The 268,375-nt window shown below is 49.1% G+C and overlaps 13 protein-coding genes across 23 annotated transcripts; 4 read left to right on the forward strand and 9 right to left on the reverse strand.

Annotated features, from left to right (window-relative positions):
- Positions 1 to 18,801: 18,801 nt before the first annotated feature.
- Positions 18,802 to 21,254, reverse strand: LOC131397582 (seminal plasma protein HSP-1-like). Its single transcript, XM_058530693.1, has 2 exons — positions 21,179 to 21,254; positions 18,802 to 18,941 (listed from the first exon to the last, which is right to left on the reverse strand). The coding sequence occupies exons 1-2, from the start codon at positions 21,252 to 21,254 to the stop codon at positions 18,802 to 18,804; spliced, it is 216 nt and encodes a 71-aa protein (XP_058386676.1).
- A 51,606-nt stretch (positions 21,255 to 72,860) lies between these two features.
- Positions 72,861 to 77,108, reverse strand: LYPD3 (LY6/PLAUR domain containing 3). Its single transcript, XM_058529469.1, has 5 exons — positions 76,973 to 77,108; positions 76,207 to 76,338; positions 75,288 to 75,458; positions 74,820 to 74,981; positions 72,861 to 73,957 (listed from the first exon to the last, which is right to left on the reverse strand). The coding sequence occupies exons 1-5, from the start codon at positions 77,043 to 77,045 to the stop codon at positions 73,470 to 73,472; spliced, it is 1,026 nt and encodes a 341-aa protein (XP_058385452.1). The 5' UTR covers positions 77,046 to 77,108; the 3' UTR covers positions 72,861 to 73,469.
- Positions 77,109 to 81,959: 4,851 nt separating this feature from the next.
- On the reverse strand, positions 81,960 to 102,987 carry PHLDB3 (pleckstrin homology like domain family B member 3). 2 transcript variants are annotated; one of them, XM_058529470.1, is made up of 16 exons: positions 102,920 to 102,987; positions 102,059 to 102,422; positions 100,970 to 101,152; positions 100,698 to 100,835; positions 97,723 to 97,851; positions 97,273 to 97,434; positions 96,183 to 96,293; positions 95,940 to 96,023; positions 94,975 to 95,085; positions 89,463 to 89,562; positions 89,220 to 89,310; positions 89,047 to 89,134; positions 88,711 to 88,767; positions 84,098 to 84,329; positions 83,421 to 83,506; positions 81,966 to 82,387 (listed from the first exon to the last, which is right to left on the reverse strand). In XM_058529470.1, the coding sequence occupies exons 2-16, from the start codon at positions 102,290 to 102,292 to the stop codon at positions 82,253 to 82,255; spliced, it is 1,941 nt and encodes a 646-aa protein (XP_058385453.1). In that variant the 5' UTR covers positions 102,293 to 102,422; positions 102,920 to 102,987; the 3' UTR covers positions 81,966 to 82,252. The 2 variants fall into 2 exon arrangements, with proteins under 2 accessions (XP_058385454.1, XP_058385453.1); XM_058529471.1 differs by lacking the exon at positions 94,975 to 95,085 and having other exon boundaries at positions 81,960 to 82,387.
- A 1,377-nt stretch (positions 102,988 to 104,364) lies between these two features.
- On the reverse strand, positions 104,365 to 119,125 carry ETHE1 (ETHE1 persulfide dioxygenase). The gene is made up of 7 exons (XM_058529472.1): positions 119,031 to 119,125; positions 118,460 to 118,604; positions 118,203 to 118,351; positions 108,078 to 108,207; positions 105,403 to 105,492; positions 104,886 to 105,002; positions 104,365 to 104,576 (listed from the first exon to the last, which is right to left on the reverse strand). The coding sequence occupies exons 1-7, from the start codon at positions 119,109 to 119,111 to the stop codon at positions 104,524 to 104,526; spliced, it is 765 nt and encodes a 254-aa protein (XP_058385455.1). The 5' UTR covers positions 119,112 to 119,125; the 3' UTR covers positions 104,365 to 104,523.
- Positions 119,126 to 134,317: 15,192 nt separating this feature from the next.
- Positions 134,318 to 137,211, forward strand: ZNF575 (zinc finger protein 575). The gene is made up of 3 exons (XM_058530977.1): positions 134,318 to 134,433; positions 134,957 to 135,067; positions 135,575 to 137,211. Exons 2-3 carry the CDS (start codon positions 134,986 to 134,988, stop codon positions 136,231 to 136,233), a joined length of 741 nt encoding a protein of 246 aa, XP_058386960.1. The 5' UTR covers positions 134,318 to 134,433; positions 134,957 to 134,985; the 3' UTR covers positions 136,234 to 137,211.
- A 3,773-nt stretch (positions 137,212 to 140,984) lies between these two features.
- Positions 140,985 to 166,427, reverse strand: XRCC1 (X-ray repair cross complementing 1). Of its 3 annotated transcripts, none has more exons than XM_058529474.1 (17): positions 166,270 to 166,427; positions 165,766 to 165,858; positions 157,315 to 157,425; positions 150,028 to 150,186; positions 149,002 to 149,076; positions 148,801 to 148,906; positions 147,965 to 148,074; positions 147,779 to 147,890; positions 147,331 to 147,589; positions 146,892 to 147,008; positions 144,447 to 144,540; positions 144,149 to 144,281; positions 143,236 to 143,287; positions 143,002 to 143,141; positions 141,811 to 141,901; positions 141,304 to 141,379; positions 140,985 to 141,198 (listed from the first exon to the last, which is right to left on the reverse strand). In XM_058529474.1, the coding sequence occupies exons 1-17, from the start codon at positions 166,318 to 166,320 to the stop codon at positions 141,085 to 141,087; spliced, it is 1,893 nt and encodes a 630-aa protein (XP_058385457.1). In that variant the 5' UTR covers positions 166,321 to 166,427; the 3' UTR covers positions 140,985 to 141,084. The 3 variants fall into 3 exon arrangements, with proteins under 3 accessions (XP_058385457.1, XP_058385456.1, XP_058385458.1); XM_058529473.1 differs by having other exon boundaries at positions 143,236 to 143,290; positions 166,270 to 166,426; XM_058529475.1 differs by lacking the exon at positions 150,028 to 150,186 and having other exon boundaries at positions 143,236 to 143,290; positions 166,270 to 166,426.
- Positions 166,428 to 167,417: 990 nt separating this feature from the next.
- On the forward strand, positions 167,418 to 170,643 carry PINLYP (phospholipase A2 inhibitor and LY6/PLAUR domain containing). 2 transcript variants are annotated; one of them, XM_058529476.1, is made up of 5 exons: positions 167,423 to 167,664; positions 168,658 to 168,774; positions 169,382 to 169,534; positions 169,776 to 169,919; positions 170,104 to 170,378. In XM_058529476.1, exons 1-5 carry the CDS (start codon positions 167,607 to 167,609, stop codon positions 170,256 to 170,258), a joined length of 627 nt encoding a protein of 208 aa, XP_058385459.1. In that variant the 5' UTR covers positions 167,423 to 167,606; the 3' UTR covers positions 170,259 to 170,378. The 2 variants fall into 2 exon arrangements, with proteins under 2 accessions (XP_058385461.1, XP_058385459.1); XM_058529478.1 differs by lacking the exon at positions 169,776 to 169,919 and having other exon boundaries at positions 167,418 to 167,664; positions 170,104 to 170,643.
- Positions 170,644 to 176,778: 6,135 nt separating this feature from the next.
- IRGQ (immunity related GTPase Q) lies at positions 176,779 to 180,456 on the reverse strand. Of its 2 annotated transcripts, none has more exons than XM_058529481.1 (3): positions 180,394 to 180,456; positions 179,408 to 179,939; positions 176,779 to 178,255 (listed from the first exon to the last, which is right to left on the reverse strand). In XM_058529481.1, the coding sequence occupies exons 2-3, from the start codon at positions 179,935 to 179,937 to the stop codon at positions 176,920 to 176,922; spliced, it is 1,866 nt and encodes a 621-aa protein (XP_058385464.1). In that variant the 5' UTR covers positions 179,938 to 179,939; positions 180,394 to 180,456; the 3' UTR covers positions 176,779 to 176,919. The 2 variants fall into 2 exon arrangements, with proteins under 2 accessions (XP_058385464.1, XP_058385463.1); XM_058529480.1 differs by lacking the exon at positions 180,394 to 180,456 and adding an exon at positions 180,245 to 180,353.
- Positions 180,457 to 180,646: 190 nt separating this feature from the next.
- ZNF576 (zinc finger protein 576) lies at positions 180,647 to 185,350 on the forward strand. Of its 6 annotated transcripts, none has more exons than XM_058529488.1 (3): positions 180,652 to 180,901; positions 181,391 to 181,491; positions 183,142 to 185,347. In XM_058529488.1, exons 2-3 carry the CDS (start codon positions 181,407 to 181,409, stop codon positions 183,567 to 183,569), a joined length of 513 nt encoding a protein of 170 aa, XP_058385471.1. In that variant the 5' UTR covers positions 180,652 to 180,901; positions 181,391 to 181,406; the 3' UTR covers positions 183,570 to 185,347. The 6 variants fall into 6 exon arrangements, 5 of the variants coding, with proteins under 5 accessions (XP_058385467.1, XP_058385469.1, XP_058385471.1 ...); XM_058529487.1 differs by having other exon boundaries at positions 180,653 to 181,145; XR_009216706.1 differs by having other exon boundaries at positions 180,654 to 181,491; positions 183,142 to 183,969; positions 184,675 to 185,340.
- Positions 185,351 to 189,910: 4,560 nt separating this feature from the next.
- On the reverse strand, positions 189,911 to 195,875 carry ZNF428 (zinc finger protein 428). Its single transcript, XM_058529489.1, has 2 exons — positions 195,800 to 195,875; positions 189,911 to 190,729 (listed from the first exon to the last, which is right to left on the reverse strand). The coding sequence occupies exons 1-2, from the start codon at positions 195,873 to 195,875 to the stop codon at positions 190,227 to 190,229; spliced, it is 579 nt and encodes a 192-aa protein (XP_058385472.1). The 3' UTR covers positions 189,911 to 190,226.
- SRRM5 (serine/arginine repetitive matrix 5) lies at positions 193,516 to 195,840 on the forward strand. Its single transcript, XM_058529479.1, has one exon. It carries the CDS (start codon positions 193,516 to 193,518, stop codon positions 195,838 to 195,840), a length of 2,325 nt encoding a protein of 774 aa, XP_058385462.1.
- Positions 195,876 to 201,115: 5,240 nt separating the features above from the next.
- CADM4 (cell adhesion molecule 4) lies at positions 201,116 to 214,953 on the reverse strand. The gene is made up of 9 exons (XM_058529482.1): positions 214,885 to 214,953; positions 205,913 to 206,059; positions 205,363 to 205,515; positions 204,958 to 205,092; positions 204,387 to 204,551; positions 204,176 to 204,266; positions 203,619 to 203,791; positions 202,684 to 202,812; positions 201,116 to 202,128 (listed from the first exon to the last, which is right to left on the reverse strand). Exons 1-9 carry the CDS (start codon positions 214,946 to 214,948, stop codon positions 202,019 to 202,021), a joined length of 1,167 nt encoding a protein of 388 aa, XP_058385465.1. The 5' UTR covers positions 214,949 to 214,953; the 3' UTR covers positions 201,116 to 202,018.
- A 6,949-nt stretch (positions 214,954 to 221,902) lies between these two features.
- Positions 221,903 to 234,699, reverse strand: PLAUR (plasminogen activator, urokinase receptor). Its single transcript, XM_058529490.1, has 7 exons — positions 234,518 to 234,699; positions 232,777 to 232,887; positions 231,497 to 231,640; positions 225,816 to 225,968; positions 225,090 to 225,224; positions 223,299 to 223,445; positions 221,903 to 222,464 (listed from the first exon to the last, which is right to left on the reverse strand). Exons 1-7 carry the CDS (start codon positions 234,573 to 234,575, stop codon positions 222,211 to 222,213), a joined length of 1,002 nt encoding a protein of 333 aa, XP_058385473.1. The 5' UTR covers positions 234,576 to 234,699; the 3' UTR covers positions 221,903 to 222,210.
- Between the last annotated feature and the right edge of the window lie 33,676 nt (positions 234,700 to 268,375).

Raw genomic sequence — 268,375 nt, forward strand, 5'->3', positions numbered from 1 at the left:
GGCTTGGGATGGGTGACAGAGAGCAAGTTGTGAACTTTCAAGTCGTAGGACAGCGACCTGAAGAAAGGAAAAGGAAAGAGACATTTGCAAGATGATATCTTCCAGTTCAGAGAATTCTAACCAGATTAAAGGTAAAGACACGCTTTCAAAATCAAGAAGTACCAGCCAACAAAAGAACAAAAAGGCACAAAGGAGAATATGCAGAGAAGGAAGCTAGAAGCATTTCAAGATATCTAAATCCGTTAAGTACTGAAAAGCCTTTGATGTAGAAAAAGACAGTGAACCAAGGAACAAAAATACAAAGAAATATCCAGATTCAGACATGAGAGCTGGACAAAGATCATGTCCCTTGTTTCCAGAACAGAGAAAAGCCACCTTCACAAATCCCCTCACTTCACTGTCTTTTTTTTAAAAAAAAAAAACTTATTGGATTTTCTGCATAAATATTATCTCATCACAAAAAAGAGAATGCCACAATATATTAGAAGGTTGATATACCATATCCAAGTTGAATTTCTCTAGGCACAGCAAAGTAGGCTCGGAATTAGAAAATCTAACAATTATAACAATGGATGAAATACAAATATCACACAACATCAGTAGAACAAGAGAACACGATTCAATTTCCCTTCCACCAGCCTGGGGAACTTTGAATTTGGAATTGCTGACTCGTGGGCTGAGAAGTGATGTCCATAATTGCTAACACTTACAAAACACTTACCGTGAGGTAAGCATACGCTAAGAGCTTTGGAGGCATTCTCCATTTAATACTCAGAACCTTAATTCCCATGCTATCTTTTGAGAGAGATATTATTTATTAACTTTTTTACATAGAATGAAATGAAGGCTCAGAGAGTTCATGTAACTTGCCCAAGGTCACACAGTGAAGAAGTAGGTGAGCTTGGAATGAAACCCAAGCTTTCATTTTTGTTTTGGTTTTTTAGCAGTACACCCTTAAAAAAGAAACTAAAATCTATGTCAAAACACTCAATATAAAATAAAGCAGCACTGTGTGTGATGGCCCTTAAGACAGTGAGAAAACACTGATAATTATAATTAAGAAACATATCTTGAATTCCTCTACTAAAAGTACCTCTACCAAACAGTTATGCCATGCCCCAGAGCTCAGAACACCTGTCACCTAGAAAGCTTTCAATTAATATTGCTGAGTGGAAAAAATACATGTCACATATAATCATAATAATGGTGTTAAAATGATAAATTTTTTCCTGTATCAATGCTATTTGATAAATTTTAAATAATTCCCTGTTATTAGTAAAGACACTTAAAGCAGTATGGAATATTTCTTTAACTTGCTAAGAAACTTGTATCTTTCTTAATATGTTTTCCAAATCAACAGCCAACATCACAGTAATGGTGAAACACGAGATATTATTATTAAAGCAAAAATTAACCAAAGATTGAGCTCCTAAAACAAGGGGACCACTTTTAGGAAATTTGGCATAAATCACTAGGACAGAATAAAGAAGTATAATACTTTTATATTCAAAAGGAAGGAAAATATTTTTGTGTGTGTGTGAGGAAAATCAGCCCTGAGCTAACATCCATGCTAATCCTCCTCCTTTTTATCCCCAAAGCCCCAATAGATAGTTGTATGTCATAGTTGCACATCCTTCTAGTTGCTGTATGTGGGACGCGGCCTCAGCATGGCCGGAGAAGCGGTGCTTTGGTGCGCACCCGGGATCCGAACCCGGGCCGCCAGCAGCGGAGCACGCGCACTTAAGCGCTAAGCCACGGGACCGGCCCAGGAAGGAAAATATTAAGGGTAATTTTGTTAGCTGAGTTTTTAGCTTTTAACATTATGCTAAGTTTAGCATGATGTTCTGCTCTGAGGGCAGTGATTTCACCATCACTATATCTCTTTTTCCTTCTAACTTCTATCTTTACTCTATCTTAAGTATATCTTTAATAGACTTACCTATCTTGTTTTTGCTAGTCGGCTACAAGCTCCTGGAGAGCAAAGAATGCTGGATTGCTATCTGGGTGTTCGGGGCTCAATAACAGCTGTCAACCTTTAAAAAAACAGCCAGATATTATGCCAGTAAAACACTTTTATTTGAGAATAGCCAAAGAATTGCAATTCCAGATGTGCATACTATGGCAGACCATAGGCAAATCCAACAATCAAAGGAGCAGAATGTTATAGGGAAAAAGGAGAAAATTGGGAGGGATTGTTTTGAACTAAAGTCCATTGGATAAAAGCAACGGTTCAGAGTTCTGATGGTTTTTTGTTGGCTGAGTTGTTGGAGTAGTGATTTCTGTTTGGGATGCAATGTACATTTCTTCATGTAACTGACATTTCTTCCTGTTGAGGACTTGTTTCTGTGGGGGCCTGTAATTGACTATCTTCCTGTAATTGATCTCCAGTGGTACTGCAGGGGAGCTCTGTTCCTAGCCTCCTGGCTTCATTTTAGATGAGGTTATCTTTTATTAATTTTCAATCAGGGAAATTTATGCCTAATAAAAAATGGATGAGTTCTATATTTTGGGGTGCTGATGAGGCAACAAATACTATTCTCCTAGGTATGAGGCATTTTGACAAATTCTAAAAGCACAAACCTTTAAATTCTCAAAGTTTTTCTTTTCTATAACTACACAACGTGTGAGAGATGATTGTCATCCCAAACCCCATCCACAGGCCTGGAGGGCATCAATCATCATGACATACAATCAGGGGGTGTATGGTTCCCACATGTGCTCATCTCAGAAAGGCAATTGGTCACTCCAATCAAAACTCTGCTCACTCTCTGAGAATCCATCAAGATATCAAGAGTTCTAAACCATTTGCTGTTTCCGCCCCTAAATTTTTTAGTAGGCTTTATTTTTTGGAGAAGTGTCATGTTCAAAGCAAAATGAGGGGAAGGTACAGAGATTACCCTTGGCCCCCCACAAGCATAGCATCCACCATTAACAACATCCTGCACCAGAGTGGAACATTTGCTACAACTGATGAATCTACATTGACAGATCATTGTCACCCAGAGTCCATAGTTTACATAAGAGTTCACTCCACATGTTGTATATTCTATGGATTTGGATAAATGTGTAATGACATGTATCTACCTCCTTAAATTTTAATGACCTTCCTCCTTTATATTCCCCTTTCTCCAAAATTTGTATTAGAAAATTTTTATACACATAGAAAAGTTTAATGAGTAGAGCAACACATACCCACATACTCTCCACCCAGGTCCAACAATTGTTAACTCTTTGCCATATTTGCTTCCTTTCAATTCCTCCCCAGCACTTGTGTTGTTGTCAAACCTTTTGAAAGTAAGTTTCAGACATCATGACCTTTCACATCTAAACATTTCAACATGCATCTACGAGAATAAGAACAATCTTCTAGGTACCCACAATACAATTATCACTTATAAGAAAATTGAAAGTCTCTGGAAATTCAAGTATCCATATACATGTTTCATTAAAATCAGTCTCACTTTCATTTCTTTAGAAACAACATGGTTGTTACTTGCAATTAGTTTTCTACCCTTGGTAACAGAAACCATTTCAACAAACATTGTAAAAATAAAATGCTAAGAGAAGGCAAAATTATCATAATAATCAAATTAAAATTTAAAAAGTTAACAATATTTATATTCAAATATCATTGAATATCTATTCTTATTCAAACATACCCAGTCGTTCTAAGAATGTCTTTCGAAGCTTCTCTGTTTTTTAACTAACAGGTAGTCTAGGTCCAGGCACTGCATTTCGTTATGTCTCTTTAATTTGTTTCATTTAGAATAACACTCACAATTTTCTTAGGCAAGATTTAGACAAGAAGGCACATTTGAGACTGCCCCACACATCACACACACACACACACACACACACAATGATTTAAGAGCACATTGGTGCCTCTATCACTCATGATCTGGCAGTCAGCAATGGCACTATGCAATCCATAACTCTCAACACCCACTCTTCTGTCTAACACCAGTCAGGCCTCAGAGAAATGCTTCTCCACAGCCTTTGCCGTGTGTCCTTGAAACAAACACCATAAAGTCCTGTGAGCTGCACCATTACCAAAGTCAGACATGAACACTCTGTCAAGATTTGGATGATTGGAAGGATTTGAGTGGTAGAAGCAATTAGGTAAAAGAAAAGAAAATATTGGACGTCAGCATCATGGCAGAGTGAGCTTTCCCGTGAACTCTCCCCCCCACAAGATACAACAAAAGCAACAGTCACAGACCAACAGCGGAATCCCAGACAGTGAAAAGCTAGAGCAGAGGGATCCACACTGCCGCACATCTGAGAGCAGAACGTGCTGGGCCCCCGGAGGAAGTGGGGAGAGGTAAGGAGAACTCCTCTCCCTCCCCATCAGATCAGCGATCCCGGTCCGCACAGCTCCCAGAGAGGGGGGAGGGGCGGCCCTCGGCGGGGAAACCGTGGCTCTTCGGACTCTCTCAGCCAGTGGGAAACTCCCACACAGAGGACTCAGAGGAGCCACAGGGCTACCATCAACATCTTAGCACCCCAGAGAGCAGATAAAGAGGGGCAAATGAGAAGCCTCCCACGTCAGGGACCCAGAGGGCAAAAGAGAGAGCTCCCCCCTCCCCACAAACTGGACTCTGCAGCTCAACGGACCAGACCAGACCTAGCGATCCGTGGCAGACCAGACCAAGTGATCCACGACAGACCAGACCAAGCGATCCGCGGCAGACCTGATCAAACGACTGGACCCGGGGATCGCAGCGGGGGGAAAAAAAAAAACACCTGCGGATCGCAGCAGAAAAACCGGGGCAGAGCGCAGGGGGCTTAGACTACACAGCCCTTTACCACCAGACAGTGGCAGCAGGTGGAAATTGCAACCAGAGATTTCCAGGATGAGGAAAAACAAAACCAACACAGGAACCACAATGCAAAAATATATGAAATCACCAGACCACAAACAAAATGACAAGCACCCAGAAATCAACCCCGAAGACACAAAAATCCATAAACTAAATGACAGAGATTTCAAAATAGCTATCATAAAAACACTCAACAAAATACGAGACAACACAGACAAACAATTCAATGAGATTAGGAGTTTCTTCACAAAAGAGATTGAAATCATAAAGAAAAACCAATCAGTGCTGATGGAGATGAAGAACACAATGGAGGAGATAAAGGAGAATCTGGAATCTTTAAAGAACAGAGCTGACAATATGGAGGAAAGAATTAGTACTTTAGAGGATAGGAATACAGATATGCTCCAGATGGAAGAGGAGAGAGAACTAAGACTAAAAAGAAATGAAGAAAGACTCCGAGAAATATCTGACTCTATTAGAAAACGTAACATAAGAATTATAGGTATTCCTGAGGGAGAGGAGAGGGAAAGAGGAACAGAGAGCCTATTCAAGGAAATAATAGCTGAGAATTTCCCAAATCTGGGGAAGGAGCAGGAAATACCAGTAAGCGAAGCCAACAGGACGCCTATATATATTAACAGACAAAGGCCTTCACCACGACACCTAGTGGTAAGGCTAGCCAGGGTCAACGACAAAGAAACAATATTAAGGGAAGCTAGACAAAAACAAAAAATAACGTACAAAGGAACTCCCATCAGGCTCTCAGCGGATTTCTCAACAGAAACTTTACAGGCTAGAAGAGACTGGAATGATATATTCAAAATACTGAAAGACAAAAACTTTCAGCCAAGAATACTCTATCCAGCAAAAATATCCTTCAAATATGATTGAGAAATAGTAACTCTCCCAGATAAACAAAAGCTAAGGGAGTTCATGGTCACGAGACCCCCACTACAAGAAATACTCAAGAAGGCCCTCAGGCCCGAAAAAAAGAAGAGAAAGGGAACACAAAGCTTGGAGGAAGGAGAAAAGTAGGTAGACAAACTCAGAAAAATAGTAGATCTTTACCGGAATAGGTTAGCAACCACTTAAATACTAAATTCAAAGATAAAAGGAAGAAATTCACCAAAAATAAATTTAACCCCATCACTGTAAACACACAGCCACAACACAAGATAGAATAAGGTATAACAAGAACAACTTAGAAGGGGAAGAGGAAAGTGACTGAATTGACTTAGTATAAGGAAATAGGAGGCCATCAGATAATGGACTATCTCATACACAAGATTTTTTGCCCAAACCTCAAGGTAACCACTAAACAAATAATCAAAGCCACATATGATAAACAAAGAGAAAACTAGAAGAGTCATAAGACAGAACAACCAAAATGAATTGGCAGTCCAAAACAAATGGGACAAGAAACAAAGGAAATGCAAAAGAACCAGAAAATAAGTGACAAAACAGCAACATTAAGCCCTCATATATCAATAATTACCCTAAATGTAAATGGATTGAACTCTCCAATCAAAAGATACAGAGTGGCAGGATGGATTAAAAAGCAAGACCCAACAATATGCTGCCTTCAGGAAACACATCTTAGCACTAAAGACAAGCACAGGCTCAGAGTGAAAGGATGGAAGACAATACTCCAAGCTAATGGCAAACAAAAGAAAGCAGGTGTTGCCATACTCATATCAGACAAAGTAGACTTCAAGATAAAACAGATTAAGAAAGACAAAGAGGGCCAGCCCCGTGGCTTGGTGGTTAAGTGCGCGTGCTCCGATGCTGGTGGCCCGGGTTCGGATCCTGGGTGCGCACTGAGGCACCGCTTCTCCGTCCACCCTGAGGCCGAGTCCCACATACAGCAACTAGAAGGATGTGCAGCTATGACATACAACTATCTACTGGGGCTTTGGGGGGAAAAAATAAATAAATAAAATCTTAAAAAAAAAAAAAAGACTTATCCTCTAGAAATTTACAGTGAAAACTCACGTAAAAAAAAAAAAGACAAAGAAGAGAAATATATAATGATAAAAGGGACACTACATCAAGAAGACATATCACTTATAAATATATATGCACCCAACATAGGAGCACCAATGTACATAAAGCAACTATTAACAAACCTAAAAGGAGAAATCAACAACAACACAATTATAGAAGGGGATCTTAACACCCCACTTACAGCAATGGATAGATCATCCAGACAAAAAGTTAATAAAGAAATAGTAGACTTAAATGAAAAACTGGACGAGATGGACCTAGTAGACATATACAGAGCACTCCATCCAAAAACAGCTGACTACACATTCTTCTCAAGCGCGCATGGAACATTCTCTAGGATAGACCATATGTTGGGAAACAAAGCAAGCCTCAATAAATTTAAGAAGATTGAAATCATAACAAGCATCTTTTCAGACCATAAGGCTATGAAACTGGAAATGAACCATGAAAAAAAAACTGGGAAAGTGACAAAAATGTGGAGATTAAACAACATGCTACTGAACAACCAATGGATCATTGATGAAATTAAAGGAGAAATCAAAAACTATCTGGAAACAAACGAAAATGATAACATGCCATATCAAACCATATGGGATGCAGCAAAAGCGGTCCTGAGAGGGAAACACATAGCGATACAAGCCCACCTTAACAAACAAGAAAAAGCCCTAATAGGCAACCTTAAATTACACCTAACAGAACTAGAAAAAGAAAAACAAACAAAGCCCAAAGCCAGCAGAAGGAGAGAAACAATAAAAATTAGAGCAGAAATAAATGAAATTGAGACCAAAAAAACAGTAGAAAGGATTAATGAAACAAAGAGTTAGTTCTTCGAGAAGATAAACAAAATCGACAAACCCTTAGCCAGGCTTACTAAGAAAAAAAGAGAAAAGGCTCAAGTAAATAAAATTAGAAATGAAAGAGGAGAAATTACAACGGATATCATGGAAATACAGAGGATTATAAGAGAATACTATGAGAAATTATATGCCAACAAATTGGACAATCTAGAAGAAATGTATAAATTCTTAGACTTATACAACCTCTCAAAATTGAACCAAGAAGAAATGGAGAATCTGAATAGACCAATAACAAGTAAAGAGATTGAAATAGTAATCAAAAACCTCCCAAAAAATAAAAGTCCAGGACCAGATGGCTTCTCCGGTGAATTTTACCAAACATTCAAAGAAGATTTAATACCCATCCTTCTCAAACTATTCCAAAAAATAGAGGAAGATGGAACACTTCCTAAATCATTCTATGAGGCCAACATCATCCTGATACCAAAACCAGACAAAGACAATACAAAGAAAGAAAATTACAGGCCAATATCACTGATGAACATTGATGCAAAAATCCTCAACAAAATATTGGCAAACCGAATACAACAATACATTAAAAAGATCATACACCATGATCAAGTGGGATTTATACCAGGGACGCAGAGATGGTTCAACATCTGCAAATCAATCAACGTGATACATCACATCAACAAAACAAAGAATAAAAACTACATGATCATCTCAATAGACGCAGAGAAGGCATTTGACAAGATACAACATCCATTTATGATAAAAACTCTCAATAAAATGGGAATAGAAGGAAAGTACCTCAACATAATAAAGGCCATATATGACAAACCCACAGCCAACATCATACTCAACGGGGAAAGACTGAAAGCCATTCCTCTGAGAACAGGAACGAGGCAGGGCTGCCCACTCTCGCCACTCCTGTTCAACATAGTACTGGAGGTTTTGGCCAGAGCAATTAGGCAAGAAAAAGGAATAAAAGGAATCCAAATAGGTAACGAAGAAGTGAAACTCTCATTATTTGCAGATGACATGATTGTATATATAGAAAACCCTAAAGAATCTGTTGGAAAACTATTAGAAACAATCAACAACTACAGCAAAGTTGCAGGGTACAAAATCAATCTACAAAAATCAGTTGCATTTCTGTATGCTAATAATGAACTAACAGAAAGAGAGCTCAAAAAGATAATACCATTTACAATTGCATCAAAAAGAATAAAATACCTAGGAATAAATCTTACCAAGGAGGTGAAGGACCTATACAATGAGAACTACAAGACATTATTGAAAGAAATCCATGATGACATAAAGAAATGGAAAGATATCCCATGCACGTGGATTGGAAGAATAAACATAGTTAAAATGTCTATATTACCTAAAGCAATCTACAGATTCAATGCAATCTCAATCAGAATCCCAATGACATTCTTCACAGAAATAGAAAAAAGAATACTAAAATTTATACGGGGCAACAAAAGACCCCGAATAGCTAAAGAAATCCTAAAGAAAAAGAACAAAGCAGGAGGCATCACAATCCCTGACTTCAAAACATACTACAAAGCAATAGTAATCAAAACAGCATGGTACTGGTACAAAAACAGACACACAGATCAATGGAACAGAATTGAAAGCCCAGAAATAAAACCACACATATACGGACAGCTAATTTTCGACAAAGGTGCTAAGAACATGCAATGGAGAAAGGAAAGTCTCTTCAATAAATGGTGTTAGGTAAACTGGACAGCCACATGCAAAAGAACGAAAGTGGACCATATGCTATCGCCATTCACAAAAATTAACTCAAAATGGATCAAAGACCTGAAGGTGAGACCTGAAACTATAAAACTCATAGAAGAAAATATAGGCAACACACTATTTGACATTGGTTTTAAAGGAATCTTTTCGGATGACATGCCTACCCAGACTAGGGAAACTAAAGAAAAAATAAACAAGTGGGACTTTATCAGATTAAAGAGCTTCTACAAGACAAATGAAACCAGAATCAAGATGAACAGACAACCAACCAGCTGGGAGAGAATATTTGCAAAACATACATCTGACAAGGGGTTGATCTCCATAATATATAAAGAACTCACACAACTGAACAACAAAAAAAACAAACAACCCGATCAAAAAATGGGCAGAGGAAATGAACAGACACTTCTCCAAGGAAGATATACAGATGGCCAATAGGCACATGAAAAGATGCTCAACATCACTAATCATCAGGGAAATGCAAATCAAAACAACACTAAGATACCACCTCATGCCTGTTAGAATGGCTATAATCACCAAGACAAAAAACAACAAATGTTGGAGAGGATGTGGAGAAACAGGAACCCTCATACACAGCTGGTGGGAATGCAAATTGGTGCAGCCTCTATGGAAAACGGTATGGAGATTCCTCAAAGAATTAAAAATAGAGATGCCCTATGATCCAGCCATCCCACTACTGGGAATCTATCCAACTCACCTGAAATCAACAATCCAAAGAGGCTTATGCACCCCTATGTTCATTGCAGCATTATTCACCATAGCCAAGAAGTGGAAGCAACCTAAGTGTCCCTCGACTGACGATTGGATTAAGAAAATGTGGTATATATATACAATGGAATACTACTCAGCCATAAAAAAGGACAAAATCGTCCCATTTGCAACAACATGGATGGGCCTGGAGCGTATTATGTTAAGTGAAATAAGCCAGAAAGAGAAAGACAAACACTGTATGATCTCACTCATATGTGGAATATAAACCAACACATGGACAGAGAAAACTGGACTGTGGTTACCAGGGGCAGTGGGGGTGGGGGGTGGGCACAAGGGGTGAAGGGAGTCATATATATGGTGATGGACAAACAAAAACGTACAACCCAAAATTTCACAATGTTAGAAACCATTAAAACATCAATAAAAAAAAAAGAAAAGAAAAAATTTCCTCTCAGACAAAAGTCTACAAAGTTATTGTTTAATGAAATATCATTTTCAGCAGTGAAAACCATTCTCTCTCTCTTTGTTTAACAGTCCAAATTGTGGTTCTCAGGGATTCATAAATGAGTCCAATATTTGCACCAGTTTTTCCAAGTAGCTCTAGTGTGTTGAATAGTGTCCCCCCAAAATTCATGTCCACCAAGAATTTCAAAATGTGACCTTATTTGGAAATAGGGTCTTTGCAGATATAATCAGTTAAGATAAGGTCATATTGGATTAGAGTGGGCCCTAAATCCAACGCCTAGTGTCTTTAAAAGATAAGGAGAGGACACAAAAAGACAAAATACACAGAAGAAAGCCATCTGAATATGGAGGCAGAGATTGGAGTGATAAACCTACAAGTCAAGGAGTGCCAAGGAATGCCAGGTGCATTCTTTCATTTCTTTCAAGAATAGCTTTCATTGTACAGATCTTTCACCTCCTTGACTAGTTAATTCCTATGTATTTTATTCTTTTTGATGCTATTTTAAGGAGAATTCTTTTTGTAATTTCCTTTTCAGGTTGTTCGTGTATAGAAATGCAACGGATTTTTGTGTGTTGACTTCGTATACTGATACTTTGATGAATTCATTTATTAGTTCTACCAGATGTTTTGTGGAATCTTGTGGGGTTTCTGCATATAAGATCACATCATCTACATTCAGAGATAATTTTAATTCTTCCTTTGCAATTTCGATGCCTTTTATTTCTTTTTCTTGCCTAGCTGCTCTGGCTAGAACTTCCCTGGAACTATATTGAATAGAAGTGGTGAAAGCAGACATCCTTGCCTTCTTCCTGATCTTAGAGGAAAAGCTTTCAGTCTTTCACCAGTGACTATGGCGCTCACTGTGGGTTTTTCAGAAGTAGCTTTTATTATTTTGCAGTAGGATCCTTCTATTCCCAGTTTGTTGTTTTTTATCACGAAATTTTGAATGAAATCATGAAACATGGAATTTTTTCAAATGATTTTTCTGCATCAATTGAGATGATCATATGGTATTTTTCTTTCATTCTCTTGGTGTGGTATATTACATGAATCAGTTTTCTTTTAGTGAAACATCCCCCCATTCCAGGAATTAATCCCAGTTGGTCATGGTGTATAATCCTTTTAATATGCTGATGAATTCTCTTTGCTAGCATTTTATTGAAGATTTTTGAATCAAAGTTCATAAGGGATATTGATCTGTAGTTTTCTTTTCCTGTAGTGTCTTTGTCTGGCTTTGGTATCAGGGGAATGTGGGCCTCATAAAATGAGTCAAATTGTATTTCCCCTCTTCAAGTTTCCAAAAAGTTTGAGAAGGATTTGTATTGGTTCTTCTTTAAACATGTGGCAGAATTCACCAGTGAAGTCGCCAGGTCCAGGACTTTTCTTTATCAGGAGATTTCTGATTACTGATCAAGCTCCTTACTTGTTATAGGTCTATTAAGATTTTCTATTTCTTCGTGGTTTAGTCTAGGTAGGTTTTGTGTTTCTAGGAATTTGTCCATTTCATCTGGGTTATCCAATTTATTGGTGTCCAATTGCTCATTATACTCTCTTATAATCATTTTTATTTCTGAAGAATCAGTTGTAACGTCCCCACTTTCATTTCTGATTTTAGTAATTTGAGTCTTCTTTCTTTTTTTCCTTGTCCACCTAGCTAAAGGTTTGTCAATTTTGTTGATCTTTTCAAAGAAGCAACATTTGATTTCACTGATTTTCTCTATTTTTTTTCTACTATTTCATTTACCTCTGCTCTAATCTTTATTCCTTCCTTCCTTCTGTTAGCTTTGGGTTTACTCTCTTGTTCTTTCCTTTTTTTTTTTTTTGTGAGGAAGATCAGCCCTGAGCTAACATCCATGCCAAGCTTCCTCTTTTTTTTTTTTTTTTTGCTGAGGAAGACCAGCCCTGAGCTAATATCTATTGCCAATCCTCCTCCTTTTTTTTTTTTTCCTTTTCTCCCCAAAGCCCCGGTAGATAGTTGTATGTTATAGTTGCACATCCTGCCAGTTGCTGTATGTGGGATGCCGCCTCAGCATGGCTGGAGAAGCGGTGCATCGGTGCGCGCCCAGGATCCGAACCCGGGTCGCCAGTAGCAGAGCCCATGCACTTAACCACTAAGCCACGGGGCCGGCCCCCTCTGTTCTTTCTTTAGTTCCTCCAGTTTCAAAGTTAGATTGTTGATTGGAGATCTTTCTTGTTTTTTTGGTTTTGGGTTTTTGGGGATTTTTTGGTGAGGAGAATTGGCCCTGAGCTAACATCTGTCACCAATCCTCCGCTTTTTGCTTGAGGAAGATTGTCTCTGAGCTAACATCTGTGCCAATTGTCCTCTATTTTGAATATAGGATGCCACCACAGCATGGCTTGATGAGCAGTGTGTAAGTCTGTACCTGGGATCAAAATCTCCAAACCCTGGGATGCCAAAACAGAACACACAAACTTAATCACTATGCCACCAGGCCAATCTCTCTTTCTTGTTTTTAGTATAAGCATTAATAACTATAAATTTCCCCCTTGGCACTGCTTCCACTGTGTTCCGTAAATTTTGGTATGTTGTGTTTTGTTTTCATTCATCTCTAAGTATTTTCTAATTTCCCTTGCAATTTCTTCTTTGATCTATTGCTTGTTTAAAACTGTGTTGTTTACCTTCCATAATTTTGGAATTTTCCAATTTTCCTTTTGTTACTTATTCTAACTTCATCCTGCTGTGATCAGAGAAGATATTTTGTATGACATCTACCTTTTTAAATGCATTGAGACTTCATTTGTGACAGAATATAGGGTCTGTCCTGGAAAATGTCCCATGTGCACTTGAAAAAAATGTGTATTCTGTTGCTGTTGGGTAGAGTGTTCTGGATCTGTTATAAATCTCCTAGATATAGGTAGTTTTTTGTGTTGTATAAGTCCTCTGTTTCCTTACTTATCTTCCATATTGTTGTTCTATTCATTATCATGAGTGCGGTATTGAAGTCTCCAACTATTGCTATCTCTCATGTCAATTCTGTCAGATTTTGCTTCATATATTTTGATGGTCAGCCATTAGGTCTACAAATGCTTATAATTGCTATATCTTGTTGCTGTATTGAACCTTTTATTAATAAATAATGTCCTTTTTGTCTCTTGTAATCTTTTTTTTATTTTAAGTCTATTTTGTCTGATATTAGCCACCCCTGCTCTCTTTTCAGTACTATTTGCATGAATATCTTTTCCCACCCTTTCCCTTTTGACCTGTTTGTCTTTGGATCTCAAGTTAGTCTCCTGTAGACAGCATATATTTGAATCCTGTGTTTTTATCCATTCTACCTTGCTCCATCTTTTGATTGCAGAATTTAATACATTCACATTTAAAGTAATTACTGATAAGGAGAGACATACTCCTATCATTGTGATATTTGTTTTCTAGGTAGCTTATAGATTTTTGTTCTTCATTTCCTGCATTACTATCTTCTCTTGTGTTCAGTTGATTTTTTGCCATGAAATGTTTCAATTCCTTTTTCATTTCTTTTTACATATATTCTATAGCTATTTTCTTTGTGGTTGTCATGGGGGTTACATTTAACATTGTAAAGGTATAAGAGTCTAATTTGAATTAATACCAGGTTAATGTCAATAACATACAAAAACTCCACTCCTTTACAGCTCCAATGCCACCCCTTTAGATTGTTGATGTCACAAAATTACATCTATATACATTGTGTGCCCAAAAAATGAATAATTATTTTAAATGGATTAGTCTCTAAAATTAGGTAGAAAACAAGATTTGGAGTTACAACCCAAAGTTACAGGAATACTAGCTTTTACGCTAATAATTGTTTTTCTTTTCTTTAAATGTATTAGTTTCATATCATATAGGAAACAAAGAGTGCAGTTACAAATCATTGTTACAATAATACTACCTTTTATAACTGCCTGTGTATTTACATATATTGAGATCTTTAATTCTCCATATGGTTTTGAGTCACTGTCTACTGTCTTTTTAGGAGCCCCTTGCAGGACTCCCTTCAGGATATCTAATACAGGGCTTTAAGTTCATTATTTTGCATGTGGATAGCCAGTTGTCCCAACACCATTTGTTGAAAAGTCTATTCTTTGTCCCATTGAACGGTCTTGGCACACTTGTCAAAAATCACTTGACCATAAATATGAAGGTTTATTTCCGGTCTCTCAGTTCTATTCCATGGTCTTTCCGAAGGTCAGAACCACACTGTCTTGATTACTCTGGCTTTGCACTAAGCTTTGAAATTGGGAAGTGTGAGTCCTCCAATTTTGTTCTCTCACTTCAAGACTGTTTAGGCTATTCTGGGTCCCTTGAATTTCCATACAAATTTTAGGATCAGCTTGTCAATTTCTGCACAGAATTCATCTGGAGTTTTGGTAAGGATTGAATTGCATCAGGAGATCTATTTAGGAGTATTGCCATCTTAACAATTTTAAGTCTTCCAACCCATTTACATGGGACCTTTCCATTATTTAGGCCTTCTTTAATTTCTTTCAATAATATTTTGGAATTTTTATGAGTATAAATTTTATGCTTCTTCAGTTAAATTATTGCTAAGTATTTTATTATTTTAGATATTATTGTCAATGGAATAATTTTCATCATTTTGTTTTTGGATTATTCATTGCCAGTGTATAAAAATACAATTGATTTTTCAATTTATTTTCTACCCTGCAACTTTGTGTATCAGTTACACTTTCCTATATCTTTCTATGTCTCATTTATTTTTCAAGTTTTTGTTTTGTTTTGTTTGCTGGGAAAAAATTGCCCTGAGCTAACATCTGTTGCCAATCTTCCTCTCTTTTTTTTTCCTCCCCAAAGCCCCAGTACCAAGTTGTATATTCTAGTTGTAGATCCTTTTAGTTCTTCTAAGTGAGCCACCACCACAGCATAGCCCAAACCGGGGCCACCAAAGCAGAATGCATTGTACTTTAACCACTAGGCCTTCAGAGCTGGCTCTGCCTCATTTTTTTTACTGAGAGCTGGACATTTTATATAATATCTTGTCCCAACTCTGGACACTGATTACTACCTACCCAGGGCTTGTTCTTGTTGTCGCTTGTTCATTTGATTAGTGACTTGGCTGGACTATTTCAGTTATGTCTATTTCCTCTGCAGGGCACCTGCTTGGGCTTACATACACTCACCCTGGAAAGACAGCAGTGGTTCTAGCCAGGCTGGAACACTGGAACCTTCTAGCACCCTAATCTCTCTGTTAAGCTGTCTGTCTCTTTTGTTATCTCACCCAGCTGTTAAGTTACACTAATTTCCTGGCTGATTATTCTATTGTTGTAAATGATACCCTTGGACATGAATTACTTCACAATCAGATCCTATAAAATTCAGGCAGCTGTTGTTTCTGAGGCCAAGATTTGAGGTTTCTTCTGGCCCCAGGAGGACTCCTCTTAGCTGTCTCTTTCCCTAGTTCTCTCTTGCTAAATCACTAGCCTAGGCTTTAGCTTGTTGATGGCAGGGAGCTACTAATTTCCTTTTCATTACTTATCCCCAAAGAGTCCATTATTTGTAAGAATGCCCTTAGTCATGTACTTCCCCCCGATTATGTGCAAAATAACGTCACTTTCTGTGGGAAGAACTTTGAAACTTTCTGTGCTTATCAGTGTCTCTGAACCACAGCTTGGGAGCTGGAGGCAGGGACAACAGAAGGCTTCTCTCAGAATGTCACTCCTGCCTGACAAACAGGACACCGCTGGGCAGGGGTGGCACCCTCTGACCTTCTTGGCTTGTTTCTCCCAGCATGGAAAATCTTCATAGCAAGCAAGCTGGGGCAAGGGTGATGGAGAGCCCTCTATTCTCAGCCTGCTCTCACAGGACAGATCCTGGGATCTATGAGTGATGTCTTGGTGGAATAGAGAGTCCCTAACCTTTCCATGGCATGGAACTAAATTATCATCTGTAACACGGAGCTGAGGAGCATAAGTTAGGCTGGCAGCCTGCCTCACTGGTGGTGATGCTATAGTCTTTGACTGGGAAATGAAGGAAGATGGAATCTGTCTTTTTTGATACACTCTTTCATACTGTTACTGCACAAAGATGGGTTCCCCTACCCTATTGGGGTCTCCTGCTCAAAGAGTGGCATAAAAAAGCCAATTATTATGGCATCAGTTTTGGGAAAAGAAAACAGCCTTATTGCAACATCGATCTGCAAGGACACAGGAGGCATAGGCTCTCAGATCTCTCTCCTCAATCCAGGACTTGGGGTAAAATTTATGGGAAAAAGTGTGGGATAGTCTGAAGTTTGGAGATAGATGATTGGAGGTAAGGACAAGTGAGGTAATTGATGATCTGTGCAAGCATAGTCAAGCTTCTTGGCTCTTCATAGGATGCATGTTCACAAAATAGTGGTGTTAGTGTGATCTGTGGGTTGAGTTTTCAGCCCTTTTGATGTCAAAAGGGTCACATATCAGCATTTGCACTGGCCCAGTTGATGGGTTAGTTGTCTCACCTGGACTGAACTGGAGAAGTGGGGACTCTCAGATCCTGAAAAATAACTCTTAATGACTCTATTGAGAAGATGGGGTCAGTTGAAATGGTCCTAGAGGGTCTGTGGTTGCAATAATGGTACTTTCATCACACACAGCTGGGGGTGGGTGGTGGGCTGGGTGGGGATCATAAGGTAGTTCAGATCCCACAGACTCTTGTTGTTCTGACTGATATTTAGTGTATTTCTTGAATAAATGCATCTCTATTATCCACTCAGAGGGACAAAAATAGAAATTTGTGTCTGGTTTCTGGGACCATAAGAGAAGACTTTCTAGGCTCCTTAACTGGCTAGCCCTTACACTGACCTGGTTTTAAGCCACTATTACAGCCACTATTACATAGCTCTCTGAGCTTATCATGAACTAGGAGAAAGCTTAGGCTTTGACTTCAAAGGCCTTTTTAATTTTTAGCACATATGAATTTAAATTTGTCTCATTCAAGCCCAGCTGTATACTGAAATATTATTTTTCTAGAATACCTCCTTCTTTTTTTAAAAAAGGGTAATAGGTCTTTTTAAAAATATTTGAGGGCCAAGGAGGCTCAGGTTCTGCAATTAGTACTTGACGCCAGGGTAAAGAACACAATTCATCCTATCCTCCCAAAGATTCCACTCCCCCAGGAAGAATGGACAGCTTAATTACGAGTAGAGAGTGGATGAACTGGAAGGACATGACCAGGACTCCTTATATTGGAAAGTCAGAGTATATCTCCAGGAAGAAATAAAAGTTCACCTAAGTCAGGAAAGACAAATCGTTTATGACAGGGACCAGCCCTCCATACCCTCTGGCACCCTCCTCTCACCCTCACTCCAGTGGCCTCACCACTACACTACCGTTCAATAAAGCCCACAATTCTGATGTGTGTTGATGTTCCACCATGGTCTGGAAGAGGAGAGGACCAGAACATGAAGATCCTCTCTGATCAACTGGGCATGCTTAGACCCTCCCATTGGAAAGGTGGTTCCTTTCCTGAAAGGAAAACAAGGTCACACCTGCAGGGAAAGTGCTTTATTGATTGAACCCATGCACAGCAGGCACATGGTGGAGTTGCAGGCAAAGGATTTCACCTCTGTCGTGCAGAGCGTCACCTTCATGCTTGAGATTTCTTGATTTTCTTCACTTAGGATTCAAAGGCTTGATTGCATCCATGGCCATGGGTAGATGCACTGTACAGTAATTTAACATGGTGTTCATGTCAATCTTAATGAGTTCTATTTCTTTTCCCAGACAGTCACATGAGTGCAAAGGTCTGTTTCTCTTCTCCTCTTTCTCGTCTCTCTCTACGCTCTTCCCCATTTCTACTCCTGCTCTCCCACACTTGCTCAAAAGACTATATTGTACTCTCTCTTGCCCTGTCTCACCTTCTGTCCCCGTACTTTCTCTTGCCACTAATCCTCCTCAGATCCTCCTCCTTCCATTTCTCTACCTTGCAAACTCTTTTTCCTCTTCCCTTCCTAACTCTCCTCTCACTATCCTCTGCATTTTCCCTTTCGACTATTACTCTCTTTCTAACTTTTCTACCCTTTCTCCTCTCTCTCCTCTCCAAACCTCGGCTCCTCACTCTTCATCTTGCATCCATTCTACCTCATCCAACCTTTCCACCTGTCTCCTCTTGCCTCTCACTCCTCTCTGTCACCTTGCTCCATCTCTTTGTCCAGCTCTATATCTTATCTACTTGTTCCCATCTTTTCTCATCCTCCCCCAGACACTTACCCTTTTATTACTAGCAATATTTCCAACTTCCATCCTCATCATAGTTAGGAGTGACTGAACACCAAGGCATCCCAAACACACTCCCAGTAGTTGTGCAATTGTCATATGTTTGACCACAATAGATAAAGGGAAAGACACATTGGACATAGTCTGAAAAGTACAAGGAATGGGTGAGAAAGTGCTTCGTAGAAAAATTTCCTCATGTTATCAAGAGGAGGGGACGTGAATGGAACAAGTTGGGGAAGACGAGGTAATGCCTGAGGCTTCCATCTAGGGAGCAATTATGGAAGAACGCCCCTCAGCTGAGAAGCCACGTGCTCCTCATGTGAGGAAAAGATGCATTCTCACCTTCCTCAACACAATCTTTCCACCCTACTGAAAAATTTTCAGTTAGAGAACACCAATAGTATAGGGAATCTACCTTAGTGCAATCAAAACACAATTTGCCTTCACAGGTGAATGAGAAAACACATTTATTATCTGCAAAAAGCAAAGACATTCTATTCATCAGCTCTTCAGGCTGTCTTTATCCCTGCAGTAACTCTGGCAAAGTTTCTGTTCCAGTTATCTCATCATCACCAAAGCCCTGCCATGTACAGAGCCCTTTACTAAGCATCAGGGATGTCAAGGTCAACATGATGTGGTCTCTACCCTCAGGGACTAGGAAAGGCTCTTTAACTTCCAGTGACATATTATTTACCCATAGACATTTCCCATGGATATTGGAGCTCCAGGCTATGGATAAGCTTGCCAGACAACAAAGCCGCCTGATTTTGGATCATAATTTTTACCACCTGTTACTCTGTTGTGCCTAAAGCTGTGGTTTCTGCTTTCCCAGATTCAATACCAAAAGTTTAAAGAGATTTTATATCTGTGAACACAGACAATTTCTTGTTCTTGTCATTAATATCCTGCCTCACATCATATGGAAGCCTGATTTTTATCTGTGCCACATTCATGGCATATCTAAGATAGTTTCAGTGTGCACTGACTTAGCCACTTTAATGGATTGAAAGTGAAAGTTACAGGAAGCCAGAGGGCTTTGTGATTCTGTGGACCTGGCCAAGACATCTGTGGCCTGGGTGAATTCTCTCTGCCTCATCACTGGGTCTACTGGTCACAAATATCAACTCTCCATAACCCACAGGCATATTTCTGTTTGAATACGATCTCCCCACCCAATCCCACCTGATGCCTCTTGGACAGGCTCCATGATTAGAACACCATCCCTTGGAATGAAGCCCTATGTACCTTGGCATACGGCACCAGCCCTGAAGCCCTGACCTGGGTTCAGATTCCTGTCCCACTATCTACAGGCTGCTTGTCCTTGATGAGTAAACACCTCTATGAAGGGCCCCTTGTTCTTCACATACAGCCTGGGTATGTGTACCTGCCTTCTCCATTACTGAGATGGCAAAATTAGCTTTTGCATGTAAAATATCCCAGAAGAATCCCAATCACAGTTACCACCTCCTACATGTTAGTCTGTTTTATTTGATTGTTGTTTTGTTTCATTGTTTTCCAAATGGATTACCTGGGTTAATTTTACCATCATCGCAGGTCTCAGGCAGCTGCCGAACTGGAAGAAATTCAGGAGCAGAGGAGAGGGATGGAGGAGGAGCGAGAAAAAAATTAAGGCAATGTGAGTATATTCTATAGTAGGACCTGCTCTGCCTCTTTTACTTTCTTTTTTATCATATTAAAATTTTATCATCTTTTTATTGTGGTAAGAACACTTAACATGAGATCTTCCCACTTACATTTTTAAGTGTAAGTTCTAGAGATCTACTATACAATGTAGTGATGAGAATTAGCAATACTGTATTTATTTTTACATTTTGATGTCCATGTTTCTTCCATACAGATACAGTCTGGATGTGTATTGGAGGGCTAAACATAACAGATGAGTAAGAATCTTACACTTTGCCACTGCTATCATACTGACACACATGAATTGTATGACAAAGCTGAGACTGTACACCACACTAATCATAAGGAGTTCTCTGAGACTACATCTTTCCTGTTATTCCAAACATTAAATCCTATTTACATCAAAAACTCTTCCTTTGAACAATATAACTAACCCTGTATATAGGCTGCGCATGTCTGGGATATTGGAATGGACATTTAGGAATGAGGCAGCTGTCATGAGCATTGATAGCCAATAACACCACGGGCTTTTGAGTAAGATTGACTAGGTTTACATTTCAAAGGCTTCTTTGAAAATTAAATAAAATGTAAAGTCCTTAATAGCATCTGGTCCTTGGGACATACTCAAGAATTGGTGGATATATTTCTCACCACTATTATTATTACTCTATTACACATCAACCCATTTCTGGTGCAGATTCTTCCACATCAGTTCCAGCCCATCTCCCCTCCCTCACCTCCATCCACATGGTCCAGTTGTAGAAAGACACAGGCTCCAGCCCAAATCAGAAAGATTCCCAACCTCGGTGCCATGACAGCATGCCTTCCTGAGACTGACAAACGTCAACTGTCGCTGCCTTTTTATCTACCCCCTTACACTTACACCACTCCCTCTCAACCTGATAAGAATCAACCTCACCAGGAGAGTGCTTGTGCATTCCTAAGCCTGAGAGCACGATGTTCAAGTTTATCTCTCAAGTAGCACTAGGACGTTGGCTAGCACTATAATGTCTCTAAGCCTCAATATTTTAAAATGTGGCAAAAAATGTTTTCAAAATCCTTTTCAGCTCCAGTGTTCCATGACTAGGCAAAGTGATGAGGGGGTGATGAAGATGACCATTTTGTCTCACGAGTGTTCAACAGCAGCCACCTCATTTCCTGACCACAGACTCAGCATCAGGTACAAGGCTCAATCAGCTTCCTGTAAGAGCCTCAAAGAAACCTGATAAGGCAGCCATGCAAGTCTCCATTTGAAGGAGGAGGAAACTAAGGCTCAGAGAACTCCTCAAGGGCACAGGTGAGTGGGGGCAGAGCCACCTGTTGGACCCATCTAGCCTAGTGGACATTTTCAGAGTGGAAGTCTCCCTGCCGCGTGTCACATTCAACCATATTGATCTTCCCCAAAGAGATTCTCCATCCTGGCTCAAAGCTCAAGAAACACTGGAAACAGACCATTTTCCAGACAAGAGCAGAAAGGCCTGGAGCTTTCCTTTACTCATTGTGAAATGCTTCCCTTGTTCTGAGCCTCAATTTTCTCACTTGTAAAAATGCACATAACAATCCCTTCCCTACAGTGCAATGTGAGTTCTGTATATTGAGAACTTTAAGCTGGCGTGGGGACTACATATACAGTAGGTGCTCTGTGAACACCAGCTCACCATGGGTGGGAATTCATGGGTCCTTCTGCCTGTCCTCTAGCCTCCTTCTAGCCCTCCATTTAACCACATATTGTGTACTGGACAGTAGAGTATCTTAACTCACCTTGAAAAGTGTCACTTTTTTTTTTTTTTGGTGAAAAAAATTGTCTCTAGGCTAACATCTGTTGCCAATGTTCATCTTTTTGCTCGGGGAAGATTGCCCCTGAGCTAACATGTGTGCCAATCTTCCTCTATTTCATATGTGGGATGCCACCACAGCATGGCTTGATGAGTGGTGTGTATGTCCATGCCCAGCACCTGAACCTTTGAAGCCCAGGCCACGGTATCATAGCACACAAACTTAACCACAATGCCACGGGCTGGCCCCAGAAAGGTGTCACCTTTTTGGAAGTAACTCTCCAGACGCAACATTCAGCACACTTCTCCTAGATGACTTCAATTGCCAACTCATCTTCCTGACTGCTCCAGCCATCACGAAAACACATACCCTTGGCCATTGTCAAAAACAATAGCAACCTCCAGGGGCAAACTTAAAGAGGAATCCACATCACACAAGGTTGTGGGGTTGGTTGGGCAAAAAACAGAGAGCAGACTAGCCACGTTTTAACTGGGACATATAGGGAACAAGATGGCCCAAAGAGGACTTAATAAGCTGCCACATATCCTCAGGGATCTAGAAGTCTGTGCTCATATGCAGGGCTGTGTGAGGTCAAAGAGCACCCTAACTGTCTACTTCTTCCTGGCTAAGTGTAAAGCCTTGTGTCCACAAAAGTAAAACCTGGTGGATAATTATCCACTGCCCAAACTTTAAATCTGTTTCCCAAATCATGCAAAGATCCAGCATATGGTGGCAGCTGAACTGACTCAAGATATTTCAACACTACCTCTGACCAATCACTGGCTCACCACTAAGCTATGCTGAAACAGAGGTGAGCCCTGAGAATCCACGTTTAAAGAGAAAAACAAGAACTTATAAAACAACAACTGCACAGGGATATCAGCAATCAAGGCAGAGTAAGCAGACTCCACAGAATTAGTCCAGGAAAGTGAATAAACCTACAATAAACAGCAACATATATAACCCTGGGTTGGGGAGTGAATCAAAATCCAGGTTGTTGACAATATATTATCTAAAACGTCCTATTCTTGACAAAAAGGTATGGGATATTCAAATAAAACAGAAAAAAAGTTCCTCTACACAGGAAAAAACAAATCAGTGGCAGCTGTCTCTGGGTGGTGCCGATGGTGGACTTACCAGACAAAAAGTCCAAAGCATATATTATGAATATGTTCAAAGAATGAAAAGAAGCCATGTTATAGAATCAAAAGAAAGTAGGATGACATTGATCCACCAAATAGAGCATACCAATAGAGAGTTAGAAATTATTTTTTTTAAAGGACCAAGTGGAAATTCTGGAGTTTAAAAGTATAATAACAAAAATTAAAAACTCACTAGAGGGGCTCCACAGCAGATTTGAGCTAGCAAAAGAATGACCAAATTTGATGATAGATCAGCAGAGATTATCCAACCTGAAGAAAAAAAAGAAAAAGAATGCAGAAAAGTGAACAGAGCCTCGGAGCCTTATGGAACACCCTCAGCTATAGCAACACATGCATAATGAGGGCACCAGGAGGAGAGGAGAGGAAAGGGCAGAGACTATAATAAGATCCATTTGGGGAGGACTGCCAACTTAACCGTGTTAAGTCTCCTCATCAATGAACACGTCTTTCCATTGATTTAGATCTTAAGTTTCTCTCCACAATGTTTTGTACACTTAAAACAGATGGATTTTCTGGTAGGCAAATTATATTTCAGTGAAACTCTTTTTAAAAACAAGAGTAACAGGAAGTTTCTTGGATGCTTACACTGGGTCCCATGGCCTGGATCATTATTCAGTCAGCAGGAGAGATGGACACTGAGTTTTTCTCTTCCAGGGACTGAATGTTCTTGATATTCATCAGAAAGTCCTAGACATCTCCCCAGGGATTAATCTATACACATATTACCCCCCAGCAATCTCATGTATTTTCATGATTGGATTTTTCCATCAAACTAAGAGAACCAGGGGCTATCTCCTCCTCTTCTTACCACCAAGCCTGCTTTCTACAGGCCCTGCTTATTCACTCTGCTCCTGAGTGCAACTCCATGGTGGCCTTGTGGGGTATGCAAAGTCCTCCTACCCCTGTGAGGGAGGCTGTGAATACATGTGACTTCTACACTGCTGTCAATCTCACTTGTGCAGGTGTTGTGTGCTTGGTCATCTCATTCTATTTAAGGTGGGGTATCCCTCCCTCGCCTATGGAGTGAATAGGAGGTGATCAGAACAACGTGGCTGGGCCAGCCCCAGTGGTTAAGTTCTACACTCTGCCTCAGCGGCCTGGGTTCAGATCCTGGGTGCGGAACTACACCACTCGTCTATCAATGGTCATGCTGTGACGGAGGCTCACATACAAAATAAAGGAAGATAGGCAACAAATGTTAGCTCAGGGTGAATCTTCTTCAGCACAAAGAGGAAGATAGGCAACAGATGTTAGCTCAGGGCGAATCCTCTTCAGCCAAAAAAAAATAAAAGAACAACATTTCCCTCATGAGCCTACCAGTACAGTTGAAGTGTAACGAGTGGGATCAGTGGTCTGCTTCTCCATCCTCCTCCTAGTGTTGGGAATCTGTTATGACTCTCACTGTTTTTGTTCTCATACCCCACACTGGAAAAAGAATAAAGAAAAAAAACTGTCTTCTCTCTCTTTTCTCTCTCTCCTACCCCCGTCTCCATTTTAGTCTCTCTATGTATCTATTTCTGTCTCTCAGACATGTTAGAAATTTCTCAGTGAGTCCAGGCTTTCATAAAATACAAGAGATTATTTTTAACACTGAAAGATTCTAGGAAAAGATTCACTGGGAATCTTGGCTTAATGGAATTTCTACCTATTTAATTTTTTAGGAGAGGAATGTAGTAGGAACTTTTAGCGGGACATACAAATATTATGGGTTGTATATGAGTTGCAAAACCAAATTCCCAAAGTTCACTGTGTTTATTGTGGGCTTTCCACATTAGTTACTCTTATCATAGGAGTAAAAAGCTACTTCTAGAGAAGAAAGCGGTGAAGTTAGGAGATGCAAAGCCGCAAAGCTACTTCCAGAGTGTTACCCCCGTTTTCTTTCTGCGTTTTTCCCTCATGGTCCTGACATGATCCTCACTTCAACAAAGAGCCATGTTTGTTTATTAATTATCACCCCCTCCTACCACAAGAAATGAGCTATCCTTGTTGCTCGCCTTGCCTTGAGTCAATCACGTCATTGATACTTTCAGTGGATGTGGTATCTCTTTCAGCTGATCATGGTCTCTCCCTTGCACCACCACTACACCCTTCCACTCAATGTCAACCACACTTAATCCTCTCAGGAATGCACTTGCTAGCTACTTCTCCTAGTCAAACAAGCCAGTGGCTTCATAAAATAAAAGAAGTGACAAGAGGGTTAGTGAGGAGGAATGAGAGAAGACGAGGAGGTGATGGGGGGGTTGGGAAGAAAAGAGAGGAGAGGAGATGGAAGGGAAAGAGGAGGTGAGAGCAAGGAAGGTGGGGAGACGGAGAAGAGTTGGAAGAGGAAGTGGAGACAAGGCTGGAGGAACAGGAAGGGAACAGGGGAGAGAAAGAGAAGAGTAATATCAACTATGCGCCTGACAGTGTGGTAAGAACTTGACCTCATAGAATCTCACGTCAGTCCTAGTGGAAGGACTGAAAATATCACCCTTTTATGTATCAGACAAAAAAAGCTCAAAGAGGTTAAATAATTTGCCCAGGATATAACTGCTAATAAAAGCTGAGGATAAAAATCAGACCCAGGAGTATCAGACTCCAAATCCTAATTCCGTATATACTGTGCAGCTCTTCTGGATGTATTTAAGACATGTAGATGCTGAACACTGAAGAGATAATATGATGTAGTCATAAGACTATTTGTTCCAAATGCAAACATGCCAATAAAAGTATCCTTTATGAGTCTTGGTTTTCCTCTCTGTATAAGGTAACAGTCAACTTCCCTTGCAAGATTTCGGTGGGGAGACTGTGAGTTCATGTCCCAGAAGGTAGTACCTAGTCAGGTGCTCAATAAATAAATCTTTCTTCTCCAGTGGTATTGATTTGGGTACACCTGAGCTCAAGCAGGCTTGGGACGGGTGGAAGAACAACTTGTGGATCATCAAGTCATAGGACAGTGACTCTAAGTAAAGACATGAAAGGAGACATTTCCAAATGATTTCTTCTGGTTCAGAGAATTCTAACCAGATTAAAGGTAAAGATGTGCCTTTGAAATCAAAAAATATCAGCTAATAAAAGAACAAAGAGGCACAGAGGGAATATGCAGAGAAGGAAGCAATAAGCATTTCAAGAGATCTAATTCTGTTAAGTTAGTGAGAAGCCTTTGATGTAGAGAAAGACAGTGCGCCAAGGAACAAAACGCAGAAAAATATCCAGCTTGAGATATGAGAGCTGGACAAAGATCACTTCCTTTGTTTCCAGAGCAGAGAAAAGCACTCTCACAAATTCTTTCATTTTAATTTCTTTTTTAAAAAAACAACACTTTATTGGATTTTCTGCATAAATATATATCTCATCACAAAAAAGAGAATGCCACAATATATTCAAAGATTAATATATCTTATCCAAGTCTAATTTTTCTAGGCAAAGCAATGCGGCCTCAGAATTAGAAAACCTAACAATTATATCAAGAGATTAAATATAAATATCACACAAAATCAGTGGCACAGGAGATGATTCAATTTCCCCTTCAACTAGCCTGGGGAACTTTGAATTTGGAATTGCTGACTCATGGACCCAAAAGTGATGTTGATAATAGCTAACGTTTACAGAGCACTTGCCATGAGATAAGCATGGGCTAAGAGTGTTGGAGGCATTCTCCATTTAATACTCACAACCTTTAATTCCCATGCTATCCTTGAGCAAGATATTATTTATTAACTTTTTTACATAGAAGGAAATGAAGCCTCAGAGTTCACGTAACTTGCCCGAGGTCACACAGTGAAGAAGTTAAGTGAGCTTAGAATGAAACCCAAGCTTTCATTTTTGTTTCGGTTTTTTAGCTATAGAACCCTTAAAAAAAACTAGAATCTATGTCCAAACCCTCTATATGAAATAAAGCAGCAGTGTGTGTGATGGCCCTTAAAACAGTAAGAAAACACTGAGAATTATAATTAGGAAACACATCTTGAATTCCTCTCATAAAAGTAACTCCATCAAACAGTTATACCAACCCCAATGCTCAAAACAACATCTGGCACCAGAAAGCATTCAATAAATACTGCTGAGTGAAAAAAATATATATCACAAATAATCATCTCAATGATTGTTACAATATATTTGATAATTTTTTTCTTGTCTCTATGTTATTTCATAAATTTTAAATAATTCCCCATTATTAATAAAGACCCTTAAAAAGGAAAGAAAAAATTTCTTTCACTTGCTAATAAAGATACACTTATCTTAATATCTTTTCCAAATCAACATGCAACATCATAATTAATGGTGAAACACAAGAGATATTATTATTAAAGCGAAAACCAACAAAAGATTAAGCTCCTAAAACAAGTGGACCACTTTTACAAACTTTGGCATAGTTCACTAGGACAGAATAAAGAAGCATAAACATTCAAAAGGAAGGTAAAATATTAAGGATAGTTTTTGTTGGTTGAGTTTTTAGCTTTTAACATTATGATAACGTTAACATAATGTTCTGCTCAGAGGAGAGTGACTTCATCATCACTATATCTCTTTTTCCTTCTAACTTCTATCTTTAATCCATCTTAAGTATACCCTTAATATCCTTACCTATCTTGCTTTTGCTAGTTGGTTATAAGCTCCTGGGGAGCAAAGAATGTTGGATTGCTATCTGGGTATTCAGGGCTCAGTAGCAGGTGTCAACCTTAAAAATAAAACAGCCAGTTATTTTACCAGCAAAACAAGTTTATTTGGGAATAGCCAAAGAATTACAATTCCAGATGTGCACAGATGGCAGACTACAGGCAAATCCAACAACCAAAGGAGAGGACTGTTATTTTATAGGGAAAAGGAGAAAATTTGGAGGGGTTGTTTTGAACAAAAGTCCATTGGAGAAAAGCAAGAGTTCAGGTGGTGATGGTTTCTCACTGGCTGAGTTGCTGGGTTAGTTATTTCTGTTTGGGATGTAATGCACATTTCTTCCTGTAATTGACATTCCTTCCTGTTGAAGACTTCTTTCTGTTGGGGTCTGTAACTGACTATCTTTCTTGTAATTGACCTCCAGTGGTACTGCATGGGAGCTCTCCTTTCCGGCTTCCTGACTCCATTTTAAATGAGGATACCTTTTATTAATTTTCACACTGGGAAATTTACACATAATAAAGAAATGGATGAGTGCTATATTTGGGGATGCTGGGGAGGCAACAAATACCGTTGGCATAGGTATGATACATTTTGACAAATTCTAAAAGCACAAACCTTTAAGTTAAGTTCTCAAGGTTTTTCTTTTCTATATCTAAACAATGTGTGAGGGATGGTGCTTACCTCAACTTTCATCCCCAGGCCTGGGGACATCAATCAACATTACACACAATCAGGGGTGTGTGGTTCCCACATGTGCTCATCTCAGAAATGGTGAGTGGTCACTCCAATCAAAACTCTGCTCTGGGCTGTCCGGGTGGCTTAGTGGTTAAGTACGCACGCTCTGCTAGTGGCAGCCCGGTTGAGATGCCGGCGCGCACCGATGCACCGCTTCTCCGGCCATGCTGAGGCCGCGTCCCACATACAGCAACTAGAAGGATATGCAACTATGACCTACAACTATCTACTGGGGCTTTGGGGGGAGGGGGGAAGGAGGAGGATTGGCAATAGATGTTAGCTCAGAGCAGGTCTTCCTCAGCAAAAAGAGGAGGATTAGCATGGATATTAGCTCAGGGCTGATCTTCCTCACAAAAAAAATAAAAGAAAAAGAAAACAAACAAAAAAAAAAACTGTGCTCGCTCTCTGATTATCCATCAAGTCCTCCAGGGTTATAAACCATTTGCTATTTTTCCCCCTGAATTTTTTAATAGACTTTACTTTGGAGACACGTGTTAGGTTCACACTAAATTGAGGGAAAGGTACAAAATTTTCACATATACACCCTACCCCCACACAAACATAGCCTCCACAGTTAACAGCATCCTGCACCAGAGTGGAACATTTGTTACAACTGATGAATCTGCATTGACACATCATTATCACCCAGAGCCATAGTTTACATAAGAGTTCACTCCTGCTGTTGTATATCCTATGGGCTCAGACAAATGCATAAGGACATGTATCCATCCCCTTAAATTTTAATGGCCTTTCTCCTTTATATACCTCGTTCTCCAAAATTTGTATTAGAAAATTTTCATACATATAGAAAAGTTTAATGAAGAGAACAATACATACTCTGCACCCAGATGCAACAATTAACTCTTTGCCATATTTGCTTCCTTCCCAGCACTTGTGTTGTTGTCGAACTTTTTGAAAGTAAGTTTCAGATATCATAACTTCTCATACATAAGCATTTCAACATGCATCTTCCAGGAATAAGCACAGTCTTCTATGTAACACCAAACTATTATAACATAGAAGGAAATTGAAAGTCTCTGGAAATTCAAGTATCTATATACATGTTTCATTAAAATGAGTGTCTGACTTTCATTACTTTAGAAACAATATGGTTGTTACTTGCGATTAGTTTTCTACCCTTGGTACCAGAAACCATTTCCAATAAACATTGTAAAAATAAAATGGCAGAAGAAGGCAAAATTATCATAATCATCAAATTAAAATAACAAAAAGTGAACAATATTTCCATAATATCATTGAATATCTATTCTTACTCAAACATCCCCAATTGCTCTAAGACTGTCTTTTGAAGTTTTTTTGTTTTTTACCTGAAAGGTAATCTAGGTCCAGGCACTGCATTTTGTTGCTATGCATCTTTAGCTTCTTTCATTTAGAATAACACTCATAATTTTCTTGAGCAAGACTTAGATAAGAGGGCACATTTGAGAGTGTCCCACACATCACAAACTCACACCCCCAATGGTTTAAGAGCACATTGGTGCCTCTATCACTCATGATCTGGCACTCAGCAATGGCACTGTGCAATCCATAACACTAAACATCAACTCTTCTGTCTAACATCTGTCAGGCCTCAGAGAAATGCTTCTCCACAGCCCTTGCCCTGTGCCCTTGAAACAAAAAACATAAAGTGCTGTGAGTCACCTCATTACCCAAGTCAGACATGAACACTCTCTCAAGCTTTGAGAAATGGGAAGGATTTGAGTAGCAGAAGCACTTAAGTAAGAAAAAACAGATATTTTCATCTCAGACACAAGATCACCAAAGTTACTGCATAATGAAATATTATTTCGCAGCCCTCACTCTCTTTTTTTTTAATATTCCAAATTGTGGTTCTGCAGGGATTCATGAATGAGTCCAATATTTGCAACAATTGCTCACGGTAGTTATAGTGGCTTGAATAGCGTCCCCTCAAAATTCACGTCCACCCAGAACTTCAAAATGTGACCTTATTTGGAATGAGGGTCTTGGCAGACATAATCAGTTAACATAAAGTCATACCGGATTAGGGTGGGCCCTAAATCCAATGACTGGTGTTTTTATAAGGAGAGGAAAGGACATACAGAGACACACACACAGAAGAAAACCATGTGACGATGGAGGCAGAGATTGGATCAATGCAGCTATAAACCAAAGAATGCCAAGGAATGCTAGGAGCACTCTTTAATTTCTTTCCACAATGTTTTGTAGTTTTCATTGTACATCTTCAGCTCCGTGGTTAACTCAACTCCTAAGTATTTTACTCTTTTTGATGCTATTGTAAATAGAACTGTTTTTGTCATCTGCTTTTCAGATTGTTCATTGTTCATGTATAGAAATGCAACTGATTTTTGTGTGTTGACTTTGTCTCCTGCTACTTCATTTATTAGTTCTAACAGGCATTTTGTGGGATCTTTAGAGTTTTCTACATATGAGATCATATCATCGGCAAATAGAGATAATTTACTTCTTCTTTTCTAATTTGGATGATTTTTATTTATTTTTCTTGCCTAATTGCTCTGGCTAGAACTTCTCTGGTACTATATTGACCAGCAGTGAAAGCAGACATCCTGGCCTTGTTCCCTGTCTTAGAGGAAAAGCATTCAGTCTTTCACCAGTGAGTATGAGGCTCACTGAGGGTTTTTCATACATGGCTTTTATTATGTTGAGGTAGTTTCCTTCCAGTCCTAGTTTTTTGTTTTGTTTTGTGAGGAAGATCAGCCCTGTGCTAACATCTGCCAATCCTCCTGTTTTTTTGCTGAGGAAGACTGGCCCTGGGCTAACATCTGTGCCCATCTTCCTCCACTTTATATGGGACGCTGCCACAGCATGGCTTGCCAAGCAGTGCATTGGTGCGTGCCCAGGATCCAAACCGGCGAACCCTGGGCCACTGCAGCAGAGCATGCGCACTTAACCGCTTGCACCACTGGGCCGGCCCCCCTTCTATTCCTAGTTTGTTGAGCGTTTTTTATCATGAAATTTTGAGTGAAATCATGAAATGTTGGATTTTTTTCATACTTTTTCTGCATCAATTGAGATGATCATATGATTTTTTTTCTTTCATCCTATTGATGTGATAGATTACACTGCTCAGTTTTCATATGTTGAACCATCCTTGCATTCCAGGAATAAGTCTCATTTGGTCATGGTGTATAATCCTTTTAATGTGCTGATGAATTCTGTTTGCTCGCATTTTGTTGAAGATTTTTGAATCAAAATTCATAAAGGATATTGATCTGTAGTTTTCTTTCCTGTAGTGTCCTTGTCTGGCTTTGGTATCAGGGGAATGGGGGCCTCATAAAATGAGTTAAAAAGCATTTCCACTCTTCAAGTTTCCAAAAAGTTTGAGAAGGACTGGTATTAGTTCCTCTTTAAAGGTGTGGTAGAGATCACCAGTGAAGCCATCAGATTCAGGCCTTTTCTTTATCGGGATATTTTTCATTACTGATTCAAGCTCCTTACTAGTTATGGCTCTATTAAGATTTGCTATTTCTTCACGATTTAATATTGGTAGGTTTTGTGTTTCTAATTTGTCCATTTCATCTGTGTTATCCAATTTGTTGGCATCCAATTGTCCATAGTACTCTCATAATCCTTTTGATGTCTGAAGAATCAGTAGTAATGCTCCCACTGAAATTTCATTTCTCATTTCGGTAATTTGAGTCTGCTCTCTTTTTTCGTAGTCCATCTAGCTAAGAGTTTCTCAATTTTGTTGATTTTTTCAAAGAACCAGCTTTTGGTTTCATTGATTTTCTCTATTGTTTTTGTATTCTCTATTTCATTTATCTCTGCTCTAATCTTTATTCTTTCTTTCCTCCTGTTAGCTTTGGGTTTACTCTCTTACTCTTTCTCCAGTGCCTGAAGCTCAAAGTTAGATTGTTTATTGGAGGTCTTTCTTGTTTTTAATGTGAGAGGTTATAGCTATAAATTTCCCCCTTATCACTGCTTTCACTGTGTTCCATAGTTATAGTATGTTGTGCTTTTGTTTTCATTCATCTCTAAGTATTTTCTAATTTTCTTCGCAATTTCTTCTTTATCCATTGCTCATTTAAAAGTGTGCTGTTTAATTTCCATAATTCTGTGGCTTTTCCAATTTTTGTTTTGTTACTGATTTCCAACTTCATCCTATTGTGGTCAAATAAGATACTTTGCATGATATATATCTTTTTAAATGTATTGAGACTTCATTTGTGATTAAATATGCGGTCTGTCCTGGAAAATGTCCCATGTGCACTTGAAAAGAATGTATACTCTGTTGCTGCTGTTTAGAGTGTTCTGTATCTGTTATAAATCTGTTAAATCTAGTTGGTTTATTGTGTTGTTTCAGTCCTCTGTTTCCTTACTTATCTTCTGTCTTGTTGTTATTTTCATTATCATGAGTGGGGTATTGAAATCTCCAACTATTCCTGTCTCTCCCTTCAATTCTGTCAGATTTTGCTTCATACATCTTTATGGTCTACCATTAGGTCCAAAAATATTTATAAGTGTTACATCTTGTTGCTGTATTGAAACTTCTATTAATAAATAATGTCCTTTTTTGTCTTTTATAATCTTTTTTTATTTGAAGTCTATTTTCTCTGATATTAGCCATCCCTGCTCTCTTTTGGGTACTATTTGCATAAATATCTTTTTCCAGCATTTCCCTTTCAATCTGTTTGTGTCTTTGGATCTCAAGTGAGTCTCTTGAGGACAATATATAGTTGAATCATGTGTTTTTATCCATTCTACCAATCTCTGTCTTTTGATTGCAGAGTTTAATCCGTTTACATTTAGAGTAATTAATACTCTGGTTTCTCTTCAAATTGTATAAATCTTTCGCCTTTTACATTTAGAGTAATTACTGATAAGGAAGGACATACTTTTGTCATTGTTGTATTTGTTTTCTATATGCTTTAAAGCTTTTTTGTCCCTCATTTCCTGCATTACAGTCTTCTTTAATTGATTTTTGTAGTAAAATATTTAAATTCCTTTCTCATTTCCTTTTGTATATATCTGTAGCTCTTTTCTTTGTGTTTACCATGAGAATTACATTTAACATTCTAAAGTTATGACTCTAATTTGAATTCATATCAGTTTAACTGCAATAACATACAAAAACTCTGCTCCTTTGCAGCCTCATTCCCACTTCTTTAGATTTTTTATGTCACAAAATTACATCTTTATACATTGTGTGCCCAAAAAACTAATAATTATTTTAAATGAATTAGCTTCTTAAATTAGGTAGAAAACAAGATTTGGAGTTACAAACCAAAGTTACAGGAATACTAGCTTTTACACTAATATTTTTTTTCTTTAAATGTATTAATCCCTTAAATCATGTAGAAAACGAAGAATGCAGTTACAAATCATTGTTACACTAATACTACATTTTGTAATTGCCCATGTATTTACCTATATTGAGATCTTTATTTCTCTATATGGCTTTGAATTGCTCTCTAGTGTCCTTCTGTTTCACCTTGCAGGACTCCCTTGAGCATTTCTTGCAAGGAAGATCTAGGGGTCATGAACTCCCTCAGCTTTTGTTTATCTGGGGATGTCTTAATTTCTGTCTCACTTTTGAATGACAGTTTTGTCAGATATAGGATTCTTGGTTGACAGTTTTTTTCTTTTAGCACTTTGAGTGTATTGGCCCATGGTCTTCTGGTCTCCAACTTTCTGATGATGAATCTGTTGAAGATCTTATTGAGGATCCCTTGTATGTGATGATTCACTTCTCTCTTGCTGCTTTCGAGATTCTCTTTGTCTCTGGCTTTTGAAAGTTTGATTATGTGTCTTGGTGTGGGTCTCTGAATTCATCATACTTGGAGTTTATTGAGCTTCTTGGACGTTTATATTCATGTCTTTCATCAAATTTGGGAAGTTTTCAGCCATTATTTTTCCAAATACTATCACTGCTCCTTTCTCTCTCTCTTCTCTTTCTGGGAGTCCCTTGATGCATATTTTGGTTCACTTGATGTTGTCTCACCAATCCCTTAGGCTCTGTTCAGGTTTTTTTCAACATTTTTTATGTGTGTGTGTGTGTGAAGAGGACCAGCCCTGAGCTAACATCCAATGCCAATCCTCCTCTTTTTAGCTGCGGAAGGCTGGCCCTGGGATAACATCCGTGCCCATCCTCCTCTACTTTATATGGGATGCTGCCACAGTATGGCTTAACAAGCAGTGCATCAGTGCATGGCCAGGATGCAAACCGGCGAACCCCAGGCTGCCACAGCAGAGCACGTGCCCTTAACCACTTGTGCCACCAGGCCAGCCCCTCAACATTTTTTTCTGTCTCAGACTCAATAATTTCCATTGTCCTATATTCGAGTTTGTTGATCCTTTCTTCTCCCTGCTCAAATCTGCCTTTAAATCCCTTTAGTGAAATTTTCATGTCAGTGATTGTACTTTTCAGCTCCAGAATTTCTTTTTGGTTTCTTTTTAGGTTTTCTGTCTTTTTATTGAAATTTCCACTTTGTTTACACATTGTTTTCTTTCCTTTCTCCACATCTGACTTTAGTTCTTTCTTTGAGCATCTTTAAGATAATTGTTTTCAAGTTTTTGTCTAGCATGTCTGCCATTATGTCTTTTGGGGGGACAGTTTCTGTTGATTTATTTATTTATTTTCAGTGGCCATACTTTCCTGTTTCTTTGTATGCTTTGTGATTTTTAGTGGAAAACTTGACATTTGAATCTAATAATACAGTAACTCTGGACATCAGATTCTCCTCTTTCCCGAGGGTTTGCTGGTTTTATTTTTGTTTATTGTTTTCTTTTTGTTGTTGTTGTTGTAGGCTGTCTCTGTGCTGAGGATCAGCTTGAGGTGTAAACTGAAGGTCTTCTCAAGTCCTTTCTAAGCCTTTCCCTGGACATGCACAGTCACTTTCTCATTTTCCCCATACGTATGTTGTTTTTTAATGTTCTAGCCTTTAATGTCTGGCTCCCAAAAGGGTAAAAAGTGAAAAGAAGGGGAGAAAAAAATGGCACTAGCCCTTTAAATTCCCTGGAAGTCACTTCAGCTGGAGGAAGAGGGATTTGCAACAATGGGGGAGGTGCAGCAACAATGGCTGTCCACCTCTTTGTCTGCTCCTCTGTGACCAGAGGCAGCAATTAGTGATCAGAGCACATATCCCCAATATTTGGGGTACAGGGTCCTTATTACCCACGTTGGCTCCTACAAGCTGCATGTAAGCTCCTTCAGGAACATGCGCACAGCTGCCTGCCATGTGGCTAGGGGTGATGATGGGTAGCTGCATCTTAGCTGTGCTAAGAGCTGAAATTAACCACAATTTACCATCCAAGTCTTCCCCTGGAAGTTTCAAGCCTTCAACAGACTCCAGAGTTCTAAAATACTTACATCAGACAGATTCTGCCAGTGCAATTGTTGTAGACGTGGGGAGATAGATTCGTGGTGCTTCCCATTCTGCCCTCGTCCTGCTGTTTGGCATATTTGTTAAGCTAAGTAGCTTAGATAAGTAGTTCTAACTACTAAGTTAAAGGGAATTCATGGGGCAAAGGAGCGTGTTAAATGATACCATGGGGACACGGTCAGCAAAATCCAGATGTGGCTTTGCCAAAATTATTTTTAGGGAAAAAGGAAAGAGGAAAAGATATAGTTTAAGAGAGATTTAAACACACAAAATCAAGTGCTGTGTGTGGACCTCACTTGGATCCTAACTTGAAAAACCAGCAAAAATATTTTTAAGAGACAAGGGAGGAAATCTACTGATTGCTTGGCTATTTAACCATATTAGGTATTTTAAATTCTGTTAGATGTGAGAACTGAGACTATGCATTTCAACATAACTGTTCCACGAAAGTCTTGCCTAGGAGGAGAAGTCTGTAAAACAATGAAGAACTCATTTGCTCCAGGAAATTCCTGCAAAACACTTTATCTAGGCAAACAGTTTATTCACTTGGGCAAATAGCTCTCCTGTGAGGATAACAGATTGCTCACCTGGGCAAAAAGCCACTTATCAGACAAGAGGTTGCTTATCAAGACTTGCTTCAAGACCCTCATGTTGTTGTGCTCACCAATCCTAAACTATTGTGTCATGATCCTTGCCCAATCCTAGCCAGTTACTTGCTTTGAAGAATCCGCCTCAAATAGCCTTACTTAATTTTCCCCTTTGTGGCACTACTCAGACTCTGGTGGTCTTTGTGAGAGAGTCAAATGTTAACAGGTATAATAATAGTTTTGTGGCATGTTTATTTAAAAAGGGGGAATTTAGGGGGCCAGCCCGGTGGTGTAGTGGTTAAGTTCACATGCTCTGCTTGGGCGCCCCAGGGTTCGCAGGTTCGGATCCCCGGTGTGCACCTACACACACCGCTCATCAAGCCATGCTGTGGCAGCATCCTATACACAAAACAGAGGAAGATTGGCACAGATGTTAACTCAGGGCCGATCTTCCTCCCAAAAAAGAAAGGGGTGGGGGGGGAACTTAACCTTTGAAGAAATATACTGAAGGATTTACAAACTAGATGAAATAAAGTCTAAGATTTGTTTCAGTATAATATGGATGGAGAGTGGGTGGGGGCACAGAAGAAACGAAATTGACCATAAGGTGATAACTGTTGAAGCTGGTTGGTAGCTCCGTCAGGTTTCCTATACTATTTTTGTCTACTTATGTACGTGTTTGAAATAGTCCATAATAAAAGGGTTTTTAGGGCCGGCCCGGTGGCTTGGCGGTTGGGTGCACGCGCTCCGCTGCTGGTGGCCCGGGTTTGGATCCCGGGCGCGCACCAACACACCGCTTCTCCGGCCATGCTGAGGCCGCGTCCCACATACAGCAACTAGAAGGATGTGCAACTATGACATACAACTATCTACTGGGGCTTTGGGGGAAAAATAATAAATAAATTTAAAAAAAAAAAAAGGGTTTTTAAGTGTGTTACTCAGACCACAACATTGATGTTATGCTTGATCTTCCTCTCTTCCTTTCCTATCCTATATCCAATCATTTGTATATCCTACCTTCAAAATTCCTCTAGAATCGGACCATTTCTCATTACCTCCACCATTACTTCCCTGGCCCCAACCACCACCTTTTCCCACCTTGATTATTGCAAAAGCCAGTGTCTAAGCTTCAAACTTTGCACACCCCCAATCCCAACCTATTCTTAATACAGCAGCCAGAGTGATCCTTTTTTTTTTTTTTTTTTGGCTGAGGAAAATTGGCCCTGAGCCAACATCTGTGCCCATCTTCTTCTATTTTGTATGTGGGACACCACCATAGCACGGCTTGATGAGCAGTGTGTACGTCTGTGCCCGGGATCCAAACCTGAGAACCCTGGGCCACCAAAGTGGAGCCTGTGAACTTAACCACTAGGCCACCAGGCTGGCCCCCAGAGCAATCCTTTTTAAAAACAAATCTATGGGGCCGGCTGAGGGGTGTAGTGGTTGGGTTTGGCATGCTCCACTTCAGTGGCCCATGTTCGTGGGTTCCGTTCCTTGGTGCAGACCTACACCACACATCAAGCCATGCTATGGGCACATCCCACATACAAAATAGAGGAAGATGGGCACAGATGTTAGCTCAGGGCTAATCTTCCTCAAGCAAAAAGAGGAAGACTGGCAACAGGTGTTAGCTCAGGGCCAGTCTCCCTCACCAAAAAATAAATAATAAAAATAAAAACAACTCTAAACCTTCTTCTCAAAACTCTGCAATGGCTCTCCATTCCACAAAGAGTCAAAGTCAGAGTTCTTACCACGGCCTAGAAGGTCCTAGACTCTGTACCACCCCTTTATCTCTCTGATCTCATCTCCTAAGACACATCCCTTAGGTCACTCTACTCCAGCCACACTGGCCTTCTTCCTGTTCCACCAATGCACCAGGGACACTCCCACCTCAGGACCTTTGCACCTGCTGTTCCTTCTGTTCCATGGAGCACTCTTTCACCTTCTTCCATGTCCCCTTCTCAATGAGACCTTCTCTGACCACCCTATTTAAAACTGCAACCATCCTCCCCAGCCCAGGCACTCCTTCTTCCCCACGTTTTTTCTCTCCTTTGTACTTATTGCCATCATATATCATACTTGTTTATAGTATTTATTGTCTCCCTCCTTAGAAAACAATCTCCGCAGGAGTAGGGATTTCTGTCTGTTCTTTCCCTGCTGTAGCCCCAGTGACTAGAACAGTGCCTGGAACAGAATAGATGCTCAGTAAGTATTTATTCAATGACTTTGATCACTGGTGTCTTCCATACAGTCTCCTCGGCCACTGCACTATTCCTCCAGAGTTCATATTCAGGTGTTAGGTCCAGATGGGATAATTAGGAGAGAAAGTCTTGATTTTTTTTTTAATTCTCCTAAGGGAAGAGAGGTAGGACCCTAGCACAGTCTACAGTGGTCTATGGAAACAATGCACCTGGAGCAGAATTGTGTGAAGGGTGCCTCTGGGGTGGCACCCCTCGGTGGACCCAGGCCTTTAGACAATGGCATTACCCCTAAATGATCTAACGTGCTAGGAGATTGGAAAAGATGTTCAATTTCCCTCCCTAGGAACCCAGGAAATGGAAACTAAAACAACATGTTATTTTGACAGCTTTACAAACAAAGGAAGGAAATAGTTAGAAATAAGAAGACTGTTCAAGACAAACTTTCAATGCAGTGTTTGCTTTTCTGGGTATGTCTCAAGACAAATAACTCAGATTTCTGACTCTTTAAAATACTGAAATAATTATAGCATGGAATCAAAAGTACAAGTATGCACTTTGTAAAAAATGTTTGGCAGTACCTACTAAGACTACACATACGGATGCCCTATGATCTAACAATTCCACATCACGGTGCACACCCAAGAAAAATGATTGCATCTATCCATGTGCAAGAATGCTCATGGAAGCTCTACTCATAATTGCTAAAAACTGGAAACAGCCCAAAAGTCCATCAACAATAGACTTGGGTAAATAAATGTGGTATATTCATAAAATGAAATGCTTCACAGCAATTTTAAAAAAATAACAACACTTCTACGTGCAACAACATGGTTGACTCTCATGACATAATGTTGAGTGAAAGAAGCCCAAAGACAAAAGATTACCTAATTGTATGATTCCTTGTATATAAATATCAGAAACAGGCAAATCTAACTCATGGTGAGAGAAATCAGAAAGCAGTTACCTCTGGGTGGTATTGACTGGAAGGGGGCACGAGGGAACCTTCTGGAATTATTAGAATGTTCTATATCTTGACCTGGGTAGTGGTTACACGGATGTACACATACATATAAATTCACTGAGGGCTGGCCCTGTGGCTTAGCGGTTAAGTGCGCACACTCTGCTGCTGGTGGCCCGGGTTCAGATCCTGGGCGCACACCAATGCACCGCTTCTCCGGCCATGCTGAGGCCACGTCCCACATACAGCAACTAGAAGGTTGTGCAGCCATGACACACAACTATCTACTGGGGCATTGGGGTAAAAAATAAATAAATAAATAAAATTAAATTCATTGAGCTGAACACTTCAGTTTTGTGCTCTAAGTTAGACCCCAATAAGTTAAATTCTTAAAAATTTTAAATGAATTTAGATTAAATGACTAATACGGCAATATTTTTAAGACAAAATACCAAAATGCAGGACTGGTCCTGTGGAGTGTACACGTGGAGAACTGGGCCCAGGTTCCCAGATTCCCTCTCTCACCACAAGGTGGCTCTCTCTCCTCTCTCAAGTCTCTCTTCCTGTCCTCTGGGAAAACTCAGGAATGTCACTAGAGGAGAAGGGTCACATGCCCCTGAAAAGAAGAGCTTCGGCCTGGGGTGAGAATGCTATGTAATGATGCGGGCTCATTACAGAAGAGTGCAGCCTTGGGCCGGCCCGGTGGCTTAGTGGTTAAGTGCGCACGCTCCGCTGCTGGCGGCCGGGTGTTCGGATCCCAGATGTGCACCGATGCACCGCTTCTCGGGCCATGCTGAGGCCGCATCCCACATACAGCAACTAGAAGGATGTGCAACTATGAAATACAACTATCTACTGGGGCTTTGGGGGAAAAATAAATAAATAAAATTAAAAAAAAAAAAAAGAGTGCAGCCTTTTCAAAGCAAAGGCTTGAATACAAGCTCTGCCATTTCCTAGCTGTGGGACTTTGGGAAGGTTCCTTAACTTCTCTGTGCCTCAACATCCTCATTTGCACAGTGGAAACAATAATAGTACATACCTTGAGGTGTGGTTGGTGGTGGTGTGAAATGAGTTAATCCTCATGAAGCTCTTAGAACATCATCTGGCACAGAAGAACTCAATGTCGTTATTTGAATTAATATTAAGAGATGAAATCTCTGTCACCAATAGGGGAAGACCAGGCATCCCACTTCTTCAAGGGCTGACTAGGTATTGGGAGCCTGGCTGAGCTGGAGATGAGAGATCCCATTCGGGCTTTTATGTTCTTTTCCAGAATCTGATGGCTCACTCACAGTGGCAACAGCCAGTGCTGGTCTACATTTGTGGCCCACAGGGGTTCACCAGTCTTTCTGTAGCTTTCAAAGCTGTGTACCTCAATGTGGGAGACAGAATAATGGCACCCCAAAGATTTTCATATCCTAACTCCCAAGACCTCTGAATATGTTCCCCTACATGGCTGTGGGGACTTTATAGGTGTTGTTAAGGATCTTGAGATGAGGAGATTATCCTGGATTATCAGGAAAGGTCCAGTGTAGTCACCTGGGTCCTTACAAGAGGGAAGCAGGAGCATCAGAGAGTCAGAGAAGGCGATGTGACAATAGAAGCAGAAGTCAGACTGATGTGGCTAGGAGCCAACGAATGCAGGCAGCCTCTGGAAGCTGGAAAAGTTAAGGGGCAGATTCTCCTTATAGAACCTCTATATGGAACACAGCCTTTGATTTTTTTTTTTTTTTCAGGGAGGCTCACTCTGAGCTAACATCTGTTGCCAATCTTCCTCCTTTTTTTTAATTATAATTTTATTTATTTATTTATTTTCCCCCCCAAAGCCCCAGTAGATAGTTGTATGTCATAGCTGCACATCCTTCTAGTTGCTGTGTGTGGGATGCGGCTGGAGAAGCGGTGCGTCGGTGCACGCCTGGGATCCGAACCCCGGCCACCAGCAGCAGAGCACACGCACTTTACCACTAAGCCATGGGGCTGGCCTCTTTTTTCTTTTCTTTTTTTTTTTTTTTAATGTAAGCCACCGCCACAGCATGGCCACTGACAGACGAGTGGTGTAGGTCCATGTCTGGGAACCAAACCTGGGCCACGAAAGTGGAGTGCACTGGACTTAACTACTAGGCCACTGGAGCTGGCCCAACAGCCTTTCATTTTAACCCTGTGAGACCTATTTAAGATTTCTGACCTCCAGAACTGTCAGATAATAAACCTGTGTTGTTTTAAGCCACTAAGTCTGTGGTATTTGTTACAGCAGCAATTGGAAACTAATACACTCAACTTCAAGCAATGTCTGGGCAACTTGGTGGTGTTTGTAGATGTACATCTTAATTTTCTTTCTTTATTTAAACAGGAAATACAATCTCATGGTTCAAAATTTAGTAAGTATATACAACCACATCGAAAAACTGTTTGTCAGAATTTAGCTGAACATATGCGTGCCCTTGGACCCTGCACTTTCAGTCCTGCCTAGATACTCAACAGAACTGCATAAGTATATCCACCAAAGGACCGTACAGGAATGTTCCTAGCAGCGCTATTTGTAGTTGCCAAAATTGGAAGCAATTCAAATGCCTGGTAGTAGTAGAAAGGATGAATAAATACACTCATCATTTCACACACAGCCATCTTGAGCCAGGAACCCTTCTCTTTCTCAGCGCTCACAGTGGGAGGAGTGAATATCAATGTGCCTGGAAGAGTCTAACCCCTTGCAAGTAATTACAATATCAATAGTCAGTATCTATGGAGTGCTTACCAGCACAGCAGTGTCTGAAGCACTTCACACGTGTCAGCTCATTTCATCCTCACAACAACACTATGAGGTCAGTGATTTTATTATCCTCATTTTACAGATGGGGAAACTGAGGCACAGAAAGTCTAAATAAGATGTTGTGGGGGATCACAGAATTGGCCACCCCAAAATGTGTCTCTTTGGCCTGATTATTTTTAAGAACAAAAGACTCTGGAAGAAACTTTGACCTTCCCCCTAACCACCCAAAAGAATTGAAGATAGGAGGGCCTCTTCCAGGAAGGAGCTAATACCATAAGATAACTGTAGTATAATGTAAAATAGATGTGATAGACAGAAAGGCACCAGCAAGCCCATTTTTATCAAAGTTTTTCTCTCCGGTCGCATTGCCTATAGATGGCCCAGTAAATGCTTGTTTAACAAACATTTGCATTTCCATCTCCATGTAAATTGCCTTCCTTCTCTTTGAAGTCCCAAACCACTACCCTCAACATCCTCCTCTGTCTTTAGCTGAGGATTATATTTAAGGTGGTGGCTTCAGCCATTTTGGTGAGTTACTCAGTTTTCCTGGGTTTCTCCCACGTATACATGTTATTAAACTTTGTTTGATTTTCTCCTGTTATTCTGTCTCATGTCAATTTAATTCTTAGACCAGCCAGAAGGACCTAGAGGGTAGAGGAACTGTCTTCCTCTCCTATAATGCCAAAGCCTGCTTACTTATGCAGAACGAGGATTTGTTTTTTTGTTTGTTTGTTTGTTTTTAAGATTTTATTTATTTATTCTTCCCCCAAAGCCCCAGTAGATAGTTGTATGTCATAGCTGCACATCCTTCTAGTTGCTGTATGTGGGACGCAGCCTCAGCATGGCCGGAGAAGCAGTGCGTCGGTGCGCGCCTGGGATCCGAACCTGGGCTGCCAGAAGCGGAGCGCACGCACTTAACCACTAAGCCACAAGGCCGGCCCCAGAACAAGGATTTGAACCCAAGCAGTCTGGCTCCACTATGAGAGTGTGAGATGCAGAAAGCCAGGAGTGGGATGGAGCCTGGGAGCAGAAAGCTTGCCCCCATCATGGCCGGGAAATGTGGAACCTCAGGACCCAGCAGCAGGAGACCAGCTGCCTTGGTGCCCTGTCTGGAAGCACTTTCTAATCCTCGACCTGTCCCTATACATGGGCAGCCTTCCCAATAGGTTGGTGGGCACAGGCTAGGGGTGCCAGGGTGTGAGGCTGATAACGCCCTTTCCCGCTCCAAGTGGGGTGAAAGGACATTGGTTCCTGGTCTGATGGCCAGTGCCGAAGAACCCCTTAGGGCCGCAGTGATGGGCATGATGGGAGCTGGGAGTAATTTCAATATTGCAAAAGCCCACCACGTGATCCAGGTTCTTTGTTCCAGGCTGGAATATCTCTGAATGGCCAGGAGACTGGTTGTCTCTGAGGACACAAAATAACCAATAACCATTCTATAGATAAGAGAAATAAGGTTGGTTTTACTTGAGCCAGAGTAAGGATTATAACATGGGAAGGCCTTAGAAAGCGTTCTGGAGAAGCATGGTTTTCAGCCCAGGCTTTTTTTTTTCTGAGGAAGATTCACCCTGAGCTAACATCTGCACCAATCTTCCTCCGTTTTGTACGTGGGTCACCACCACAGCATGGCCACCGACAAGTGGTGTAGGTCTGTGCATGGAAATGAACCTGGGCCCTTGAAGCAGAGAACACCAAACTTAACCACTAGGCTATGGGGCCAGCCCCTCAGCACAGTTTTATATCTTTTTAGAACAAAGACCATAGATTAAACACACCCAGGATACTTTTCAAAGTTTCAAAGAGGTATTCAGTTGCAAATTAGCAAGTCAACATGACCCTGATGTCAGGAAAGGGACTAATCCAGGCGTTACCAATAGGGTGTTACCGATAGAGTGTAGGAGGGGAACTATGCATTCTTATCTCAAGAGAGTGTATTCTTTACTTTGCTGGTTAAGCAGATGTACAATGTATGTTTGATAGGCCATAAGTCAGGCGTCTTTAGTTCAAGCCAAATCAGTTTTGAACCCGAATAGTTACCCCATATACCTCAATATGTGAAAATCGCTTGTCATCTCCCACTGCTCAGAAAGCAAGGACAGAAAAAACTGAGTTCTGATTGGTAAAACACAGGGAAATTAATTAACACTCCTAAGGCACCATGAGGGACAGTAAATCTTCCAACTGTGGAAGACTGGGTTTGGGTTAACCAGATTAACTGTGAAAACATCACTGTTTTGACAGATGTGAGCCTCTCAAACTCTGTGAGCCCTGAGGACAGGGAGGGCACTCCAGGAGACCAGGAGCCGGGAAAAACCCACACCCACAGTTACTGTAAGAGTGACAGCTACAGACAAGACCGGTCCCTCCGTTTTACATCCTGTGGTGCTGGCGAGATGGGAGTGTGCCGGACCCTGCCTCAGGCCCCTGGGCCAGGACAGCTGTCCCTAATCTGCTGGTGACAGCCCAGCTTCACTTTACCCAGGGAAGTTCTAGAATCATCTGGGTCTGATTATTTTTACAAGCAACAAAAGTCCTGGGAAATTAGCTCGTGCAAACTCCTCAATTTCCTTCATTTGTAAAATGGAGATCATCATTGTTCTGGCTTTACAGAGCTGTCACGATGATTAAGTGGCTTCCGCATGTCACGTGCATGGAACTGCGCTGGAATGCAGGTTTACGAGGCCCGAAGCTTACACAAGAACTATGAGGAAAGATTTTAAAAGGAACTCAAAAGACCTTGGGATGCATGAAAACTTCATCTGCACCTTTATTGACAAACAAATGCTTAATTGGACTAAAGGCAAAAATTAAGAAAAACATAGATAGATCCATGTATCATTGATAGACAGATCTAAATTAATCTATATAAATTGAAAACCCCAAAACAGGGCTGGTCCCGTGGCTTAGCGGTTAAATGTGCACCCCGCTTCTGGCTGCCCGGGGTTCGGATCCTGGGCGCGCACCGATGCACCGCTTCTCCGGCCATGCTGAGGCCACGTCCCACATGCAGCAACTAGAAGGATGTGCAGCTATGACATACAACTATCTACTGGGGCTTTGGGGGGAAAAATAAATAAATAAAATTATAAAAAGAAAAAAAGAAAACCCCAAAACAGGTACTGCAGTGACTATGCTCAAATACTGTCAGGGCATTCACTCATCAACCAGCAAATGTAGATGCTTTCCAAGCTTCCTGCCAGCTTCCTCCAGACAGCCACACCCAAACAAGAAATGCAGACACAACAGCCCCTTCGCTCAGCCACCCTCTACCACTCTCTTAAGTTACCCACACAAACCCCATCCACCACGAGCCTCAGAGTTTCCTTCAGAGAAGTGGTACATGGGAGCTCCCTGGGGTCCTCTCCCAAGTTGCCTCCGACCTCTCCTGTTGGGCAGGAGAGCCTAAGAACTTTGAGCTGGTGGGAACTATGGTAGACTATACTGTGGCCCCAATTCCTCACCCCTCCCTGTATCCGTCCGTGCTCTTTACCATGCAACTTCGTAGTTATATGACTCTGGCTTGCTTTCATCAACAAAATGAGGTGAAAGTGACAGAAAGCCACTTTGAACATGTCGATTGAAATAAAGAGTCCGGGTAAAGGTTAATTAAAGGAGTCTCTTTGATAATCAAGGTGAGGAATTCAAATCCCGGGAAACAGTTCAACAGAGTGCTCTGCTGGAAGTGCTCCGAGGTGTGTGACTTTAGGTGCCCCTTACATCTCTTTCACAAAACAGTGTACGTGCAGGGAAGAGGAAGGAAACTTACAACTAGATTTCATATATGTCAAAAAAGGGATAGAGTACATTTGGTTTTTCGCTAGATTATACATTGAAGGTAACATAAGCAAGAATTTCTTGGTTATACATCAAACAAGTTCAGAGATGTTGACATTATCTATGTGTGGAGGGAAGCAAGGATGAGGGTCGTTCATTATTCCCTCCATCTCTAAGAAATGCAGCTGGGAAATGTGAGATCGAGCTACGCTTTTTCTTTTCCTGTTGTGGATCTGTCCAGCTGGCATCTTCGGTCGTGAGGTGTGGGGTTGCAAGGTCATTTTGGCACAGGCTGAAGATGGCCTGCACAGCTGCTTCACGGTACAGCGTGGATTTTATTGTCCTGACTTAAAGCCTAGGCAGTTTGCTTGCTAGATTCGCCTGTTAGACCAGGAAAAGGAGTCCCAAAAATCTGTCCACAAAGCCTAGGTCTTAACTGAGGGACCTTGCACGTTTCCACCTGTACACTGCACCTCCATGAAAACAAGCCTAGGCTAGCCTATTGGAAGATGACAGACACGTGGAGCAAATCCAAGTCTCCCAGCCATCCCAGCCAAGAGCAAGCTAGATCAGCCAACAGTGGACCCTGGACATCTGAGCAGGCACAGAGGAGCCCAGGAGAACCAGCCAGCCAAACCCAGCCTGAACTGCCCACCACTAATTCATGAGCTAAATAAATGCTATGAGAGTTGGGGTGGCTTGTCACCCAGTATTATTATAGCAAAAGCTAAGTGACACCGGAAACCCGCAGCTCCCTGTTCAGATCTTTAAGCTGGGCTGCGTGGGTTGGATCTCATCTCTGCCATTTGTCAGCTGAGTGACTTAACCTCCCTGTGCCTTAGCTTCCCCATCTGTAAAATGGGATGACAGCAGTTCCAACCCAAACAGGACTGTTTCATCATTCAGGACCCTCACGTTTATGGAGCTCTCCTGCTGCGTGTGAGGAGGAAACAACAGGAGACAGAGTTTGTTACCGAACGTAAAACACAGGTTCATTTACCCGCCACATACTAGGGCCAATAAAGAAAAAAACAAACACCAGGCTTGTGTCAAGGAAAGAGGTTTACTATTATTGAAAGGCATCCAGACAAGGAGATAGGAGTCAGAACTCAGATCCACCTCCTCGAAGGGAAAAAGGTAGGGCTTTTCATCTGGGGTTCTAGGTAGGGGAGGGGGAGCATGTGCTGGGGTTTAGGTAGGGGAGGTGGAGCACGTGGCCTTGCTGGTTGGCACCGTCCCACCAGCCTGTGTTTGGCCTTGAGACAATTTCTTTTCCCTTGACTGTCTGGACTTTTCTGGTAAGTTTTCCTCTTCAGCCTGCATTTGGCCTTGTGAGGCTGCATCTTGATGTCTGGACCTTGAATTCCTGGGCAAGACAGCTCACTCCCATACTAAGGAGGGACAGAGAGACCTGGTTAGTTTTGAACAACGGTTGATTATGCTAAATATGCGCAGCTGCAGTTAGCAAAGCTCATCTCAAAGTTTTTGTTCTCTTCTTCTAGCCCAGGGAAGATTTTTTTAACCTCTTCATCCTCGGTTTCAAGTTCCTGCCTTCACGGAGCTGACATTCAAGTGGGGCAGATGCATGAAAAACAAATAGGTCAACGACACAACGTCAGGTAGAGAGAATAGCTATGAAGAGAAGTAAAGCAGAGTAAAGGGACGGAGGACTGGGAGTGTGGGAGAGAGAGGCTTCTTCTGGTAAGGTAGTCAGGAAGCCCACTCAGAGGAGGTGACCTTCCAGCAGACACAGGAATGAAGAGGGAGAGTAAGTGATCCAAAGGTGGACAGGGAGAGCTTTCTCAGTAGAGGGGACAGCCGGTGCAAAGGCCCGGAGGCGGGCATGAGGTTGGTGTGTACGAAGAATGGAAAGAAGGCAGAGTGAAGAAGATACAGAGGAGAGTAGCAGGAGGTGATGGCTGAGAGGCGGGCAGTGACAGGATCACAAGGAGCAAGGAGTTTGCATTTTTTCATTGCGCCAATTAAATGAGTTAATACGTGGAAAGAGCCCCGGACAGTGCCTGAATCACGGTGAGTGTTCAGTAAGTGTCAGCTTTCACTTTCCTGTTGGCATTTTTACCCACAAAATGCAGTGTCTCCCTGTTCCAGGGTCCTAAGAGGAAAATCCCCAGGGGATGGTTGCCCCTCCTGGAACTAAGGAGAAAAAAGTTTACTGGGGGAATCTTGACATGGGGAACGTTCACTTTTGGCTTACCCTGAGTCAGTATCATTTGAATTTCTACAGCAAGACTGAGTCCATGTATTATTTACATGATAAAAACATAACACAAAAGAACCCAAATGCCCATCACTAGATGGATGGATAAACAAAATGTGGTATATCTATACAGTGGAATATTGCACAGCCATAAAAAGGAATACAGTTCTGATTCATGCCACAACATGGATGTACCTTGAAAACATTGTGCTAAGTCAAAGAAGCAAGCCACGAAAGGTCACATATTGCATGATTCCCTTTATATGAAATACCCAGAATAGGTAAATCCTTAGAGACAGAAAGCAGATTGGTGGTTGCCAGGGGCTGGGGAGGGAGGAATGGGGAGTGACTGCTTAATGGATATGGGTTTTCCTTTTGGAGAGATGAAAATATTCTGGAACTAGGTAGAGGTGGTGATTGCAAAACATTGTGAACATGCTAAATGCTACTGAATTGTATACTTTAAAATGGTTAATTTTATGTTATGTGAATTTTATTTCCATTTTTTATAAAACAGAAAAATAATTGGAAGTAAAGTCTTCTGGGAAGAATTGCCCCCATCCTTTGTAAACTTGGAGGTAATCTAAAACCTCACTTGGTCCCTAAAACACTCACTTCAAGATTCATGTCAATTTCTCCCGGAGACCATTTACAGGTAGAGAAAAAGCCAAGCGGACCTCAGAAGTTGGGTACCTCCAGGGCACCCACCATGTAGCCCGTCCCAGCCCCGAGCATTTGCAGGTGCAGTTCCATTGCTGAAATGCCCTCCCTGCTCCATTGTCCCCTCAACAAGGGCACTGGCATATAGGTGGTTAACATCCCTGTCAGCTCAGGAGCCAGATGGCCCAACTGTGTACTGAAGCTCTCTCGCAAGCTGTGCCTCCTCGGGAAAATGACTTCATCTCTCAGAACCTCCATTTCCCCATCTGTAGAATGGGCCTGACAATAAGACCCTCTACTTCATAGAATGGATGTGGGGATTAAAGGGGATGATTCATGCAATGAAGAACTCCATAAATTCATTCCACAAATATACATAGAGCAGCTACTGTATGCCAGCACTGTTCTAGGCACTGGGGATAAAACAGATGAAAACCTCCACCCTCAATGCTCTTACTTTTAGTTGGGGCGCGGGGTACAGATAGTAGACAAGGTGAAGCTAAGTCGACAATGTATTAGTTGTAGATAAACGTTTAAAAAAATTAAGTAGGGAAGGATAATAGTGTCAAGGGGGATGTTGGGCAGGGATGAGGGGGGTATAAACCCAATGGCCTGGGAAGACCCCACGGAGAGTGTATCATCTGAGCATGACCTGAAGGGAGTGAGGAAGCAATTAATAGAGTTAATGTTTATAAATTGCTTAGAACTGTCCTCGGCACAATGTAAGTGGTACATACATGCTGAAATTGTTGTAAGTAACTGGGGGCCGGCATTCCAGGCAGAGGGAACAGCCAGTGCAAAGGTTTTGAGGAGGGAACAGGCCTCTGTGGTCAAGGATCGCAAAGAGACCCACGTGGCTGGAGTGGAGCAGGCAAAGGCAGAGAGCAAGGAAGTGAGGTCACAGAGGCAGCAGGGACCAGACCTGGAGGGTCTTGGGGGCCGGCCTGAGGGTGTGTGCCTTTCCCCTATGGGAGAAAGGAAGCCACTGGAGTGTTTCAAGAGTCTGCCTTTTTTTTTTTTTGGTGAAGAAGATTGGCCCTGGGCTAACATCCGTGCCCATCTTCCTCCACTTCATATAGGACGCCGGCACAGCATGGCTGACAAGCAGTGCGTTGGTGCGCGCCTGGGATCCAAACCCATGAACCCTGGGCCGCTGAAGCGGAGCACGCGCACTTAACTGCTGCACCACGGGGCCGGCCCCAAGAGTCCACCATTATTAGTAATAGTCTCCATGCCCGCCTGCCCCTCCATTGTGTAAACATATCGCCCTCTCTCCTCTCCGTCCAGGGCTGGAGTGAGACCTCCTGCCCCCAGGCTGTGTCTTGCCCACTCTGCCTCTTCCTGCTACATCTTCCGATATTTCTTAAAGAAACTTGCATCAGCTATTTCAGTATACCACACATGGCATTTCTAAAAATAGCAGTTTTCAGATATGGGCAATTGCGTGCCTGAGAGTTGACTTTGTTCTAAATTTTTTCACTTGTTAGATTAAACATGAGACTTCGATACAAATATGCTCCCAAACAAGTTATCCCAGTATATAAGAATTCCTAAAAGTCAATGATAATAACACCACTGGAGAAAAAAAGAAAGAAAAGAAAAAGCATTGGCTTAGAAGAAACATGAAATTCTAGAAAAAGGTAATTTAAACCATAGAAGAAAATGGTGAAGAGCTTGACCCAGTCTGCCCAGGATTCAAATCCTGACTTTGCAACTCACCACCTGAGGGGTCTTGGGTGAGCCACTTCATCACTGGGAAGGCAGTAGCCAAGGGGATCTGAGAAGGCACAAAAGGTTTTTGCCCCAGGACATACATAAACATTTGCATAATGTTTTTTCCAGAATTGGGTACTTCTGTTATACTATTCCCACCTCCTCAAATCCCCACAATATAGGAAATAGCCATATTTAAAGATGACTTATTTTTTAAACTAATAATATGAAGACTCCCAACTTTATTCCCTTCTATCTCCAAACTTATCTACAGCCCTACCCACCTGGGCCTCATTCACAGCTCTGACCTTGCCATAGCAATTATCTTGAATTTCATTCATTCCTTCTATTAGGGGCTTTCCATGACTCTGGGCTCTGAGGGCACATGGTGGACAAAACAGATTCAGACCCCGGCCCAGAACATTCCCTAATACGTACACAGGAGGTGCTCAATAAGAGTTCTTAGAATAAAAAAAAATGATCTCTTGTTGTTGTTGTTAAGTCCATACTGGCAGAATAAAAAGTTGACAACCCTATGTCTGGCCCTCCAATTTTGTCTTTGAAATTGCCTGGTTCACAAGCTCCAAACTGGGTCACGGAACAACATCCCAAGGCCAAGGTTGTTTCCTAAATGGGCTGGACCTATTTCCTCAGCCTCACCTCCTGACTCCCTCCCACGCAAAGCTGCACCCTCTTCCCAGAACAAGGCGGGTTCTCTCAGGCTTTTGCACTTGCTGCTTGTTCTTTTTTTTTTTTTTTCTTTTGGTGAGGAAGATCAGCCCTGAGCTAACATCTGCCAATCCTCCTCTATTTTTGCTGAGGAAGACTGGCCCTGGGCTAACATCCGTCCCCATCTTCCTCCACTTTATATGGGTGGCTTGGCTTGCCAAGCAGTGCGTCGGTGCGCGCCTGGGATCCGAACCGGCAAACCCCGGGCCGCCACAGCGGAGCGCGCGCACTTAACCACTTGCGCCACCAGGCCGGCCCCCATGCTGCTTGTTCTTTAAGGCCTGGCTCCAAGGTTGGCTCCTCCAAGAAGACATCCCGGAACCCAGGCGAGTCCACTTGTCAGGGTCTTGGCGGCAGGATTTCGGTGAACGTTGTGCCTGCATTAGCCGCAGAGCAGGGATGGAGCCGATGCTACCTCGGCTGACAATGCTCCTCCTGGCCGCCAGAGGGCGCTTTCAAAACACCAACCTGACTTCTGGGCTTAAAACCCCCACAGGGGCTCCCTGTTGCTCTTAGGGTTAACAGTTAACACGCCTGCTGCGTTCAAATCCTGGGTTGGCCACTTATTCATCCTGAAACTCTGAGCTAGTGACATCACCTCTCCAGGCTTCTGTTTCCACATAGGGTCATAAGGTGGATTAAATAAATTGTTTCTATAAAGTGCTTGGAACAGTGTCAGACACTTAGGACGTTCAGTACTCAGGGTCTCAGCAGGAAACAGACAGCAAATTCAAACTGAGTGATGGGGGAGAATTTAATACGGAGACTACAGGGTGGAGGCAGTGAGTAGGGAGACCACAATGGGCGGGGCCGCACTCCAGGGCCAGAAAGATGGGAGCTTTTATTTCCCTCACACCTGAAAGGCAGCCACAGAACCCGGATGTGTGTGGAGAGGACATCCTGATGGGAGCTGTGACCTTGGCTGGAAAGACACCACCAGCCCGAGGCAAAGCCCACATCAGGAAGGGAGCTGGGGAAATAAATTCCCCTCCCTCCAGTGTCTTGCCAGCGTCCCCACTGGCCGAAGGGAACAGGAAGCCAGAAATCAAGAAAGCCCATTGTGGTTCATACTGATCAGCCCCTCAAGGTCTGATCATATTCCCAACAGTATGGTGGGGAAAGGTGGAGAGCAGACCTGAAGACAAAAGCAAGAAATATCCAGCATACTATTATTATTATTATCATTAGTATTGATCTTATTATTCAATTTATCATCATGGTCAAAGAAGTTCTTCAAGGTCTGGCCCCACCTCTTTCCACTCCATTACTCCTACCTCCCCTACTCCTCTCTGAAACCCAGAGATCAACTGGGAAGAGGTGCCAGAGAACCTTCTAGAGTGATGGTCACGCTCTGATTCATTGTAGGGATTTGGCTGGCTCAAGTCTACACACCTATCGTAACTCTCCAACAGTGCACTGAAGATGTGTGCATTTCGGTGTCTGTAAACTTTACCTGAAAAGTAAAAGCTAAATAAAAAAGAGTGAACTGTAAATAAATATTGAACTCGTGTTAATTTGGCACATGTGATCATGTTGAGAGGGAAGTGTACTGGTGACAGCAACTTAGTTTGAAATGCATCGGGAAAATAAGAGGGAGCGATGGATGGACAGAGGGATGGAAAGCTGGGTGGGTGTGTGATAAAGCAAGTAGAGTCGAATGTTCATTGTGGAACCTAGGGGATGGGCACACGCGCGTTCACTGTAAAGTTATCTCAACTTTTCTCTATGTTTGAAATTTTTCATTAAAAAATGTTTGGGAAAATACAAAAATAAAAGTTGGTGAGTGTGTTGAGTCAGCAAAGAAATTTGGACTGAATTGGTTCGAGGAGCCAAGAAAAAAAAGAATTTTTCTGGGACTTTCCATGGAAACCACAGCCATTTCCCAGCAGCATTCAAGAATGAATTATGCCAAGAATGATGATGTCTCTGCTCTGGAGGAAGCCTATCAGTAGAAAAAAAAAAGCAGAGACAGCACCGCCACTTCTCAGACATCCTGTGCTGAAGAGATCTGTTTAACATCTGAACTCATTTATTGTGCGGTCAACAAACATTAAGTGAAAGCCTCCTCTGTGCCTGGCCCCAAGCTGGGCAGTGCTGAAAATACACCCCAGCCCTGCCCTCGGGGGACTCAAAGTCCAGCGGCAGAGACAGACTCCTTCCCCAGACAGAGATGATCCAGAGTGTCAGCAATTCTGGGGGAAGCCCAGGGCTGTGGGAGCCCCAAAGGAGGCACCTGATCCATACTGGAGGTCAGGGAGGGCTTCCTGCTGGAGAGGGTATCCAAGCTAAGCCTGGAAGAAGGAGTAGGTGTCAGCCAGGTAGACAGAGAGGGCAGGACAAGGGAAAAGCATTCCATGCAGAAGGAACGGCACATGGAAAGGCCAGGAAGTGAGCAGAAAAGTATGATGCTTACACTAAACTGAAGTTTTAGTGCAACTGGAATACAAATATAAGTAAAGGGTGAGGAGAGGCTGAAGATGAGCATGAAGCTGTCAGCATGATGTGGAGGGGCAGGGGTGGCCTCATAAGCCACAGTGAAGCATTCGGACCTCATCCCAACAGTGCTGGGGAGTCATGAAAGGATTACAGGCAGGGGGAGGACTTGACCGAATTTGCAAACGATTCCAATTGCAGAGCAGGTGAAGGGGGTGGGGGATGCATCAGTCAGGATATATCATGCTGCGGTGAGAACCAAATCCAGAATTCAGTGGCTCAGAACAAAGAAGGTTTATTCCTTACTCATGTGACATTGGTCATGAATCTATAGGGACCCTGTTCCGCATCATCTTCACTCTGCGACCCTGGCTGACAAAAGCTCAGCCATTTGGAAGGTTGGTGGCCATGTCAACAAGGGCACAGAGTGTCACACACATCAGCTCAAATGCTTCCTCCTGGAATCACCACTCATCACTTCTGCTCATTTCTTTGACCACAGCAAGTCACATGGCCATGTGGTTCTTTAAGGTGTGGGAAAGGGTGATCTTCCCTCATGCCCCAAGGTAGAGGAGGACGGGCTATTGGTGTCCAGGAGCAATGGCCACCACAGGACATGAGTGTGGAAGCTGTGAGAATACAGGGAGCAGGCAAGAGATGAGCCTGAACTCAGGCATTAGAAATGGATGAAACGAATAGATTTGAGAGACATTTGGCAACCACACAGAATTCTGTATCTGCTGGCGGTTTGTCCTAATTTCTTATTCTAAAAAAAAACAACCAAAAAAGTAAATAAAGAAAAGAAAAAAATAATAAAATAACATACAACCCCTCCCCCCCCAAAAAAAACCCAACAAACAAAAACAATCAAAATGCTTTCTTTGTATTTAGTGCCAAAATAACAGTCGGGTGAAGTAGGGAGATGTTGGTCAAAGGGTATGAAATTTTAGTTATAAGATGAATAAGTTCTGGGGATCTAATGTACAGCATGGTGCCAATAGTTAATAATATTGTATTGTATACCTGAAAATTGCTAAGACAGTAAATTTTAAATGTTCTCATCACACTGAAAAAAACTGGTAACTATGTGAGGTGATGGATGTGTTAATTAGCTTGATTGTGGCACTCATTTCACAACATACACGAATATCAAATCATCATGTTGTGCATCTTAAATATATACAATTTTTTTGTCAATTACACCTTAATAGAGCTGGGGAAAAAAACAATCAGGTGGCTGTTGGAACAAAAATGGGCTCTTCGGGCTGCTTGTAGTAGCAGCTAAAATTCATGTGCCCAGAACTTTCCTAACGAGCACCATCCAATAGAAATATAATGCAAGCCACGTATGTAATTTTAAACTTTCTAGTAACCAGATTAGAAAAAGCAAAAAGAACAGGTGAGTTTAATAAAATTTTAACCCAACATAATAACCAAAATATTATTATTTTAGAATGTGATTCATATAAAAATTATTAATGAGGTATTTTACATTCTCTTATTTTTCATGCTAAGTCTTCAAAATGCAGTGTGTATTTTACATTCACGGCACATCTCTCTCCAGACCAGCCTCATGTCAAGGGCTCAGCAGTGGGAGGTGGCCATTGGCTGCCATACTGGACAGAGCAGATATGGACATATTAGCTAATTAATATGTCTTCACAACAACCCTATGAAGTGGGTACTAGTATTGCTTCCATTTTACAGATGAGGAAACTGAGGCACAGAGAGAGGAAGTGAGTTGCTGAAAGTCACAAACTCGTGGAGAAGCAAGACTTTGGACCCAGGCTGCGGAGCTCCTTACAGGGAGAACTGAGATGGGCTCCTGCACAAGCCACATGTTAAGCCACTCTCACCCTCAGCAGAGGTCTCAGCAGAGAAAGAGTGATGATAATTCTTGAGAATATTGAAGGGGAAACCCACAACTGGACCCAAGCAGGAGGGTGTGAGTGGGAACGAAGAGATGTGGGAAAGGACTGGACCATCTTCCTTCCCTCTTAGCACGGATTGCCAAGGAGTTAGGAAAATCCCCTTGTGCCTCTGGCTGCAGACCGTGGCTGCAAATGCTACTGACTGTTTATCTTCAGATGAAGCAGAAGGTTGGAGTGAGTTCTGGTGAAGTCCCAGACCAGGAGGGGTGGGGGAAGGAAGCGCTCTCTTTAAGGGCCTCTCGGGCATGCCAGCTCCAGAATGAAAACTCCAGTCTCTCACTTAATGAACTTCCCTTTCCAAATGGGGAAACTGAGGCTCAGGGAAGACACATGGCTTGTCCAAGATCACACAGGAAGGATGGAAAAGTCTCCTCCCACCCCCATCCTGTGGCCATCCAATTCCCTTTCCAGACGCAAGGGTATTTACTGCCTTGTGAGTACTTTCTGAAATATTTTAGGCATATGCAAACATTCACACACAGATCTTTTTTTTACACAATGGGACACACTGTTCTGCATCTTAATTTTTTTCCCACTTAATATTATCTTCAAGGTCTCTCCAGACTAATACATACAGATGTGCCTTGTTTTTTTAAAAGCCCATTGCTCATCAAAGTGCCTGTATGTACCATAATTAACTTAGCCAGTTCCCTCGTAATAAACATTTAGTTTACTCCTAGTTTTTTGCCATTACATACACTACTGTAATGAATATCATTTGGGTAGACCTTGTGTCGGCCATATGAGTCTGTGCCCATATGGGTCATGTCAAAAGGGACGTGCGAGTGTCATTTTGAAAAACATCGTGCTCCAGACTCCCCCTCTGCCCCTGGTAGACTGCTCATTTCTCAAAAGGGCAGTCTGCTCTCTCTGTGTTGTTGGAATGTTCTACAGCGAGAAGGTGTTCATGTATGACTTATGTAATTCAAATTAAATAAGCCCTTCATTAAAAACACAAACCTGGGAGGAAGAAAAAGCCAGCCAGGCCAGTTCAGGCAGAGCCTCCCTTCCTGTCCCCCGTCACACCTGCCTGGTCCCCAGCAAGCCCTGCGTGGTGTTGAAATCCGTTTATCAAGCACAAACATGGTCCTCAAAAATCAAATCTTGGAAACAATCCAGGGACGAGATGACAGCATTTTCCTCCTTTGTTGTTTTTCACGTGACTAGATTTTCCTTGTCTTCGTGTTCTTCCTCCTTCTCCTCCTATCTCTTCTTCCTCTAACCGCTGTTTTGGTGAGCACCAAACTGAAAACATTTTTAAGCTGTGTCCAGTAAAATAAAAGAACAAAAATTATGCAGAATTTGGCTCTTTTTATTTTTTTTTTTTGTGAGGAAGACCGGCTCTGAGCTAACATCTATTGCCAATCCTCCTCCTTTTTTCCCCCAAAGCCCCAGTAGATAGGTGCATGTCATAGCTGCACATCCTTCTAGTTGCTGTATGTGGGACGTGGCCTCAGCATGGCCGGAGAAGCGGTGTGTCAGTGCGCGCCCGGGATCCGAACCCGGGCCGCCAGCAGGGGAGCGCGCGCACTTAACCGCTAAGCCACGGGGCCGGCCCCAGAATCTGGCATTTTTAACAAGAAAGAGAAAAGGAAAAGAAAGGATAGCTAGGAGGTTAGAAGCAGAAAGCAGAAGAGCAGAACAATCATCTATTCTAGGGGCCGGCCCCGTGGTGTAGTGGTTAAGTGAGCACGCTCCGCTGCTGGTGGCCCGGGTTCAGACCCCGGGCGCGCACCGAGGCACCGCTTGTCAAGGCATGCTGTGGCAGCGTCCCACATAAAGCAGAGGAAGATGGGCACAGATGTTAGCCCAGGGCCAGTCTTCCTCAGCAAAAAGAGGAGGATTGGCATGGATGTTAGCTCAGGGCTGATCTTCCTCACACACACACACACAAAAAAAAATAAGCTATTCTATTTAAACACACCGAGCTCTTCCTTTCCCTCCCTTCCTGAACACTCAAAAGTAGGTGTCTGGAGGTGGGATTGGAGGGGCGGGGGGCGAGGCACCGGGCCCAGAACAGGTGTCAGAGTCCAAGTGGAGTGAACAGGGTGTCCACCCCAGAGGCCGGGGGTGTGGGCCGTGGCAGCCATCAGAGATTGGTTATTTTCAGGAGGATCGAGTCAATAATTAAATACATTGAGGACATTGGGAGCCAGATTCCTCACTGATGGAGAAATGAGCTACAATTATGCAAAGGGAGAAAATTAGAATGAACTCTGCAGCTGCGGGATTGGAACTGGAAATATCAGGGTAAACTCATGATTTTCAATATATAGAGATAGATGTAGAAATAAATATAGATGTAAATATGTGTGCCTATATATGTACACATATGCTGCCAACTCTGTCCACTGAGTGGGCCTGGGTGCAGCTGGAGCCCACAGCAATGACCACGTGCAGTGGCTGAACCTTGGTTTCTGAATGTCATTCTCCAGTGAAATACACCAGGGCTTCTTGGAGTAAAGGCTAATTCCAGGGCTGGGACAGGGAAAGTACAAGGTGAGCCTAGCACATCTCATGCCAGGAAGCAAAGAAATGCTCAAAAAATGATGGGGACAGGCCACAAGGACACAGCTCGAAGGGGCTCCCCACAGGTCAAATTGGGGACAGTTCAAACATCAGAGCAAACAATGATTGTAATAGAGGTAATCCGTCGATGCTGAGTCTATTCTGATGTGACTAAATAAATGAATAAATCGAAAGTTTGATGAGGATCGGGATATTTACATGGCCCCAAAATATCTCCCCAGAAAATGCATTAATTACAAAGGGGAAATGAGTAACTTTACAGCAGAGAAGCCTGGAAGACACCACCTCACCGAAGTGATCAGAGTGACGTCTTGATGGATATGAGAAGATCCTAACACCACTTCCGTGACACTCCTGCCAAAGATGCATAATGCGAATCTGATCATGAGAAGATATCAGATGAACGCAAATTAACAGGCATCCTACCCCAAAACTGGCCTGCAATGTTCACAAGGGTCATGAAGTTCGAGGAAAGAATGAAGAATTTTTCCAGACTAAAGGAAGCTAAAGACACATGACAACGGAATGCAATGCAACAGTTGAGACTGGAACCTTTGCTATGACGGCCATTATTGGGACAACCAGTGGAACTTGAATGGAGTACGAGGATGGGATGATAGTAATTTATCAATGTTAATACTTTTTATTTTTGAGGTAGTATTTTGGTGATGTGGGAGAAGGTCCTTGTTCGTAAGAAACACACACTAAACGTCTGTAGGTGATGGGGCATAATATTGGCAACTCTTGTATCGTTTAGGAAAAATAATTTCTTTGTACTGTACTTGCAGCTTTTCTGTAATTTTGAGATCTTTCCAATTAAAAAATATGAAAGGACTGCTTTTAAAACTTGTTTGAGGGGCCAGCCCGGTGGCGTAAACAGTTAAGTGCATGCGCTCCGCTGCAGCGGCCCAGGGTTCGCCGGTTCAGATCCCAGGCGCGCACTGACGCACCGCTTCTCTGGCCATGCTGAGGCCACGTCCCACATACAGCAACTAGAAGGATGTGCAGCTATGACATACAACTATCTACTGGCGCTTTGGGGGGAAATAAAATAAATAAATAAAAATCTTAAAAAAAAAAAACATATTTGTGAAACTAAAAAGTATCACAAAACAAAATATATCGTTGCTTAAAAAGAGAATATCAAATATGGTTCTATAAATTGTTAATATAACCCAGGAAAATAAATCCCAAGAGAAAGAGTAAAGAAATAAACCCAGGGGCCGGCCCAGTTGTGCAAGCAGTTAAGCGCGCGTGCTCCGCTTCAGCGGCCCGGGGTTCGCCGGCTCGGATCCAGGCGCGCACCGACGCACCGCTTGGCAAGCCACGCTGTGGCGGTGTCCCATATAAAGTGGAGGGAGATGGGCACGGATGTTAGCCCAGGGCCAGTCTTCCTCAGCAAAAAAAGAGGAGGATAGGCAGATGTTAGCTCAGGGCCGATCTTCCTCACAAAAAAAAAAAAAGAAAGAAAAAGATAGAAACCCAAAAAAACACTGGTGGAGACTTGCTAAATTGATTTCATGCCCTACAATTTTTGTCCAGTCTTTTCACAAGCACATCATAATACGAGCAAACACACATACAGGTTGTATCATGCCTCAAGCACTTTTCTAAGTACTTTTCAAATACTGCTTAATCCTCGTGACAATCTTATGAGGAAGGTAATATTCATTCTCATCTTCAAGTTGACGAAACTGAGGGCAAGAAAGGTTAAGTAATTCGCCCAAGGTCACACAGCTAGGAAAAGGCAGAGCTGGCTTAGAATTTTAGCCTCACTTCACAACACCCTGCCAAAGAGATATTATTACCTCTCATTTGACAGATTGGGTAACCAAGGCTCAGAGAAACTAAATGGCCGGGCTATGGCCATGCTGATTTTGAAAAGCAAAGACTAGCCCCTGTAGAGGGGAATGACAATTCCTCCCCTCTAGATCCTTCCGGCTGGTCTAAGAAATTAAATTGACACAAGACCAAATAATAGGAGAAAAATCAAATAAATACGTATACATGGGAGAAACCCAGGAAAACTGAGTAACTCGACAGAATGGCCAAAGCCACCACCTTAAGCACCATCTTCAGCTAACGACAAAGGAGGATGTTGAGGGTAGTGGTTTGGAACTTCAAAGAGAAGGAAGGCAATCTAGACGGAGATGGAAACGCAAATGTTCGATAAACAAGTGTTTGCTGGGCCATGTATAGACAATGTGACCCAAGAGACAGAACTTGACAAAAATGAGCTTACTGGTGCCTATCACACCTATTTTACATCATACTATAGTTATCTTAGGGTATTAGCTCCTTCCTGGAATAGGCCTTCTATCTTAAATTCTTTTAGGCAGTTAGGGGGAAGGTCAAAGTTTCTTTCAGAGACTTTTGTTCTTAAAAGTAATCAAGCCAGGGGCGAGCCAGGTGGCACAAGCAAAGTGCGCACGTTCCGCTGCGGCAGCCCGGGGTTCGCCGGTTCGGATCCCGGCCGCGCACCGACGCACCGCTTGTCAGGCCATGCTGTGGTGGCGTCCCATATAAAGTGGAGGAAGATGGGCACGGATGTTAGCCCAGGGCCAGTCTTCCTCAGCAAAAAAAAACAGGAGGACTGGCAGATGTTAGCACAGGGCTGATCTCCTCACAAAAAAATAAAATAATCAAGCCAAAGAGACACATTTTGGGGTGGCCAATTCTGATCCGCCACGCTCCCAAGAACAGCCTTGCATAGGGAGAAATGATGTCAATGCTTAGATCCCACATCAGGAACCACTATTTGTTCATCGAACCCAGTTATGAGAAGACAGCACTCCAGTTTCACCAACATTCAGGCTCTCCATCTAGAGCTTCGCTGTCCAAAATGGTAGCCACAAGCCACATGTAGCTGGTTAAATTTAAGTTAATTCAAATTAAATAAAATTAAAACTTCGGTGTCTCACACTTTCCACTTTCAACATGTGCTCATGGCCACCACAGTGCACAGCACAGACTACAGGACATTTCCATCGTCACAGGAAGTTCTGTCAGATGGGGTGGGATCTAGAAATTGCTTTGCAAGGGCTGGATAATTATTCTTTCTAAAGGAGGCACTGGGATATTCTGAGTATTCTTTAATTAAGTGACAAATGCAAGAGCACATTCTATCAGATTTGTTAATAACCACATTTAACTACGTTTTCATTGAAGTGGCATTGTCAGATTTTTCATATAAACTAACAAGTCAGAAAAAAAAGCCCATTAGCCTACAAACCCCAACTTGGGTTTCAATCCATGGTTGTGACACCTGATGGTGCCCGTAAACTTTCACCTTGTGGATTTCTAATCCATTGGCTTGAAGCCCCAGATCTTGCCTCTGTATTTGGCACTCTGCCATGTATGTATTGCCCCGAAGAACAAGTGGAGAAAATAGAAAAAAAAAAAGTGTCTGAAAGTAACAGCAGCTACCAATTACTAAATGCTCCACCCAGCCAGGGCTGTTACAGACCTAATCTTCCTCATTCTCACTGCACCCCTAGGAAGCACGGATGACGACGCCCATTTTACAAATGGAACACAGTGGGTCACAGAAGTGGAGTCACCTGCCCACATCCACACAGGTAACAAATATAAAATGTGAACTTGGATCTGTCCACCCAAACTCCACATCCAGCTTTTTCCTGTGAATGGATTTACCTAATCTAAAGCAAGCCAAGAGAGACACCGATTCCAGCATAAAAACAATTCTGACTCAGCCCACTGGAAAATTTATCATGACATTCGTCAAAGCAATTAGGATTACAGTGGACTAACAACTTAGTTTATGCTGATGATAGACGGGTCAGAGGTAGGGTGGAAACTAGGAAAGAATAACAGGTATATGAGGGCAGAGGAAAAGTTTTCTAAAAAAGATCAGAGTTGGGGGAGGAAATATCCAGCTGGCTAAATTTTTCCCCAATCTGTGGCTGGCACAGTCTCTAACTAGGTCGCAGTGCTCGCCATCATCACTGCTGCCATGTGGACTGAAACCATAGGTCTTTTCTTTGTTATCCACTAGTGCTGTGATAATGGAAATTTCTGTATCAGCACTGTCCATACAGTGGCCACGTGTGGTTATTTGAGCACTTGGAAGTGTGACTGAGGAACTAAACTTTAAATTTTACTTAATTTTACTGAATTTAAACTTAAATGTATATAGCCACATGGTGCTATTGGCTACCATATTGAATAGTGCAGAATGAAATTGCAGCACAGAAAGTCAGGGCAGGCCTGGTACACCTAACATGTAAGGAGTTGTTTTGGGTCACCCTCTGGGGTCAATTCCCTGGGTCCAAATCCCAGCTCTGGGAAACCTTGAGGAAGTGACTCAATCTTGTTTGTACCTCAGTATTTGCATCTCTAAAATGGAGCATCATATGTGGGCCTCACAAAATGTTAAAAGTTATTGAATCTAAGTGGATGTGCATTGCGTGATCTTTCCAACTTGTCTGTAGGTGTGAAATTTTTCAAAATAAAAGTTGGAAAACAAAATGCTAATACTATTTTACAAGACTGCTCTGAGTATTCAAGAAACACAGGATGCTTTAAAAAATTGAACAAGCATTTACCCAGCAAATATCTACTCTCTGTAAGGTGTCAGAGACATAAAGACAAAATAAATAATAATACAATGAGTACTTCCTAGATGCAAGGTACTGTCCTGTTTTATATATATTAACTCATTTTAATCCCCACAACTACTTTATGAGGTAGGTATGTTATTATTATTTACTTTTAGTATAATATTATTATTGTCTCTGTTATTTTTTCTTTTTTAAATTTTTGACATAATTTCACACTTACAGAAAAGTTGTAAAAGTGACACAAAGAATTCCTATAAACCCTTCAATCAGATTCCCCAAAGTTATTGGTTTACCACATTTATTTTATCGTTTCCTCTGTCTCCATATAAATATTTTTTCCTGAACAGTTTGAGAGTAAGTGGCAGAATGTTGCCCCTTTACCTCTAAATATACATCAGTGTGTATTTCCTAAAAACAAGGATATTCTCTTACATAATCATAGTACATTTATCTAAATCAAGAAATTAACATCGAACATAAATTATCTCATTTGTGGACTTTCTTGAGATTTTGTCAATTGCTTCAGTAATGTCTTTCGTAGCAAAAGAAAATCCTGGATCGTGCACTGCATTCATCTGTCGGGTCTCTTCAATCTCCTTTCACCTGGAACAAGGCCTCCATCATTTGTGGTTCATGACATGGATATTTTTGAAGTGCACAAATCAGTTATTTGGTAGAATATCCCTCAGTTTGGGCTTATCTGATGTTTCCACATTAGATTCAAGTTGTGCGTGTTTTACCCAAAACCACAGAAGTGATGCTGTGTCCTTCCTCAGGGCATCCTCTCATGAGGGTCTGTCTGTCCCATTTTTAGTCATGTTAACTTTGATCATTTGGTTAAAGTGGTGGCTGCCAGGTTTTCCTATTTATGTCACTATTTCCCCCTGTGTAATTAATAAGTATCTTGTGGGAAGACAATTTGTGTCCATATAAATATCCTGTTACTCCTCAAACTTGAACCCACTAATTTTAGCATCTATGGTGTGTGTGCTTTTTCCAACACCACCAAGCAATTAGCTCAATTCTGACACTATCTACCTGGAGACAGCATCCGATTCCACAGGTTTAGGGCTCAGTCCCACAAAACTGTCCCCCCCGACATCAGCCGCCAATCACAAGTCCATGTTGTCACCTGTGCTTCTGATGGACTGGCTATAGATCAGAGGTTCCCACAACCCCCTCCTTGGGTTCGATTAATTTGCTACAGTGGTTCACAGAACTCAGAGAAACATTTTACTTACCAGATTACTGGTTTATTATAAAAAGATATAACTCAGGAACAGCCAGATGGAAGAGATGCATAGGGCAAAGTATGGGAAGGGGCTCAGAGTTTCCATGCTCTCAGAACGCACCACTCTCCCAACATCTGCACAGGTTCACCAACCCCAAGGTCTCCGAATTCCTCCTTTTGTGTTTTTATGGAGGCTTCATGACATAGCCACGATTGATTAAATCATTGGCCACTGGGCACTGATTCAACCTCCAGCCTCCACCCCAGGAGGGCAGAAGAGTGGGGCTGAAGGTTCTAACCCTCTAATCACGTGGTTGTTCCTCTGGTAACCAACCTCCATCCATAGGTGCTTTCCAAACGTCACCTCATTAACATAAACTCAGGGGTGGTGAAAGGGGTTTGTTATGAATATCAAGACAACTTTATCGCTCTTATCACTGGGGAAATTCCAAGGGTTTTAGAAGCTTCTGTGCCAAAAACCAGGGCTAAGACCAAATATATATTTATCACAAATCACAATATCACAGCACCTATTATTGATTTTTGCCTGAATCAATTATTATGAAGGTTGCAAAAGGTAATGTTCTGATTCTCTCATTCCTTTTACGTTCATCAGTTGACTTTTGACATAAGAGCTTTCCCTTCTCTCCTTTATTTATTTACTTATTATCAGTATGTAATCATGGACTCCTGTTTATTCAATGGGTTATAATCCTTTACTATCATTATTTAATTTGATGTTCAATTTGTCCCAAATTTGGTCATATGGAGCCTCTTTAAGATCTCTTCCTGGGACCAGCCACGTGGCGTAGTGGTTAAGTTTGTGTGCTCTGCTTCTGCAGCCCGGAGTTCACGAGTTCGGATCCCCGGTGCAGACATACACACCACTCATCAAGCCATGGTGTGGCGGCGTCCCACATACAAAATAGAGGAAGATTGGCACAGATGTTAGCTTAGGGCCACTCTTCCTCACAAACACACAAAAAAGATGTCTTCCTGTGTCCTTTTGACACACTCCCATCATTCTTTGAATATTTCCTTACTTTCTAGATCACCTCTGTTTTAAAGATGAAGAAACTGAGGCACAAAGAAGTTGAATAACTTGCCCAAGTTACACTGATGGTAGCTGGCAGGACCAAGATTTGAATGCAGGCAGTGTGGTTCCAGAATCCAAGCTCTTTTTTTTATTGTTTTTTTTTTGTGAGGAAGATCAGCCCTGAGCTAACATCCATGCTGATCCTCCTCTTTTTGCTGAGGAAGACTGGCCCTGAGCTAACACTCCTGCAGATCTTCCTCCACTTTATGTGGGACGCCACCACAGCTTGGCCTGACAAGCGGTGCGTCGACGCGCGCCTGGGATCCGATCCCAGGCTGCCAGCAGTGGAGCACGCACACTTAACCGCTACACCATGGGGCCGGCCTCCAGAATCCAAGCTCCTAACCACTCGAACACAGTGCCTCTTTACAGGGGCAAGAACCATGACTTCTTGTTCACAGCCATATCCTCACCACTCAGCATGATGCATGACCCATGGTACGTGTTAAAAAATGTGTTGAATGAGTGAATGAACGAACTGTCTGTCATATCCCACAGGTCCTAACTTCCCTCCTTTCCAACCTTAAATTCCACTCAATCATTATAGTCACTCTTTTGCATACACTCTCAAGTCCCTGGCTTTGTCCTATTCAAATGTTTTTTTTTTTTTATAATTTTATTTATTTATTTTTCCCCCAAAGCCCCAGTAGATAGTTGTATGTCATAGCTGCACATCCTTCTAGTTGCTGAGGCTTTGTCCTATTCACAAGACCATCTGGCACTATCCTACTTTGGACCCACTAGATGCCTGTACCCATGTAAACAACCAAAGCTGGAGAAAAATCACACAGCCCTGCTGAAGACTCTTACTTTTGTGTGTGTGTGTGTGTGTGTGTGTGTGTGTGAGGAAGATTGGCCCTGGGCTAACAGCTAGTGCCCATCTTCCTCTACTTTATATGTGGGGATGCCTGCCACAGTATGGCTTGATGAGCTGTGCACAGGTCCATGCCTGGGATCCGAACCTGCAAACACCAGGCCTCCAGAGCGGAGTGCGCAAACTTAACCATTACACCACAGGGCCAGCCCTGAAGAGTCTTACTTTAAATTCATGATTTACAACCTCCAGTGAGCTCTTAATTCTGCCTAGAAATCAGCCTAGACTTTCATGTTCCATTCACTTGCCTACTCACTTATTTCATACCTTCTCAACTCTCCAGAAAGCTCCTCCCGTTATCCCTTCAGATATCACACAAGTGAAAAACCACTCAACGTGGTTCATCTTCAGGGAAATGCAGACTCAGCTACAATTAGATACCACAACCCACCTACCAGATGGACAAAATTTGAAAGGCCTACTGACAACCCCATACGTTGATGAGAACGTGGAGCAGCAGGAATTCTTATTTGCTATTAAGACTGTGAAACAGTATAACCAATTTTGGAAAGGATCTAGTAGTTTCTTATTAAACTAAACATATACCAATCCCTCAACACAGCAATTCCACTCCTAAGTATTTACGCAAGAGAAATTAAAGCACGTGTTCATAAAAATCAGTATACGAGAATATTCACAGCAGCTTTAGTCATGATATCCCCAAGCTAGAAACAGCCCAGGTGTCCCTCAGTAGAAGTATGAATAAACAAACTGTGACACACCACATCATGCTGAGTTAAAGAAGCCTTACACAAAAGAATATGTACAGTGTAGCTCTACTTCTACAAAGTTCTAAAACTTTAGATATTGAGCACTTGACATATGGCTAGTGTGAACTGAAATGTAATATAAATGTAAAATACACATGGGATTCCAAAAATTTAGTACAAAAAAACCCCAAAATATCTCATTAATAATGCTTTTATATTGATTACATATTTAAATGATAATATTTGCATACATGGAATTAAAATGTATTAATAAAATTAATTGAACCTTTTTACTTTTTTTTTTGAAGAAGAAGAAGATTAGCCCTGAGCCAACATCCATGCCAATCCTCCTCTTTTTGCTGAGGAAGACTGGCCCTGGGCTAACATCTGTGCCCATCTTCCTCCACTTTATATGGGATGCCGCCACAGCATGGCCTGACAAGTGGTGCATTGGTGCACGCCCGGGATCCGAACCCAGGCAGCCAGCAGCGGAGCGTGCACACTTACCCACTACACCACAGGGCCAGCCCCCTTTTTTACTTTTTTAACATGGATCTGAAGCCAGGTACCTGAGGGTTACTGTAAATATTCAGTAAGATTACCTTTTGACCTTGTTCCCAACACAGAGGTAGATGAAAAGTAGTGAATCTTGTCAATTTGCTGTTTTCCTGTTTAACCTGAGGGGTGAGTCAAGGGTCGCAAGGATTTATGAGCTTGTTTTACAGAAGAAGGAGAATGCCTTCAAGGAAGTTACCACCACCAGATGACCAGCCCCCAGCTGCTGTTGACACCCAGAAGTCTGATTGCCCAGGGGTTATCTGGAGTGAAAGAAACACGGATTTCCCCTTTGTTTCTCTGCAACTCTTTCTGTCACACCCTTTAGGTCTATAAAAACCCCTGCTTTCTTCTCCTGTTAAGGCGGGTTTAAGAGAATCCATGCTCCTGCCTTCTCCTTTTGGCCAATTCGAATAAACCTTTCTCCATCTCCAATTACTAATGTCTCAGTGGCTGGCTTACTGCACATCAGGCATACAACTTGAGATTAAGAGGTTTAGTATCATGGGCCCTGTGGCTTAGCGGTTAAGTGCGCACGCTCTGCTGCTGGCGGCCTGGGTTCAGATCCCGGGTGCGCACCGACGCACCGCTTCTCTGGCCATGCTGAGGCCACGTCCCACATACAGCAACTAGAAGGATGTGCAGCTATGACACACAACTATCTACTGGGGCTTTGGGAAAATAAATAAATAAATAAAAATTATAAGAGGTTTAGTATCAGATTCTAGAAAATTTTTAATTACATACATGTCCTACAATATAATTCTGTTGGGCAACACCAATGTCAAACTTGGAAATAAGACAAACAGGGAACCACATGTACTTTGAATATCTTACGGGAGTACTGTCTAACAGACTCACTCAGGGATGATCTGATTCTTGCGGGGAATATAGCTTTGTTTGTCTGACTATTTATTGTTGATTAGGGCCCAGACTCTATAAGCTTTAGATATTGTAGGAGAGGAAGACAATTCCTCTACCCTCTAGGTCCTTCTGGCTGGTCTAAGAATTAAATTGACATGAGACAAAATAACAGGAGAAAATCAAACAAAGTTTAATAACATGTATACGTGGGAGAAACCCAGGAAAACTGAGTAACTCACCAAAATGGCTGAAGCCACCACCTTAAATACCATCTTTAGCTGAAAACAAAGGAGGATGTTGGGGGTAGTGGTTTGGGACTTCAAAGGAGAGGTAGGCAATTTATATGGAGATGGAAATGCAAATGTTTGATAAACAAATGTTTGCTGAGCCATCTACAGACAATGAAACCCGAGAGAGAACTTGGATAAAAATGGGTTTAGCAAGGATCCTCTTGTCTACCACACCTAGTCTATATTATACTATAGTTATCTTGTGGTATTAGCTCCTTCCTGGAACAGGCTCTCTATCTTAAAATCTTTTAGGCAGTTAGGGGGAAGGTCCAAGTTTCTTTCAGAATCTTTTGTCCTTAAAAATAATCAACCCAAAGAGACACATTTGAGGGTGGCAAATTCTGGTCCGCCACAACGTTAACTCATAGGAGACTGATAAGTTGCAAATGATTTCTTTCTGGTAAAGATACAAATGATTTCTGATGGAAATGATTTCTGCCCAGCAGAAAATACAACCCCAGACATTAAGATTTGATTGCCCTGTGGCACAAGAACTAGTTTTGAATCTCACTTTGCAATCTGATTTCAGCATTCTTTCTTTCACTGACTAAATATACTTCCATCTCGCCTACGTGCTTGTGAATCAACTTTACCATCTTGCTCGTTCCCTATATTCTAAGCTCTTACCATACAGCAGGCACTGTAGTTGACCCACATTATCAAGTTCAAGTCTCACAAGAGTCCTAAAGGCAGGAAATATTATTATCCCCATTTAAGAGATGAGGAAACTGAGGCTTAGAGAGAATTTCCCAGCTTAATTTGACTCCGAGTGAAACTGTAGTAGCGGTACTGGGTACAGAGTAGTAACAGCTGGGATTGAAACGTGGGTTGTCTGACACAAGTTTGGCCTCTGAACCTCTATTCTACACTGTGTCCTTGTTATGAGAGGTACTAATTCCCCCCAAAAAAGATACATTGAAGTCCTAATGCCCAGGACTTGTGAATTTGACCTTATTTGGAAATAGGGTCTTTGCAGATTTAATCAAGTTAAGGTGAGGTCCTTAGGGTGGGCCTTTATCTAATATGACTGGTGTCCTTATAAGAAGGGGAAATTTGGATGCAGACAGGAGAATGCAATGTGAAAGAGGAGGCAGAGACTGGAGTGATTTGTCCACAGGCCAAGGAAGGCCTGGGGCTACCAGAAGCTGGAGGAGGCAAGGAAGGATCCTCCCCAGGGGCTTTTAAGGGTGTATGCCCCTACCAACACCTCGAATTTGGTCCTCTGGCCTCCAGAACTGAGACAATAAATTTCTGTTGTTTTAACCACCAGTTTGTGGACTTCGTTACGGCAGCCCTAGGAAAATAATACGGTCTCTGAAATGGACAACGCTAGGTGGTCGCACAGTTGAGGTGCGAGAGGTGCCACCATCAATATGGGAACCGCACCTGGAGGGCATGGTTTTTCCTCTGTCCCTCATCTGGACTTGCAAAATTGCCCTACCCCGGGGCCCGCCCAGTGGCTAGTGGTTAAGTTCGCGCGTTCCGCTTGGGCGGCCCGGGGTTCATGGTTTTGGATCCCATGGCGGACCAACGCACTGCTTATCAAGCCATGCTGTGGCAGGCATCCCACATATAAAGTAGAGGAAGATGGGCACAGACGTTAGCCCAGGGTCAATCTTCCTCAGCAAAAAGAGGAGGACTGGCAACGGATGTTAGCTCAGGGCTAATCTTCCTCACCAAGAAAAAAAAAATTCCCTACCCCACCTCTTATGGCACCCTATGAGGACAGACTGTGTCTGGGCCTCCCCCACCACACAGGGGGCTTCTAGAGGTGAAAGTCTTTGTCATGGGCAAAAAGGATTACCTGGTGTCCTTCTAGGACACCCTCCTGGGTTATCTCCACCTTTCATTGTCTTAAAGTATGATACTAACCTAAACTGATAATAAACTGATAGCAATGCAGAAGATTCCTGCCTGGTGGAATACGGTTGATTATTTCCCTGTGGATATTGACCAGTGTGACCTCCACTTATAAATTTATTTCAGCATTCCTGATCACCTATGTGCTTGTGTTCTCTGACTTCTGCTTTGAAATGGTTATAACATTTTACTGGTTCCCTCACTCATGAATGAGTTAAATAAAATCTTTGACACATGTTCATTTTATATCTGTGTGAGAGCCATGATTTTACCTTTTAAAAATATTTCCTTCAACACCTGCCTCAGCTCTGAGACTGTGACATCGCCACAAGCCTCAGCAGGACGTGGGGGTCTGGACACACCCGGAGAGCTGAAGAGCCTTCACGTCAGAAACTCCAGGCTGAGCTACGAAAGAAGGGATCCTAGAGTCTTTTCCCCACCTTGGAACTTCCTCTAAAGAACAGGAAAAGCCCCCACAGAGTAGAGGTGATGAGAGGAGCAGTTCCAGCCTCAACACCCTCAGAAACCCAGGAGTCCTCTGACCTACACCACCAAGGCGGCAAAAACAGGCTCTCAGTTACGAAGCTCAGGTCTGAAACTGTGTAACACGCTGGTTAGCCGCTTATGTCTGCCAAAGCAAAAACTGCACTGGACAACATTAAACAGGCCAGAAAGACTTTATTCAAGGCTGTTGCAATAGGGGAGAGAGGCCAGAATTCAGTCCGAACTCCGCTGAAGCAAAGTGCTGTTGGGTTTTAACAGCTGGGGAGAGGGGGAGATCGTGGTTCATCGGTGTTTTAATTGGCTTTGCCCAAAGGAGAAGAAAACTTGCTGCATCTCCAAGACAGGAAGTGGTTTTACAACTTGGAGAAAGGCACCTACTGAAGGTAGGCTCTCGCCCTCCCAGAGTAACCGGGGGATAGAGGCCCTATCTCGTCTGATGTTTACATTTCAAAGAGATGGTTCCCAGGTGCTCGAGAAAGACATTTCCTAGCTTGTAAAACTGGCAAGAGGCTTTTAAAGAGATTTACACGCATCTCAAAGGGGCAGAGAAAGAATTTATGAGGACAAGTTTTCTAAAGTAAATGCTCTAAGAAAAGGGAGGTCTGGGGCCTCTGCAGGTAGGCCATCTGGATTCTGGAAGGGCTGGGGTGAGAGGGAGGTCAGGGGTTTGAGGGTTTGAGGCAGGAAGAAGCCTGTCTAAAGTTTAGTCAGGCTGAGGGAAAAGTTATGACCAGCTTGGTTATGCTCCGTAAAGCCCGTCTGTCTGGGTTCAAAAATGGGCTCCACAGCTTATTAGCTGGGTGACCTGGGACAAGTTTCTCAACCTCTCTGGGCCTGATTTCTTCATCTTATAAAACGCAGATGACACTTACCTCATAGGACGGTTGTGTAGATTAAATATGTTAATCCAAGTACAGCACTTAAAACAGTACCTGGCACATAATAAATGTATTACTTGCTGTGGGTTAAGTTATTTTACCGTTCTGAGCCTCAGTTTCCCCAATCATCCCGTCTGAGAATTTATATGGAAAATTAAACGAGATGATGAATGTAAACACCCTTAGTACAGGCCTGGCATCTGGTAAGACTGTTTGATGACTAACATTCCTGTAACTACAGTTACTATTACTGATGTTACCCCTTGTACTGTTTGTTCATTCTCTTAGTAATTCTCTATTTTGTTACTCTAATCATTATTTACGATTGTTTTGTTATTATCACCTCAAACTACTCCCTATTAATAGTCATAGTGGCAATATTACTATTATTATCTCACTATTCCCCACACCTCGTCCCCTTCCATCAAGCAGTCCCAATGCCTGCCAGCCTCTCTCGTTCCCAAGCCAGGCTTTCCTCCCTGGGGCCCCTAGGCCTTCATCTGTTTGGAGGAAATCGAGGTGGGGCTCAGGCTCCAAGTCCCCCACACGAAGCAAAGACTGACAGGGGCACCCTGGAACCCTCTGGACAAGTGGGATGCAGTGGCTGAGTCCACTGAATGATTCCTAAGAAACCAGACGGATGGCAGGATGGGTGAGGCCTGGGAGCTGTGTACGAACCCATTAAACAGAGCTTCCCTCTGCTCCCAAGCATTGCTAAAAGCCCCATTCACCCCTCAACACTGCTTAATGGTTTCACCCAGTTTCCCCTTCACCAGTGGGATCACCCACAGGCTGGCTAAACCCCCAGCAGCCAACTCCGGCTCTCTCCAGGGCTGTGACTCTGGATCTCAGCTTCTCCATCTGTTACAGGTCTTGGCATTCCCGCCTTTGCTCAGCTTCAAGAGGTTATTATAAGAAATGTGGCAGAAATGACTCCTTTAAACCACTATACAAAGTAATTAAACTTTTATTGAGGCCTTTATGTGCCAGAAACTGACCACACAGAGGCAAGACACGGTCCCTGCCCATGAGGAGCTCACAGTCTAGTAAGGAAGCCAGACGCCAAATCGATTCCCACAAAGATGGGGGCAGGGGCAGCAGCCATCAAAGGAGGGAACTAGGATCGCGTCCCGCCCCCCTTATTCCAAGTTGGCTGTGAGAAGGCGAATAGGAAGCTTATCGTGTCTCTCCCACCTTCCCTGTGACAGCTCTGACTGTGCTGTCTCTCCTAGGCACCATGAGGAGACAGGGAGACACAAAGATGAGGGGGATACATCAGCTGCTTTCAAAAAGCTAGAACACCCTGGCAGGATATATACAACGGTAACTTTATTTCCCGAAGCCGCAAACCAGTGCAGCGGAAGCTGGGGATACTGGGGGTAAGATTGGAAGAACAAGGGCTGGGCCAGCCCAGTCCAGTGGTGGGAAAGGGAAGGAATGGGAAGAGAGGAGGTTTCCAGGTGGAGAAGCTCATAGCAGGGTGCCAGTGGCCACTGCCAGCAGAAGAGCCGCCAACCCGGCCCAGGCAGTGGCAAAGCCATTATGATGGGCCCCACCTTTTGCGGGGTACTGCTCCCTATTACTACGGTCCTGGTGGCCAGTAGCACCTCCAGGAAAGCTAGATTCCTCTTTCCCCGAGGTCTCAGGTTCTGCTTCCCGTGGAGGAGTCTGGCTGGCTGGGGCTGACGTGGGTTTGGTGGTAGAGGTGCGGGTGGTTGGGGCTGGGGTGGAAGCAGTGACAGAGGTGGTTGGGGCCACAGTGGTGGTCTTAGAAGGGGGCAGCAGGACAAGCGGCGGGAACTGAGGGGAGAAGTAGGTCTTGTTGCGGAGGTCCGAATTGCAGCGGGACCCCCGGCAGCAGGAGCCGCTGAGCGTGAACCCCGGGCCTGTCACCCCATCCCGGGTGCAGTCCTCGTCCTGGACGCAGCCCCGGACAGGCAAGGACACAGTCACATTAGCTGCAGGAGGAAGATACAGGTAGGTCCGTGGCTGGAGGGACGACGGTAGGCACAGCCAGAATGAAACTCAGGGGCGAGACAATAGCAAGAACCCCCAAAACAGGGGACAGAAGGGCTCTGCATCCATTAATCCAAAAGTCTCAATTCGGTCTCCACTTTGAGAAACACTGTCCCCACTGTCTTTGGCACAGGTGGACCACATTTCCCATACTACTTTGAGAAGAAAAGTGTGTACGCTGAACTACAAGTCCCACAATGCCTTGGAAGAAAGGTTTGGCTTGGGATACAACACCTCTCACATGACCAAAGAGCAGAACAAACTTCCCCTACGTCCCTCCCGTCATTTTCCCCTGCTCCTCCCTCCCACCCCACTCCTGCCAAAATTTCATCTTAGAGTCAGAACTACATCTCCCATAATACACCTGGCAGAGGATGGAGTTTGAAGAACTTCATCTCCCATGGTTCCCTGAGGCAGAGGCCAGGAGGCTGAACTAAGTAGTTAGGTGGGAACCCTAACCCCTTGAGTTTTAAGGCGTCAGAACTAGATTCCCCGCAGTGCCTGGACAGACGCTGGGAGGCTTAAATACATTTCCCATAGCACATCCTCCCATTCTGTGCAGGCCTCTATGGAAATGTATTTCCCCAAAACACTCTAGGTCAAAAGCATCCGCATCCCCATGCTATAGTGGGGATAGGACTGCACTTCTCATGATGCTCTAGGACAAGACAAGAACTTAGGCCTACAGTTCCCAGAATGCGTTGGAGGTGGGGACCCCTTTGGGTAAAGGGCTGCCTACCGCCCATGAGGCCTCAGAAAGGCTACTACAACTCCTGCAGGCCCCGTGCTCCTGGGCTCGCTCACCTGCCGTCAAGGTGACATTGCCATCGAAACAGCCCTCGTAGACGCGGTCGCTGGCGTTGTAGCAGCTCACGACGGGCGGCGCCGTACCCTGGCAGGCCTCGCGGCTCAGCCCCACGCAGCTGTAGCACTCGGCGCCGTTGGGCTGGTATGCACTCTCATTGCCTGCGAGGAGAGCGGGGAAGAATGAAGAGGTCGAGGGGAGTCGGGAAGCACAGCTCGCACCCGGTCCCTCCAGCCCACGTCTCTGCCCCTCGACGGACGCTCAGCTCAGCCTCTAGCCCCGCCCACCAATAGACCCCGCCCACTAGCCATAGTCCCGCCCCCAGCGGCCAACCTCACGGTGCCGACAGCAGCGAAGCCCCGCCCACTGCCTCTTGGCCCCACCCCCTTCCTGCCAAGTTCTCCCGCCTCCAGCTGCTCGGCCGGATGTGGCTCCGCCCCTGGGCCTAAGGCCCCGCCCCCACCGACCTGCAGGGTTGAGCGCTCGCGAGGTAAGGTTGAGCTTGGCGTTGCAGCGGTCCTGGGCGCATTGCTGCAGCTGGATGAAGGCCAGAAGCCCGTGAAGGTCCAGTCCGCGGTCATTCTTGCCGGGGAGTCCCGAACCGCAGCCCCGCACTGCCACCGAGAATTGCCCGTGGACTGCGGAGAGGGGAGGGGGCGGGCTCAGAGGAGGCGCGGCCTCGAATAGACCAGTACCCGAGGATGGACCGGCCGGGGTCGGAGGGCGGGGACCTCAGAAAGAGCAGATCGGAGAGGAAACGACAGACGGCGGGGCGGGACCTCCAAAGGCTGAGTCCCAGGGGCTTCCAGGCTGACAGACGCTGGACAGAATCAAGGGGCGGGCCATAAAGGGGCGGAACCGCAAAAAGCAACATCAAAAGGAACTGAGACAGACACAAAAAAAAAGGCACAGGATCAGAGTGGGGTGGGGGCCTCTAGGGGCGGGACTCCACAGAGGGCGGGCCAGAGGGGCGGAGCCTCAGCCTAGGGAACTTAGGAGAAGACCTCTAGAAGATCTCCATCACCAAGGGCCCCATTGGAGAGAGGAGGCTGGGTTGGGGAGGATAGAGTTCTGGCAGGGACAGAAGCGGGTAGGGAAGTGTCAGTGGTGAAGCGGAAATGGCTAGGGAGTGCACTCAAAGGGGACGAGATCCCAGAGCCGGGCTCTCCTAGTTCATCCCACCCAGTTCGCAACTCGCAGCCGCTTACCCCGCTAAGCCCTAATGGCGTGGTGGTGTTAAAGAGCCCAGGCCAGGCTGAAAGGGCGGAATGGGGCTGCATTGAAGGGGGTGTGGCCAAATTCAGAGAGAGGGGCGGGACTATAAGGAGGCAGGGCCTGGCTGGAGGAGCTTGGATGGGTACGCACGGACCAGGGGGCCCCACTCACTGGTCTCCACCGCCCCCACCGCCTCTGTGCAGACGTCCACGCCCCGCGGGCACTTCACTGTCTTCATCTTGTGCGGTGAGCATCCGTCATCTGCTTTCTGCACGCAGCTGTAGCACTCCAGGGCCTGCGCTCCTGGGGGTGCAGGGCCGAGTAGAAATGAGCGATCCCTACTGAAGCCTCCTCGTCAAAGGATAAATAGTCCTTCCCACGCCCTCTGTCCCCGGGACGAGACAACCCGATTGCACACTCCTTTTCCAGGATAGGAGTAGGCAAAACTTGCTCACAAATCTGGGGCCGTGGGATACACTGTGTGCCTTTCCTTCAAGCCCCGTATGTCTACAGTGAGAGCATCCTTCCCATAGCCCCTTATGCCCAGTGAGGGATCCCTACCAGGGAGCCTGGGGGAATTCCTACCATGGCTGGGGGGGAGGGTACTGCCCCACAGTTCTCTCAGCATGGGAGAACTTTTCCCACGGTCAAGTCGGCTCAGTGAGGGATCTCTTCCCACAGCCCTCTCTGACCAGGGCAGGGGATCCTTCCCACAGCCCCCTCTGACCAGGGCAGGGGATCCTTACCACTGTCCCCTCTGCCTAGGATGGAGGATTCTTCCCACAGCCCTATCTGCTCAGGATAGAAGAACTTTTCCCACAGCCCCCCACGCTCATGATGGAGATCCTTCCCACAGCCTCCTCAGGAGGAGGTGGGGGGAGCCTCCTCCCTGGAGCCCCCATCTATCCACGCTGCCCCCTCCCGGCAGCAGACCAACCTTCTTGAAGCAGCAGCAGCCAGCCTATAGTCCAGATCACTGCCCAGGCACCTGCTTTCCTGGCGGGGTCCATGGCTTCGTCCTGCTCCCTCGGCGTCCCCCCTGGTTGTGCCGCCTCCCAACCCCGGCCCTCTTACCTGAGCCCAGGATGAGTAACCTCCCCCCAGGCAACCCTGGCCTTGCCCAACTGGGCTAAATCAGCGTCCGCCATGGGGCGGGGCACCCGCCCCTGGGTGTGTCACCCACAGCTGCCAAGGAGCGAAAGGGCGGGAGTCAAGGTTCCCTGACAGCTCCCAGGAGAAAGTCTGTGTGTTTGAGGGGTAGAGGGGAGAGTACTGAGGCTCACCCAGAGGGTCTACTCAACACTCATCACTCAGTGAATACTTAATCAGTACCTGCAGTATGCTGGGCTGTGGCCTGGGTGATGAAAATTAAGACAGAACGGGTGCCTGACCACACAGAGTTCATAGTCTGATGGGGGAGACAGATGTTAATCAAATAATCATACAGATTGTTATTTACAACGAGGACAATGAAGGAAGAAGTGTGGGGGGCTACAAGGAGGTGTAGAGTCTAGAAGTGGGGGCTGGTCAGTGAAGCTTCCCAGAGGATGTAACTCGAGTTGTGATCTCAAAGACCTAGAGGTGGGAAGTAGTATGGACCATTCCAAGTCAGAGGGGAGAGCAGTGTGCCTGGAGCTCAGAGGGCCAGGGGACAAGGGTGGAAACTGAGGCAGAAGAGCCAGGCAGGGGCCAGACCATTCAGGGCATTACAGGCCCTGAAGGGAGATGTGACTTAATTCTGAAAAAGGTGGAAAACCTTTGAGAAGCTCTAAATCAGCTGGGGGACACAATCAGATTCGCTTTTTTAAACGATCCCTCTGGGAAATAATGCAAATATCCATCAAGAAGTGAATGGAGAAAGAAAGAGTGGTTCACGAATCCCGGGGAATACTACACAGCAATGAAAACACGCCAACTGCTGGTGTCTGCAGCAACATGGAGGAATCTCCCAAACCTATGTTGAGCTCAAGAAGCCTTAAACAAATAAAACAAACTGTGCGACTCCATTTATATGAAGTTCTAGAACAGACAAACTAATCAGTGGTGATAGAGATCAGAATAGCAGTTACTTCGGGGAGGGCATTACAATACAATACATTCTGTAGTATGATACATTGTAACTAGTTACATGTGTATACAAATATGTAAAGAATCATCGAAATGTATACTTATGCACTTCACGCAAGATACAACGCAATGTACGTTATACTTAAAAAAAGAAAGGCAAAAAGGTCATTGTGGCCTCTGTGTAAAAAAAGGAAAAAACTGAGGGCTGGCCTGGTGGCATAATGGTTAAGTTTGTGTACTCTGCCTCGGCGGCCCAGGGTTCGTGGGTTTGGATCCTGGGCACAGACCTACACACTGCTCATCAAGCCATGCTGTGGTGGCCCCACATATACAAAATGGACGAAGATTGGCACAGATGTTAGCTCAGGGATAATCTTCCTCAAGCAAAAAGAGGAAGATTGGAGGCTGGCAACAGATGTTAGCTCAGGGCCAGTCTTCCTCACCAAAATAAAAAAAAAGGAAAAGACTGTAGAAGGGGCAAGAGAGAAGGCCAGGAGACCATTGAGGGGCTGGGCAGTAGCAGCCCCTGATGATGAGGAGTTGGCCTGGCACTCACAGTGAGGCCATGGTGTTCTGTTACACCAAAACAATCTCACAGAACACCAGCATCAGATGAGGCCACACTGTGACTGTGCCAGAGCGGGACACAATCAGGACCCTGCGTTTCCATGTGTGAACGCACAAACAAACAAGAACACTGTGGAAACCACAAAACGCCTAAGCATCCCCAGGTCCTGGCTCATATTAGCCACTGCTTACACTATATAGTACATTACATTATATTATTTATAGTGTATATTATATGTTACAGCTTGAACCTTGCTTTGTTTCTCTTGGCTCGTAGATAAGATTTACCTCTGGCAGGAAAAATAGCAGCTGTGTCATAAAGATATTATCTGCTCCCCAGACCCCTTTGGGCACCCCCTTTCCAACAATGACTAGCACCTCAGTCACATAGGTGAGGTGACTTGGCATCGAGCTGAGGCTCAGAGAGAGAAAGTGAATGACTATCTGTGAAGTCATTCAGCACTAGCTCCTGACTCCCTGCCTCCCAGGTTGAAATCCCAGCTCCACTTATGGTCTGCTGGGTGACCCTGTTTAGGTGTCTTCGCCTCTCTGAGTCTCTGAAGTGTCTGTTTTATAATCAAGGAAGGAGAGTCTTTCGTGGTGGAGTGAGACAGGGCAAAGTATCAAGGCTGGAATCAGACAGACTGAAATTTTAATTCTGCCTCTGCCATCCTCTTGCTGTGTGACCTCAAACAACTCAATCTCCCTCTCTGAACTTCAGCTGCCTCCTTTGCCAAATGGGTCTGAAAACCCCTATCTCCTGCAGGACAGAGTGAGGCAGGGTGACAATACTGTTATTATAGTGTTCTCAGGAACAGGAGGGCCTGCAGGCCCCAGCCGTGGGAGAGTTTCAGGGAGGAACCCTAACTGGCCAGACCAGAAGAACTAGCGTCTTGGGAGGGAGTGGGAGCCAGGGTGGGGAGTCTCCTCTTGCTCAGGCCTGCCCAGATTTTGGGCGCTGACCCCCTTCCTGGCCCAGGACCAGAGAGCAGAGGGAGGTTTGAATGCGGGGCCTCTACTCACGCAGGCTCTGTGACTCTTCCCAGCTCCTCTCCGCAGAGGTCGCTGTGGAGAGATTTAGAATATGGTTCCCCAGACAGATGAACAGAGGGGTCAGTGCAGAGGCGGTCCCCAGCCCTGGAGGTCATGCCAGGGTCTCAGACAAGCTTGGGGCCATATCCACTGTGGGTTTCCTGTCCCCAGGGGCAGGGCAGTCTCTGAGCCCAGTGATGTTCCCAGCAGATCTCAGACCCACTCCCTCCGGGACATACTGTCTGGGATGTGTCAGAGAAGGGCTGAGGTCAGGGGCAGGGCTGGCTACATAATTTACAGGGCTCAGTGCAAGATGAAAATACGGGGACCTGGTTCAAAAGGCAGGAAAGAGTGCCGTTAAAGGTAGTAAAATGGAAATGTTCTTTTCCTTTCTCCTGCCATCTCTCTCAGACTCCCACGTTCCCTTGGGAGCTACTCCCACTACTCACTACTCACGTTGCAAGCACAGACCCTCACAGGAGTCTAGAGACCCTGCCCACAACTAAAGCAATCTGGTTGCTAGGGTGCCCTTCCACCAGCTCCCCACAGCCATGCCCCACCCCGAGATGCCATCAGGCACAAGTGTCTGACCCTGACCTTCTTGTGGCCACCCAGGCCCTGCCAGGCTGGAGGGTGACAGTGGTCACAGGGCAGGGGCAAGGAGGAGAAGGCAGACAGAACCAGTCCTGGAGAGGTAGGAGGTGGCAGGTGGTGGGACCTTGTGTGAGCCAAGGCCCCAATCTCCCAGCTCACATCCCTTCAGACTTCACTTACAAAAAACAAATGCAAATACAAAACTAAGAATTTCCAGAAAGCAACCACAGAGCGTTAAACCCAAGAGGGCTCTTCTGAGCACAAAGACCTGACAACTACACTGGTCACATGCCCGTGACGCCAGTGAGGCTGGCCCCACTAAGGGCCCAGTTTGCAGAGGGGCTGGGCAATGAATTGATCCAAGAATCCAGATGTCTCACACCTGAAAGTGGAGGCCAAGGGACACCTGGGGTCCCTGAGGGCCTGGGGATTGGAGTGTTTGCATTCCCAGGACTCAGGAGCACCATATCTGGATCCTCAAAGAATCCTGGACGAGACACCCAGGTCCTGAGGAGATGGTGACAAGACCAGAGACGTTTGAGGGGGGGAAGACCTGGCTCCACAGTGACAGCCTAGAGTGATCAGGGCTGTAGTGGGGGAACCCAGCGGACTGTGGAACTCAGAATACACATGACCCAGACTAGGGATCAGGAGAGCTTCTTGAAGGATGGGACGCCTTGGGCGAGACCTTAAGGATGAAGAGTTCTGTCTGCCTTGTTCACAACTGTCCCCAGTCCTCAGCATCTCTTTCTCATCAATTGATTCAACCATCAGACATTCCCTCAACACCTAGTTTGCGCTTGCCCCTCTGCTGTGTGCCAAAGATTGAATAGTGCAGGCAACAGACCCACGCCCTGCCTCCTGGGGCTCCCATCCAGCATGGGAGACACCCTCATCAGCAGTGATGGGGGAAGCACAGGCAGAGTGATCAGGGCTGGGGTGGGAAGCCCAGAGGAAGCATGTGACTCAGCCAGGACAATCAGAGAGGGCTTTCTGGAGAAGGAAAGAAACATCTGACCTATGACCTAAATGATGAGTAGGAGTTGGGTGGAGTGGGGAAAGGTGACTTAGCAAACGGAAGAGTAGAGTGGGGAAAGGTGACTTAGCAAACGGAAGAGTATGTACGAGGACTGAGAGGTGAAAGGCAAGCTTTTGTTTCATGGACTGAAATGTGCCTTATGGTGCTGAGGACATGGCAGTGACCAGGGCAGCCCTGGCTCTGCCCTCACGGAGCTCCCAGTCCATAAGGACATAGATCCACCACCAGTGATGACCCAGGATGTTCAGAGATGGGACAAGGGAGCTCAATGGGGGGTGTCTGACCCCACCGGGGGAGTCAGGAAGGGCTTCCTGAAGGAGGGGACATCCCAAATAAGACCTAAAGAATGAGGACCTAGCTGGTTAAGCTAAGGGCACAGGGAATAACATATGCCAAGGCCTGGAGGGCAGGAGCCTAGGAGTTCCTAGAAATTGCCAATAGCCCAGTCAAGCCAAAAAGGATGGAAGCAGGTTGGCCCACAAACTAAAAAAACAAAATTGCCCAAGGGTGAGGATGCATGCGTCCCCTCGCCCAGCCATGACCTCAGAGTCGAAGGCCTCCCTTCCTAAAGGGGGGAACCAGCTGTGGGCCGCTTGGCTCTCAGAGGTAGCCAAAACTCAGGATTCCTGCCTAGGGGCCGAGGAGCCCCGGATGCCTGTCCTGGAAACCACAGCAGCAACCACCGTTTTTCCTCCATGTTTAATTGGATATCACAGGAGCACCAATAAATAGTCCCTTCCCGCCCCCACAATCTTCCTACTGCCCGGGGCAGCGCCCCAGGGGCTGGCTTCCCGTCGGGGGAAGGCACCTGCAGCCCAGAACGCCGCGGCTCAGGCCAGCCCAGCCGCCGCGCCTGCAGAATTCCCGGGAGAGTTCCAAAGGGGCGGGCCCAGGCTTCCCGGAAGTGGGCGGGGCCACTCAGGGGGCGTGGTTCTCGTCGGCTGCGGTGACGATGACGTCCATCCAAATGCGCATGGCCTCCGGGCTCGGCGCCACCATGTAGAAAAGGCGTTCGTAGGTCTTGACGCAGAACGTCAGGCGAGGGTTGGGGCTCTGGAATAAGCAGCGGAGTGGAGGTGGTTAAGAGAACACATGGGTTCGAATCCCAGCCTTGCTACTTAAAGGCTGTGTAGCACTGGACAAGTTCCTCAGACTCTGCATCTGTTTCCCCGTCTGTCTTCCTAAATAACGCTACCTATCTCACTGGGTTATGAGGATTAAATGAATTAACACAGGAAGGGGCTTTGAATTGGGGGAGCAAGAGTAATTTAAAAGGAGGACTTAACGTCCTCTTGCCCCAGCCTACCTTCTCCTATATTAGAAATAGAAGCATTCAACTTTCCCCGCCCCAAAATCTAGGTCCCCCTGGTTTGTAACTGGGGAAAGCTAGTATCTACAATCCATTTATTGAGAACCTCCTTGCCAACCCCCAAACTGAGTAAATCCCTTACATCCATTATCTGTTCTTAACCTTCTCAACTCTGAGGAAATGGGTTGAAGTGGCCCATTTTGCAATTGAGAAGACTAAGGCTGGCGAAGGGAAGTCATTTTCCTGATGTCCCGCAGCTGGGATTGCAACGTAAGCTCTAAAAAGCCATAGTTGGTTGCTCTCCACAGAGCTTTCTAAACGTTGTGCCAGTTGCCAACATTTAAATTTCTGGCACTGCACTTTTATAAAAGTTCCAATTCCTGAGTTCTCTAGGGAAAAACAAATATGATGTGACACCATGGGGCTCATTCCCACTTGCCAACTGTGGGCAGAAGCTGAGAAACGGTCATCTCCTTTAGATGCTCCCAGGCTGCCTTGGTCCTCCCCTCCCCTCTTCAGGCATTTATTCCCAGTGTGGCATCTGAGTTTGCCAAATTTTTGCTCTCAATCTTTTGCTCCAAGAAAAGTAACGGTGGCTGAGAGCCAGAGACTGAGCTCTTCATTTTTGGTCACTGCAGTGAAATAACCTGTTGGTCCCCTTTGCTGGATGGAGAACCCTGGCAGTGGGGGCTGTGGGTGGCCTTTCCCAGGGACAAACTGAGGCTTGACCGCAGGGCTCAGACCAGGAGGGCAGGGCAGCACCCGGTGGGGCTTCACCTTGAAGGCACAGCGTAAGTGGTCGTAATAGACCTCCTCGATGGCTTGGAAGTAGATGACGCCTTTGAGCTTGGTCTCTTCCTTGTCTGACAGAGGGAGTGAGGGAGAAACAGTAGTGAGGAGGTGTGTCTGTGTGTCGGGGTGGGGGTCACTGGGCCCAAGTCCTGAGACTGGTGTTGGGGTGAGGAACATGGTGACAGAGTCTGAAGGTCCCTAAAGTACCGTGGTTGGGAGACTGGACAGGACTGGGGAATGGGGTCTGGGGACCTGGAATCCCAGGTCCCTGAGAAGGGAAGAGACTCAAGGAGAGGTTCAGAATCACTGATTCCCCTAGGGAGGAAGGACGAGGGACCTGGACTTTTGGGTGTTGGGAGGGAGGAGGGTGCTGGCAATGAAGCTTCAGACCCTCCTGAGTACCTCCTGAGGGCACCCAGATACCCTCCTGCATATCTTAGGAAAATGGGGTCTGGGGAGCCAGAACTGTACAAAACTGTTATCTATGTTACCCGGGGAAGGCTGGTCGCTCAAGGAGGAAGGGGCTGAGGATCTGGACTCCTGGCTCCTGGTGGACGTAAGAGAGAAGGGGGCGAGGGGTGGGACTCCTAGGTGTCTGTGGGGAAGGCCTCTGAGTGGACTCCTCCAGGGTCCTGGGGGCCCACGGCGGCCACTGGGCTCACCTGCATAGTAGGCCAGGCGGCGGGCCTGGCGGTCAAAGCAGAACCACCGCTTCCTCCAGGTCTTGATGCGGCCGCCCATCTTGACCAGGGGTCCGCGGCAGCAGCCCCCGGACACCCCTACGTGCGGGCAGTTTTCCGGGTTGTGGCCCCATCGTTCCAGGTGCTGCCGGAGATCCAAGACCCTTGGGCCTGGAGGGCGGGGTGGGGGTGGGGGTGGGGGCGTGGGCGGGGCCTGGGGAGGGAAGAGAAGCGGGCAGCTGAAGTCCTAGGGTCAGAAGGGGGTTCTGCAGCCTGGAGCCCCCCGAGGGCACCAGGTCACAGCAGCTCCTGTGTAAGGTCTGCCACAGCCTTTAAGCGGTAATATTAACAACGATGATCATAATGATTCCGGGAGCTACATTTATTGGTTAAGACACACTGCCCAGGGCTTTCCCAGCTTCAGCGCCATGACTCCCCATGGCCACCCTTGGGACAGGGCTACAACGAGCCCCATTTTACAGATGAGCAAACTGAGATACAGAGAGATGAAATAATCCACTCAAGGTCACACAGAGCTTTTAGGTGACAGAGGTGGGACATGAACCCAGGTCTTCCTGGCCCTAGAGCTCACCCTGAAACACCAGAGGCATGTCAGAAAACGAGGGGCCCCGGGGTCGGGGTCCCCAAAGTGGGTCCCTCTGTAAAACAGGGAACAAATAATGAGAGCAATTTCCATTATTATTATTGTTCTTGTGATGAAATTAGTGATTATTACCTGTGCTAAGCATTTTATAGGTATAATCCTTCTGCCCCCTCAGAAGGGGGCAAGTACATTATTAGCCCCATTTTACAGATGTGGAAACCAAGACTCAGGTTAAGTCACTAGGCCTAAGTCACACGGCCAGAGCTGACCGAGCCAGGACCCACTGGGCAGAGTGGGCACCGTAGGTGGCCATAAAGAGGAGAAGAATTAAGGCAATGCAAGTGTCTATTGTTCCGAGGTCCAGCCTGATCATACCTATTCTTCCGAAGTGATCCCTGCAAAGAATGGTACGATCCCCGTGGTCACACTGAGGCTCAGAGCAAGAAACCTCAGACCTCAGTGTGCAAACAGACCCCTAGAGATTGCATTAAAATGCAAGCTCAGACTGAGTCATTCTGGGGTGGGGGTGAGGCTCTTCCCCCCCCACCAAGCTCCCGGGGACGCCGGTGCTGCTGGTCCATGGACCACCTTTGATTTCTATTGAGAAAACTGAAGCAAGGGCAGAGCAAGAAGGGATGAGAAACAGAGATGAGGCTCCTTGGATGTTACAGGGGAGAGCGAGGAGGAGGGGACATGAGAAGCTGGGGGGATGCACAGGAGGAGAAGGGGCAGTTCAGAGGTCCCCCACTGGGGCCTGGAATCTTATATGGGTCCTCTTGCCAAATCCATACAGCAACACTAGTGAGCACCACATGCATGGAAGTTCCCACCATGTGTCCGGCATTGTGCCAAGCGATCCTCTCCACAACAACCCACTACTGTTCCCATTTGAGAGAGGAGGAAACTGAGGCTTCTAGAAGGAAGTGACTGACCAAGGTCACCCAGGTAGGATGTGGCAGAGCCAGGCCCTGATCTAGGAGAGCAGAGATGAGCTCGGGACCCTCAACTCCATCACTGCCCACCTGTCTCACCTCCACGGAACTCCTGCCCTTCTCCGGGCCTCCGTTTCCCTGCGCTGAAACCCAGGGGTTCTCACGGCACCCTCCTCACGGGGCGGTTTCAAGGATGAGCTGACTGCTGTCAGGCTCTCCACCCCAGGATTCCCTTTCCAGGCGCGAATCCCAGAGAAACACTTGCCCACGTGCACGAGCTCACGTGCAGCTTGGGGTGTGAGCGGGGGGGACAATGCACACAATGGGGGACTGTTTAATAAATGATGATGCTACCGAGCAGCAATGCTTCATTTTTACTGAGGTAGAGCTTGTCTGACAGCCGGAAGGCTGCACCGCCCTTCCTGCTGTATGTCACTCCTCGGCTCTTATCAGCACCTGACCTGCCACTTATTTTACTTATTGATGCTGCTGTTTGTCTATCTCCCCGCTAAACGTCAGCCTCCCTGAGGGCAGGGATTGTCATTTCGCTCCCTGCTGTCACCCGGGCCTACCACACAGCAGGCCCTCCATAAATACTGGTTGAGATGAATAAGGACAGGACACATGGTGGAGAAACAAAGAACAGGTTGAGGGGCTAGCCTGGCGGCAGAGTGGTTAGGTTTGCACGCTCTGCTTCGGCAGCCCAGGGTTCACAGGTTCGCATTCTGGGCGCTGATCTGCGCATCGCTCATCAAGCCATGCTGTGGCGGCATCCCACATACAAAATAGAGGAAGATGGGCAGAGATGGTAGCTCAGGGCCAGTCTTCCTCACCAAAAAAAAAAAGAAGAAGAAGAAGAAAAACAGGTTGGGAACAATGTGCCCATTTACAGGAAAAATGAATTCAGAAAATGTGGTTTGGGCCGGCCCCATGGCTTAGCGGTTAAGTGCGTGTGCTCCGCTGCTGGTGGCCCGGGTTCAGATCCCGGGCGCGCACTGATGCACCGCTTCTCTAGCCACGCTGAGGCCGCGTCCCACATACAGCAACTAGAAGGATGTGCAGCTATGACATACAACTATCTACTGGGGCTTTGGGGGAAAAAAATAAATAAATAAAAATAAATTTAAACAAAATATGGTTTGATCAGTGTATATAGAAAAGTATAAAAAAAAGACTCAGAGGGCCGGCCCAGTGGCTTCGCGGTTAAGTGCGTGCTCCGCTACTGGCGGCCCGGGTTCGGATCCCGGGCGCGAATCGACGCACCGCTTCTCCAGCCATGCTGAGGCCGCGTCCCACACACAGCAACTAGAAGGATGTGTAACTATGACATACAACTATCTACTGGGGCTTTGGGGGAAAAAAAAAAAAGGAGGAGGATTGGCAATAAATGCTAGCTCAGAGCCAGTCTTCCTCAGCAAAAAGAGGAGGATTAGCACAGATGTTAGCTCAGGGCTGATCTCCCTCACACACACAAAAAAAGACTCAGAGCCAGCCCTGATGGCCTAGTGGTTAAGTTTAACATGCTTCGCTTCTGGGTTCGGTTCCCGGGAACAGACCTACACCAGTCGTATGCTGTGGTGGAGGCTCAGGTAGAAGACCTAGAAGGACTTACAACTAGAATATACAACTATGTACTGGGGCTTTGGGGAGGAAAAAAAAAAAAGAGGAAGTTTGGCAACAGACGTTAGTTCAGGGCGAATCTTTCCCCACACAAAAAAAAAAATCTCCTTGTTGTTCTTGGAACACCAAAACATTTAAAAAAACCAAAAAGGCTCCTCTGGTGTCTCCAGAGGTGCAATGGGGAGACCCTCATTTCTCTACACTGTCACACTCCTACAACAAAAACACATTTATGCTATTTGCGTCGGTAAAAATAAAACTTTAATAAGGAACCCATCAGCTAAATCCAGAATGTGAAAAACTCTACAGGATAAATGACTTGATTTTTTCCACAAATGAATGGCATTATTTTGCACAAGTGGAGCAAGAGGACTCTTGGAGTTTGAAAGAGATTTAAGAGACATTTTAACCAAATGCATTATAGATGCCTTGTTTGGATCTAGATTCAAATAGGCAACCACAAGAAGACACTTCGGAGCTAATTAAGGAAATGTGAATACGGACCATGTGTTAGGATGTTACAGAATTATTATAATCTGATAACGTATGACAATGGAAATTTTGTTATGTTAAAAAAAAAAACCTTATCTATTGGATGAAATGATACAATATCTGGAATTTGCTTTAAAATATTCTACTGCAGAGTGGGAAGTAGGTGAGGAATTGGTACAATGAAGTTGGCAAGTAAAACAAGATTCAATATTGACCTTCACTAAGCTGCTTGGTGGTACATGGGGGTTAATTAATCTGTTGTCTCCACCTCTGCAGATGCTTGACTATTTCTATAATAAAAAGTGTTTTAGGGCCAGCCCAGTAGCGTAGCGGTTAAGTTCACGCGTTTCACTTTGGCGACCTGGGGTTTGCCAGTTCGGATCCCGGGTGCAGACTTACACACTGCTCATCAAGCCATGCTGAGGTGGCGTCCCATATAGAAGAACTAGAAGGACCTACAACTAGGATATGCAACTAGGTACTGAGTCTTTGGGGAGAAAAGAGAAAAAGAGGAAGATTGGCAACAGATGTTAGCGCAGGGCCAATCTTCCTCAAAAAAAAATAATAATAATAATAACTTGTTCCATTAAAAAAAAAGTTCTTTAGAAGAAACCAAAATAAATAAATGAAACAAAATTTTAAATGATATTTTAAAAGCCCCAGCCTGTAGGTGCCCTCATTTGGCAGTAACTGCTGACATCATCACCCACTTACGGAAGAGGAAACTGAGGCACAGAGAAGTAGAGCCTGTTACTGAGGACATGCCCTGGACAGAGATGACCATAATGGGAAGAGAAACTAGGTCTTTTGAGTTCCCCTTCCCTTGCCAAGCCCAGGACACTTTTCTGTGCCACTGGAGGAGAGGAGAGGGTGAGATAAGAAAGGGCAGAGGTCAGGGAGCTGGGCAGAGTGGGGAGGGGTGGGGTGAGGGCAGAGGCAGGACTGACCATAATGGCAGGTATAGCAGGGCCTGAGGAACCTTCCGTGCTCCTTCTCATTCCTTCCTGTGGGTTCAGGATGAAGGAGTCAATGAGGATGCTAACCAATAAGAAGTGGGGAAAATGTACTGGGTTCCTGGGTCTGAGGGAGGAAGAGCTGGGGGCCTGGGCTCCCGGGTCTGAGGGAGGAGGGGCTGGGGGCCTGGACTCCCGGGTCTGAGGGAGGAGGGGCTGGGGGCCTGGACTCCTGGGTCTGAGGGAGGAGGGGCTGGGGGCCTGGGCTCCTGGGTCTGAGGGAGGAGGAGCTGAACCTCCTCACCTAAGGAGGAGGGTGTGGGGTCTCACCCTGGCCTTGAGCAGCCGCTCCCTCTCGGCCACGGCCTGCTGCAGGAGCTGCTCCATGCGGGCGATGTCTGGGTGGATGGCCCCACAGCTGGGAGGAGGGAACAGAGACCAGGGCAGGTTACAGCCGTCCGGCCTCTTCCCTCCCTCTCCCGACCTTCTCTCTGATGTCTCACCTATTGCTGGGGCCACAGTTCAGCAGCTGATAAAGTGGGTATCTCCCGGAGTCTCCGGCTGCTGGCGGGAGGGCTGAGGCCTCCAGGGGTCCTGGGGGAACAGATGGGGCTAGGGGGCTGGGATTCTCCCTTGTCAAGCCCCTCCACCCCCCGATCCCCCGACAGGTGTCTAGGTTCGTCCATCCTGTGCTGCAGGAAGGCTGGGGACAGGGGAGGAGGGTGGGCAATGAGAGGGGTCCTCACCAGTACAGTGGAAGGACAGAGGTCGGGGGGATCCCCTCTGGCTCACTCTGTCTCCCCTCTTCCGGGGCAGGCTTCCAGTCCTCTGGAGGCCGATGGAGCCCTGAAAACACACAAGGCCCGTGCACACAGGAAAGGATGCTCAGTGTCAACCGTGAGCCAGAGAAGTGCCAAGTAAAACCACCAGCTAATTGGCACCGATCAAAAAGCCGCTGTAGACGCGATGCTGAGTGCAAGCATCGCAGAGGACCAGTCGCAGAGGACCACACAGTGTGCTGTCCAGAACGGGCAAGTCCACAGAGACAGCAAGTCAACCAGCCTTGCCAGGGGCTAGGGGCAGGGCGGATTGAGGGTGACGGCTAAAGGGTGCAGGGTTTCTTCTGAGGGTGATGACGATGCAGTCAATTTGATTGTGGTGACGGCTGCACAACTCTGTGAATATACTAAAAACCATTGAATTGTGCACTTTCAAGGGGCGAATTGTATAGTATGTGAATTACATCTCGATAGAACCATAAAAAAAAAAAGAAGCCCACCCAGACACTCTCCCACACACTGGAGGTTCAACTGGAAGAACCTTAATGAAGGCCAATGAGGCTATTTTTTTAAGGACAAATGCCTAAACCTTTGAGCCGTGATTCCACTTCTAGGACTGTACCCTATGGATACGCTCAGACATGTGCAAAATGACCTCAGTTCAAGGTTATTCCCCGCAAAGCCAAGAGACCACCTATGTGCCCATATTAAGGAGTAAATAAACCCGGGATGGTCCACACCTCAGAAAACCCCGCAGCGTATAAAAGGAGGATGCTCTTTATATCAGATAGAAAATAATCTCAAGATGAAAACAAGTACAGAATGGTGTGAAGAATATACTACCCATGCATAAAAAGAAGGGAACGGACATACAGGACAGACTGTGTCGACACAGATCACTAGGAAGACGCGAGAAGTAGGGAACCCTGACCACTCGGGGTGGGGGTGGGGGTGGGGGGTGGCCAGGGTGGGTACTGAATGGAGGGAAATGCTGACAGGGAGTCATTTCTCTGAGTATCCTCCCACGCCCTTTAAACTTTGAACAAGGGGAATGTTAGCTTTTTTAAAAAAATTAATATGACAACTAAATGCAACCTGTATTCTTGGACCAGAAAAAAATTTTTTTTTTTTTGCTAGAAAAAAACATTAGTGCGACAACTAACAAAATATGAATAAGATCTGTGGATTTGAATAGTATTATCTAAATGTCAGTTTCCTGAATTTGATCACTGGACTATGGTTATGTAAGAGAACTGCCTTGACCTTGGGTAATAAATGTAGAAGTATTTAGGGGTAAAGTGGGGTCATGCTTCAGAAAAGAATCATAAATTGTGTGTGTGTGTATATATATATAAAGAATAATAAAGCAAATATCAACTATGGTAAAATGTTAATTATAGAATCTGAGTGACGGGTATACAGGAATTCCTTCTCCTATTTCTGCAATTTTTCATAAGTCTTAAATTATTTAAAAATAAAAAATTACCAAGAAATGAAAATAAACTTATTTGACAGTAACAAATAAAGAAATAAGACTGAAATCATTTTTTAAAGAAAAAATAGCAACAGCTCTGCATGGATAATAAAGAATAATGAAAATAATAAGTTACATAATTTGAGCACCAATAAGGATACTCACAGCCATAGATCATAACTCATCAAATATATTTAATCCATGAGTTAATAATAGTAAAGGAAAAATCGAATTGGTTACCTTGAGAGAACGTGAGACACCAACTCTTAATTTTGAAGACAGGTGAATAAAGTAAAACCTTCCAGCATTTTCCCTGCATTTCCTACAAAAACCATACCCCTGAGTAACCAAATAGTAAACGAAGAGAAGTCTGTCTCTCTTTACAGAATGATTTCAACCAGTAAATGAAGAAGGAACGACAGACTGGAATTTCACCACTCACGAACTTGGACGAATCAACGGATGAAGGCGCTGATGCCAGAGAAAGAGAAACAGACACGGCGCCCCAGGGAGACTTGCAAAATGCCGAACCTACATCTGCTCAGGCCCCACATCCAACTTTCCAGGAAGTAAAGAAACAGAGCGAGGTGACAGTGACCCCCATGGCTGCAGTCAGCAAACCCTGCCTGGGAGACTCCACAGGACAGCCATCTGGGTTCTTCACCAAATAAACTGCCAAGGGGGACAAAAAAGGAAATGGAGGGGAGGTCTATGGATTAAAGGACACTTAAAACATATCCACCAAAAAGTATGATTAAACTATGGTGTTTAGGCGTAGACACTTAACGGACAGAACTTTAAAGAACTATAAGAACGATACTACTATAAACATCAGGCTAGTGGCTATTCTCAAGGAGGCAGCCGAGGGTCGTCATTGAGGGAGCATGTGGTGGCCTTCAGGAGTGGCTGCCACTTCTATCTCCTGACACAGGTGGCAGTTACCAAGTGTTCCCATATAATTATTAAGCTGTGTGTGTGTGTTTGATGTGATTTTCTGTACCTGTGTTATTTTTTATAATAAAAAATTTTTTTAAATAATAACAGCCAATATTTACCACGTGCTCATTATGTGCCTAATGGTGTACCTGGCACTCTGCAGAGCCACCTAAGTTTCTAAAAGCCCCGGCAGTCAGGAAGGTTCGTTCCCCTTCACAGAGAGGAAAGCAAGTCTTGAGTTCCTCTTCACTCTCTCCTGCCTTCAACACTATCAGCACTTCCTGGCTCAGATAACTTAGAATCTTGGTGCAGAGGAAACAAGTGGGTAAGATGGACCCAAGCCTTGTCTGCATGGCACTTACACTGTAGGAACTGAAAAAGCCATCACACACACAAAGTGTATCATCAGAAATGCTGTGAGCAAAAGGAATAGGGGGTTATAAAAGAGGATGACCTTCCAACTGGAAGACCAGGGGCAGCCTTCTGGACACTGACCCTAAGGCCCAAAGGATAAGAGTTGGCCAGAGAAGACTGAGGGGAAGGTGGGAGGATCAGCAAGTGCAAAGGCCCTGAGGCAGCAAAAGTAGGGAGTGTTGGCGGCATACTCTCATGTCAGCATTCCTGCAGCATACCTATGGGGGAGAGTGGTGAGAGGTGGGCAGAGGCCAGATTGTGTAGGGACTTGTGGACCATGGTAAGGAGGCCTGGGGTACCACTGAAGGCTTTTGGTGGGGAGGATTGAGTAGGAAGGATGAAGATCACTCTAGCTGTTGCGTAGGGAACAGATTGTTGGGAGACAAAAAGTAAGATGGAGACATCAGTGAGGAGGCCAGTATAGCGTCACAAAACCCAGAGATGAGGATGGGAGTGGGTGGAAGAAGGTTGATAATAGGTATAATAATACTAATCATAGTAATTATAATCAGAGTAACAGCAGCCCAATTTAGGGAGCACCTCCTGTGTGCCAGGCACCCACTAAGCACTTTAAGGCATGAACCAATGCATGCTGTTATTATTCCATTTTGCAGCTAAGTAAACTGAGGCACAGAGGCATGTCTAAGTTCAGCCAGCTAGGAAGTGGCAGCACAGGTATTGGAACCTAAGCAGAGTCAGTCCTCTTAGGCATCCCATGATCCTGGAAAGAAGGGGTGGAATTGAGAAGGACTGAATAGGACTTGGAGGGAGAGACAGGAAGGGGCGAGGAGAAGTAACTGGTTAATTCACGCATTCATTTATCCACTTGTTTATGCTTCTCTGGGTGAGTCAATAAATAGTCCCTGGCTCTCATGTGCTCTGAACTAGTGCTAACCACGGTGCCCACTTGGATTCTGATGGGTTCCTGGGAGACCTTCGTCTCCCGAAAGGCACAGGCTGTGGAAACAGGCAGACTTGGTTCCAGCCTAGCTCTGCCACATACTGCATGTGACTTTGGCAAGTCATTCCTCTGCTAGGGCCTCCGTAAAGTGAGGAACGTCCCACTGCCTGCACACCAGGCGCAACATGGGTGTGAGATCCACGTCGGTGGGTACAGGGTCCACCCGGCCTCAGAAGCTCCGTGTCCACAGGAGCCAATAACTCAGGCAATGACTCGACAGGAATGGGACATGGCTGCCCACCAGGTATTTATAGATATGCAATTGACTTGTAAGGGTCCTATTTACGAGGGGTCATGCTGCCTGGCAACACAGCTGGCATTCCACCTTTCTCAGGCTTCCAGGGGAACCAGCTAGAAAGTTACAGATCTGCTAACCCTTTACTCAGATAATAATAGGACCTACTTCTGTAGGTTCTTCTGAGCAAAAAATGAAATGATACCTTATTTATACACACACACAGACATATCATATATATAATTTCATGAACATATATATATAAGGTTAAACCATGTCAATATTTGACTGTTTCTCACCTCCAAATAACAGCAATTCCATATGGTTCAAAGCGATAAAATGGCTTTGAGCAGACCCTGGTCTATATTAAGCTCTCAAAAATGATTATTATTAATATTATGTTGATATTATTTAACAAATAATAATATAATATAGTGCGTAACATATTAAGCAATATAATTGACAATTATGTATTATAATAGACAATATAATTAATTAGACAATTAATATTAATTAAATTTACTATTTCTTGTGTGTGTGAGGAAGATCAGCCCTGAGCTAACAACTGATGCCGATCCTCCTCTTTTTTGCCGAGGAAGATTTGCCCTGAGCTAACATTCGTGCCCATCTTCCTCTAGTTTATATGGGACGCCGCCACAGCATGGCATGACAAGCAGTGCATCTGTGCGCGCCCAGGATCCGAACCCGCGAACCCTGGGCTGCCAAAGCAGAGCGCACGCACCACTTGCACCACCGGGCAGGCCCTAACGTTACTATTATTGAGTGTACAAAGACCCACACATGCGCACACACACGGGCTTTCGTAGCAGCATTGTTTAAACTGCAAAAAACTCAAATCACCATGCGCAGAGGGAGGGCTGGCTCAATGCTCCACGGAGCACCATGTGCCACCCAGACGCCCAGAGTGGGGAAGAGCATAGGCTCTGAACACAGAATGCCGGGTTCAAATCCCGGCTCTGCCACATACGAGCTAGTTAGGTAACTTCACCTCCGCCTCAGTTTCTTTCCCTATAAAATGGAGATAAGAATCTAGCCAGCAGAGTTGCTGCAAAGATGAAATGAGTGAATCCGTGTGAAGGACTTAACCAGTGCCTGGCACGCTACGAGGACTCAACAGATATTAGCTGTCATTATTACTGTTATTGTTTCTATTGCTATTATTACAGAGTCATTAAACAGGATGAAGCAGCTCTAAATGTATCAATAGAAAACAATCTCCATAAAATTTACTCCTGGGTGCGCACAGTCTCATTTCACCAGGAGAGCGGTGAAGTGTGAGGCAGAAGAAAGAAAAATAATAATAAAGCTAGAGCCTGATAAAAATAAAAACACCCCTTGATCCTCCCCCATGCCCCACGGCAGAGAAAGCCAGAGTGGAAGTTCTGCAGATGCAGTGACCAGGTAGACAGGCAGGGAAACGGAGGCAGTGAGGGGGCACCTGCAGGGAGCTGTGAACCGAGAGGAGGCAGGAAGAGGCGGTGGTGGCAGTGTGGGTGGTGGGGTCCTGCAGCACCAGCAACCGGCGGTCTGTCTTCTGGGTGATCAGGAGCTGTGTGAGGGGTGAAGCCTAATGGGAGCTGGAAGGATCACAGGGGATCCACCAGTTCCCGGATGCTCTGGCCCGTGCCTCCAGTGCCAGCCCATTTCTCAGATGGAAAAACAAAGGCCCAAGGTTACAACAGAGCTAGAAGGTGGTCTTCATGAGCAAGGACTGTGGGGAGAGACTGCTGGTTCCCCGAGGAGTCAGGGCTGAGGGCCTGGACCCTTGGGTCTGAGGGAGGAGGCACTGGGGGCCTGGACCCCTGGGTGGGAGGGAGGAGGGGCTGGGGCCTGGACTCCTGGGTCTGAGGGAGGAGGGGCTGGGAGTCTGGACTCCCGGGTCTGAGGGAGGAGGGGCTGGGGGGCCTGGACCCCTGGGTCTGAGGGAGGAGGGGCTGGGAGTCTGGACTCCCGGGTCTGAGGGAGGAGGGGCTGGGGGGCCTGGACCCCTGGGTCTGAGGGAGGAGGGGCTGGGAGTCTGGACTCCCGGGTCTGAGGGAGGAGGGGCTGGGGGGCCTGGACCCCTGGGTCTGAGGGAGGAGGGGCTGGGAGTCTGGACTCCCGGGTCTGAGGGAGGAGGGGCTGCGGGCCTGGACTTCTGGGTCTGAGGGAGGAGGGGCTGGGAGTCTGGACCCCTGGGTCTGAGGGAGGAGGGGCTGGGGCCTTGACCCCTGGGTCTGAGGGAGGAGGGGCTGGGAGTCTGGACCCCTGGGTCTGAGGGAGGAGGGGCTGGGGCCTGGACCCCCGGGTCTGAGGGAGGAGGGGCTGGGAGTCTGGACTCCCGGGTCGGAGGGAGGAGGGGCTGGGGCCTGGACTCCTGGGTCGGAGGGAGGAGAGGCTCACGGGCACATGAAATCCCCATACCTTAGTGAGGGCCGGGTTGGGCTCAGAGAAGTCCCGGCCTGCGATTCCCTGAAGGTGATTAAGCTCGAGCAGCCGGCTCCGTTCCTAGGGGAGGCAAGTTATCACTGAGGACCACACCTCAGAGTCCAAACGGGCCACCCCAATGCTCTCCCTCATATCAGCAGACGTGGGGGTGCAGGGAAGCAATGGGATGCTGCAGGGGGCAGTGAGGACAATAGGACAGGTCTACCAGGGGAAGCTTACCTCCGTCAGGGCCTGAAGGGCCTCCTCCTTCTTCCGGTTCAGCCCCCGGCTCTCAGCTGCCATCTGCTCCCCCAGTGACTTGAGCTGCTCCTCCAAGACCTGGATGCGGCGCTGCAGGGCACCCCCAGTGCCTGGTTACTCAGGGTCCCAGGGTCCCTGGCTGGCTCCCACAGAACCAGGTCCTCCTTGAGAGCCTGGGGTTTGTTCCACCCCATAACAGAGACCCTGGAATCTGGGCGCCTGGGAGGGGGTAGGGGGACTCAAAGTCAAGCTCCCTGGTGCCTTCTTTCCTCTTGGGGTCCAGAAGAGACCTGGGGTGGGTTGGAGGGGATGGAGGATCCGATATACAGACAGAGACCCAGAGAGAGTCACCGAGAACAGAGAGGGAGAGAAAGGGACAGACAGAGAGACAAACCAGAATAGATACAGAAAACAAGGACCAAGACAGACCCAAGAGACAGAGGTGCACAAAAAGGAGACAAAACACAAACAGAACAGAGACAGACAGAAGCTGTGTGAGACAAAGGAAGGGAAAAGAGAGGGTGATGGGAAAAGAGCCACAAACAGAAGTGGGGAAAGAGACCCACATCAGAACTTTCTAATCCAAAACTCTGGGAAACTTTGCATCAAACAGTTAAACGTGTTGCTTTTTCCAGCAGGACTTGTCAGACCCTCAAAGAGAAGCTCCCAGAAAGGACTGGTGGGAGCATCTTTTTGGAGGAGGTTGAGAGGCATAGAGTGTAGCAGAGAAGACCGAGGAGGTTCAGATCCCAGCTCTGTCCTTTAAAAGGAAGTGACCTTGGAAAAGATGATTTGAGCACCTCAACCTTCAGTGTCTTCATTTACAAAATGAAAAAAATAATACGACTCGCCTCCTAGGATTGTTGCAAGGATTCAGTGAGTAAATACTCACGAAATGTTTAAGACCACGCCTGGCACATAGTAATTGCTGGACAGATGTCAGCGATGGTTGTGGCTGTTCTGAAGAACATGATACAGGGTGGAAGTGAGGATGGAGAAAGGGCAAGACATGGAGTGGAGGAGACGGAGGGCAACAGCGAGGGAGGCAGAGCCGCCCAGCCCGACTCACCCTGTGCTGCGCCACGCTGGCCTGAAGCTCCTGGACCTTGGGGTCCAGCGTCCGGGCCCCAGGGCTGTCCCGATCCTCCTCCTCCCGCCGGCTCTCCCGCTCCAGCTGCTGGAATTCCAGGTCCTCGTAGGCACGCTGGGCCACGTCCAGCTGTTCCCTCATCTGTGGGTGGGAACGCAAAAGGGTTGGAGGCCTGGACTCCTAGAGCCCAGGGGAGCAATGGGCTACAGCCAGGAGTCCAGGTCAATGAAGGAGGAAGGGGCTGGGCCCTGGACTCTGGAATCCTGAGGGTTAGGGGACTGGGGTCTAGAATCCAGAGTCCTGGGGGTTAAGGGGCTCGAGGCCTGAACTTCTAGGTGGGGGAGGAGGGGACTGAGGGCCTGGCGTCTGGGTGCTGAGAGAAGAGTAGCCTGGACACCAGGTCCCTGAGGGAGTCCGGAGGGTCCTCACCTCCTGCACCCTCTGCAGAAGCCGCTCATGCTGGTCCTCCGGCTGTGAGTCGAGCTGCCCCTGGGCCTCCCGGAGTCTCTGGCGAAGACCCTCCACACGATCACGCTCCTGGCTCAGTCGCCTCTGCTCCTGAAAAGAACAGCCAGGCTCTTAGCTTCAGCCTGAGCACAGGGAGGGCAACAGAGGCCAGCAAGGGCCCAGCCAGCTCCATGAGGACAGGTGTCTGTCCGGGTCACTCTTGTACAGGCCTGCCCCAGAGTAGGCACCAAGGAAACAGCTGTTTAAGAAATGAAGGAAGCTGGGCCGGCCCCGTGGCTTAGCGGTTAAGTGCACGCACTCCGCTGCTGGCGGCCTGGGTTCGCATCCCGGGCGCGCACTGACACACCGCTTTTCCGGCCATGTTGAGGCCGCGTCCCACATACAGCAACTACAAGGATGTGCAGCTATGACATACAGCTATCTACTGGGGCTTTGGGGGAAAAAAAAAGGAGGAGGATTAGCAATAGATGTTAGCTCAGGGCTGGTCTTCTTCAGCAAAGAGAGGAGGATTGGCAGGGATGTTAGCTCAGGGCTGATCTTCCTCACAAAAAAAATAAAAATAAAAAATAAAAAAAAAGAAATGAAGGAAGGAATGAATGCAAAACATATCCATGCTGAGTGATTGAGACTAGGGCCCAGAGGGGGCCCTGCACCCCAGGTGCAGACACAGCCAGTTACAGCCTGGGACAATCAGGGCAGTGAAATCAGAGACTACAGGAACCCTGAGTGGGGAGCAATTTCCAAGGGGTAATCCAAGGCTTCCTGGATGGGAGGGTTTTAAGGTGAGCCTCAAAAATCAGGGAGCATTTAGACCTGGGGACATAGAGGGGGCTGGAAGGGCATTCTGGGCAGAGGGAACAGCATGTCGAAAATGCACCATGAAGTTGAAAAGTACAGGAAGTTTAGGGGGCAAACTCTGGTCAGAGAAGCTGTGGTGGAGGGAAGAGATGGGGAGCCTGGTGGGAGACGATAGTAGAAAGGCGGGCAAAACACAGTTCACATCGGGTTTGGTCAACCAGGCTGAGGAGCCCTTATCCTGGGGCAATGGAGAGCTGTGGAAGGATTGAAAGGATGGAGTAGGCTCTAGGTGTGGAATCATCCCTCTGGGAGATGGATTCAAGGGGTTAAAATCAGCTCTTTCATGAGTCCTCCAAGCAATGAGAATGAGACCTAAACTGAGGTCTGGACAGTGGGGATGCAAAGGAGATGGACTAGAGAGAGAGGTTCAGGGAGCAGAAAGACAGGACATGTTGACTGACAGGCTTGGAGTGAGAGAGAGGGAGGTGTGTGGAGCAAAGCCCAGGACTCCAGCCTGGTGACCAAAGGGACAGTGAGATAGGGACAATGTGGAAAAGGGAGTTGCCAAGGTCAGCTTTGGATACCATGAATGATGAGTCAGATTCCTGGGTCTGAGGGAGGAAGGGCTGGGGCCTGGACTCCTGGGTCTGAGGGAGGACGGGCTGGGGGCCTGGATCCTTTGGTCTGAGGGAGGAGGGGCTGGGGGCCTGGACTCCCGGGTCTGAGGAAGGAGGGGCTGGGGTCTGGACTTCCGGGTTTGAGGGAGGAGAGGGCTAGGGGCCTGGACCCCTGGGTCCTGAGGCAGGAAGGAGCATCCAGGAACCAGTATCCTAGGAAGCAGGACGCACAAGTCTAGATTTCTGGAGAGAATCCAGGCTGGGAGAAATACCGGCTCTATGAGGGTCAGTGAGGACTCAGGACCCAGTTCCAGGAAATTCCAACATACAAGATAAGGGCAAAGAGAAAGATTGATAGAATTACAAAGTTACCATTTTCCAACCTATAACGATACCAATGGATGTTGAAGCCTTTAGGTAAACAATTATTACGAAGGGATCAGCGTGACCTCACTGAGGTTTGGACAACCAGAGACGACGTCCCCCTGACACAGGAAGCACTAAAGCACATCTGAATCTGATCCAGCCTCGACATCTAACCAACACCTGCTGGCAGGAAGAGGCACACGGCAAAGGACACCACAGGCACCCAGCCAGCCCCTTCTTGACAGGGCGACAGAAGACTTGGTTTCTCCAACAAATAGTACGGGGACAAAAAACAGTGGGCGGGAACCAGGAGAGGTGCACCAACACACACAAGACATTTCAACCAATTACAATATGTCCACCTTTGGGGACTTGATGCAAACAGCCACTGTTAACTGGCGTTTTTGAAACAATCTGGGAATCATGAAAACTAACTGGAAATGAGACGCTATTAAGAACTTAATTCAGGGCCGGCCCCGTGGCGTATTGGTTAAGTGAGCACGCTCCGCTGCTGGCGGCTCCGGGTTCGGATCCCTGGGGCAGACCGATGCACCGCTTGTCAGGCCATGCTGTGGCGGTGTCCCACATAAAGTGGAGGAAGATAGGCACAGATGTTAGCACAGAGCTGGTCTTCCTCAGCAAAAACAGGAGGATTGGCAAGGATGTTAGCTCAGGGCTGATCTTCCTCACAAAAAAAATAAATAATAAGAAATTAATTCTTGATGACGATATAGTAATAATGTTTTTATCTATAAGATAAAGCACTTACAAGCAAGATGATGTCTGGGATTGGCTTTTAAAACTAGGGATGGGAAGCAAATTGGGGGATATGAAACAAGAATGGAAGATTAATCTTGGCTGAGCCGGTGAGCACACCACCCAGCAGCCTTCTGACTATTCTATTTTTGTTAGTGTGACGTTTTTCACAACATGACATTTAAAGAGCAAAGAAGAGAGGGCAAAGGAAGAGGCCCGGGTGAGCCAGGCCCCAGAATCACGGTCAGGGAGAGAGAGGAAAACAAGAAGAGGCATCTACCCCCGCCCCAGTATCCCATTTGGGGAATGGGGATAACCCTGGGGCCCCGGGCCCAGCAGCACCACCAGGAATCTCCGTCCGACAAGGAAGCTGACGATGAAGACCAGCAGGACAAACACCTGTTCCCGCTGCTCCCGGGCGCCCTGCTCCGCGTCCACCTGCTGCCCCAGCAGCTCCCGGAGCTTGTCCTCTTCCCGCCGAGCGGCCACTCGCTCCCCAGTCAGCTCACCCCGCAGCAGGGCCACTTCCACCTCCATCTGCGGAGAGAATGCGAGGGCTGGGGCCCAGAGGCGTGGGTCCGAGGAAGGAGGGGGCTGGGGGCTCGGCCGCCTGGGTCTGAGGAGGGGCCTGGGAGCCTGGGGCCAGACTTCCCATAGGTCCGCAGCCTCACCTCGATCCTCAGCTCCTTCCTCTGGCGCTGTAGCTCCTTCACTCGCTGCTCCATCAGGGCCACGCGAGTCTGCGCCTCCAGCTGCTGAGCTCGAAGCCGCCGCGCCGCCCCTCGCACCCCTTCTCCAGATTGGGCGGATGCGGGGGGCGTGGCCGGGATCTGCACGGGAGACGGAGCCTCCGCCTGAGGTTGGAGAGGGCGTGGTCAAGTGGAGGGGCCTCGCCCCCTGCAGTCACTAAGAGGTCTGTTGGCCACCGCATACCCGCTCAGGGGGTCTGAGTCGGCCTAACTCAACCACCACGCTCATACTCAAGGGCGGGAGGGTGCAGGTCCGGGGCCACCGGCCCCAGGAGGCCCCGGGGGCTCGCAGTCCGGGGAGGGGTACAAGCCGGCGCAAGGAAGGCGTTTTTCTCCATCCAGGTCCCATTCTCTTGGTGTCACATCCTCCTAGGCCCTGGACCTCTCTCTTTCTCCCCGGGTCTCTCTGAGTCTCTCCTCCTGTTTCTCTGGGCTTCGTCTCTGACTCAGTATCTGTCTTCTGTCTCTGCAACGCTAGGTCTCTTTCCCCCTCGGAGGATCTCCCTCTCTCAAGGTTCTCTGTCTCTATTTCTGTTTCTCTGAGCATCTCCGCCCTTTGTCTCTGCGTTTCTGTCTGTGTCTCTATTCCCATCTCTCTGAGTCTCTCTCTGTCTGGTCTTTCTGCATCTCTGTCTCTTTGGGGTCTCTGTGTCTCAGTCTCCCTGTCTCCGGGTCTCTGTCTGCCTGGTCTCTCTACAGTTCTCGGTGCCTCTGTCTCTCTCTCCGTTTGGATCTCTGACTCGCAGGAGTCTCCATATCTCTGAGGCTCTCTCCCTGTCTCCGGGTCTCTGTCTACCTGGTCTCTCTCTAGCTGTCTCTCGGTGTCTCTGTCTCTCTCTCCGTCTGAGTCTCTGACTCGCAGGAGTCTCTCTCTATCTCTGAGGCTCTCTCCCTGTCTCTGGGTCTCTGTCTGTCTGGTCTCTCCATACCTGGCTCTCCGTGTCTGTCACCCGCTTGGGTCTGCCTGCCTCTCTGGGTGTCCCCGCGGCCCTCGCCCTCCAGGTCCCTCACCGCGTCGCGGCTGCTCTCCGTGCTGCTGCCTTCTCCCGCTTCTTCCTCTTCCTCCGCCTGCTGCTCGGCTCCTCGGCCGCTCGGAAGCTCCACCGGGGCCTCGGGCGCCTCCTGCTCGCGGGGCTCCTCGGGGTGCTCCCGGGACTGGGCGGCCCCTTGGGGCCGGACCTCCGCGTCGCATTCCGGGACCGGCGGCGGCTGGGTCGCCTCTTCGGGGCTGCTCGGCGTCCCCATGGCCGTCGAGCGCTCCTGCGGAGTGGGCGGGGCCCGGAGTTCCGGGGGCGTGGCCTGGGGCGAGGGGCGTGGCCCGAGGCCTGAGCGCGCGCCCGATGGCTCCGGCGTGGAGTGCTCCAAGAGGCGGGGCCTAGGAGTTCAAAGGCTGGAGCTGAGCATCCCGGGGGCGTGATCTGGAGTTTCTAGGGGCGGGGTTCGGTGGCTCCTAGGGCGCCACGCCCCCGGAGGCGGGACCGGAATTTGAGTCCGGGGTCCTAGCACGCCCCCTACCGGCCTCTCCCACCTATCCGGGTGTCGAGCCTTGTACAGTCCGGGCAGCCCCTTACAATCCCTTCGACCACGTTACAGCGACCCCATATCGTTTTCCCTCGAGGACTCAGGAGTCCGGGCTCCCGCCTCCTCCTCTCTGTGACCCGGTAGACTTGGCTCCGACCCCAATGTAGGGGAGCAGCGCCCATGCCGCCTCACCCGGGGGCTCCTAGTCTTCCCCTCTCTGGACCCACCAGGAGTCTGAGTCCTCTGCTCCTCCCGGGAGCGAGATTCCCGAACTCCAGCCTCCTCCTAACCCGCGGACCCCGGCGGCCGAGTCCCCAGCCCCCGCCGCCTCCGCACCCCCGGCCCCCTCACCGGCTCGGCGCGCTGCTCTCTGCGCTCTGGGCGCTGCAGTGTCTGCCTACGAGACAGGTGGCTGGGGAAGAGGGAGGAGACGCTGCTCTGTCCCCCTCCCCAGCAGCCCGGAAGTGGAGGGGGGACAACAGGTCCAACAGCTCCCAAGGGAGGAGGGAGCGACCGGCCTGCCCCGCCCGCGGCCGCGGCATCCGGCTGTCCAGCCCCACCGGCCCCACCCTCGGGAAACGCAGCATCGCGACCCCCACTCTGCCTCCAGCGCCCCCATTCCTGCCCCCTGGAGGGCCAGGCGTCTTGGTCACCTATGTATCAGCGCCTCACTGATGCTCAGACCCTGGGAATCCTGAAAGGATGAGAGGAACAGAAATAGGGGCCTCTCCCCTCTAATAAGCCCTTTAGAAGGGCCCTGACCGGTTTGGGGAACTGGGCAAGGGAAAGGGGTGCCCTGAGCTGAGTCGGAGACACGCCGAGAGACAGGGGCAAGTGTGGCCCCCCCACTTTGCTATGCGGTGAAGGGCAGAGGTTAAAGGTCTCAGCCAGACCCCTTCCTCTCTGGGCAAAAACAGGAAAATAACTGGCATGTGAGAAAGGATTATTGGATTTTAGGAGCTGTGCTACACACATTATACACGTTAATTTAATTTTGTTCTCACTGCCAGCGAGAGATTTTTATCTCCACTTTATAGTGGGGGAAACTGAGGCTGAGGGAGACAAGTGTGCCCAAAGTCTACACATGTTGTTAATGTTAATCCCAGATTTTGTTCTCTGGAAAATCCATGTTCATAACCATTAGGCATTCTGTCCCTGCAAGCCAGGAAGTGCCTGGAAGATCATCCCAATGATAGCAACAATAATAGTTAACACCATAGAATGTCCGCCAGGCAGGCAGTGGGCCAGGTATCTCATACATATGGACTCATTGGATCATCACAACACCGTGGAATTGTTACTGGTATTTCCATTTTACAGACGAGGAAACTGCGGCCTGGAGATGTGAAGTACCTCATTCTGGGTCTCACAGGGGGAAGTGGCTCAAACTCAAGATGGAGTTCTAATTATTTATTTATTTATTTATTTCCCCCAAAGCCCCAGTAGATAGTTGTCACAGTTGCACATCCTTCTAGTTGCTGTATGTGGGACGCGGCCTCAGCATGGCCGGAGAAGCGGTGCGTCGGTGTGCGCCCGGGATCCGAACCCCGGCCGCCAGCAGCAGAGCACGCGCACTTAACCGCTAAGCCACAGGCCGGCCCTCAAGATGGAGTTCTAATCCAAGATGAGAAGGCCTGCCCCAAATATCTGTTTGCTTCCCATCTTGTGTGTTAGAAAATCTCCTCCTTCCAGGTGCTCTGGACCTTCACCTTGGCCCACTCCCTGGTCTCTCCAGGGACCAGAACTAGCCCCAGGCACCTCAGCCCAGAAACCCACCTGGTTTCCCAGAAAACAGACAGAAGACAGATTTGGAGCAAAAAAAAAAAAGATTTTTATTTAAGAAGTTCGAGGGGCTGGTGAGGGAGGGGAAGAGGAGAGAGGCTCCAGTGATGAAATCTCTCCCCGCACCCCACCTAGTGCATTCTTAATGGATATGAGCACCAACAGAGACCTGGTCAGGAAGGGGGTGTCTGGACCCCACAGCGCAGGTTAGCCGGAACAGCAACGTCTGAAAGGAAGAAACCAAGGGTGAAACTAGGGGTCCCCAGGAGAGCCCCTCACTGGGGACCCAGAAATCTTAAGAGCCCTTCTTCTTTGGGAAACTAGAGTTCTGACCCTGAGCCCTCTCCTCCCTCAGACCCAGGGGTCCAGGCCCCCAGGTCCCTCCTCCCTCAGACCCAGGGGTCCAGGCCCCCAGGTCCCTCCTCCCTCAGACCCAGGGGTCCAGGCCCCCAGCCCCTCCTCCCTCAGACCCAGGAGTCCAGGCCCCCAGCCCCTCCTCCCTCGGACCCAGGAGTCCAGGCCCCCAACTGCTCACCTATCTGCTCAGGCTTGGGCAAGTTCAGGTTGTCCATGACTTTGACAAACTCCTCACAGCTGAGGGTGAGCCGAGGGTTCAGAGTCCGCTCCTCCTCCACAGTGGACACTGTGAGCCCTAGCGGCCAAGGGAAGGGGAGCATATTAACTGGTCCAGCCCCTCAGGCCTCCCAGGACTACATTTCCCAAGAGGCCTAAGGAGGCCTCTCTGGACTGGGACTAACAGGCTCTTCCCAGTATGTTCCTGAGATCCCTTTCCCTCCTCGACAGGCACTATGGGAAATGTAGTTTCCCACAGTTCCCTAAGCTCTATGAGGAAGTCCCAGGAAAACTCATGCCCTCTGGAATTCTAGGAGTCATAGTTTCTACACTCAGTACACCTAAGCACTTGATGTTTTTGGCCAGAGCAATTTCTGGGAATTGTAATCTCCACGCCCCATGAGGATTATAGCAGTTTGGTGCTCCTTCTCAAATAGTAAGTTCTGTTAAGTCCCACACCTCCTCCAGGAAGCCCTCACCATGGTAATCATGAGCAGGGTAGACCAGACAGTCTCCTGGAAGCGTGAAGATCTTTTCGTGAACCGAGTGGTACAAGGTCTTAGCACAGCCTGGGGAGGCAAAGCTCAGAGGTCAGTGGCTCAAGAGGACGAGAGAAGCCCCCTAACCCCTTCCCTTAGGAAAAGTGTGGGAAGATAAAATCACTGTAGCCAAACTCTCTCCCTCATTTCTTGCCAGTACCCTTTTGTCTAGGTAGAGAAGGAGAGGAAAGGGCATTCTGGGCAGGTGGAACAGCATATACAAAGAATTGGGAATGGTAAGAAATTCAGCATGGCTGTAAATAAGGCTGGGATGAGACCCTGAAGCACCAAGGAGCTGTGCCCCACTCTGGGGATGCCAGGAAAGGGTTCTGGGCAGGGAAGCTGGACTGGAAGGTAAGAAACTGAAGACATGAGGCCAAAGAGGAAAATGGAGCCATGGTTCTGACAAGAAGCTCTGAGTCCTAAGTTGGGGCAAGGGCAAACCTCTGGAATGTTCTTCCAATCTTCATTTCAGCCTAAATCCTGCCATTTCAGGACTGTGTTGGGAATGGATAGAGGGGAGATTAGGCGCCTCAGAGAGAAAAAGACAGAGACCAAGATGGAGAAATGAGAGAGGGAAGAGGAAGCAAGAGGCAGTCTGGGGATCTGGTTACCCACAGCCTGCTCATTGTGGCTCCGTCCTTCCTCTCTCACCCAGCCTCACTCTCCTCCCACAAGGCAGCTAATCCTCCCAATCTAGTGTCAACCCCACGTTCACACACACACTCAAAGGGCAGCTGAACTCAGATTCTGAAACTAAACTCCATTCCCACAGTGAAATTCCTGAATCTAACTGCCTCCAGCGGCTAAACCCCTAATGCAACACCCACTAAAGCTAACAATGTCCTGGCAACTAAATGGCAGTGTCTAACTGTCCCCTGGCAGCTGAACTCCTGAATCCTCCACAGCCAACCCCCTCATGGACTTTTAAAATATGTCCACAAACTCTTTGACACTCTTCTCTTCAAAATGTGACGCTCAATTCCCCTCACCTCAACTTAGTGGTCTGGACTAAGTGACTTGCATCTAATAAATAGGATATTACAGAAATGACAGAGTTTAGGGCCAGCCCCGTGGCTTAGTGGTTAAGTGTGCGCACTCCGCTGCTGGCGGCCTGGGTTCGGATCCCGGGCGCGCAGCCACGCACGGCTTCTCCGGCCATGCTGAGGCCGCGTCCCACATACAGCAACTAGAAGGATGTGCAGCTATGACATACAACTATCTACTGGGGCTTTGGGGGAAAAATAAATAAATAAATAAAATTATTAAAAAAAAAAAAAAAGAAATGACAGAGTTTAACTTCTGAGACTAGGTTATTAAAAAAAAAAAAATTAGGGGAGCCGGTCCGGTGGCGTAGTGGTTAAGTTCAGCGCACTCCACTCCAGCAGCCTGGGTTCACAGGTTCGGATCCCAGGTACGGACCTCCACCACTCATCAAGCCATGCTGTGGCGGTGACCCACATTCAAAATACAGGAAAGGTGGGCCAGCCCTGTGGCATAGCGGTTAAGTGCACGCGCTCTGCTGCTGGAGGCCCGGGTTCAGATCCCGGGCATGCACAGATGGACCGCTTGTCAAGCCATGCTGTGGCGGCGTCCCATATAAAATAGTGGAGGAAGATGGGCACAGATGTTAGCCCAGGGCCAGTCTTCCTCAGCAAAAAGAGGAGGATTGGCATGGATGTTAGCTCACGGCTGATCTTCCTCACAAAAAAAAAAAAAAAATACAGGAAAGAGGGGGCTGGCCTGGTGGCCTAGTGGTTAAGTTCGCATGCTCCACTGCAGCGGCCCGGCTTTGCAGGTTCAGATCCCAGGCGTGGACCTATGCACCGCTCATCAAGCCATGCTGTGGTGGTGTCCCATATAAAGTGGAGCAAGATGGGCACAGATGTTAGCCCAGGGCCAATCTTCCTCTGCAAAAAGAGGAGGACTGGCAACAGATGTTAGCTCAGGGCTAATCTTCCTCACCAAAAAAAAATTAAACAACAAAAAATTAGGGGGTCTGTGTGTCTCTCTGATCATTCCCTCTAGGAGAATCCAGTTGCCATGTCGTGAGCACAGGCAAGCAGCCCCATGGAGAGGTCCGAGTGGTGAGGAACTGAGGCTCCTGCCAACACCCAGGGCCAGCGTGCCTGCCATGTTAGGGGGCCACCGTGGAAGCAGACCCTGCAGCCCCAGTCAAGCCTTCAGATGACTGCAGCCCATGCCGACAGCCTGACCACAATCTCATGAGAGACCCAGAGCAAGACCACCTGGCTAAGCTGCTCCTAGAGTCCTGACTCTCTGAAACGGTATGATATAATAAATGTTAACCAGTGTTTTAAGCCACTAAGTTCTGGGATAGTTTGTTTCACAGTAATAGATAGTTAACACACCCCTGAACCTAACTGTCCCGTAACCCCTCAATCTAACTGTCTCTCATCAGCTAACCACTGAATTGAACTCTCCTTCCACTCCAGCAGCTAAACTCCTTGAATCTAAACCTGACCCCCTAAAAGTCGAACACTCATTCATTCATTCATTCATTCTTGCAACTGATACCTAAAACCCTGGCACACATATAATTATACTAATTATAATTAGTATAAGATCTGAGGCTGGGGAAAGGGGCCTGTGACCTTGCTGGAAGTCTGTCCGCCCACACCCTCGGATGAGCAGGGCGTCTCCAGTGAAGGCCATGCTGTGGTCATTCAGGACGAAGGTGACACAGCCCGGGGTGTGGCCAGGGCTGGCCCGGGTCTCCACGGCCTGGCGGAGAGGGAGAGTGCAGACAGTCACCACTAAGAGAATGGCCCTGCCCTCATGGTGAAATTGGCCTCAGAAGACCCCACCCAGGGTCACATCTAGATAAACTTTTTTTGATACAAAAAATTGAGTTAGATTCCCAGAATCAAACCTTCCACCAGAGTAAACTCCCAATGAATTAAAAACTTAAAGCAAGAAAATAAAATCATAAAACTGTGACAACAAAAATGCAAATCATATATGATCTCTGGTTAGAGAAGAACATTCAAATGCAATCCCAAAAGTCATGAATCATTAAGGAAAAGATCAATGGTTTGACTTTAAGTAAATTTGAAGTTTCTGAAAGGCAACAACATCATAAATAAAATTTAAAAGGAGCCAATAAGCTGGCAAAATACATTTGTAACACATATATACCACATAGCAGTCAGCGTACTTAATATACAAATAGATCTTGCAAATCAAGAAAAAGATAAGCACACTAATATAAATATGGAATACTAAACAGTCACTCAACATTGTCATTAAAATTGATGATATATACAAATATTTAATGCCACGAAGAGATGTTTATTTTTTTATTTACTTTGTTCTGTGTGTGAGGAAGATTAGCCCTGAGCTAACATCTGTTGCCAATCCTCCTTTTATTTATTTTTATTTTTTTATTTTTTTTGCTGAGGAAGATTGGCCCAGGCCTAACATCCAGGCCCATCTTCCTCTACTTTTTATATGTGGAATGCCTGACATAGCAAGGCTTGATGAGCATTCCATAGGTCCTCGCCCAGGATCCGAACCTGCAAACCCCAGGCCGCTGAAGCAGAGCACACGAACTTAACCACCACACCACTGGGCCGGCCCCATGAAAAAATGTTTAATATCCAGTAAGTGCAAAAAGCAGGTTATAAAGCCACTTGTAAGTATGAAAAAGTGTCATATTTTTAAAAAATTTTATTCATTAACTCTAGATATATATTTATTTATTTGGGCTTTTCCTATATTATCCTTTTTTTTAACAGTGAACATGTAGTTTTATAATTAAAAATAAAACACAAAATTCAGGATACACAAAAGATCTAAACATAAAAAACATATAAGAGATATATATAAATCCTGAGGTAGGAAAGGTTTTTCTAAGCATGATAGGAAACTCAGAGGCGACGAGGAAAAATAGTGACAGATGTGACTGACAGTTTAACTTCATTATAGAAAAAAATGAAATCAGAGTTAAAAGACAAAAAAATTCAGAGCGAATATTAGCAGTATGTATAAGAAAGTATTATAGAGCCAGCCCTGGTGGTCTAGTGGTTAAGATTTGGCACTTTCACGGCCGCGGACCAGGTTCACTTCCTGGTGGTAGAACCACACCACCCGTCTGTCAGTTGTCATACTGTGGTGGTGGCTCACACAGAGAACTAAAACTAACAACTAGAATACACAACCATGTACTGAACCTTCAAAAAAAAAAAAAAGTATTATAAAGTATGAATAGCCATTATATATAAACAGCTCCTAAGAATCCCTAAAAGAAAAAAAGGCGAAAGAAAAAATTAGGCAATTCATAGAAGAGCAAACAAATAATCACAAAACACGTGAAAAGATGTTTGATCTCCCTTAAAAGCAAGGAAGGGAGAGATTTAAATTCAAAAACCCCTATTTTCCACCTACCAAATTGTCAGAGCGGCTTAGGGTATCTGAGGCGAGCCCTTACATTTTCTGGGATGTGGATGTAGCTCAGCATCGCCACTTTAGAGAGCAACTTAGCAGTGTCCATCGACATCTCAAATGTGTGCAGTCTGACCCCTCAAAGCCACTTCTAAGACCCTGCCATTACGAACCCCTGACACACGTGCACAAAGCTGCCCGCCCAGAGAGTTCTCATTATAGAAATCCCCACACTCAGTTCAGGGAAGCAACTGTCAGAAAAAATTATTGCCCTAATGATCTAACAACCACTTACAACATTAGTTCCCACTCACACATGACTCCTCCCTTTGTCACAGAGGCCCTTCCCACTAATTAGCATCCTTGCCCAGGTCAGTCATCTGCCGATTACTGAAGGACACTATATGCAGACACTGTCTCCACACCCAATATCCATTCTGCCCTTCCCCGCTCACAGATCTCCAATTTGGTTTGGGGCATCAGAGTGCTCAGCCAAGCACTTTCCCAGCCTCCCTGGCAGCCTGGGTGGTCTCTGACACAGTCCTCTGGCCAATGAGATCTCAGTAAGTCTGAAGATTTCTGGGAAAGCTTTTCCCTTCCTGATAAAAGGCACTGTCATCTCCCCTTTCCACTTCATCTGGCTCTGAATACAAAGTGGGATGGCTGCAGCTGCAGCAGCCACTTTGCAACCATGAAGGAAAAGTCAAGAGAATCCCACGAATGACAGCGCTGCCGAATCAAAGAGAGTAACTGCCATCTTCCAAATTTCCTGTTCCAGGAGAAAATTAAACTCCTATTTATTTAAGCCACTGTATAGGGTTTTCAGTTACTTTCGGCCAAACACCTTCGTAATTCATATACAACAGCATATCTGTGCAGTGCAAAACAAGTGCAAAGCAAAATCACAAATCTTGCAAAATCTTGTAGGGGAAAAAAATCACACCCCTCAAAAATTAGCATTATCTTTTGGAGGTAGAGGGGTGATCTTTTTATTTTGTATCTTTCCATACGCTCTCAATTTTTTTTTTTTCCAACAAAAAGCATGGATGTCTTTTGAAGTGAAAATATGGATGGATATTCAGGAGCAATGTTCAAAATATTTAACGGCAGTTATAACATGGGTACTGGCCAACCAGAAGGAAATCAGCTGTAAACAACCAGTACAGTCAGACAGCACCTATATGGTACATATATAGGATACAGTTAAGTATATATATGGTATATATAAGTGTGTATGTGTATAAATTGAACAAAACTGTAAGATCAATTGAACAAAATCCTGCTTGCCACATGAATCAAGATTCCCCAGGGCCTTGGTGACTTAGCCTGAGTCGCAAGTGGCTTTACTGATGATCAGCATCCCTGTTGATCTGACCTTTCCCTTCTCGGAAATATCTAGAATCCATCTCCTCTATCTACCCCCACAATCCTGCCCATCTCAGGCCTCATCCTTTCCTGCTTGGACCAACCACCAGCCTCCTCCCCGGCCCACCAGCCTCCAACCCATCCCCCACATGACCCTGAGGGGGTTTCCTATTGGCCAGATCCAAACCTGCCCCTCTCCGCTCAAAACCCTTCCTGGGCTCCCACTGCCCCCAGGGCAGAGTTCTGGCTCCTCAGCCTGACTTCTGAAACACCCCAGCTCTGCTGCCTGCCCTCCTTTCCAGCTCGTGTCTTATAACAGCCTCCTTTCCTCAACATGCCCAGCTATTCTGAGCCTTGGGGTCGTTTCCAGAAAGCACTGGGCTTTTCCACATCTCTTTGCCCATGCAGTTCTCTCTGCCGAGGTACGCCCTTCCCTCTTGTCCCATCAGTCAAGTCTACCCATTCTTCAAGAGCCCGGACACTGACTGACCCGATTCTACAGATGAGGAAACTGAGGCACAGAACGAGAACGAGAATGAACAAACCATAACTATACGTGACAATATGGATGAATCTCACAGCCACAACGATGAACAAAAAAAAGTGGGCTACACACAAGAGTGGAGTGGAATGGAACAGAACGGAGAGGAATGGAATGCAGTGGGAAATCTCAGAGCGCCTGGTACACAGTAAGGGTAAGCGGTATTTCATGAAGCCTAGGTTTCAGTTCTGAATCCAGATGTAAAATGATGTCTTCTCAAAGGCACATAGACTAGTGGTTAAGAGCAGTTTCTGGGGGGGGGCTGCCCGGTGGCGCAAGCCATTAAGTGCGCGCCCCCTCTGCTTTGGTGGCCCAAGGTTCACCAGTTCGGATCCCAGGCGTGCACTGACTCACTGCTTGTCAAGCTGTGCTGTGGCGGCGTCCCATATAAAGTGGAGGAAGGTAGGCACGGATGTTAGCCCAGGGCCAGTCTTCCTCAGCAAAAAGAGGAGGACTGGCAGATGTTAGCTCAGGGCTGATCTTCCTCACCAAAAAAAAAAAAGAGCAGTCTGTAGCCAGATGACATGGGTTCCAAATTTGGCTCTGCTATTACTCACTGCGTGACCTTGCACAAGTTACTTCACCTCTCTGGGCTTCTCTGCTGATTTGTAAAATGAGGATAATAATTGTCCCCACCTCACAAGACTATCATAAAGATTAAATTATTTCATATATGTAAGAGTACTTAAAAAAATGCCCAGCACACAATAATTGCTATGTAATAAAAATAATAATAATGTTTTAAAATTCGAAAAACACTGATCTAATGGAACCACAAGGCCTCCTGGGTTCAAATCCTGGCTCAGCCACTTTCTCAGTATAATTTTTGGGCAAGTCACTTTCCCTCTCTGCACTTCCTTCTCTGCAAAGTAGAAAAAATAATTCTGATCTCACTATGTGGTTGAGACGGTTTAATGAGATTTACTTGTCAGAGAAGACACAGTGGAGGCCTGAGGGCCAGACCAGCCAGAGAAGGGTTTTGTTTGGACTGCTCAGTAGCTATCACAAGTCTGAATTTGTTGTCTACCCTTAAAAAGTGGAAGACTTCTCCGGCCAGCCCAGTGGCGCAAGCGGTTAAGTGCGCACGCTCCACGGCGGCGGCCCGGGGTTCGCCGGTTTGGATCCCGGGCGCGCACTGATGCACCGCTTGGCAAGCCATGCTGTGGCGGCGTCCCATATAAAGTGGAGGAAGATGGGCACGGATGTTAGCCCAGGGCCAGTCTTCCTCAACAAAAAGAGGAGGATTGGCAGATGTCAGCTCAGGGCCAATCTTCCTCACACACACACAAAAAAAAGTGGAAGATTTCTCAAACTATGTATATTTGCAGCTTCTATTTAAAAAAAAAAAAAGAAGAAGAAAGAGGCGGAGAAGGCTTGGCAGTAGACAGATTACATTCCTAAACATGAATAATCAACTTGAATTGTGCAGTGGGTGTCTCCATAAATGGGGCATGTACCCTAACATTTGCCACAGGCTCCACCACTCCCTGCTACCTGGCAGGGATATCTGATTCTGAAAATCCTGCAAGATAAATGCTGAGAAAATGCACTTACAGAGCTTAGCACAATGCCTGGTGAGATGCAAACACTCGATGTTTGTTAACTATTGTTAAATTATTATTATTATTATTATTAACCAATACAAAAATATCTACAGTCTACATCAGTTGATAGCAAAGAGAAGTTTTGGAAGAACAAGTTAAATGACACCACAAGGAAACAATCAGACACATCCAGAATGTGGACATTCTACAAGACACCAGGCTGGACGCTTCAAAAGTCAACGTCAGGGGGCAGAAAGGGTATGAAACTGCTCTGGCTTTAAAGACTCAATAGACCTAAGAGCCAATGCCATCTATGAACCTCCACTGTGTCCTGGTTCCTAAAAACAGCCGTGAAAATGATTCCTGGGCAACTGGAGAAATCTGAACATGGACTAGATTTAACTATTATTTAAGGGCCGGCCCCGTGGCTTAGTGGTTAAGTGGGCACGCTCTGCTACTGGCGGCCTGGGTTCGGATCCCGGGCGCGCACCGACGCACCGCTTCTCCGGCCATGCTGAGGCCGTGACCCACATACAGCAACTAGAAGGATGTGCAACTATGACATACAACTATCTACTGGGGCTTTGGGGGCAAAAAAAAAAAAAAAAAGGAGGAGGATTGGCAATAGATGTTAGCTCAGAGCTGGTCTTCCTCAGGAAAAAGAGGAGGATTAACATGGATGTTAGCTCAGGGCTGATGTTCCTCACAAAAAAAAAAAAAAAAAAAGAATTATTTAAGTATTATTGTATATTTTGTTAGGTGTGACAAAGATATTGTAAAAGAATGGTTCTCAAAGTGTAGTTGAGGGAACCCTAGGAGTCTGCAAGATCAAAACTATTTTCATAATAGGATGAAGAGGCCTTTGCCCTTTTCCACTCTCATTCTCCCATGAGAGGTCAGTGGAGTTTTCCAGAAGCTCCATGACTTATGATGATGTCATTGCTCTGACAGCTGATGGACTGTGTACTTGTGTACTCTTGTTTTTTTACAAAAACTGTTTCAATTTCCAATACAGTAAATATTTTTTTGCAAATCTGAATAGTTTTATTTTTTGTTGAGATATAATTGACATATAACAATTATATAACTTATATATGAATATAAGTAAATATTGATAGATAGAACCCACATAAACAAAAGTGTTTTAAGGCCCCCCCTTAATTTTTAAGAGAGTTAAAGAGTCCTGAGACCAAATAGTTTGAGTTTGAGAACTACTGACATAAAACATCGCTATTCTCAGAAGTCTTTAGGGGTGAAATGCCCGCAATTTAGCTTCTGAATGCTGAGGGAAAAAAAAGTGCGAGAGGAACATGACAAATGTGGTAAAACTGTCAGCAGCTGGTGAACATTAAATGAAGGGTATGAGGATGTTAATGGTACTATTATTTCGATTTTGCTATAGATTTGAAAATAAAAAGTTGTGGATGGGGGGCACCTAACATCTTGGCCTAACCCATCTTCAGGGAACCCTCCACTGTTCCCTGAAACTTGCTGAGGGATCCTCTCAGCTGCAGAATATTCTGCAGGGATTCTGTGCGGCCTGCCTAACCCCACCTTCTTTCAACATATTCTTTCTTCCCTTACATGATGCATCAAATACATGACACAGCTCCACAGCTGTTCTTTCCCGTTTCCTGCAGCAGCGAAACTACTCTCACGACACTATTCCCATCAGCCAAGGCCACGCAAAGGCGATCAGCGCAAGCGCGCAGCTCACTCGCCTTGCAGTTCCCACGGCCCACACTGCCCCCTGCTGGCAAGTCAGCTCTCGGCTTCTTTGCCCTTTGGTCCCCAGGTTCATTCTTTCGCTTCATGACTCAAAAGTTTTTACTCTCGGCATAACCGTCCACTGTTTCTATACCCTCTAAACCCAAAAACCCAAAATGTCATTTTCCATTGTAGCTAAACTCGATCAGCTAAACTTGCTTCCTTTCTTTTGTGAAATGAAACAAAATTAAAATTATTTGTTCTGTTTAGGGGACAGTGTACAGATATCTATGAGCTGAAGATGCATCAAAAAATAAGATGGAATGATGGATGCATAGAGGAGTATACTGTAAATTTTTTCTCAACTCTTCTGTATGCTTGAAAATTTTCATAAAACGTTGGGGGGAAAAAGACATTCCACAATTCAAATATTTAATTCCAAATAGGAGTAAGCACTGAAATCCTTGTGACCCACATGAGAATCACCTGTGAGCTTTTAAAATATACCGATAGGGCCAGCCAAGTGGCACAGTAGTTAAGTTCATGCGCTCTGCTTCAGCGGCCTGGAGTTCACCGGTTCAGATCCCAGGCATGGACCTACACACCACTCATCAAGCCATGCTGTGGTGGTATCCCACATACAAAGTAGAGGAGGATTGGCACAGATGTTAGCTCAGGGACAATCTTCCTCAAGCAAAATAAGAGGAAGATTGGCAACAGATGTTAGCTCAGGGCCAATCTTCCTCACCAAAAAAAATATATATGTATATATATATAGATATATAGATTCCCTGAACAATTAAATCAGAATGGGGGAGGAGGCAGTATCTTAAGCAGCACCTCTCTCAATCAACATATTTAACAGGCAAGACTAACTTTCTTTTTTTTCTTTTTGGTTTTCATTTGAGTCCTCAATGAACCTTTGGAGATGGGCACATTTTTTTTCTCTCCCTTATTTTCCTCCTCCCACTTTTATTTTTTTATTTTATTTTATTTTTTTTTTGTGAGGAAGACCAGCCCTGAGCTAACATCCAATGCCAATCCTCCTCTTTGTGCTGAGGAAGACTGGCCCTGGGCTAACATACGTGCCCATCTTCCTCTACTTTATATAGGACGCCGCCACAGCATGGCTTGCCAAGCGTCGGTGCGCGCCTGGGACACGAACCAGCGAACCCGGGCCGCCGCAGGGGAGAGCGCGCACTTAACCGCTAGGCCACCGCTGGCCCCGCTCCTCCCACTTTTAAAAACTGAATTGTAGCATGCATATTTTATGGTACAAAGTGCCCATCTCCAAAGGTTTATCTAGAACTCAGATGAAAACCAAACAAAACACTGACTAATCATAGACACAGATAATAACAAGTGTTGCAAGAATGTGGAGGACCTGGAACTCTCATATGCTGCTGGTAGGAATGTAAAATGGTGCAGCCACCTTGGATAACAGTTTGGCAGTTCCTCAAACTGTTAAACAGAGAGTTGTATGACCCAGCAGTTCCATCCTAGATATATACCCAAGAGAAATGAAAACACAGGTACACACAGAAACCAGTACATGAATATACCTAGCAGCATTATTCATAATAGCCAAAAAGTGGAAACAACTCAAATGTCTGTGAACTGATGAATGAATAAATAAAATGTGGTATATCCATACAATGGAATATCATTCAGCAATAAAAAGAAATGAAACACAGGTCCACGCTCCAACATGGATGAACCTTGAAAACATTATGCCAGGGACAGAAGCCAGTCACAAAAGACCACATATTGTATGATTCCATTTCTATGAAATGTCCAGAATAGGCAAATCTACAGAGACAGAAATTAGATTAGTGGTTGCCTAAGGGTGTAGGGGTGAAGGGGGGCTGGGGTGACAACTAAGAGGTAGGGGGGTTTCTTTTTGGAGTGATGAAAATATTCTCAAATTAACTGTGGTGATGGATGCACAACTCTGTGAACACACTAAGTCACTGAATTATACACTTTAAATGGGTGAACTAGATGGTTTGTGAATTGTGTCGATAAAGCTGTTGAAAAAAACAAACACTGAAGCTAAATCTGCCACAGCTAAACCCTTCAACATTCATTCATCGAAAACATCACCCATTCCGTTTAACAAAGGGCTTATCTTGACACAAAACTCCAACCATCTCTAACTCTTCGAAGGCTTCTCAACCCAAGAAATGCTTGTCAGCAACTGACTAGTACGTACAGTGCACATTGTACGTGAACGTACAATGCATTTTTTTACCTGCTTCCAGAAAAAGGCTTGAAATAAAGAGGCTGTAACCACTGTAGCTATACCCTCGGATCCCACACACAGCCCTCATTTCCGCTAAATGCTCTGACTCAGATAAATTGTCCCCATTGAGCAAAACCCTCTCACCTGGAGGCCCAGTTCTCACCCAGTCACCTGATATTCTGTCCCCAAAGTCAGCCAAACTCTTTACATCTTGAGCACCTCTAATCAGAAAAAAGCCCTGCCAGTTGTTTCCTCTCCCTCTGAGGGCAGCTTCCTCCCCACCACTCCGTATTGCCCAGGGCTGAAATTCTGGCCGGAAACCTGCTGATCATGCCTGTGGCAAAGAAAGGAGAGGAAATAGGAACCTTCAGACCCTTCTGCGTTAGGCAACAGCTGGGCTGGAACTGGGGTGAGGTAAGCAGGCGCCTAGGGCAACATTTAAGGAAGCTCTCCCTGGAAGATGCCTACCCCACTCTTGCAAGACCCTGAGAGCGAGCGCCTCCTTAAATGTTGCACACTGGGCGCTGGCTTGCCTCACCCTAGTCTGGACCAGGGGCAACAGGATGCTCTGTCCTCCAACAGAGGAGAAAGACAGGGCTGGGTCCCTCCCTCAACCCTGCATTCAGAATTCCAGCCCCCAATCAACTTTTATGGAGATGCCAGGCCACAGGCCCTGCCCCAAAGCAGTAGGAAACTCCATAAATGCTGTTGACTTAACAGGCTTGGCCAGAGACACACCTACCCTGAGCCTCTTGCCCCAGTGCCCCACCTGGGTTTATGGCGCCCTCCTCCCAGAAACAGACACTCAGGGATCAGGAAGGCAGGTCTGAGGCCCCTCTTACCCCAGGACTCATGAGCCCAGGCCCCCAGCCCCCTCTTTCCTTAAGTCCAAGAAGTCCAGGCCACCACCCTCGCGGGGACCCAGCATCCAACTCACGAAGCGCCCGAAGCGGATGGAGTCTCCATCCTCAATGTGCAAGTCAGCCTGGGCCCCACTAAGGCGGGAGATGACAGACTGGCAGCCGGGGAGTAGGGATCGCAGCAGCCCCGAGCCCGTAATGTGGTCCGCGTGGCAGTGAGTATTCACTGAGGGAGAGAGGAGGGGCAGGTCTAGGAGGGCACAGAGAGGACGCAGGATTGCCAGCCCCCAGCCCCCGCCTCCCTCAGACCCAGGAGTTGGGCCCCCAGACTGACCAGCATACAGCAGCCGCAGCCCCAGTTCCTTGACCAACTGGGCATCCCGAGGCGCTGTCTCCAGAACCGGGTCGATGAGAATGGCCTCTCGGGACTCTCTGTCACCGAGGAGGTACGTGTAGGTGCAGCTCTTGGGCTCAAACATCTGGCAAGAGGGTGGGGGACAGGTGAGAGCGCAGAACCAGACCACTCACTGGGGACCCGAGTCCAGGCCTCCACTTGGTTCTCTTCCTAAGACCCAGAAGCAGAAACTTCCAGCCCCTGCTTCCCCCAGAGTCAGGAGTCTGGGGCCCCAGCATCTTACTCCTTCTGAATCAGTGAACCCCAACTTTCAAACACCCCCAATCAGGGCCCCCATCCTCTTCTGTAAAGGACTCAGAAGTCCGGCCCCAAGCCCGGGGGCTCCCAGATCTCTCCCTTTAAAGGTCCCAAGAGTCCATCCCCAAGCCCCTTTCTGCAAAGATCCAGGCTCGAGGCCCCGGGAACGCTCCCGATTTAAGGACCCAGGAGTTCCGGCCCCGCCGCCGCCCAGGACCCAGTAACCCCGCTCCCCGCTCCAGCCACTGCGCACCTGCCGCAGGAGGAGGGGGACTCCAGACCCGCTGTGCCGGCTGAGCCGGCGCCCGGCGACCCTCAGCACCGTCCCGGCCATCGCGCCCGCAGCCGCGTCTGGACTGAGCGGAAACCCTGACCCCGGAGGGGCGGGGCGGGGCGGGGGCGGGGCCCGCCTTAAAGGGGCCGCAAGCGCCAGGAGCCACGGGCGGGGCCGGCTGAGCCCGGCTGGGGGCGGTGTGGAGACTTCAGTGACAGAGACAACAGTGAGACCTGGAGAAACAGGGCACCGGGAGACATTCACTGGGAGGACGAGGAGGAGACGCTGGGAAAAGCACAGACAGGGAGAGAAGCAGAAACCCAACAAGAGGTCCCGATACGCTCCTAGCCCCGTGCCCTGTTATAGGAAAAGCAAGTGGTTGGATCCTCACTGTTAGAAAGAAAAAAATGTTTGATTCAATGTCACTAATCTTGAGGGACTGTTGGGCGGGAGCATGGCTCCCAGAACAACACTTGATCCCATTAACGTTTATCAAAAAATTGCTTATTTTATCACAAATCAGATTTCTTCCCAGGAAAAATTTTTTTTTTTTCGCTGAGGAAGATTAGCCCTGAGCTAACATCCCTTGCCAGTCTTCCTCCACTTCATATGTGGGTCGCTGCCACAGCGTGGCTGACCAGTGGTGTAGGTCCCCACCCAGGATCCGAACCTGTGAACCCCAGCTGCCGAAGTGGAGCCCACCGAACTCAACTACTACACCACGGGGCTGGCCCCTAGAAATCATTTTTTTTTTTTAAATAATTTTGCATTGTATCTTGCAAAATCAGTTGGGGATCATTTGGCTTCTGTTGGAATGTGGACCTCCAAATACGGCTTCTGTTCATTTACACTCAGCACCTAGAGTTGAGAAACTATGTCGTCTACAGGCCTAGCCTGTCAGAAAGTTTGCTCTCTGGAATCAGATCAGTAGCGAGACTAGGACACCCACTCTTGTCTGGAGGCTGTAAGTCACTTTGTCACAGAGGAGCAGCCTTGATTTCCAACCTAGGTGGAGGGCGTCTGAGGAGGTGCTTCCAGCAACAACATCCCACATTTATCTCAACTCTGGAGTCTCCAAGGAACAGGCCCTGGATGGGATTCTCAGACCAGGCCCTACATTAATCCCTTTACACAAGGCCTGCTTTGCCTTGAGCCAATCAAACTCTGTTTCATTTAAATTTTATGTAAATACTACTTTTCCTAAAAATCCTATAATAACTCTCTCTCTCTCTGTGTTTGGGGAGACAGCCAACGCTCCCTCTGTGGTCCTCTCTCCTTAGCTACTGCAAGTCAATACAACCCAACTTTGCCAGACTCCTAGTGTATCCCCTGTGGTCTTTATCAGGGGAGAGACTCAGAGAGCCACTCAGAGATAAGGGAGATTGTGAGAGAGTTGAGAGAGACACTCAGAGATAACAGAGAGAGAGACCTGGAGAGACTTTCAGAGACACGTGGAGAAATACAGAGTTGAAATGAGATGCTGTGATAAGAAAACAGCTCTTCTGAGTGGCTGTCTAGGCATTTTACAGTGACAACCCTGCTCACATCCAGAGTCTGGACACTGAGATAAGGACCTGAGCTCAGGATTCCTGCCCCAAGTTCCTGCCTTCCTTTCCTAGGAACATCTTTTAAAATAACCACTTAGGGGGGCAGGCTGCGTGGCCTGGTGGTGAAGTTCAGTGCACTCTGCTTTGGCAGCCCCGGTTCAGTGCCCGGGCATGGACTTACACCACTCGTGAGTGGCCGTGCTGTGCTGGCGTCGCGTGCACATACAAGACAGAGGAAGATTGGCACAGATGTTAGCTCACGGCGAATCTTCCTCAGAAAAAAAGAAAATAAAAAAGAAAAGAAACACTGAGAGTTGAGCCTGTGAAAAGTTAGTGACCTCTGCTCCAACCACCTTATAATTAATAGGTGCATGCTACCCCCCTCGCCAACGATCCAGGACAGAGAACTGCTCTTCTGCCAGCTCCCCGCCCTCACGTTTCTGGAATCTGGTAAGTAATAAATCTTGTGACTCTACTTCCTTTGTGTGCGTGTATTGAAACTGCACCTTCAATCAAAATGATCTGGGGTTTTCACTTCCCCAAGGTGGGAGCTTGGATGCTAGGGGAGCTGCCTGCTGACCTCGTGTGGGTGGCTTGTGCCTCCTCATTCAGCAGGTTATAATCTGCACATTCTTAACTTAATACACCAGCTATGGGCCCCTCAACACAGATGGCCATCAGAGAAATACGGTCACAAAGATACACTGGGAGATTCTCGAAGATACGAAAGAAGAGATGTTGGGACATGAGAGTAGGGAGAGACGTGCAGAAAGAGGGAGAGACTTTCTCAGACCTGGGAGGCACCCAGACAGGAGAGAAAGAGGCAGGAAGAAAAGCTCAGAGTCAAAGAGAGAATTTGCTCGCTTACTCGTCAGGCTGAGGTCTCCCACCTGCCTGGCTCTAGGTGGGCAAAGCCAGCAGCCCAGAGATGAGTCCTCAGTTTTGTTGCTGGGGGACAATGGGGCGGACATCAGGGCTGAAACAACGGGAGGGAGAGGGATTTTCAGGAGCCCAGGGGAGGGAGGAGCCAGGAAAATGGGGACCTCAAGCACTCTTTACTATGAGGGTCCCCCAAATAAGACCTACTCACCTCTGGGGCCCACTCTCATTGTTTTTGCGGGATTGTTAGACTCTTTACTAGTTCCTTGAAGGCATGCATGCTCTCGGGCGTTTTTGTAGGGTCAGCTGGGAGATGTCCCCTGAGTTAGAAATCTTGGCATCACCTTTCCCAGCTGTGTGATCTTGGGCTCAAAACTTATCCTCTTCAGTTTTCTTATCTGTAAAATGAGGTTGAAAAGAGTTCCATCCTCATTGTGAAGGTCCAATGCGTTCACACATGTAAAGAGTTTGGGAGGGCACGTGGCACAGAATAAGCTGTCCAGGGGAGCTGCCTACCGTTATCTCATCACCATCCTAGACTCCTTCGTCCTCTTGCCACCTCCTCCCAAGTCACCACTAGGCCCTGTTGAGTTAACCTCTCCAATCGGGCCACTTTTCCATCATCGTGCCCTCTGCCCCAGTCAAGAGGCAGCAAAGCATAAATGCAAATTACATGGATTCCAGGGCCAGGCTGCAGGGGTTTGAATCCAGGCCCGGCTGTTACCGAACCAAGTGGGCTCACCTCCTCGTGAGTTAAATAAGACTCTACACTAGTGGAAGTTGTCTCACAAAGTAAAGTGTATTTGCAGCAAATAGGAGGCCATGAGGAATCATTTCCAAAGTCATGATGTCCCTGAACAAAGGAAAGCAGGAACTTTTATTTGGTTGGGGAATGAATATTCAAAAGAGGGAAGCGGGTATTTGCTTGCACAGGCTCAGTTGGAAAACATGCTTCCACATAAGGAGGCCTAAGCTCTCCCTGGAGAGATCTTTGCATTAAAATAAGGCAAAGGTCATGGGCATAGCTCTCGTGGTGAGGCTTGGTCAGTTTCAGGATGGCTGGTGGTTACATCTCCTTAACACACAAAAGGAAAAGAAACAACTTGGAAAAACAGTTCATTGCTTCCAAATCCACCCTTGAGTTTCTGGAGGCACCTAGTTGATGACCCTGCACTTCCCTGCTGTGTGACCTTGGATAAATGACCTCCGCCCTCTGTGCCTCATTTTCCTCTTCTACACAACAGGGATAACAGTAATACTTCCTCTTAGAAAGCTGCTGTCAGGATTAAATGCATGCATAAAATATGAATATAAAGCACTCAGGATAGGTTCTGGTATATAATAAATGCTAAATAAATGCTAGTAATTAATATAATTAAACAGCCTCCCCCCCAGGGCTTCTGGCTTCCACTCTGCGTCCCTACCATCCATTTTCCATGCAGCAGCCAGAGCGAGCCTTTTAAAATGTCCATGTAAAGGAGACTGAAGAGTCACAGCAAATAGATACAGTGTGTGGATCTTGTTTAGATCCTGATTCAAACAAACCCAGGGTAATAAAAACATATTTATGGGATGTGATGTCTGGCATACAGCTTCAAAATCCTCTGGGAGGAGTGGGTAGGGGGAAATGAAACAACATTGGCCACAACTGGGTAATTGTTGATGCTGGCTGAGTCTATTATTAATGCAGAGAACAATTCTATGACTCTCTCGACTTTTCTGTATGTTTGAAATAAAATAAAACATTGAGCCTGGAAAAGAAAAAAAAGATATATATGGGACCATTGGGGGAATGTGAACTCTGATGGGATGTGTGATAACATGAAGAAATGACTAAATTTGGAAAGAGGTGACAATGACCTTGTGGTTATGTTTAAAAGAGAGAAAGAGAGTCCTTATTTTTTAGAGACACAGACTGAAGTGTTTCTGGATGAAATGTCTGGAATTTGTTTCAAATAATTCAAGGAGGGGTATTGGGGATGATGAAACAAGATTGGCCATGTTGAACCCGGGTGATGGGTCTATGGGGTTAGTTATACTCGCCTCTCCCTCTCCTTTTGTGTATGTTTAAGATTTTCCATAACTTAAAAAAATGGTAAGAAAAAAAAAGAGTATATGAAAACCTAAAACTAGTCCACGTCACTTCCTGTGTTTAGAACCCTCCCTTGATGGGCCGACCCCGTGGCTTAGCGATTAAGTGCGCGCACTCTGCTGCTGGCCGCCCGGGGTTCAGATCCCGGGTGCGCACCGACGCACCACTTCTCCGGCCATGCTGAGGCCGCGTCCCACATACAGCAACTAGAAGGAAGTGCAGCTATGACATACAACTATATACTGGGGCTTTGGGGGGAAAAATAAATAAATAAAATTAAAACCCTCCCTTGGTTTCCCACTCGGCTTCGGCCTTTTTCCAACTCCTTGACCTCAAGTTCGACATTCTCCCCATCATTCTATCCTCCCATCACTGAGGGCTTCTGGCTGTTAATTCTTTCAAGCATTCATTTGATACAGATTTATTGAACACCTACTCTGTGCTAAGCTCTGTACTGGATGCTGGGAACAGAGAGATAAACAAGATAGACAAGTGGTCCATCTTAACAGAGGATGCATTCTAACATGCATACAAGGGGGGTGCATACAAGGGGGATGAGACAACAGAGTCATGGAGGGAAGGGGGCTCCATGAACTCAAGTGGGCAAGGGAGGCCCTCTGCAGTGGTAATATTTGAGGGGGGTGTCAGGCAGGCAAACTGATGGAGGAAGGGCCTTGAGAACAGAAGGAACAGCTAGTGCAAAGGCCCTGAGACAGGATTGACCATGGTATGTACAAGAACTGGAAGGAAGGTAAGGAAGTCTGGAGCATGGCATGACACACTCTTTCCCACCTTGAGGTCTGCGCACTTGCTGTTCCTGGGACAACCTTGACCCCATCATGGCCTAGTTCAAAGCGCAATAAAAACAAAAACCAATATTGATAACATTTATTGAGCACTGTAGGCACTGCTCTAAACACTTTCCATTGATTACTGAATTTAGTCCTAACAACCCTTCCTTTTATAGATGAGGAAACTGAGGCCCAGAAAGATGAAGTGACTTGCCCAAGGTCACACAGCTAGAAAGCAGCAAAGCCAAGATTCCAAACCAGTTACCCAGGCAATCTGGCTCCAAAGCCTAAATAACCCCGCTGTATAACTCCTACAGCTCCCAGGGTTCACCAGACTTTCTGGGTTATCAGGCTGAACACCACCCATGCTGAGGATGTTTATGGGCACTCTAGGACTGCAGCCTCCTGGAGAGTTTCCGTGTAATCTGAAACCACCTCCCGCTTTGCACGAAGGGCAGGGAGAGATCGAAGAAAGAGGCAGACTACTCCAGATTGGTAGGTGGTGGGTTTAGTAAACAAGGGAATTTATGAGGCTCATCTTGGGTGGCCACAAGATGAGTAGTCCTCCACACCCACCTGCCAGAATCTTAAAAGTTTATAGAGAGGCCTTAACTGGGCTCAGTCACATGCACAGTCCAGAGAGGCTCATCACCACATTACTGTTTCAAGGCTGTATTCTTGGAGCAGCTTCTGGGAACCAGGAAGGCAAGTGGAATGCACAGTCCAAGGACAGGGGCGGGGGTGAGGAGCCTCCAATTGCCCAGGTCCAGCTCGAAGGTCAACTGGCAGTCACGTCCTCCCCGATGACCTCCTCCAACACTCCACCCCTCGTGACCGGCTCTTACAATCTCACGCGCCCCGATCTTCCACAATGTGCCCTCAGCGGTCAGCAAGGGACTTCACTGGCATGGAGATGGCTCATTTGGCAGATATCCGGCTGCACTGGAGGCAGACGCCACAACAACAGTACAGGCACACGTAAGAGAAAACACAGATTAAGACAATGATTCCTAAAATCAGTGACAACTTTTTCCACCAAGAGCCCCATGATCCGATCTACTGATTTATTAAGTCCCCGAGGCTAGGGTCAGATCACTCAGGGTGTTCACTTGTGACCTCATGTGATTTAATAAAGATTGATACCGGCCCCGGTATCGATTCCTCTACATTAAACCCAGCATATATGAGGTCAAAACCAGAAGCATCCATCCCCCTTCCCTGCGTCTGCGTCTTTAGTAACATTCATATGTAAATATCTGTTTCTTTAACCTTTGGAAACTTCTTTAACCTCTGAGCTTCAGAAAGGCAAATAGAAGTTACAAACTGTTGGGGCCTGCCCGGTGGCGGTGGCGCAAGCGGTTATGTGCCCACGCTCCAGTTAAGTGCGCATGCTCCGCTGCGGCGGCCGGGGTTGGCCGATTAGGATCCCCGGTGCGCACCAACGCACCACTTGTCAAGCCATGCTGTGGCGGCGTCCCATATAAAGTGGAGGAAGATAGGCACGGATGTTAGCCCAGGGCCAGTCTTCCTCAGAAAAAAGAGGAGGATTGGCAGATGTTAGCTCAGGGCCAATCCTTCCTCACAAAAAAAAAAAAAAAAAAAGAAGTTACAAATTATTAAAGCGCAGGTGGCCTCACCCTGGGCTCACACTAAGGTTTTGGCTAATTAGGGGTTCTTGAAGTTTATTGCAGCAAAACTGATGTCCAGAGAATATCAAGAAACTGAAGCTTCCCAGACCCCAACTCCTTGGCTTCCTGGAGCCAGAATCCACCATCCATCACAGAGGCAGACAACCAAGGACACCGACCTGCAGATTCCCTTACCTTGCCATCCTCCTCCCTGCAAGCAGCGTCACAAGGCCAAATACAGGCTGGTGGGAAGACACCAACCAGCAAGGCTACATGCTGCCCCTCCCCTACCTAAAATCCCAAATAAAAACTCCTACCTTTTTCCCTTCCAGGTGGTAGATCTGAGTTTTTAGCTCCCATCTCCTCGTCTGGCTGCCTTTCGATAATAAAAGCCCCTTTCCAGGGCCAGCCTAGTGGCGTAGTGGTTAAGTTTGCACGTTCTGCTTCAGCGGCCCAGGGCTCGCAGGTTCAGATCCCAGGTGTGGACCTATGCACCGCTCATCAGGCCATGCTGTGGCAGCATCCCACATACAAAATAGAAGAAGATTGGCACAGATGTTAGCTCAGGGCCAATCTTCCTCACTAAAAACAAAACAAATAAAAAACCCCTTTCCTTGCCATAAGCATGGCATTCCAGTTTTTTAATTTTTTGACCCCTCCGTGTGGTGGGTAAAGGAACTTGTGTTTGTGTTCTGTAACAAGATGACACATCTTGGTGAGCAGACTCACCAGGCATGAACACACAACATCCTGTTTGGATAATGGCACAGGTGCCTCCTCATGAGGCAGTAATAACATTCAAGGCCATCCTATTTTGAAGGATAGCTTTTCTCATTAGAGACATTTCAGTGTTCAGTAAGGACCAGCTGTGTTGGCTGTCATTTAAGGCTCGCTGGGTGAATTTAGTAAGGGCTATAACATCCTCCAGGCCAATGGAAGGAACAAAGATGACAGCCAAATTGTGCCCACCTGACTTTGAGGAGCGGGAGGTTGGCAGCTTTAGGAACTTGACCTGGTTGTGCATACCATACATGTCGGCCAGGGGAGGCAGCCCTGTCAGGCGTGAGGAGATGGACTGGGGGTGGGATGTGCCGGACTGGGCCCCGCCCCGCTCAATACTGCATGTCCTGCCCCGGGTAGAGTGTGTTTCCACGGGCCTGGCTCACAGCAGGACAACAGCATCCCAGCAGAGATTGAATAGTTCCCCCTCAGCCAGGGCACCAAGTAACTCACTCATTCTGGCAGGACGTCCCATTGCAAATCCCAGCAGATAATGCCTCTCCCAGGCATGATGGGGCTTAGTGTTCTCAGCAGCATAGCATGTTGATCCACAGTGATAGTCAGGGCAATGATTGCCTCCTGCGACTCCCATACCTTTACAGTCTTGGGTGTCCCAGCAAGGGTCCCCCGTCTGGCATATGGGGCAACATATGGTTGATCATTCAAATGTGTTAACGCCTGGGACAGCACTATAGTCCAGTTGGCCAAGGTGGTTTTACCTGTTAGTAATTTATTCTGCTGTTTTCATATTCCATTTTTCCAAGCAACCCTGCTGCTTGCAGGTTATAGGGGAGATGGAACTTCCATCAATGTCACATTCTTTTGCCCAGTCTTCGACATCATGACCTTTGAAATGGGACACTTGATCACTGTCTAGTCAACGAGGGTATCTGTACATGGCACTCAATTTCTCTAATCCCCAATGGCAGCAGCCTGGTTTGTGCAGTGACAGGGGAAATCTTGGGTTGATCCAGACTCAGTGTCTACACAAACTAAGGCATATTTAGAATCCTCACTCACAGGAAGGGGCCAACATAATCAACCTGCCAGTCCCTCACCAGTTGGGAACTCCAGTGGATGACCCCAGATTCCTTTGGCAGTTGCCTTGGGCATTGTTTAGAACATCCAGGACATGCTGTGACTGCATTACCCAAGCCACTGTATTTCAAGGGCAATCTGGCATCTTTGGCAATTAGCCATCCCACCCGGGCACTGCGGTGGCTGCTCTTTCTGTGCACTCAATTTGCTGTAAGTACTGAGGGGTCGGTTGCTAGGGCTCATACCTGGGTTAGGGCATTTGCTTCCTGATTGCCAGGGCGTGTCAGCTCCTTATGAGCCGGGATGTGGAAGACAGCGAGGACTGCCTCAGGCTCTTGCAGGTGAACCCAGATGTCCCTCCATATATCCTGACCCCACAACAGCTTATTCATGCTCATTCACCCCTTGGCTTCCTATTGTCCAAACCGTAGGGTTAATCCCTTTAGAAGAGCCCAACTGTTAGTGCAAAGGGTTAATGGCCAGGGCTCACAAGGGATCACCAGCCAGATCCATCTGAGTTCAGCCCACTGGCTGCTGCAGTTTGTTCCTCTTTCTGTCCAGACGGTGTCAGTGTTGGGCTGTGGATGGGCTGCCTCCACTAGAGCCATCTGTACACCAGGCATCAGTGGGAATTTCCCTTTCTCCCTGTCTACAGGCCTCAGGGGCCGCCAGAGGGATTGAGGGGGGGAGCATTTGGAGGATCTACATACTCTACGGGGCCTAGTAGCACCCATATGTCCCGAGACAGTGGGCTGGTGGACGGGGTGCTTCTCTGCTGCAAACAGGCATGCTGCCTAGTCAACGTGGGGGGTTAAGCCATGGCAGAGGTGGGTCAATGGAACATATTCTCAATGGAACATATTCTCCCCACCCTCTGATAGGAAGGGAAGTTCTTACCACGATATGCTGTTCCTTTGTGAGCAGCTCTGTCTGGAGGAGCACTGTGTACACTGCTAGGAGCTGTTGCTCTATGGGGTATATTCGGGTTTTGCCCCCTTCCAGAGCTGGGGCCAAAATCCTAGGGCACTTTCTCCTTCTCTTGTCTCTGCCACAGGACCTGACCCATACCTTCTGGAGTCATAGACACATGCCACTCAAATGGCAGCCCTGCTTGCGAGATGCCCAAAGCTTTAATCTGCTTCACTAGTATCTTTGTCTTCTCAAAGGTGGCTTGCTGCTCGGACGCCCTGTCCCAGGGGCCAGCCCCATGGCATAGGGGTTAAGTTCAGCACGGTCTGCTTTGGCAGCCTGGGTTCATGGGTTTGGATCCCGGGCGCAGACCTACACCACTCGTCAGCCATGCTGTGGCGGTGACTCACACACAAAATAGAGGAAGACTGGCACAGATGTTAGCTCAGGGCTAATCTTTCTCAAGCCTTGCGAATCTTCCTCACCAAAAAAAACCCAAAAACACTGTGATCCCCTGTCTTACATGTGCCCTCTCTTTACCAGGTGGTATAAGGGACAAGAGGCGCTGTGCCAGGTGGGGAATAAAAGTCCTCCAAACTTGTCACCTCCTTACAAAGGCTTGCCCCTCTTTCATGTTCTTAGGGGCTTGCACCTTATCAATCACAGCTTCTGGGACAATACACATCTTACCAGACCAAACAACTCCCAAAAACTTTACGGAGGTGGCTGGGCCTTGAATTTTCTCTGGGTGCACCTCCCATCCTCTCCCTCACAGATGTTCCAGCAAAGTCTGCAGAGTGTCCTGCAGCAGAGGCAAGTCTTCACTTGTCACCATGACATCATCAATGTAATGGGCCCATTTTACTGAGGTGGGGAAGGAGAACAGGGACAGAGGAACATGTCTCAGGCTACCAGCCCATGACATCTGGTGGGGCTGTGTAGGGAACCCTGGGCAAGCACCTGGAAGGTCCATTGTTGCTCTTTCCACGTGAAGGCAAATTGATCTTGTGACTCAGCAGCCAGGGGTATACTGAAAAAAGCATTTGCTAAGTCCAGCAAGGCATGGTACACTCCTAGGACCACGGCCAAGGTATTTAAGATGGTGGCAATGTTGGGCACAGCCGTAAGGATGGGGCACACTACCTTGTTCAGTTCTCAGTAGTTCACCATCATCTGCCATGAGCCATCTGGCTATTTTACCTGTTATACGGAGCTGTTGAAAGCACTATAGGCAGAGCGTACAGTTTGCACTCGGTGCAGTTCTTGGATAGCTTCTCCTATCTCCTTATGTCCCCTAGGCAATTTACACTGTTTGATAGTTACCACTTTTCATGGGGGCAGCGGGCCTTCCAGTTCCCAGTGGCGTTTCCCGTAAGCGCTGGTTCGATTACTCTAACCAGGAGCCAGAATTCACCGATAGAGGTTTGCAGAGTTTTTGTTTTGTTTTGCTTTGTTTTTGTGAGGAAGATTGGCCCTGAGCTAACATCTAGTGCCAATCCTCTGCTTTTTGCCAAGGAAGACTGGCCCTGGGCTAACATCCGTGCCCATCTTCCTCTACTTTCTATGGGATGCCGCCACTGCATGGCTTGACAAGCGGTGCCTCGATTGGCTCCCGGGATCCGAAACTGCGAACCCTGGGCTGCCAAAGCAGAGCGTGCGAACTTTTTTTTTTTTTTTGCGAGGAGATCAGCCCTGTGCTAACATCTGCCAATCTTCCTCTATTTTGCCGAGGAAGACTGGCCCTGGGCTAACATCCGTGCCCATCTTCCTCCACTTTATATGGGACGCCGCCACAGCATGGCTTGCCAAGCGGTGCATAGGTGCGTGCCCGGGGTCCTAACCGGTGAACCCCAGGCCGCCGCAGCAAAGCGCACGCACTTAACCGCTTGCGCCACTGGGCCGACCCGGAGCGTGCGAACTTAACCGATACGCCACTGGGGTGGCCCCTAAGGTTTGCAGAGTTTGACCCTGTAGGATAGCAATGCCCAATATGTTCCCTGGTATAGGAGACAGAAAAACCTTATATGCTCGGGGAGAGAATGACCAATTTGCAAGGTCAAAAGGACCTTCCTGACCATAACCATTTGCCCCCTATATCCATTGATGGCGCTGGGGGGGCCAGGAAACTTCTGAGGGTTACCATGTATTAGAGAACATTCAGCTCCAGTATCCACCAGAGCCATCACCTTTTGTTTATTTCTAGAGGACCATGAATAGTCAGCTCAACATGGGGCCTCCGATCACCCCCAACAGCCCTCACCTGAAGGTGATCTTGGCCTATACCCTATACCCCAGGCATGGGAGGCACTCGCCCCAAATAGGACTGTATCCCTCAGGCCTCTGCTGGAACAGGCAGGGCATCAGGGATGGCAGGGGCAGATGGGGCAGGTCTGAACTGCTGTTCAGGTTTTAAGGCTTTCCACAGGCCGACCAACACAGTGTCAGTTTGTCAGTCTATCTGCTCAGGTGGAGTCCCAGCATCAATGAGGTCAAACCAGACTTGCCTCCGGGTTACTTTCACCCGACCCTTTACAGTGATTGGGACAGCTCACTGATTTTCAGAGCTCCCTCACTATCTCGGGTCTTTCCCACAGCCCATACCTGTTTCTGGGATTTGTCAGTTTCTACCAGATCAGCAATGGATTGCTCAACATCATAAACTTCCTGTCTCACAGCTGCGCTCGCACGGAGATCAGCATCCCATACCAGGTGGGGTGGGGTGGGGTGGGGGTGGACTGGAGTATCTGGGCTTTCATTCCTACAGTGAATGTGGCCCGACCAAAGACAAGGGCGTAGATGGCCTGTCTCGTTCCCAGCTCTCTAGGAACTTTGTTGTACCTCCTCTGTAGATTTCCAGGGTCCCACATGCGCAGGGAGGTCCCCCTCATTGGGCCACGCCTCCCTGCAGACTAGAATAATCCAACCTGAAAGGGACTGAGTCCCTCAAACCACTGAGCACCACGCAGGCACTGCCAGAGGGCCGGGGGTGTGGTGATGTTGCTCATTTTCTCTGCCTCCTGCCTGCCGGGTGAGAGACATGCCATTGCCTCTCATATCCCATAGCTGCACTAACCATGCCTGGACACTTGCCTGGCCTTTTGCTGGATCTTGGCAGCTACATCAATAGCTCAGCCGGAGTACACTCTCTCATCAGGAGTGTTTCCTCAGTTAGGGGCTGCCTTTGTATGAGGGGTCCAACGGCATGGGACCTTTTGTCCGTTTCCTCATCAATCACCACATCCTCCTCTTCACCATCATCACTTTCTCAGGGGTTCTGCCTCTTAGCATCCCAACCAGGCTTTGTCACAGCACTCGGACCCTACTCTGTGGCCTCTCGTGCCCTCCTAGCTTTGCTAAACGGCACGCTAAGGTCTCCAACTGATTATCCTGCTCTCCCACCCTGTCTGCCAGCCCCGGAGCTAGCCGAGGAGTAGACAATCACATGTCCTCTGTAACCTCAGCTCTTCTTCCAACTCTCTAACTCAAACTTCAGCCTCTAGTTGGGCCTCAGCGGCCAGCCAAACTGCCTACAGCAGAGGCCAGCCCACCGTGGCAGCCATTCGTGTCCCTTCTTTGCCGCAGTGTGCTACGCACAGTTCCTCAAACAAGCGCATTAGACCAGCCGGCATTTTGGGGGCAGCCCCATACTCAGTGGGGGCCCACAAGCATCTAACATACAGGCCACCTGTCCCCACAGAGGTGAAAGGCCAACTCGGGATTTCCCCCAACGATGCCGCTTTCCTGACGCCCATTTCTTTGGTCTCCTGACTGGCTGGACAATTGTTGCTTTGCAACCTCCTCCAGGAGCTTCAATGGCTGTAATCTGAAACCAGCCTGTAAGCAGACAGCAGGGAGAGACCTAAGAAAGAGGCAGACCACTCCAGATTGGAGGGTAGTAAATTCAAGGGAATTTACTTGAAGCTCATCTTGGGCAGCTGCAAGATGTGTAGATCTTGGCACCCGCCCACCAAATCATAAAAGTGCATATAGAGGCCTTAACTGGGTTCAGTCTAGCACACAGTCCAGACAGGTTCATCACCACATTACTATCTCAAGGCTGTACCCTTGGGCTGCTTCTGGGAGTGGAGAAGGCAAACGGAATGCACAGTCCAACCACAGGGGAGGGGTGGGGAGACTCCAATTGCCCGAGTCCAGCTCAAGGGTCAACCTGCGGTCACATCTTTTTTTTTTTTTTTTGGTGAGGAAGATTGGCCCCAAGCTAACATCTGTTGCCAATCTTTCTCTTTTTGCTTGAGGAAGAGTGTCCCTGAGCTAACATCTGTGCCAATCTTCCTCTATTTTGTATGTGGGACACCACCACAGCATGGCTTGATGAGCAGGGTGTAGGTCCGCACCCAGGATCCCAACACCCGAGACCCGGGCCACAGCCACCCAAGTGGAGCGTGTGAACTTCACTACACCACCAGGCTGGCCCCAGGTCACTTCTTCTTGATGACCTCCCCCAACAGGTACTTCATGGTCATTCTTGTGCGGGGGTGGGAAAGTGCACCGTGACTGCCCGGGGAAGGGTGCCAAGGATGCTACCCGGGAATTGGCACCAGGAGCTCCAGCCCTCCCGGGAACAAGGGCCTGGGCCCCTGGAACCCCCAGGGCCATAGCATTGGGGTGGTAGGGGATGAGAATCTTGCATCACCCAATGGCGAAGGGTGCCGCGGCGCTACGCAAAAACATGCCTTTTATTGGGCGTCAGCTGGCTCTGAGCCAGGAGTCCCGCCCCCGCCCTCTCTCGAAGAAATGGCCAGACTTTTTTGCAAACGCCTTGAGGGGTGAAATGGGCAACTGGCTCTTGAAACTGACTTCGGAGACGCAACTCAAGCTCCCGGTGGAATTCTCTAAAAGAAGCGGGACATACAAAAGGCAAGGTGCATATGCCAGGAGCTGTCTCGGTGATCTCTAAGCGCAGTTTCCCCGTGTTAGGTCCTGCACGTGCCTGACTCCAGTCAGCCACCGTAGGCCCTGCAAGCTGCTGTACACTTTCCTTCTGTCCTTCGGCCCATAGCGTGGCGCTTGCTCACCAACTTGCCTGCTTTGCGCACTCACCCCCACCTTCCATTCCAGCTCCCCCGCAGCAGCCTCCGCTGGCTGCGGCTGCGCATGCGTACGGACGCCCCCACCGGCCCGGCGTGGGAGGAGGGGATGGAAATGAGGCTGGGCCGAGCAGCCCGCGCGCGCTCCCGCCCCTCCCCTCCCGCCGCTGGGCGCGCGCCGGGCGGTGCAGCTCCGCCGCGTCCGAGGGCAGCGCCGCCGCTGCAGCGGCCGCCGCGGGAGGGGCCCGGAGCCCCGCCCCTGGGGAGGGGCTGTCAGCAGGTGAGGGGGGCAGGGCTCCGGCCCCGGACTTCTGGGTCTTCGGGAAGTGGATTGGGGGCTGCACGGCAGGGTCTCCTGAACAGGGATCGATTGGGGTCCTGATGCATAGGTTCTGGAGGGCTGCACTGGTGCGTGGGCCTTGGGAGGGTGCATTGGTGCCCGAATGCCACCATCCCGAGGGGTGCATTGAGGCCCGGACGCTTGGGACCCCAAGGGAGAAGTCCCGTAGGGGGTCTCTGAATGGCGACACACGCCACGTTCCTTCTGTGTCTTCCTCCAGGTCTCCCGTCTAGCCTCCACGGCCCCAACTCCATGCCGGGGATGAAATTTAGCGACAAGAAGGAAGCAGTTGACGCGGCGTCAATGGACTGAGACTAAGCCAAGAGCCGGGTAAAGCTACCTTTTCGCTGTGAAGTCCCGCCCACTGAGCTCGTAGCCCCTCCTCGGGGGCAGAGTTGCACAAGCCCGGCCCACTCCCCTCGAAGGCCCCGCCCCTGAGTCTGAGTTGCTAAGCAACCGACTGTGGGTCCTGTTTGTATGTCTCCGCCCACTCCCGTCTCAGGTTCCGCGGCCGCGTGGTTCTGGTGGGGAGGTTCCGCCCACTCTGGGCATAGGTCCCGCCCGCTCCGCGCTCCGGACGGCCGCCGAATTTAAGCTGCAGAGGCTCCGCCACAATCCGCTAGGTGGATCCAACCCTGGGTCTAAGTTGCGAAGGGGCTGCTGCTGTCAATTTGTATAAACCCCGCCTATTGTGCTCTTAGGCTCCGCCTTCTCGCAACGCCTGCCCTGGTCTTGGGATCCAAGGCTTAAAAAGACCCCGCTCCTAAACAGAGGGACCCCTGATTTCAGGCCCTCCAGCCCTATCCCCATCAGCCTGATAGTCACCGGCGGCGTCGCCCCCTCCCCGTCCTAGGCCCTCCCTCTAGGTTCTGGGCCAACAAGATGCAGGAGCGAGAGGCGGAGTCCGCGGCCGGGGGCGCCGATCCGAGTCCCACTGGCAAGGAACCGGTGACCAAGGCAGGAGGTGAGAGCGGCGCCACCTGTGCGTAGGGGGCATTCTCCAGGAATTGGGGCTAAGAGAATCACATTTTGAGGGAACCTCTGGGTGAAAGTTTGAGGGCGCACGGTGATGACCATTAGGGATGCCCAAAACGCGGCGTTCTGGGAAATCCACCTGGTTATCTTTGGGGAGCCTCAGTGATCATTTCTAGGGCTCAGGAAATTACAGGAGGGACAGGGGGGATGACATGCGGGATTTTAGGGTGATCACTTGGGAAGATACTAGAAACGGACACCTTAGTAGCTTTGGGGAAGCCTCAGCTTTGGGGTTCCAGGTAGGTAACCCTTCGGAGCCCCTTAGGATGATGCGTGGCAGGGGGTGGGGAGTCGGAACATGCCATTTGGGGGACTCTCAGTATGACCCCTGAGGTGTCCAGATACACTCGAACATCAAGCTTGGGGGTCGAGGGGGCTGACCTAGATTCAGGGCCTTGCCTGCTTCCTGGAGCCCACCAGCCCTCCTGTCCCCTAGCTCCCCACCAGGCCCCGCCGCAGAAGCCCAGCCAGCCGGTTCCAGGGCCCGCCGCGTCCCCGGGGGCGCCTTCCCGACCCCGCCGGCGGCCCCCGCCCCAGCGCCCGCACCGCTGCCCCGACTGTGACAAGGCCTTTTCGTACCCGTCCAAGCTGGCCACACACCGGTTGGCACACGGCGGCGCCCGCCCCCACCCATGCCCCGACTGCCCCAAGGCCTTCTCCTACCCCTCCAAGCTGGCCGCCCACCGCCTCACGCACAGCGGCGCCCGTCCGCACCCTTGCCCGCACTGCCCAAAGGCCTTCGGCCACCGCTCCAAGCTGGCGGCCCACCTCTGGACCCACGCGCCCGCCCGCCCCTACCCGTGCCCCGACTGCCCCAAGTCCTTCTGCTACCCCTCCAAGCTGGCGGCCCACCGCCACACGCACCACGCCACTGACGCCCGCCCCTACCCTTGCCCACACTGCCCCAAGGCTTTTTCATTCCCTTCCAAACTGGCCGCCCATCGCCTATGTCACGACCCCCCCACGGCGCCGGGCAGCCAGCCCACGGCCCGGCATCACTGCTCCAGCTGCGGCCAGGCCTTTGGCCAGAGACGCCTCCTGCTCCTTCATCAGCGCAGCCACCACCAGGCTGAGGGCCAGGGGGAGCGGGAGTGAGCCCTCCCTGGGCTCACTGGCCCCTCTGCCGCCAGCCCGGGTCAATAGAGGTGGCGTTTCTAAGCCAGCCTGTATGGACTTACCTCTCCCAGACAGCTGGCAGGGAGGCTGGCCCCTCATCCTGGGCTCAAACTTAGAAGGTGGAGGAACTCTTTGCCCGCCTGTTTTGGGGAAGGGAAAGCATCACCCACAGAGAGTTGGCGCTGTGCCCCAAACCATGGACCTGGAGGTGTGCTTTGAGAGCCCTGGCTCTGGTTTTCCCCTATTCATGTGGCAAAGGTAAAAGGTCAGCTGCATCGTGGGCTGGTGAGGAGGGTGGGGAACAGGCTCTCTCCACGTTGTTGTTGTGAGTTGAAATTAGTGGCTCCGCTTTGCCCATTTGACTGTATCGATAAAAAATTGAAAATGCACACATGCTCATGTCAACTATTCCACTTCCGGGAATTCATCCTGTAGATAAACTCAAGTGTGTGAAACAGGCACAAGAGTAGGGCTGCTCATTGCAGCGTGAGGGTTGGGGCCAACGATGAGAAACAACCCCGGTGCCCATTCACAGGGGACACAGCCACAGAATGGAGTATGCAGCTGTACGAAAAACGGCAGCTGTGTGTGACTGATGCAGCAAGACTCACAAGATATACTAGATGATAAAAGCAAGCACAAAGGCTGTACTACTGATAGTGTAAAAACATTTTAAAGCCCAAGCTTTGGAGCCAGCCCTGTCACTCCTCTGGACTCAGAGGCCTGATCTGTAAAATGGGAGCGTTAGAAGGCTTCTGTAACAGCATAAACACCATCTCGGGCAAAGTCAGTTCCCCTCTTGGAGCCTGTTTCTCAAGTTATAAAATAAGGATGATCAAGCTAACCTTGGACTGCTGATCATTGTACAGATACGTATTAAGCACCTACTGTGTGCTGGGCCCTGCACAGGGCATCAGGAACACAGCAGTCAACAAGACAGACCTGGTCTAGTGAAGGAAGTGGACACTTTGCCACTACTTCCTAATCAAGTAGTGGCAAAAAAAGGGAAGGAAGCCAAGTCCATTTTGAAGAACAAGAAGGGGAGCTTGCCCCTCCGCCCACCGCCCGACAGCAAGAATTATTACAAAGCTATAGTAATGACGCCTGTGGTATTGGCTTGGGCACAGGCTGGTGGAAGAGAACTGAGAGCTCAGAAACAGACCTGTGCTTATAGGAGGTCCTGACATGTGACAGTCCCCACCTGTAGGTCATGGGTTGGCAAACTTTTTCTGTAAAGGGCCAAATCGTATTTATTTTTAGGTTTTGCAGGCCATACAGTGTCTGCTATAGCTACCCAACTCTGCCATTGTGGCACAAAAGCAGCCATACACACTGATACATAAATGAATGAGTGTAGTGGTGTTCCGATAAAACTTTATTTATAAAAATAGTAGGTGGGCTGGATTTTGCCTTTGGGCTATAGTTTGCTGACCCCTGCTGTAGATGAGTGGGGAAAGGACATGCTAATCTGTGAACGTGCTGAGAGATATGGAAAAAATTAAATGGGACACTGTGGTAGGCAGAATAATGGTCCCCCAAAGATATCCACATCCTAATCCCCAGAACCTGTATGTTAGCTTACACATGGCAGAAAGGACTTCGCAGATGTGATTAAGGATCTTATCTTTTTTTAAAATTATTTATTTATTTATTTATTTTCCCCCCAAAGCCCCAGTAAATAGTTGTATGTCATAGTTGCACATCTTTCTAGTTCCTGTACGTGGGACACGGCCTCAGCATGGCCGGAGAAGCGGTGTGTTGGTGCATGCCCGGGCTCCGAACCTGGGCTGCCAGTAGCAGAGGGCATGCACTTAACTGCTAAGCCACGGGGCTGGCCCAAGGATCTTATCTTGAGAGGAGATTATCCTAATTGTTAGAGTGGGCCCAGCGTAATCACAAGGGACTTTATATAGGAAAGAGGGAAGCAGAAGAGTCAGAGAAGGAGATGTGACAATGGAAGCAGAGACTGGAGTGATGCAGGGCCACAAGTCAAGGAATTTGGGCAGTCTCTAGAGACTAGAAAAGGCAAAGAAATGGATTCTCCTCTGGAGCCTCCAAAAGAAACACAGCCCTGCTAATAACACCATGATTTTAGCCTACGAAGACTGATTTTGGACTACTGACCTTCAGAACTATAAGAAAATAAAGTTGTGTTGTCTAAAGCCACCAAGCTTGTGGTAATTTGTTACAGCAGCAATAGGAAACTGATACAGATCCCTACCTCACACCATACACAAAAATAAGTTTCTGATGATTTAAGATCTAAATTTGAAAAGCAAAACTCTAAAACATTTAGATGGAAATCAAAAAGAATATTTTTGTAATCTCAGAGAAAGAGGAAGTATCCTTAAGATTAAAAAAGTGCAAATTGTAGAGGAAAAGACTGGTAAATCTGAACATAAACTATCAAGTTACAATTATGATAGAGACGCAGTATTATAAGAGTGTATACCTGGCACATATGATTATATAGAGGTTAGGAAAGACCTTTTTGAGGAGGTAATGTTTGAGCTGAGATGTGAAAGGTGTGGAAGATGGAACGAGAGATGGTTTGTAGAAGTTCCCAGAATAAGGGGTGGAAGCAAGCAGGCAAATGGAAATTAGCAGGCTGCTGGACTGCAGGCTACTCAGCAGGGCCTTGGGGGAGGGGCAGGGGAGGGTAAGGATTCGAGTTTCTCCTCCAAACCCAGCAGTACAGCTTGTATCCATGTTTACATATAGAGCTGTCCTGGAAGATTTCTTCCAAAGCAACCACACCACCATCCAAGTTTCAAATGCACAAAGTCATGTGAGAGGTGTTGATCTGGTCCAGCCTTACCTTGTACAGATGGGGAAACTGAGGCCAGGAGAGATGGGATTTGCCTGCAACCAAGCAGTGGGGCAGTGCTGAGTCAGGGTGGATCCTGGGTCTCTGGATACCCTGAAGCCCTGTGCTCCTTGCACATGTCAAACCCGCTCCTGCCTGAGGGCCTCCGCACTTGCTTCTCCTCTGCCTGGAATGGTTGCCCCAGTGCCCCCTTACTTCTCCCAGGTCCCTGCAGTGGGGTAAGCCCCGTGAGAGGCCTTCCCCGATGACCCCATCTGAACTACCCCCACCCTGCTCCATCACTCCACTCGCCATGTACCTCTGCCCTGCTCTATCTGCTCTCACGGCATTTATCACTGCCCAGCACTGCAAGACACACTCAGCGTCTCTCTCCTCCAGCAGATGTCAGCCCCCTCAGAAGGGGGACTCATGTCTCCTCTTTCACACTGCAGCCCCAGTGTCTCACACAGGGTGGGTGCCTCTCAAAGATGTCCACACCCTAATCCCTGGAACTTATGAATATGTTATGTGGCAAAGGAAAATTAAGGTAGCATCAAGAATAAAGGTTGCTAATTGGGTGACCTTAAAACAGAGAGGTGGTCCCAGATTATCCAGGTGGGCTCAGTGTGATCGCCAGGATCTTTAACCGTGGAAGAAGGAGACAGAAGAGTCAGTGTCAGGGTGATACAGTGTCAGGAAGACCCCACTGGCCACTGCTGGCGTTGAGTATGGAAGGGGAATGGAACGCAGATGGTGGAAAACACAAGAAAGCAGATTCTCCCCTGGAGCCTCCAGAAGGAACGCCGCCCTGCTGACACCTTGCTTTTTTAGCCCAGGGAGACCCATTTCAGACTTCCGACCTCCAGACCTGGGAGATTATAAACTCCTGTTGTTTTAAGACACTAAGTTTGGGGTAAGCTGTAACCCAGCTCTGACTCTGCCCTCCGCCCTGCTGAAACCCCTTCCTGACCTCCCCACTCCCAGGATAACGTCCAAGCTTCTCGACCTGGCGTCCACAGCCCTTCACGACAGCCCTGTCCTTTTTCTTCTGTGGTGATGGAAATGTTCCCTGTCTGTGCTGTCTAGTACAGCAGCCACTGAGCACTTGAAACGTGGCCAGTGTGGCCAAGGAAGTGAATTCTTCCTTTCATTTCATTGTAGTTAGATTTAAATAGCCGCCCGTGTCCTGTGGCTGCTGCAGTGGACAGCACGGCTGCAAGGACTATGCCGACCTTTGCAGCCACATGGGCTCTACAGCCTCTTCATCACGAGTGGCAGTGCTCTCTCAACTGCCCCGAGGCACTAGGTTGGCTCCCACTTCGGGGACTTTGACCACGCCATGGCCCTGCCTCGAATGCCATCCCACTTCTGCCCTGATTCTCCAACACCCAGCTCAGTTCCCACCTGAAATGTGGTGGAGCCTTGAAGGGCGTGGGTTGATTCAAATGCCCCTTCCCGCCATTCTGCCTCCCAAATAAGGTGATGTAAAACCAGGCTGGCAATGGTTATACGGCTCCTTCTGAAAGCCCCAGAGAAAGGGAGCTATCCCTGGCCCAGGGGGGCTGAGACTTCAAGAGAGGCACACTGCCTGAGCATCCGGGCCTCCAGCCCAGGACCCACGGGGACAGCCAAGCACAGGACTGGGCTGAGGGGCAGACCCAGCTGAGAGGGGCGCTGAGTGTCAGATTCCCCGTTCCCTGCCACCTGCCACCAGAGGGGTGAGGAGTCAGGGAGAGGGGACAAAGAGCCCCTTCCCTACCAGACCCCTCAGAGAGAGCCCCTCATTCTCTCCAGGACCCAGGACAGGAGTCTTACGGCAGCCAGAGACCTGGCGCTCAGAGGGGAAGCAAAAACCAAACCTAAGACAGAAAACCGTGAGCCTTCTGGAGGTTCTGGGAGATTCCCGAGGGAGAGGGACAGCTGCTCCTAACCAAGTCACCTTTATTAAACTCATCTTGTGTGTGCGAACATGCGTGCGCGTGTGTGTGCGTATGCGTGCACGCACATACACGCAAGCACATATTTCAGGCCTGGGGCACCACCCCGTAGAGCTGGTGGGGAAGTAACTTCTGCTTCTCGTTGCAACTGTAGATCCATCGGGGGCGGACGAACACCAAGGAGGGGTTGTCCATCAAGGCCTGCAGGGTTGGGTGGGGTGCATACAGGAACATGTGAGTGAGGAGGGGATGGAGGGGATGCAAGGGCGGGTTGGGTCTCCCTTTCCTTGCCCCTCTGGGACTCACCTCCTCAAAGCTGGGGTCCCACTCCTGCGCCGTGATCACAAACTGGACCCGGTCGCTCATATAGTCCTCAAGCTCCCTGGTGGGAGAAGAAAAAAGGCAGAGAATCAGTGTCCCCTCTCCTGGCATCCTACTCCCCATCATTCTCAGAGGCCGTCCTCTCTGTCCCTACTGTGTCCCCTGTAGGCTGCCTGTGGACCCCCATCCTCCCATGTGCCAGTCTTGCGCAGCCACAATACTGACAGATCCCCCAGTTCCCCCTGCCTCCCCCCCACCCCCACCGTCGCTAATCCTTTCAGAGGGGTGGTGGGGAGCCTCCCTTTAGAGAAGAGGAAACTGAGGGGAAGCCGTGCATCCCAGGCTGGCAATGAACCACATGGCCTGTGCCCATCCTGCAGGGTAGGCCCCTTCTCCGTCCTCCCATCGCCTTCCTTCCCACACCCTACCACAACCCTCCCGGGACCCATCACCCCCTCCCCCTGGAGAGGGGGACCACCCCCAGAGACTGACCCATTGAAGGCGGTGACATATCGGCTGAGCTTCCGCCGCTCATCCCCAGGGAACTCCCCATACAGGAAAAAGTGTTTGCCCTGGAAGAAGTCTGCAGGGGAGACGGTGGGAGAGCCAAGTGTGAGGCCCCTGGAGTTCCAAGGCACCAGCCAGGAGCCACAGAACACTTGGAGGCAAGACGGGAGGGCAGGCGCAGTGGCTGCTGAGGGGTGTTCACACACACCTGGCGGGGTGACAAGCAGTGGTTCCCGGCCAGGCCCATCAGAGCCTTCCGGGAGCTTTTGTTTTTCCTTTCTTTGCTTTAATGGTAAAAGACACAATGACTATTATTGCAACATGTTTCTTACACAAATCTGTGAGTGTTTTCTTAAATCACAGGTGGGCTGGAACCACTTATTTAGCCTGGCCTGGGGTCGAAACTCTCAAGCCTGCCCCTTCTTCCTTGGCTGTCTCACGCCTTCTCAACCAGCGCCTTCTCTGGCTCTGACCTTCAGGATGGCTCTGTCTTCATTCCCTTTTGACATGACTTTCCAGGCCATCAATTTGCTCATGCCACTTTTGGGGCTTTGGAGGACCAAAGTACTTTCCTGTCCCTCACCCATGAGGAACTGGGTGGAAACAGCTTCTTCCAGTGGCCACTGAAGCTCACTCCGCTCAGACTCTCTGACTGCCTCCATTCTTGACCGGCAGAGGCTCCGACTCCTGCCCCCACCCCACGCCCCCTGCATTCATGTCTGAGACGACAAATAACAATGCCAACACCACCCACGTCCCAACAGAGATCAGTGCCCACATCATCTGTGTGCCCAGGCAAAACTGAACCTGGCAGTGGGGCTGGGCATCTGCAGATTCTAAAATCCCCTGATCCTGAAGCCTAGGGAGGGTGAAGCCCTGGGGTGAGGCAGGGCCATTCACGCTGGAGTGGAAAGCCAAAGGGGCTCACACCTGGCACTGGCTGTGACGGGCTGTGATGGAGGCGGTCACGGCAGGCAGTTAGGAGGGGGGTGGAGAGGAAAGTCACGAGAGGATGCCAAAAGGAAGGGAACAGACCTAAGAGAACAAAGAGGTGGCAAAGGCGGGGGGGTTGGGGTTGGGGGGGGACAGCAGAGATCCCAAAGCTGCTGGGGTAAGTCACAGCTGAGAACCGAGAGGGACAAATCCCTCCTCAGGAGAGAGAGAGGGATTTCCTACCTGGGAGCTCGGGAACTGGTAGGTCGGGGGACTCCGGGGGACCCTCGTTGTCCGTGTTCTCATCAGTGGATCCCGCATACGGGTCCTCACCATTCTCCCCCTGGCCAGGAGGCTGCCTTTGTTCCCGCCGCTCAGTCACCCTGGAGGAGCCAAGAGGGGTGGGAGAAGAGCATGTAGACCAGATCCCCCTCCACCCAAGGCTGGGGCCACCCTGACCCCCAGCCCCCACCCTACCTTCTCAGCTCATCCTCAGTGTCCCCAGAATCTTCCGCCCCATTGTCCTGTCCTTCTGCGAGTGGAAGCTTAGTCAATGTGAGGTACCCGCCTTGTCTCCTGGGAAGACTAGTAACCCTCCCTCCCAGTCTCACACCCTAGCACAGAAGCAGGCATCCCAACCCCCAGCCTCGACTGCACTCCAGATCCAGTTACAGAGCCTCTGCCTTCTCCTCCCCCAGATCCATTGTCTGGGATCCAGCCCCACCTCTCAGAAACCCAGGAGCTCACGCTTTGAGCTCCTTCCCCTCTTAGATACAGAGCCTGGGTCTCCAGTCCCTCCTCCCTCAGACCCAGGAGTCCGGGCCCCCAGCCCCTCCTCCCTCAGACCCAGAAATCCCAGCCCCCAGTTCCTCCTCCCTCAGACCCAGGAGTCCAGGCCCCCAGCTCCTCCTCCCTCAGACCCAGAAATCCCAGCCCCCAGTTCCTCCTCCCTCAGACCCAGGAGTCCAGGCCCCCAGCTCCTCCTCTCTCAGACCCAGGAATCCAGGCCCCCAGCCCCTCCTCCCTCAGACCCAGGAGTCCAGGCCCCCAGCCCCTCCTCCCTCAGACCCAGGAGTCCAGGCCCCAGTCCCTCCTCCCTCAGACCCAGGAGTCCAGGCCCCAGCGCCTCCTCCCTCAGACCCAGGAGTCCAGGCCCCCAGCCCCTCCTCCCTCAGACCCAGGAGTCCAGGCCCCAGTCCCTCCTCCCTCAGACCCAGGAGTCCAGGCCCCAGTGCCTCCTCCCTCAGACCCAGGAGTCCAGGCCCCCAGCCCCTCCTCCCTCAGACCCAGGAGTCCAGGCCCCCAGCCCCCCCTCCCTCAGACCCAGGAGTCCAGGCCCCCTCAGACCCAGGAGTCTAGACTGCTAGCCCCTCCGCCCTCAATCTCTGACCTGACTGTTCCCCCTCAGCGTCGGTATCTTCCTGGGGTCCTGGTGAGGCTGGTTTGGTCTCTTCTGGGGTTGCAGGTCTCTGGGGTGAGCTAGGTCCTGCTGCCTGAGGGGGCTTGGTTTTGGTCTGGGGGCGCTGAGGAGGGAGGGTGGGTCAGTAAGGAGGGAAAAGGCAGTGTGGGTGTGAGAGTGTGTGGGGTGTGTGCCCAAAGGAGGCAGAAGTGGAGAGTTTGGGGTACCACAACAGATCCATGTCCTCCTCCCACTATACCCTCCCACATTCGGGCAGGGGGAATCAGACCTTTCGAGGAAGCTTGGGGGCTTCATCCCCGCTGCTGCCGCTGTGAGAGCCCCCCTCGTCCTCGCTGCTGGAGCCTGGCCCTGCCATGAGGTACCTAGGGGAGGAATCAGGCCTCAGACAAAGAGCATATCGTGTCCTGTGGGGGAGGTAGGGAGCTGGCATTTACTAAATATTCAGGGTCACGATCGTGGCCGCTCTCCCAGCCTGCTCCTCCTCCCTGCTCCGGAAGGGCCCCAGTGACCCTCAGCCACCCCCCCCCCCACACCAGAGACCTGAGCACTCCCTGCCTTCCACTCCCTCTTGGGGAAGAAACGCCCCACTTCAGACACAAAATAAAATCAAATACTTTTCCCCTTTGAGAATCAAAGTCAGTTTTTCATTAGGAGAATGCCTACCAATTAAGGGAAAAGTCTCAAAAGCAAATACATTTGTAAAGACCTTGACACTATATTCATGGTTCCTTAAGACGCTGACACTCCGGGAAAAGAATTCTCCCAGTTCTAATAATAATAGAAGCAGCTAACACTTACATGGGACTTCCTATGCGCCAGGCACTGTTCTAAACATTTATGACAAATGGAATCACTGAATCCTGGGGTAGGTGCTATTTTTAGCCCCATTTTACAGATGAGGAAACTAAGGACCAGAGAGATTAATTAATTGGCCCCAAATCACAGGGCAGCAGTAGGCAGCAGAAGCAAATGAACATGCTGGCTTTTCTCTCCTGGTGCGCACATTAAGACCCTTCTGTGCCTCGTAGGGTTGTTTCAAAGCTGGTGAAACACTGTTTAGGTGACACACCCATGGGAAATTCAGAGGATGGAAGTGTGGCAGTTGATTGGAGAATCTAATGGTAGGTTTACTAAGCTTTTTCTTTAAAATGCTGTGAATTAAAAGATTTTCAAAAACTCAATTTGTGATCATTGTGGAGAGAGCCATCCCCCTGGAATCCTCCTTCTCTGGTCGATTTTTTAAAATATAAAGTGCTTTCTGATTTTTGTTTTTTGTCAAAACCCAGTCGCAAATCTAACACTGTTTGTCTAGCTGCCTTTTCTTCCACCTCTCCCAGGCAGACAATGATCCAAATCTAGTTCCTCTGCCCCTAAATACACCCCCAACCCACCCCTCTCTCCACTTCCGAGGGCCTGGCCGCTCCTTGACCCTCCAAGCCCTCACAGCAGAGCCTGGCCCTGCCCCACCTCAAACCCTCTGTGGCTCCCCATGCTCACAGAGGAGACCCCCAGAGCCAGATGGGTTTCAGAATTTTGAATTTTTCAAGATTTTAGAAAGGCAAGTAGCAGGTGTACAGATTGTTACATAACACGCCCTAGTGGGGTGTGAGGGACTGCCTTGTAAATCAAATCCATTAATAATTCTGTAATAAATATGGTGGCACACTTAATGGGACAAATAAAGCCCACAAATAGCCTCCCATCAGCTCAGGACGACTGTGCAGCCACATGAGGTTGTGCTAAACCTAGAGAAGCACTTCTGCTTCCAGAGACGTCTGGATTCCCCAACTACAGATGAGGGGTCTGTGGAGCTGGACAGAGCCTAGGGCCTTGGCCGGGCACTGGAGGCCCTTTCTCAGCTGACCCCACCCACCTCCGAGCCTCCACCTCTCCCCAGCACAGATCGCCTCTCAAACACACCAGCCGCAGCCCCAGTCCTGAGCACACTCAGGGCTTCTCTTCTCTCCCACGGAGTATGGTTCACGTCCTCCCTCCAATCCACGGGCCTCAGGTATGACTGTGCCCTTCCTCAGCTCAAAAAGCCTCCCACGGCTCCTGCTGCCCCCAGCTGAGCCCCACCTGCCACTCCTCGGGGCAGATATCGGGCTGACCTAACTCGGCTCCTCTGCCCACCGTGCTTTCTGCCTCTGTTCTGCCCAGAAAACCTCTCCTCGTCCTTGAAGACAGCCCACTCACTGCGGCCTCCCCTTGGGCCTTCCTCCATACTGTTTTATAACAAGTATGGCCCCCTCATCAAAGTCGGAGCCCTTCAAGGGCAGCACCTCATGCCTGGGTGCCCAGCATCGTACAGCCCAGCCTGGCATCAAGCAGGGGCTTCATGGTCTCGCTTTGAATGAATCTAAACAGGCCCCGACACTCTGTTCTCCCACCTGTGAGCCTTTGCACATGCTGTTTCTCCAGCCTGCGATGTCCTTTTCCTTCTCCACTAAGCAGACTGCCCAGAGCCTGCCAAGAACCCCCAGGCAGGCCCCTGCTCCCTCCTCTGCGTCTCCCAGCCCCTGCCCCTCCTCCTCTCAGAAGTCAGCTGACTCTGGGCTGGGCACCAGCGTCCTCTACCAGCAGGCCCCAGTCTGATTTCTCTCCAGATCCCTGGCATTGCCCAGCATGGGGATGAAGGGCAAGGTTGGTGTATGTATGTGTGTGCCTGTGTGTGTGCATGCATGTATACCACACGCGTGCACCGAGGCCTCACCTCCGGGAGGGCAGCCGCCGACGCATGCGGTGACAGTCCAGCACCCACTCTTTACGCACGATGCGGCCTCCGAGGCCTAGGACCTGGCTGTACTTGGGGGTGTTGGCAAAGGCACAGCTAGTGGGGAACAGAATGGAGGGTGTCAGTCAGGTGTGATCTAAGGGGTGAAGGGGAAAGAGGGAGACAAGGAAGATAGAGAGAGGGAGAAAGAGAGATGAGTAAGAGATAAAGAGACAGATACGGGAGAAAGAGAAAAAGACAGATGGAAACTGAGGGAAATAAGAAGCAGAGAGAAAAAGAGGCAGAGGATACAGAAAACTGAAGACAGAGAGAGAGAGAGAGAGAGAGGCCGACAGGGAGACAGAGAAAGCAAGATGGAAGAGACAGAGGGACATGGAGAGGCAGCAGCAGGGAATGTGAGAGGAGGGCCCAGGCCTACATGAGGTGGGTGCTGTCTGGGGTCCAGTCTGGCCGATACTTGGCCCCCAGCTCTAGGGCCTTGTCCCGGAGCTCCGAGCGGAAGGGGTTCTGGAAGCCACTCAGCACCACCACCACACCCTGAAGGATCTTCCCTAGCTCCTGTGGGCCAGCTCGGTGTCCCCTGGGCTCGGTGCCTTCTCCTTGGGGCTTCCCTGGCACTGCCGCCCGTGCTGGGGCAGGCACTGGGGAGGTCGCTGGGGTTCGGGTGGAAGCTGGCACTGGAGAAGCCAAAGAGTGGATTTAGTTAGCACTACCAGGACTAGACCCCCAGCCCCTCCTCCCTCAGACCCAGGAGTCCAGGTCCCCAGCCCCTCTGCCCTCAGACCCAGGAATCCGGACCCCCAGCCCCTCCTCCCCTAGGACAGGAGCACAGGCCCCTTTGAGAACAAGGAATCCAGTCTGCTCACATTTGGGTTTCTTGAGGGCAGGTGGTGACGGTTGGGGTGATGGTTTGCTGGGGGTCTTCTTTTCTTCTTGGTTCAAATCCAACTTCCTCTTCCCCTTGAGGGACTCCTGGGGCTGGGGGGTGGGATGAGTTGAGGCCTCTAGCTTCTCTCCTCCTCCTCCACCCCTCCAGGGTCTGATGATCTCACCTTGGAGGTGCTGCCTACTGCCTTGGAAGCTGGAGAGGCTGAGGCGGCGGCACTAGAGGCCTGCAGTGTAGCGGCTGCATAACTGGGTCCTGCTGGGTCACTGGCTGTGGCTACAGAGGGAGAAAGTGGATCCAGGATGAGGGCTGGGCCCTCAGACTCTTCAGCTCCTATCCATGGGACACAGAACGTTGTTCCCAAAACCCTGCAGTGACCCAGGAGTCCAGGCCCCACCACCTCCTCCTCCCTCAGACCCAGGAGTCCAGGCCCCACCGCCCCCTCCTCCCTCAGACCCAGGAGTCCAGGCCCCCAGCCCCCTCCTCCTTCAGACCCAGGAGTCCAGGCCCCACCGCCCCCTCCTCCCTCAGACCCAGGAGTCCAGGCCCCCAGCCCCCTCCTCCTTCAGACCCAGGAGTCCAGGCCCCCAGCCCCTCCTCCCTCAGACCCAGGAGTCCAGGCCCCCAGCCCCCTCCTCCTTCAGACCCAGGAGTCCAGGCCCCACCACCTCCTCCTCCCTCAGACCCAGGAGTCCAGGCCCCCAGCCCCCTCCTCCCTCAGACCCAGGAGTCCATACCTCCAGCCCCTCCTCCCTCAGACCCAGGAGTCCATACCTCCAGCCCCTCCTCCCTCAGACCCAGAGTCCAGACCTCCAGCCCCCTCCTCCCTCAGACCCACGAGTCCAGTCCTCCAGCCCCCTCCTCCCTCAGACCCAGAGTCCAGACCTCCAGCCCCCTCCTCCCTCAGACCCAGGAGTCCATACCTCCAGCCCCTCCTCCCTCAGATCCAAGAGTCCAGGTCCCAACCCTGTACTCACTCAGGACTCAATTTTCCATACTCACCTGGGGGAGTCTTATTGATCCGGCTGAAGAAGAGGGCCCCTGGTCTCAGGGAGTTGGCGCCCTCATCCTCCTCCTTCACGCGGAACTGGCCAAGCTTGGTCACCTTCTAAGGTCCCACAAGGTCAGTGCGGTGGGTGGGCAGTGGGAAGGCGGGGGTGAAGAGGGAGGGAGAAGGCTCTGGGGGTGGTGGGTAGAGCTCACCTGGGATGAGGCCTCTGCCTCATCTTTGTCTGGGGGACTGTGAAAGCGTACAAAACTCAGGCCATAGGGGGAGTCCTGGGAAAGGAAGGCTGGGAGTCAGGGAGTCTGGCTAAGGACAGAGGCCTGGCCCGCATCCCCTTTCACTTAGGGAAACCCTTTTCTGGCTCTTTCCCTCTTATGGGCACACATGTCTAGGGAGGTGCCCGGGCGACAGTGACAACGCTAATAACATGAAGCTGCTGCTGAGCCGTAACTCTGGGTTGGGCTCGGCACTAAGCCCTTTCCACGCATTAGCTCCTCCAGCCTCATAGCAACAGGCAAAGGCCGCTGGGTGTCCAAGCGAATCCACTCCTGTGTGCCCCAGTTCATGCCTGCGGAATGGGGGGCGTATCATGTGCCACTTCTGGAACACAGAAATGCTCCCGGCTCTTTCCCCCTCCAATGGCTGGATGCAGAGACATAAGATGGAAGAAGCCAGGGCCCCTGGATGATCGGCTGAACACCCCCCCAGGACAGTTCCCCGGGTAAAAAGCATACTTTTATTGTGTGGTATCACTACATAGTCAGTCTCATTGTCGCCACAGCTTAACACCCCTAACTTACAGCAACCCTATAAGGATTAGGAAACTGAGGCCAGAGAGGTTAAGTCACTTGCCCAAGGTCACACAGCTGAGAAGTGGTGTAACCAGGTTTTGAACCCAGCGGTCTGACTCTACATCTCATGATGTTAACTCCTAGGCCCACTCTACCAGACCACCTCCCCAACAAGTCAGCTGCCCCCTCCTCCAATTCCCCTCTGAGGTCCTGCAGTTCACCTTCCCTGGACACCCCCCAGGAAACAAAGCATCCCGTTAGGGTGAGGATCTCAAACCCACTTCAGGGAACGCAGGGTCCCAGCCTCCTCATAGTCCCATGGGGAGACCAGCTGTCCAGTCCTCCCAGCCCTCTGCAACTCGATACTGGCCCCTGAGCTCTCTCCTCGCCCAGGACCAAGGACCCTGCACCCCCAGCTCCCACCCTAGGTACCTTGCTATAGGGCTGGCTGCAAACAATTTTGACGCGGTCCCAGCGCTTCTCGGCTGCTGCCCGGACCAACTTGTCAGGCCCAAAAATGCGAACGCGGTTGGGGTTTGAGCCACTGCGGCTCTCGGAAGGGGACATGAAAGACGAGGTGACCAGAAGGACCTGGGAGAAGGCACAGCGAATGAGAACCAGGGCTGGCTGGTCTAAATGACACCTCCTATGGGCTGGGAAGAGGGCAGGGGCCCGAGCGGGGGCCAAGTCGCCCCGTGACGTGCCTCAAGGTCTCTAGACTCTTCTCTTATTTCCAGGCCTCTAGTCAGTCCTCCCCAACATAGGCCCTAGAGGGATCTTTCTAATTCCAGCTCTGAACGATCCTTCTCTCGATTCTTCCATAGTCTTCCATGTCTGGCCACTTGGTGGTCTACACGGCCTAAGGAACCCTCCCAGCAGAGAATATTCACGACTGGCACAATATTCAAACACCTTTTGGAAATGCACGGCTGGGTCAGCGGAAAGGCAAGGGGAATTACCGGAGGTCAGAATGAGAGCGCGGAATCCAAAGAGGTAGGGGAGGTGCGCCCGTGACTGAGTGACAGGCTCTCAGCTCAAGCCCACCCTGGGATGCTCAGCTCTGGGGTGCTGAGCGGGGACATTTCTGCTTCTCCAGCTGCTCCTGTCAGGCTCCGCCAACAGGGGTCGCTAGAGAGAGGCCGCAAGGCTGAAGAGGGAGGAGGGGTCCGCTCCTTCCCCAGGTCCGGTGAGTAGCCTCACGGATGAGCTTCCACTTCTGTCGAGGCTCCTTCTCCCGGCCGCAGATGAATCCAGTTGGGGCTTCGAGCTCTTGCAGAACCCGCCTCACTGCACGCCTCTCAGGGACACCAGGGCCAGCCGGCGAGTGCCCCCTCCTCAGGGTCTGGGTCTCAGCTCTATGGAACCCCACCTCCAAGTTTCTAAACAGCTACGTTTCAATAATCCCAACCTCTTCCTCTTGTTCCCCCAACCTTAGGGGTGGTAGCTGCTCCCTGCAGGTGCTTCTCCATCATACTCAGTCTTCTGGCCTGTTCAGTTCAGCACAGTCGGCCCTCCGTATCCGCGGGCTGGGCAACCGCGGCTTCAAGCAACCACGGATCAGACGGCCTACGATGCTTGCGTCTGCACTGATCCTGTAGACTTTTTTCTTGTCATTATCCCCTAAACAATATGGTATAACAACTACTGACATAGCATTTACATTTTATGAGGTATTATAAATAATCTAGAGATGATTTAAAGTATACGGGAGGGGGCCGGCCCCGTGGCTTGGCAGTTAGGTGCCCGCGCTCTGCTGCTGGCAGCCGGGGTTCATGTCCGGGCGCGCACAGATGCACCGCTTCTCCGGCCGTGCTGAGGCCACGTCCCACATACAGCAACTAGAAGGATCTGCAACTATGACATACAACTATCTACTGGGGCTTTGGGGGGAAAATAAATAAATAAATCTAAAAAAAAAAATAAAGTATACGGGAGGATGTGCACAGGTTATACGCAAATACTACACTGTTTTATATAAGGGACCTGAGCATCCACAGATCTTGGCATCCGCAGGGGGTCCTGGAACCAACCCCCACAGATACCCAGGGACAACTGTACCTAGTTACTAATTCTTTATGTTAAATTCTCTCTGCTAAAATAACTGGTGTGGTTTCAGTCTCCTGATGGGACCCTGACTGATACAGTGGGTGGCAACGATATTGGTGTTAGCCACAGTGGCACAGAGCTTGATTTTAAAGGGCCCTAGGTGGTGGTGGCAGGGGAACAGAAGACAAAGCCTGGGCTTCAAGCAAGAAAGAACAGTATCTCAAAGACTATCACCAAATCCCATAGAGCTGGGCCCCTCAGTGGGCAACCCCTCCATGGGTAAATTAGGGGAAAATGTGCCTTGTGCAGTCAGTAGGAGGCCTGAGCTCTGGAGGACAGCAGAGAAAAGATGAAACATTCTCTCTGGAGAACTCCTAAAGTCTGTGCCCTCAAGGATTCGGAGCAAAAATTCATACTAGGTATCTGCATGGAAAAACCCAAGCTGAACATTTTAAGTGGTCCCATGTACACAGTATGACCCGACATCAGGGCAAATCTTCTCTGGAGGAATGTACTTCAAATCAAGTCCTCAAAGATGTCCCACAGATACAGTCCCAAAGAACAGAAGTTAACAACTAAACACACACACTCATGAGGCATGAGGCAACAGCTGCCATGACTGAGGGTCAGCAGAAACCACAAACTGCAGACTCCGACCCACAAAGCCTGCATAATATTGAAATTATCAAACACACAATATAAAAGTAAGTATGTTTAATAGTTTAAAGAAATAAATGGAGATACTGACAGTATGATGAAGGAACAAATGACAATCAAAACTGACCAGGCCATTTTGAAAAAGTGAAAGAGCTGTGCGTGCAACACTAAGGAATGACCCATGGTTGGGCTAAGCAATCCAATTCCCTCTGCCAATAGCTGGTCCAAGGATGTGCACATGACCCCGTTCTGGCCAATGTGAGATTAAAAGGAAGGCTGCTAGAGCTTCTGAGAAAGATTTTCCTTCCTCATTAAAGAGAAACAGAGGACAGAAGAGAGCCACTGAATTTCTGCCATTCCACTAACTCCAATTCCTGCTTTGGATTCTACTAAGTGATGGAGGGAGCAGCAGCAATCATCTTGTAACGTGACGGCAAGTCAAAAGAATCAAGAGGTGCCAACCAAGCACCTTGACTTTGTTAAGCTGCCAGATCACCTCTGGGTTTGCCTAATGCTAGACTTCCCTCCCAAGGGAACAATAAATATTCTTATGCATAAGCCAATTTTAGTTGGGTATATCTGTTCTGACATGCTGTGAAATTTGTGAAATTAGAAAACAAAAGCCTTTTGCTGAAAAAACAGAATATAACTACATGTGTCTTTGTGCTCAGCTCTGATTATGAAAAGGAAATGACAAAGAAAATTACACAGAAGGGAAGCCATCTCCCTGGCCTTGACTATACTTGTTTATAAAAGGCCTGACTGTAAGCCGACAGGGGAGGTCAATTTATCAGCTAGTGACTCAAATGAAGGCGCAATGCCGACTCCGGGTGGCGGCTGCTCCCCGTATAAGAGGTAGATTTCCTCTGCATATACTCTCCTCTCATTCATCGTAAAGAGAAAACAACTCTAGGTAACAGATCGTTTTATTACCCAACACTGTCTTTACGGTTCCAGGATTAAACCTTTCTTCTCTAGACTGTTAACTTCGAAAGCTTATAGATCTCCTTTGTAGAATTTAGGAGAGAAAAAAGAATGTGTTGTTGATTTGGTAGAAAATGGTATTAGTTATTCCAATATGTGCCTTACACTTGATTTATACAGGTGACCGCAACACTGACCAGCCCTGCTCTGCCCTTTGTCCTTTTCTTTCTTGGCCCTTCCAGCCCTATCTAGTCTCGGGGTTGAAGCCAAACGTTATAAGCCTCAGAGTCTTTCATTCAGCCTTGGCTAGAAGTTGCAACAAAAACCAGAGGCTCCAGCAGACGTTTCATTAAAAACCTTGAAAGGATGGGAGACTAACGGCATAGGCATTTTCAGACTTTATAAAGATAAAGCCCTGAGCTAGCCATTCCATCTTGCTAGATAGATAAAAGGGTGAATAACACACATGAATAAAAATAAACCAGACATGATAAAATTTTAGCTAAAAACGCACTTAATCGGTTTTCATCATTATAAAGTAGAAGTTTGATCTAAATCTGTTTGCCGAGAACAGAGAAGTTTTTTTTCCTTTGGTGAGGAAGATTGGCCCTGAGCTCACATCTCTGCCAGTCTTCCTCTATTTTGTATGTGGGACGCCGCCACAGGATGGCTGGATGAGCGGTGCGTAGGTCCGTGCATGGGATCCCAACCTGCCAACCCCGGCCACTGAAGTGGAGCCCATGAACTCAACCACTATGCCACCGGGCCAGCCCCCAGAACTTTTTTCAAATAGTCCAAAGACTGTTGACTTTGCTAAAATAGTTAAAGAAGGAGGCCATTAGACTGGGTGACTCTAGTGCCTTAGGTAGCCTGCGTAAACAACCAACATCTAAGCCAGAGCCAGGGCACTTGAATCTAAGAAAATGGAATGCAAGGGCAACTATCATAACAGCCAAATAACTAGATTTTCCCAAATAATGCAACTGCTTAAGCTATAGCCAATTAAATAGTTTCTCTGCTTTGCTTCCGTGTCTTCTCTATAAAAACCTCTACCCTAGCCCGTCCACAGAGCACTCCTAATCATTGTCAGTTTTGGCTGGCCAATTCGAATTGTATGCTCAAATAAACTCTTCAAAATTTAATGTGCCTCAGTTTACCTTTTTACAACTAATATAACCTTGAGAATAAGAATGTTAAAGTAGGGCCGGCCCCGTGGCTTAGCGGTTAAGTGTGCGCGCTCCGCTACTGGCGGCCTGGGTTCCAATCCCGGGTGCACACTGATGCACCGCTTCTCCGGCCATGCTGAGGCCGCGTCCCACATACAGCAACTAGAAGGATGTGCAGCTATGACATACAACTATCTACTGGGGCTTTGGGGGAAAAAATAAAATGAAATTATAAAAAAAAAAAAAAAATGTCTATATGTTAACAATTGGGGAATGTGAGTGCAGAGTATATGGGAATCCTTTGTACTATTTATGCAACTTTTCTGTAGGTCTGAAATAAACAGTTATTGACAAGCTGGTTTTATAATTTATATGGAAATAAATGCAAAGGATCTTGAATAGCCAAGGGAATCTTGAAGACCAAAGTTGGAAGTTCAACACAATCTGATATCAATATTTACTATTAAGACAGTGTGGTAGTGGCATAGAGATAAACATGCATAACAGTGGAACAGAATGGAGGGTACAAAAATAAACCTACATATATATGGTCAATTAATTTTCAAATAAGAACCAAAACAATTCAACGGGAAAAGAAAGTCTTTATAAAAAAAGTATTTTCAACAAACAAAAAACAAATAGGAAAAAAATGAAATTCATCCCCCACTTTACACAATATACAAAAATTCATTTGTGATGGATCAGAGATCTAATTGTAAAAGCTAAAAATATAAAGCTTCTAGAAGAAAACACAGGAGATGGTGGTAGACAGAATAATGGCCCCCCAAAGATGTCCACATCCTGATCCGTGGAACCTGTGAATATGGCAAAAGGGACTTTGCAATTAAGTTAAGGATCTTAAAATAGGGATATTACCCTGGATTATCCAGTTGGGCCCAGTGTAATCACAAGGGTCTCGATAAGAAAGAGGGAGGCAGGAGAGTCAGAGTCAGAGAAGATGATGGAAGCAGATGTTAGAGGAAGGGGGCCACCAGCCAAGAACTGCAGGTGGTCTCTAGAAGCTGGAGTACGTAAGGAAATGGATTCTCCCCTGGAGCCTCCAGAAGGAACCGAGCCCTGCAGACACCATGATTTTAGCCCACTGAGGCTGATTCTGGACTTCTGACCTCCAGAACTGTAAGATAGTAAATCTGTGTTGTTTTTAGCCACTCAGTTGGTGGTAATTTGTTACAGCAGCCACAGCAAACTAATACAGGGACTATCATCATTACTTTGGGACAGGCAAATATTTCCATAGGACACAAAAGACACTGAGTGTTTGAAAAAAAACACCTTGGAAAAAAAAACCTTGATAGATTGGACTTCATCAGCTTCTGCTCATCAAAAGGCACTGTTAAGATAATGAAAAGGTAAGTCACAGACTCAGGGAAAAAATTGGCAACACACATATCTGCGGAAAAAAACCACTCTGAAAAAAATACATGTTAACGCCCACGACAAAAAGACAAACAATCCAATAAAAAATAAGCAAAAGACTCAAATAGACACTCAATAAAATAAATGAATGGTCAGTAAGTACATGAAAGGCTACATGATGTTGATGTCATACTATGTCAGGAAAATGCAAATTAAAGCCATAATAAAATACCACTGCATACCATTTGAATGGCTGGGATTTAAAATATTAAAAAGACAGGCAATACCGTGTATAGGAAAGGATATGGAGAAACTAGAACTCTCATATACTGCTGAAGGGAATATAAAATGGTACAACCACTTTGGAAAACTGGCAATTTCTAATAAGGTTAAAACAGCTATCTACCCTAAGACCCGCAATTCCACTCTTACGTATTTACCCAAAAGAGATCTCCATACAGAGGCTCGTATGAGAATGTTCACAGCAGCTTTATTCGTAATAGTCAAAAAGTGGCAACAGCCCAGATGCCCATCAACAAGAGAACAGATAAACAAACTGTGGTCTGTGCTTACAGTGGAACACTACTCAGCAAGAAAGTGGAACAGATACCGACACATTCACAACATAGAAGAATCTCAAAAAAACGGTACATCAAGTGAAAGAAGCCAGCCACAAAAAAGGGGTACATACTGTAAAATTCCATTTATATGAAATTCTGGGACCAGCAAAACTAGTCTGTAGTGACAGAAAATTCTGAGATGAGAGGTTGCCTGAACTGGGGGTGAGAAGGAACTGTCAGGGAAGCTGGAAGTGCTCTAAGCCTGGGTCTAGGGACAGTTACACAGGGGCATACATTCATCAAAGCTCTCTGACCCACAGTAAGATCTGTGTATTATACTGAATGCAAAATATACCTCAATTAAAAACAATTTCTCGGGGCCAGCCCCGTGGCATAGCGGTTAAGTGCGCGTGCTCCGCTGCTGGAGCCCAGGTTGGGATCCCGGGCGCGCACGGAAGCACTACTTATCAGGCCATGCTGTGGCGGCGTCCCACATAAAGTAGAGGAAGATGGGCACGGATGTTAGCTCAGAGCCAGTCTTCCTCAGCAAAAAACGGAGGATTGGCATGGATGTCAGCTCAGGGCTGATCTTCCTCTCACACACACACACAAAATCCCTCACTGCAGGAAAACAACACATCTTGTGGAAAACTGGTTTGTTCATTTAAGATTGTAAACTCTCCTTGTCATGGTAGGTTTATTTTTCATCCAAAATGTTTCGCTGATTAACCAGCTGGCTAACTATGATCTCACCGATCCAGCTCTAATTAATTAAACCAGTAAAAAAAGGCATGATGCTGACTTTTTTTTAATATTCGTAATACAGCAAAAGGCATTCCCTCTTGTAAATGTCTGTCACAAATAGTGAGTAAGAGGCATCCGAAACTAACATGTGACTCATCTCCGCCCGGGCCTGGCACCAGAAGGCTCCGGGGAAGCGGTGATGGGGGCCTCTGGGGCTGGGATCAACCTCTCAAGGTCTGGCTTACCTCGTAGTCTTGCTCCCCGGCCCCTCCGGCCGAGCTGCCCACCAGCACCTCCACGAAGGCCGAGCCGTCATTCCCGATGTCCACGCTGTGTATCTGCTCCTCCTTCTCCAGCTGCGGGAGAGAAAGCCCACCATCAGGGCCCGCTCTGCCCCTGGGCTTGCTGTGGACCTCAGGAACGGGATGACCCCCATCTGGGCCGCCGTGTCTCCTTGCAAGGTCAGCTCTGTGACAGTGGGGGCCGGGGCTGAGTGGTGCCACTGTGTCCCCTTCACACAGCACAAGGTGTGGCACAGAGTTGGAGCTCGAAGAGTATTCACTGACCGAATGCATAAAACCCCTCCTGACTCTGCCAATCGACTTATAACATGCCGCCATGGAGCTCTGCTCGGGAGCACTTGCCAGGGTCATAACTTGATTCAAATAATCATGCAGACAAATGGCACACCTGTCCCACCTCCACCCCAATCATGCAGGACTCTGTGGAAGCTCCCTGAGGGTAGGGGCCTGGTCCGGTTTTGCTCACCATTGAGTCCTCGGTTTGAATCCCAGCTCTGCCACACACTAGCTGCTGGCCTTGTCAGCTAACCTCTTAGGGCCTCAGTTTCCTCATCTGTAAAATGGGGATGATCACCAGATCCAGGATGATGCACATCAATACTATGGCCACAGGGCCGGCCTGTAACAGGCACTGTACTGCTGTCAGTCAGGGGCATTATTAGTCAATGCTCAATAATTATTTGGTGGAAGAAAGAAAGAACTGTCTGCAGGAAGGCTTCCCCCACAGGATCTGCCATTCCCTTCTGAGAGTTACAGTCACAGAAAGCCATGCGGGGGTGGAAGGCAGTTAGGAACGGCTGAGGCAAGTCTCCTGCTTTCCAGTTTGGGGCTCTTCTATTTGCATTCTAGAATGACAAGTTATTACAACCCTCAAAGGTACCTAGTCCACACCCTACACAGCCCCCACCCCAGGGACCATCTGATGCTCCGATCTGCCTGATCACCTCCCAGTTAGGAAGTCACTCAGATGTCGCCTGCCCACTACAGACTGGAATATCCCTACGTTGGAGGAAGGAGCATGGACTTGGGGTGAGGCAAGCCTAGGTTCAAATCCAGCCCGGCCACTTCCAAGCTGTGCAGCCCTGGGTGAGGTACAACCTCTCTGAGCCGCAGTTCCCTCACATGTGAAAAGGGAGGGTCGTCCTAATAACCCTCCTTCTGAAGGGAGTTGAGACGACACGGAATAGTTACAACCACAGCAACAATTGCAGTGCACATCTAAGTGCTCACGATGTGCCAGACACATCATACATATATCTTCTCTCCTCACAACAGCTCTGCGAGGCAAGGGCTATTATTATCTCCATTTCACACGTGAGCAAACGGAGGCAGGAAGCGGTTATGTAACGCCCCCAAGGTCACACAGCTGGTGAGCGGCAGAGCTGGGATGGGAGCCCAGGCAGGCTGGCTGGAGTCCAGGTGTGCTGGGGAAAGAAGCGGTGCTGAGAGAAGGGCCTTCTCAAGGCTGCACAGGGTTGGCTTCCTGGAGCCTCCCTCTGCCTCCACTGCTGCTTCTAGCTCTGAGCCCTGGGACGGGGTGTGGTGCTGCCCAAGTACACAAGAAGTCCCAGTCTGACTTAGCCTCCCGCCACACTGATGGCTCTCCTCCAGCCACGCCGGCCTTCCTTCTGTCCCAAGAATAGGCCAGCTCCTTCCCACCGCAGTGCCTTTGCACCTGCCATCCCCTTGCCTAGATCATCAAACCTTCCCAGGGCTGGCTCCTTCCATCACTCAGGTCTCTGCTCAGATGTCACCTCTTCAGACCAACCAGAGCAGGCTCCCTCACCTCTTACTATGTGCTACTCTCTATCCCTAACTCTGCTTTATTTTTCTTCATTGTCACCACTTGACATTATACAGTTACGGTTTCTATTTGTATTTGTCTAGCATCTGTCTCCTCTACTAGACTTTTAAGCTCCACGAGGGCAAGGACAATATCTGAGTCATTCCCCACTGTGTCCCCAATGCCAAGGACAGCGTCTGGTCCTTCCCAGCTCTGTTTACTTACTGCTGTGTGACCCTAGAGCAAATGGTTTCATTTCACCCCTTGGGCCTCAGTTTCCTAACCTGTAACATGGGGACAGTAACAACTTCTACCTCTAGAGTTGTTGGGAAGATTCAAACAGGGCATACACACACAAAATCCCTGGAACGGAGCCTGCCACAGAGCAAACACTCCCTAAGTGGCAGCTGATACTATTATCCCTGGAGGCCTTCAATACATTCCTGATGGATGGATGCACAGATGGAGAGGAAGCCCCAGAAACCATCTGACAAAGGAACAAATGCCCCCTGGGTTGTAACTCTGGCTCCGCCCTCCCTGACCAGTGGTTTTGGTGAGTCACTTGCCTCAGTGTCCCCATCTGTCACAAAAGGACCATCCTGGCTAACATTTTCAGATTCTGTGTGCCAGGCGCTTTGTGTTCTAGTTTCCTACTGCTGCTGTGACAAATGACCACAAGCTTAGTGGCCAAAAGCAACAACACTTCTTGCAGATCTGGAGGTCAGAAGTCTGAAATTTGGTCTCACTGGGCTAAAATCAAGGTGTCAGCAGGGCTGCATTCCTTCTGGAAGTAACAGGGGAGAATATGTTTCCTTACCTTGTTTCCAGCTTTTAGAGGCCATGGCCCCTTCCTCCATCTTCAAAGCCAGCATGGCATCACTCTGACCTCTGCTTCCAACCTCACATCTCCCCCTTCAACTCTGACCCCTGCCTCCCTCTTTCCCTTATAAGGACCTCTGTGATTACACTGGGTCCCCCCCCGGATCTCCAGGATGCTCTCACCATCTCAAGACATTGCATCACATCTGCAAAGTCCCTTTTGCCACGTGAGGGAACATATTCACAGGTTCTGAGCATCAGGCCGTGGACATCTTTTAGGGGCCATTATTCTGTCTACCACACTTGGCTAAGCTCTTCCTGGGCCAGACATCACTGAATCCTCACAAGCACCTTAGGAGGAAGGGTCTGTTACTATCCCAGTTTTACAGATGGGGAAACTGAGACTCAGACAGGTTAAATAAATAGCTCACATGTCACACACAGCTAATGACTGGCAGAAAAATGTGGACCCAACTGCCTGACTATAAACCAACACTTTTTCTCAACTCTCCTATTTCAATCCTGAGGTAAAAACTCAACATCTTGATTTCTCCCATAATATAAAGCACAAGGCCCTACATCTAGTAGGCTGTATATACAGCAGTCCCCCCTTATCCATGGGGGATCCATTCCAAGACCCCCAGTGGCTGCCTGAAACCACAGATAGTCCCAAACCCTATATGTACTATATTTTCCTATATATCCATAACAATGATGAAGTTTAATTTATGTTAGGCACAGTAAGAGATTAACAACAATAACCAATAATAAAATAGAACAATTGTAACAATATACTACAATAAAAGTTACTGTAGACCTCAGCAACCTCAGCAACTTCAGCACACGATTCTTTTTCTTTCCTTATTAAGTTGAGAACTTTTATTTTTTCACTTAAAGGAAGCACTTTACGGCTTCTCTTTGGCACATCTAAATTGCCAGCATCACTATTCTTGCGCTTGGGGGCCATTATTGAGTAAAATAAGGGTTACTTGAACACTAGCACTGCAATACTGCAACAGCTGATCTGACAACCACGACAGCTAAGTGACTAACGGGCGGGGAGCGTATACAGTGTGGATACACTGGACAAAGGGATGTTTCACATCCCAGGCAGGATGGAGTGACGGCGCGAGATTTCATCACACTACTCAGAACAGCGTGACATTTAAAACTTATGAATTGTTTATTTCTGGAATTTTCCATTTAATATGTTCAGACTGCCATTGGCCATGGGTAACTGAAACCGAGGAAAGCGAAACTTCGGATAAGGGAGGACTACTGTAGCATCTGTATTTTAAATGAATGATTCTTATTGCCTATATAACTACTTCTACTTTAAACACATATATATACTCCTTTGTATTTCTTCTTTTTGATAAATAAAAAATTTCTCATAAAAACAGTTATATGGAAACAACCCAAATGTCCATCACCTGATGAATGGACACACATTGTATGGTATACCCATGCAATGGAATAGTACCCAACTATAAAAACGGATGAAGCACTGATCCACACTACAGCACGGAGGCACCTCGAAAACATTATGCTAACCTTTAAGCAGGACACAAAAGACCACATATAGTATGATCCTTTTTCTACGAAATGTCCAGAATAGGCAAATCCAGAAACAAAAAATCAGTAGTTGCCAGGGGCAACCTGGGGAGGGGGAAATTGGGAGTGACTGCTTAAGGTTATAGGGTTTCTTTTTGGGGTGATGAAGATGTTCTGAATTAGATAGTGGTGATGATTGCAGAACATTATCAATATACTAAAAACCACTGAATTGTACACTTTGGTTAAAATGGTGAATTTTACGTTATATGAATTTTATCTCAAAAAAGAAGTGAGTGTTCAGTAAGTGTCAGCTGTGAAGGGAAGGGCTTAAGCCCCAGATGACCGTTATCTGTGGCCTGGGTCTGTGTGCACCTTTCTCAGGAAGACACAATTCATGACAGTGAAACAAATGGGACTCGGAAGGCGTGCAAAGTTCCTGGGAGACATCATGTTACAAAATTGTTCCACATCCATGAAAGGTTACGTACAATTTAAAAGAAAAAGGTAGAACTTTCTGCAGTGACAGTGGATCTCCAAGATACACTGTTATTTGGAAAAAAAGCAAAGGAGAGAACAGTGTATATACTATGTACTTTAAAAAGGGATGGTAGGGTGGATGTATATGCTTATATGTGTACAGTGACCCAGGAGGGCCACACGAGAAACCACTAACAGTGGTTGCCTCAGGAGGGAAGAACTGGGTAGCAGGAGTCGGGGGAGGGAGCAGGAGGCGATGGGGGCAGGTGGCGAGGGGGACTTTCTTTTCCATGTATACCCTTTCGTGCCTTTTGAATTTTGCACCATATACACATAATACCCATTCAAAAAGTAAAGTTAATAAAACCACAATGGCTCTCTCCAACAATGGAATACTATACAGAAATGAGAATGAACCAACATCATGACAGCATAATGTTGAGTGACAGCAGCCAGATGCAAAAGTATATACTGCGTGACTCCATTTATATAAAATTCAAAACCAGGCAAAACAAATCTATGTTGTTAAAAATCAGGACCGTGATTACACTTGCGGGGGTAGCGACAGGAAGGAGCACAAGGGGTGTCGAGAGGCCGGGCATGTTCTGTTACTTGATGTGGGTGTGGAGTCAGAGGTTGCAGTTTGCGAGGATTCACTGAACTGTGCACTCTGCTGTACACGTTACACATCAAAAGAAGGTAAAAACAAATTTAAAACACCATGATGGCAAACTGAGTGATTAGAAAACCACTGAAAAATAAAAACAAAACGTGTGTCACCTTGCTGTCAAACATTTCTTCTAAAGAACACACCTCCAGTGCCGCACCAGAGTTACACCTGGACTGCATCCCAGTCGTCCCCTTAGGCCCAGGAGCGGCTAGCAGAGAGGTTGGCACTCTCTGGGAGCAGGTGACGAGTTGGCGACAGAGCCTCCTGTGGCTACCATGAACAAAAAAGGCATGTGGGGCTGTCACGAGCAGAAGGCTGAACCCCATGTAGTAACACCCAGAGGTTGCATAATATTGTTTGGAGGAGAAAATTCAGGGTAGTAGGAAAACCCACAGATCAGTCTACGTGTCTTGGTGTCCGGAAATTTCTGCCTTACCACTTGCTTGAAAAGAACCAAAATTAGCATTCGGTGAATTTGGAGTCACCCTGCATATTGGCAAGTGCCAAATACAATCAGATTTTCCAAAGAGTCTCTAACGTGGGATAAATTATCAACAGCTGCGATGCTGCTTGCTCCTGCATTTGTTCCCTGCAGTTTATTCTCAATGTGGAAGCCAGAAGGATTCTCTGAGAACCTAAGTCAGAGTCATTCCTCCTCTGCTCAGAGCCCTTCAGCGGCTCCCATCTCGTCTCCAGTAAAAGCTGAAGTCCTTACAATGGCTTTCAGGCCCTAAGTGTGTTGGGGGCCCTCTACCGCCACCCCATTAGCTCACCTCCTACTTGTCTCCCCCTGGCTGACTCCACTCCACCCACACTGGCCTCCTTGCTGTTCCTCCAGCCCGCCAGGCACCAGCCTGCCCTGGAGTCTGTGTTTCTTCCTCAGATGTCTGCATAGCTCACTCTGCAAAAATGTCACCTTCTCAGAGAGGCCTTCTTGGATCACTATTTAAATAAAAACCTCTTGCCACTGCCTGCTCCCCCAGCTGAGGCATTCCCCATTCCTCTTACCTGTTTAATTCTCCTCCACAGCACTCATCATCTGACGTATGTTTCACTTACTGATTTCAGTCTTTCCCGACTATGTGAAGCTCCAGAGCACCGATCTATTTTTGTCTGTCTGTCCACTGCTATATAGCCCCAGTCCCTAAAACAGTGCTTGGCCCAGGAGAAGGCGCTTTGTAAATAATTATTCAATGAATGAATGAACAAATGAATCCATTCACTCCCAAGTCTACAGGTCCTGTCCCTGTGCTGACAGTCTCCATGCTTCTGTCTCCAGCTTCATGCCTGACTCCTCACTGCCTCCTGGATGCTGCCCCTTGATGTCCCAAAGTCACATCAAACCTGGACATCCCAACCAAACGTATCACCTTCTTAAGCTGCTCCTTCTCTGGGTTTCAGTGACAGCTGCGATACCTCCCTCAATCTTCCAGGCCAGAGAATCCTGTGCCTCGTTCTGGCCTCTCTGGCTCCCTCATCCCGCCATGTCCTGTCTCTCCTGCTTCTGGTCTTTCTGCTTCCACTGCAACTGGGGTACAGAATGGAATGTGGTTTTCCTGGGGTCACCTGATCATAAGAGAGCCCTGCAGATTCATCACTCAGTAATAATAACAGGAATCCCTCCCTTTACACAAACACTTACATGTTCACAGAGCACTTCTGCAGACATTATGTCACCGGATTTTCACAACAGCCCTGGGCTTAGATCTCATTATTCCCAATGGACGGATGAGAAAACGGGTTCAGAGAAATAAAACAATTTGCCTGAGGTCACAGAGTGAGTAAGAGGGAGAGCTAAGGACTTGAATCCAGGTTCCAAGACTAAATTGTCAGCAACCTGTATCTCCCTCAGTTTACAGTATTGGCTCTGGGCAAGTTGTATAACCTCTCTGGGCCTCAGTTTCCTCATCTGTAAAATGGGGATAATAACAGATCCTAGGTCATGGAGTTTTTATGAGGATTCAATGTTAATCCATGTGAGGCATTTAGAATGGTGACTGGCAGTTGTAACACTGAATAAATGTTAGCTCTCATTATTATTACTATGTTAGGGACTTAGGAGATGTTTCAAGTCCCAAAATCATTCAGAAAATCTCGTAGGTCTGTATATTTTTCCTCAGAAGAGAATCGTCAGCTTCTCTCTAATTCTCAAAGGCTCTGTGACTCAAAAGTTTTTCAGAACCATGGGGCAAGAGAGAGACCAAGAATATGTTCAACACAATCATGTAAGCCTTGCCCCCGAACATCCTCCAAAACACCCCTACATTCAGAAATAAGGAATATGGCCAAAATCAAGAAAGCCAACGTGTGAATACAAAGCAGTATGACAGAGTGGTTAAAAGCACCAAGAATGGGTTCAAGTCTTAGTACTGCCATTTATTAACGGTGATAACGGTCCCTACACGATACTGCTCTTGTAAAGAGCGAGCTTGTGCAGATAAAACACCCAGGCCTGCACCTGGTAAAGAGCAGATGCTTAAAACACACTTAGCTCTCTTCTCCCACCAGTTTCTTATCCCTGACAGGAACAGCCTGTTTGGAATTCTGTAACCATCTCAGGTCAAACCACCCTTTCCTCTTTGCTTCCCTCCACATTCACAAGGCTATGGTGCAGATTCGGTGAGAGCATGGACAAAGGCCCCCAGAAAGAGCCTGGCCAGCATTCCAGAAATGGTAGCTTAAACTGGCCACTTCACATCTCCCCTCCAGATGCTTCAGTTTCCCCATCTTTAAAATGGGGTTGATTGGCTTAGATGATCTTCCAAGACACCTTCTAGCCCGCAGCCCACCGACTTTAGAAGGCAGGATACATGGCAATGATTCACTCTGTTCTGGCGGAGGAAACTGAGGCCCAGAAGGTAGAAGCCATCAACTTGGGCCACACGCTGATTCCTATGGTCATCCTTGGCCTAGCGCCTGGATCACCTTCCTCCTCTGCTAAGGGGCACAGTGACCACGCTGCCCATTTTCCAGGTAAGGAAGGCAAAGTGCCTGGACTCACTGCCAGTTGGCTCAAGAGCAGAGTCCGGGCCCTGGGTCTCCAGACCCCTATGAAGAAGAAGATGGGGGGGAGTGGGGGCAGGATCACCTGGAGCACCACAGAGATGGTCTTCTCGCCCGCCTTGGCTGCCCGCCATTTTCGGTAAGTGTCGGCCTTGAGAAGGTTTTCTGCACAGTGGGTCTGAAGATAAGAGCGGAAAGGGGAAAATTAGGGTACAGAGATGCGGGCCCCAGCTCTCAAATTATTCCTTTCAGTCCTCCCAAGCCCCCTATGACCCCCCTAGATTTAGGTTTCCCCGTTAATCCCCGCCCCCACTCTGCCTCGAGTCCCCTACAGCATCGTCCCCTGGATGTTCACCTCTGGACTCTCCAAGCAAGCTCCCCTATTCCTCCTTTCCTCTCCGGAAGTCCCACAGCCGCCCAGAAGTTCCCCTATTCCCCATCTCTCCCAGAATTCCCTAGAGCGTCCTGGAAATCCCCCCACGACCCTCCTAAGACTTCCATGAAGTTCCCTTTTACACTCCAAAAGTTCTTACAGAGCCCCCTGAGAATTCCCTTACGTCTTCCAACCTCCCCCACGCCAGTCCCTCACCGAGTCCTGGCTACTGCAGGACACTACATGGCGGAGGCGGATCTCCGGCATGTCAACGTCGTGGGCTTCGCCAGGCCCGAAGGATGAAGAAGGGTCCGAGTTTGGGGGGCGGGGAGGGGGTGCTCCCTGCGCGGGCCTAAGTGCGCAAGCGCGCGAGGCTCGGGCCTTTCAAACCGCGGCGCGCCCGCTCTCGCGTCGACACTGCGCAAGCCCAGTCGCGCCTCCCCGGAGAGAGGCGCCAAGTCCCCTAGCAACGAGCTTCTCCTCTAGCCCCGCCTCTCATTGGCCCCACCACTCTCTAGCCCCGCCTCCCGATGACGTAAACACTCTGCTTTCTGGGCGCCTAGCAACAGGAGCGGCTCCCAGGATTGGGCCCTAGAAAAAACTCGCCATTCTCATTGGATGACGCATCACCGCCCAAACCGAAACCTATAAAGAGAAAAAAGGACAGCAAACCTGAGCGGCTTTTCTCAGGCAGTCGGGAGCCTTTCGCAACAGGATCCCTTTCACCGGTTCCTTGTGGCTACACTCTTCGCCACCCCACCACCGCACACACGAAAAAAATCTCTGATCTCTCTCAGGGGTACGCCTGAGGCCAAGAGAGAGTGGGTTAAGGACCTAAATAAAACACAAAGCATGCGCCCAAACCAGACACACACGCCCAGCCTGGGTGCTTCAACGCATGCCTCAGTTTCCCAATCTGACGCGTGGGCATCTGTCTCCCGCCACGCCCGCCCCTGCCCGTTGACAAGCACCCCTCTGTTCGGTCCCCGCGAGACCCAGGGATGCAGCCCCAGGCGGGGTCCAGCCCGAACACAGAACTGGGAGTAGAGCCAAGATCTCGGAGAAGGAAAGGGAGACAAGGCTCCGGGCCCCCGTGGAACGAGCCTGGACATGCTGGGCGCTCCCAGGGAGGGCCCCACCCACGCTGGGCGCCTTCTTGGGAAGAGAGAGGAGGGACGGGATGTCAGTGCTTGCAGCTGCTCTACACTTACAAGAAATCAAGTGACCTAACTCTGACCTTGAGCTTCAGGCCAGGAAAAAGGCGGGGGGGGGGGCGGTGGGAATGTGAGAAAACTGGAAAGTGACCTTCTGGGTCCTTGATGGAAGAGGGGGCTGGAAGCCCAGACTCCTGGGGTCCCCATGGAGGAGGGGCTGGGCACAAGATGCCTCTGTCCCTTTCAGATTCTGGTTCCACTGCCCCAACCCAGAGTCGCAGAGGCCTGCCCTGAGATCTTATCTCAGCTGTTTATCACCCCAGGGTGAAGGTGGGTCCAGACCCGCCCCTCCTCAGCTTCCTATAAGGGCTGGGGACCAGGACTGCAGGTTCACACACCATGAGTCCCTCCACCCTCCTGCTGGCCTCCGCGCTGCTCTGCACGCTGCTGGGTCTCGGTAAGTGACTAGGGGCCTGGACTCCTAGGACCTCAGGAGAGAGAGGACTATGAGAGAACATTCAGCAAGGTCCTCGAGGGGAAAGAGGAGGTGTCGTGGGAATTCAGATTCATGGCGAAGGCAGAGGCTCAAGGAAGAGAGAGCCTGGGGCCCCAGGAGAGGAATGGCTCAAAACCTTATGTAATTGGATCCCTGAGAAAGGAGGGCACTGGGTGGGCTCCGAATCCTCTGTTCCCCAGGCAGCGTCTTGAAATAAGACATTTGAATTCTAGAAAATCTCATGAGAGCATGACTAGAAAGAGAAATATTAAAAAAAAAAAAAGATGGAGAGAGGGGAAGAGATTTCCTTTCTCCCTGGACTCTAGGGAGTTCAGGCCCCCGGCCCCTCCTCCCTTAGATGCAGGAATTCAAGCAAGCCCCACCTTCCCCAGGAGCCAGCTGTGTGGGCCCCCAGTTGCCTCCTCTCTCAGGACCACCGCCGAGTCCACGCCCTCAGCCCCCCTGGTCCTCGCTCTCCCTTCTTGACCTGGGATGCAGACCCCAACCTCAGGTGCCCCTGCCTGAGCTCCTACTGTCTGCAAGAACTTCTCGCGGGACCTACAAGGAGGAGGGTCCCACGTCCAAGAACCAGCTGGACCTCAAGCTGCACAGAAGTCCACGGGAACTTCGCCAGGACCCTTCCCTATGCCCGAGCTTTCTCAGAGGACCCTAGCGTCCAAACTCCCCAGCCTTGTAATTAAACAGGCTCCCTGGTGGAGTCGCTTCCCGCCCCTGGAAGCAGCTTTGCTGCCATCACCACCACGTCCCTGTCAGAGCTGCGGACAGTCCCCTGGACAGCACTCAATGCCCCGCCCATTAAGAATGAGGGAGACACCTGTCCCTCAGGACCCAAAAGTCCGGCCCCCCTGCCCCCATCGCCCTCTGGACTCTGAAGTCGATGTCGTGGTCCGCACCACACCACCCATGTCTACAGCCCCACCCTCTACACTGCAGGGTGCCCGCTAAGCTGTGAGATGTGCAGGGCCTCCGGACCCACGTGCAGCGGCAAGACGAAGACTTGCGAGGCCGGCAAGGACGCATGCGTGATCGTCGTGGGGGAGTCCAGCACGAGTAGGCACGCGGGGCGCCAGACCCCGGGGAGGGGTGTGCCCTCAGGGTGGAAGATACCACCGCGCGAAGTGGGGGGGGAGGACCATCGCGGGTCCCGTGGTGGGTGGGCAGGGAAGAGAGAAGGCTATCTCGAGGCAGACGGAGGGAAGTGAATTCAATGGGACGACAGAAACCATTGTTGTCAGAACTCAAAAGAAGATGGGAGGGCAGATATGGAGACTTTCTTAGGTAGGAGGGGTGAGGAAAGGACACGGGGGAACAGAGAGATAGTGAGAGGGGAAGAATCTAATAGGCAAGAGATGGGCAGGGGGCTAGAAGAGAAGGAAGAGGCTGGGATGGGTTGGGAGGAGTGTGATCATGTTGACCATTTTGGGCGGCAGGCAATGGCCAGGGGAGGAGGGGGGTGAGGGAAGTACCGAATAATCCGCTCCAGTCTGTACTCCAGGGAGATGAGGGAGCATGGCTTTCGTCGGCTGGAGGAGACCACCCTAGAGAGTCACAGGTGGGGGAGGTGTATGGTTGGGAGAGACCCCGAGGTCGGGGTTGACGCCAGGGTGGGATCGGCCAGCGCCACCCGAGCCCTTCCCTCCGGTCCCCCATCCCGCAGAGGGCCGCCACTCAGTGAACACCTACAAGGGCTGCATGAAGTTCAGTGACTGCTACTCGGGTTTCGTCTCCACCACCACGGGCTCCCAGGACTACATGGTGTCCACCACGTACTGCTGCCAGAGCGACGGCTGCAACCAAGGCTCCGTGCCCCGTAAGTGCCAGCTCAGCCCCGCATGGGGAGTCCCTTCCAGCCAGCCCCAAGAGCCCACTGTGTGTGCTCTGACCTGCCACTGACCGGCGCTGTAACATTGGGCAAGCATCTTGCTCTGAGCCTCAGTTTCCTCACCTGTAAAATGCAGTGTCCGTTAGCATCCGGTGTTCCCCAGGCTGTTGTGAGGTTGGGGAAGGGTCTAAACGACCCTATGCACCTTACACTCCACCCTCATCCCCAGCTCCCCAGAACAATCGTACTGAGAACGGCCTCCACTGCCCTGCCTGCCTTGTACCCTTCCAGGAGACATGCCCGGGGACCCAGGCAGCGCGCTGTGTTGGCCAGGAAACCCACTGCGTCTACTTTGCTGGCAACGTGCAGGCTGGTGAGAGGCACCTGGCTCTCTGGAGGAGGTTACAGGGCCCCCAGAACTGGAGGCCCATACTTGCAAGTTCTAGGGAAGATGGTGGCTCGCGGGGACTGGGTGAGAAAGTGGCAGGGGCCAAGACTCCTGGGTCATAGGAAGGAGGGGATGGAAGCCCTGACTCCAGCCTGAACCCCCCTCCCAGGTATAATCAACGCCAAATTTGCTACCCGGGGCTGTGCTACAGAGAGTGCCTGCTACGCCAAGGCTGGGGCCCAGGTGCCCTCAGCCTCCTATCTCTACTTCCTCCGCCGAGCTGACTGCCTTCCTGCCCCCTGGCCCCCTGGCAGGGCTGAGTGAAGAACTGAGGAACATGTGGCTTGTGGTCTCCATTAGTCCTCGGCCTGCAGCTCCCCATGTGCCTATAAATTAAAAAGGTTAACAAAGCAAGCCTGAGTCCTCGTGATGTGATGCATCCTGGGGAGGCAGGGGATGTAGACATCGGGGCTCCCAACCCTTGGGAACCCCCTCTTTGCAAGGAACAGAGGGAAGACCCTACCTTTTATTAAGGGATTACTCTCTGCTGGGCCCCTGTGCTAAGTGTTTTCCATGCTGTACCTCATTTCAGAATCACAACTCTATGTAGTTGACATTATTATCCCCATTTTACAGATGAACAAACTGAGGCACAGATTGTGGTGTCACTTGCTTTGGGTCAAACTGCTAGGGAGGGTCAGACTCCAGAGTCCAGGATCACCTCTACTAATAACCTCTCCCTCTTTTTGCCTCTGTTTTCATGTCTGCAAAATATGGATATTAATAGTTATAACCTCAGAGTGTTGCTGTAAGAGTCAAATGAAAGAAAACCAAAAAGGCACTTAGTGCAGTTCTAGAGACAGTATGTCTGACTAAATAGTAATCATCATAATAGCTGCCACTTACTGGGTGGCCATTAGTTGGCTGGTGCTAAATATTGTCACCAATCAGGACAGACTAGATTATGCTACAGTAACAAGTCCCTAATCTCAGTGGTTTAAAACAACAAAGTTTCATTAGTCAGCCAGTGCTGCAGTGATGCTGTGTAACAAACCATCCCCAAACTGAGACTTGTAACAACAAGCATTCTTCTTTCTAAGCGTTTGTGGGTGGCTGGGGTGGCTCTGCTTCTGGCTGTGCATTGGATGGTTTGGCTCCAGTCTGGGAAGAGGATTCAAGTTCTCCTCCATGGGGTTCCACAATCTTCTGGGATCAGTGGCTACCTGGCTAACGTTCTTCTTGTGAGAGATCACAGGAGCACAGAAGCCAACTGTATTTAAGGCCCCTGTTGAGATCTGGTGTGCTAACATTCCATGGAGTGAAGTAACTCATATGGTCATAGCCAACACCAATGGAGCAGGCAAGTGTACTCCCCGTCCAGTGGGAGGAGCGGGGTAGTATTTGTGAACAAGTACCCATGCATGAAAGGTTGATTCTTCCCTCACCCCACATGGTTGCACCATCCACAGGGCGTCTGCTCATCATAATCACAGACAGAGTGGCTATACTTGAACATGGCCAATTTTTGTGCACAGGAAAGTCTCATATGGGTGATTAAATGAATCCCAGAAGTGACTTGACACAACTCATTGGACGGGACTATTCACGTGGTCCCACCAAACCACACGGGGACCAAGAAGTGCAATCCTGCCCTGGGACATGGACATGTTTCATAAACAGCACCAATGGCCATTGTGGCCTCTTAGGGGCTGCTTTTCATTTTATCGTCACAACTCCATGTGATATGCACTATTATTATTCTCATCCCTGCTTTCAAGAGAAGAATTGGAGGCTCAGAGGAGGGATGTCACATTGGAGGTTGCACAGCAAAAAAGTGGTAGAGCTTAAGGTTGTATTGATTGAGTCATGTTGAGGGGGAAAGAGACCACATCACAGAGAAAGGGAACAAGCCTGTCTTAGTTATCTTTTGTTACATAACAAACCACTCCACAATGTAGTGGCTTAGAACAATCACCTTTAATTTAGCTCATGATTCTACTGGTTGCCAATGTGGTCTGGGATCAGCTAGGTGGTTCCTCTGCAGGTCTCTGCTGGGTTCAGCTGCCTGTCACCTAGGCAGCTCTGTTTCAGTGGGTTGGCTGCCTGTGGGCTGGAGTGTCAAGGCTGACTGGGCCACATCTCTTATCACCCAGCAGGTCAGCCTGGATTTGTTGATGTGGCGGTGGTGGCAGGGGTCCTGAGGGCAGCAAGAGAGGGAGCCCCAAGGCATGAGCACTTTTCAAGCCTCTGCTTGCGTCCTGTTTGCTCTTGTCCCGCTGGCCAAGCAAATCACACGGCCAAGTGCGGAGTCAGGATAAGGGACTATCCAAGTTCATGGCTACAGAGAAGCTGAACAAATTGGTGGCATCAATGGGCCAGGCTGGTTCCAGAGCTAAGATGCTTTACCATCACAAGTCCCCAGGTCTGAACAGTCCCAGGTCCACTCCCCTCCCAGGGTGGCAAAACTCAGATCCAAGTCCGTCAATTCCAGCCCAGAGGAGTCTTTCCTATACAGACCCCCACAGTCCCTCCTCTCCCAGGACCGAGGAGTCCCCACCCTTGGCCCCCTCCTCCCTCAGACCCAGTAGTCCAACGCCCAGCCCCCTCGCCCCCCAGACCCAGGAGTGCAGGCCCCCAGCTCCTCCTCCCTCAGACCCAGGGTTCCAAAACCCAGCCCCCTCTCCCCTCAGACCCAGGAGTGCAGGCCCCCAGCCCCTCCTCCCTCAGATCCAGGGGTCCAGGACCCCAGCCCCTCCTCCCTCAGATCCAGGGGTCCAGGCTTCCAGCTCCAGTCAAAATCCCAAGTATCTTTTTTTCCCTTTCAAATCCCCAAAGAACAGACAAACAAAGGGATTTCTACTTATTTTTATTCACTCCTCCAAAAAGCACTACAGACCAACCACACCCTTGATTCATTCACCCTGCATGGTTCCCCACCCCAGTGGACACAAGTCCCTCCATCATTATCCAAAAATGTACAAAACTCAGCTCAGGTGATGAGACTGTCTCATACTCGAGTTTTTGGTGTCTATTCTGCTTCTGGCAATGGCAACACTAAGAGTCATCATACATTTCCTTGAATTCTTGCCTTCGAGGGTCTTCCAGCCTGGAGATGCCACGTAGACACACCCTGATGGCAGCCAGCGATCAGTCCACAAGGGAGTCTTAGTCTTTTCTGCTTGGATGCTCCCAGAGACAGATGCCTCACTAGCAACCTTATGCTTCCACAAAGCCTAAAATTCAATCCCATTGCAAGTCATGATTTAAAAGGCAACCACCCCAAAAAGTAGACACCCAAGAGTGCCAATATATAACTATATACACATAATCAGCACACTCCAGTGGACAGATGCATGCAAACAAAAGTGGGTCTTGCTTTCTCTGATATGAGCTCTGGCATGATTGCCATTGGCGTGAGGACAGAGGGGATTTGGAGCAGGAAGCACAGGGCAGAGAAGTCACACAGAACCAAATCAGAGATGGTGTCAAAGCAGTAGAAAAAGAGGAGGGCACTCTGTGAGCAAAGGCATGGGGCTGAGACAGAAGGTGCCCAGACTAGACTCATCTGGGTGCTGCTGGAGCCTGAGGGCACGTGGGCAGGGGCAAGGAGACTAACCTTTGAGCTCCCAGTCTTCTCAGGAGGGGCTGTGGTATGTTGACATGCATGACAGAGAATGCATGTACATACGTACATACACCGATTTCTCACAATAACCCTGTGAGGTAGATGCCATCTGCTGAGTGACTCGCCCAAGGTCACCCCCAAAGTCAGGAGAAGGACTGTCTGACCCTTGAGCTGTGCTAATAGAACTTCCTGTGATAGCGGAAATGTTCCAGGTCTGTGCTGTCCAGTGCCGTAGCCACTCACCACCTGTGGCTACTGAGCACTTGAAATGTGGCCAGTGCAACTGAGAAACCGAATTTTAAATTTTGCTTACTTTTAATTAACTTAAAAATTGACACTCATCTCCATTATTGGAAAACTATTCAATATAATTGGGACAACTTGGGTATATGAATCTACTTCTCCAAATATGAGTTTTATGAAATCTAAATAGAGGTCAGGTATTTCTGATGAAAAGTTATCACCTGAATTGTGTAAAATACACACGAGATTTCAAAGACTTAGCATAAAAGAATGTAAAATATCTCATTAATACTTTTCTATATTGATTACATGTTGAAATGATAATATTTTGGGTATATTGGGTTAAGTAAAACATGATAATTAGTTTCACCTGTTTCCTTTTACTTTTTTTTTACTTTTCCTTTTTTTGCGAGGAAGATCAGCCCTGAGCTAACATCCGATGCCGATCCTCCTCTTTTTGCTGAGGAAGACTGGCCCTGGGCTGACATCCGTGCCCATCTTCCTCCACTTTATATGGGACGACGCCACAGCGTGGCCTGACAAGCGGTGCATCCGTACGCGCCCGGGATCCAAACCCAGACCGCCAGCAGCAGAGTGTGTGCACTTAACTGCTACACCACGGGGCCGGCCCCTCCTTTTACTTTTTAAATGTGCCTACATGAAAATTTAATGTGGCTACAAGAAAATTTAAAATTACATACGTGGCTCACATTCTATTTGTACTGGACAGCGCTGCCTGGTGGCTCTCCCTCTCTTCCACATGGCTGGCACACTTGATGGAGAGGCCTGAACGCTCAAGCTGGAGATGGGGTTACCATCCCTCGAGTATCTGCCCCTCAGATCGGTTACCCTTGTCCCCAGCCGTCAGAGGAAACAGGGTCTAGAACCATACCTACGTATGGTTCTTGTCCAGCCCTTTCATTTCACAGATGGGAAAATAAGGCACTGGTCCAAGTCACCCAGAGTGACAGTGGCAAAGCCGCGCTTGCTTCCCAGGTCTCCTGACCTCAGACAAGGGCTCTCTCTCCCATTAGATGCTTGTTTCTCCCCCCATCTTGCTCCTTTTCCCTGTCTTGTGACAAGAGGCCGGCACTCTAAATTCCAGCCCTGGTTCTGCCACTGATGAATGAATTAAAATATTTACTAAGCACCTGCTATATGGCAAGCACTATTCTAGGTGTTGGGGGTACAGAAGAGAACAACACAGGCAAGGGAATAATAGCCAATAAACAGGTAAATAAATAAATAAATAAAGTGATTTTCTATTGTAATAACTGCTACAAGGAAAATTAACAGGCCGAGATGAATAATGGGGGTGTGTGAGCTACTTCAGTTAGAGCAGTCAGGGAAGGCCTCTCTGAGGGGCAGTTAGGGTGAGACGTGACTGATAAGACAGCCAGGCATTCTAGGGAGAAAGAACAGCAAGTGCAAAGGCCCTGAGGTAGGACCCAAGGTGGCCCACTCAAGCATCAGTAGGAAGATTTGTCAAGCTGGTTGGGGGATAAGGTAGGGCAGAGCATGTGAACAGGCAGGGGCCAGACCACATAGGGCCTTGCTATGTGCTGCTGGGCCTAGAGCCTGCCCTCTCTGGGCTTTGCTCTCCGCATCTATCATAAGAGATTCTACTGGATAGCCCCTCAGGTCCCCCCTTTCTGTTTTTGACATTGAAGGATTCAGTGACCTGTGGCTTCTCCTCTACATGTAGCTGGCAGCCTAGAACATTCCAAGCACTGTGGTTTCTGTCTTTGCCTCACTCATGGTACATTCACACGCTCTGGAACACTGCCCCACTGTTCTGTGGGTGCCTTCAACTCCAAGGCAGGGCCTCTTGGGGATACCTGAGGTAGCCAAACAGACACGCCTGGGTTAGTGCAGCAGTACAGCTGCTTTTCCAGAAAGGCAGGTGTACAAAATACCAAGGCCAGAAAGGGTTAAGGTTTAAAGACAGAGGAAACCAAGACCAAAAAAAGACAGAAACCCCTAAAGGAGGGAGGAAGAGAGGAAGACTCCCCAAAGAACCTCGGAATTGCCAGCACCTATAAAATGGGGGCAGTCATATCCCTTCTTGGCCAAACTCACAGAGAGAGAGGGGCAGTTGCCAGGATCCACATCTGTTAGGGATTTGTGGGAGAAACCTCTGAGGTGTGGGTTCCTGCCCTTCCATAACCAGAAGACCTCATTCCTGGTCTCTGGCTACCCCCAGAGCCTACCACCTCCCTCTTGCCTCCTCCCCTCATTTTTGTGGGGCCATCCTCCCCACAACAGCTGGGAAAGGAGTCTGGGTCACCAGGCCCCCAAAAGGAATAAATATTAGACCAAGAGGGACAAAAGGGTCTCCGCTCTGTCACACAGCCCCCTGCTTCCTCCTCTAGATGCAGCCCTCCCACCACGGAAGAGTTAGGAACCAAGGTCCACAGCCCTCCTGAGAGCCAAGAGTCTGAGACCCCAGAGACTGCCCCTCCTCCCAATGAAGATTCAAAGCCCACTGCCTCTTGAGGAGCTGGGAGGCTGTGTGCAGGCCATTCCCCAGGAAACCTAGACTCTATATCCCTTTGTGGCTCAGAAGTCCAAGGGTTCCAGCCCCCTGGGGTACTAGACCCCCCCTTCTCCACACTGGAATTCCCAGTGGATGGAGTATGATGGAGATGCCCCTCATCAGGAATCAGGGCTGCCATCCCCTCTCCCTCTGGAAGACTAGATGCCCAACAGCCCCAGTTTCTACTCCCTTGGAGACCAAGATATACCCCCTTCTAGGAGTCCAACCTCTCAACTCCTTTCAGAACACAAGTATTGGTGTCATGATCCGTGGTCCCCAGAGAAATCAGGAGTCCTGTCCCCCAGACTCTATTTCCCTTCAGGACCCAGGAATCCGGGTAACTAGAAGTCACACATTCCAACCAGTAGCCAGAGCCCTCTTCCCCCTCGAACACCCAGGATACTGAATGGCAGCCCGCCCGTCCCCCCCCCGCTGTTATCTCCGAGGCCCAGACACCCCATGCCAGAGTCTGGACCCCCAAACCCCTTCCTTGTAACGGGGACTTGGAGCCCCCCGGGCCCTGGGGGAGCCAAGCAGCCGGGAGGCCGGGCACCCCGGGAGCCCCGCCTTCGCCCCAGCCCTCACTGCGCGGGCGCGTGGGGTGCCAGCACCGCCTCGGCGTCGGCCAGCATCTCGTCGAGCGCCTGCAGCAGGACGCCGTGCGCCGCGCGGTAGCCCAGGCCGCCGGTGGCCGCCGCGCCGCCCGCAGGCCACAGGAAGGAGAGCGCACCCAGCGCCGCGCCCCCGGCGGTGCCCTCGCCCGCCCAGGCGCCCAGCCTCGCCTCCACTTCGGCGCGCGTCACCGGGCCGGGGAAGCGCGTCCGCGCTGCCAGCTCCCCAGGCGCCAGGCCCAGCGCGCGCTCGCGTCGTGCCAGCGCCGCCGGTTCGAGCCCCAGCGCCCGCCGCCACTCCGCCAGCTGACCCCGCAGCAGCGCCACGTCGCACGCCCAGCCCAGCCCTGGTATTGGGGCCGCCGCCGCCGCCAGGCTAGCCAGCAGAGCCGGCCGCCACGCCCCGGCCCGCAGCGCCGCTGCCTTCGTTCGGGCCGCGCGAGGAGACGCGGGCGGCAGCGCCAGGAGCAGCGCCCCCGCCTGCGCCGGGGGGAGCGCGCGCCGCAGCCACTCGCAGAGCCCGGGGAGTCCGCCCGGCCGCAGGGGGAACACGGACGGCGGCGCTTCCTCGAGCACCTCCCACGTCTCGTCCTCCGGGCTCAATGAGGCCGCCCGCTCTGAGTCCCCGCTGCCCGATTTCTTCGCGACGACGCCAACCTGCTGCAAACTCTCATGGCCTCCTTTCTCTAAACCTTCCCCATGGCCTGCTTTCTGCGATCCAGTGCCATGTTTCTCCCTTCCCTCACTAGTTGCATTCTCCAACCCCTCTCCGCCTGCGTTCTCTAAGCTCTCGCAACTGGGCTTCTCTACTTTTTCTTCCTCTTCCAGAGACTCTGGATCTTCGCCCTTACCATCTGTTCGCACGCAGACTAGCGGCGCATCTGGTAGCACCAAGGGCCGGACCTGAGCCCAGTCTTTCTCAGTGGGGGCCTCAGGGGTGACAAGGATGAGGGCGTCGTAGTGGGTTGGGTGGGGGGCGGCCGCAGTGCCCGCGGAGCCCAGAGGCACGGTCCAGAACACCACATTGGGGCGCTCTGGGGCCGGGTAAGGCGTGGTCCCCGCGGGCGCCGAAGCAGGCACCGCACCTGGGTCACCAGCATCCAACCCGAGTAGCATGTTCAGCACGAGGCCCACGTCAGCCGTGCCGGCCACGGCCAGGTCCAGCCGTGCGCTGCCCAGCCGCTCCAGGCCCGCGCGAACCCACGACAGCACCGCCTCCAGGCCACCGGTCTCGAAGGCCTCACGCACAGCCTCCAGCTCTGCTGCGCCCAGTACCTCGAAGCCATCCTGAGCCGGTGGCAGGAACCTGTGGGGACAGGGAGGGATGGGGTCATGGGCAGAAGAGGGGCTAAACGGTGGAGAGCTGGGCTAGGAGGACAGGACTGGGTTATGAGGACAAGGGCGGGGCTTTCCGAATAATCTGAGGGGGGAGCTGGAGTGGGAAGCCAGACTGATGGCACAGCAAACAGAAACCAGGACTTAAAGCAGGGATGGGGCGGGCTGATTGAGCTTCCAACAGAGCTTAAAATGGGAACCCCACTAAGTCTTCTCCCGGATACAGCCTTTGGGACCCGGCTTTTCCGAGGGACCTGCAGGGTTAAGTAAAGGCGTGCTGGGTGGGGCAAAACTCACAGAGGTTGGGGCTTGGAGCAAAGGCAGAATCGAGACTGTATTGTGGAGTAAAAGAAAGTCGAGCACTATTTGACATGGGCAAGGTCACCATGGGCGCTCTTTCCTAGACTAGGCGTGAGGAGGGGAGTAGGGACCAGTGAGGGGAGAAGGCTCATCTGCTAGTTCTTACCACGGGGGATGGCTAAGGAATAAAGACGAGCAGTGGGCCTGGAGGAGAGGCTGCCCCTCTCTGAGCCTCATTTTTGACATCTATAAAATGAGGCGGCTCGGGGTTGGGGGAGAGAATTCAGGAGGTGGGCAGCAAGTGGGCACCGAAACCAGATGGGATTAGAGAAAGGAAGTGGGGGAGGGCACCTGGAAATAACAAAGCTCATTGAGGGTGGGGTCGCTTGAGAACCAAGCTGCTGGTGGGAAGGGCGGAGAAGACTTAAGAGTCTTGGGGTAAAATTTTCGCCGGGATCAAAAGCTTGTGTGATGAGACTGAGCCTTTCTTCAAGCTTTCGCCTGGGGCAGTATTTGCACAATAGGTCCCAGCCTCTCCTAGAATTCCTGCTAGGGAGCGGGGCTTGTGACCTCGCCTGAGGCAGGAACTGGATGACAGATCGGGACTTCCAGCTGACCCTTGGCTGGGGGTGGGCCTAGACGTGAGAGAACAGTCAAGCAGGACCTGGATGAGGGAGCAGGACCTGCAGCAGGTATCTGGTTAAGGCTGGCCCCAAAGTCGCTGGGGTAGGGGGTCTCGCGGACCTCAAAGAGTCCCTTATCGGTGTGAGGTCTGTACTAAAGGACCAGGCCTCCCCAACCCACCCAGAAAATCTGCGCTCACCTCTGCAGCGCCTCCGCCTGGCTCCGCAGCGCCGCGCGCAGGCGCTCCAGCTCCTCGCAGCCGTCTCTGCTGCCGCAGTCCGCCGGCAGCACGAAGAGAGCCGCGGCCCCCAACCCCGCGCTGTCCAGCAGGGCCGCTGTCTGATCCCGGGCCTGGCCTTCATTCCGTGAATCCCCAGGACGGAGGTTCCGCACAGCCAGCAGCGGGGTCCCTCGGGCCAGGGCGGCCCGCGCTGCCTCCGCCAGCGCAGGGGCCAAGGGCTCCCCGTTCCCCTCGGGGCCTGGCAGCACCAGTACCAGCACGTTGGCCTCGGCCGCCCAGGGTCCCGGCGCTGCGGGTGGGCAGCTCAGCTCGCCCAGGAAGAGGCCTGGGCCCGCAGCTCGCAGGCTGGGGATCCCGGAGTCCGGCCGTCCGTCGGGGATTTCTACCATCTCCACAGCTTTGTCGCACAGCGCTGCGATCAGCGCAGACTTTCCCGAGCCCGGCGGCCCCAGGAACAAGGCGGTCACGTCACCCCGCGGCGGAGGCATAGCTGGAAAGCAAGGGGTGGGGAAGACGGGGGTCAGGGAGCCCCCAGCCTTTGTCTTTTCTAGCCGCCCCAGTCTGGCGTCAGACGTCAGTCCTCCACCCTGTTCCCTTCTTCCATTCTCGGGTGTCACTCCCAGGGACCTGGGAATCCGGCGCCCAGACCCTATTCCCCAGGGACCCAGGCGTCCTTTCCGCTCTCCTTCTAGATATGTTTCTCTCTCTGCTTCGAAAACTCAGAAATTCGGCCTCCAGCCCTCTCCTCTCTCAAGGGTACAGATGTTCCCCCCCACCCCCTTCCGAATCACTAACCGAGCCAACGGCCGGCACAAGGGAGAGCGCAGCTGATGGAGGCTGGTCAGCCGCTGAGCACCCCCGCCCCTGGAGTCCGGCGGACGGAGGCCGAAGAGCCTAGAGCGCGGGGATTTGGGGATGTCCAGACACGTCCCGGGGACTCTAACCTGACGTCACTCCTTTTAGGAGGGGGTGTGTCTTGGAAGCGTGATCTCGGAGCACAGCCGCAGCGCCTGCGCAGAACGGCCAAAGTGCGTTCGCTCCCCAGCTCCGGCTGCCGCAGGGCCTAAAACAATGAGGGAGGCACAGCGCCTGCGCGCCAGGAGCGCCCAGCCACACCTGCGCAATGAGCTTAGGTCCTCACGGCACCGGTGGCTTGCAACGTCATCATAACGCATCCCAGTGCGGAGAAGGACCCCACCCGTTATTTTGAGGGCCGGTTGGCGCGACTGCATCATTGCCGGATGGCAGTCCAGGATCTCGGTTTCGAGAGGCTCAACAGGCGAAAGGGCGTGGAAACCACCGGGACTTGGAGACTCGGTGGGCCCTGTCCTGCTCCCCTCCGGGTGGCGGCGCTGTGACGAGCGACTGACAGGCGCAACGAAAGGCAGCCCTGTGCTGTCTGGAGAAAAAGCAGAGGCCTGGGCTACCCGCCTCGGGAGGAGGGAGCCAAGGGCAGTGCTGGGAGCAGCGGGACACGGAGGCTGAAAGCGCGTGGGAGGCGGGGGCTCTGGGTGGAACAAGAGTTAGAGGATGTCAGAGAAGGATGTCTCCTGGGAAGAGGCGAGCTAAAGCGTGGGTACCACTACCTGCCTCAAGACACGTGGGAGAAACGGGAATGAGGCTGATGTCAAAGATCAAGGGTCCTGCGCTGAGTTCAGGAGTTAGTTTGATGTAGAAGGTCATAGGTCTCACACAGGTGAGAAGGCTCTAAGGGGAGTCACAAACCCCGGGGAGTCAAATGGTTTGGGAGGGTTGAAGCTTCTCTAGGGAGAGCTCCATCAGGTTAGAGTTCAAGGAGATGGTATCTGGTGGGGGTCCAAGGCTGGCAAGGAGAGCCTCTATGTCAAAGGTCATAGGATTAGCGGGCCCTCTAAGGCTGGCGAGAGATGAGCGACTTCACTTGATTTACTATTCTATCATCCGTGCTCCTCTCTTGACCAGAGGGGTCCCAGCCACCATGGAGGACCCGCACCCCAAAGAGATCATGGAGCAGCAGGATTCGTCCAGGGAAAGGAGTCCCAGCAGTCCAAGAGGCGACATCTGTGAGTACTGCTGGCCAGAGGAGGGTGGGGTGCAGGAGCTGATGCTAAGAGAATTTCTATAGCATTTTAGTGTCCAAGGTGCTGCAGGGACTTGCCTGTTGGGGTCCTGCCCTACCAGGAAGTGCCACTCCTCACCTTCACCCCCATTACGCTCAGATGTCCCCACCCTGCTCTGTCCACATAAGCATGAGTGGGATGCATTTCAGAGAGACAGAGTGGCATCAAGAGGCTTCGGGTGGGAGATGCAGCTGGGAGAGGGCAGAGACTGTGAGAGGAGCCCTAAGGTTCCAGTCCCAACTCTGCCCCAGACTTCCATTGTGACTTGGGCCTCAGTTTCCCTATCAGTCAAAAGGGGTTGCCACTGCTCACCTCACAGGGCTGTTATGGGGATTAGTGACAAAAAAGGGGAAAGCTTGATATTAATGAAGGTAGCCAGTATGACATATAATAATAGCAACAGCTTCTTCTGAATTCTTATGATGTGCTAGGCGCATTCTAAGCGCTTAACATTCGTTATCCCATTCAGTCCTCCTAACAGACCCTGTAAAATTGGTTACTATCACTTGCAGAAGAGGGAACTGTGGCACAGAGAAGTATCCGTAACAATTGGAGGCAGTATCAACGCCCTCCAGCCAGAGACCACCAGAACACAGCTGCAGTTGCACAAGTTGGGTTTATTGCTCACTGTACTGAGGAAGTGCACACACACCATGGGGGCACTGTGGGGCACCTCAGTAGTAGAGCGTTAGGAAGAACTTATGATAGGATTTGGGCTTGTGATAGGTGATATGGGGGGGGCTCAAGGAAGAGGGGTTTGCTCTGGACTGGATGCTGCCAGGAAGCAGGGGCAATTGTATGGCTGGCCATCTTAATAACTCTCACCTAGAAGGAGGGTGGAACAAAGAGAGGCGCAAGCTGACTGCAGCAGCAGCAGCACAGGCACTCGTGTGAGCCAGGATGGGGGCGTCTGGTCATTTCTGTGGTTTGGACAACATTCACAGTTGTGTCTGCGTTCAGACGCTATTATGGTGTGGTCCTGTTGTCTTGATGCGTCTTAGCCACAGCATGGCCTTGTCTGACGACGTTCTGTGACACCGTTTATGTTCAACAGGAGACCACCAAGGCCAGCTCCCAGCTGTCGGGCTGCTTTTCTCTTTCTCAATAGTAATACTTGCAGACCACTGTGTAGCACTGTTCTAAGTTCTAAGCACTTTATATTAAATAAAAGTTCATGTACTCCTTCCAACAACCCTATGAGGCAGATACTGAGAGGGTTATCACCCCATTTGCCAGATGAGGAACCTGTTGTACTTGCCTAGGAAGTGGCAGAGCTGGGACTCGGTTCCAGGCAGTCTGGCCCCAGAGGAGTCTGGCTGGAAGGGCAGACTCCCTGGGTTCCAGTCTTGACTCCACCATTTTCATTTCCTAGCCTCATGACTGTGGGCAAGTTGCCTAACCTTTCTGAGCCTCAGTCTGCTCACCCATAACAGGTCCAATAAGAGTTTGCCTGTACTGCTTGCTGTCCAGCCCTGGCATAGAACCTGGCACATAGTAAGCACTGAATGTTAATTGTTGGCATGATTCTGGGGCTTGGGAGAGGTTCCCGGAGACTCCTGCTGGCCTCCCCCGACTTCTCCCCACGTCCCTCAGGCCACCTGGGGGTCCCACAGTGCACCCGCTGCCTCATCACCTTCGCCGATTCCAAGTTCCAGGAGCGTCACATGAAGCGGGAGCACCCAGCGGACTTCGTGGCCCAGAAGCTGCAGGGGGCCCTCTTCATCTGCTTCACCTGTGCCCGTTCCTTCCCCTCCTCCAAGGCCCTGATCGCCCACCAGCGCAGCCACGGTCCAGCCACCAGGCCCCCGCTGCCGGCTGCACCCACCACTGCCCAGCCCACCTTCGCCTGTCCTGACTGTGGCAAGACCTTTGGGCTGGCTGCTTCTCTGAGGCGGCACCGCCAGGCGCACGAGGCCCGCACCCCTCCTGGCCCCTTCGCCTGCACTGAGTGTGGTCAGGACTTTGCCCAGGAAGCTGGGCTGCATCAACACTACATCCGGCATGCCCGAGGGGAGCTCTGAGTGCAGCTTAAGCCCTCCCCAGGGCAATGGGGGCTCTGTGGCTGGTAGGACCCTCCTCTGATATGGGATGGGGGCCTTGGAGGGATTTGCTCCCCTCCCTGGAAAGGCAAAGGGCTCCTGATAAAGAGGACCCCAGAAGATGCTTAATTAGAGCTTCAGTCTTTGGAGGACACAGGCTTTCAGGGAAATGGTGAAATCAGACAACAGTGAGATCTTTTGTTTAAAAAAAAATGAGCAAGAGAGGGAAAATTGTTATTTGTATCTCCCTCATTCTCAATTAAATAGTTTGAAATCACAGCTAGCTGCAGATTGTGTAATCATCTTTAATTCTTCCCAGATGGATGCCGTGGGCTATAGGAGCAGATTGTTCTGGAGTTGTGCCTGAATGGGGGCAGGAAAGGTGAGGTGTTGCTGGCCTATAATGCCACTTGATGGGTCCCAGATGTGGAGCAACTTGGGCCCTTGGGGATGGGGCTGCAATGTTGGGAGCTGTACTCTGAGTCATGTGGGGTTGCAATTTGAGTCCTTGTCACCTCCCACCCCTGCCAGCCTTTCCCACTCAAGGAGGGGCCATGGCATTGGATGGCTTTGCCTTCCCCCCACCCCCGATGATTTATTGCCCATTTAAATAACTTTATGTACCATTCTGGCCATGGAATATTTTTTATATGTGTAGGAGAGATGGCATCAATAAACTGACAGAAATAATATCTAAAAACAGAAAAGGTCTATATTAAAATGTCTAAACAAGGAACTGGCTTTTGAACATGAATTCCCAGAGAACATAAGAAGGGCACGGGGAGGGGGAGCTCCGGGCAGAGCTGGCCTGACCCTGTGTGGAAACTAGTTTGGAATCAAACAGAGATACCTTCTGTTTCCTGTTGTATTTGGCCAACAGTGGGAGATTTCCCGTTAAGATCCTATTTTCAGCTCTTGAAAGGCCCAACCAGGCCAGTTTTACCTCCCTGCATTACCTGCCCTGCCCCTGGAGTGGTTAATGTCCTGCATGCAATAATCAGAGACTCTATTTGAATTGAGGGATGTTTTTAAAGCCCAAAAGTGAAACGGATGTGGCAGAAACTGATAGCTGTCTTCCAATTTTTAGCTAGGCACATGGTGGCTACAAAGACTACATTTCCCAGATTCCCTTGCAGCTAGATGTGGCCATGTAACTGAGTTCTGGCTAAATTCCTAGTGGGAGTCCTCAAGCTTCAGAAAGGGACATGCCTTTCCTCCACCTTCCTGCCTGGAATGTGGACATGGTATCCAGCCATCTTGGACCATGAGAGCAACACATGGGATGGCAGAGCAATAAGAGAGCAGGAGCCTGGGTCCCTGGTCAACTTCATGGAGCAGAGCCATTATACCAGCCCTAGAACATCCACTTGCATACTATCTTGTAAGTGAGAAATAAACCTCTATCTTGTTTAAGCCACTATTATTTTGGGTCTCTGTCACATGCAGCATAATTTATAGCCTAAGGAAGACATCTGCAAACTATAGCCATGTCCATCCTGCTTCTTGGTTTTGCAAATAGTTTTTCTGGAACACTGTCATGCTCGTTCATTTACGTATTATCTATGGCTGTTTTCACATAGAACAGCAGACTTGAGTAGTTCCAACAGAGACCGTATGGCCCACAAAGCCTAAAATAGTTACCATCTGGCCCTTTACAGTAAAAGTTTGCCGACCCCTGGTCTAACTGATAGACATACAACCTACTCTCAGCCTGGAAGCAGGATTCCCGCCCTGGGAAATACTACCTCTAGCAGGAGTCTAGCAGGAGTGGGGGGGGTGTGTGTGTCTAAGATTTGGGGAAGGGATCTAACCTGGATCTCTTTGCTAGGGTGACTTATGGGGAAACTGGTTTGGAGGAGGTTGGCCATCACTTTTTTCCAAGTTATCAAATTCACTAAAGCCAAACATTTCCTCTGGCTCCTGGTGAAAGCCCAGAAGTTTCTAAGTCAGATGTTTCACACCACTGCCACAGTGGCTCCACCAAACCCAAACCTAAGGATCTAAGCCCACATTCTTTCCCCAGGTAGAGAGCAGCCTGCCCAAGTACACCCTTGGCTTCCTGTTCTTTCTACACTCTCCAGATGTCACAGATTCTGAAGACTTTAAATAGCATCACTGGGAAGTTCCAAATCTTTATCTTCAGCCCAAACCCCAGACTTACCTACATGAGATACAACCACTTGGATGACGAATGGGAAACTTAAAACGGGTCAGCGTGACTCCTGCCTCCACAACTGCCATCGTCTTAGTAAACTGCACACTCGACTTCTAAATTCCTGAGCCCGACTACTCCTCACCCCAGCCCCACTCTCCTAACTGTGCCCCTGCTACCACTGCAGCCCCCTCCAGTCTCTACTACAGGGCACTCCTCATTTATAAGCCTCCACATCCCATAAATAACACCCACAGACTGTGCCCAAGCCCACAATACCCAAGAATGACCAGGCCCCAGCCCACTCAGCAATCTCAACTCCCTCCCTGCTCTATCTTCACTGCACTCCCACCACACATGCCAGGCTGGCTTCTGCCTTAGGGCCTTTGTACTCACTGTTCCCTCTGCCTGTAGTGCTCTTACCCAGAACTTCGCAAGGCTGCCTCTTCATTATTCAGGTCTCAACATGTGCCAGCTCCTCCGAGAGGCTCTCCTCGACCTGCTTGGCTAAAGAAGCACCTCCAACCCTTACCCTGATTTAATTTCTTCCTAGCACTCTTCAACACCTGGAATTATCACACTTTTATTTATGTCCTTATCCATATCTTTATGCTGGAATCCAAGCTCCTGAGGGCAAGTGTCCTGTCTAGCTCACTGCTTCATTGCCAGCACCTAGGACAGCGCTTACCACGGAGGCTCAAAAAATACTCTTGACTGGGCGCAGTTTACGTAGTGTCTCTCGGCCTCCAGCTCTTCCACATTGCTCTGTGAACTATGCTTCCCAGACTCCCTCGAGAGCAGGCTTCCTTAAGTTCTGCCCCTGACAGGTATGGGCAGAAGGAAGGTAGGAAGACAGGGAAGGGACTCCCCTTGCTTTGGGGTCTGGCTGGCACCCCTCCAGCAGCAGCTCGGGGTCCAGTACTGTTCTCAGAAGGCAGCGTGTCCCTCTTGAGGTCTGAGCACCAACTGCGTGGCACCTCATCACTGGTCCCTGCTCCAGCCGCACGTGGCCTGCCCTCCAAGCTCCTACTGGGTTCTGGTAATCCCACTCTTTTTGTATCCCAGTCCTAGAGGTGGGGGCTTCTTGCAGACACTGATTTCTCGGTTACCTCCCTTTCCCACGTTTCAGCTTTCAGCCTTCTAACACCCATGTAACCAATCCCCTGTATTAAACGCTCTCTTTGGGATTCCTAGCTTGGCTTCCATAGCCTGACTGGGCCCTGAGGAACTAAACGAACCCACTGGCAGCAGACCATGTCTCTTGATTCCTAGTCTCTCGTGATCCTTAGGAATTTCTGCTGATGAAAGGATAATTCTCTACATCTGTGCTTAGAAAGCCCTGTCTTAGGGCAGAAGAGGGCTCAGGCATGCTGCCCTGGGAAATAAAATCCATCTTGTGGGGCAGGCCCCGTGGCTTAGCGGTTGGGTGCGCCCACTCCGCTACTGGCGGCCTGGGTTCGGATCCGGGCGCGCACCGACGCACCACTTCTCTGGCCATGCTGAGGCCACATCCCACATACAGCAACTAGAAGGATGTGCAACTATGACATACAACTATCTACTGGGGCTTTGGGGAAAGGAAAAAAAAAAAACAAAATCCATGTTGTTTTAATGAGCTGTGAATTTCTCCTTTGATGATTCTGAGATTCAGTGAGGCTAAGCCATAGTGGTTATACAAGTCTCAGTTCAGAGTGGATAAATGTCAGGTTCTGAGATTCTGAGCTTCTAGGATGAAGTGTGGGTTTTGAAAGATGCTCTAGTCTAAGATATGGTAACAGGCATCAAAATGCAAATACCCTTTGGGGCCATGTAGGTACCATAAATCAGTGAAGCGAGCAGGGTGTGAGGGGTCCAGATACCAGATGGTGGGGACTAGCATACGGGAGGGAGTGCCCCATTAAGAGGATGTCCCTGTTCAGCAAACTACCACCCCAAGGGATTGTGGGTTCAGCAATCTAGAGCTCACAATTTTTCAAGAGAAGGCAGAAACTTCCATTTTTATGTGAAATCTGCCCATTTTTAAATATTGGTAACCGATGTGATTATAACACCTCAGTAACTCTGTGGAGACCAAATACACTCCTGCCAGTCAGACGGTGGCTGTGGACCACAGACTGCTACTTCTGGTGGGTGGCTCAGTGGCTAAGAATGTGCACCCTGCATCCAGGAATCAAACCTGTCTGGAATCAAACCCGGGCTCTGCTTCTGTGTGACCTCTAGCAGACAATTCAACCTTTCTGTGCCCCAGTCGTAGCAGTTGTAAAATGGTCACGATAATAGCCCCTGCGCCTCTAAGGATTATGACAATGACTCAGAGGAAAAGCCAAAGTCAGTATAATGGCCTACGCACCTGGCCCTTCCACCAGTCTTCCCCCCGCCTTCCTCAGCAACAGCCTGTGGCCACGTGTGCTCCTCCACACACATCCCAAGCAGGCTCCAACCTCAGGGCCTTTGCACTTGCTGTTCCCACAGACAGCCACATGGCTCACTCCTCTCCCTCCTCTAGGTCTCTGCTCTGATGTCACCTTCTCAGTGAGGCCTTCCTGACCACCCTATTTGTAACTGCTTCACACACACACAAGCCTCCCCACCCCCTTCCCTTTTCCTCCACAGCACTTATTACCTTCTGACATTCTATACATTTTATACATTCGACTTACATATCTAATTACATATCTCTCTGTCTTCCCCATCATAATACAACCTCAACAAAGGCAGGGAGTTTAGTTCATTGTGTTCACCGCTCTGCTCCCAGCTCCCAGAACAGTGCCTGTAGCCTGCAGGTGCTCAAGAAATCACTGTTTAACGAATGAGTAAATAACAGTCCCTACCTCATAAGGATCCGATGCGACTGTCCATATAAAACGCTTAGCCCAGGGCCTGGTCCACTGTGAGCGCTGACTTAATGATGGTCATTACGGTAATTCAGGTTCTATTCTGGAAGATTCTTAGCTGCCAAGCTTCTATGAGTTACCACACATAAAGCGCCTCAGAATAGGGCTTGGCACACGGTAAATACCCAGTAAATGATAACTATCATTATAATTAGGCTTCTATTTTCAAAGGAGCTTCGGTGCCAAACTTCTGTGAATTACTACTTCCCATCTCAGAACGAGAGCCAAAATGCTCCCCTGTGACCTCATCCCTCCCTCCCTCTGCTCCAGCCACTCTGGCCTTCCTGACACGCTAGCAGGCTCCTGCCTCCTCCCGCCCACTCATGTGCAGGGCTCCCTCCTTCAAGTCTCTGCTTAGTTCCCCGTCACCTCCTAGGGAGGACCACACTACTTCAAATTGCAACCCCCTTCCAGAACTGTCCACAGCCTTTACCACCATCCAGCATATGCTACATCTTACTCATTTACTGTCTGTGCCCACCAGCGGCCCCTTCCCGCCCCCACGGAAGCTCCAGGAGGACAGGATTTTATTTTATCCACCGGTGTCTTCGCAATGCTTAGCACCCAGCAGGTCCTCAAAAGCTACTTGTCAAATGAATTAACAGATCCCAGCCCCTACCTCACAGAGTTATTCTAAGGACCTGATGATCTCATGCAAATCACATGCAGCACTCTGTAAGCACTGGGAAAGTGGCAGCTGTAATTATAATTAAGGTTCTATTTTTGTAGGTTCCTAGATGCACAGCTTCTAGGAGTCAATATGTACAAGGCTCCTGGACTGGCACTTGGCACCCAGGAGGTGCTCAGGAAGCACAGCTGTGATGGTCACTCAAGTCCTCTTTGTGAAGGTTCTTAGACGAGGTGGCAGAGAGCACTAGCGGTCCTCCACAAACCCCTCGCTGCTTTCCAGGCACTTGGCTGACCACCTTTCCCAGACTCCCTTGCAGGGAGCCGTGGCCATGTGACTAATCTCTCGGGAAGGGAGGTAACTGGAAGCAGTTATGTGCCACTTCTGGCGGGGCTTGTGAGAGAACATGTGTCCCTCCCGGGCTCCCTTTCCTCTTCCGCCAGCAGGACCCAGGCCAAGGCCACCTGGCCATGACCACGTGGATGACCACAGGCTTAAGGGATGGCCTGCACCCCAAACCACCATATGGAGAAGGGTTACCCACCCACCTGAAACACCCACGCTGGACTATTATGTGAGCTAGAAACAAAATTCTGTTGTATTCAGCCTGTCCATCATGGGGTCTATGAGTAAATACACGGAAACCACATTGAACATAAACACTTAGTAAATGTTAATTATCGTGGCAACAATGACCCGAAGGTTCCCCCAAGAAGGAGCCCAGGGGGATGGTGGGATAAATGCCCAGGTGCGTGCCTCACACTCGAGTGTACACATGCACAGACACCAAATACACACGGGACCGACACACACAGAATTTGGCTTTTATTCTGGCCTTCACACATCTACTGCTAAGACGACACAGATCGGCGGTACCCCATCCCCCAAGACCACGGCGACCACCCCAATCTCCTCAGTCCCCTCCTCCCACCCCCCTCTGCCAAGCTGCCTGGTGGGGGCTCTGCCTACACCTCCCCCCGGGCATGCAGCATGAAGTGCCCATGCAGCTCCCCGAGGCTGGCGAAGGAATCCTCGCACTCCGTGCAGTGGTAGGTGCCCTCCTCCTCCTCCTCATCCTCCTCCTCCTCCCGCCCAGCTGGTCGGCCCTCCCCAGCCCGAGGCGGCTCCTCCTCTTCCTCCCCGAGGGCCCTGCCTTCAGGGGCTGGCGCTTCCTGGGGGGCTGTAGCGGGGCAGCAGAGCCGGCAAGGTGGGGTGCCTGGTGGGGCCTCCCCAAGGGGTGAGCGGCCACAGAGCTGGCAGGGCTGGGCTGGGGGGCCCGGGGGCTGGGCTGCACGGGGGGCCCGGCGGGACGGGCCGCCCCGGCCCCCGCCCAGGCGCTGCTTCACCTTGTAGCCAGGATCATATTCAGGGTCGTCAGTGGTCTCCTCTTCCTCCTCCTCCTCATCTTCTTCCTCTTCGGAGTCCGGCTCTGAGAGAGTGTATTCGGAGTCAGAGGAATGCTCGGGGCCTGTAGGGGCGGACGGGGAAAAAGAGCAACATCAGAGGACAGAGGGCTGTGCCCGGCTGTGCCCTCCCTGAGCCCTAATCAGACTCACCACAGTACGGAGAGGGTAGCCTGGGCACAGCCCTGCCCTTCCCCACAGATGCATCCCCGTCACATGGAACAGGGCCTGGCACACAGTAGGTGCTCAGAATCTAGGTGTCAGGGAAATGAATGTCTTGCAAGAACTGTATCTTAGGGGTTTAATGAGGGCCAAGTAGCAGCAGGAATAATAAAAACAACAGCAGCAGCATCCACTGCTGTTTTAAGAACAGTTTAGAAGTTTAAGAACCCCATTCTTAGCCAGCCCCGGTGGCCTAGTGGTTAAGTGTGGCGTGCTCCGCTTCAGCGGCCCAGATTCGGTTCCTGGGTGTGGACCTATACCATCATCCGTGGCCATGTTGTGGTGGCAACCCACATACAAAATAGAGGAAGATTGGCACGGTGTCAGCTCAGGGTGAATCTTCCTCAGCAAAAAAAAAAAAAAAAAGAACCCTGTTCTTATATATTAACTCACCTAATCCTTATAACAACCCTTTGAGGGAGGTACTATTATCCCTAAGTCACAAATGGAGACACTGAGGCACAGAGAGGTTGGGCGACTCACTTGCCTCCAGTGACACAGCTCTAACAGGGAAAGCTCAATACGGGTAATGGCCTACACTGGATCACTGAAGGGAGATGGACGAACATTTGATCACGTGAACAGGTATTTAAGCAAATTAAAACACACATATACATGTACCTTGATAGATGTGGTTTTATATATAAATACCTAGTTAAGGGAGTTAAAATATTTATTTATAAGTACAGATATATTACTGTGATTTCATGGGTATGAAGGACATGTCTAGGAGAAGTTCCGATTACAAAAAGGAAAAGAAATTGAAGTCGATGTACAGGAAAGGGTGACATCAGCAGTGGTTATGGGGGGTGCACACACAGGCCTGGGTTGGGGAGCAGGGGCGTCCCACGACAGCAGCACAGTGGGAAACACCAGCTTCTTCAGGCGCAGTGGCAGGAGCCTGCCAAAGCATCTCCCGGGACTGCAACAGCCTAGGCCTGCATCCACCCCGGCCCCCCTTCCTCAGTGTCCCCGGGCAGCCCAGAGGGATCCAATTAAAAGTGAGCCAGCCACACCGGGCTCCCCACTGTTGCTCAACACCCCAGGCATGCACCCGCCTCAGAGCCTTTGCCACCCTTCCTGCAGATGGACTAGGGCTCGCTCCCTCCCCTGGGCCACGTCTCTGCTCAAGTGTCACCTTCCCAGTGACACCCTGGTCACCGTGTCCCACCAGCAATTCCTCCCCAGCACTCCCTACGCCCCTAACTCTGCTTAATTTTCTCTTCAACTTATCATATACAACATCTACTTGTGTGTTTATTGCCTGTCCCAGAAAGCAGGGACTCTGTCTGGTTCACTGCTGCGTCCCTAGCATCTAGAACACTTCTTCTGAGCCTGGCATTCAATCTGACAAACCTTTTCTAAGGCTTTCACACATGCTGTTCCCTCTGCTGGGAATGTCTCGCCCTTGTTTTTCCCGTCATCCTTGAGGACCCAGTCATCCTTGAGGACCCAGTAGGAGGCCTCCCTCCCAGGTGAGGCCGTCCCAGATCTCCTCAGCCCAGGGAGCCAGTCCCTTTCTTTGGCCCTCCCGCTGTCCTAGCCCCAAGCCTTCAGGGCTGTGCCTGTCCATAGTCCTTTCCCACCAGACCAGGGGCAGGCCTGGTCTGACCCACCACTGGGTACCCGGCATCAGCCGCCCCAGAAGAGGTTAGAAATGTGTGCTGAACGTCCCTCCCTGCAGCTCTCCTCTTTGTCTCTCACTTGTTCCTGCCTTTGTCCTGCTGTCTCTCTGCTATTTAATAAACGTTTCCTGAGGCCTTGACGTGGGCTGGTCCCCCTGCCTGGAATGCTGTTCCCCACTCTGTTTGCCTGGTGACCTCCTGCTCATCCTTCAGGACCCAGCACAGGGTCAGTCCTCCATGAAGTCACCCCTAATCCCCTAGAAGTCTCTCCCCTGCTCCCTCCCCCTGGCCTGGCATCTCCCCTTGCCACAGGCCTAGAGGCTGTAGCCATCTGGGCCCCAGTACGTCTCCCCCATCAGACTAGGACCCACCCCCTCAAGGCCTGGTCGGACTCACCTTAGGGTCCCCAACACTGCCTAGCACAGGACGTGTGGGTTAAATGAACAAGGGTGGCCCCAAGGCCCTCATCTCCCTGCTCCAGGCCCTTACCTCTGCTCTTCTCCCACCTGGGGCGACCTTTTCCTTCTCTATTAGCAAACTCCTGCTCCTCTTTAAGGCCCCAGCTCACACAACACCTCCTCTGTGAGGCCCTCCCTGACTTCCCAGGTGGATGGTGTCTCTCTCCTCTGGGGTCCCCCTGCCCTTGCCCCCCCTACACCCTGATCACCTGGGCAGTAACCCTCTGGGTCTGGAGACTCCTGGAAGGCAGGACCTAAATCTGACCCATCTCTGTGTTCCCAGAGATGCTGAGCATAAGTCAGCCTCAGGAGACCTTTGCTGAATGGCTGCAAAACACAGAGGAAATATCTCTGGCCTTGGGCTAGGGGCCCCATCCCTCTTTCTCCTCTGACCTCTGACTTCACACCACCCACCCTCCAGGGTCTTCAATGCCCTCTATGACTTCACGCAGTTGGCCTGTGAAAGGCAATGAGGTCGTCGTCCACAGTGACCAGTCCTTCATGTCCACCATGACTTCCAGGACGACCAGCCCTTCTGTGCCCACCATGCCTTCTCCAGCTACAAGATCCTCAAAGCCCAGCATGTCTCCAGCGTCCACTGGACCCTCCATGCCCACAGCGTCTCCCAAGCCTCCCGCCTCCTTGAAGACCACCAAAGCAGAGATGCCCAACAGCTCCTCAGTGCCCACCAAGCCACTGACAGCCCCCAACTTGCTCACGAGCCCGAGCAGTTCCAAGTCTACCAAAGGGGCAGGTACAAAGCCAGCCCCTTCTAACCAGCCCAGCAGCAAGTCCCGAGTCCACAGCAGGGCAAGAACATCCAGCAAGGCCAGCACTGATACCAGGGCCAGCACTGACACCAGGGCCAGCAAACTGAGCAAGGCCAGTGGAGTAAGACACCACCGGCGGAGGGGCACGCAGAGCCGGGGCAGAACTCCTGCCAGAAGGGGAAGCCACAGCTCCAAGAGGTCACCCAGTAGGGCCAGCACTCCCAGGAGGATGAGAACTCATGGTGCCAGACCCAGCAGGATGAGAACTCCTACTTCCCAGCAAAAACAGAATAGAGGGAAGAGTTACAGCCGGCCTAGAACTGGCAACCAGGAAAGGAGTGAGAGCCAGCCTAGAGATATGAGCAGAGAGAAGAACTACAGCCCACCAGGAGCCACGAGTATGGAGAAGAGTTCCAGGCTGGCTGTAACCAGCAGTACAGCAAAGAGTTCCAGCTCCACTAGAACTCTCGTCAAGGAGAAGGGTTCCAGCCAGTCTCCATCATCATCGAGGGTAAAGAGTTACAGTCAGATGATCAGCCCCAGCAGGGAACGGAGTTCCAGCCCCACTGAAGTGTCCAGCAGGGTCCAGAGTTACAACCAGGGTAGTGCCCCCACCAGGACCCGAAGTCACGGCCTGTCTGGCGCCCCCAGCAGGACCCAAAGTCACAGCCAGTCTAGCGCCCCCAGCAGAACCAAAAGTCACAGCCGGTCTAGCACCCCCAGCAGGACCCGAAGTCACAGCCTGTCTGGCACCCCCAACAGGACCCGAAGTCACAGCCTGTCTGGCGCCCCCATCAGGACCCCAAGTCACAGCCGGTCTAGTACCCCCAGGACTCGAAGTCACAGCCAGTCTAGTGTCCCCAGGACCCGAAGTCATAGCCGGTCTAGCACCCCCATCAGGACCCGACATCACAGCCGGTCTAGCACCCCCAGCAGGACCCAACGTCATAGCCGGTCCAGTGCCCCCAGGACGCAAAGTCGTAGTGCGTCCAGCACCCCTGTCAGGACCCGAAGTCATAGCCGGTCTAGCACCCCCAGGACCCAAAGTCACAGCCAGTCTAGAACACCCAGAAGGGCAAGAAGTCGCAGTCGGAAGAGGGCCCACAGCAGGATGAGAAGTCACAGTTGGAACAGAAATCATAGTAGGGCAAGAAGTCGTACCTGGAAGGGAAGTCCCAGCCAGATGAGAAAACATAGCCAGTCTAGAACCTGCAGCAAGGGGAAAAGTTATAACCAATCTAGAACCCCCAGAAGGGAAAGAAGTCACAGCCAGTCTAGAAGCCCCAGCAAGGAGAGAGATCACAGACAATCTAGAAGCCCCAGCAAGGAGAGGCGTCACAGACAATCTAGAACCCTCAGCAAGAAGAGAGGTCGCAGACAATCTACAACCCCCAGCAGGGAGAAAGATCAGAGCCAATCTGGAACCTCCAGCAAGGAAAGAGATCACAGCCGATCTAGAACTCCCAGAAAAGAGCGTTATCACAGCCGATCTAGAACCCCCAGCAAGGAAAGAGATCACAGCCGATCTAGAACTCCCAGAAAAGAGAGCTATCACAGCCGATCTAGAACCTCCAGCAAGGAAAGAGATCACAGCCGATCTAGAGCTCCCAGAAAAAAGAGTTATCACAGCCAATCTAGAACCCCCAGCAAGGAAAGAGATCACAGCCAATCTAGAACTCCCAGAAAAGAGAGCTATCACAGCCAATCTAGAACCCCCAGCAAGGAAAGAGATCACAGCCAATCTAGAACTCCCAGAAAAGAGAGCTATTACAGCCAATCTAGAACCTCCACAAAAGAGAGGCATCACAGACGATCTAGAACCTCTAGCAAGAAAGACCACAGCCGATCTAGAACCCCCAGCAAGGAGAGCAATCCCAGCCAATCTACAACCCCCAGAAGTCTCAACCGGAAGGGATCCTCCAGCAGGGCACAGAGTCCCAATCAGAATAAAATACCTACCGAGACAAAGAGCCACTCCCCCTCAAGATTTCTTAGTGGAGCCCCAATCCCAAGCCACGACAATGTTCAAGCCAACACCACCACCTCTAAGGCCACCTCACCTGGAGAGAGGTCCTCATCATCTTCTTCCAAGCTGGCGTAGCCCCCAGTCTCAGCTGGCTCACGGGTCTCTGTCATGGCCAGGGGAGGGGACAGGAGACAGGAGCAGAGCAGCAGCTGGGCAGTGTCCCTCCCTGGCCAGCTCTCCACAGCCACAAGTTCTCTAATGCAGGATGTCGGCAGGTAGAGAGGGATGCTGGATAGGGGAAGGAAAAGCCTGTGGTGACTCAATAAATTTTTACATAGCATCTGCCTCCCCAGCTGCATGTTCAGTGCTGGGGACAAGGCAAAGAAGGCCCCAGCTCTGTCCCTGACAGCCTACGGGGCCTTGGCTACAGGCCTCGCCGCTCTGGAGGCCTTAATTTCCCCATCTGGGCAACAAAACTGTCTGTGGTTCTTATTCGATGGGGTGAGGAAGGGTAACATTCCAAATATTTAACAGCAGGTACTAGCATGGGCACTAGTCAGAACTGAGAGCTGAACATGGTCCCATGCCAGGAATTAACCCTTTAGTTGCTGGACTATAGGAAAGTCTGAGGCTGGGGGAGGGTCCAAAGTGGAACCTGGGGGTAGGGATTACCTGGTGTAGTGGTGATATACCAACCAGTCTAGAAGAATTTCAATACTGAAACAACTGGTATGGCTGAACCAGTTTGTGAATGTCAGCTCTAGTTCTGTATCAATTTATACCTTGGCGAGATAGTGTCTAGGTTGGTTCATTTTTTTTTTTTTTTCTGGTGAGGAAGATTGGCCCTGAGCTAACATCTATTGCCAGTCTTCCCCTTTTTTTTGCTTGAGGAAGACTGGCCCTGAGCTAACACCTGTGCCAATCTTCCTCTACTTTGTATGTGGGTCACCGCCACAGCGGTGGTGTTGATAAGTGGTGTAGGTCTGTGCCCGGAATCCAAACCCGCAAACCCCGGGCCGCCGAAGCAGAGCGGCCTCAACCACTACGCCACTGGGCCGGCCCCGTGTCTAGGTTTGAATCCTAAATCTAGCCAGTTTCCTTCTCAGTACAAAAAGAGCTTCTGGGGCTTAACTCATGTACCCCTCATAACCATGCTGAGACAGATTATTATCTCCTTAGTACAGAGAAGGAGACTGAGGCACAAAGAGGATTAACAAGTAGCCCAAGGTTACACCAACTGGGAGCTGAGTGAACTGGGATTTGAAGCCATGTCATCCCACTTCTCATAAAATGATCCCTTTGCTGAAAAGAGTTTTTGAAGATTCAGTAGGCTCATTCGCATAAATTGCTGGTATGTGGCAGGCACTCCATTAACAGTGGCTGTTACTCCCATCCCCAAGCCTCTATAAACCCCACTCCAGCCATTCCAGACTTCTCCCCTCTCCCTGCGCATGCCAGGATTTTTCACATCTGTGGGTCTTAGCAAATCCCGCTGTTGCGTTCTAGAGCGTCCTCCTTTCCCCTTGTCTGCTTGGAGAACTCCTATTTACCCTTCAAAGCCCATCTTGAACACAAGAACCTCTGCACTTCTTCCCAATGCAAATACCACCCCTGCCTCTTCCAAGAAGCCTTCTCTGACTCCTCTCCTTCCTCTCCCTCTTCACCAATACCTCCCTACACACATACACAGACACAGACACAGACACAGAGCACTTCTTTTGTCTCTCACTGCACTTCCTAACAGTAGAGAGCCAGGCAGAGCAAGTCAGTGAAGGGGTTGGCAGCCTCAGCTGCACCTCTTATACACTACGGACGGCACTGGGCATACAATGCTGGAAAGTACACCATCCCTTCAAAGCCTGGAGGTCAAGTTTAATGCTGGGGACTAAAGAGAAAAAGATTAGGATTGAAGCCTGGAGGAGGCCGGGGGATGAGAGGGCTGCCATCAACGGCAGGGGAGCTTTCTAAAGACACCTGGATGGGCTTTCGGGACAGAGGATTTATAATTGGTAGGGGAGAGTTCTCATAACACCCTATTGCCTGTTCAGCCCCACTTACTTTGGCAATTCTATTTCACACCTCGATAAGCTTGCCAGATTTAGTAAATAAAAACAGACGACACCCAATTAAATTTGAATTTCGGATAAACAACAAAGGATTATTTAATATACATATGTTCCTTGCAACATTTGGGAGGTACATTTCTAAAAGATTATTTATCTATGTGAAATTCAACTTAACTGGCCGTTCTCTATTTTAACTGGCAACCACACACCAGGGGCAATCAGGACATCCCATGAGATTACCATGAGACATGGCTCACCAGTCCAGCCTACCCTGCCCCAAGCCCACATCCAGAGTCCCCTTCCAAGGCCCCTTCCAGAGTATTCCAGAGGTCAGGTGGAGCCATTCAGTAGCGCACAAGTCCCATTCCTACAATGACTATGGCGGCCAGACTGACTCCCACGATCTTAGAGGAGCATAAACGAGGCTCCCTCACTACCGTAAGGAAAACACAGCGCCCAAGAGACCCCACAATGTCCCAAGCCCATAGCAACCAACTCCCAGAAAGCTCTGCGCGAACATAATAGGCACGCGGTCCCACAATGCGAGGGCAAGGAGGCCAAAGCAAAACCCTATGAGGGGCAGTAAAGACCAGTCCCGACAAAGCTCTGCGGCAATTCTTCCCAGGATGCCTCGGGCCTATAATGACCACCCTCCAAGGTGCTCTGCATCGAAGCACTCTAAGCTTCGAGGATGCTCAGAGGAAGGGGTGTGACAAAAGGGACCGGTTCCCCACAAGGAGCTAAGATAATCCTTCCCCAATGCACCAGGCCCATAACGACTAGCGACCGACTCCCAGTGCTTTAGGGCGGGGAGTCCTGTTTTCCCAGGATGCCCAGGGCTGCACGGAGCCGCGTGGGGGGAGAAAAGGCAGCCCGGGCTCGCCCTCAGGCCATCACGGGCCAAGACCGCGGCCGGCTCCTCGGTGGCGGGAGCCGTCACTCCCATCATGCAGCGGTGCCGTAGCGCCCGCTTCCCAGCATGCCCCGCGCGCCTCCATCCCGGACACTCACCGGCGCCGACGGCCCCCGCTCCGGCTCGGCGGCGGCGGCTGCACGCCCGGGCTCTGCGCCTGCGCTGCTGGTGGGGTAGGAGGGAGTGCGGGGGGCGTGAAGAGCCTAGGGCGCTTGCGCGGAGAGATGGACCGTTCCTGTCTCACAGTGGGAAGGGGGGTCTCCGAGTCGGGCTCTCGACGAGGCCCGCGCAGGGGGTTTCGGGCTTTGCCCCCCGCTGTCCGGGTTTACTTGGTACAGTCCGCAGCCCGGCGGAACGAGAAACTGCAAGACTCGCGCGTGCGTGAGCGAGCAGGAACGCGCCTTGTAGAAAATGGGATGCGCTGGGGGTGGGGGGCGCCCGCTCTGCCTGGATCCTGGACCTGAGGCCTTCTCATTTGCATAATCTTCGCGCGGGACAATGGGAGGCCTCGGGCGCTGAAAGGGGTGATTTGCATATTCCCCGGAGAGGCCGTACTTCGGAGCGCAGTGATTAGCATATGTGGGGTGGGGGCGCCTGAGCAATGCGCGTGCGCACAGGGACTGCGGACTAGCGCGAAGCGGGGAGCCTTGTCTTAGGATCAGTTTGCATCCCGAGAGCGGCCACAAGGGCTAGGACCCTTACCAACCCTCACAACCCTCCCCGCTAGCCAGGATAAATATTTATTGCTCTCCTATGTGTCAGGCCTTGTGCTAGTGGGCACTATGGTTTCCGCAGTGAACAAGAGGCGCCCCAGTCAAAGGAAGGAGATCCACACATAATCAACCACAAGCCAGAGTGGTCAAAGTTGGGATGACTGGAGCATAGGAAGCTGTGGGAGCCAGAGGAGGCGCCTGCCCCAGCCTGGAAGGCTTCCAAGAGGTGGTGATCTTTAAGCCAAGGATGAATAGAAGCCAACTAGAGAGGGAGTCTTTCTGGCAGAGGAAACAGCAAGGGCAAAGGCCTAGAGGCAAAAAGAAAAATGCATGGTTTGAGGAAGTGAAAGCAGTTTAGTATGCCTGGAACAGAGAGGGGAAAGTCTTCTACAGGTGATGTTGAGCTCAGACTTCATGCTGAGAGTATAGAAAGGTATTGCAACATTCCAGGCTTCTAGGAAGTGACTCATGTTCCAGCTTAAAACTTGCTAATGAGATCTCATTACACTTAGAAAAAAATCTAAACTCTTTATCATGGTCCATGGGCTGTACACAGCGTCTCTGGCCCTGCTTATCTTTGACCTCACCCACTTCTCTCTCCTCTTTATCCACTCCTGTCTAGCTCCACTTCCCCTCAAACACCCCAGTCTCTTTACCATCTCAGGCCTTTGCCCATGCTGTTCCCTTTGCCTGAAAATGCTTTTCCCTCTGATCTTTGAATACTTGCTGTTGTGCTCCTCATTCCTATCTTGGCACAGATGTCAGTCTGACAGGTTTTCTGGATCTTTCTAACATAGCACCTCCAGATTTGCTTTCCAGAAGTGAGCAGGGTTGTGGATAAAGCAGGACTGGCTGTGAGTTGATGGTTGTTGAAGCTGCGGTGAAGGGTGCAGGGGACTTCATGTTCCTGTTCTGTCTACTTCTGTATGAAGTTTTCCAATAATAACAAGTTTAAAGAAAATGGTAGCCTACAGCCCCTTACTCTGCATCTTAATAGCACTCATGGCAATCTGAAATTCAGATTTTGCTTCCTTGCTGTAGTCTGTTTTCCTCATGAAAGCTTCATGAGGGTAAGAATAGAGTCACCCTTTTTCATTTTGGGTCCTCAGTGCCTAGAAGAGGATCAAGTTTCAGATTAGCGCTAAGCTGTCTGAAACACCTAACATTTGCCTGTTTTATTCACCATGGCATCTTCACGCCTCTGAGCAGTACCTGGCACAAAGTAAGAGGTCAATATATTTTTGTATCTAAAATTAGAATCACTCACCTAAAATTTAGATGAATGAATGAGGAGCCTGGAATGCTAGGCTAAGGAGCTCTGACTCGATCTGGAGGTGACAGGGAGCTACGGAGAGGTTTTGAGAAGAGCAGGGACAGATGTTGTTTGACAGAGCGAGGTGTGAGTAATTGAAATCTCCTTTGGAGAGTGAAGTTGCGGGTAGGGGGTAGGCCAGGGGAAGGGTCCAGGCCATTGGTTGGAGATAGGGTAGCTCAGAGAGCCAAGACTTGGTGACTTTTGGCTGAAGGAGTGGCCAGGAAAAAACCCAGGTTTCTTAGAAGGGTGGAGGTGCCGTTGGAGAGGTAAGTACCCTCTCCTGGCCTATACTGTTCACCAGCAACCATCCCACTCCTCTCCCTCCCTGCTCCCTTAGTTCAGTCCCCCTCCCAACACAGTGCAGCTCTAGGTAGAGGGACAGACACACAGCCACCCCAAACACTTGTTCTCTCCTCAGTTTAATGGTGGTTAGTGGGATTGCCAAACCCCCTCCCCGCCCCGTACAAAATGTGTTTGTTTTTTTTTTAAAACAAGAAAAAGGGGCAAAAGCCAGGAAGGGGGGGGGGCACAATCTGATATTTTCATACAGATTTTTGATTTTTTTTAATATATTATATATAAAACCATAGAGACCAACGCACTCCCCCCCAACTCCCTTACCCCTCCCCGGGGGGCCTGGAGGAGAGACGGGGAAGGCCCCCCAGGAGTGGGTGGACAGAGAGACAAAAATGGGTGGGACTGATGTGGGAGGAGGGGTTGGAGGGAAGGGGAGCCCAGGAACCTGGGAAAGGGGGATTGGAGAAAAGGGTCGGGGCTGTCTCCCTCACTGCCCCCATCCAAGTTATGACACAAAGACACAGAATCCCTGTTTCCATGCCCTCCCCCCACCCTTACCCCCACCGTGCAAACATGGCTTTGCAAAGAGGTGCCCAGAGCTCTGTGGAACTCCTACAATGGCTGGCATGGGGTCTGGGACCCCCAAAGAAATCTGCATTCCCCTTCCCTGCCCACCCTGCCCTTCCCAGAATCTGACCCCCTCCCCACCACAAGACCTGGTTCTGCAGCCTAGGGGCCCTGGCCTTCCCCCAGTTATTTTCCCCCAACCCAATCCCTACCACCCGCCCTGGACTTGGGGGGACCTTTGGCCCCTGCCCCCTGGGGGACCCAGACCTCTGGGCCCTTGCTTCTGGCCCTTGCGGAGACTCAGGCATCTGACACCCCCATCCCTGCCCAAGCATCTGAGGTGTTAGTGGTGGGGAAGAAGCCCACCATCCCAGACTCTGGTAAATGTCTTTGCCGCTGGCAGTGGGGTAGACCCCAGCCCAGGCCTGGGGTGGAGGTGGGGTCAGATGAAGAATTCTTCTTTCCTCTTGTGTCCGTCGCTGCCATTGAGAAAGGCTTCTCTTGCTTCTCCCTGCTCATCCAGGCCACTGGCCTCGTGGGTCAGATAGGAGCCTGAGGGGTGACAGATCCCCAGGCAGTGGTGACATATATGTCAACCCAGGAGTTGGAGAGAAATATACGGGAAGAGGGAGCCAGACAAGACACACCAGACGAAGGAAGAGGGAGAAATGGAACATACAGGGAGAGAGAATCAAGTCCAGGGAATAGCAGAACAGGGGCAGAGAAAGAGGTAAAAGCAGAATTAGGAAGACTCTAAAAGTTCATGCAAAGGTCAACCCTTATCTGTTCTCTTGGTGGAATCCCCTTGCTCTGCTCCCAACGAATCCAGCAATTAGGAAGATAAGTTGTTTTATTCAAATCCATGGCCTTAATTCAACTTCAACTTTTCACCCCTTTTACAGTCCTGGGCCGAAAGACCCGCCCCTTTGGGAATCATGGTCTCAGGTCCCACTGGGTTTCAAATCCAGGATCTAGGCTCCGCCTCCTTGTTATCCCGGCTCTACGCTCGCCCTCTTTCGAATCGGGCTCTACGCCTCGCCCTGCTCGAATCTCACAACTAACCACACCCCTCGCTGAATGCAGACCCTCAGACCCCGACCCACTCACCCTTCTGCCGTACCGAGCACCAGACCATGCCCACCAGCACACAGATGATCAGAAACACCAGTAGCGCCAGGATGCCGCCCACGATGGCGTAGGGCACCGACGTCTGCGCCTCTACCACCGCACCGGGGTCTGCCAGAGGGACAGGGGGCAGGACAGGTCATCAGAGGACGGTCCCAGCCCAGCCATCGCTGTCAACCTCTTAAACCATTGCGCACACTCCATCTAACCGCCCCCTTTTACGCGCCACGCCCTTCAAAAATTACTGCCACCTGGTGGCCCCTTCTCAGGGCGCCTCTCCCCTGATGCTCCACTTCCTCAAGGAATGCTGTTGGTTTGTACACGGCCCCACCCGGACCGAGTCATTTTGCTAATACGCATCCTGCCTCCTTCTCCCACCGCACTCCCCAGAGAACAGAAACAGCGCATCCCTTTTCTTTTGACTGTTTCTTTCCCCACGGAACCTTAGGTCCCAGTCCCTTCCCATCTCGTCTAAAGTGCTCCAGGTTTCTAAAATGCTGCGCTAGGGCCTAACCACTTCCAAAATTCCTGCCCCACCATTGTCAGAGCTAAACACATCACACTTATTTTGTGCTAGGGGCCATTCCAACCGCTTTCTATATTTAGCTCATATAATCTTCACAACAACCCTACGAGGTAGGTGGTTATTTCCACTTTACGGATGAGGAAACTAAGAGGCAAAGTCCCTCGCAATAGAATGCTGCAGAACCGAATCTGAACCCAGGCGGTCAGTCTGGCCCCAGAACTATAAGAACTCTTGGCTGTTGACCCCCTCCACCCCCGAACAGGCCCCGCCCTCCAACGCCCTGCAGGCCTTGGACCATCCAATCCAGCCCGCCCATTCCCAAGGCCCTGCCCCAAGAGGCCCCGCCCCTGCCCTGAGCCCCGCCCCCAGGCCCACTGCAGCCTGCCCTCACCGTAGACCACCAGCACATAGAGCGCCCTCGCGTGGCCGTGCTTGTTCGACGTTTCGCAGGTGTAGGTGCCGTTATCCGCTGATACCAGGCCGGGCAGTGTCAGCGTCTCCCCGACCGCCTCGGCCCGCTCTGGCAAAGACTCATTCCCGCGGTTCCAGCGGATCTGGTTTGGCCTGGGCGGGGGTAAAATATAGTGAGAGTTAGGGACGCAGGTGCCAGCACCCAATTCTGACTTCTCAGGAATCTAGATATGCAGCATCTCCAAATAAGAGGGTCCCTACTAGCCCTTTCCTTTCTAGCAAACCAACCGTCCCGTGCCCAGATTCCATCCATCCATCAGGGTATCAGGAATCCTAGCCCCGACCCACCCCCCGCCCAGCCTCTTCCACCCTCAGAATCCAGGAGTCCGGGCCCCACTGCCTCCTTCCTCAGGATCTAGGAGTCCGAGTCCCCAGACCCGTCCTCCCTCAGGACTCAGAAGTCCGGGCCCCAGCCCCCTCTTTCCTGAGACACAGGTGTCCAGGTCCCCAGTCTTCTCCTTGGGCCCCAGAGCTCACCTGGGGTTCCCCGTTACAGCACACGTCAGCACCAGCGTGTCTCCCTCCCTCACCACAGCTTGGGAGGCATGGATCCGGGCCGTGGGGGAGTCTGTGGGCAGACATGAGATGGGAGAGTGGTTGTCCGGGTCATCACGCAGGGCTGCAGCGTGGGGCGGGCGGCTGGCGTTGGGACCCTCCTCCCTCGGGTCCCGGCCCGCCCGGCACTTACACTGCACGTCCAGCACGTACTGCGTCTGCTTGCTGTGTCCGGAGGGCAGCGCCTGGTTCTGCGCCTCGCAGATGACGATACCGCCATCGTCCTTGCGGTCCACGCGAAACCGCACTGTGCTCGCCACGCTCCAGACCTTGCCATTTTCCTGGGCGCTGCTCACGCCTGCCCCGCCCGGCCCGTAGACTGTCAGGCCGGGATTCCGGCTCCGCCCACCGAGGAGAACACCTCTAGCCAATCCCAAAGCAGGCTATTTGCCAAGCTCCGCCCCTTACCGATAGGCCACGCCCCATATCCCAAACCACGCCCCTCCCCGAAACCGGCCCACAACCCCACGTGCCTCTTCCCAAAGTTCCTCCCTCTCTCATTCCCACCCCCTCTCGTCTACCAGTTTGTTACATAGCTGCATATTGAGTGGCTAGTGTCTGCCAGAAACTGTGCGCCTTCTCCAAGCCTCGCCCACATATAAATGAACCCTTCCTAAGCCACGCCCCCTGAACACCGCCTCCTCTCGAGTCCCGCCCCCCTCCGGAACCTCCCCCGTCCACCCCATGCCCGCTCCAGGTAGTACCTTTCAGCTCCTTGCGGTCCCGGTACCAGCGCAGGGTGGCGGCCGGGCGGGACCGCGGCACGAGGCAGCTGAGCTCCACCTCGCCGCCCTCCACCGCCTGCTCCCGGACCTCCACCACCGGATTCTCGGGGGCAACTGCCGCAGGGAGAAGCGGGTAAAGGGGGCGTCAGGGGAGGCACCGAGGTGGGCTCAAAGTAACCAGGCTGCGGGATCCCAGGGACCAAAGGGGAACAAGGGTCCCAGGTGGCAGGGGTCAAACACAGAGACCAGAAGTCAGGAAGACAGGCCATATTTACTGGGGCCAGATGTCCAGGAGGCTAAAAACTACCAGGGTCAGGTCTACGATAACGGATAAGCAGAGGAGAAAGGCAGAGGGGATGGGTCAGAGGAGGGGGACGCTGTTACCCAGTACAGTGAGCGTGGCAATCTGGTGGTGGGTATCTTCCGTGTAGAGCTGGCAGAAGTAGCCCCCCTCATCCTCCAGGCGGGCATCTGAGAGCCGGATCCGCACCCGGCGCGGGGAGAACTCCTCAAGCTGGAAACGCTCGTCCTTCAGGGCTAGAAAGAGGGAACGGGGGAAGGAGTGAACTTGGGGAATCATGGCTTCAGGGGTCCCACCCTTCCTCCAGGAGCTTAGAGTCCCGTCCTCTGCCTCTTTCTCCAGCCAAACCTACATGTCTACGCTGTCCACCTAGTTACTCCCCTGGGGACTCATAATGATTCAGGCCCTCCCGCCCACAGGACCAGAGTCCAGACCCCCAGCTCCATGCTCTGTCACAACCCAGGAGTCCAGGCCCCCAGCCTCTCCTCCCTCAGATCCAAGAGTCCAGGCCTCCAGCCTCTTCCTCCCTCAGACTCAGGAGTCCAGACTCAGCTCTGTTCTCTTTCAGGACACAGGAGTCAGGCCTCAGCCCTCTCCTCCCTCAAGACTCAGGATTCGGACCCCAGTACTCACCGCGGGTGCCGTTGAAGAAGAGGGTCTGCCGCGCTGGGTTCTGAATGACAACTATGGACCCATCGTACTGGTGCAGACGGCAGGTTATCTCAGCCACCCCACCCTCAGCCACTGTCACATTCTCCGTCTGCACTTCCTGTCCTGCCCCTGGACCAGTAGACAGAGAGACAGGAGAGGAGACGTGTTGAGGGCTGCAATTCCATCTTTTATCTCTCCCTCTGTGTTTCTCCCATCCAAACCTCCAGTCCCTCTCCTTCCCCTCTCATTCAGTTCATTACACCCAACATTTCCTGTGGTCTGGAGTCTGGGAGATGGAGGGAACCTGCTCCCTGATTTAGAGGAGCTGCAGTCAAGATCCAGTGGTATGTGCTCTAATGGGGGCAGCAGAGGGCACACTGGGAGCCCAGAGGAAAGGCAGACTAAGACTGCCTAGGGAGAGGGTGATCAGAGAAGCTTCTGGAAGAAAGCACCATTGGATCCAGATCTTAAAGAGTGAGCAGAAGTTCACCAGGTGTGGGAAACTGCTATGTGTTCACCAAACCCCATCTTTCACACATGGGCACACGTTGTAGCTTGTCTGCAGAGACGGCTACACTATTCTTCAGTCCCTATACATGCCCTTTGTAAGGTGACTTTGCTGCTCCTCCCATTAAGGAGGCACTCCACCTCTGCGAATCTGGTCTTGTGACTTGCTTTGACCAACAGAATTTGCTAGAAGTGATATTGTATGAGTTCTGGAGCCTAGGCCTTAAGAGACCTTGCAGCTTCCCACTCATGGCCCTGTGCTGCCCTGAGACTGTTGGGTGAAGACGCCTGGACTAGCTTCCTTGAGGATGAGAGATCACAGAGAGAGGGAAGCCCACCCAACAGCCAGCACCAACTGCCAGCCATATGAGTGAGGCCATCCTGGACCATCCAGCCCAGTTACACCACCAGGTGACTGCAGCCACATGAGTGACCCCGGCAGAGACCAAGAGAAGAACTGCCCAACGGATCCAGTCCCAGTTGGTGACCCCCAGAGTCATGAGCAAATAATGTGATTGTTGTTTAAAGCCACTAAGTTTTGGAGGGTCTGTTACACCGCTAAAGTTAACTGGTACAACACATGAGTAGACTCCACTTCCTAGGATCCCTTGTACTGACGTGGGGCCACGTGACTGATTTCTGGACCACAAGCTGGAAGGAGCCCGGGGCCCTGACTGACTGCCGGCACAGGACTGTAACCCAAGTGAGGAATACACTTTTTTGTTAAGCCGTGGAGATTTCAGCGCTGTTGTTACAGCAGTTAACCTACCCTGATTAATCAGAGGAACAAGATAGGGGATTAGCGAGGGGGTGTTTCCAGCAGAGGAAACAGCCTGGAGTAAACTCAGAGCTGAGACTGATTATCAGCATCACCGTCATCATTGTCATAGTCATCTTCAAAAAGCAATAACCACAGTAGCTACTGTTTATTAGACACTTGCTGTGCCAGGCTCTGGGCTAAGGGCATCACCTATATATTTTCCATTTAATCATCACAATACCTGAAAAAGGTGGACACTGTTATCAATCTCTAGCTTTTTTCCAATTCCCATTTTATAGATGACAGAACTGGTCCAGAGAGAGAAAATGACTTGCCCAGGGTCACAGCCTTAGAGTGGCAGAGCCACTGCATCCACTTCCACTCCTGGCTGTTTGAGTGAAAAGTGTCTGGCCTTGGTGAGGGGGCATGGAATGTGCTAGCAAAGGGCCTCAAAGGCAAGCCAGGAGGTTAGCTTTTATCCTGAAGGCTCCAAGTGGAGGTTTTGAAGCAGGAAAGTGCCCTGATCAGATCTGGTTATTTACCTTTAAATGCTGGATAACTATCGCTGCCTGTCTCTTACATTCTGTCTCATTCATTCATTTGAGCATTTTGAGCATACTTCCTGAGCAGCGGATAAGTTTTCAGGGGCTGGGCGCCCAGAGATGAGTCAGATAAGGTCCCAGTCCTGGAAGGCCTTCAAGATTTATGGGGAGGTAGACAGAAATCACTGCAATATCCCATCAAAAGTGTTATGTTTCCTGTAAGAGCGATAGGTAACCTGATTTGGGGGCTGAGGGGTGGAAAAGATTAATTCCGGGGGATGGAGGCAGAGACAGCTAGCTTCCTACCCTGCATCCATTCTTCCCTTTCTCCTTAGTAAAAGGACCCTGATTGTATTTTGTGGTTGCCCTGATGCAACAGAAAGAGATATTTCCCAGATTTCCTTGCAGCTAAGTGAGGCCATGTAATAAAGTTTTGTCCAAATGGATATAAGAAGAAGTGTCATGTAATAATTTTGAGAGGACTTCCTAAAAAAAAAAAACTCGTCCTTTTTACACCAAGTCACCTTACGCTGCCTGGACGTGATGCCTGGAATTGTGGCCGCCATACTGGACCACGAGGCGAAGGGCAGGAGGGATGGAGGAACCAAGAGCTGGAAGGTGCCTGAGTCTCTGGTGATGATGTGGAGCTGCCATAAAGCCCTGGATGCTTACTTCTGGAGTTGTTTTCTGTTTGAGTATAATGCTTTGTGTATTTAAGCCACTATTCGGGGTTTATCTCGCACCTCCTGGAATATCAAGCTTAACATGTCCAATCCTTGCCCCAAATATTTTCCTCCCCATGTTTTCTCAATCTCAGTAAATGTCACAACGATCCACCCAGTTGCTCAGACCACAAACCTACAAATCATCCAAGTTCTTCCCCTTTCCTTCACCTCTAACATCCATGCCCTCAGCAAGATCTATCCACTCTACCTCCAAAATATATCCCAAATCTACTCACCTTTGTCCACCTCTTCTACCGTCACCCTAGTCCAATGACACCATCTCTCCCCAGGACCGTCAAGAGCTACTCATAGGTCTCCCTGCTTCCATGCCTGCCTCCCTCTAGGCCATTCTCTACACAGCAGCCAGATGGATTTTTCAAAAAGGTAAATCAGATCAAGTCACCTCTCTACTTAAAACCCTCCAAAGGCTGCCCATTACACTTAGAACAAAATCTAGACTCCTTCCCCAGCCTTCAAGGGGCTATGTGGCCTGACCCCTCTCTGACTGCAGTTCCAACTACCTTCTTGCTACTCACTTCACTCCAGGCTCATGGCTTTGATGTCCCTCAGACACACCAAGCTTGAGCCTGTCTCAGGGCCTTTGCACTTGCTCTTCCCTCTGCCTGGAAGGTTTTTCCCCCTCGATCACCCCAGGACTGCCTTCTGTTCTCATTGGGGTCTCTGCTCATATCGACACCTCCTCAGACTTTCTCTCACTCCGAGTCTCTTCACCTCCGGAACATTTTCTATGTCATCACCATTGTTTTATTTCCTCTATGGAAATTTCACTGACATTATTTGATTAATTTGCTTCCTTGTTTATTGTCTGTTTGCCCCCACCACTAGAATATACGGCCCGTGAAGGCAGGGATGTAAGCCATTGGGTTTCCTGCTGCACCCCAAGTGCCTAGAAGTGTGCCCAGCACTTGATAAATGTCTGGGAAACTGAGGAATGAATTGCATGTGTCAGACAGGATCTCATTTCAGCCACACAACGACTTTGTAACATCATTATTCTCATCTTAAACACCTGGGTTGGTCCCAGCTGGACCCCTTGCCATCTGTATGACCTTGGGCAAGTGGCTTAACCTTTCTGAGCCTCAGATGCCCTGTCCGTAAAATGGGGATGCCAGTGCCTGCCTCGTAGGGATTAGCCCACTGCCTGAAGCTCAGGGAGCCCTCTCTGCAGAGCTGCTATTATTACAACCTCCGGAAACATGCCCATGCACATGAAAACTGCACATTCTGGCGTTTTTGAAAAACATCTTGAAGCCTATCTGCAGATCCTGGACCTCAGGGCTAGCCCAATGCTAGGCCCCCATTTTACAGATGTGGAGAATGAGGCTCAAGGGTCCCAGGCAAGTCAGTGGCAGAAACTCAACATCTCCTGGGGGCCATCAGGACCTCTGGATATGTCCCCCCAAATTTATCCCCTGCTCTCTGCTTGAGGGTGCACATGGGGTGAGGGTGGGGGGCTTTTGTCTTATTCCCTCCCCCTCCTGAGGAGTCAGTAACCAACAGTGTCTGTGCCTGGAATATTAATGTCCCGGGAGCTTTTGTTTCGGGGTTGGGGGGTGGCGGGGCGGGACTTTCTGGTCAGAGGGGCTGAGCTTTGGGACTGGGGCACTGGCCCTTTAAAATGTGTTGACAGCCTGGAGTCAGAAAGGAGTCGTCATGGGGATGGTGCCTGGAAAAAGGGACTGGGGAGGGTTTGGGCAAGAGTGGCTGAGCAGGTGATGTGTAGAGACCCAGAATCCAGCACTCTCTTCCCTCAGACACAGGAATCCAGCCCCTAACTGCCTCCCCTCCCAGGATCCAGGAGTCCAGGCTCCTGGCGCCCTCCTCCACTGGGACCCAGAGGCTGGGTTCTCAGCATCCTCCTCCCTCAGATCCAGAAGTCCAGAGCCGACAGCCTTCTCCCCCTCAAACCCAGGAGTCTGAGTCTCCAGTCCCCTCCTCCTTCAGGACCCAGGAGCCAGGGGCCCAAGTACACAGCTGGTGGATGTTTCCACGGAGACTAAGGGGGGTGGGGGAGCACTTCCTGGGTCCTGAGTCAGCGAATACCCAAGGGAGTCTCAAGGTCACAGTTCCGGGAAGGTCACAGCCACCCCCTCCGCATCCGCTCCCCAGGGGGCTTGTGGCATCATGCCTCCTTCCCCTACTTCCTCCCCTAGGGAGGTGGTACATCCCTGCGCCCTGATCAAACCCCCCTCAGCCCCCCATCAATGGCGGAGTCTGAACATCCTCTCACAAAGCATCAATTCTTCCCCAGCTCAGCCTTGTGAAGGCGCCTGTATTCCCAGGACCTAGGCATCAGGGTCCCAGCCCCTCCTCCCTCAGAAACCTGGAGTGGGACCCCAGCCCCTTCCTCTCTCAGGACTCGAGAGTCTGCACCCTCAACCCTCCCTCCCTCAAGACCTAGGAGTATGGACCCAACCCCCTTCTCCCTCAGGACCCAGGAGTCCAGGCCCCCAGCCCCCTGCTCCCTCTGACACACAAGTCCAGGACTCCTAGTCCTCTCCTATCTCAGACCCAGGAGTCTAGGACCTCTGCCCTCTCCTCCCTCAGACCCCGGCGTCCAGGCCCCCAGCCCCTCCTCCCTCAGACCAGGAGTGCAGGCCCCCAGCCCCTTCTTCCTCAGACCCAGGAGTCCACCCCCCTGCCCCTCAGACCCAGGAGTCCAGCCCCTCCTCCCTCAGACCTGGGAGTCCAGGCCCCCAGCCCCCACCCCCTCAGACCCAGGAGTCCAGGCCCCAGCCCCTCCTCCCTCAGACCCAGGAGTCCAGGTCCTTAGCCCCCTCCTCTCCTGCAAACTTTTGACTCCAGGTCCACACTCAACCCCCAGAACCACAGTCCTGCCTTCCCCCAGCCCTCTCTCCCTCTCCTCTCTGGGGACCCAGGCATCAGGTGGGGGCGTAGGAGTGAGTCAGCAGCCTCACACACAAAGTCCCTGCTGTGGCCCCCACGTTCCTGGGATATTCAGAACTCCCTGGATTCCAGGCCTCAGGCCCAGCCAGGGGGTGGGGGAGTCCTCCGGAGGTTCCTCATGGGTGTGGGGTCAGGGAAGGAATTCCTACTCCGGGAAGGGTGCAGGCCTGCACTGAGTGCTCACTGTCGTACCCTCCACCCTCAGGGCCTGTTCGCCCCCTCCCAGAAGAGACCAGGCTCTGCCACTGTCCCCTGCCCCATGGGTGCCTGCAGAGGAGCCTTGGGGCCTGGTTCTCCGAGGACCTATGGACCTAGCGTCTGCACAGGCGGGAACCAGTGGGTGCTTGGGTCCTGGTGCCATAAGCCATTGGGTGCTGGCGAGTCTGACTGTCTCCAAGCTCCCCCCACCCCACCCAGAGAGAGAAAGATGCCTTTGTGTTCCCCAAGACGGGGACAGGCCAGGCTCGCACGACATTAACCCACCCCAGGCCCCAGCCCTGCTCTGTCTAAGGTCTTGGAATCCATGGCAGAACCTGACCCTCGCTCCGGGGTCTCAAGCATCCAGCTCCTGGGGGAGTGGGGGTCAGTGACAGAAACCTCCCAAGACCTGTACCGCGGGGTGACTCTCACCGGGGGGAAGGTCCCCCTGTTCTCAAAGTAGCCGGTCAGAACTTTAGCAGGGAAAAATGAGTCACCTGGGAGGGAAACATTACTCGGGATCAAGAAGCCCCCCTTCCACAAGGTCCCCCAACTCTTAACAGCCCCTCTCTCTTTTCTTTGTATCTGGATATCTGTTTCCTCTGCTCCCTTCTGTTCCATCCAATTCCTGGTCTCTGGGTCTCGGTTTCTGCCTGTGTGCATCTCTGGGCAGGCAACTCATCTCTCTGTCTTTCTCACTTCCTCTCGCCCGCCCTCCTTGGACCCTTCTTTCTTTCTTTCATCTTCCTCTTCTAGTATTCTTGGCAGATGAGTGAGCCAGGAAAGAGAAAGTACGTTTTTGAAAGGGCACAAATGGACCCCATCTCCCATCCCCACTCCTGCTGGCTGGGCAAGGTGAGAGAGGACGGGGTGACTAAGGGGGAAAGGCAGGGACCAGGGACACCCCCTAAAATATGGGGGCCAAATCCATTCAGAAATGTCCAATGAAAAGGAAAGCAGGCGCGGCACCTCTGAAGCCATGTACTCCGGCTTCCTACCCCGTGCTTTACAGAAGGGGAAAGCGAGGCTCAGAGAGGGATAAGGGCTGACACAAAATTACACCCGAGAGGCCTGGTCCCTCAGCTCCCAGGCAAGAGTACTTCTCATGACACCTAGCTCTCTCCCAACTTGTAAAGCCCCATGACACTTAATTTAGAGGAAGTTTACAGAAGGGATTAGGGTGCCAGGAAGCAGTGACTTTAAAACTAAACAAGGGACACGCCTGTCGAGCTACCTCCCAGAAGTGCCGGAGAAAAGATTCTTGAACTGGGCAAGTGGTCATCCTAGGCTATATTCTCATTCTGAGAATCCAAAATCCCACAAATCTAAGCTGTCAAGATTCCAGACATCAGAGGTGTCAAGATTCAGAATCTCCAAGAGGTCAAGGTTTCAGAATTTTAAAGGTGTCAAGAGGCTAGAATGCTAACGCCATCGAGGTTCTAGAATTTTAAAGGGGTCAAGATTCTAAAGGCTTTGGGATCCTAGAATCTAAAAGATGTCAACGTTCTAAAATACCCTCAGGCTCTTTATGTACTGAATTCATTGGTTCCAGGGTTCTATGGGTCTGGTTTTTTAGGGCCTAAAAAATAAAGAAAGAAAAATAAAATCACATGGAAATGTAGCTAAGGTACCAAAGTGCTCATCTGGGAAACTGTGCCATGTCTGCCACAAAGAAAAGAAGTCATGAGGAAAGTTCTGAAGCGATGGCAGAAGACTATAGAAGAAAGGAAGGTGCAGAGTGGGAGGTCAGGTTTGCCCCTTGCTGTGACCCTAGGAGGTCGGGAAAATGTAACTGCACCCAGCTTGCCAGAAACCCCTTCAGAGTTCCTAGCTGGAGTTCCTTTCCTTTCAGGTCACTGAGTTCAACATCTTCATTTACAGAAAGGGAAACTGAAGCCCAGGGAGAGCACCCCATTGGCTGCTGAGCCAGGATTTAGAGCCAGGCAGGCCCCCAGCCCTGTGCCATCTGGTTACACTGCTCTCCCAAATCCACAGAACCCCCAGCTCTCCCACTTCTGCCCAGCCGCCTCTCAATCATCCGCTCCTCCCACGAGTGGCTTCACCCACCAGGGAAGAGGTGACCTGTGGTAGGCGCCAGGCAAACACAGTGTGAGAGTGTGAGTGTGTGGGTGACATTTCCTGACCTTGTCCCCAGTCTCAGGGTCACCCTATCTTGGAGGTCTCCAGCTCTTTGCAGTGTGTGAGAAGGGTGTGTGAATGGCTCCCTGGCTGTTCTGGAGGGGGCTTCTGTGTAAGTCATGGGCTGGGTGTGTGAATGGGTGAGGAGGGGAAGCACTGGAGAGGCATTTGCTGAATCCACGTGTGTGCGCACACGCTGAGGTTCCGCACACTCTTCCCCACACACATACATGAATCCATTTCCCTCCAGGGCCCTTTAGGATGCCCTGCCTGACTCAATTCCAGGACTCCAGGGGCACAGAGAGATGGAGAGATGTAGGAACGAAGGATAGGGATGGGGGATCCTGGGATGGAGGCTGGAAGGGTAGAGAGGAGAGGCAGACACACGGGGGACAGGGAGAGAGTGGGACAGAGAGAGTGGGGAATGAGGGAGATAGGTGACAGAGTGGGCTAGAGAAACAGGCATGACAGAAAGACAGAGGACAGAGAGACAAGGGGATGGGACAGATGGGGAATAGAGAAGCAAGAGTGACAACGAGACAGGGACAGAGGGAGAATGGGGGCAGAGAGGGAGGGCAAAAATACAGAGGGAGAGAGAAGGGGGAATAAAGAGGATGATGGAGGGACAGAGTGACCCAGTAAAAAGGGACAGAGGCCAAGGGACAGAGGTGGGGGACAAAGACAGGATAGAGAGGTGGGGGACAGGGAGGCAAGGAGAAAGAGGGACAGACAGAGGGAGGGAGAGGACTTCGAGACTGAGGGACAGAGGACAAGGGTAGGGGGACAAGGAGAGAGACTGAGGGACTCAGAGACAGGCGGACAGAGGGACGCAGAGAGCGGACAGAAGGACAGCAGGACCGGCCTGGAGAAGGCGGGCTCCGCAGGCGGGGTGGTCTCAGGCCCTTTGTCCCCGCCGGGATCGGGGCCTGCGCGGGGGGGGGGGGCTGCGGCACGGCGGCCGGGGCCCGCGCCCCCTCCCCCGCTCGCGGCTCCCGGCGCCGGCCCGCGCAGCGCTTTGTCCCGGGGAGGGGGCCCGGCCCGGCCCCGCGCGCATTGTTCGGCCTCTGCGGCCCCGCGGCGGCCGGGCTGTCACCGCGGCGCGCCCCCCGCCCCGGCCCGGCCGGCCAGCCGGCCGGCCCCGGCCCGCGACCCTACCTGGCCCCGCCGCGGCCGCCCACAGCAGCAGCAGCGGCCACTGGAAGCGCCGGGCCCGGCCCATGGTGCCGCCGCCGCCGCCACCGCCGCTCGCTCCCGGCCCGGCACCTGCACCGCCCGCGCCGCCCGCCCCGCCCCCGGCCCCGCCCCCTGCCCGCCCGGGGGGCGGGGCGCCGAGGCGGAGGCGGGGCCGGGCTGGGAGGCGGGGCCGGGGTCCCAGAGGGGCCTCGAGACAGCGGGGGGACGAGGGCAAGAGCCCGGCAACCGGGGAGAGACGGGCAGGCGGGGGCTGTGTGTGAGCGTGATGGGGTGCGGAGAAGGCGAGGATGCTAGGTGAGGGTAGAGGTCATGGGTGCTGTGTGAAGAGGTGAGAGTGTGCAGGTGGAGTGTGAGGGCAAGAACACTGTGAAAGTGTGAGTGTGTGGTGTGACATGGGAGTGTGTGAGGGTGTTGGTGGAAGGCTGTGCGGAGGTGCAGGTGTCTTGGGAGGGTAAGGGAGTGAGGGGCAGGTAACTGTGAGGGGTGATTGTGTGTGCGAGTGTGTGCGGGGGAGAGTGTTGTGTGAGGAGTGTGTGTGAGGGTGTGAGCATGGAGGGAGGGGGTGTTTCGTGGGAGAGATGAGTGTGAGAGGTGTTCTGTGGACAGGTGAGTAAAAGTGTTGTATGAAAGGATGGGTGAATGTCGGGGTGTGGGGTGCACATGTTCCAGAGGGGGAATGTAGGTGAGGGTGTGAGCAGTGAGGGAGGAGGAGTTTGCTATGGGAAAGTTGAGTGTGAGGGGTATTCTGTGGACAGGTGAGTGTGAGGGTGAGAGTGTCACATGAGAGGCTGTGAGCTGAGCCACCTTGAGAGGGCAGGCAGCAGCCTGGTGTCTGGGCACGTCCAGGATCTCCAGGGCAGGGCTGGGCTGAGATGGGGTTAGGTGCCACCCTCCCTCCTGTCCTGACCTGGAAACTCTGTGTTTCTGCATCATTCCCCAGGAGGGAGAGGCTCCTGTGGACTCCTCCCAGGCCCCAGCATCAAGCTTCCCCACTCCGCGTCCCTGTTCTTCCTGCCCCAGTCTCTCTTTGTGTCCCTGTCTCTCTATGTGCCCCCCCCCATTCCCTCCCATCACTGGTGCTAACTCACCCTTCCAGATTTGGATCCCTTCTCCCTACTGGACAGCGGATCTCCCTGAGCCCACTTCTATGGGATCTTGTAGACGTGGTGCAGGATTTCACCCTTAGGACCCAGGAAGAGTGAGAAACCATGGAAGATAGGAGACCTCAACCTCTCCCATGACCATAACTATCAGGTAAACTGAGATATGCCAACTATGAAAATCCTTGCTCTTTAGCTCCATCACTACAAAAAAACTCTGCATCCAAGTCCATCAAGGGACTTTAGCTCCCAACACCCTGTCTGTCCTCAGTACCTAGTTCCCAACATCCTCTCTGTCCTGGGGACCAAATCTTCCATCACCTCCTGTATCCCCAGGACCACAGCTCCCAGCATCCTCTCTGTCCTGGGACCCAATCTCCCATCAACTTCTGTGTCCTCAGGACCACAGCTCCGAGTGACTCCTTTCCTATTCAATCCTCAGTTTACCCTTTTGTAAACTGGGGAAAGAGGTGGTCAGGCTGGATAATCTCTAATCCTTCCAGGGCTCACATTCTGTGTGTTAGGATAGGTGAGAGAGAGGTGTTCAACTTGCCTTTGGGATACTGGGTTAGAGAGTAGCTAATAGTTGTCTTTCCCCCCAAGAACCTATAGATCTCCTTGCTCATGGCTCTAATCAATGTCTCCTGCTACAGCTGCAGGGCACCCTGGGAGATGTTGGTTTTGTTCTCATCTGTCTTCTTTGGGTCTCACGATTTCTTCCACCTAAGGACATCACGAGAGAGGTGGTCCTGTCCCCATCCTCCTCCAGGGTACTTTGTCCATTTGAGTTTTCATGCAAGTGACAGCAAATCTAACTCAACTGGCTTAAGAGAAAGAGAATTATTTTTTACATATAATAAAAAAATTTTTGGGTGTGGCTGGCTTCAACATGGTCTGTCCATCTCTCTGTCCTGAGGATAAATGGCTTCTCTTGCGTTGCAAGATGGCTGGCAAATTCCCCTGGGCCCACACTTTTCCTTCACATTTGGAGAGGAGGAGAGAGAAAAAGACAGACAGACTGAGAGAGTCAGACTGAGGAAAACTGAGGGGAGGAAAGAGAAAGGGAGAGAAGAGATTTTGACAAGCTCCCTCAGCAGAGGGGAGAAATATTTTTCCCTAGAACCTTCCCCAAAACCTTCCATTGTGTCTCATTGGTCCAGATGATGCCTCCTGCCTATCACTGAACCAATCTCAATGGCCAGGGGATGAGACTGTGCTGATTGAATTAGACCTGAGCCACAGGTTCCCCGCACTGCCAGGTCAGTGGTGAAATCAGCTTTCTTAAACAGATGTGATATTGGGGAGACAGCTGCTATGCCTGCTATTTTGAGGAGAGGGTGGGCTGCATACCACGAGTTGACCATTCTTGAGTTTTTGAAGTCTTGGGATGGTGCAGACTTTGTTAGCTGTTTTCTCGGTATCCTTCTCACAGATAATAGAAATGTGTATTTGGTTTCTGTCCCCAGTTCCTGACACAGGGCTCCTGAAACTCTTGTAATTTCTTGGGTGATAGGAGTGTCTTGTGTTCTAATGAGGTGACTCTGGATTGGCTCCGGGATGGCTCCTGGATGAGAGCTGGTTACCAGAAAGACCAAGACATGATTAGAAGCTTGGAATTTTCAGCCCCGCCCCCCATTCTCTTGAGAAGGGAGAAGGGCTGGAAATGGAGTTAATGATAGGTCGTGCCTGTGTGATGAAGCCTGCATAAAATCCCAATATTATGGGGTCTGGGGAGCTTCTGGGTTGGTGAGCATGTGCAGGTGCTGGGAGAGTGATGTGCCCGGAGAAGGCATAGAAGCTCCAGCCCCTTCCCTCACACCTTGCCCTATGCGTCTCTTCCATCTGGATGTTAATCTGTATTCTTTATCATATCCTTTTATAATAAACTGGTAAATGTAAGTGCCTGCTTTCCTGAATTCTATGAGCCACTCTAGCAAATTAATTGAACCTGAAGAGGGGGTCACTGGAACCTCTGATTTATGTAGTCAATCAGTCAGAGGCAGGGGTGACAACCTGGACTTGCGATTGTCATCTGAAGTGGGGAGTGTCTTGTGGGACTGAGCCCTTAACCTGTGGAATTTGAGTCTATCTCCAGGGTCAGAACTGAGTGAAATTGTAGAACACCCAGCCAGTGTCACAGAGAATTGCTTGGTGTGGAGAAACCCCTCCACACACACATTTGGTGACCAGAAATGTTGTGAGTGTGGTAGTAGTGTGAAAGTAAAGGAGACACACAGGAGAAAAATATAGTATGGAAGAATTGGAATTTTCCCTATACAGGAGGAAGATTGGGTATTTTTTTCCCCCTAATACACATTCTCTCCCTCTTTGCTCCTTCCTAAGATAATCCTGATTTTGTTCAGGCATCCACTTTTCTTTATTAGCTGGATGATGTGCGGGAAGCCCCAGAATGGAATCTGAATACACTTTGCCAAATATTGTGGTTCCATGCCCTCTTCCTGTGATTGCTCTAGGCATGGATGTAGGAAATAAGTCTGGCAAATAAAAAGTGAGTGCAAGTCAGCCTGGAAGTTTTGGGATAAGCTTTCTTTGTTTTAAAAAAGAGACGCAAGAAGAGATGGCTCTTTGTTATTGCCTCTGAATGTGGGTGTGATGTCTGGAACTGCAGCGGCCATCTTGAGGCCATGAGGTGGACAAGCCTGAATGGATCCTTTAGGACATAGTGGAAACACTGAATTAGTCAACACAGCAACTGCCCTAACTCATGAGCTCTTGTTCTGTGAGATAATCAATTTCCTCTTTGTTTCAACCATTTTGAGTTGGGTGCCCTGTTACATACAGCCCTGGCCACCACATTGCTTGTGATTCACATAGAATACATGGAGGCAGCGCTGCTTGCAGATTAAAACATTCTAAGGGATAGTTTTGTCTTTCAGTTGCTCCCCCATCACGTGGTGGGATCTCTCTCATAGAGGTTGTTGTCCCAGCTCTGACTGAGTGGGCTGCATACCATGAGAACTTCAGGAGCAGTGGATTCCTCCTGTTTACAACCTGAACAACTGTATGCGGTGGCTTTGACGTGAACTTCCCTGGCTATAGCAGAGGGAGTCATAGGCAGAGCTCTGACCCAAACTGGACCCCATCAGAGCCTGTCTGTTAAAATTCTAGAACCAGGACACAAGTAGTTCTTGGTACTTGATATTTCAAAGGTAGATTTGGCTACTATGTGTAAAGCAGAAGAAGGGAGTTTGTGGAGAGACAGAGAAATAAAGTGGAAGCCCACGAGGGAAACCACACATTCAGAGAGAGAGAGAGAGAGATTTTGCAAAAGGGAGACAACCTTGATTTCATACAGCTTTTCAATTCTGTTTCTTGTCCCCAGTGAGGCCCAGAGACCTAGCTCTTGCTTGGATTCTAAACTTCCAATCACGTTGTCATTTTTGCTTAAGTCAGCTGAAACAGATTTTATTTCTTGCAACCAAGATCCCTGAACAAAAACTTGGGAGCTGTTAATGATGAGGTCCTGATCACAAGCTCTGGTGTAGAACATTATGAGAAATTTATCCCTAGCCTCAATTTCTGCTGTAGGGCATCATGGGACGTGTATTTCTTTCCTCTGGTCTGCACTGTATGGCATCATGGAAGATGTAATCCTAGCCTCCCATATCTGCCATAGAATCTCATGGGAGATGCAGTCCTAGCCTCAATTCCTGCTGTGAGGCATCATGGGAAATGTATTCCCAGCCTCCAATCTGTGCTGTAGAGCATCATGGTCTTTTTTTCCTTCCTTCCTTCCTTCCTTCCTTCCTTCCTTCCTTCCTTCCTTCCTTCCTTCCTTCCTTCCTCCCTCCCTCCCTCCCTCTCTCCCTCCCTCCCTTCCTTCTTCATCACCTGCCGTGTCCCAGGACTATTCTAGGTCCTGAGAATACAGTAGTGAGCAAAGAAAAGACCTTGCCCTTTATGGAGATTATAGTGGGGAGAGTTAGCAAAAAGACAACGACTGTTCCTGTTAACCATTGCAGCATAACAAAATACCCCAAAACTCAGTGATATAAAACCTCAGCCTTTTTATCTTATGATGCTGTGCGTCAGGAAGTTGAGCAAGACACAGTGGGATCAGCGTGTATTTGATCCACAATGGACTGGGGCCAGAACGGGCTGGCTTGAACAGCTGGAGAAGGATGGGATGGTTCATCTGGGGCCATATATCTGAAACCTTGGTTCTGACTGTTGGCTGGTGTTGTGGGTGAATTGTGTCCCCTCAAAATATATGGTGAAGTCCTAACCCCCAGGATCCATGAATGTGAGCTTATTGGGAAATAGGGTCTTTGCAGATGTGATTAAGTTGAGGTCATACTGGATTAGGGTGGGCCCCTAAATCCAATGACTGTGTCCTTCTAACAAGAGAGAGAGATTCGGAGACGCACAGCCACAGTCACAGAGAAGAAGGCCATGCAGCAACAGAGGCAGAGATGGGAGTGATGCAGCCTCAAGCCAAGGAACACCAAGGATTGTCGGCAACCCCCAGAAGCCAGGAAGAGGCCAGGAAGGATTCTTCCTCAGAGACATTTCGGACTTGTAGCATCCAGAACTCTGAGAGAATAAATTTTTGTTGTTTGAAGCCCCCTAGTTTGTAAGTTTGTAGTAATTTATTATGGCAGCCCTTGGAAAGGAAAAGAGCTGGCTTTCCCGGTTCTCCTGCATGTTATACCTGCTGGGCTTACGATGTCCAGGGTGGATCCCACTTGTCTGGCACCTGGGCTGAGGTGGCTGGAACATCCGGGGCTCTCTCTCCATATAGCATCCGTGCATGAGTAGTTTGGGTGACCTCAGAGCATGGCAGTCTCAGTACAGGAGGACTTTTACATGGCAGCTGGCTTCCTCAGAGCCAGACAGCTTCTAAAAGCCTGGGTCCAGGGGCCTGCCCCGTGGCTTAGCGGTTAAGTGCACGCGCTCTGCTGCTGGCGGCCCGGGTTCGGATCCCGGGTGCGCACTGACGCACCGCTTCTCCGGCCATGCTGAGGCCGTGTCCCACATACAGCAACTACGAGGATGTGCAGCTATGACATACAACTATCTACCAGGGCTTTGGGGGGAAAAATAAATAAATAAAAATTATAAAAGCCTGGGTCCAGGATCTGGCCTGGCATAACTTCCACCATGTTCTATTGGTCAGAGAAGTCACAGAGCCACTCATGTTCAAGAGGTGGATACCGACCCCACCTCTTTAAGCCACCACAATGACAGTTGGTGATATGTGACTTGAGGAGGTCCTAAAAAGAAACCCTGTCCCTCACCTACCCTCAAATACCATGGAAGATGTCCTATCTTTTTCTTCATGAACCATAGGGCCCCAAGGGGAGTGAAATTTTGTCTCTATGAGTTTGCCTCAGCAAACCACAGGAAATAGGAATTCTTCAGTATTGTGCTCCAAGAGTGCCATTGAAATGGTAGTTCTGTCTTTTCCTGAATCACTCTGAGGACATCCTAGAGAATATAGCCCAGCCTTTATGTCCTGCCCCAGAGCATCAGGGGAAATGTAGTCCTGTCCTTATTCCTCACTGCAGTGCATCATGGGAGTTCTGGCCATGGTGTTATCTCTTCTATTCATCCCCAGTCTCAGAGTCCCCAGGAAATGCAGACCTGCCTCCTTAGAACAACAAAGTAGTCTTGACCTTTGGAGTTTGGGAGAAGAGATTGGAAAGTTTATGCTTGGGTGAGCACGTTAGAAGGTTGCATTAGGAGCCCAGAAAGATGTGGAGGCAGCTTAGGGTGGAAGCCCATTTTGGACTGCTCCCAAGGCTGGGGCCTCAAATGCCTGGCTTCTACAATGTGACCCCTAATTCCAGAAGCCTGTGGAAAGGTGCCCCAGTTCACCCTCCCAAAGACAGACGCTATGGAGGAGGGCAGATCTGGCCTTGTTCAGTGGTAGAAAATTCTTTATTTGAATATAAAATATTAAATAAAACAAATATTCAAATATTAATAATAACAACAGCGACAATAATAATAATAAGAGCTCTCCCGCTGGCCTGCAGCCTTTCTCCAACTTTTATCCTCTGGTTCTCACAACTCTGCGAGATAGGTGTTTTGACAGCTGGGAAAACTGAGGCCCAGAGAGGGCAGCACACTGGCCTGAGGTCACACAGCAAGTCTGCAGGGCTAGGAGCTGAGGAAAGGACATACGGGGCCCCTGGATCCAGCCAGGGCAGGGGGAGTGTGGGGTTCAGGTCCAGAGGAGAGTGCCTCCCCAAAGTCTGGCAGTTGTAAGCAGGATGACAGTGAGGCTGAGGTGGGCAGGGCTAGGCCGGGGGGCGCCCCCCATGCGGGGCTGGACATCCTCCAACATGTAGTTAGAGCCATTTCCAGAAAGGCATGAGATGTTGAGATGGGTCAGGCCGAAGGCCTCAGCCACGTGGAGGCCTTGGCACCATGAGGGGGTTGCACAGCCTCGTACTGTGTAGGTTGTGTTCCCCAGGTCTGAGGAGAGAGAAAACTGTATGAGATTCCACACCCTGGGGCCTGGACCTAGAATTCTCACTGGGTGACATGCCACCTTGTGATGGATGCCACCTGGAAAAAGCAGCAGTTCTAAGTGTGGTCCAGGGACCCCTGGAGGTCCCTCAGACCCTTCCAGGGGATCTGTGAAGTCAAAATTATTCTCATAATAATGCTAAAATATCATTAGGCTTTTTTTGCTCTCATAAGCGTACAACGGGGTTTTCCAGAAACCCCAGGACAAGTGATCTTGGAACAGACTGGCTGCAGAAGCAGATATGAGGATCCAGCTGTCTTCTATCAAACCAGACAGTAAAGAGATTTTCAGAATTGTAGAACAATGCCAGTCTTCTCATTTAAAGTTTTTCATTTTGGAAAAGGTCATTTTTTTTTTGGTAAAAATATGTTCACATGTAATAAGTTTTTAATTGTTATTTTAAAATGAATTCATAAACACATCTTTTAAAATTTCTCAGTTTTAATTTTGAATGCAGTAAATATCTATAGATATAACTGACATAAACAGTAACTTTTAAGAGCATGAAGGAATTCTGAGACCAAAAAATTTGAGAACCCTTCCCAGGACGTCTCAGGATAGAAACTAGCAATGTCCACGGGAGGTCTCACCCACCTATGGGAAGTCCCACCCCCAAGTCTACATTTCTGTTGCCAAAATATCCATTTCCTAAGGAACGAGTCCTAATTCCTTAGTACACTTTGCACCCTCCTGAAGGAAGTCCAGCTTAGCTAGAAGTCAACCTCTTGCAAACCCCACCCCCCGATAAGCACCTCTCCTAGCCTCCTGAAGGGCCTCACCTTTAGTGCCTGTGGCTTCCAGACATTGATTCATGGGGCCTCGGCAGGCGATGAGGGAAGTCTCTTCAAAGGAACATCCATACGTGCTGTTCCCCTCACAGCTGTAACACTGGAGGCCATTGAGTGGCAGGTTTTGAAGCTCCAGGACTTGGGAGAAGACAAGAAACCAAGGAAAAGAGCACGAGGGTGTGGGTAAGAGGGTGAAAGGGGGTCCTCCGTCCTTGCATTACCTCCCCCGCACTCCCAACTCTCAGCCTGAGATGTCATGGCGCCACTTTGTGGTCAGCATTGGAATGACACTCTCTTTTGGCGGGTCTCTGGGGCCTGTGAGAGAAATCCCAACCCCCCGCTCCCCCTGAGCCTCTATCTGACCAAGCACTGGGTAAGCAGCTGTGTAAGACGAAACAGTCCTTGCCCTCAGAGAACTTAGAATTTAAAGCTGTGCTATCCCATATGGTAGCCACTAAGCCACATGTGGTTGTTTACATTTACATTGAAATTAAATAATATTAAATAAAATTCAAAATTCAGTTCACATTTCAAGGGCTCAATAGCCATATGGGGCAGTGGCTACCATATTGGACAGGACAGATACAGAACATTTCCATCACTGTGGAAATTTCTGTTGGACAGTACTGGTTTATAGAGACAGAATAACACGAAGGATCTAGATTCTGTTGGAGAGGAGGGACAGAGAAAGTTTCCTTGAGAATGATATTTTAAAGCTGAGCCCTAAGGAATGAGAAGTAGCCAGCTGGGTGAACTCTTGGGGCAGACGCCTTCCTGGTGGAGGGCACTGCTGTGCAAAGGTAGAAAGTGAGGCAGAACAGAGTTTGGCAGTTGCAGAAACTAAATGAAGACCCTGAGGCAGACAGGTGCTGGATTACACAGGGCATAGTATGGTCTTTGGGTTTTATTCCAAGAGCAAGGGGAAGTTGTTGAAGTGCCTAAGGAAGGAGGGTGACATGATCTGATTTACATTTTTAAAAAACCACTCTTGCTGCTCTGGTCAACACTGGCCTTAGGGTGGCAGGAGTGGAGGCAGTGGACCATCCAGGAGATGATTTCAACAATCTAGGTGAGAGGTCATGGTGGCATGGACCAGCGTGGCAGCAGAGGAGGTGCGAGCAGTGGAAGGGTTCAAGAGGATGTAGGCAGCATGAAACCCGGGTCTTGGTGAAGATTTTGTGGAAATTAATAAAAGAAAACTTAACTAAATTGGAGTCAGGAAGGCCTGTAGGGGGAGCTCTCATGCTATATCATACGTCATCAGTTACACCAAACAGGAAGAGGCACACGCTTGCGTCTTGGATGGGAGGTAAAACTACTTTACTGCTGAAGGAAGATTTCTCTCCCCACCTGGCAACAGCCCAGCCAATGAGAAATGTCGCAGCTCAGCCAATGAGAAGCTGTTGCCGCCCTTGTTACTTTCCCCCAATGGACTTTCCTTTAGAGCAGCCCCTCCCTACTCCCCCTCTTTCTCTATAAAAACAGCTCCCCTCCTTTGCTGAATTTGCCTATGGTTTAGCGGTAGCAGGCACATAACTGAATTGCAATTCTTTTGGCTATTCCTGAATAAACTCGTTTTGAGGCTTTTCAAGTTAACAGTTTGATAGTCTCATTGAATTCCCACCAAAATCCTTCTGTGAGGAAGGGATTGATGCGACCATTTTTCAGAGGAAGAAACAGAAACTTAGAGAGGAGGGGTTTGCCTGCGAGCCAGCAGCAGTCAGCATAAGTGCACCTCCCCGCCCAGATCCCAGACCTCACACCGGGTCTCCAGCCCCTTACCTGGGCCCCCATTGCATTTGGTGGTGTTGCAGCACCGCAGGAAGTGGAAAGTGTCGTTGTTGTGGAAGCCGGTGGGGCCTGGGCAGCCAGGAAGGTTGCCGCAGCCACGAATGTAGCGCTCATCCCTTGGACTTACTGTGGGAGGTCGGGGTGGGGGGCAGAGGAGAGAGGTCAGATTGTTGATGAGGGGCTGAGACTAGGTTTGCCTACCACAGCAGTCTTCTGACCATTCTCTGCTTCATCCTTCATTATAGGACCTTCACTTTATTTGGGGCAGCCATATATCTAGCCAAAAGACACATTTCACATTTTTCAGCTTCTGTAGGGATAGTCATGTGGCTAAATTCTGGCCAATGTGATGTAAGTAGAAAGGTTTTATGGGACTTCCAGAAAGGAGAACGCTTACAAAAGGAGGGATACCCCTTTTTTGCCCCATCTTTCCCCTTCCTCCTTCCTGGAACTTGGACATAAGGCCTGGAGCTTTGGCAGCTATCTTGGACTATGAGGCAATCTTGAGAATAGAAGAAATGAGAAGGCATCTGGGTTTCTAGTGACTGTGGAACTGTCCTAGTGACCCTGGACTTTCTATCACTGAATTTTTTGTGTGTGTGAGAACTAACTTTCTACCTTGCTTAAATCACTGTTATTTTGTTAAGGTCATTGTTAAGTGCAGCCTTGGGGAGAAGCAAAGCAGGGAGGAGGAGTTCCTGGCAGGTTGGGGCTCACCTTCCAGGCTCCGGTGCGTGACCACTTCCACGCACCGTTCTCCAGGGTTGCGGCATTGCAGGCTCTGCTCCCAGCCTCTCTCACAGCTCAGGTCTGATGAGGCGCAGGAAGTGCATTCGAGGAAACGGCTTCGGGGAAAGGGTCGAGGCCGGCCTGTTTGGGGAGAGGCAGGAAGGTGAGACTCCATGGGGAGAGTCCTGGAGATCCAGCTCCCTTGAGGACTCAACTCAGCATCAATTCCTCCTTATCCCACCCTTCAGCCAACCATCAAGCCCTGGCCATTCTGGATCTTTCTGGAATCCATCTTGGCCTTTCCAGCTCCATGACCAAGTCCAGCTGAGACCTCCTTCAATGTCAGCTTCCTCCTTGGCCTCCCAGTTTCCATTCTTGCCCCACCCCCCACCACCAGGGCATCCCCATATGGCCACAGAAGGATGCTTCTAATACTCAAATCTGACCCTGCCTCTCCTCTGTTCAAAACCCCTCCATGACTCCCCACTGCCCTCAGAACAAAATCCAAGATCCTCAGCATGGCATTCAAGGCCCATCAAAGACTGGGTCCTGGTCACCTCTCCTCCCTCATCTCCCTCCACCAGCCCCTGAGACTCTTCTTCACATAACTTCCCACAGTCCTCGCATATACATGCTGACTGGCACCAAGACCTACATATGCTGTTGCCTTTGCCTAGAACACATTCCCTTGCTCCTACTTTCCCTATCTCCTACTCATTCTTTAGGCATCATCTTCTCCAATTTCACCTCCTCCAAGAAGCCCTCCCTGACCTCCCGGGCTGGATCAGGTGCCCCTCTGGGCTCCCCAATCCCAGCCATGCCTGCTCCGGGTTGTCCCTGTCTGGTGACAGGTCTGTTTCCCTCACTGGACTCTGAGCCCCAGGAGGGTAGGGCCAGGGCTGTCTTGGTCACTACTGTGTCCCAGCACTACCCAGCACAGGGCCAGGGCCGGAGAGAATATTCAATCAATATTTATTAATTGAATGAATGAATGAATGAATGAATGAAAAATTAGATAAAACCTTTCTATTGTTCCCTGTGGTAGCCAATCTCCAAGACGGCCCCCAATGATCCCTGCTTCCTGGTATTCATGCCCTTGTGAAGTCTCTTCCCATAAAGCATAGGGCTGACCTGGGTAACCACTAGGGTATTGTGGAAATACTGGTGTGTGACTTCTATGCTAGATCATAAAAGACATTGCAACTTCTTCCTGGCTCTCTCTTGGATCACTTGCTCTGGGGGAAGCCAGCTGCCATGTTGCAAGGACACTCAAGCAGCCCCATGGTGAGGTCTGTATGGCAAGGAACTGAGGCCTTTGCCAAAGCCATGGAGTGGATCATCCATGTGAGTGAAGCTATCTTGGGAGCTTTCAGATGACTGCAGCCCAGCTGTCATCTTGATGCAACCTCACCTCTAGAAAGATCCAGAACCACCTACCTAAGCCACTCCTGGAGTCTTTACCTTCAGAAACTTCATAAAGTAACACATGCTTATCTTTGTTTTAAGTTTTGGGGCACTTTGTAATGCAGCAATAGATAATCAATACACTACTCAATTGTGTCAGGGATCAAAGCCTCACTTGATTGCTCTGTGATAACTTTGCTTCTCACATGGACCTTCTGGTCCAGGCCAAGTGGAGTAGTTACTTTTCCCTGGATTCACCAGTCACTGCTGTGCCCAGGCCTTGGCTCACACCATGCGCAGGCCTGGCATGCCCTCTCGTTCCTGACCCCAGATATCTGAGTTGAGTTTGGGCCAAGTCTTAGAGAAGCAAGAGGGCTGTCTCAGCCAAGGCTCTCAACTGGCAGGCCAGTAGCTGTAATTAGGTGAATCATATTACATCAAAAGCCAAATCCTTCCCCACAAAGAAAAATGACAAAAAGGCCAACAACCCATGTCTTCTGGCATGAACTTGCATGAAAATGAAAACATGAATTGCCATCACTGCCAAAATAGCTGTCTCTTACCATCCATGGGTCTCCTTTGTGAACTCTTCTTCCTCTGTCGCTCTTCTAAATGTGGGTGATCCTGAGGTTTCTGTCTTAGGCCCTTTTCATTTCTCACGGTACTCACTCTGTCCCATGGAGATGTTATCCATTGACATGGCTTCACTTCCACCTATATGCTGGTCACTCACAAATCTCTCTCTGAGATTTCTCTCTGATCTCCATACCTCTACACCCAACCGCCTCGTGGAGGCCCCTTGGCTATCCCTCAAACACCTGAATCTCTACATGCCCCAAATGCAACTCTCCATCTTCTCCCCAGACCTGCTCCTTCTCCTGAATTCCACATCTCAGAGATGGCCCCAGCCAGTCCTCTAGGGCAGAAACCTGGCAGACACCTTGATCCTCCACATCTAGTTACCAATCTGGATACTTCGACTACCCTGTCTCTAGTTCTTTAATCCTTTTGCTCTGCTGTTTCCGATCTCTAGTAAGCACATCTGTTGAGTTCTGAATTTCAGTCATTGTACTATATTTCCTGTCTGACTCATTTAAAAGATGGATTCCAGATCTCTGCTAAAACTTAGCCTTTCCTCTACTTTCTTGAATATATTAATCATAGCTATTTTCAAGTTCCCTGTCTAATGATCCCAAAATCTGAATCATTACGAGTTTGTTTCTATTGTTAGATTTTTCTCTTGGCTTCCAGTCAATTGATCCTTTTCATTTTCTTCAGGGTACCTTGTAAATTTTGATTAGATGCCAGACAGTATAGACGAAAATTTGTAAAGATTCCAAATGATGTTATTTCTTCCACAGAGGGTTGGTTTTTCTTCCCGTCTAAGATGAGATGTAGGCATTTTTCGGGCTAGTCTATTTCAATTTTGCCCTTACTCCTCGGGTGTGGTCTCAGAGGTAACTTGAGGTGGTCCAAGGCCTCTCTCCAACTTGGCAACTTCAGCCTCCCCACCATCACATGCCTGCTGGAATCCTTGCTCAATTCTGTAGCTTCCCAGGTACTATTTTCTGCTGAGTTTCTTGGAGTCACACCCTGTGCACGTATAGCTTGCCAATGACTTGAAGGAAATTTGCAGATCTGGGGATTCCCATGCCGTGGTTCCCTGCATTCCAGGATTTCACCTCTCATTTTTGAGACACTCTGGCAGCCCCAGACTCCACCTTCTCTCTTCCCGGTCTAGTGATGATCTCTTTTTGCTTCAGTTCTATTTCCTCTTCACAGCAGTGAACTGGAAAGTGCGCTCAAGAAAAAAGCCAGCTTGTCTGTGGGACCCAACTCCCTGAGCTTTCCTTCTTTCAAAGATTGTAGCTCTCAAATTCTTCTCTTCGTTTGCTGCTCTCTAGTAACTTCAAATAACTGTTTATAATTTGTCCAGCTTTCACAGCTGCCATTGGCAGGGGGGGGGTTATTCTGATATAAGCAACTCCATCATGACCAGAACTGCAAACCCACCCGCCACATCTAATCCATCACTAAGTCCTGCTCATCTACCTGCTAGCTAGCTCTTAAATCCATCCACTTCTCTCCATCTGCAGGGCTTACCCTCTAGTCCTCTTCTTCATCTGGACAACCTCACTCACCTCCAAGGTGGTCTCCCTTCATCCACTCTTGCTTCCCCCCAATCTCTCGTCCACTTTGAGGTCACAACAATTTGCTAAAAATACAAATCTGATTGTGACCCTCTCTGCTTAAAACCCTCTCATGACCTCCCACTGTTCCCCGGATGAAGTCTATATTTCTTACCACAGGCTAGAAGGCCCTGTCTAATACGACCCTGCCAATGTCACCAGCTCCTCTCGCCCCATTTTTTCCTTCCTCCAGCTGAATTACTTTCACCCACCTCTGGGCCTTTGTTTCTGTTGCTCCCTCTGTCTGGAAAACTCTTTCCACTGTCTTTTTAAGTCTGACTCCTACTCATCCCTCAAGATCCAGTTTAGCTGCTGCTTCCTGTAGGAAACCTGCTCGCATCTGAGTCAAGTGTCTGCTCTAGGGTCCCACAGCCCCAGTCTTCACTCGGCCCAGCCCTGATCACTCTGGCCTCTGTTTCCTCCATCTCAGCCCTGACATTTCTGGACTGGGCTTCTCCATCACAGCTCTGACCCCTCTGGTCTCTGTTTCTTCTGTCGGGGTCCTGACTCTCTGCCTGTGCTCCCCCATCTCGGCTCTGACTGATCTGGGCACTGACTGTCTGGTGATGGATCTGTCCCCCAAGCCACCCACCCACTGGACTATGAGCTCCCTCGGGCCAGGGCCCAAGGCTGTTCTGGTCACTGCCGTGTCCCAGTATCACGTAAGTACAGGATGTAGTTTAATCCACGGTTCTAGTCCCCGTGAGCAGGGTAAGATGGCATTAGAAATGGGGCTGATATAGGCATATCGGTTATTAAATTACTGAATTGACTCCTTGGTGGACCCCTGACCATTCCCAACCCTCTCTTTAGAACACTCATTTCCCCAAGATCCATCAGCTAAACGGGTAATATCAGGCCCAGCAGGGGGGCCTCCAGAGGTCTGTTCTGATTGATCAGTGCCTTCTGCACTGACTGATATTGTTAAATATTTTGAATATTATCTCATATTAAAAGCATTACTTAAACTCACTTATTAGTGCTTTCCTCAAGCACATCTAATTGAGAGAGAGGAAGCCAGCATCCTCTCTCTTGTCACTTCCTTGAAAATAAACATCTGATTCAGTTCCCACCAACAGATGAATGTTTGAGGTCAGGATGGATGAAAACGGCAGAATCAGGGTGGATGAAGAACAAGAGAAAACCAGTGTGAACGCAGGTGCTCTGCTTACTGACGTCATGGTGACTACAGTGGCCTGACCCAATTTCCTTCCTCAACAGAAAGAGGAATCTCTGCCTGACCATGCAACATGGGTTCATTCCTTCCCCACCCTTCCTCTTCTAGGGGGAACTCAGGGAACTGGAGCCTTTCTAAGTCTTTTTCTTAAAATGACCAGAGCCTAAAGCTATGAAACTCAACAAAAGGGCTTATGGAAGTTTCTTCACACTCTTTTTCATTTCCTAACATTTCCTAAGGACCATCTATTCTAGAGAACTTTCTGAGCCCATTTCAGCCTGTCTGATCCCCTCCTCTTTTGACTTCCCTTAAGAACATTGAGTCTCTGGTATCTCTGGTCTCTGTATCTCAGTCCCTTACCATCTACCGCCTGAACCATCTCCTGTCCCATGGAAAACATGAGATGGCAAAACATCAATGAGATACCTCACCTACTTCTCGAGCAGGTGTATATGTGTGTAGATTCTAAATGGCAGGAGTTGCATCTTATACATAACAACCATAAAAACAAACACACATATGGGATGGGATAGGGTTAGGGATGGGGATGAGTTTGTAGTTGGCGGTGGGATTGGGGATAGTCTGAGATAAGATGGGGCTGATTTGGGGATGGGTTAGAGACGTGTTTGGAACAAGGATGGGCTTGAGTTGGAGGGTGCTGGGGGTAAAATCAAGTTGGGGATAGGACTGAAGGTGAGGTTGAGCTGGGGTTGGGGATGAGAATGGGGCCGGGCTGGAGATGTGTTTGGGATAAGGAAGAGTTTGAGTTGGGGTTGGTACTGGGGTAAGGCATGGAGTTGGGGTTGGCATGGTATAGGATTGGGGATAAGATAGGGATGACGATGAGGTTGAGTTGGGGATGGTTTTGGGTTGGGCGTGGCGAGGGCTGCCCTACTTACCACGGATGGGCCGGTTGCACAAGTCTGACCCACACACGGTCTCTGTGAGGGTGATGATCTGCATGCCTATTCGATAGCTCATGGTCCTGTTGGTCTTCTCTGGGTGAGTACAGCCTCTCTCCACCACCTCCAGCTCTTCATCTCCTGTGAGGAGTGTATCTTCGTCATGCCAGAGGCTCCCCTGGGCCCAACCAGCCTCTAACACTCCTGGTCCTAAGGACACCCACTCCCAGGGCTGATCCCTTCCTTTCCTCTTGTTTGGGTCCAACTGTCTTTTCAAGAGGTATCCACCACCCTCACAGGAAACCTACTCTCTCCTGGTGACAACACTATCACTGAGACTTTCTGGATCCATCTACCCCTCCCTCACAGATTAGTGATTTTAGCAGGGAGATGACTCTAATAGGAATTTTTAAAGGAAAATGCTTCAAGTTTACCAAAAAGTATAATAGAATGATATAATAAATACTGTATATTCATCACCCAACTTTATAAAATATTAGCATTTTGCTACATTTGTTTATATATATTTTAAAAGAAATTAAATTTAAAAGATACAGTTAAAGCCTCCTGCTCACCCTCCTCCCCTGCCAATTCCATTCCTCTTATGCCCTGTCTAGAGGCAACCACTGGCATAGGCAATTCTCACACTATGTATGCATAACAATATATGCCATTGTCTATTCGTATATTTATTATTGATTGTATATTGTTATATACTATTTATATTAAAAGATATCATACTCTGCAACATGCTTTTTTTCTCTCAACCTTATGTTTTTGAGATATATCCACGTTAATACCCACAACTCTAGTTCCTTCATTTAAACTGCTGCAGAACATTCCATCGTGTGATTATACCATAATGTTTCTCCTCTGTTGATGACTGACTTTAGGTTGTTTCCAATTTGCCCTATCACAAGCATTACTGCTAAGAACATTCTTGTACATGTGTTCCTGGACACATGAGGCCAAGGTTCTTTGGGAGTTCTATATTCCTAGGAGTTGAACTGTTGGCTGTAGGGTATGCTAATCTTCATCTGCACTAGATATTGCGAATCACTCTGTGCGGTGGATGCACCAGTCTACCCCCCTAAAAGCAGGGTCTGCAGTTCCACATTCTCATCGACCCCAGGATCGTCAGGTTTTTAAATGCTTGTCAATTTAGTGGCCTCAAACCGAGTCTCCTTGTCTTTTTCGTTTGCCTGTCCCTGATTACTGGCGAGATAAGGTTTCTTGGTCACTCTCCTTCCCTGTCGCCCTGGAGTGGGGGAGCTCACCTTCCCATATGTGTACGACCGTGGTCCTGCAGAGGTCCTGGCCGAGGGCACACTCTTCCACCTGGCAATTCCCGATCTTCTCACACCGCATGCACCGCAGGCCCCAGGAGGCTGGGGGGAGAGGGAGGAGAGGAGAGGAGAAGTGGTTATCGCGCGCGCCAGGATCTCCCTGTGGCCTCCTCATGCCCCAGTGCTAGGACCACGTCTCCAGGCCCTGTGCACTCAGGTCCGTGCTCCACGTTCTGCCAGCCCCGGGGTCCCACGAAGGTCTATCCCTAGCCCAATGTTCTGTCTCCGCCCACAAGTCCCTTCCTAGAGTCCCGCTCTCGCTCGTCTTCCCTTTAATTCTGTCCGCGCGGGGCCTATCCTGAAAGTCCCAGCCCCACCCTGGCCATCAATCGGGACGTTCTAGCCTTGCTCCCACTAAGGTCCTTTCCCGGACCCCGTCCGCCCGCGGTCTATTCTATGCCGCCCGCAAGCTCTCCTCTATCCTCCCCGACTCCAGCCGATCTCTACGTTCTGCCGCCGATTCCCGCGCCCCCGACTACCCCCAACAGGTTCCACCCGCCTCCGCAGTTCTCTCCCCGCGCATCAGTCCATTCCAAGGTCTAACCCCGCCCACCAGTCCTGGGGTGCTCTCTAACCCCAACTACTGTAGCCCCTCCCCGAGGTTCTAGCCCCGCCCACCAATTCTTCCCGGAGATTCTAGCCCCGCCCACAAATCCTTCCCCGGGGTTCTCTCCCCGCCCACTAGCCCCTCCCCGACGTTCTAGCCCCGCCCCTCCCCGAGGTTGTGTCCCCGCGCCCCCGAGGTTCTAGCCCCGCCCACTAGCCCCTCCCCGACGTTCTATCCCCGCCCACTATCCGCTCCGAGGTTCTCTCCCCGCCCACTAGCTCCTCCCCAAGTCCTCGCCCCGCCCACCAGGCTCCCCTGCGGTCCCTGCCCCACCGCAAATTCTCAAATTCGGAGTCTTCCAGAGTCATTACTCACTCCGGGCCTCCAGCGGTCCGGAGAGCTTTCCAGGTTATTCATTGCCAAACCACCCCCCAACCCCAACCCCCGCTCCCACCCCGCCCTGACTCCGTTCCTTCTCCATTTCCTCTCGCTTTTCTACCCTTTCCCCTACATTCTCCGGGAAAAGGAGGTGAGAGGGGTCGGCTAGGGGGTAGTGAAAGGGAAGGGTCCTCGAGGGACGAGCCCTGGGTCCCCAGCCCCTGGCTCTGCCTCGCTGGGCCTGACTCTCTTGTGCAAAATGAGGCGCTGTCCTCCTGTCTTTCAAGGAGTGGGGGGCAATCCGACAGAGTGGAGAGCGCTCTGGAACGCCCCCGCAGGGTCAGAATCCCACTTATTCAAGGACTGGCTGTGTGACCTCGGACCAGTTGCTTAGCCTCTCTGTGCCTCAGTTTCCTTCTCTGTGAAACCAGGTTAAAATAGTTCCGCCCGTCCAGTTTGAAATTGCAAGGAAGGAGCTCAGAAGAGCGCTTGGAATGAAGAGCACACTCCCTAAATGGTGACTGTGGTTCAATGCCTTCGCTCAAGTAGTATTTCCTGAGCGCCTACCGTGTGCCGGGTGCCCTGCCGTGTGGGGCGTCAGATGGCAGGAGAATTACTATTTGAGTGGGGGGGCTGGGGACTGAGCCTTCCTCCCCCACCTCATCAGATCTGAGCCCCCTCCGCTGCCCTCCCCCCTTCCCGGTCATCAGACCCAGTTCCCGGCGCGGGCGTCCGGCCAGCCCCTACCTGGAATGCAGGTCTGAACCCACAGCAGCAGCAGCGGCAGCAGCAGCAGGCGGCCCATCTCTGGCAGCGGCTCCTATCCGAGGCCTCTCTGCACCTCTCAGTCTGGCCTCGGGAAGGAGACGGTTTTGTGGCCCCGGGGGCTCCTCCCAGACGGTTTGCGAAAGAGCGAGTCACCCCTAGACGCGTGGGCGCTTCCCCCTCCTCCCCCAGTCACCTCCCCTGCTCAAAAACTTCCCTTACCAGGGCGTGGCCAGCCCGGGGTAGAGGGGCCGGCTCTGCTCTGACTCACGTGGCCGTGGTCACAGCTCTGTCCCCGGACTGCCAGGGTGCAAATTCCAGTTTTCTCTCTTCCTGCTGTTTGGGCAAGCGACCCCACCCCTCCGATTAAAACTTGTCCAGATGGGAAATTTGTGGCCAATTATTAGATAATGTTAGGATTATTGTTAGTTTTGTTAGGAGGGATAATGGTATGGTGGTTATGTGGAAAAATGTCTTTACCATTTAGAGATGCACACTGAAATATTTGGGAGTGAAATAATGTCTCTAACTTACTTCAGCCAAAATGTGGATATTGCTGTTATGACAATGGTTTTGTGGTTATGCTGAAAAATCGTTCTTATTTTTTACAGATGCTCACTGGAATATTTAGAGGTGAATGTCATTGGTGTCTGCATTTACTTGAGAATACTTTTGGAAAAAAGAAAGGCAAAATAGCAAAATATTTGTATCAATTATATCAGGGTAACTTATATATATACCATTCTGTTTTCTTTTCTGTGTGTTTGTAAAGGTTCCTAATAAGTTTTTTTATTTTTTTATTTTTTGTGAGGAAGATCAGCCCTGAGCTAACATCCGTGCTAATCCTCCTCTTTTTGCTGAGGAAGACGGGCTCTGAGCTAACATCTATTGCCAATCCTCCTCCTTTTTTCCCCCAAAGCCCCAGTAGATAGTTGTATGTCATAGTTGCACATCCTTCTAGTTGCTGTATGTGGGAGGCGGCCTCAGCATGGCCAGAGAAGCGGTGCGTCCACGTACGCCCGGGATCTGAATCCCGGGCCGCCAGTAGCGGAGCGCGCGCACTTAACCGCTAAGCCACGGGCCGGCCCTAATAAGTTTTTTTAAAAAGTGAAATAAAATGCAGAAGATAAAATAGTTTCTCCATCTCAGGATACTTCTGACCAAACAGAGCAAATGTAGGTGACAGGCCTGAGACAGTTGCTGATCCACACGGAGGGCTCAATAAATTCCTTCAGCATTTACGGAGGAGCTAGTTTGTCCCGGGCACTGGTCCAGGAGCTGGGTACACACAGGAAACAAAGCAAAGTCCCTGACCTTGTGACAATGGGGAGTAAATATGTGTTATCCGATCCATTGTTGTCAGGCAGTGATAAGTAAAATGGAGGAAAACAAACCCGGAAGGAGATGCCAGGGTACAACGGAGGTGTGGTGGGTTTTAGGTGGGGAGATTCGAGAAGGCTTCCCTGAGCAGGTGGCATCTGAGCAGAGGCTGAATGTGGGGAGGGAAGAAGTGGGTCAGAGGGTCTGGGGAGAGTTCCACGGAGAGGAAACAGCCAGTGCAAAGGCCCTGAGGTGGGAGTGTCCCTGATGAGATCTAGGAACTGTAGAGAGGCCAGTGTGGCTGGAACAGAATCGGGAAGTGAGAGAGTAGTAGGCAATGAGTTAGTAGCAGCTACCTCTACCATTATAATAATGATTACACTGTTGTTATTCTTATTAATTTGTTGATGCCTTAAGCTAATAATTTTAAAATAAGGTAAGAAAAGTCCCAAAGAAATCTTCTCTCCTAAGAGGCAGTATAGCCTAGTGGTTAAGAGTGTGGGGGCTGGCACCAGACTGTGAGGGTTCAGATTCCAGCTATGCACTAGCTGTGTGGCTTTGGTCTGGTGACTTATCCTCCCTGTGCCTCACGCTCCTTATCTGGAAAGCAGAGATACCCAGTGCCTCCCTCCCAGGGCTGGTGTGCTAGAACAGGAAAGAATGCACCCAAGGGGCTTTGCCACAGTGCCTGGCTCATAGTAAGTGCTCAATAAAAAACAGTAACTGCCAGGAGGCCGGCCTGGTAGCATAGTGGTTAAGTTCACGCACTCTGCTGCGGTGGCCTGGGGTTCACGGGGTCGGATCCCAAGGGCGGACCTACACCACTCATGAAGCCATGCTGTGGCAGCGTCCCACATACAAAATAGAGGAAGATTGGCAAAGGATGTTAGCTCATGGCCGATCTTCCTCACCAAAAAAAAAAAAAAAGAAAAACAAAAACAAAAACCCAGTAACTGCCATTATCATTGTTGTCGCACCCAACTCTAGACTCTGGCCCTGGTTTCCTCCCAGTGGGGTGGGGAGGGAGGTGGAGACGTGTCATGAGTCTGAGGTCAGCGATTGTCATACTGACAACTGTAGGACTGGACCGCTCCCTAGCTGGGTCATCCTGCGCCAGCACATCTCCGCTTTTCGAGCCTCAGTTTCCTCCTGTGAAAACGGGGCCCCTGTCGGGGTTGGCATGAAAACTAAAGGAGACACTAAAGCATCTGAGGGGGAGATAGGAAGTTGGGGTGTTGGTCCAGGCCGGCGTGAGATCCAGCTCAGCTGCTTGCTGCTGAGTGACCCTGGGCCGGTGGCTTCGCTCCACTGGTCCTTGCTTTTCCCAGCTGTGCGGTGGGTCTGGGGCGGGTGGGTGGCGTCGCTCGGGGACAGGAAAGCTCGGGTTTGGGGGTCACCCGGAGCTGTGTGGTCTGGCGCTACCACTTCCTACAGGATGACCTTACTCCAGGCCACAGTTTCCTCTTTTATTTAAAGAGGGAGCCCCGCCATCCCCACCTCAGACTGCTCTGGTCTCTCGAAATCTCCGTCCGTATTTCCGCTTCTGTGTCTCTCCATCCCTGTCCTTTTCTCTCGCTCTGTTTTGTCCTTTTTCTTTGCCCCTGTCTCTTTGTCTCTCTCCATCCCCGCCTCTCGCTCTCTCTGTCCCTCTCTCTTTCTGTGCCTCTCCATCTTTTTTCCTGTCTCTTTCTGTCTGTCTCTGCTTCTCTCTTTTCTCTCTCTCTCTGTGTTTTGTCTCTCTCGGTCCCTCTCTCTCACTGTCTCTGTCTCTCTCTCTGACTTGTTCTCTCTGTCTCTCCCTCAAGTGACACACACCTGTGAGGTCTGGTGATGTGTTGGGGGGGGGGGCGGGGGGGTGCAGGCAGGGGGCTGGGCCCGTGCGCAACCCCAGAAATGCGGCAGGAATGTCAGCTCCTTCCTCCTCGTGACTCATCTTGGCCTCGCCCACTTCTGCCTGCCTGCCGGGGCCTGGGCGAGGTCCACAGGTTTCGGGGGCTTCCCTGGGCTGACGAGAGGAGAATCTGGTGCAGAGTCAGAGAGGGAGAGAGATCGAGAGAGACGGAGACACAGGGAGGGAGAGACACACAAGGAAGGAGAGACAGTGAGAGAGAGAGAGCTAGAGATGGGAGGAGGGGAGGAGAGACCACAGACAGACTGACTTGGGAAATCAGAGAGGGAGAGAGAGAGACTGACAAAACAACACCTGAGAGACAAGGACAGAGACAGTGAGAAACAGAGAGACAGAGAGCGAGAGATTGACAGAGGGAGTTAGAGAGAACGGCACCCAATTGTCTTCAAAGAGAGAAAAGTAGAGACACACAGGACCAGAGGCTGCGTGTGTGTGTGTGTGTGAGTGTGGATGTGCGGGTGTGAGCTCACAGCTGGGACTCCCTCAGCCTCTTGTCACCTGCCTGAGAAGTGACACCCCCCCCCCTGTAAGGGAGGGTGAGCTGCAGCCTTTCCCTCCCTTCCCCCAGGGGACCTAACAGCCAGCACTGATGTGGCTTCCGCATCCCACCCTGGCCACCTCCCAGATGCAGGACATCTCTTCTCGGAGCCTCGGCTTTCCCTCTGCAAAAATGGGGCACAGAAGAGGAATCACCCCAGGGTGTGGAAGAGCCAGGAAGTCCCTGAAGTCCACGCCCCTCTTCCCCCATTTTCCAGGTGGAGAAACTGAGGCCCAAAGAGGACACTTCAACTGAGGCTCTCCCCCTCTCAATGTTATTGAGCACTAGTGCTAGGCGGGGCGCCGTTCTGAGCGCTTTTTCTACATAACTTGGTGAATCCTCACAGCATCCTGTTACAGTTGAGGAAACTGGGGTTTAGAGAGGTGTGGTCAGTTGAATAACGGCCTCCAAAGGCATCCAGCTCCTGAGCCGGGGAACCTGTGAATGTCACCTTATGTGAAAAAAGGGTCTTTGCAGATGTGATTAAGTCATGGATCTTAGGAAGGGGAGATTATCCTGATGATCCAGGTGGGCCCTAAATGTAATCGCAAGTGTCCTTCTCAGAGGGAGGCAGGTGGACATTTAACAATAGACGGAAGCATTGGAAAGCAGGGGCAGAGAGAAGATGCTTTGCTGCCGGCTTGGAAGATGGAGAAAGGAGCCCAGAACAAAGGCGGGCAAGGAGCGTGCCCCTTGGGCCACTGGACCCCTAGGGTCTCCCGGAGAGCCCTGCCCTGCTAACACCTTGATTTGGGCCCCTTAAGACTCATTTCAGATTTCTGACCTCCAGCGCTGTCAGAGAATAAATTTCTGGTGTTTCAAGTCACCACATTTGTGGTAATTTGTTACAGCAACAAAAGGAAGGTAATACAGAGAATGAGTCACTTGCCTATGACGACTTGTGAGTATAGAGTCAGGATTTGGACCCAAGGTTCCGGCTCTACCGTCCATGCTCATAACTACCCAGCTGAGGGTTGCTGCCCCCCGGGGGGGGACAGGACCAGGAGCTGGAAGCCCCCAGCCTCTTTCCATCCCGTCTTCTACCACTCCCCTTTGGCATGCCTCTCTCTGGCTTCATGGGGTTAGGGGTGACCTGGGGAGAAGAGGGGATCCAGAGAAGGAAAACTTTGCTGAGTTTGTGCAAAGAGGAAAGGTTTCCCCATCTCTAGCACTTCACAGCTCAAGTTTCACCACGGAGCTGCAATAGCAGATATAATCATTGCAATCCAAGGGCTGATGACGCTAATATATAAAGAGCTCCCGATAGGGGCTGAATTGTGTCCCCCTACCTAAAAAAGAGAGAGAGAAAGAGACATGTTGAAGTCTTAACTCCCAGGACTCAGAATGTGACCTTATTTGGAAATAAGGTTGTTGCTGATGTAATCAGTTAAGATGAGGTCATAGCGGAGTGGGGTGGGCCCCTAACCCAACGTGACTGGTGTCTTTATAAGAAGACGGTCATGTGAAGACAGAGACACAGGGAGAAGACCGTGTGTTGACAAAAGCAGAGATTGGAGTTACGCAAGCCAAAGATTGCCAGCAAACCATTAGCAGCTGACAAGAAGCAGGAAAGATTCCCCTACAGGGTTCTGAGAGAGCACAGTCCTGCCAACACTTGATTTTGGGCTTCCAGCTTCCAGACTGCCAGACAATGCATCTCTGTTGTTTTAAGCCACCAGTTTTGAGATCCTTTGTTGCTACAGCCCCAGGAAACTAGTTCAGCTCCTATGAATCAATAGAAAATTAGCAAAGGACAGAAGGGGAAGCACAAATGGCTCTTATAAAAATGATGCTAAAATGCCATTTACATCAGTTAGCTTTTGCCGTGTTACATCACCCCAAAATTTAGTGGCTTCAAACAACAAACATTATGCCTCCAGATGCTGTTGGTTGGCTGGGCCCATCTCGTCTAGGCTGGCTCGGCTGGCCTGGTTGTTCTTGGATGGCCCCACTCAAACGTCCTCAGCTGGCTTGGCTGGGATGCCTGGATCCTCTCTCTGAATGTTTTCCAATCCTACACCAGGCAAGCGTGGTCACACGGTGGCAAAAGAGTTCCCAGCAGCCAGAAACAGAACAGAAGCTGCAGGTTCCCCTGAGGCTGGGGCTCAGAATGCAGGCAACATCACTTCTGCCTTAGTCGATTGGTCGGAGCAAGCTCCAAGGCTGGCTCAGGCTTGAGGAGAGGGAAATAGACTCCATCCCTTGACGGAAGGGCCATTGCATCCTACCACACCCCTTTCACTTACAGATTGGCAAAAAACAAAACAAAACAAAACATTTGGTGATACACAGAGTTGGTGAGTCTGCAGGGAAACAGACACTCCCCTCCACGCTGGTGTGAGTGTAAATTGGTCCAACCCCCATGGAAGGTCATTTCACAACTGCTCTCAAAGTTGCAAATATAGAAAAACCTTTTGACGTTGCAAAACCGCTTACCACCTTGCAGAACTTGGTGCAAAGATGAAATGATAGGCTCACGGAGTTGATCATTGCAACATGGTTTGTAATACAAGTGATTGGTAAATACCTAACTGTACAACAGGTACATTTATCCAAGCACAAAGAGAAAGAGGAAACTATGTAATTCAGGTTACGTTTTTTACCTTCAAATGGAAAAATCTAGGGGCAGAGCAGTGCGTAGTGTATGCTGCTGTTTGTGCATGCTGCTGTTTGTGCGTAAGAGAGGGGTGCACGTGGCTGTATTTCCTTATATGCGCGTTAAATAACTCTCTGATGTCCTCCTGCCTCCAGGTTTCAAATTAAGGGCAGGGAAACGTCCCTTCTCTGCCTCCCTGCCCTTCACACTCTTGACCCCACAAGCCTCATGTTTGTGCAGCTCCTGGCCTGTTTCCCCAGCCCGAATCAGCAGCTAACCTTTGAGGAGGCCAGCTTCTCCTAGCACGAGGCACCAGGAGCTGCTCTCCTCTCCCTGACTCAGACTTCAGACTGGGAGACCTGCTCTCGCTTCTTCCCACTTCTCCTGGACCAAGGGGCTCTGCATCCACCCAGGAAGGAGGTGGGCTTCTTTCCCAAACCTCTCCCTGCCATGGCACCCCATCAGGAATAGCCGCCCCCAGGCTCCTATCTTTCTCCTTTAGGAGCAAGCTCCTTGACTGATTGTACACGCTGACTGAGGGCCCCGCCCCGGAGCCTGGGAGGCCTGACAGGCCTACGGACTGACTTTGGACTGGTTCTTTCTCTTGCTTGGGATCTCTCCTCTGAGCCAAGGGGAGGGGGCAACCTGGCCTTGCCGGGCACGCTGCTAAATGATGGTGATGGTACACAACACCACCGTTCTCAGTGCTCTGCAGACCTCAACTCACTCGATCCTCAGAGCAGCGCTTGGATGTAGGTCCTCCTAGTTTCCCTGTTTGACAAATGGGGAAACTGAGGCTCAAGCAGGTGAAATGTCTTGCCAGCTTGAAGCAGCAGAACTGGAACTTGGACCCAGGCTGTCCAGCTCCGAAGTGCTCATCCCCCTCTGGATGGGTGTGTGGTTTCCTCAAAGCCTGAGCATCACTAGTATGAATCCTCCCAGTGCTACCATAGGCACCGTGTATCGAGCACTATCTATAGGCCCCGGGTTACGGCAATTCCGTGGATGAACACACTGAGGCCCAAAACAGGGAAGGGGCCTCCCCGGAACGACCCCTCAAAGGAGAGGCAGGTGGGGAGCCAAAGCTCAAGAAGAGGTGACTCTGACAGAGACCAGGTATCAGGGCCGGAAGGCCCCTCATGAGTGGCTGAGATTGGCCTTATTCCCATTGAACAGATGTGCAAATCAAGGCTGCCCAGTCAGAGACAGGGGAGGGAGAGCGACGCAGGCCTCATCGGCCAGGGGGCTGTCTTCTTCCTGCCCCCTTGGTGAAGCCCAGTGGTCAAGTCAGAGAAGCCTGGGTTCAAATCCTGGTTGTGCCAATGTCCTCACTTCACAGCCTTCGACAAGGGCCTTGACTACTCTGACTCTTAGTTTCCTTCTCTCTAAAATGGGGAAACTCAGGGCTGATGTCAACTGTACCAGCTGTTAACATACTGAGATACTTCTAGATTTGGTTGGTAAAGATCCACTGCCCTGAGACCCTGAGTGTCCCTGTGGCATGTCTGGGTCCTCCCAGACACCCCCATGTTCTAGCAACTAAAAGGGAAACACCAGGTCAGTGGAGGCCAGCAGGATGCTGCTCTAACCATTGGGCAGAGTTTCCCGTCCTCTACTGACTGATGGTCATGTATTTTGAATATCGCTCCTGGGGTTAATGATAATGGCTTGTAGGACTGTTGTAAGGGTTCAATGAGTTAACATCTCTATGGAGTGACCAGGTGACCTATGAATACTAGTAATAGTAATGATAATAACACGCCCACCCCTCCTTCTTTAGCTTCACTGAGTAGCCTCGGGCTTCTTCCATACACCTCTCAGGACTCAGTTTCCCCATCTCCATGCTCCCTAAGCCCCCTCCCCGCCAGGTGTCTCAGCGGCTAGGACAGCGGGTGGGGCGCTGTCTCCCGGGCCTGTTTGCTCTCCCTCTTCGAGGGCTGCCATCCTCACCAAGGCCCTTGAAGAAAAGGCTGGGGCACCTGTGTCCTGCTTCCCTCCCCCGCCCCCCGGCCTGGATAATGCTACGGCTCCGCCCTGCTCTATTGCTCCTGGGAGTGCTGGCCGCCCCAGCAGGTGGGTGCACAGTGTGGGGTCCCTCAAAGAACGAGAGAGTCAGCCCATGGCTGGTGGGAATCCAGCTTCCGAATCTGAGCCCAGCGCTTTCCACCTCGGCTTTCTGTCTAGCAGAGGCAGCTGAAGGGAGTGTTTGAGAGCACAGTTCTGGAGCCAGGCTGCCTGGGTTCAAATCCCGGTGCAGCCGCTTCTGAGCTGTGTGACCTTGGGCAAGCCACTTAACCTCTCTGTGCCTCAGATTCCCCGTCTGTGAAATGAGGGTGATAATGACCCTGCCTCAGAGGGCTGTTGGGGGCATTCGTTGAATTAATATGTTTGAGGAGCTGTTTAAGAGTTTAGAACAGTATCAGGCCAGAAGCAGACCTGTCTGAAGGGGGCCTGTTATTGATAGCCAAGAGAGTTATTATTATTCCTTTACTTTGCCTGCCTATCTCCCCTTTGGTTCTAATTCTGCCACCGTTGACCAGGTTGGGAATTAAGTGGCCTGGGAACCTCACCAGGGTCTCACTGTGTGGCCTTGGGTGAGCCTGTAGGACCATCAGTTTCCTCGTCTGTAAGAGGAAGGTATGAGACCAGCTCAGCCCTTTTCCCACTGTGCTTCTCAGAGCCTGGAGATTTCCTGCAAGAACCTGAGGGGCCTCTCTGGAGTTCGAGAAGGCTGACTGGACTGACGGAGTCTCCTCAGCCCAGCGTAAGCAGGGAAATTCCACTTTTGTCTGTTCAATTCCGGGCTTGCAAGGGAGCTGTTTGGAGGAAGAGTTCCGTGGTGAGAACCGGTGGATTAGATGGAGACGGCCAGCTGCTCAGCTTGGAGAGGCTAAGTCCCACCTCCAAGCCTCTGCCCATGCTGCTGCTCCCACCGGAATGCCATTCACACACCTCCAGGAAAGTGTTCCTTGATCTTCTCCCAACAGCCCACCTGCCTCCAGCCTTTAGTCCTGTTCTTGAATCCTGTGAATGTGTGTGTGTGTGTGTGTGTGTGTGTGTGTGTGTGTGTGTGTGTGTTCTTTCTCCTCCTCAAATTGCAGGGTCTGATCACTCCTGTCTCCCCACAGGGACCTCTGAGATGTGTCCAGCCTGCTCTTTGCTGGGAAAGTGCACCGACACAGCTTGTCCTCCGGCCCGGGACTCCTGCTTGCTTAGCGAGGTGCAGCTGGGTAGGGGACCCGTCGGGGGCTGGGCAGAGAGGAGGGACAAAGCGAGTGGGCAGGGGGTGGAGGGGAGAGGCATGGAGGAGCCACCCTGGGACTGGAGGTTCCAAACTTTGCCTCATGCCTCATAGCTCAGCTCGCCACTGCTGGGGTGGGGGGTTAGGGTGGTCTCAATGCCAGCTCAGGTCCCAGACTGACCTCTGGGAATTGCCACAGAGGGGACAGAGGTCTGGGAGGGCTTGCAGGGGTCTCCAATCTCCCCTCCTCAACCTCTATCCCCAGAAAATGGGACTCTCATCAAGAACGGGTCGTTCGTGGCTCCTTGGGAATGCCGAGAAGGTGTCTACACCCTGATCTATGGCTCCCACGTGAGTCTTTGAGTCAGCACAGTCTGTTGCAAGAACACCTGTAGCAGGGCCACCCCACAAGGTTTGTCAGCAGGCATTAAGGGTCACGTACCCGGGTGGGGTGTGACGGGCATTTGGCCTCGGTTTCCAGCTCTGCCTGGCTGATTGGGGCAAAGAGAACCTCAGTTTCCTCATCTGGAAAATGAGTGTGAAATAAGCATTGCAGGGGTTGAGGGGGGCATCCAGCACAAGGCTGGTAGAGAATGGGCACTCCAAAAATTGTCACTGTGCTTATTGAGTTCTTGGGGGACTGGAGAGACGCCCAGATCTGATTTCTCCTTCGGAGAGGAGCTCCTCTGAAGGCTAGGCAAGCAGGAAAAGAAATGTTATGTGTGAGGACAAGCCCAGGTCTAGGGGGAGGCCAGCAAGGCGCCTAGGATGCACCATTTAAGGAGATGCTGACTCTGCACTTGCATGACCTTGACAGTGAGCATGACCTTGGGAACTCCTCGCTGGCCTCACGCTAGACCTGGCCCAAGTGATGATAACCATCATTTTTGGTTGCTTGGTTATTCTCAGAAGAAAGAATTTATATTCGGCAGGTGTAGCAATGGGGAGACCTGAGACAGCTCCACACTCGGGGCTACTAGCCATCCTTCCAGACAACTGGGATTTCCCTCCTCTTTTTTTTTTTTTTTTTGCTGAGGAAGATCAGCCCTGAGCTAACATCCGATGCCAGTCCTCCTCATTTTCTTTGCTGAGAAAGATTGGCCCTGGGCTAATATCCGTGCCCATCTTCCTCTACTTTATATGGGACGCCGCCACAGCGTGGCCTGACAAGTGGTGCGTCCGTGCGCGCCTGGGATCCGAACCTGTAAACCCCGGGCCACTGAAGCGGAGCGCGCGCACTTAACTGCAGCACCACTGGGCTGGCCCCGGGATTTCCCTCCTCTTGAGTTGTGCACCTCAACCAAATAAAACAGCCAGGTCTATGCTGAGAGGTGGGCATGCTATTCAGTATATAAAAAGCCGGTTATGATTATAATTGCATTAAACAAAACTCTTGTGTGTCAAGAAAGATCAGAGGGACCACCTCGAAATACTTCGAGAAATTGTCTTTTGGTAGATGATCTATCACAGTGCTGTCCAGTAGAAATATAATATGAGCCATAGATGGAATGCCAGCTTTCCTATTAGTCACATTAAAAAGTACAGAGACAAGTGAAATTAATTTTAATAATATTTTTTTATTTAAGGTAACATATCTAAAATATTATTTCAACATATATGTAATCAATATAAAATTATGAATGAGATGTTTTACTTCCTTTTTTCAAACTAGGCCTCCGAAATCTAGGGCATATTTGATACCCACGGCACATCTTAAAGGGAACCAGCCACATTTCGAGTGCTCAGTAGGCACACGTAGCCAGTGGTCACATATTAGCAGGGTTCTGTAGTTGTGTTTTCTTCAGTCTACTTTTCTGTAACTGCCAATGTTTCAATACAAACCCACGTTAATACGATTCATGGTTTAGTTTTGACTCAGGAAAAGTATGCGTAAATAGCTGCCTCTGAAATGTTTCAGATCTCTAAGAAAGCTCTGAAAATTAATCAGATGGTGAAGAATCTGGAAGCCATGGTCCAGCTCTTTTGCAGAACACCACAATGTCTTAAAACCTGAAATAACAGGATCACTTTTGGAATTTGAGGTCTCTAAGAGAGGGCTTTTGTCAGTGTGGTCAGGGCTGTATCTCCAGAACAGGGCCTGGCACACAGTAGGCACTCAAGAAATGTTTGTGGAATGAATATGAGGACCTTAGGATCCAGACCGAAGGTTTGTTTAGGACAAATGAACAATGTGGGGCCAGCTCCACTGTCAATGCTCCTCAGAATAAGTCTTCAGGGCCCGGAAGGAGGTGGCTGAGACCAGGCTGGTCTCACTTTGGAGGAAAATGCTCTGGATTGTGGTGGGGGGAGGCAGCAAGAACAGAGGGCTTGGTCGGGGAAGGAGGGCTGAGAGGGGGTGTTTCTCAGCCTCCACTCCACTGACAACACCCACTCCCACCAGAGGCGGGGCCAGAAGCCCAGCTGACCGGGGTGAAGTGTCACTACTGTTCTGGGGCCCCGTGTGACTCCCTTTTGGTTATGAACTGCACCGGGAACCAGACTGTGTGTCTCACCCTGAACAGGACATGGAGTGCAGGTAAGGGTTTCCTTCAGGAGGTCACGTGCGTGGCAGGCCTCCCTCCCACCTGCACAGGTAAGTGTTAAGGTTCTCTTGCATGTGGGTTTTGGTTATCTGTTGCTATTTAACAAATTACTGGCAAATACAGTGGCTTAAAGCAACAACAGTCATTTTATTAACTTTTGTGGTTTCTGTGGGTTGGGAATTTGGAAGAGCTCAGCTGGACAGTTCTGGGTCTTTCATGGGGTTACAGTCAGAGGGTAGCTAGAGTTGGAGCTGAAGGGCTGAGAGCAATTAGGGGCTTTCTGAGCATCTCACACATGTACACTCCGGGCCTTTCCAGGTGTTCTCTCCACATTGGTTAGACTGGGCTTCCTCACAGAATGGCCGCCTCAGGGCTCTTTCCATGGCGGCTGGAGACTTTGATACTGAATGGTGCAGCAAACAAGGCAGCAGCTGGGGCTGGCTGGGTGTCTCCCTCTCTCTTCATGTAATCTCAGGGCCTCTCTATGTGGTTCTCTACGTTGGTTAGATTGGGCTTCCTCACATTATGGCTGCCACCATCTTTACATAGCGGCTGAAGACATCAAAAACGCCTATTCCAGCACAGTGGAAGCTGCACGATCTTTGTTGACTTAACTTCGGAAGTCACATAATGTCATTTCCACCATGCTTTAGTAGTTGAAATGGTCAGAAGAGTCCATCTGGTTTCAAGGGGAGGAGGCATAGACCCTAACCTCTTGATGTGTCAAAGAAATGGCAGATGTATTTTAAATTCACCATTATGTGTTTGCAAATGGTTGGAGCAGAAGCTTTTTGAGCAAAAGGCTTCAAATAGAACCACACTGATCAGAGGATAGACTAACTATGAAGCCGACGGAGTGACAGAGAGGAGTGCTCTGGGCTTCTGTTCCTGGCCGTCTGGTGGACAGATCCTTTGAAGGGTCTTCCTGCTACAAATAGGTGCATACTGGGAACATAAGGAGTGGTGGGAGTGGTCCACCCTGGCGGGAGGAATATTTTATCACTTCCATTGTTTAGAAATGCTGGACTATGGTGATAATAAAAAGCAGATTGACCTTTAGTCAGTTTTATTATTGTTTTTAAATGCTCTACAGACAATACACCCCATTGTAGCCTACTCCCAGAATGGATTGCTCCCACTAACTCCTCCTTGCTATGCCACTGTTTACAGATGAACCAGATGCTGTATAAAAATATTTTTCTATCCTTTTTGGGGCTTTTGGAATTAGGGAAATTTCCAAACAAAATAAAAATGTGAGCAGAAATCAGAATGAGAGCAGTAAGCAAATGTGAAAGGCACAGTGGCCCTGAGAGCAAATGCTGATAATAGCCTGCTTTGGGTGACTAAGTCTTGGGTCTAGTTGGGGAACTGACCCTTAGACTCCCGTATAAGCCAGGGGCCTTGGGAGGAGGCTGAAATGATCCCAGGTTGGTAGCACCTCCTGGCTCTCAGTTAAGCAAAGGCAAATCCTCTCCAGGGAAAAGCCCCCAGGACTCCCACAGATTAACATCAACCAAACATGAGCTCACAATCAGAGCTCATGAAACGCACAAGGAAACAAGGCAGCATGAGTGAGAGCAGAAGCAACAAACAACAGATGTAGACCCGTGAGGAGCTCAGCTGTTGTAATTATCAGCTATGGAACATAACTGTATGCGACATATCTGAAGGAATAAAGTTAGAATCACAAAAATGAGCAGGCAACAAAATGTTGTAAGAAATGACCAGGCAGATTTGAAAATGAACCGTATAGAACTATTGGGAGAGATGGGAACTTTCAGACAGAGAAAGACAGACACCAGGGTGAGAAGGCTCGGGCTCTGAGTCTCCCCTTGCAGCTTCCCCCTGTTTCTGCAGGAGGTCCCCAAATCCTCAAGGGCTGTGCTGCTCCAGAGGTCTGCCACCTGTGAGCGAACACCACCATGGGCCTGGAAATGTCTGGATTTCATCTCATCACTAGGCCTGAATGCAACTACATGGGTCCTCCCACCCAGCTAGGTGCTTCGAACCCTGACTTTCTGAGACCCCACCCTCTCTGCCCTCCCTGGATCCCACATGCCCTTCCCAATCCTGTGTTCCCAGGGTATCCTCTCCCCACTACCATCATGCTCCTAGGGAGTGCAATTACTCGTATGCACACACACACCACCTGACACGCCCAGAAGCAGAAAAGCCCGTTGGCACACCTCCACACATCCACAAACATGCACATTTACATCCCAGCACCCAAAACCCAGCTACAGAGGAGTACGCATTTCTAAACACAAACATCCTGTTGTGTAAGCGAGACTAGAGATCTAAACTCAGTTTAAATAAGAAACCTGATGGTCTTTTTCTTTCTTTTCTTCACTTCCTTGCTTATGAAAGAAGACAGATTTGCCAACAGTCTTCTTCTGGCCTAACAAAGAACATTGACAATGTTCCAGAAGAGAGAGATGCTAATTGAAATGGTATTTACTGGGGCTACAGCTTTTTAAGTGAGACAATTAGACAGAATGACAGACGTTTCAGAGGTGAGAAAGGCAATTTTCAAACCTGGATAGAGGAGCCTTCCCTCAGCTCTGGGAAAGTAGAAGATGCTTTTGTTAGAAACCACACAGCGAGGATAGTTCTGTGATGCAGAAGAGGATCTGTTTGCCGAGTCTGCAGGCGAAGTGGGAACCTTCTTACCTTCGCTTCCTCTGATTACCAGCTGCTAGGAGTTTTACTTTTCAAAACCAAGCAGTGGATTAAATGAATGATCACAGTGAAGAAAAAAAACGTGGATCGGGAGCTCAAAATTTACAACATGGAAAGGAAAGAGGGCAAAATAGGATTACTAACAACTGGAATACGGGACATGGAATTTTGCGTTTACAATCCCTATGAACTTATAACACATCTGTGCAGGGAAGCATTGGTTGTCAGATCCATACGACCAACGGGAATGGGAGAGAGACAGGTACAAACACGCAAACACACAAAAGCACAAAATAGACACAGACATGCTGCAACAGTTTATTAATAGCCACAGGCGTTCAGATCGGAACGCCAACGTATATATCCAAGCACCCCAAACCTTGCTGGAAACACAGACACAACCGGACACAGAAACACACACAGACCCACAAAACCAGCCTTACACATATGTGCATAACCACGTGCTCTGTTCACACAGATACGCACACAGACACCTACTTGCACAGGGGCTCACAGAGGCATGCATACAAACATCCCCACCCGCCCACGACAGTTCTGGAACGCAGAGTTCAACATAGGCACACACAACCATGTGTGCACCCAGAGAAACAGGTCTGCATGCTCATCCACACAATGCATCTTTGCAAAAGTGCACACATAGCACATTTGCACAGGCACATACCGATGTGCCCAGAAATGTACACACACACGCACACACACACACACACACACGCAGAGGCTGTCCTCCAGCCAGCACCCTCTTCCCCTCTCCCCAGGTCCCCAGGCAACTGCAACCCACACGAAGGCTCAAGTCACCAGCTGCTTCACCTGCTCAGACCTCTACCATTGCGACGCTCTCCCCTGCCCGGCAGATAGGAAGCACTGCCTTCAGACGGCGGGCATCACAGGTGAGTGCCCCTGGGGACAGGATAGGGGAGCGGAGACAGGAACAGGCCTGCGGCACAGCAAGGCCTCTCCTTGCTTTCCCATGTCTGCTGCCTCCACTCCCGCCACGTAGCCTTTTCCTGGTCATGGAGGACAGAGGCTGGATGCAGTGGAGGATGTGAGTTTACAATCTGATGCCATGTTTGTCATAGCTATTTATTGTTGAATAACAAGTCAGCTCAAGATATAGTGGCTTAAGCCACAAAAGGACAAACACAGTACGATTCCACTTATATGAGGATCTGGAGTAGTCAGATTCATGGGAAAGCAAAGTAGAACGGTGATTGCCAGGGGCTGGTGGGAGGGGGAAATGGGAAGTTGTTGGCTGACGAGTATAGAGTTTTAGTTTCGCAAAATGAAGACGTTCCAGAGATCTGTTACACAACAGCGTGGATATAGTTGACACTACTGAACTGTGCACTTAAAAATGATTAAGAGGGTAAATTTTGTGTTATGTGTTTTTTACCACCATTAAAGAGAAAGTTTGTGGCTTAAAACAACTATGATTTATTATTTCTCACTGCTCTGTGGGGTGACTGGGCGCAGCTGGGCTGTTCTTCTGCTCCAGGGGGTGGAGGCTGAGGTTGCTGTTGTGGCTGCATTCAGCTGGGAACTCCACTGGGGCTGGAACATTCGATACAGCCTCTCACCTTCTGGGACCTCCCTCCATGTGGTCTCTCATCAGTCAGCAGCCTAGTTGAGCTTCCTTACAATATTGTGGCTGGCTTCTGAGAAGAAAGAAGTGGAAACCACCAACTTCTTCAGAGAGAAAGCCAGAACTGGCACCATGTCACTTCTGCCACAGTCTGTTGACCAGAGCAAGTCAAAAGGCCAGCTCAGATTTAGGGGATGAGGCAATAGATTCCACCTCTTGATGCGGGAGTGGTAGGGTCACGCTGCAAAAACGCATGTGGGATGGTAGATACAGTTGGGGCCATCTTGGTGTCTACTGGAACGTTCTGGGCAAGGAGCCCCCTAAGGCTCATGTCAGTCTGCCCCATAAGGGGAAAAACTGGACTCTTCTGTAAATGGGAAGAAGAACTAGAAACCAGCTCTTTTCTGTTTTCTAGCAGCATAAATAGGAACAGTAAGGATAGCATACCAGGCCCAGTGCTGTGCATTTCTGGGATCCTAGAGAAGTTTCAGGCTAAGCCCACGAGGTGCTCATAGACAGGTTGGGGAGACATCACTCCAGTGTTCACGGGAACCTTAAGGGGAGAGGACAGAGGAAGGAAGGCTTTCTGAACGATGCGTCTTGATGAACAGTGACAGGCTTTGAGTGTATTGGGGGGGATCTCAGGCAAAGCGAATGCCACCAATGACACCCAGGGGGATTGGCGGCTTCAGTTGGGTGGTGGCTTGTGTTTGCCTTTCCTCCACATCTCTCCAGCCTTAGTGCAAGGTAACTCTGTTGCCTGGAGAAATGGTTCCTGCGTGGCCTCCACGGACTGCAAATTTGACAACTCCATCTCTGCCTTGACCTACAGCGTTGGTTTTGGCTTCTGGGTCAACACCACCTGTTGCCAAGGCAACTGCCAAGAGGCCACTCTTCTCGTACACTTCCACTAGAAAGCAGTCAGATGGGTGGCTGAGGAGGTGGTAGGGCGACTTTGGAGGAGAGTTTGTCCTGGGGTGAGGAAGGCAGGCAGTCAGGAGCATCACGCAACCCCCGTTCCCCAACCAGGCTGCCTGAAGTACCCGGACCCCAGCTGAGTGGGAAATCCCATTAAGGTTATTCCCCTGTGGTAGAGCCTATGAGTGCACAGAGGGCCCTGAGAGGTCCCGAGAGTCCTCCCACCTGACTTTCACCCTCCCCTATACAGCAGCTCTGCTGGTCTCATGCCCCCGAGCAAGTTCCTGTGCCCACTGGGGAGACCAAGTGTGTTCAGCTGGACCGGGTGCCTGAAGATGGTAGTGTGTGTGTGTGCGCGCGCGCGTGAGTAAGCCCGAGCCTACTGGTTTTGGATACAGGCATGCCTGAGTTTGGGGTCCGCCTCCATCATTTACTCTGTGTAAATGTGGCCCAAGATATGTGACTTCATCACTTTGAGCCTCAGTTTTCTCTTCTGGTGAATGGGGATGGTGGAAGGACACCTCACATGGCTTTGTGAGGATGAAGTGAGTTTCTGAGAGAGGTGACAGAGGGGAGGGCATAAAGCAGGACTGTGGGGCCAGGCTGCCTGGGTTCAAATCCTGGATCTACCACTTATGAGCTGGGTGACTTTGGGCCAGTGACTTTACCTCTCTGTGCCTTAATTACTTCGTCTGAGAAAGGGGGTAATTATAGTCTCTAACTTATAAGACTTATTGTGAGAATTAAAAAGATAATCCATGAAACTTCGAGATGAGTGTTGTCTAAAAGAAGTATAACGTGAGCCACGTGTATAATTTAATTTTTTCTGGTAACCACGGTAAAAAAGTAAAAAGTAACAGGTGAAATTAATTTAATAATATATTTTGTTTAACCCAATATAGCCGACTGTTATCATTTTCAACATGTAATCAATATAAAAAATTATAAATGAGGGGCCGGCCCTGGGGCACAAGCGGTTAAGTGTGTGCGCTGCGCTGCGGCCGCCTGGGGTTCGCCGGTTCGGATCCCGGGCGTGCACCAATGCACGGCTTGGCAAGCCATGCTGTGGCGGTGTCCCATACAAAATGGAGGCAGATGGGCATGGATGTTAGCCCAGAGCCAGTCTTCCTCAGCAAAAAGAGGAGGATTGGCAGATGTTAGCTCAGGGCCGGTCTTCCTCACAAAAAAAAAAAAGAGAAAAAGAGAGAGAAATTATAAATGAGATATCTTACATTCATTTTTTTTCCTATTAAGCCTTTGAAATGTGGTGTGGATTTTATTTTATTTTATTTTATTTTTTTGTGTGTGAGGAAGACCAGCCCTGAGCTAACATCCGTGCTAATCCTCCTCTTTTTGCTGAGGAAGACTGGCTCTGAGCTAACATCTATTGCCAATCCTCCTCCTTTTTTTCTTCCCCAAAGCACCGGTAGATAGTTGTATGTCATAGTTTCACATCCTTCTAGTTGCTGTATGTGGGACGCGGCCTCAGCATGGCCGGAGAAGCGGTGCGTCGGTGTGCGCCCGGGATCCCAGCCCAGGATGCCAGTAGCGGAGCGCGCGCACTTAACTGCTAAGCCACGGGGCCGGCCCGTGGTGTGGATTTTATACCTGCAGCACATTTCAGTTCAGACCAGCCACATCTCAAGTGCTCAACGGCCACATGTGGCTAGCGGCTGCTGTATTGAACAGTGTAATTCTAGAACGTAGTAAGTGCTATATATGGCATTTCAGGGAGTCTAAGATGATATGGATGGGAAGACAGAAGACAGCTCTAGTTGGAAATGTTAAAATGTGTATGCGGCAGGGGTGGGAGGGTGGGGGGATATGCGTCTCAGAAGTAACGAAATTCAGTGTCAGGTGTCATGACCTTTCTGTGTATAAGGTTTATGTGAACTGGACAGGCCTTCAATTAGTCATTGTCCAGGGAACGGATGTGCCAGTGAACTTGGCTTTGTATGCACAGTGTTACGTGTGTGTGGGCGTGTGTGTGTTTCTTGGGAGGGGTGATGTGTCAGTGGACAGGGTGGGTGGGCGTGTCGTGTTGACTGAGTGTGGGCCTTTGTGATTGAGATGTGTGTGCACGTGCGCAAGTGTGGGTGGGTGTGCATAAGGGTGGGTGTGGGACAATGACTCACAAACATGGCTCACTGAGAAAGTATACTCCAGTTCAGGGCAAAATGAGACAAATACAGACCACGCCGTGAGGCTTACATTTCTTTTAGCTTTTTTATTATGGAGAAGTTCAAAGATAAATAAAAGAGTGAACAGTTTAACGAACCCCCATGTACCCTTCAGCCAACTCCAATAATTATCCACTCACGACCAATGCTGTTTCATCTCCACTCCCGGCCCCATATTATTTTGAATGCAAACTCAGATATGGTATCACTTCAACCATAAGTATGTCCACACATACCTCTAAAAGATAAGAACTTAAAAATAACCTACGGAGCCAGACCTCATGGCCTAGTAGTTAAAGATCGGTGGCTCGCTTTGGCAGCATGGGTTCACTTCCGGGTCGGGGAACCACACCACCCATCTGTCAGTTGCTATGCTATGGCTGTGACTCACGGAGAAGAACTAGAATGACTTACAACTGGGATATACAACCATGCACTGGGGCTTTGGGGACAAAAAAAAAGAAAAAAGAGGAAGATTGGCAACACACATTAGCTCAGGATGAATCTTTCCCTGCAAAAACAAACAAACAAAATCCTGCAATTGTGGTGAGCTGTTTTTTGTTGGTAAAATAAGACCTTTTCCTTTCATATCCTCCATCAAGTCCTCAATAAACCAGTTATGTTTGTATATTTATACAGTATTTATATATAAATATATCACATCATATCATATCATATTATATTATACATGGCTCTGAAGAAGCATAGCAACTAGTAGAGAAAGCTGTGCACTAGACCTGTTGGAGGGGTGTGGGAAATAGTGTGGCCTCTGGGTATCAGTTTTTATTAATATGGAACACAAGTAAAAGGTCACCTCTAACGTACATGTAAGGTACAATGAAATGACAATGGTGACCAGACCCCAGGCCGGAGCTCAAGGGTCAGAACATTCCTCGTGAGTTTTCACGAAGGACATGGATTCCAGGACCTGCCATTCCCCCGAGATTGGCTGCTCCCATGTTTCGTTTTCGATGTGACAAAGTCTTTCCTTTTACGAAACCTCAGCGAGGTTGGCAGATCCCAAGGCTCTGACCTGGCGAAATAGGCGGCCCCGCGGGGCTGGAGGCGGTTTCGGGAAATTCGCTGGGTCTGAGAAACCGCGACGTCTGGGGACCGGGAGGCGCCGCTGGTGCCAGTGGTGGCGCGCGCATGCGCTGGAGCGCGCGTGCAGGGTGGCACCGGCCTGCGCGCGTCCGCGAGTCGCAGTCCCCGCCCGGTCTCCGCAGGCGGCCGGGACCGAGGGGCTCCCGGCGCTCCCCTGCCTCCGGCTGGCCCGCCGGCCCCGCTGCCGCTCCAGCCAACGCGCCATCGTGGGCTCCAAGTGCCACTCGGGCGCGGCCCCTGTCCTCCGCCGCACCCTGCCTGTGCTGGCGGTCGCCCCGGGCACCGCGGCGCTCTTTTGAGGAGTCCCGCCTCGACCACCCTCGCCCGGGAACCCCAGCTTCTTCCACACGTCGCTAGATGGCGCCCTGGCTCCCCTCTACCAGGGCATCTCTGGGGGGCCTGGAAGCTCTGGTGAGAAAGTCAGGAACCAGGGGTGAGCCTCCTCTCTCAGACCGAGCTTCCCCAAGGCTAGACCTCTTTCCTCACACCAGGACCCCAAAGGCTGTACCTCCTCCCTCAGACTAGGCTGTTTTTCTTTCTCAGATTAGAGATGCCTCCATGGTTACACATTCTCCTCCCGTTTGGGGGCCTCAAAGACTAAGCCTCCTTCCTCAAGCTAGGTGGTCCCTCAACACCAGGCTACTCCCTCAGACTAGGCCTGTGTCTCTTCTTCCCAGCATTGGGAAGCAACTCCTCTTTTTCCTGTTTCTCTCTTTAGGGTCTAGCAGAGTCCTGGGCAGCCAAGATGGGGCTCGAGGACCAAATACACCCCCTTCCCAGGCATTTAGAGCAGCCCATCACCCTCCCTCCATGAGCCCTCTTCTGTCTGGGCTCAATCTCCCAGCTGGAACCAAATCTCAATGAATCACATCCCACAATGCCTTTTTCTGACATGGCAGCCTCAAGGAGGGCCCTGATGTGGTCTACCCTCTCCTCTGGGGCCAAGGAAAGCCAGGCCTATCTTGGGCTAGGGATTCTGGGACCTGAGGGGACCTGCAGATGACAATGTCTGGGAGCCAGGGTGGACATAAGATCAAACGCTCAGTCTGGAGTGAGCGTCATTTTAGAGCAAGCGTTGGACCCAAAGGATTGAGCAGAGAGGTGAAAATGGGGAGCTCACAGGAGGCAGAATGCCTGGAACCATTTGCTTTCAGCCGGAAGTAATAGAAAGTCCAACTAGCAGAACTGAAACAATTCACTTAGTGTTCATTTAACAAATGTCGATCACATACTGTGCATTGAGCACAGTTCTAGACCCGGGGGATACACAGTAAACACAATTCCCTGCTCTCAGGAGGGTTATGTTTCAGTGGGGGAGGAAGATAATCAACATCACATATAACGTGCCGGATAGTGACAAGTGCTCTGGGGAGAACACAGTGTGGGGCAGAGGAACCAGGAGTGCTGTGGAAGGGGTGCACTTTTAGATAGGTGGCTTCAGAGGCCTCAGTAAGGTCACTTCTGAGGAAAGACCTGAGGGGGATGAGGGAGAGGGCAATGCAGATGTCTGGGGTGGAGGTGGGGGCATTCCAGGCAGAGGGAACTGCAAACACAAGGGCCCTGAGCTAGGGGCAGGAAGGAACAGCTAATATTATACAGCTTGACAGAAGGATGGAAACAGGGTGTACCCAGGAGTCATGGATTCAGCAGTTCAAAGGAGTCATCGAGAACCTACCTTGCGACCCTGCCATCCTCAGCATGTGGGTGTTTGCGTGATGGTGGCCAGAGCTCCAGAATCATGCCCTCATACAACCACATTCAAAGCTGGAAGAAGTGGCCTCCCATCCTTGTCTTCCCAGAAACCCCATTCCCTAGCAGACTTCCCTCATGTCCCATTGAACAGAATTGAGCTGGCCAATCCCTGGCAAGGGGATGGGTTACCCTGATTGACCTTACCTAATCAAGATCCAGTTCCCAGGGTTGAGAGAGGCCCCAGCTTCTCATAAGGTACATGGCTGCCCCAGATTCTGGACAAAATGGGATTCTATTAACAAAGAAGAAAGGGGGATAGATCAATAGGGCTTAGTCAGGAAAAGAAAAAGCACCCCAGGTGTTTCAACAGGAGGAATTTCATTCAAGGGATTGCTTCCGCTGTGTGGGAAGGGCTCGGAGAGCAAAAGAGGGAAGGAGGGGAGCTGGAGGGCAGAGAGGAAGAAGGGAGGTGTCCCAGTTACTGGGGCTGTGTAATAACTCACCGCAACACCTAGTGGCATAAAACAGTTCAGGAGTAGGAATTTGGGTATGGCTGTCTCTGCTCTGTGATGTCTGGTGCATGGGCTGGGGTGGTTTGAGGGCCGAGGGCTAGAGCCACCTGAAGGCTCATATGCTCACAATTCTGGCGGTTGTTGCATGGTGCCAGCCGACACCTTTGCTGGGGCCATAGTCGGACACCTACAGGGAGCCTCTCTGCATGGCTTGGACCTCCTCATGACATGCAGTCTTGGCTTGTGGTAGGCAAAATTCTAAAATGGCCCCCCAAGATTTCCGCCCTAATCCCTGGGACCTTGAATGTGATGAGATACGACCCTCATGATGATATGTTACATGGCAAAAGGGATTTTGCAGGTCTAATTAAGGTAACTGACGAGTTGACTTAGAGATCATCCAAAGGGAGATTATCTGGGTGAGCTGAATGTACTCACATAAGCCCTTAAAAAGCAGAGAGTTTTCTCTGGCTGGCAGCAGGAGAAGTCAGGTTTGAAGCATGAAAAGGATTGGATGCGGCATTCCCGGCTTGAAGTTGGAGGGGCCGTGTGGAAAGAACCTGAGAATGGCTTCTAGGGGCCAAGAGTGACCCCTCCCCCAGCCAAGAGCCAGCAAGAGAGGACCTCAGTCCTACAAATTCAAGGAACTGGATTCTGCGAAGAACCTGAGTGGGTCTGGAAGAGGACCCCAACCCCACATAAGAGCCCAGCCCAAGACCTTGATTTCAGCCTTGTGAGATCCTAAGCAGAGAACCTAGCCAAGCCCACCGTTGACCCCCTGAACTGTGAGATAAATAGATGGGCGCTATTTTAAGCCGATAACTTTGTGGTGATTTTGTTACTCAGCGATAGACGCTCTTGGGTGAGCGTCCTATCCCGAGAGAGAGAAGCCGTACTGCCTGTTATGACCTAGCCTCTGAAGTCAGGCGGCATCGCTTCTGCCGTGCTCTCTTCATCCAGGTTCAAGGGAAGGGGAGCTGGGCTCCACCCTTGATGGGGAGTGAGAGGGCCAAGGCTCTGAAAAAGCACGTAGGACCAAAAATCTTGCTGTGGCCCTTTTTGGAAAAACACAACCTGCCGTTGGGAGTACCCTGGAGATTAGCAACTGTAGGAAGCATCTACCACCCCTAGGGCCGGGGCAGCCAGAGCAGGTGATGTTAGCACAACCTAGGAGCCCCCTTGCTGCCATACTGTGGGGTGGCCTGTGCTGGAACCATGGATGGGGGGCTGTGTGGTCAGGGCTGGGGCCATGGAGGAGGCAGCCCAGCCAGTTCCACAGAGGCTATCAGAAGCAGGGGTGGGGGGAGCACGTTTCACCTTCTGACCTGGAGTACTTCCTCTTTGCAGAAGTCAGGTGGCAAGGGAGCCAGGGAAATGTAGTTTTCAAACTCCCAGCCCAGCGTCATAGGGCAGAGAAGAGTGGATGTGGAGCCGGGGGACCACAGCTAAGTAACAGTGACATTGGGCAGGTCCCTTCCTCTCTCTTAGGCCCAGTTTTCTCATCTGTAAAATGGGATTAGTCATTGTTCCTGAAAAAGTGAATGTGTACAGATAGAGTCCTTAGTAGGTAACAAGCATTCAGTAAACGGCCGTTAGGATGCTACTTATCTTAGTCAGCTTGGGCTGCCGTAACTCAATGCTGTAGACCCGGGGGCTTAAACAACAGATATTTATTTTCTCACAGCTGGAGGTTGGAAGTCTGAGATGAGGTTACCAGCGTGGTGGGTTCTGGTGAGGACCCTCTTCCTGGCTTGCAGATGGCCGATTTCTCACTGTGTCCTCACGTGGCAGAGAGCTCGCTCACTCTGGTCTCTCTTCCTCTTCTTCTAAGTATACTAATCCCATCATGAGGGGCCTACCCTGACGGCCTCATCTAAATCTAATTATCTCTCAGAGGCCCCACTTCCAAATACCACCACTTTGGGGGGTCAGGGCTTCAACATATGAATTTGGGGGGACACAGACATTCCTAACACTACTGAGAGGAACGAGGGAAGGAGGTAGTATTTCCGGCTAGCACTGTGTGGGGTGTTTCATATAATTTATCTCATTTAATGCTCTGTGAGGTAGGCATTATAGACCCTCCTTTTGCAGATGAGGGATGGAGACCTGAGTCTCCACGTCAAGGTCACACATCAAGTAGCTGGACTCATCTATGGCTTCTGATTCATGATTCATGTGGATTGAAGGGTCACCAGGCCCAGTGTTGAAAGGAAGGGGACATCCTTGCAGGGACTCTGAAATGTGGGCAGAAGCAACACGAGTCAATTCTGGGCAGAAGCTTTGAGAGCCTTAAGAGTGCTTTGCTGTGTGCCTGCTCTCTCTGCCATGATGTCCACAAGGTTCCAGACAGAGTCCATCAGCCTGATCCCTGATGGACATGCGATGTGAGTGAGAAATAAACTCTGTCGTTGTCATGAGCCACCAAGATGTTGGGGCTGTTGGTTGCTGTGGCATCACCAGGCCTATCCCGACTGGTACAAAGATCACACAGGGAGTTGAAGGCAGAGTTGGAGGTCGAACTGTGTTCTCAAACTGATGCCCTGAATAGGGTAGTGGTTAAGATCTCTGGACTTGAACAGACCTGGGTTTGTATGTGGATTCACAAGCCATCGGTTGTGTGGCCTCAGATAAGTCTCATATCCTCTCTGAGCCTGTGTTCCTGTGTAATAGGGAGATGTTAATAGTTTGGCCTCCCATCATCGTAAGGTCTGTAAAGCATAAGGCTTGGCACACCTTAAGCTTTCAACAGACGGAAGTGGTCATCTCCCGGGGTTGTTAATCATCATGACAACTCCCTTCCTGGGAGGGAGGATTGACTAAAACAAAGCCCGCTGAGAGTTCAGCATGACCTGCCCCCATCCCTGTCCATTAGCAAAAGGCCCTAGAATGTTCTCAACCTTCAGGGGAGATCTCCCCTCACTCGCTGGGCTGCGGCATTCTTCTAAAGTCTCCACAGAAAACTCATATCAGAAGTGCGGGACAGGAGTTGCACCCAAAGAGAGAGTCCAGCACAGCAGTTACGAGTATGGACTCTGCCACTAGGCTGTCTGGGCTCGAAGGCCAGCTTGGCCAGTTACTAGTCTTGTGACCTTGGGTGAGGACCTTGGCCTCAGCTTTCCCATTTGTGAAATGGGGCAATAATGGTTCCTCCTCATAGGGGTGATGTGAGGGTTGAAAGAGTCGATACGTGCACAGAAGTCAGAACAGTGCACACAGAAAGAGTTCAATACAAGCAAATAATAGCTTGTAAATAATTACTATTACTACTGGGGAAGGGGAGCGCCCTTTGGATCACGCCGTCAGGATATGTGTTTGACTCCAGAAGCCCCTTTCTTTCTGCTACCCTGCATGGCCTCCTGTCTGGAGAATGCCTGCCCTAAGGAGTGAGTGGGAAGGATCCTGGGGTGGCGGTGGAGGGGGCGAGGAAGGAAGGAGATGTTTCTGCGAGATTAGAGGCCCCAGAGATGGAGCCAGGAAGTGATCCATCTCAGCTGAGCTGCAGGTGCACAGGAAATGCTCACAGGCGGAAACTGTCATTTAATGACCGTGACCCTAGAGTCTGGGGGGAGAGCGGAGGAGGGAAGGGACTTTGGGGGTATGGTGGGGCTCACCTGGGCAGAGAATTTAATTTTATTGTACATTTCTAATTTTATGTAAGGGCATAAATGCGAGTACATTATTTGAGTTTTTAAAATTTGTTATAAATTATTTAAAACACACAAAACCAAATAAAGAATAAGCAGTATCTCTCACCGCTCAGCTGAAAGAAAGCAAGCATCCAAAGAGTTGAAATCGCAGCGGCCCCTTCCCCGGCCACGTGCCTTTCTTCCCTCCTCCCCGGAGATGACCTCTGCCCTGAACATGATATTTGTAATTTTGCTACATATGCACAGGCTTTGAAATTTATGAGTCAAGTCTTTTCCCTTTTCCTTTCCTTTCTTTTTTTTTTTTTTAATAGAGGTCACATTTCTTTATAATATTATATAAATTTCAGGTGTACATCATTATATTTCAACTTCTGTATAGACTACATTGTGTTCACCATCAAAAGTCTAGTTTCCATTCATTATGGTCCACATGTGCCCCTTCACCTTGTTCACCCTCCCCCCACCCTCTTCCCTTCTGGTAATCATCAATCTGTTCTCTGTATCTATATGTTTGTTATTATTACTTTTTTTATCTTCCACATATGAGCAAAATCCTAGAGTTTGTCTTTCCCTATCTGGCTTATTTTGCTGAGCATAATACCCTCAAGGTCCAACCATGTTGTCACAAATGGCAAGATTTCATCTTTTTTTATGGCTGAGTAGTATTCCACTGTGTATATATACCACACATTCTTTATCCATTCATCCATTTATGGGCACTTGGGTTGTTTCCAAGTCTTAGCTATTGTAAATAATGCTGCAGTGAACATAGGGGTGCATATATCTTTTCAAATTAGTGTTTTCATGTTCTTTGGATAAAGACTCAGAAGTGGGACAGCTGGGTCATATGGTAGTTCTATTCTTAATTTTTTGAGAAATCTCTATACTGTTTTCCACGGTGTCTGTACCAGTTTGCATTCCTGCCAGTAGTGTGTGAGGGTTCCCTTTTCTCCACATCCTCTCCAACACTTGTTATTTCTCTTTTTTTAATAATAGTCATTCTGATGGACGTGAGGTGATATTTCATTGTGGTTTTGATTTGCATTTCCCTAATAATTAATGATGTCGAACATCTTTGATGTGCCCGTTGGCCACCTGTCTATCTTCTTTGGAGAAATGTCTATTCAAATCCTCTCCCCATTTTTGAATCAGATTGTTCGTTTTTTATTGTTGAGTTGTATGTGCTCTTTATAAATTGTGGATATTAACTCCTTGTCAGATATATGATTTGCAAATATTTTCTTCCAATGGGTAGGTTGTCTTTTTGTTTTGTTCATGGTTTCCTTTGCTGTGCAGAAGATTTTTAGTTTGATGTAGTCCCATCGTTTATTTTTGCTTTTGTTTCCTTTGCCTAAGGAGACGTATCCAAAAAGATACCGTTAAGACCGATGTTAAAGCGTGTACTGCCTATTTTCTTCTAGGAGTTTTATGGTTTCAGGTCTTACAGTCAAGTCTTGAATCCATTTTGGGTTAATTTTTGTGTATGGTGTAAGATAATGGTCTCCTTTCCTTCTTTTGCACATGGCTGTCCAGTTTTCCCAACACCATTTATTGAAGAGACTGTCCTTTCTCCATTGTCTGTCCTTGGCTCCTTTGTTGAAAATGAGCTGTGCATAACCCTTTTCCTTTTCTGCTTGGCTTTCTCCTCTCCCTCTTTTCTCCCCATAGACTCTCCCCAGGGACTCCCCCCAGGAATTTCATATTAACAACCTCATGTAGCTCCTGTTTTTTTCCAAACTCAAATAATCCTATATAGACTTTTGATACATATACGTATATCTGTATAGATATCAGTGTATATGTAGATATAACATATCTATATGTGTCATATCTATATCACACAGACATATCTACGTCTATATCATATAAGTGTATAGGTGTTTTAATCTTCTAAAAATAAGATGTTAGCCACCACTCTCTGCATCTTGCTTTTCTCACTCCACAGTACTTCATGGAAATCCTCCAAGTCATCTGATTCACACCTTTTGGGGGCCTATGGCATGGATGTACCAACATTTATTCAGTTGTGGTCCTATTGAGGGAATTCATGTTGTTTCTTTCTCCCTCTCCCACTATGAGCAATTCAGCCGTAAACATCCTGATGACAGTGGTGTTTATTTGTTATGTTTCCACTTGTCTTGAAAAATTTCTAATAAATGTTAAAAGCGTGGCTGATATATCCCTTTAATGCATTTAAGGAAAATTCTAAAAGGTATAATGAAATGGAATGGGAAGTTACAGTTAAAAATTAAAAGTAAGAGATAGTGAATCGGGGGGCGCAAAGAGCAGCTTCCCTCACCTCCCCGGTGTCATCGTCACCCAGGTGAGGTCCCCTGGACATCCCTTCTCCCCTGCGACTCCAGGGAGCAGTCAATTCAATTACTTCAGGTGCTTAAATGTCCATGGGATGATTCTCAGGAGGTGGGGATGTGGGTTGAAGGGAATGTGTGCATTTAATTTGTTAACAGGTGATGCCAGAGTCGCCTCAAGTGTTTCTTCTTGAGCCCGACCTTCTCGTGGGGGGCGCCTGTTTCTCTCCGCAGGCCAAACCTGACTTCCCAGCCCTCCCCCTCTGCCTACTTCTGGAAACAGCCCTGGCCTATCTCCCTGTCCCTTTGGAGGCAAAAACTTGGGGTTCTGACCAATGCTGTGTTGAGCATATTGGAACCCCATGCAAAAGGTCCTGTCGACATGCTTGTATGTTTTTTTTTAAATGCCTAGTTTCTTCCAGAACACTGAAGTAGTTGAAAAAAATATTGACAAATTATAAAAAGCGTATATTAAAACACATTATTTTGAGTTAAAATATTTTATTTATACCAAAACAGAATTTATTATCGTTTTATTTCAGCATAAGTTATTTAAAAATTATTTAATATCATTATTTGGTCAAGAGAAACTGTCAAGCATGAAAAATCTCTCAGTTGAAAATGTGATAAGCTATGAAGTAGATTCTGAAAATGTTATTGATGAGTTTGTTTCCACCAAAGCCAGGAGTGCACCAACATGGCTTGGCAGGGTGCTGGTCTTTATTTGAAATTTTGATATTTTGTTCATCAAAATCTCATGGAATTTTTGCATTAATTTTGATTTTTTAAAAAAGTATTGCATTAAAATGTCATTTATCTTGGCTGCTGAGTTTTTTGGCACCCCTTATATTTTGCACCCAGGGCCAGTGCCTCACTTGTTGGCCCCAGTCCCGGCCCTCGTTCTGACCAAGTTGTGTCACTGAGGGCAGAAGGACCCTCATCTCATTCCTGGCCCCCTCTCATGACACTCCCCAAAGGCCCTCGCTTCCCTCCGAGTTAACAGGTGTATAAATGCTCACTGTGGTCCATCATGAGATCTGGGCCTTGTCACCTCTCACACTACATCTCCTAGAACTCCTTCCCTTGTCACTCTGCTCCAGCCACACTGGCCACTGTGATTCTCCCCAGACACAGCAGGCTCAGGTCTGCCTCAGGGCCTTTGCACTTCCATGCCCTCTGCCTGGAATGCTCTTCCCCCTGATGTCCACATGGCTTCTGTACTTCTGTTAAAAATAAACCCAAAGCGCCAATTATTTTAACTGCAAAATGAGTTTATTAGGGAAAAACCAAAGAATTGCAATTCAGGACCCGCATGCTATGGCAAAAGCCGTAGGCAGGTCCAACAATCAAAAGAAAGGAATGAGGGCCGGCCCCGTGGCTTAGCGGTTAAGTGCGCGCGCTCTGCTGCTGGCGGCCCCGGTTCAGATCCCGGGCGCGCACCGACGCACTGCTTCTCCGGCCATGCTGAGGCCGCGTCCCACATACAGCAACTAGAAGGATGTGCAGCTATGACATACAACTATCTACTGGGGCTTTGGTTGGGGGGGGAATAAATAAATAAAATTAAAAAAAAAGAGAGAGGAATGTTATTTTATAGGGAAAAAGGAGGAAATTGGGAGGGGTTGTTTTGAATGAAAGTCGATTGGAGAAAAGCAGGAGTTCAGAGTGGTGACAGTTTCTGATTGGCTGAGTTGCTGGGGTAGTCGAGTTCTCTTTGGGATGCAATGTACATTTCTTCCTGTTGGGGTCCATAGTTGATGATTCTTCCTGTTGACAACTTCTTACTGTTGGGGTCTGTAATTGACTATCCTTCCTGTAATTGACCTTTAGTGGTACTGTGTGAGAGCTCCCCCTTCTGGCCTCCCAACTCCATTTTATTTATTTATTTATTTATTTATTTATTTATTTATTTATTTATTTATTTATTTTGTGTGTGTGTGTGTGTGTGTGTGAGAGAGAGGAAGATCAGCCCTGAGCTAACATCCGTGCTAATCCTCCTCTTTTTTCTGAGGAAGACCGGCTCTGAGCTAACATCTATTGCCAATCCTCCTCCTTTTTTTTCCCCAAAGCCCCAGTAGATAGTTGTCACAGTTGCACATCCTTCTAGGTGCTGTATGTGGGACGCGGCCTCAGCCTGGCTGGAGAAGCGGTGCGTCGGTGCGCGCCCGGGATCCGAACCCGGCCCGCCAGTAGCGGAGCAAGCGCACTTAACCGCTAAGCCACGGGGCCGGCCCCCAACTCCATTTTAAATGAAGTTTCCCTTTATTAATTTTCACACTTCATTCAGATCTTTGCTGGAATAGAATGTCACTTTCTCAGGCCTTCTGGACCACTCTATCAAAAACAGCACACTCCCTCCCCAAAATCATTTGGCTATTTAGTGGCCTAAAACACGATTTATTATTTCTCATAAGTCTGTGGGTTGGCTGGGCTCAGCTGCATGGTTCTTCTACTCCCGTGTGGTATTGGCTGAGGTCACTCTTGTGGCTGCATTCAGCTGGAGCTCAGCTGGGGCTGGAATGTCCTAAATGGCTTCAGGCTCGTCTCCACGTGGCCTCTGTCTCTCCGCAGGGTCTCTCCAGCAGAGTAGCAGGACCTCTACATGGCAGCTCAGGGCTCTGAGGAGGAGAAAGCAGAAGCTGTCCTCTTAAGGCCTGGGCTTGGAAGTTCCAGAATGTCACTTCTGCTACATTCTGTTGATCAAAGCAAGTCGTGAGGCTAGCCCAGGCTCAATGGGAGAGGACAGAGACTCCCCCTCTTGATGGGAAGAGTGGCACGTGCCTACAGAGATGGGAGAAATTGCCGGCAGCCATAGTTACAGGTCCCCTACCCATCTCTCACCCTTGCTTTCTTCTTTTTCCTTATCACTGTTTGACACTATCTTATTTTTGTTTATTATCTTTATCTTTCAAAAAGCATAACCTCCAGGAAGACCATCTGTGTCTATTCCCCATGTGTCAGTGCCTAGAACTGTGCCAAGCACACAGAAGGCAGCCAATACATGTTTAAATGAACGAATGAATCCCTGGGGACTAAATTCAGGTTTCCCCAGGATTGTGGCGAACAGAAAGAAGGTGAAGACCACAACGTGTAGATCTTCCGAGGGAAGTGTGTTAGGGTTTTTATTTATTTATTTTTTTAAATTTATTTTTATTTATTTTTTTGTCAGGAAGATCTGCCCTGAGCTAACATCCAATTGCCAATGCTCCTCTTTTTGCTGAGGAAGGCTGGCCCTGGGCTAACATCCGTGCCCATCTTCCTCTACTTTATATGGGACGCCGCCACAGCATGGCTCGACAAGCAGTGTGTCGTTGCACACCCGGGATCCGAACTGGCGAACCCCGGGCTACCGCAGCGGAGCGCGCACACTTAACCACTTGCGCCACCAGGCCGGCCCCGCATTGGGGTTTTTAAAAGACACAGAAAGGAGAGGAGGAAAGGCGGATTAAGAGTGGGCAGGAGAATTGGGAGGAAGAAGAGGAGGCAGAGGAGGGGAGCTTCATGAGGGAAGGACCGGGGACTCTCTTGGTCCCAACTTATCGCCAGCCTCAACGAGCACGGGCCCTGGCACACAGCAGCTGTTCAGCAAGGGTGTGCGTGAGTGAACTTTCTCCAAAAAGCCTTCGCTGACTCCACGTCCACCTCCAACGCCCTGCTGCAGGGTCAGGCCCTCTTGGCTCTCACACCCCTCTGGGCAACTCCTTCCCTACCTTACCTTCTGTGGGTCGTCACTGTCTGGGGACGGGTCCGTGTTCCCCACTGGACTCTGAGTCCCGTGGGGACAGGGCTGGGGCTGTCTCGGTCATTGCTGGGTCTTGAACATCAACCAATGGGCCCTTGGCACACAGGGTGCATATCTGCATGAACCTCCTCCCTGTAGGAAAGGGCCGTCTCTGTCATTGCTGTTCCCAGCCCGGCAGACACAGAGTGGACCCTCAGGAAACACCTTCACTGATTCTAAGATGCATTTTCCCCCCCACATTTTAGCAGTTCTGAAATCAGGAAGAGTTGCAGTTGATGGCACCTTACAATTGCTGTCAGCCGGGCAGCCATTGTGCCGTAGCTGTCACTGCCTGGATGTGATCATGGAGCTGCTTTTAATAGCATCTTGGCCGCTCCTGATGGCACGGAGGACGTGTAAGGGGGGAGAGCATGGCTGCCCACTGCTCGGAGGCCGAAGTGAGGCCACAGACGCAGACTGTGTGGTTATAGCAACAGCTTAGCCAGTTTATTTCCCCTGTATTTTCCTAGTTAGATACACACATGAGTGACATATGGTAAAAATCTATATTTTCTAAATCAGTCTACGAAGAGCTTTTTCAGCAAGTGTAAAATAAATTTTTTTTCTCTTTTGTGAGGAAGCTCAGCCCTGAGCTAACATTCATGCCAATCCTCCTCTTTTTGCTGAGGAAGACCGGCCCTGAGCTGACATCTATTGCCAATCCTCCTCCTTTTTTCTCTCTTTTTTCCCCAAAGCCCCAGTAGATAGTTGTACGTCATAGCTGCACATCCTTCTAGTTGCTGTATGTGGGACGTGGCCTCAGCGTGGCCGGAGAAATGGTGCGGCGGCGCGCGCCTGGGATCTGAACCCGGGCTGCCAGTAGCGGAGCGCGCGCACCCAACCGCTCAGCCACGGGGCCGGCCCCTAAAATAAAAATTTTAAGTGACAAGGAAATATTGTGTCATAGTTTTATTGGCAGCATTTTTTTCCCTTGTTAGTGGGACAGAAAAGGATGCACCTGACAACCAGCGGCACCTCAGCTTTGATTATATAGGGAACTGTGGAAGGAACAGGTGAATAAATGTGTTCGTCTCATTTCTCTCTGTCCTCCTCTCTATTCCAGTCTCGGCTCCTGGGTTTTGTCTGTTGGGGGATGATGGGTGAGTGAACAGGGATCTAGTCCTGTTAAGTGAGCGACTGATGGCCTTCACACAGTGCCTGGCCTCTAGTATGCTCAGGAAGTGAACACCGCGTCTGTGTGATCCTGTCAGTGGCACGCACCCCACCTCCCCACAGCCTGTGAGGTCTATAAGAGCAGGGATAAGTGT

This window comes from Diceros bicornis, chromosome 34 (genome assembly GCF_020826845.1).
Source record: "Diceros bicornis minor isolate mBicDic1 chromosome 34, mDicBic1.mat.cur, whole genome shotgun sequence".
NCBI lineage: Eukaryota > Metazoa > Chordata > Mammalia > Perissodactyla > Rhinocerotidae > Diceros > Diceros bicornis.

Coding starts and splice junctions, on each gene's coding strand:
- LOC131397582 (XM_058530693.1), bottom strand. CDS start 21,254: ATGGCACCGAGGTTGGGAATCTTTCTGATTTGGGCTGGAGCCTGTGTC. Junction 18,942..21,178: donor ACTGGACCATGTGGATGGAG/GTGAGGGAGGGG, acceptor TGTACTTTTCAG/ACTATGTCCAATGTGTCTTT.
- LYPD3 (XM_058529469.1), bottom strand. CDS start 77,045: ATGGACCCCGCCAGGAAAGCAGGTGCCTGGGCAGTGATCTGGACTATA. Junction 76,339..76,972: donor GCTGCTGCTGCTTCAAGAAG/GTTGGTCTGCTG, acceptor CTGCACCCCCAG/GAGCGCAGGCCCTGGAGTGC. Junction 74,982..75,287: donor GCGAGCGCTCAACCCTGCAG/GTCGGTGGGGGC, acceptor CTCTCCTCGCAG/GCAATGAGAGTGCATACCAG.
- PHLDB3 (XM_058529470.1), bottom strand. CDS start 102,292: ATGGGGACGCCGAGCAGCCCCGAAGAGGCGACCCAGCCGCCGCCGGTC. Junction 89,311..89,462: donor TCTGTCCTTCCACTGTACTG/GTGAGGACCCCT, acceptor CTGTTCCCCCAG/GACCCCTGGAGGCCTCAGCC. Junction 83,507..84,097: donor CCGCCTGGCCTACTATGCAG/GTGAGCCCAGTG, acceptor TCCCTCTGTCAG/ACAAGGAAGAGACCAAGCTC.
- ETHE1 (XM_058529472.1), bottom strand. CDS start 119,111: ATGGCCGGGACGGTGCTGAGGGTCGCCGGGCGCCGGCTCAGCCGGCAC. Junction 118,605..119,030: donor TCCCCCTCCTCCTGCGGCAG/GTGCGCAGTGGC, acceptor CCCTCTTGCCAG/ATGTTTGAGCCCAAGAGCTG. Junction 108,208..118,202: donor CCATCCGCTTCGGGCGCTTC/GTGAGTTGGATG, acceptor CCTCTCCGCCAG/GCCGTGGAGACCCGGGCCAG.
- ZNF575 (XM_058530977.1), top strand. CDS start 134,986: ATGCAGGAGCGAGAGGCGGAGTCCGCGGCCGGGGGCGCCGATCCGAGT. Junction 135,068..135,574: donor ACCGGTGACCAAGGCAGGAG/GTGAGAGCGGCG, acceptor CCTGTCCCCTAG/CTCCCCACCAGGCCCCGCCG.
- XRCC1 (XM_058529473.1), bottom strand. CDS start 166,320: ATGCCGGAGATCCGCCTCCGCCATGTAGTGTCCTGCAGTAGCCAGGAC. Junction 165,859..166,269: donor CCTGCAGTAGCCAGGACTCG/GTGAGGGACTGG, acceptor TCTTATCTTCAG/ACCCACTGTGCAGAAAACCT. Junction 149,077..150,027: donor GCAGCCAGCCCTATAGCAAG/GTACCTAGGGTG, acceptor TTCCTTTCCCAG/GACTCCCCCTATGGCCTGAG.
- PINLYP (XM_058529476.1), top strand. CDS start 167,607: ATGAGTCCCTCCACCCTCCTGCTGGCCTCCGCGCTGCTCTGCACGCTG. Junction 169,535..169,775: donor CAACCAAGGCTCCGTGCCCC/GTAAGTGCCAGC, acceptor CCTCATCCCCAG/CTCCCCAGAACAATCGTACT. Junction 169,920..170,103: donor TGCTGGCAACGTGCAGGCTG/GTGAGAGGCACC, acceptor CCCCCCTCCCAG/GTATAATCAACGCCAAATTT.
- IRGQ (XM_058529481.1), bottom strand. CDS start 179,937: ATGCCTCCGCCGCGGGGTGACGTGACCGCCTTGTTCCTGGGGCCGCCG. Junction 178,256..179,407: donor CAGGCGGAGGCGCTGCAGAG/GTGAGCGCAGAT, acceptor CTGTCCCCACAG/GTTCCTGCCACCGGCTCAGG.
- ZNF576 (XM_058529483.1), top strand. CDS start 180,993: ATGTCTCCTGGGAAGAGGCGAGCTAAAGC. Junction 181,022..181,390: donor GGGAAGAGGCGAGCTAAAGC/GTGGGTACCACT, acceptor TCTCTTGACCAG/AGGGGTCCCAGCCACCATGG. Junction 181,492..183,141: donor CAGTCCAAGAGGCGACATCT/GTGAGTACTGCT, acceptor CACGTCCCTCAG/GCCACCTGGGGGTCCCACAG.
- SRRM5 (XM_058529479.1), top strand. CDS start 193,516: ATGCCTTCTCCAGCTACAAGATCCTCAAAGCCCAGCATGTCTCCAGCG.
- ZNF428 (XM_058529489.1), bottom strand. CDS start 195,875: ATGACAGAGACCCGTGAGCCAGCTGAGACTGGGGGCTACGCCAGCTTG. Junction 190,730..195,799: donor TGATGAGGACCTCTCTCCAG/GTGAGGTGGCCT, acceptor CCGCCCCTACAG/GCCCCGAGCATTCCTCTGAC.
- CADM4 (XM_058529482.1), bottom strand. CDS start 214,948: ATGGGCCGGGCCCGGCGCTTCCAGTGGCCGCTGCTGCTGCTGTGGGCG. Junction 205,516..205,912: donor CTTCTTCAACGGCACCCGCG/GTGAGTACTGGG, acceptor CCCTCTTTCTAG/CCCTGAAGGACGAGCGTTTC. Junction 205,093..205,362: donor TGCCACGCTCACTGTACTGG/GTAACAGCGTCC, acceptor TCCCTGCGGCAG/TTGCCCCCGAGAATCCGGTG.
- PLAUR (XM_058529490.1), bottom strand. CDS start 234,575: ATGGGCCGCCTGCTGCTGCTGCCGCTGCTGCTGCTGTGGGTTCAGACC. Junction 232,888..234,517: donor GGTTCAGACCTGCATTCCAG/GTAGGGGCTGGC, acceptor CTCTCCCCCCAG/CCTCCTGGGGCCTGCGGTGC. Junction 231,641..232,776: donor GGTCGTACACATATGGGAAG/GTGAGCTCCCCC, acceptor CACTCCTCACAG/GAGATGAAGAGCTGGAGGTG.